The 288,358-nt window shown below is 37.5% G+C and overlaps 13 protein-coding genes across 20 annotated transcripts in view; 9 read left to right on the top strand and 4 right to left on the bottom strand.

Annotated features, from left to right (window-relative positions):
* LOC306848348 (homeobox protein Hox-B13a) overlaps positions 1-329 on the bottom strand; it is a gene marked incomplete at both ends in the record, with an annotated part of 1,266 nt that extends 937 nt beyond the window's left edge. Inside the window, one exon of the mRNA XM_079382841.1 lies at positions 1-329. This exon is cut by the window's left edge and continues 335 nt beyond it. Within this exon, the coding sequence (XP_079238967.1) occupies positions 1-329 (329 nt within the window).
* Positions 330-9,145: 8,816 nt separating this feature from the next.
* Positions 9,146-10,617, top strand: LOC306858908 (homeobox even-skipped homolog protein 1-like; the record flags this gene model as incomplete). Its single annotated transcript, XM_079399707.1, has 3 exons — positions 9,146-9,170; positions 9,636-9,877; positions 10,189-10,617. The coding sequence occupies 3 exons, from the start codon at positions 9,146-9,148 to the stop codon at positions 10,615-10,617; spliced, it is 696 nt and encodes a 231-aa protein (XP_079255833.1).
* Positions 10,618-37,405: 26,788 nt separating this feature from the next.
* Positions 37,406-40,093, top strand: LOC306848264 (ATP synthase F(0) complex subunit C2, mitochondrial-like). 2 transcript variants are annotated; one of them, XM_079382719.1, is made up of 5 exons: positions 37,406-37,513; positions 38,783-38,830; positions 39,361-39,435; positions 39,513-39,700; positions 39,776-40,093. In XM_079382719.1, the coding sequence occupies exons 2-5, from the start codon at positions 38,792-38,794 to the stop codon at positions 39,888-39,890; spliced, it is 417 nt and encodes a 138-aa protein (XP_079238845.1). In that variant the 5' UTR covers positions 37,406-37,513; positions 38,783-38,791; the 3' UTR covers positions 39,891-40,093. The 2 variants fall into 2 exon arrangements, with proteins under 2 accessions (XP_079238845.1, XP_079238846.1); XM_079382720.1 differs by having other exon boundaries at positions 37,448-37,749.
* A 4,207-nt stretch (positions 40,094-44,300) lies between these two features.
* LOC306851289 (ubiquitin-conjugating enzyme E2 Z-like) lies at positions 44,301-53,343 on the top strand. Of its 2 annotated transcripts, none has more exons than XM_079387447.1 (7): positions 44,301-45,065; positions 46,068-46,140; positions 47,985-48,172; positions 48,787-48,898; positions 49,005-49,117; positions 50,008-50,098; positions 51,560-53,343. In XM_079387447.1, exons 1-7 carry the CDS (start codon positions 44,764-44,766, stop codon positions 51,734-51,736), a joined length of 1,056 nt encoding a protein of 351 aa, XP_079243573.1. In that variant the 5' UTR covers positions 44,301-44,763; the 3' UTR covers positions 51,737-53,343. The 2 variants fall into 2 exon arrangements, with proteins under 2 accessions (XP_079243573.1, XP_079243574.1); XM_079387448.1 differs by having other exon boundaries at positions 44,463-45,065; positions 50,011-50,098.
* Positions 53,344-65,243: 11,900 nt separating this feature from the next.
* LOC306845596 (insulin-like growth factor 2 mRNA-binding protein 1) lies at positions 65,244-99,407 on the top strand. 2 transcript variants are annotated; one of them, XM_079378478.1, is made up of 15 exons: positions 65,244-65,898; positions 67,069-67,129; positions 89,582-89,630; positions 91,014-91,065; positions 91,253-91,316; positions 91,967-92,257; positions 92,475-92,609; positions 95,194-95,316; positions 95,412-95,547; positions 95,646-95,768; positions 95,935-96,051; positions 96,950-97,024; positions 97,119-97,250; positions 98,392-98,505; positions 99,012-99,407. In XM_079378478.1, exons 1-15 carry the CDS (start codon positions 65,724-65,726, stop codon positions 99,174-99,176), a joined length of 1,812 nt encoding a protein of 603 aa, XP_079234604.1. In that variant the 5' UTR covers positions 65,244-65,723; the 3' UTR covers positions 99,177-99,407. The 2 variants fall into 2 exon arrangements, with proteins under 2 accessions (XP_079234604.1, XP_079234605.1); XM_079378479.1 differs by having other exon boundaries at positions 95,652-95,768; positions 99,012-99,406.
* Positions 99,408-106,427: 7,020 nt separating this feature from the next.
* On the top strand, positions 106,428-116,379 carry LOC306846455 (uncharacterized protein). Of its 2 annotated transcripts, XM_079379865.1 has the most exons (11): positions 106,458-106,497; positions 107,272-107,368; positions 107,814-107,937; positions 108,034-108,191; positions 111,602-111,658; positions 111,778-111,920; positions 112,438-112,603; positions 113,022-113,161; positions 113,868-114,030; positions 114,819-114,932; positions 115,121-116,108. In XM_079379865.1, the coding sequence occupies exons 1-10, from the start codon at positions 106,475-106,477 to the stop codon at positions 114,882-114,884; spliced, it is 1,137 nt and encodes a 378-aa protein (XP_079235991.1). In that variant the 5' UTR covers positions 106,458-106,474; the 3' UTR covers positions 114,885-114,932; positions 115,121-116,108. The 2 variants fall into 2 exon arrangements, with proteins under 2 accessions (XP_079235990.1, XP_079235991.1); XM_079379864.1 differs by having other exon boundaries at positions 106,428-106,497; positions 114,819-116,379.
* Positions 116,380-116,896: 517 nt separating this feature from the next.
* On the bottom strand, positions 116,897-124,577 carry LOC306846437 (nuclear receptor subfamily 1 group D member 1-like). The gene is made up of 8 exons (XM_079379824.1): positions 124,198-124,577; positions 120,807-121,115; positions 120,633-120,721; positions 120,342-120,486; positions 119,213-119,910; positions 118,936-119,121; positions 118,613-118,823; positions 116,897-118,152 (listed from the first exon to the last, which is right to left on the bottom strand). The coding sequence occupies exons 1-8, from the start codon at positions 124,247-124,249 to the stop codon at positions 117,956-117,958; spliced, it is 1,887 nt and encodes a 628-aa protein (XP_079235950.1). The 5' UTR covers positions 124,250-124,577; the 3' UTR covers positions 116,897-117,955.
* A 5,065-nt stretch (positions 124,578-129,642) lies between these two features.
* On the top strand, positions 129,643-132,576 carry LOC306845827 (major histocompatibility complex class I-related gene protein-like). Of its 3 annotated transcripts, XM_079378802.1 has the most exons (7): positions 129,643-129,892; positions 129,997-130,257; positions 131,022-131,294; positions 131,385-131,675; positions 131,752-131,864; positions 131,982-132,003; positions 132,102-132,562. In XM_079378802.1, the coding sequence occupies exons 1-7, from the start codon at positions 129,829-129,831 to the stop codon at positions 132,149-132,151; spliced, it is 1,074 nt and encodes a 357-aa protein (XP_079234928.1). In that variant the 5' UTR covers positions 129,643-129,828; the 3' UTR covers positions 132,152-132,562. The 3 variants fall into 3 exon arrangements, with proteins under 3 accessions (XP_079234928.1, XP_079234930.1, XP_079234929.1); XM_079378804.1 differs by lacking the exon at positions 131,982-132,003 and having other exon boundaries at positions 131,752-131,881; positions 132,114-132,576; XM_079378803.1 differs by lacking the exon at positions 131,982-132,003 and having other exon boundaries at positions 131,752-131,881; positions 132,102-132,573.
* A 131-nt stretch (positions 132,577-132,707) lies between these two features.
* Positions 132,708-137,934, top strand: LOC306849683 (male-specific lethal 1-like 1). The gene is made up of 9 exons (XM_079384904.1): positions 132,708-132,805; positions 133,452-134,160; positions 134,353-134,552; positions 135,567-135,802; positions 136,221-136,285; positions 136,846-136,913; positions 136,991-137,115; positions 137,203-137,275; positions 137,361-137,934. Exons 2-9 carry the CDS (start codon positions 133,555-133,557, stop codon positions 137,449-137,451), a joined length of 1,464 nt encoding a protein of 487 aa, XP_079241030.1. The 5' UTR covers positions 132,708-132,805; positions 133,452-133,554; the 3' UTR covers positions 137,452-137,934.
* Positions 137,935-140,149: 2,215 nt separating this feature from the next.
* On the top strand, positions 140,150-153,877 carry LOC306859963 (protein CASC3-like; the record flags this gene model as incomplete). 2 transcript variants are annotated; one of them, XM_079401419.1, is made up of 13 exons in its annotated part: positions 140,150-140,346; positions 141,220-141,244; positions 142,036-142,091; positions 145,213-145,407; positions 145,683-145,828; positions 146,027-146,203; positions 147,237-148,069; positions 148,155-148,216; positions 148,611-148,719; positions 148,902-149,018; positions 150,579-150,784; positions 150,885-151,007; positions 152,398-153,877. In XM_079401419.1, the coding sequence occupies 13 exons, from the start codon at positions 140,161-140,163 to the stop codon at positions 152,434-152,436; spliced, it is 2,274 nt and encodes a 757-aa protein (XP_079257545.1). In that variant the 3' UTR covers positions 152,437-153,877. The 2 variants fall into 2 exon arrangements, with proteins under 2 accessions (XP_079257545.1, XP_079257546.1); XM_079401420.1 differs by having other exon boundaries at positions 140,161-140,346; positions 142,039-142,091.
* A 14,481-nt stretch (positions 153,878-168,358) lies between these two features.
* Positions 168,359-213,339, top strand: LOC306850679 (rap guanine nucleotide exchange factor-like 1). Its single transcript, XM_079386468.1, has 15 exons — positions 168,359-169,442; positions 189,242-189,320; positions 192,609-192,759; positions 193,709-193,806; positions 194,481-194,593; positions 196,526-196,693; positions 196,863-196,960; positions 197,159-197,281; positions 197,673-197,851; positions 199,048-199,138; positions 199,513-199,563; positions 200,982-201,069; positions 204,174-204,238; positions 205,344-205,398; positions 211,246-213,339. The coding sequence occupies exons 1-15, from the start codon at positions 169,061-169,063 to the stop codon at positions 211,368-211,370; spliced, it is 1,866 nt and encodes a 621-aa protein (XP_079242594.1). The 5' UTR covers positions 168,359-169,060; the 3' UTR covers positions 211,371-213,339.
* Positions 213,340-214,194: 855 nt separating this feature from the next.
* Positions 214,195-255,268, bottom strand: LOC306854075 (neurabin-2-like). Its single transcript, XM_079391876.1, has 11 exons — positions 255,117-255,268; positions 251,328-252,695; positions 228,393-228,525; positions 226,571-226,691; positions 225,348-225,452; positions 223,537-223,672; positions 220,345-220,488; positions 218,892-218,945; positions 218,533-218,762; positions 218,281-218,377; positions 214,195-217,478 (listed from the first exon to the last, which is right to left on the bottom strand). The coding sequence occupies exons 2-11, from the start codon at positions 252,636-252,638 to the stop codon at positions 217,425-217,427; spliced, it is 2,385 nt and encodes a 794-aa protein (XP_079248002.1). The 5' UTR covers positions 252,639-252,695; positions 255,117-255,268; the 3' UTR covers positions 214,195-217,424.
* Positions 255,269-260,964: 5,696 nt separating this feature from the next.
* LOC306851632 (uncharacterized protein) lies at positions 260,965-278,146 on the bottom strand. Its single transcript, XM_079388020.1, has 51 exons — positions 277,932-278,146; positions 276,278-276,469; positions 275,902-275,924; positions 275,664-275,699; positions 274,914-275,006; positions 274,448-274,519; positions 273,934-273,978; positions 273,486-273,539; positions 272,943-272,996; positions 272,587-272,640; positions 272,416-272,469; positions 272,264-272,317; positions 272,132-272,176; positions 271,979-272,032; positions 271,654-271,698; positions 271,446-271,499; positions 271,025-271,123; positions 270,866-270,910; positions 270,615-270,713; positions 270,419-270,472; positions 270,103-270,210; positions 269,966-270,019; positions 269,708-269,806; positions 269,543-269,596; positions 269,233-269,331; positions 269,004-269,057; positions 268,849-268,902; positions 268,536-268,589; positions 268,382-268,435; positions 268,080-268,124; positions 267,868-267,966; positions 267,597-267,704; positions 267,365-267,472; positions 267,208-267,261; positions 267,058-267,111; positions 266,859-266,966; positions 266,676-266,729; positions 266,487-266,540; positions 266,216-266,377; positions 265,296-265,403; positions 264,975-265,082; positions 264,823-264,876; positions 264,615-264,722; positions 264,473-264,526; positions 264,260-264,367; positions 264,126-264,179; positions 263,851-263,958; positions 263,478-263,757; positions 263,168-263,358; positions 262,823-263,065; positions 260,965-262,496 (listed from the first exon to the last, which is right to left on the bottom strand). The coding sequence occupies exons 1-51, from the start codon at positions 278,011-278,013 to the stop codon at positions 262,350-262,352; spliced, it is 4,347 nt and encodes a 1,448-aa protein (XP_079244146.1). The 5' UTR covers positions 278,014-278,146; the 3' UTR covers positions 260,965-262,349.
* Between the last annotated feature and the right edge of the window lie 10,212 nt (positions 278,147-288,358).

Here is a 288,358-nt window from a genome sequence, read left to right as displayed (position 1 = left end):
CTGCAAGGATAATAGCTGTTGCCAAAATAGCCGTACGGGATGGGACCGGTGGACGAAGCCTGAGGAACCGTTGGGCAAGGTGTGCACTGCTTGCCTGACTCTGCAGAGCTTGAAGTCGATACGTCCACAGTGGAATAGCTGGAGCCGTGGACGAGGCTAGACGGGTGGCCACTCAAAGCTGAATGGGCCATCAGATTCCTGCACTGGTTGGCTGCAAAATTGCCGCTTCCAACCAGACCCTCCATGTTCTTCAGCTCATCCAAGTTGTTTTCATACACAAACATAACCGTGTCCGCCCAGCGAGGATTCAGGACCAGGGAAGTGGTCATAGCACGCTCACCATTCGGACGGAAAATTATGTTGCAAAGACTCAAGTCCGAAGCAGGACACTCAGTTACATTGGTACAGCTGCATTGACGCAATGGACTTCAGTCTGCATTGCAGTGCCTTCATTGGACAAGAGCTGAACCACGTGACGCATAAAATAAACCTTGACTGAAGAATGTCAAAGATTTTTTTTTTCTTTTTTTTTGTCAAGCCTGGGTTAAATGTCTAAAAGTAGTCTTCAAAAACTGCCTTATTGTTGCATTGCACTTATGCATTAAAACCCTTATACTCTTCCTTTTCTTTAACTCACTGAGCAATCAATCGCATTGTTTTTTGAAAAATAACTTCTGCACACATGTTGATATTTGTTATTTTAATATTAATTCATTGTAAGAAGATATATTTTAATCCTAATTATTTCTTTCAACAAATATGTTGTTATAACAATATATGCTGATAACCTATTAAAAGGGTTTTAATTTCTTTCTTATACTTATACGCACTGAATATGTCATCTGAACTGAAGAGATACGCGTACTTACATGAAAATAATATAATTTATATAGACATATTCCTGGCTGCTCCCTTGCTGATCATCAAATGCTATAACAATTTCTCCCAACATCTCATTGCAAAAAGCAATAGAAATGTTTAAATGGGTCATACTTTTTATTTAGAATTTAATTACACGTTGGCCGAGCACGCGCTGGAACTCCTTTAAATCATTACAGACATTTTAAAGGCCCATAATCAGCAGTGCCAAATGTATAAATTATTTATCATTACCATAAAAAAATGAAAAATCATAACTTGTTTCATACATACGCTTGAACAATGCCTCGTGCTATTTTATGATGTCATACTTGAAATAATCCACTGAAATAAAGGGGCAAAAAAAAAAATCTAAATATTCAGTTGTTACTCAAACGTCTCTATCGCCACTCTGGTGCGTTTTATCATTTTTAGCTTTAAAACCAAAATATAGACTTAGAATTGTAGCTTTACAAAATATAGAAATTATTATTACAGATTTTGCAAGGTTTTGTTGCAAAAAAATATGCGCAAAAAAAAACGTATTTTTGCGCATATTTTTGTGTCACATTTGATTAGTGACTAGACAGTTTCCCCTAAAACAAAAATGCAAATGGGTAAAACCAGTAACCCTTTATCTTCAACCAAACTCAGCATTTTACCTCTTGAAACTGTGATCATATGAGCCAGATAAACCACCAAGAATTAAATTCGTATAAATCCAGATGCGTGTGACTGAGATTTCGTCTGTAAGCAAAAAGCAAAACTCTTAAGTCTACAAGAAAGCTGTGCCTAACCGAGCAAATATTTTTTTTTATGTGTGTGTGTGTGTGTGTGTGTGTATATATGTATATATATATATATATATATATATATTTTTTTTTTTTTTTTTTTTTTCAGAGCCTAAAAACTTGCAAGACATGTCACTGCATATGGAAATAAATATTGAAAATTGTATACAGGGAACAACAACAGTCTTCCCCTTTAATCTGTCTTCCCACACACACCTCCCCAGACTGTTGTCTTTACATAGAGGTCAGGAAAGGCCCTCAAGGTCAAGGCCAAGTTTAAAGGGATGAGTATAGCCCTCCCTGAAGGGCCTGTTTAGGAGGCAATGATAGACGTTGTCCCTCCTTAAGCAAACTATCCAAGTTCAAGGTCTCTGAATCAAGCTGGAATAATAAAGCGGCCAAAAGGTAAACAAAATTGCTTAAATTAAGAAATTACTCAAACAGTCATACTCTGCTTAATAATTTACATTACTTGAAACTGAACTGATCTGTCCTAAAAAAGACAAAAATAATTCACCACCCATTTTTCATGTTGTTTAAACCCTGTGAATCATCAGTGCATTCCCATTACCACTGCACAGCTGTTACTCTGGGTTCAAGGCACTAGCCACATGTTTGTAGTCAGAGCTGAGCAACCTCACAACACGTTGTGCTTGTGCGAGGCAGCTACTGTACCCAGGAAATGCCATAATGGTTTAATTGTAAAACGCCCTGCCCATGCACGTGCAAGGGGTCTTACAAGAAACTGTGTGTACAGTCCGCGTCCAGCATGAATTAACTAACAACTTCAGAAGACAGACACATATGTATTCATTATGGACAGGGTAAGTATGATGATCAGCATATTAATACAACATTAAAACAGTTCCAACGTAATGTAAGCTAAAAAGTTCAAATGATAAGGATATGAAGAGTACTGAGGGCGCATATACGCGAACTTGAAATGAATAGTTATGCATGATAGGAAAATTTTATGAACGTTTCTGTGCAAATTTTTAATGAAATTACAAGAAAAGTTCAAGTTCATTTCTCTTTCTCTTTCTAAATCGCCTTTTTGATCAAACGCTACAGTGAATGGTTTAAAATGAACAACTTTAGTATAATATAAATTTAAGTTTAATTATGCAGGAGATATAATAAATGCTGTTTTACACCCGTTTAGTGAGCTGGTAACGTTTATAACAATAAAAACAGCCATTTCACGTTGAAAAATACAGCGACACGATTTGTGGTATCCCATTGCAATACTGCTTATTAGTATTTACAATTTTAACGTTTTTCTGCATTGATTTATTTTCACATTTTTGTAATAGGCGACAGCGAGATCTCTTCATGAAAATGATAGAGTGCATTGTGCAATTTGCTGTACTTTGTGAGTCAGGCGGCCGTAGCTACAGTAAAAGTACATATCTAAGAAAAGCAATAGACATTATTGTCATTTATATATTAGCCAACTCTGAGCACTGAGCACACATTTAGTCACCATGTAGGCTACTCACCCTCATGTCGTTGCAAACCTCTGTGACTTTCTGTTGGAACACAAAAAAAATATATTTTGAATATCGCTGGGGTCCAAACGACAATGGACAATTGACTTACACTGTATGGACAAAACAAAAAAAATACACTTGAGACATTTTTTTTCAAAATTTATTCTCGTGTGATCTACGTAATAAAGAAATGCGAAGCAATTTTTCGTTTTTGTGTAAACTAACATTTGCTGTGTCTAAAGCATTTAAGGAAAATAATTATATTGGTTCAATAGCAAAATGCTTATTGAAAGGGTCATTTTGAACAGTAGTATATTGTAATATATAATTTTGAATATTTAAAACTGAAATATGTAATGTCCTCATAGGATTTTAGCATAAATGAAATTGGTTGGAGGTACCAAAACACTTTAACAAAACGTTAGTATAGCAAGCACACTGCCTACATATATGTAATGCATGTTTTACATCGTGTTTTACAGCATGCTTTATCTAACAATGCGCCAATTATGAAGCTTCCTGTAGCTCGACCACTCGATATAGCACATAGCATGCAAATCAAAAGTAACTTTATCACTGATAAAGAGTTTATCAGAGAATATATTCGATATTAAATTGTGACGTATTATTATTCACATGAAATATGATACACCCTGCAATAAATAAATAAAGTGAGTGAGCGGCTCCCACTCATATTCCTCACGCATCTTCCTCAATGTCAGGTTAAAATCTGCTCTATTAACCGTGGCATGGCAGTCGCATATTACATGTTTATAATTATGACAGTTACAACAATGCCTTGAACCAGAGCTAAGAAAAGTTTATCTTTACACTTGTAAGATATGGAGCAATTTGCTGCAGTGAGGATGCGGATGGTGTCCATAAATATATTCTACTGTTCTGCACAACTCTAAATTATTAAGCCACTTTCAATAATAATAATAATATAAATTCACATCGTATTGTCACAGTTTCCGATATATCACTGTAAATGCACTACGTTAAAAAGCCTGAATGTACATAAATGTTACATCCACCAACAAATCAAATTCAATTATGACGACAAAACTGGAAATTCTGTAGTGAAAAGAAAGAGTTATACCGCCAATTTATACCGGTATTTTTGTGTCCAAGCAACACCATCGAGGCATGGCTACTCTAGACCCACAGTTTAAAACTGAGCTCCCACCAAAAATTGCATCCAGTTAAATCATACATTCCTATGATCGCCGCATCACTCGATCTGTTCAGAGGCGCCTTTACTTGGACCTTTGTTCTGCTTGAGAATGCGCGAGGCATTGGAAAAAAATTATACGAAGTTTTAAAACCCAAACACATTATAGTTTTACACATTGAGTTACAAAAACAAATGTCAAGGTTTCACAGTTAAAAATGACAAGGTATGCATCTCTATCTTAAAGGCCAAGTGGTTTGAGGTAGATGGATATTCAGAATTTAAGTTAATATTTTCACCTATCAGAATCAAAATAATAAAAATCTTAAGGTTAAATGCATATACTAAAAGTTTGTTACAGCATTATTATCTAAGAGACATGGCAAATATCAAGGAAATATTGAAAGAACAGTGATGATAATGTGAGGGCAATGTATGCTTCATGCTAATTAAATCAGAAAAGGCCCTGTGTTTTTGATAATAAATCTGTATATGTTAATTACAGAACACCAGGCTGCCTGTCAAAACATGTCCTTATGCAACTGATCTAAGTACAGTGAAAATTGTGAAAAATTCACCTTATGAATAAAAAAGATTGACTTTCTGTATTTATGAAGTTGCACTGAAACACAATCTCTGTAGAGACCTATAAGTTTCAGTAGATGGTAGACAGAAAAAGAGAGAGAAATAAAAAATAGCGAGAAAGATACTTTTGCTGTTATGACCAGAAAGATATTTGCATTCAGTAATAATTCATGGAAGCCAATTTCTGCAGGGTTGGTGGGAGATGGGCCTCAAATTACTGTGGCAACGTAGAAAAACACTGATTCTGTGGAAAAGAGAGGATAGGAAAATATTAAACAATTTTTGTTCAAATTTTTTGTTCTGAATGTTAAATGCAATTATGCAAGGTGAACTTGCAGTCCCTCTGGAAAGCACCACAACCTTGGACTTCTGTGCAGATTTCTGTGTTTCCAAAAAAAAGTAAATATATAAATAAAATATATGTAAATGTATAAATATATAAATATATGTCTACTGCTTTTAATTTGCTTCCAAAATGCCTAAATTCAATTCAACTTATCATAAAATCACATTCAACAGCTTCCTAGACAATAAAACTCTCACGGCTTTCTGATATCTTTTGGTGAGAGTGTGGGAACAGTCCGATTTTATGCACATTTTCCAAAAATGCTCTTCACATGCAAGCAATACATGCTTGCTAAGAGTGCTATATGTTCATTATGTATTTACATGATACCTTAAAACAGCACATTACTGTGACTTCATTAGGATGAATACACGTAATATAAGCTTTGTCATCTTTATCATTATTCTTTCATTGTGAAAAAATGCTACAATACAAAAAAAAAAAAACATTAATAGCTTACAATTACTGCCGCACACTTGTAAATATACAGTGTCTATGAAGAACTTGAAGTGCTTTTGAAAAACACCTTTTAATTCTACAGTCAAACAATGTACACTTAAAGGGACAGTTCACACCAAAATTAAAATTCTGACATCATTTACCCACCCTCATGTTGTTCCAACCTATATGAGTTTCTTTCTTCTATTGAGCACAAAATAAGGTATTTTGAAGAATGCTGGTAACCAAACATTTGACGATATAGCCTTCCATAGTATGGAAAAAAATACTATGTAAGTCAATGGCGAGTGGTTACCAACATTTTCATCTTCTTTTGTGCTCAACGAAAGAAAAACTCACATTTTAGTTAACTATGACTTTTGCCTCAAAGTCCTAATTTGCTGTTAGTGGTTAGTAAGGTAGTTGTTAAGTTCAGGTATGGGGTGGGTTAAGGGATCTAAAATATTAGTATTTATAAATCATTATTATGCTTTATAAATACTAATAAACAGCCAATATGCTAGTAATGCTACACTGTTAAAAAAAAAAAAAAAAAAAAAAAAGTTGAGCCAACTTAAAAGTTTAAGGCAACTAGCTTCAGCAGATTTTTGAGTTCTCAACTTATTTTTTAGGAAATTTCTCAACTTTTTGTTGTATAAACTTAAAACAAGAAGTTGAGAAAACTCTTTTAAGTTGGCCCAACTTTTTTTGTGTGTGTGTAATAAGCAACTAGCAAATAGTGAGAAAAGTGTTACCAAGAACTTCTGAGTAAATGATGACACAGTTTTCATTTTTGGATGAACTATCCCTTTAAGGCACTGCTATGAATCTTTTAGGGGTTAAATAAGGTACTAAGATGTCTTTTGGAGGGGTTTTTCTGAGATTTTAAGATGATTCACGTAATCATATTTTTTCAATCTATTTCTAATCCTGAAATGCTCACTGTAAAAAGTGATAAGTTGACTTAACTTAAAAAAATTGAGGAAACCCGTTGCCTTAATTTTTTTTAAGTAAATAATCATTTAAAAAATAAGTTAAGTGAACCTGACAATTCACTTAATTTTTAATTTTCAAACAACTTAATTTTTTCATTATTATTTACTTGATAATTTTAAGGCAAGGGGTTTCTTAATTTTTTTAAGTTAAGTTAACCACTTTTTACAGCTCTTTTATTTCAAATATTTACAGGACATATTTAGTGCAGGACATATTTAGGGTTAATATGTGCTGTTAGGGATGTGAATTATGTGCATAAGTATTGCAAAGGATAATCCATTTTGCAAAAATAATTATTAAATTATACATATATAAATGCCTTATTACTGATTTTCTAGCGTTTAAGGGACAACAGGAACATATTTTGGAGAACACTAAACTGTAACACTATAGGCTACTTTTGAGCTGGAAGCATAATGAGCATTGCTTACGAAACTTAGCCTATTCATGCAATAGCCAATCAAAATGCTCAAAAAGACCGTTTGGATCATTGTGAAATTGTTTAAACAAATATTTAATCAAAAAAATGCATTCAAATATGTACATATTATGATTATTATTATTGACAACTTTATCCTGCTCCTTGTAAATTTCAGTTAAAATCAGACACACCTGAACCAGCGCATCACGACCTTTACTTGAACAGCCAGGTGTGCTGGAGCGGAAAAACTCTAATGAGCAGATCACCTGAACTGAGTTTTCTTGCGGTACTACGTTAAAATCCCACGTGAACGCAAAGCCTTGTGGATCACTGTATATCTGCATTATGGATGCAGCCTAATGAAAGTTTATACCTCTCTAGCGGTTAAAGAGGCAGGTGATGCGATGAGTCCCGATTTAGGAATATGAACGTGCCACTTTGTACTAAACATCCATACTATGTGAAAATTTGCAACAATAAACAATTTTCAAGAACCATCACAATCAAATTAGGCCCTAAATCATGCATTTTGGACGAAGAATTCAGCATCAGAGCAAATTGCTGTACATATTTTAAAAATGTGTCCTTGAGTCCAGCGCTAACAGTCCCTTAATGGTCTGTTCAGGTGTACAGTACATAATAATGTAGCTGCATTGCCGCGCAAAGCGAATAGCTTTGATTTAAACCTCTAAAGGAAGATGATGAAGAGGAGGGAAAGCAAAAGGATTGCAGAGAAAAGGCAGAGCAAAGGCACCAATGTAAATATACTCATATCTTAACACATTTTAATTTAATTGCTTTTTGCCCTTCATTGTACAGCCAAAGAGATCAAGACAAGACATTTAATTTCAATATGCACAAACAGTGCATTTCTTGGTCTTTGTGTACTGATCAGTAACAGAGACTTATTTTTCAACAATTATCCATACAGATAATATGAAGTTAAGTCTGCCAAGCATAGTATTCTTTTTAAAGTGGCACACACACATAGGTTTGTCCGTTCATGGAAAGGCTATTTCTATCACCTCTACGCGATATCTGCGCCAGTCTCCAGCCCTGGTGGAGCCTTTCCCTTAACTGACAAGTGATCAAAGCACTGGTGTATAACAATACAACAGTCAGTTTGATATCAGGCCAAGCTGAAGCGCCACGGATGAAGCATATGTTTGAGAGACTGTCTGAATACGGGATATGCCACAGTCTGCGTCACTGGGGAGCCCGGTCTCATGAAAATGTATAAATAGCACGCCAAATAAAAACAGAAACTCGTGGTATTGATATGCAAAAGTTGACTTTGGCGTGCATATGATACGAAATTTGTTGGCGTGCATATGATACGCATCTACCCCACAACCCTAATCCTACCCATTGCGTATCATATGCACGCCAAAGTCCATTTTTGCGTATAAACAGTCAGCCAAATCGAATCGTGCTATTGATACACAAAATAGGAATGATAAAAGCTTGAGTAATGGTAATAAAAAACCTTATTCTACTCATAATCCAAAACTACTGTCCTAAAACAGGAACGGGAACATATATAATTGTCCCTATGAGCTTTCAGTAACATGCTGGGGAAAAGGCTTTATAGCTACTTAATAAAATATCGTCCGGCATTTATTACATTAACCAATACCAGCTAATTCTGTCCGGCAACGTTTTCTGTAGTTGATGCTCGAATATTCTGACAATTTTCCAATTATTATTATTTTTTATTAATAAATCTTTACCTTACGTATATTTATACGGCTCCTGAAACGCTTTCATCTCTCTATGATAAACTGTAGACCTCTGCAATTTAGGAACATTAGGATTCTAATGATTGACTTCCAAAAATACAAACATCAAACGCCAAGGAACAATCAGGGTTGGCCTATCTCGACGGGGAAGCCACTGTGACAGTATGCAAAGGCAGGTCGATCTTAATTCTCCATAACAAAAAAGTACAAAGGCCGGTCGGAGACCAAAGACAATTTAACACCTCCCTCTGTCCGCGCGCCCCGGCGGCGCCTAAGCGGATAGAGCGCGTCTCTCATTAGTAGCAAGATGGGACGACCTGAAAGATGCAGAGGTGAGGGAAGAGGGGGGTGGACAGCGACTACAAAAACAACTCATCTTTCCCTTCATAAACGAACTTGGCTCGGAAGACAAGCAGTGACGAGGAGAGAGAATTAATTTTTTGGGGAGGGCCTGGTCTGGGACTGTTTTGAGGACTATGAGAAGCTTGTGAAAATCCATTTGGGGAGTATTTGGATTGCGGACGTGGATATCAACGATAAAATGCGTAAGTAGCCTGCAACATTCATATTTTAACAGTAGGCATAGGGGAGGAATTAACACATTTTTTTTGAAAATGCGCCAGGTACTTGATATGTTGTCACATTTAAGTCAATTATATAGGCCTACTGTGCAAAATCAACATCCGTGTAGCAAGTTCATTAAGGAAATTGGGAGTTTATTGAAAACCCTGTCTTTCTGATTGTAAATGTGCTACACGCAAATCAAACGAATGCCTAATGTGAAGTAAACTTTTCAGTAGCAGAGGGCAGGGAGTCGCCAGTGTCTACTGTTGCTCATGCTGACAGTGATCAAGGAGAGGAAGAGTGCCCTCGTATTTCACTGCTGAATGGGATAGACCAGAGTCGGCGGCATCGGACTGCTTTCACGAGGGAGCAGCTGACCCGTCTTGAGCAAGAATACTGTAAAGAAAGTTACGTGTCTCGAGCCAGACGATGCGAGCTGGCGGCAGCGCTAAACTTGCCCGAGACCACAATAAAGGTAATTCATGATGCAGAAAAAAATGGTTCTTTTAAGAACTATTCACTGAAGAGTTCTTTGGGGAACCAAAACTGGTTCTCCTATGGCATGTGAACCCCCCCCCCCGGAACCTTTTTTTAAGAGTGTAAGAGAAGATTGTTTGCGTGTCTTGTGAGGCTATGGGTTATAGTCAACCCAAGAAGCCATAAAATCAGACACCTGATCTCCATCCCTGCTGAAACTGAAAATTTTATCGTACATCTACCATTACCTAATCCCATCAACATACAGTGTCCTTTACTAAGACCATTTATCCCTCTGTTTCATTATAGGTCTGGTTCCAGAACAGGAGGATGAAGGACAAGAGGCAGCGTCACAGTCTGAACTGGCCTAATCCACTGGACCCAAACCTGTGTGCCTTCATGGTGAGTCAAGCGGCTGCTGGACTCCCCTACCCACTGCTACCCCGCTTGCCCCTTCATCTATACTCTCATCTGGGCATGGGTAGCCTCTCAGGTTATACAAACCCCTACAGTGCCACCACAAGGCCAGTGGACACTTTGCACCTCCCTCCCTCGACCTACCCCTGGCTCAGTGGACTTCCACAGCCTGCTCTCTATTCCCCCGTCCAGACAATGCACCATCCCGCAGGATGCCACTGTCCCCACTGCCTGCACTGGAGACCAGACCACCTGCTTAAACCTAGAGGGGGAGCTAGGACAGCCACACAGCCCAAAACCTTTGGCAGTGCTTCAGGATAAAAGAATAGTGGCGTCTTTGGCATGTTAAAAAGATAGTTTACCCCTAAAAAGAAAAATTCATTGATCATTTACACACCCTCATGTCGTTCTAAACCTGTATGACTTTCTTTCTTCTGTGGGACACAAAAGAATATATTTTGAAGATTTTCTTCTTTTTTTTTGTCCATACTATGAAAGTTTAAGACTGTTGTATTTATGCATATGTACAGTTATTCAGAATCTATATCATCACTCATGAAGAGCTGTTTTGTTGTTTATCTTCCCATAACACAGAAAACAGTTTTGCTTACTTTCATAAAATATGTGATCTTTTGAAGTTTTTCATCTATTGACATTTTTGTACCTGAACACTGTGTTAGATGAACTTGTGTACATATATGCTTTCCAAAAATATATATGACAAATTTGACTATTAAAAATATTTATGGAAACATTTTAATTGATGTATTTATGCCTTTTCTTTGCCAGATAAATAATAATAATAATAATGTTGTAGAAGGACAGAAAACAATTAATGCTCTACTCATTAACATACTCAAGCCTTTACAGCCAACACGACTCTAGTAATTCACACCGACACTTTTGTCATTGTTTAACACCAACCTGTTGCCCAAACAGCACTGTAATCTTAAAGACCACTTATCAACTTACAGACACAAAGCTCCTGTCATTATACCCCATCCTAGACACAACCTGCTGAATTATGATCTTGAAAATCTAAAATCAAACAGCCTATAACCAGACAAAACATCAACAGGTGGACAGGAGTGTCTGAGCCTCATAGACCTTGCTCTAATAAATAATGTCTGCAAGTGTGCATGTGAAAAGCCTGAATTAATGCATAAAATATTACAGTGGCAGCAAAACAGACTTAAGCCACACTTAAAAATGTATGAATACATACATACAAATACAGTTTTGAAATAAAATCCATGCATTAAATTGATCAAAATGGCAGTAAAGACATTTATAATGTTACAAAAGATTTCTATTTTTATATTAAGAAGTGTTTCTTGAGCAGCAAATCAGCATGTTAGAATGATTATATAATACTACAGTAATGGCTTGCTGGCAATTCAACCATGCCATCATAGGAATAAATTACATTTTTAAATATATTCAAACAGAAAACAGTTATTTTAAATTGCAATAATATTTAATAATATTACAGTCAGTTTTGACTGAATAAATGTGGCATTAATGAGTATAAATCAAGCTCAAACTTTTAAATGGTAGTGGTTAAAATTTACTGTAAGGCTAATGAGTTCTAGCTACCGTTGTCTATAAAATTATGACACAGTCGTGACTTTTAAGAATATCCTACTTAAAACCACATACACAAAGCCAAAAGCAGACAGACAGCCCTGTTTCCAACACACCGCACTAGAAATTAGGAATTAAGCTGTTGGGAAGGTGAACAGCATTATAGCCATGGTTATGTGAAGGAAGGCACCTGCTGAATATCCAGGTGTGTTGGCTTATTTTATCTGCACCTGCTACAGGTGAATTCTAGTTGAAAGGGTGCTGAATCTGTGTCTTGGTGTAAATTAACCTCGTCTGGCTTGTGTCACAATAACCCTTACAAGAAAATGAGCTAAATGCTGTACATTCAATCTGATTTGTGGCAACTAATACAATTTCTGTGCTGTAAAAACCACAAGGAAAAGTGTGCCGATTAAATAGTTTTTGCTACTTGTAAGGAATGTCGTAGCATTACTTTAGAATGTCTTTGACAACAAGGTATTTGTAAAATAATAAAAATTAGCCAACACGGTAAAATGTATCCTTAATATGGGTGCATGTAGTACTATCACATCTCCTCATGTTTAGAGGTGTAAACTCCAACACTTTGGATGCTCAGATCATTAGAGACTAACAGTCTGCAGTATTCTTGTCTGAGTCTGACAATAACTCAATGGTGACGTCTGCAGTAAAGCCCCGGCAATAGGTGGGAAATGACAGTAAAAAAACGACTGCTTAAAACGACTCTGAATTGCGAGTGATGTGGTAAATTGGGACAGACTGTAAAAAGATTCTCCTCTATGGTGACTGTGGGAACACCGATTGAGCACACAGTAGCGGATCCTCTTTTGTCTGGAGAGCACTGCCGTGTGATTTTTACAACTTCCTGCTCTTAATACTGCCTCAGGTTGACATGACTGCAAGTTCGCCATAAACCTAACTCTTCCATCTTCAGTAAAAAATATAAATATAAATAATGATTTACCTATGCCGGAAAACGAGTCGAGTTTGAAAAACAAGATAAGTTTTTCCAAGCATCTCACAGTGCTGGACTTCCCACACAGTTACCAGCCACCCACCCTGAGTTTGCAGTGTTCATATAGTGTCAAACTGTACAGGTTTGTCACACAAAATATGCAACTAAACATGTTGCTGTTTAGTTTATTAAAAAGCACCAATCATGCTCATCTGAACTTGCAAGACCTAAAACTAAATGTGCTAAGTTTTAAATATCCATATTCACAGTCCAGTCTACGTTAACATCAAGAGGCCAAAAGCAACAAGACAAGAAGTGAAAGGAGAAAACTTTACATCCTTCTCTAGACCTTGTGGGTCACACACTTCATCACTAAACAGAGAAACATGATGAGGAAAAGCTACAGAAAGTTTAAAAGGAAATTAAGTTAATAAGTTAATTATACTCTCAGAGAGGCATTATCACTTTACATGGAAACAGATGTATTGTTAACAACTGTAATAGGCAAAATCTTTTCTAAGAGAAACATTTCCATGGGTCTCATACAATCATGTATATGGACTGGGCTTCACATTTTGCTACAGCTGAAAGTAAGATGAGCAGTTTAGCGGTAGGTAGGTGGGTACAGAAAGCTTTGTTTGGTTCACGAGGCAGCCACACTGAGAAGCTGCTGTGTGTGCCAACAACCACAGCTGCATCGTCTTATGGCTGAATGCTTGCCTGAAGCTGCCTGAAGCAATAACCTAATGAATATGCAAGTGTTTGTCCTGCTAAAGAACTTCTCTGAACAGAGACGAAACTGTAAATTTACACGACCGGTCAAAAGTTTTTGAACAGATTTTGAATGTTTTTAAAAGAGTCTCTTCTGCTCACTAAGGCTGCATTTATTTAACCCAAAGTACAGCAAAAACTGTCAAATTTAAAAAAAAAAATACTATTTAAAATAACTGTTTTCTATTTTAATATAATTTATTCCTGTGATTTCAAAGCTCATTTTTAGCATCATTACTCCAGTCACATGATCCTTCAGAAACCATTTTAATATTCTGATTTGCTGCTCAAAAAAAAAAAACTTTTATTATTACTATGATGTTAGTAATTTTTTCAGGTTTCTTTGATGAATAGAAAGTTCAGAAGAATGGTATTTATTTTGGGCTCTTTCTATTCATCAAAGAATCCTGAAAAAAATGTACTCAACTGTTTCAAATAATAATAATAATTATAATAATGATAGCAACAATAATAATAATAAATGTTTATTGAACAGCAAATCAGCATATCAGAGCAATTTCTGAAAGATCATGTGACAATGAAGACTGGAGTAATGATGCTGAAAATTTAGCTCTGATCACAGGAATAAATTACATTTTAAAATATATACAAATAAAAATAGTTATTTTAAATAGTAAAAATATTTCATAATATTACTGCTGTATTTTAGATCATATAAATGCAGGTTTGGTGAGCAGAAGATAATTCTTTAAAAACATTAAAAACCTTAGTGTTCAAAAACTTTTGACTGGTAGTTTATGAAAATCACTTAAATTCACAAATTTGTTGTTCATTATTTATTAATTACAAAACTGATGCTTTTATCCAAAGTATCTTTACAGTTGCAAGAACAAAGTAAACTTGCAGGAATCGCTAACCACTAAGAAATATCCTGTATTTTAGTTTTTCCATGCATGGTTTACAACAATTGTCTGACAATAAAAATGAAATATTCATTTACATAAACCACAAATTATCCAATCAACTTCCTAAGATGAACCCCAAACAAATACAGCAATCACAGTTTGTATGCATCATCACTGAATCATCTTCAGTGTCCTTGAACTTATGGAAATCTGTTCTTGGCTCTATAGCCTCTCTATTGCTCTCATTTCTGCGATCTCGTACAGTTGATAGCATAATTAGTCACGTGCATGCAGATATCCTTCTAAGACAGAAAAAGCAAAGGAGGGCAAGCCACAGAGTTATGAGTTCGTATGATGTTTCTATATTGTTGCTAGGACAGAGCTTTATTGCAGCAGTAAAATCTACAGGCTTGGCCTGTGTCAACTGAAGCTATTTAAATACTGTAAAACTCAGATATAGAGACGGAGTGATGAAATCTGTCTGTCAAAGTTGTCTGTCTTTTTTAACTGTCTGTTCAGAGTGAGTAAAAAGTTAAATAGTGATGATAATTCAGTCAGAGAGCATTTCTGTCTACTCAGAGACTTCTGACTTTAAGGGCAAAAAAAGTCCATTATACACAAAACTGACTGAAATGCATTGTATTTTATGTAAGACATGCACAAACATAAAATCACAACACTGCATGCATGTGTAAAATATTCATATATCATACAGTATATCTGATGTAATAGCCATGCAAGCATATTTAAAAATGAGGATGTCACTCACAACTGAATTCAAAAGTACAAAAACACATCTGAGATGCAAAAAGAGCAGCATGAGCAAATAAATAAATAGAAAGAACAGATAATAATTAAATTGTCAAAACTAGTTTAGTCCAAAAATAATCATTTGAACCACAATTTCTATTTGTTAGGATTATCAGAAAAATCATCCACCAAATCACCAGTTATTGAAGCCGTATTCTGTCCCATGTCAGACAATCACCATAAACATCCCACAGCATCACAGAAGACTCCACCCACCCTTGGACAAACTCTTTTCCCTCCTACCAGCACAAAACCACAGTTACCGCAGTGCACACATCAACACCAAAAGACTGCAATGGTTTTTATTCTCTCAGACTATCAGGCTCCTCAAAGCTCGGACATCTACTCTGAGGAGAAATACTGAACTGTTGCACAGTTAATAACAACCCACTGTGTCACAAATAGCTATTTAATAAATACATTGTATCACTGCAACTACACAATGCACCTTTCTCTGAAATCTGCAATGCTGTCTGTAGACTTGCACAGCTACAAAATTGCACGCTATTGCCATAATCCATAATGTGTAACCCAGTTATAGAACTCAATATCCAATATCACTAAAAATAAAAAATAAAAAATACTACATTATTATAGTTCACACAAGAGCTTGAACTGTATTTTAGGCACAAACTTTCAAAGAAAACTCAATCATCCTGTGCTTCGGGTAGAGACTACACTTGTTTGGGAGTCATAACCTGTCCATTAGCAATGAGGTTTTGCATTTCCTCTCAATCTGAAGATATCACCTTCAGGAATGTCTTATCTAGACTTATTAGAAAAACACAAAGGTCACAGTAGGCAGATTACCAATAAAACTGCTGCATCAAAACTCAAATTACTGAGACGTACTGTATCTGGTTTGAGGTGGATGTTGCTGGAATGCACAACGCAAGCCCTGTAAGATTTTTATAAAGATACATTGCATTTAATCATTAACCCCTAAAAACTCATAATGTGGTGAACTTTGGCAATGCTACAAATAGTTTTATATGGTAAAACATCTGCTCTGTCAGACAGAAAAAAAATAAACATGTGGAGAAAAAGCAATAAACTTGCATAGTAAGCGTACCAGGTCTTAGAACAGATATGATACTCTTTAGGGAAATATTCCATCATTTAAATGTTTTTGACCAACAAAAAAATCTCAGTCATTACAGGGAAACGGATAATCTTCTGCAGAGGTGGGCACAACATCAACACAGCATCTGACACCAGTTTAATTAGATTTTTCTGCTGGAGGGAGGAACAGAACAGGTTGTAACAATCTGAAGTAAGGAGAAGATTTGATTTGTTCAGCTTTCAGGGCAATAGTAAAACCGTGGAACATAGATGTAAACAATCAAATTAAAATGAAATCTGTGTCACCAAGTCCCCTGTAGGTTGTTTGAATCAGTGAGCTGATCATTTTCACAGCTGTATTGCATAGCTTTAGGGAAATTTACCAGCACAGTAGTGGATTCCTAACAGGTTGACTAACCTGATAGCTGTATTTGTTTATATGGTACTCCAGGGAGAGGACAGCTTGGTCCTCAATCGTTCTCATTGGTCCAGTTATTTCCGTCTAATGCCTCCTTCAGGCCATACTGTATTTTTGCACAGCACTGTTGAAAGAAAACAGAATGGTCACATTCATGAATGCAAATTAGGATCATCTCATTGTTTTTTGAGCAGGGCATGATAGTTGCATGATCTGAATGGTCTCTGCTAGATCAGACTTTATGTATTTATGTATGTATTTTTACATTATTTATTTATTTGTTTATTGCTTTATGCCTTCCACTACATAATGTGAAATACGATTTTTACAGGTTTTGTTGTTGCTTTGAAAATAGTCAGTCTAGGAATCATCAAAAGCATTATCATATATAATTTGGTGCAGTTGCTGACATTTATATGGACAAAAAGTAAGATGAAATTCTAAATGCTTATGTAAATTAACTAAATCTTTATAATAGTACTGTAGACTACTTACATAAAATGCATGTAAATATAAGATGTTACATACCTCTGAACAATATGTCTAGTAAAATGGTATTAAATGCTTTGTTTTATGATCTGTAGTATGATTATTGAAAGAAGTAATAAAACATTCCTGTGTATCATATTTGATTTTTCATTCATGACTTTTACTAAAACATGATGTATAGATAATCAAGAAAACCTAAATTGCATTAATCCAGTGTCCACCTTCAAATATTACCAACAATATAAAAGTTATTCTTATATTTAATCAGCAAAGATTTCACAGCAAAAAGAAAATGTACCACAACATGGTGTTTAGAATAATAATAAAAGCCCTATTACTTGCTAAAAAAGTATAATCTATCAAACAAGTAGCAGATTGTGTACATATATATATATATATATATATATATATATATATATATATATATATTCAATATATATACACATACACTGAACAAAATTATAAACACAACACTTGTTTTTGCCCCCATTTTTCATGAGCTGAACTCAAAAGATCTAAGACTTTTTCTATGTACACAAAAGGCCTATTTCGCTCAAATATTGTTCACAAATCTGTCTAAATCTGTGTTAGTGAGCACTTCTCCTTTGCTGAGATAATCCATGCACCTCACAGGTGTGGCATATCAAGATGCTGATTAGACAGCATGATTATTGCACAGGTGTGCCTGTGTATGTATGTATATATATATATATATATATATATATATATATATATACATACACCATATTGAACATGTTTGACTACTTTAGTAATTTCTATGAGTACAAATCTTAATGTTAAAGCATATAATGATATTCTAGGAAATTGTGTGCTTCTAATTTTATAGCAACAGTTTGGACAGGACCTTTTTCTAGTCTAACATGACAGTGCCTCTGTGTATAAGGCACGGTTCAAAAAGACATGATTGATTCAGTCAGTGTGGAAGAACTTGACTGGTCTGCAGAAAGCCAAGTCCTGATCCCAGCTGAACTCCTCTGGTGTGACTTTATATGCAGACCTTGAGCCAAAAACTCATCACCAAACACCAATGACTTGTATAGACACTATAAGGACAAAAGTGTTGGGACACCCCCTTCTTTAGAACAGAAAAAGGCACTAACAAAACTGTGGCAACAAAGATGGAAACATAATTCATGTATTTAAAAATTGTATTTCCATCTCTGTTGCAACAGTTTTGGACGTGTCTAAAATGACAGTATACCCTTATGTACAAGTCATTGGTGTACTTGTACTCTGCACAGTGACAATAAAGTTGAATCTAATCTAATCTGAATCTAAAATGCTTTCTCTAGTTCATGTTGGCCACAATTATTGGTACCCAACTATTGAAACATCCTTTTCCCAGGGTAACAGCTCTGAGTCTTCTCCTATAATGCCTAAAGAGGTTAGAGAACTGAGGTGAACTGAAGAGAAGAAGTACTAACATGGAGCTGTAAATCTGAAGGATCTGGACTTCTTCTCTTCAGTTCACCTCACTCATTGTCATGGTAAAAGATTCATTTTGTGCTCAGTGACCCATTTTTGTGTTTATTTTGATGTTTGTTTTGGATTGTTGTCCTGGTGGAAGATCCAAATTATAAGATTTCTAACAGAGGCAGTCAGGTTTTGATTTTTTTTTTATCTGTTGGTGTTTGATAGAATCCATGATGCCATGCATCTGAACAAGACATCCAGGACCTCTGGCAGAAAAACAGGCCCACAAGCTCAGGTGTGTTTGATGAATGCCCTCATATTCAGTCTGAAATGCTATGTCATAAATCATAAGAATTTCAAGGGATGCCAATAATTGTGGCCAACATTCATTGGAGAAAAGCATTTCTTTCATCGTGAGATTTTCTCCCCACTTTCAATTGTTTTACGTCAATGAAAGGTTAGAATATCTGGATTTTTTGAGTGAAATAGCAAAAGGATAAACAATGCAGATTTATTTTCACAGCCGCCTTTGCTCATATTTATCAAAGGTGCCAATATTAGTGGAGGGCACTGTATATATACAAATACATACACGCATATACACACACTCCCCTCCAAAAGTATTGGGACAGTTTTTTTTTTTATTGGGACACCCATTTTTCCACCCTGTCATGAATCTATGGTCTATGAACTTCCGTTAACTCACCACCAGAGGTCACTCGCTCACCACATGGACTCTTTCACCACACTAACTGTTGCACGCCACCTCAGACTACAATTCCCATCATCCATTGCACTGATGACACACAGAGCTGATTGCACTGATCACACACCCTACATAAACCATGGACTTCCTCTTCCTCTCGGCTGAGTATTGTATTGCGTTTATCACTCCCCTAGTGTTAGCTGCCTTACTGAGCCATTCTGTGTTTTTCTGTTTAGTTGGAGTATTGTTCTGCATTTATAACTCTCTTAGTTTTAGCTGCGATACGGAACCCACTTTTTTGTCATAGTCTTGTCTTGTGTGTTTTTCTAGTGTTTTGATTCTTGCCCGTGTTTCCTGGATTTACCCTTTGCCTTGCCGTCACACCAGAGGAGTTCAGCTGGGATCAGGACTTGGCTTTCTGCAGACCAGTCAAGTTCTTCCACACTGACTGAATCAATCATGTCTTTTTGAACCGTGCCTTGTACACAGAGGCACTGTCATGTTAGACTAGAAAAGGGTTCTGTCCAAACTGTTACTATAAAATTAGAAGCACATAATTCCTTAGAATATCATTATATGCTTTAACATTAAGATTTGTACTCATAGAAATTACTAAAGTAGTCAAACATGTTCATTAGAAGGGGGTGACCCAATACTTTTGGCAATATAGTGTATGATACAGTTGGCTTTATAGGGTTAACGTACAGTAGGAGGTATGTTATTAGCAATAAGTCCCAAATGTTTGTTTATATGTGTCTAGTTTCGTGCTGAGTTGATTAATGGTTGGGAAACAGATTAAATTCATGTCTTTGCTAATGTCGCTTACATCCTTTTACAATAAATCTGTGGGTTAATGAGCTGTGGTGGTGTCCTGTGGTTGACAGGATATGTCTGACTTCTGTCAACCTGTTAAGTGTAGCCACAACCTTATCTGTGTCTGATAAAAATGTCTATGGTCGCATATAAATTGTAAGACGTGCATGTCAGTGGGTATTTTCACAGTCTGGAATGCTGTAGGTCAACTGATGTGGTTGCATACCACAGATGTTGATGTGTGTTAAAAAGCAATGGTTTCTGTGTTATCAGTGTGCGCTATGAACTGGTGAGCTGGAAGCACACTGAGTCTAGAGCAGCCTGCTTATACACTGAGCTTGCCAATGAGACATGCCACAAGTTTATGAGCCTTCACAGAAAACATGAGGATCTCCCAGGGTCCTAGAGTCTGGAGTTATGCACATTCTGCTGTTTGTAGCTGCATGGGGGAAAGTCATTCTTGATGTGCTTATGATGTAAATGGCAAAAACTTATTTTCCATCTAATTTTAAAATACATATGAATAAAAAATAAAAAAAACATCCTATGAATATAAGACTTTTGGATAAACCATTTCCGGTTTGTCTTCAAATTCAGGAGTGTTTTCGACCAAACCACACTTCTGTTAAGACCAGTTTCTTCAAAAGAGATTTATTGACTCTTGTTCTGGATACATTGTTTCAGTGACCTTTACTGAGCAAACTCTTGAGTTGACATGATCTAATAGGAACATCATGCAGCAATTCTTCTATGGTCGCATATAAATTGTAAGACATGCATGTCAGTGGGTATTTTCTGGAATGCTGCAGGTCAACTGATGTTTTGTTGACTATAGTGATCATTTTCTTACATTTGTTCCTAGTTCTACTGACATGGAGTCCTTCAAATGAATGCTTAAATCTTAAGTGTTATGGTCCATGCCACAGCAACAAGAAGTTAAGAATTAGACCATAATCAAATGCTCTAGATCAAATATACTTTGACGTCACATCTGCAGGAACAACATATTTTAACAATAAAAATTAATCAGTAAAACAATGGCGTGCTAGTAATCACAAGAAAATAAATATGAAAGCATCCCCTTGGTCATTCAGGTCAAACTCACATTTTGGTATTTAACTACACTGTAAAAAAAAATTAAAAGTTGAGAACCTAAAAGTTTAAGGCAACCAGCTTCAGCAGATTTTTGAGTTCTCTCAAAAACTCAAGTATTCAGTTTATACAACAAACAGTCAAGAAAACTCAAAAATCTGCTGAAGCTGGTTGCCTTAAACTTTTAGGTTCTCAACTTTTTTTTTTTTTTTGCAGTGTATAGAGTCATGATAGGTTAATAATTTTTATGTAGCCTATAAGGAGCTTAAAATATGTTCAACATGAGCAAATGTTAGATTATTTTGCCATGTTTTATCATTGTCTTTTAATGTTGTCATTATAAAATAATTCATATATATAGTGTACAAATATATATATTTTTTTTGGTTTGGTAGTGAAAGACACAACAAATGTCACTTTGAAATGTGTATTTATTATTAATTTGCAGTGCTTGGGGCAAGAGATTATTCATAATATTTTCTCTCTCTCTCTCTCTTCATATACATATAGAAGAAGTTCATATACATATTCCCCAGGCAGGGGAAGTCGTGGCCTAATGGTTAGTGAGTCGGCCTTGTAATCCGAAGGTTGCGGGTTTGAGTCTCGGGGCGGCAGGAATTGTAGGTGGGGGGAGTGAATGTCCAGCGCTCTCTCCACCCTCAATACCACGACTGAGGTGCCCTTGAGCAAGGCACCGAACCCCCAACTGCTCCCCGGGCGCTGCAGCATAAAATGGCTGCCCACTGCTCCGGGTGTATGTTCACGGTGTGTGTGTGTTCACTGCTGTGTGTGTGCACGTTGGATGGGTTAAATGCAGAGCACGAATTCCGAGTATGGGTCACCATACTTGGCTGAATGTCACTTCATATATTTCTTTCAGAAATGTTGTAATTAACCTATTAATGAGTTCATTTATATCAAGACCTTGGACTCAAACTCTCTACTGAAGAATTTTCTGAAATCTCTGGAGAAAATGAATGGGATAAATAAACTATACTTACAGGAACCAGGTAGTTGGGCGGTGACAATGAATTTGTTGCAGCAGTTGCTGTTTCCACTGTAGAAGGTTTCTGGTTCTTGGTTATAATAACATCAAGAATTCACAGTTAAACACATTTTTAATAATGAAGTTGAAATTACTCTTGACTTCTACAGAGGCTAATATTATCAAATTCTTTTGTCTTAAAAGGTTTGTGTTTGGTAAAATTAAGTTCTCTACATGGAGATTTTAAATGGATTCTTGTGCTTGTTAGCTTATAGTTTGAAAGTGCAGGTATGTACATTAGAACTACATTTCTAAAGCAATTCCATATAAACTACACTTTTTTTGATAGATTCATTATGAGAACTCGTCCATTTTTTAATTTAAGTATAATTTGCATGAGTGTTATGCATACAATATTGCCAAAGCATGATGACACAAAAAGGTTGTAAATGACCGTCTTCCACCAGTGACACCGGTATTTGATTTCAGTTTGTTTAGGAAAATGTGAAGTTGTACACTTTTTCAAGGTATTTATCTTTCATTTATTATAGAGAATGAAAAGGTGTCTTTGTATCAACCCAGTATCACCGTAATTATGGTAATAGCTGAATTTTCTGGTTTATAATGGTGGTTAAAAATACACCAAACCCAGAAGCCCTGTCCAGTATGCACACTGTCTCTCATGCCACCTACTGGTCAACAGCACACAGGGAATCAGATGCTGCCTAGCAGGCATGTTTGTATAACTGAGATCATTATCAGACTATATAATCATTCTAGCAAACTATAGTATAATTACAAAATTTAAGTATAAAAGACCATTAAGACTTTTCTTGGTGATCCAGGGTGTGCTGAAAATCCTTGTGTCCTTCCCACATTATGCACACATTATTTTAATAATTTAGTTTGAGGCTAGGTTATGGGTTAGTCCTGCCTCACAAGCTATTATCCACTGTGGCAGAACATCCTGATGGGTATTAAATGCCTGATAAGATGCCCCACAATGATGTATTTCTGTCTGTCTGATAATAAACCTCTTTACAAAATAAATAAATACATCCTTATCTATTGACAACAGAGTCATTGATTTATTTGTTTGTTTGTTTTTGGGTAAAAGCACCAGTGCTAGAGAACACTCTCCTATGACAAAAATGTATTATTTTTGTCCCTTGGAAGTTAATTATGACTCAAACTGTTTGCTTCACAATGTCCTTCAAAATATCTTCTTTTGTGTTCTGCAGAAGAAGTCATACAGGTTTGGAAAGACATGAGGGTGAGTACATCAAATTTTCGGTCCCACTTTAGATTAGGTGGCCTTAACTACTATGTACTTACATTTAAATTAATAATTTGGTACAATGCACTTTTTGCATACATATATGTTTTTACATTGTACTTATATTTTTAAAAATACTTTTGCTTGTGCTTGAAACATTGTTGAATGATGAAAAATTGTTTGCGATGTTCCTCATTTGAACGTTGAATAAAAGAGACTGAAAGACTCTTTTAAAAAATAATACAAAAGACCATAAATATGCATATGCTGTTTTTCTACTTTGTTGTCCTTACATAAAAAATTAAAAAATTCAGAAGACCAACTAAGTAAATAAAAAAATTAAAAAACGCTGTCAAAATAAAAGAGCCAGGATTGAATTGAATTGTGATTGGCCTGCCCGTAAAAATCATACACCCTGATAGTAATTAAGCAAGAGGGCGATCTGACTTTTTGCGGTTGGGGAAGAGTCTTAAAAAAGGCTCAGCTCTTGTAAACAGCATCAGAGGGAGCTCATTCAGACCGACCTGCATCATTCACATGCCACTTATTACTCGTTCCCCAACCGTTAAGCCTTCTCTCTGCGTTGTAAAAAAGGTGTGCACCAGCATGCAGTAAAGAAATCTGCAATAAACTGCCTTCACTGGAACTACACAAGAGCCCGATCTTTAACTCCACTGACTCAGAGTCCTTCAGCAGCCTCTTGAATGTCATGGGGAATCTGAGATATTTTAACAGGGCTTGAGCTGGTGCACTGGGTGCAAAGAGATGATCTTAACCCTTAGGAGACAGACATGCACAGATTAGCCTGGAGCTTCTGTTTAACAACTGTTCATGCTGTAATTGAAAGTTGTGCAGTATGACGACATTCTGAAAGGGAGACTATCTCCGTAGAACTGGCTTCTAATCCAAATAATTGAGCTACTGGCCAAACCTTGTGCATTAAAATTTGGAAAAACAGTGCTATTGTAATGCTGAGTGATATGTTTAAAGGCCCTCCCGTGAGTTAAAGCGTCTCTGTGCAAATTTCCACGCACCACCCAGGCGCAACTCACCCGTATTTGGGTGCGAGCGCCCCTTAACCAGGCGCAGACATCAAACGAGGGCTCATAAACAGACCAGGTTTGTAGAGGCTGCAACCCAAGACATGGCTTTCATCGTTGGTACTATTCGGGGAACCCTGGGGGGTCTGGAAGGAGAGGGATGCTGGACACGGGAGTGGATTTTATAGACAGGTACTGTAACTGGAGAGCACTGCTCCGGCCTGCTTCAGAGTCACCCGCTTTCTTTACAGACAGGCAGCTGGCCATAACCAGTGCCTGCCTCTGGGCATCACTTCCCACCACCCTCTGCTCATACCTTCCTCGTTCACTCACTCACTGTCCCTTGGCTTGATTTAGGCCTACAGACCGATATACAGTGTGTGTTTGTGTTTTGATGTATTTTTCCAAAAAATGTAAATGATTCTAGTGAGTTATCACAGAAAAGACAAATATTTTGAATTCTTGAAATGTGTGGTTTATGCACACAAGCTTAAACTCATCAGAACAAACCATGTTCACTTTCAAGAAGACCTTTTAAGCTGCTTAATTTCATGTTTTCCCTTAGTCTTCTGAGATTTTAGTGGAGTAATGGGGTTTACGATCCTCACAGCCCAGACAGTCCAGTCTAGGCATTTCTGAGATGCACTCTTTGGTAAAAAAAAACAAAAACAAAAGTGCATAGAAAAAGGCATTAAAAAAACCTTAAAAACAGTAATATTGTGAAATTGTATTACCATTTAACACAACTCTTTCTATTTCAATATATTTAAAATTATAATTTATTCTACAAAGCTGAATCTTCAGCATCATTACTCCAGTCTTCAGTGTCACAAGATTCTTCAGAAATCTTTATAATATTCTGATTTCTCTTTATTATCGCAGTTGAAAACGGTTGTGCTGTTTAATGTTTTTGTACACCGTAATACTTTTTTTCAGGATTTATTTGGAATTGAAACCTTGTAACATTGTGGATGTCTGTATTGTAGTTTTTGATCAGTTCCTTGCTAAATATAAATATTAAATTTATTTAGAAAAAAAATTTGAATGCCAGCATTTGTTATTTTTCTTTTCTTTTCTAGCCTTTCTGGGGACGTGGAATGCATATTTGCATGTCTTTGTTAATGTTTAAGCAATGATTAGTTTTGTACTCTCCCTATACAAGTAAATTAATAATAATAATAAATATAAACATAATAAAACACAAAAATTCAACCTTGTACAATCCTTATTATAAAAACCAGTCACACATAATTTTATATTGTTATAAACTGTGATAAACTAGTTCTAAAAAAAAAAAAAAAAAGTTTTGTTGTTGGTTTATTTAGGAGGCAATGCTGCCCCCTGGATCAAGAGGTGAATGGAAAACACAAAGCCTTAAAAACATAAAACATCTACATCTATAAAAATGGATCTGTTTGATGTTTGTTGATCTTCAGGACCTATATGGCAAATGGAACTTTCTTATCTCCAAAAGAACAGGATGAATAGGCAGATCCTATTTTGCATTCAGCTTAGTGAGCAAACATTAGATGCATTTATTAACAAAAGCTGGTGCCAGTGTAGTTTATTCTTTAACTTGCCTCATCACATTGTCTGCTAGAGATGGCAATAAAGATTCACTCATGTTTACTGTACAGAGTAAAAGTAAATGTTATCAGCAGTTTAAAACCTTTATTCGTCTGCTCTAATGATTTTTTATTTATTTTTTTGCTTTCGAGATAGAAAAAAAACAGTCTCTGTAAATTAAATTAAAGTAATATATTTTTATTAACATAATAGAACAAAAATGACTTTTACACAAAGTTTAATCTTGTTCAAATCATGTTAATTAATCAGGTTTACTATTTCTACATCATTAGTTCTATTTTGAATTAATTCTATTTGTATGTAATATTTTGTTGCATTATACTGTGTGTATGTGTGTGTATATAATTTATATATATATATATATATATATATATATATATATGCTACATACACTGCAAAGCATGCCTCTTTATTTATTATGAATATTTTAAACTATTTCATTTTTTTTAATCTGTAATATAAAATGCAATAGTAATGCAAGTTAGGGCAATAGATGAATAAATTATAGAAGTAATGATAACAGTGTAGTGGCCAACATTTGAGACTACCACAGGGGGCAGTATTGAGTAACTAACTAAAAATTGTTCAAAAAAGCTCTGTTATGATGGTGCATCTGGTCAGCACTGGCCTTAGTGTGCAAATGTGACTGCAAATGAAGAAAACTGTAAAGGAAGGAAGATGAGATCATGAGCAGTACCATACACTGAGAGCAATACTTGATGAAATACTTGTATCTTCATGCAGTGACGATAAGTGACCTCATCTTGTCTCCAGGAGCAAGGTGGCCATTTTCTCGTCCTCTTCTTCTTCTGAGTGAGACCTATAAATCAATACGTGGCCCGCACCTTCCCTCCTCCTTCCCAGTGCTTTCAATTAATCCAAATGATTTCTACAGGAAATCCGAAGGGCCAATCAATTCACCTGCACATTTCAATACTCTGCCCAATCTGTCCGTGGCTCACGCACGCCTCCATTGCTCTTGTAAAAACATTATTAATTGCTGCTCCAGCGAGCCATCCATCTTCCACGACCTCGGCAAGGGGGCCAAGCAGGCAGCACGCAGCCCAGGAGTGTAATAATACTTTGAATGACTGCTCGTGCTCTTCACATCCCTCTCAGCCCATTAAAAAAACAGCAGCAGCTCCTCGGGAAAGCACTTGCTCACTGCGCTGACAGGGATGAAGCTGATGTCTGTGAGAAAAGGTTTGTGGGGGATGGTTGTGGAGAGAATCAAGGCATTTGTTCTATTGATTATGTGGTTTTTGTGTATTATTATTATTATTGTGCTGTTATGGCGTGGCTAAATATTTTCTGAACACAGCAGTTGGCAGGTTTGAAGCTGCTGGATGCCCAACAAACCTGTGTCACATGAGTCCTGCATTAGATATTCGTTCATGCTAGTGAGTGTATCTAATGTTCAGATGTCCATGTGTGTGTGAATGCGTAACATAAAAAGGACGGGATGAGTCTTATTTACAAGAAGCTGTAACCAAGTGTTTCCCTCCCCCATCTGTCTCTTTTTCTCTCTCCCTCTCTGGCCAGAAATGAGCAGCTGGTCTGTGGGCTCAAAAGGTTTTCTTTCTCTAAAGCCAAAAAACCACACACACACACACACACACACACACACACTCAGAGCTAGTCAATGTCTGTACTGTTATCCATAAGAGAGATATAACAACAGAACAACTGTCATCATAAATCTGATCTAGCAAAACAAATCTGTGTGTACGTTTCTCTTGCTGCAAGTTCAACAAATAAGATTTAATGTATCCCACATCTCACTTTCAATCCTTTTCTAAGCATATAAAGCCCTCTTCATTCACAATCTGGGGAAATTAAATGCTTTTAGTGCAGACACCTGAGATGCTGACTCTTTATCAGTGTGCCATTCTGAACTGAGAACGCCTTTTAAATTCCATTTAAAATGTTTGCACAGATTTTTAAAATACGAATTAGAATTAATACCAGAATTGCTATTTAAATTTGACTGTGTAAGGTAGTAGAAATTAATAAATTCATGTAATTGTAATTTTTAACTAAAGGCAGAATTATAGATGTTAACGATAGAAGATAGAACAATAAGACAGACAGATAGATTTTGTGGATTGGGGTCACAGAACAACTACATTTTCCATAATGCATTGCATGTGTAGAATTTAGTAAATTCCAATTCAACTTCCTGTGGATATTTAAATTCACACTCATGAACTAAAAAGGTGACCAACTCGGAATTTCGCACAACCAGTATGTAAAATGACTGAAATAAAATTTGCGCTCATTCTTTACATACATTTTTAGGTAAATTATGGAATATATATATATATATATATATATATATATATATATATATATATATATATATATATATATATTTTTATTTTATTTTTTTTTTATTTTTTTGTGTTATATTTTTTAATGTTGTAAAATGACTAATCGCATCAAAAATAAAAGTTTTTGTTTGCATAATATGTGTGTGTTCTGTGTGTATTATATATATATATATATATATATATTGAAAATATTTACATGTCTATATTTGTATTCATATAATTTATATTATAAATAAATATATTTAATATATAAACATAAAATTTTTCTGAAATATATACATGCATGTGTGTATTTATATATACATAATAAATATACACAGCACACATATATTATGGAAAAAAAACTTTTATTTTGAATATGATTAATCGTTTGACATCACTAATAATATCTAATAATATATATATATATATATATATATATATACACACACATACATACACATATAAGTAAATTAAGTCAAGGAACATAAATGACTGGTGATTTTTTTTTTATAAAACCTTAGCAGTCACAATCCTCTCAGCCACAATTCCTTTGTCACGTGACATGCACATTTTACAGTATAAGATTCGAGTCCCCGGCCGGCAGGGATTGTAGGTGGGGGGAGTGAATGTACAGCGCTCTCTCCACCCTCAATACCACGACTGAGGTGCCCTTGAGCAAGGCACCGAACCCCCAACTGCTCCCCGGGCGCCGCAGCATAAATGGCTGCCCACTGCTCCAGGTGTATGTTCACTGCTGTTTGTGTGTATGTTCGATGGGTTAAATGCAGAGCACAAATTCTGAGTATGGGTCACCATACTTGGCCGTATGTCACTTCACTTCAATTTCACATGACTAGCTGAGACTTGAGCTAAAATTAGCCCGAGTCTATCACTATCTACTCAGTCATAATGATCTGCCTCCCATATACTATCTTCAGTATCGACAGTTTGTCCCATGAAGATGATTCATGGACATGATGTAATGTGTTAAGAGCTGGCTCAATGCAGCAGATGTAGTGATCAACCCTACATCCTCACCGTGCGTGTTAAAGGATGGTTCGCACATAGTGGCACGAAGTGAACATTGTGAGGGCTGTGCGGATCAATTAGCACACTGCCTCGTTTGTCAAGGTTGAGGCCGGGAAATAAGCCTAGCTGGCCTGTTAAGAGCCTATTGATTTTACACTGCCAACAGTCAGAGGATATGGAGAGGATCGTGTAAGAGGCAGAACCTAGAGTGTGGTGTGAAGTAGCATTTGCAGCTGATTTGTGACCTGTTTTGCAATTTATGTGACAAACGATTGAGTGTAAAAGTGCTAACTAGTGCTGGTCATAGATTAGCACAAAATTGAAACGTGTGAAAAGTCCAATAACTGTCACAGTCAATTATAATTCACAAAAATAATGATTTCAGTATACGCGGTGTCTACAATTTCAGGCAGGTAAAAAACACTGCTTTTACTTTTTAGTAAAAAAACAAAACAAAACAAAACAAAACTATTTTGCAAGGGTGTGACATACTGTGTACTTTAACGACACCCACTTTACCCATAGCACCACCCACTCCGTTGTGCCAACAACATCTTGTTTCTATGACGACCACAATTAATCTGTGCCTTGTGCTTACCAAATGTGATGTGATATGAAAAATTTGACCTTTGACCTTAGAGTGCAAATTTCTCACCCCCCAAGTGTTCAACTGTAACTAAGGGTGGTGATGGCGCAGTGGATAAGACACATGCCTTTGGTGTGAGAGACCCGGGTTCGAATCCACTGTGAGACACCAATGTGTCCCTGAGCAAGACACTTAACCCCTAGTTGCTCCAGAGGCGTGCGACCTCTGACATATATAGCAGTTGTAAGTCGCTTTGGATAAAAGTGTAAATGTACTGATGCACCCTCATGTAATGAATTTCTTAACTGAGATGTGATTTATAGCAAATGCACATGTTCATAGTCACAGAGTGGGTCTTTACTCCAAGCATTTTTGCCTTTAGTATATTTATCTTATTTTAAGGATTTTTGAAAATTTAAAAACCTAAGTTTTCAAAAAGCCTAAAGACTTGTTTTCATAGTTTAAATATTGAATGTAAGTGTAAAACATGTTTTGGCCTTTTTTTTTTTTTTTTCACTTGACTTTAAAAAAAGCCTGACAGGTAAAACAACAGTTATTTTAAAGATAAATTCTAACAATTATTTAATCTATCAAAAAATTAATGCAGTTTCACTTCTCATGTAATTATATAGCCTACATTTTAAGAAATAGGTAATAGGTAAAAAAACTTCAATTTTGTATCACATAAAATTAAATCTTTATACTTAAAGATATATAGGCCTATAGGGTCAGTTATGTGGAAATTATTGCTTCCACCATACCCTCCTAAAAATAAATGTTCTTTATTGGCATGTACAGTTCAATTAAATATTTTTAACATCCACGGTAACACAAAATGTTGTTTACAGTGCAAAAGTTTTTCATACTAAGAAAAAAATAGTTCCTTTTAGAATTGTTCACTGAAAGATTCTTTGGGAAACCAAAAAGGTTCTTCTGTGGCATCACAGCTTTTTGAGTATGTGTTTTTATATTAGCCATTCTGCATTTGAATGATACTGATTATGTTTTATATTCAAATAAGTCAAAAAACATTTATCATAGATGTGATTCAGTCTTGATATCCATCTTGCTCAAGATGATGCATAGGAAAATTTTCATAATTATGATTTTAAAAAAAGTAGTATGCCAGAAAATATGAATACTCTGGTAAGTATTTCATGTGTGCATGCTGCTCCAGTTCCTTTTCAACAAAAGTGTTCAGCAAGAGCCTCTTAAACTCCGCAGCTCCATATGAATTACTGTCAGGGTGGGCTGAAGGGAATGTGACACCCCAAGCTGGCACACCTTTTGGTTCACCGGAATGTCCTGTTAGTGTCAGCTGTCAGTCATTTATAAACAGATCCACAAAAATGTAGCCAAATGCAAACTCATTGACATGCTGTGTACACATGATAGTTCATTAGATTTTTGCATTATTGCTATCATTAATCTTATAAAATCACCAAAACCTTGATTAATGTTTTTATCCATAGTGATAAAAAACAGGGATTTTGGACCTTCCGGAAGGACAAAATGATCTCAGTAACTCCCCCTTCTGAGAGAAATTCAGCAATGTCTTTTTTTAGTGTCCTATCAAAATCAAGCTTTTTTATGCCCACATTGTTCTAGCAATCTTCATCTGTGCAAAACAGCCAGAAATATCACTTGGAAATGTTTAGGCTATCCTTTTTTGAGCCCATGGCAAATTTACTCTAAAATAATAGGGTATTACAGTGGCGCCCCTTACTGGCAGAAATAAGGAAATGAAAAAAAAAACATTAATTTTTATAAAATAATAAAGTATTTAAAAATATTTTCAAACTTCCAGATATAGTGATCTTCAAGAGGATGTAATAGTATGTGAACGTTTTGTTGTTGTTTTTCAAATAGAGATGAAAAGTAAAATTAAGTTTTTTTATTTTAAAAAATGCTCAATGTAATATTTTGTATTTAATGTTTCATTCTAGTTTTTAAAAACTGGTCAGAGATGAGAGATTCTTCATTATTATTTTATTCCATAAAATACTTCAATAATTAATTTGTATGCAATGACAATTATTTTTAGCCAATTCTTTTATTTAGGAAAAAGCTTAATGTAATATATAAACTTAATATATGATATAATATATAAGATAATATAATATATTTTCCCCCAATGCAAATATGTAATTTTTACATGAAAACATTAACAGTAAGGGCAATAAATTTAGAGGTTCTTGGCATTTAAAAATATATAATCAGTATAGTACATGATAATACTTTGTTGGTTTAGCACATGTAGGCATTCACATGTTTCTAAAAGAAACCAACACAGGTTCATGGTCCTGCTCACATACTAAGACTTTTTTTCCATCTCTGAAATGTGTCTATAGGTAAACTCATTGCTAGGTTTGTTGATAAAGCACTTGACATATGTGAAGTGTGTAATTACAATTACCACGGATGTCACTCTGAATGCGCCCAGTGGCAGATCTTCAACACAACTCCACGTCTGTGCTTCAGTTGTGGCTCTTTGTGGAAAACCTTGCCAGCTTTAGCTTGTAAAGACCTGTAATTTATTGCCCCTGTCATCTGTAAAACTTATCAAATCTACCTCCTGCTGAGAGAGAGCGTCTAAACTCTTAGAAAGGGTCTGTTTCTGGAATATTCAGAAAATACTTGCATGAAGAACCGCAGCATTTTTCTCAACAAATACATTTATTGCTTCAAATTCAATTTCCAGTTTATTTCAACAGGAAAAATGAATTACTCATTTACAACATTAAAGGGGTTTCAATTCTGTGCACATAAAATTAAGGCTTTTATGAAACAACCCTTTCTGTTTAAAACCCTCAGGCGAAATCTTTCTAGAATCTTTCATTTTATCTCATGCTGTACACCTTTGATGAATTGCAGACTGTATCTAATTTCTTCAAAGTATGCTAAGATTCTGTGGAAGCTTTGGATGAATTATTGTGCAGTGAAACACATTTACTTGAAAGATGCGTTCTGCTTCATTTTCGGTTTAATCAGTGGCACAAGGGCTACATTGTGAGATTGTATTATCCAGGGCTATTCTAGTTATTAACATTTTAAGAAACAGGCGTATAATGAAAACCTGGAAACAATTGGTATAACCTGCCAACTGAAATGAATGACAGCAGTAAAACAAAAAAGAGCTTTTTATATGCACAAAATATGCCTATGCATTAATGATTTAGATATTAAATAGGCTAATAAAAGACATATTCATTCTCATCAGTCAGTCATTCTTTCATCAACATAAACCAGTTCAAATGCATAAACATGTTTCTAAAGGCAGGTTTCCAAAAATTCACAATTCAGCTTTGGAGCTTCATACTGTGGTTTATACATAGATACAGGCACCAGATGAGAAAAGTTAGGAGAATATTTTTTTGTTTTCTTTTCCAACTTAGGGAGGGGGCGTAGAGAGGAAAGATTTCGATTTGATTTATCATGTCCATAATCCATAAAAGGTCTTGTTCAGACAGGCAGTTAAAATGATATAGACACACAGGTGAGTATAAAGGAAACTTATACAGAGAAAGGTGAAGTTCACACCAAAGGTATGCAAGTCTCAACCACTAAAAGAAGCTGTCAGATATACTGCACATCACATGAATGGAATAAGACACAAACACATGGCACATTTAGAGGGCATAACCAGCTTATATTTGAATCTTTCTCAGTGAACTGTAATAGAATACAGTCATGTAACAGAATATAATTGAAGGGGATTAAACCCTTTCATCAAAGTTGTCCTAAAACCAAAATGCATTCTTGTCTTAGGACAACTTTGATTAACTTTTTTGACATGCTGACTACTGTATATCTATACACTCTTAAAATTAAAGGTGCTTAAAAAGTTCTTCACATCAGCGATGCCATTGAAGAACCATTCAGTCAAAGGATCTTTAAAGAATCATCTCTTCCTTACCTTTTTATAATCTGAAGAACCTTCTTTCGCAACAAAGAACCTTTTGTGAAACAGAAAGGTTCTTCAGATGTTAAAGGTTCTTTATGGAACCATTTAGACAAAAAGGTTCCTCTATGGCATCATGATGCACCTTTATTTTTAAGAGTGTATACATTACACATAAAATGTAGGCCTGTTATTTCATTTAGCCTCTCCAAGTTAAGTAGATTGTGACTGAATATTGCTAAAATGCAAATATTTATTTAATTTTTTTTATGTTTCACAGTTGTCATAAGTTAATGTTATCCCCAGCTAACAAGGAACGTTCTCAAAACTTCGGCTAATGTTCTGGCAAGGTTCCCTCAAAAGTATGACCTTTGAAGAAAGTCCATTCACTGTTATCTCATTAGCACAAAAACTTTTTTAGACACCGTTCTTGGAACATTTTTTTTTTCCTGAAATGCTTTAGTTGGATATTCATAATGTCAGCTCGTTTCAGGATGTTCAGAGAACATTCAAAAATAACATTTCCATAATGTTTGCAAAACTAAAAAGGAATGTTTTCTTAATGTCTGTCTGCTTCAGGGACGTGCAGAGAGTTCCTAAGGGGCTCAAATGTAAAAAGGGGCAATATAAGGAGGAAACAAATTATAGGTCAAAAGATTGGATACATTACTATTTTATATTTTTGATATTTTATATTAATGATTTCTGAAGGACCATGCATCGAAGACTGCAGTAATGATGCTGAAAATTCAGCTTTGATCACAGGAATAAATGATATTTTATTAAAATAGTATAAATTAAAATAGAAAAAACATTGTAATAATATTTCACAATATTAGGCTACAGTTTGTTTTCTGTATTTTTGATCAAATAAATGCAGGCTTGATGAGCACTTTTGTAATTCACACCATTTCGCCAGCCTACACTTCACATAATAGGTCTGTAGGTGGCACATTGATGAATTATGCAATATTTTAAAACATAATATATGATTTTTTTATTTAAATCAACACACTAGCTTTGATTATTGATGAAAAATGTCTAAAATATTGTTTGGTTTATTTTTTTTTTCCTTCCGTCGACCCATAGGCTATGGCACTCACTGAAAGAGCCATATATGGCTTGAGAGCCTATAGGTTTCCGAACATACTGGAATATCAGTCAGTCGAGCAAAACACACACAACCCATAGCAATGCCTCTGATTCACAGATATGCAAAAATAAACACTGACGAAAGGCACTGTTTTCCAACAAATGTTTTACAAAGATCCACTGAGTGACATGAGATTGGAAAAGAAAGACCTCTAAAAAGCATCCATGTGGCACTGCATCAGCAACATGGGCAAACTCTTTCGGACTAACAGGCATTCAATGCTTAGCTAAAAACTCAGAGTAATTACAGATTGAACCATTTTGATTGAAAAGCTGAGACACAAAAATAATACCATTTTTAAACCAATTTTTAAAAAAAAAATAGATTTGTGTTTATACAGTAGATTCTTGTTATTCCAGATTAGATACGAGTGAGGTGTAAAATTGTGTTTAAAAATGAGGGACCAAGCCAACAACATTTGCCTATGAAAAAGAGATGATTTGACAGGGATTTTCATGTTATAGTTACAGATTAATAAGAAATATAAACCACCTAGTTTGGAAAAAACAACATTAGGGAACAGATTCCATATAGATGAGGGTTTATTGATACACTTTTTTATCCAATTTATTTTAAAGGTGTTGTTTAAAGTGGTGAAATCAAGAAAGTTTAAACCCCCTTTCTCAATGGTGTGCATAAGTACAGATTTTCTAATAAAATGAGTTTTATTCTTCCAAACAAAGTTGAGAAGTATTGCATTTTTTTTTTTAAGAATGGCAGTGTCAACATTCAAAGAGAGAGCAGCATATGTTAACCTTGACAAACCTTCAGCTTTGGCTAGTAAGATTCTTCCCTTCAATGAGAGATCATCACGTTAGGGCCACATATTCAGTTTTTTCTGAGTACTCTCAGTTAATGGATTAAAATTTAAGGAGCATCTTTCTAACTCATTTTTTGTTATAATAACACCTAAATAAGATACTTGATCTTTGATTTGAATATTACAAATTTCTGACAAATGACATTCTTTGATGGACATCAGTTCACACTTTGAGAGGTTCAAGAACAGGCCTGATGCTTTGGAGAATTGCTGGATATACTTTAATGCTAAAGGAACTTGGTTAGCATCTTGCAAAAAAAAGAGTGGTATCATCAGCCAGTTGACTGATGAGTATCTGTTTGACAGCAATAGAGATACCATGAAGACCACTATTAGAAATATAAGAAGCGAATATCTGGGAAACTAGTAAAAATAAATAAGGGGATAATGGACACCCTTGCCTAATACCACGTGACAAGTGAAATCTAGGAGAAGTACCATATTTTAATTTAATTGTGCTACTATGTTGTAATATAGAGTTTTTACCGCCTTACAAAAATATTCACCAAAACCACATTTTTCCACTGATTTAAATATAAATCTATGTTCAACTGAATCAAAAGCTTTATAAAAATCCAGGAAAAGAATAAAACCATCTGCAAATCACAGTCCCGTCTCTATTGCAATTCAGTTGCAGTCACCCCGTCCTCTAGAAGGGACAGGCCTACACATCCATACAGCATCATTTAAAGAGACCTTTTAGATCTCAAGACGTTTTTGTACAAAATATAAAATTACAGAGGCATCATTTAAGATTGTTCATCGTATTTATGGTTCATCGTCCATTTATTTTATGATTGTATTCATACAAAATCATTTTTAACAAAGTACGAATATTGAATTGCAATTTTTTATGAGTATACTGTTGACAAAAATTGGTATACTGTGAATTTTCTCATTATATATGGAAATTCTTTATTCACAAATGTAAATGGGAAGTGAAAAAAAAAATAATTTTACTCATTTTAAAATAGAAATCGGTCGCTACCTGACTGTACAGGTTGAAAGAAACAAGAAATAACAACGCTTTAAAATAAAACTGTAAATTATTTTAAAGCCTTAAATCTACTCTTTGAATAATTTGTAATAATTTATACTTGTTTGCAGACTTTTTTATTATTATTATTATTGTTTTCGTTTATTATTGTATTTGTTTTGATATGCTCTTTCTTCTAAAAAATATAATTAAAAAAATAAATCTACAAGGTGGGATTTCCACCCAGAGCAGCCAATAGAAACAGGCGACACAGGATGCGATTCATGACTTTCCCGGCGTTCTTCCTTAAATCATTTAAACCAATCAACGAGAGGACGCCTTCTTGACAACGCACATGATTGGGTATGTTGTGTGTATTGACATACCTTGTAGCCAATCAGCGGAGGCGAACGTGACCCTCTGCCCAATCACAAACGAGGACGTAGTTCCGAAGCTTATAAATGACAAGGTGACAGTTTTCACGGCGTACTCGTTGCCTCTAGCTGCAAGCTTGTCCCTGTTACCCCGAGCCTTGTTTGCTGTATCTAATAGGTGAGTCAGGGTTTCTCTGCATTCGTCTAAAGATACATAACGGGCACCTTTGCTTTTTTTTAAAGCTGTGAAAGCGTGCGGAAGATGTTGATCCGGTTCAGATAACTACAGCGCCATTCAGAGAAGCGCGTTGCTAAAGCTCCGCTAGCCGCTTGTCAAAGTCATTTCATGGGAATGAATGAATTAATTAATCCGTTTGAGATTACATTTTAGGACCCTGACACGTCGAGCATCCGGTAAATAACACAAATGCTCCTTAGCTTCTAGATTTATTTTGCTTTTTAAATGCACGGAGGATTTATTCACACATTGCTCGTGACACTTGTCTCGCGCTGGGCCTCAAAATCCTGTAACCTAGCGCTGCGCCCAAACCATGCAATTGCATGCATTTTTATACTACAAAGTGCAGCTCTAAATTTCAATAAAGCGTTTAAATTTCAATAAAGTGCCAGTTAAAGCTATTGTTGACCTTCACTCTCCAGCCTGTCCTCCTGAGCAGTTTCCAGGCACCTGAAGTTTAAAATTAGTAATCATAGGACAGATTATTAATGTCCTTTCGTACTTAATGTATTTTGAAACTAGTATGGGCCTTATTCTTAGATGCTCAAAAGGTTATCCATACAGTGACCTGAAAGAAGTCAAAATAGATAATCTAGGTAACTATGAATAGCCAATATGTAATTAAGAGAAGTTGCATGAGAGGGAAAATTGAGTAATCTATATATCGAGTACAGGGTTTATTTGCTGCTGGTGTCGCAATGTGGACTGTTTAACAGGCTGACTAATAAACTCAGATTTGAGGTCTTAACGATCCCTCCAATATGTGCATCTTATTGTGGGTAAGAACTTGTATTACTGTCGTCAAACACCCAGCCCATGACCTCTATGCTGCCATGTTTGACCACTGACCTACAGGGGATGTGCTCTTGGGCTGAAGCGGTCTTGCATCCTTTGGATGGATGTTCACACATCCATGCAGATCTAAACGGGTGGTCTGTATGCATCTAAAGGATCTTTTGGTTTGGATGCAGATGAAATTATGGAGCTCCGATTTAATCTCATCTGCTTTCTCTGAATGGCTTAGTCTTAAATTGGAGGTCTCTTCAGTTGCTAAGGGAGTTGTAACTTTAAGTCTTGATGGCACAAACCTCTCCTGTCTTTGTCACTTTCCATAAATATCACTGTGTATTGAACACTAAATTTCATGCCATGCTGTGTATGACACCTAGTGCTTTTCTTTCACCCATCTAACATATTTCTTCCCCACAGGCTTCAAACATGTACGCATGTGCTAAGTTTGTCACCTCACCTGCTGTGGTATGTATTCAGTCTCAAATACCGTCACACTCCATTGACCGTCTCAGAAAATGACCTTAATGCCATGTCTTTTTAGAGGCATGTTATATGAACATTACTTCCATTATTATGAGTAACTTCCATGGAAGTGATTGTCTGCAATAATATTAGTTCTAACCACATTCATAACCATGCATTTCAAGGCTTGTTAAGTTTACGTTTATGAATTTAGAAGATGCTTTCATTCAAAGTGTAGAGGAACATAAGGAATATTTCACAAAGCCAACAATATTCATAGTAAACAATGCCAGGTTTATTCAGAAGCTAGATTAGGAAAGGAGCTAGAGCAGTAAAGAAATGCCCACACATTTTGCAAGTGCATTGGTTTAAGGTTAAATTAATACCAATTGGATCCTTGCACTCACTTGCATAAAACATTTGAATCAGAAACATGCTTTCTGTTCAGGTTTGTTAATAGAAAATCAATGCATATCATATTGACATTCATTTAGTTCTCATTCTGAATTTTTCTTTTTCTTTTCCCCCATCAGGTCCGTGGAGGATCCAGGGTTTTGGCCCGGCCTGTTTCAGTGGTGTTCAACAGACCTGAAGCAAGAACTGAACAGGTAAAAACGATAAAGTGCCTTCCATGTGACTTGCAACTTCTCTTGCACGTACTTAAATTTCTTGCCCTCCTTCTCAGGCTGCTCTGTTGCCAGTCAGTGAAGCGAGCCTTCTTAATGTAACCCGGGGGTTCCAGACCAGCGCTGTATCCAGAGATATTGACACAGCGGCCAAGTTCATTGGTGCTGGTGCTGCCACGGTGGGTGTGGCCGGATCAGGAGCAGGAATCGGGACGGTCTTCGGCAGCCTCATTATTGGCTATGCCAGGTAATTAGCCTCTTAAACTTGGTTTATTTGTTATACATGTAGCTTGTGCCTAAATTGCTTTTTCTCCATTTACAGGAATCCCTCCCTGAAACAGCAGCTCTTTTCCTATGCCATTTTGGGCTTCGCTTTGTCTGAGGCCATGGGTCTGTTCTGCCTGATGGTGGCGTTCCTCATCCTGTTCGCCATGTAATTTGGATGTCTTCTCTTCCAAGCGGTTCGACTCCCTTGATCTGGAGATTGGAACTGATACGCAGCTTAGGCAGTGGCACTGCCATTCCAACAAAACTACAAGAAACTCTCCCTTTTTATGTTCCCCTGTACCGTTTTTCTCTATCTGAAGTCTTTATGTAAGAACTCACTTCACGTAAGACCATCTGAATAAATGGTTGAAATCTGTCTGCTGTTGCTCTTGTTTTTCAGCTTTGAGGATGCAAGGTTGTTGAGGAACGGTAGACTAGCTTGGTGTTTTTAAAACTAATATTGGGATTTGGGGAATGTTTATCAAAAATGTACTTGAATATAACTTGTGACAGTGACAATTTCCCATTTTAGGTAAAATATCCCCTTAATACCTCCAGATTAGTTTAATAAAATATCTAGCAATGCATAACGTTTGCAACGGTTTTTGCAATTTAAAAACAAGTTCATACAAGATATTATATCAAAGTTTTTAATCATATAACATTATTTTTCCCTCTCATCCCAGTTCCACCAAACAGCTTAAACAGTCTTGGGTTGCTGGTTTAAACTTATTTTCAGTTTAAAGTCTCACTTATTGAGTGTGTGTAATAAGTAAGCTAATTTTAAGTAATGTGTAGTCATTTATTGTACTACTGTAAAACGGTAGTAACTCATTGTCAGTTTCTCAAAGCTTCTTTGTTAGGAGATCCCATGTTTTGTTTCTATCCTGTCATATGAGGAGCTTTGCAAACTCCCTTTTTGTTAGTGCTAGGACAGACTTGATTCAAAATACCCAAGATTTTGTAGATTTGTTCGCATTAACGGTTCTTAAATGTGCATCAGCGACCAGTGTAGTCCAACACCGGTCCTTTTAAGTCAAATCAAAAACGTGCATCCCAACAAATGTAACGTTAGTCTGACTCCCTAAGGAATGACTCTTGTATATACATAATGTGTCAATCATATGTATATACAGGTGCATCTCAAAAAATTAGAATATCGTGAAAAAGTTCATTTTTATTATTGTAACTTATTTAAAAAAGTTAAAACTTTCATATATTCTAGATTCGTTACATGTAAACTATTTCAAAAGTTTTTTTTGTTTTAATTTTGATGATTAGAGGTTACAGCTCATGAAGGTCAAAAGCCAGTATCTCAATATATTATAATATTTACATTTGAGTTTCAATGACCATCCCTACAGTATAAATTCTGGGTATCTCTTGTTCTTTGAAACCACAATAATGAGGAAGACTGCTGACTTTGCAATGGTCCAGAAGACGATCATTGACACCCTCCACAAAGAGGGTAAGTCACAGAGGGTCATTACTGAAAGGGGTGGCTGTTCACAGATTACTGTATCAAAGCATATTAAATGCAAAGTTGACCGGAAAGAAGAAATTGGGTAGGAAAAGGTGCATAAGCAACAGGGATGACCGTAAGCTTGAGAATACTGTCAAGCAAAGCTGATTCAAACACTTGGGAGAGTTTCACAAGGAGTGGACTGAAGCTTGAGTCAGTGCATCAAGAGTCACCACGCTCAGACGTCTTCAGGAAAAGGGCTACCAAGCCACTTCTGAACCAGAGACAACGTCAGAAGCGTCTTACCTGGGCTGTGGAGAAAAGAACTGGACTGTTGCTCAGTGGTCCAAAGTCCTCTTTTCAGATAAAAGTAAATTTTGCATTTCATTTGGAAATCAAGGTCTGGAGGAAAACTGGAGAGGCACAGAATCCAAGCTGCTTGAAGTCCATTGTGAAGTTTCCGAAGTCAGTGATGAATTGGGGTGCCGTGACGTCTGCTGGTGTTGGTCCATTGTGTTTTATCAAGTCCAGAGTCAATGCAGCCATCTACCAGGAGATTTTAGAGCACTTCCTGCTTCCATCTGCTGACAAGCTTTATGGAGATGCTGATTTCCTTTACCAGACTTTAGCACCTGCCCACAGTGCCAAAACCACTTCCAAGTGCTTTACTGAGCATGATATTACTGTGCTTGATTAGCCGGCCAACATGCCTGACCTGAACCCCATATGGAATTTATGGGATATTTTCAAGAGAAAGATGAGAAACAGTCGCTCCAACAATATAGACTAGCTGAAGGCTCAATAGTGCCTCAGCAGTGCCACAGGCTGATCGCTTCCATGCCACACCTCACTGATGCTGGAGTTTGTGCTAAAGGAGCCCCGACCAAGTATTGAGTGCATAAATGAACATACTTTAAAGAACTTGAACTTTTCTGTTTTGCAAATCCTTTTTTTGATTGATCTTAGGAAATATTTTTGACCTTCATGAGCTGTAAGCTCTAATCATCAAAATGAAAACGAAAAAAACTTTTGAAATGTTTTACTTTACATGCAATGAATCTATAATATATGAAAGTTTAACTTTTTTGAAATGTTACAATAAAATATATAGTTGCAAGCAGCAATTACCGAGGTTCAATCAGTTAAGGCATTTAAGCACATAAGGAAAAATATTTTGTGTTAACATGGCTGTAACCACCTAAATCAATGATTAAAAATAGCATTTTGGGCAAATGCAGATAATTTACCAAAGAAATATGATGATTTTTAACAGTTATGACTGTTATAGCGCCACCTATGATTCGATCTCCATGAAACGATGCATGCTTGTTAAAAGTCATTAGTCACATGTTTTCACCAAGTTTCGTAAAGTTTTGAGTTTTCATTTAGGTTTTACAGGCTTTTGGGTGTGTTGCCACGTCCTTTTTGTAAATGACCCAGTTACAGAAAACCAAAGGACAAAATTCAAAAAAAAATTTTTATATAATTATTGATCTAGAGAGTCCAGAGAGTATTACTGCAGTGGTTTGATTGAGATTGAGTGAAAAACCTAGGACTAGTTCACAAAAGTAGGTTTTTGACATATTTGTAAATATTTAATGAACAATTTGATGCACAGCATTACTCCCCGAGGCAAAGTTGCTCAGAATGAGGAGATCTATAATATGATATGAAGATAATGTGTTTGTGTGAATATATGAACATGTTCTAGAATTTGAGGTCATTTTATACAGAAATATTGTATAATGAAAAACCAGAGACTAGTTCGCAAAAGTAAGTTTTTAACATATTTGTGAATATTTAATGAACGATTTGGTTGACAGCAATGGTTCTTGAAGCAAAGTTGTTCATTATAAGGATATCTATCAAATGATATGCATAATATTTTGTGGATATGTTAAACGCCACGTGATTACAGAGCCAAAAAAATCTCATTAGCGCCAACTAGTGGCCGATTTCTTTCAAAGTTCTTACAGACCTTTAGGTCCATGAGTCGAACATGCCTACCAATTTTCATTCCGATCGACCTCCGTTAACCTTGTCTAATAGGTTCTCAAAATTCATTGGCCGATGGCGGCCATGTTTTTTAGATACGCCAATGTCCTCATAGACCCTTATGGCACATTAGACAAAGACACAGCATACCAATTATCAAGTCGATCGGACCAACGCTTGCATAGTTATAGCTGTTTTTATGTTTTTTTTCAGTCCTATAGCGCCACCAAGTGGTAAAGCTGCGCATTTTTTTTGACCAAAGATTAAGATCATACACGTGTACCGAGTTTGGTGACGATATCTCATTTCGTTCACAAATTATAGCCTTTTTCGTAAAATTGGCCCTCCACTGTCGAACGTTAATTCAAATCAAGTCGAAAATTAAACTTTTTTCGATAATTATTGATATTCACTGTCCAGAGAATATTTCTGCAGTGGTTTGGTTCCGATCGGGCAAAAAACCTAGGACTAGTTTGCAAAAGTCGGTTTTGGACATAACTAAATTTAGCGGGAAAACCGGACCTCGCAGGGCGAATCTAATTTTGTCTTAAACCAAGGATTCCAAAAATGTTAAAAAATTGAATCAAAGACAAGCGGTTTAGGAGTTATGACCACTTTTGTCTTTTTGATCGCTGTAGCGCCCCCTATTGGCCGATTGGGCTGAGCCTTTGATAGGTTCTCCCCAAATTGAGATCTATCTTTTGACCAAGTTTCAAGTGTCTAGGCCTTGCGGTTTGGTCTGCACGATCAGTTTTACGGCGGAAAAATAATAATAAAAATCCTTACAATTTCAACAGGCTTTCAGCACTGCGTGCTTGAACCCCTAAAAATTAACTTTTTCACGATATTCAAATTTTTTGAGCTGCACCTGTATATAAACCTGCGTAACAGAGACTTGTCATAGCAGCACTTGCATTTTATTGCTCTTCGGTTGGTTTTGATTGCTTCTGTTGCCCTTATTTGGATAAAAGCGTCTGCTAAATGACTAAACGTAAATCAAATCGAGCGCGACTAAAGTAGACCGATTCTCTAACAAATGACTCTTATGAACCGATTCATTTTGGTGACCAGTATGATCCGATTCCTTTCAATTAATCAAAACACTTACCGATTAATACGCCCCACTACACCTCAGGTTAATGTCTGACTCGTGTCCTCATCTGGCAATTTGACGTGTAGTTTAAAAACACATTATTTGGAGGTTTGTTAAGCAGATAAATGCCGAAAGAATCGTTTGAATCTCCTCCAGGAGTGCACCGCTAGATGGCACTGTTTCCTTCTAAACGAGGAGGAAGTGAGGAGAAACGAAACAACGCTGATAAACAGGCCAGGCCACACGAGGAGAAACTAACTGATAAACGCGTCTCCGAGCTCAGCTAACGTTACTTCGGGTACTAGATTAAAATCAGCGCTGTTTTCGCCGTTAGGTTGTTATAGTTGAGGTCGCAAGCGGAGAAAGAGGAGAATATGTAGGAGTCATTGCTCTCTTCCTCCTCCTCCTCCACTTACCTCCGAGCGAGGAGAAACAGAAACTGCATTGGAAACGGATTGATCTGACAGCGGCTCCCTCGGTCAGTTCCTCGACGATGGCGGATAGCGTTGGAGAGAAGGCCAACGGCTCTGTGGGGACGGCGCAGCTGTCCGCGAGTTTGGGTAATTCGGTTCCGGGCCACTCATCAGCCTCGCCGTCTCCCGCAGACACCGGCCTGGTCGAGCCCTCGGTCCCCGTGGTGGCCGTTCCTCCGTCCCTGCCGACCGGTATCGTGTCAGGGATCCAGGCTGGAGCGGGCCTCCTGTCCCAAATTCACGCCACCTCCTGGGATCCCACTCTGAGCACCGACTGGGACAATGAGAAGGCGTCTCAGCAGTGCATTCTCCGGATAAAAAGGTTAATGTCGGGCTCTCATATAGCGCTGTGTTTGTTTTGGGTAATGAAAGACAACTTTTTAAGGCAACCAGCGTGATATTTGCATTGTTTGTTTACTTTCCGGTCCAAACATAAGGCGAAGGAAGTAGGCTGTGTGTGTCAGAAAACTGAATAAACACAAACTATCCGATTTAATATTTCACTGCTCACATTATATATGTGACACTGGACCACAAAACCAGTTATAAGGGTCTTTTTTTTTGTAATTGAGATTTATACATCATCTGAAAGCTGAATAAATAATTCACCATTTACATAAACCATTGATGTATGTTTTGTTAAGATTGGACTATATTTTTCTACAGCTATTTGAAAATCTGGAATGAGGTGAGGTGCAAGAAAAGAAAATCGCCTTTAAATGAAGTTCTTATAAATGCATATTACTAATCAAAAACTATATTTTGATATATTTACAGTAGGAAATTTACAAGATAACATGATCTTTACTTAATATCCTAATGATTTTTGGCATTTTGGTCTCAAGCAAAAAAATATATATTAGTGCTGTCGAACGATTAATCGCATCCAAAATAAAAAATTTTGTTTACAGAATATATATATATATATATGTGTGTGTGTGTACTATGTGTGTGTGTATTTATATATACACATAATAAATATACAGAGTATATTTTTTGGAAATATTTACATGTATATACATTTATATATTTATATTATATCAATTTTTAACATATAAACAACATTTTTCTTAAATATATACATGCATGTGTTTGTATTTATATATACATAATGAATATACACAGTATGTAAACAAAACCGTATTTTGGATATGATTAATCGTTTGACAACACTTGACTAATGATTTTCTTGGTTGGGTATTTTTGTGACCTCTGCTGTTTTGACAAAAATGGTGCATTGTCCGACCAATGTTTCTTCATATTAGTGAAGTCTCTGTTTGTACTCATTCACTTCTCATACCCCGCTCTTCTTTCCTTCATTTAGAGACATTATGTCCATTTATAAAGAACCTCCTCCAGGTATGTTTGTGGTTCCTGATCCTCATGACATGACCAAGGTAAGCATCAGCACACTTCTCCCTCACAATTATGGCGATATTTTTGTCCTCTGTTCCCTCGATCCTTCCTTCTATTGTTATATTCTTACTAAACAATGAAGTCATTAATTGCATGTGTACAGTTAAAATATTAGGTTTCATGGACAATACTTTTACAGTATCATTCTTGATTAATGTTAATTACAACATATGCACTACTAAAGTTCAGGGTCGGTATGATTTTAAATTTTTTAAAGAAATTAATACTTTTATTCAGCTTGGATGCGTTAAATTGATCAAAAGTGTTGGTGAAGACTTATATTGTTACAAAAAAAATTTTTAAAACAAATGTGGCTCTCTTGAACTTTCAATTCATCAAAGAGATTCAGAAAAAAGTTGCACCACTTGAACACTAAGGTGGCATTTGCAATGATTTCTGAAGGATCATGTGACACTGAAAACTGGGGTAATGGCTGATGAAAATTCAGTTTTGCCATCACAGGAATAATTTCACAGAATTTTAAACTAGAAAAGTAATTTTTTAACTGTAAAATCTTATTATTTAGCTATTTTTACTGTATGTTTGATCAATTAAATGCAACCTTGGTAAGCATAAGAGACTTATTTTAAAAACATAAAAAATTGAACTGACCCATGTTTAAAAAAAAATTTAAAAATAATTTGAACTGATACCCAAGGGCATGATTAGCTATATCAGATCTGTTTACTTGGGGTTGGAGCTAAACTCTGCAGGGCTGTGGCCCTCCGGGAACTGAGTTTGACACCCCTCTTATAAACAGTAGTGTATTGAGTTTTTGTTTTTTAATAATGTTTTTAACATTTTATGTACAATAGTGCTGTCAAAGGATTAATCGCATCCAAAATAAAGGTTTTTGTTTAGATAATGTGTATACTGTGCATATTTATTATGTATATATAAATACAAACACATGCATGTATGTGTTTAAGAAAAAATTTAATGTTTATATATTTATATAAGAATATAAATATGTAAATGTATATACATGTAAATATTTAAAAATCTATACTCTGTGTGTGTGTATTTATATATACACAGTACACACACATTGTGTAAACAAAAACTTTTTTTGAATGCGATTAATCGTTTGACAGCACTAATGTACAAGCATGAATGAACAATGGTAAATAATGGTATAAAAATTAACATTGAAGTGCCCCTATTATGGATTTTTGAAAATGACCTTTCATGCAGTGTGTAACACAGCTCTAAGTGAACACCCTGCAAAGTTTTAAATCTGAAAGTGCACTGTGTATAAAGTTATTGTCTCTCAAAAGAAAGACTGGACTCTGAATCATTGAAACGAGTCATTTTTAAAAGCCGTTTCATGTTGATGTCAACATGAAACATTAGCATATTGCCCGCCCACTTGTTCTCTCAGACATGAGAGAACTTGATTTTGGCATTGGTCTGAATGAAAATGCAAATTCATTCTTTGCCACTAGGTGCCGCTTTTGGAGCAGTAAAAGCTCACTAACGCTCCTTTAACTGAAATCGACCAATCACTGCAGATTAGCGTCACGCTAAGGAGGGGTTTGGTAAAATTAATCGTTGAGCGAATCGTTTGGGAGTCGTTAAGCAAATAAGGTAAAAATAAATGCATAAGACAATGAAAGTGTCTTTTGACTTTGCATGCATGTCAGCCTGTTGCTGGGGACTCCCAAAATCAAAATATGAACCTTTCATAACCCAGAATAGGGGCACTTTAACCTAAATGCTGAAAGTATTGGAAAATGTTGTAATAAGTTATGGAAGTTGCTGTAGTGAATGTATGTCTCCCTGTAGTGGTTTGGAATTAACCGTCTCCCTTCTCGTGTCTCCACAGATTCACGCCCTCATCACTGGCCCCTTCGACACACCATATGAGGGTGGCTTCTTCCTCTTCCTGTTCCGCTGTCCTCCTGACTACCCCATCCACCCTCCACGTGTCAAACTAATCACCACCGGGCACAATACTGTTCGTTTCAACCCCAACTTCTACCGCAACGGCAAAGTTTGCCTCAGCATCCTTGGGTAAGAATGATTTCTTTTTGTGATTGGATTCCCACATATATTTTACTTGGACACGTTTAGTTCCAAAATTTAGGCCGGTTTACACCAAGGACAATATGTCTGCATCACATCCATAACGATAACGAGACATGATCAATATTGTAGAAATCAGAGATTTTTTGTTTGTTTTTTTCTGTGAATGAATGATAATATAAAACCAGTCTTAAGTTGCTGGGGTATATTTGTAGCAATATCCAAAAATACATTGTATGGGTCAAAATTATAGATTTTTATTTTATGCTAAAAATCATTAGGATATTAAGTGAATATCATTTTCCATGAAGATATTTTGTACATTTCCTTCTGTAAATATATCAAAATATAATTTTTGATTAGTAATATGCATTGCTAAGAACATCATTTGGACAACTTTAAAGGCGATTTTCTCAATAATTAGATTTTTTTGCACCCTCAGATTCCATATTTTCAAATAGTTGCATCTCGGCCAAATATTGTCCTTTCCTAACAAACCATGCATCAATGGAAAGCTTATTTATTATTAACACGCTTATCGTTATAGCTTGCTTTTCCCTCCTTGTTGTGATCCTGATTTTGATCGCCATTTCTTTCCACAGCACTTGGACTGGTCCAGCGTGGAGTCCCGCCCAGAGCATCTCCTCTGTTCTCATCTCCATACAGTCCCTAATGACAGAGAACCCTTACCACAATGAGCCAGGCTTTGAGCAGGTACTACAGCTCCCACAGTGCATTCTTAGTCTCTAAAGCCTTGATGTGGTCCTCCTGTAACCTGTGATTTGCTATAGTTTATTCTGCACTGCCATCTGTTTGCTAGGAAAGGCATCCAGGTGACAGCAAAAACTATAATGAGTGTATCCGCCACGAGACCATGCGAGTTGCAGTGTGTGATATGCTAGAGGGCAAAGTGCCGTGTCCCGATGCCTTGTGGTGAGTGATTATCCCTCGAACGTTTTGCATAATCAGGGTTATTTTTAAAGCGCTTGTAGTCCATACCAAACCTCTCTAAGTATTACTATTTGTGATGCACCAAAATTAATGTTTTCTTCAAAGGCATTTTTGAAATTTCTTAATTTAACAACGGCCTAGTCCTGCTTTAAGCTAAGCCCCGTTTGTGAAACCGGGCCTTAATGTTATGAAATACAAAAATAAAACAGATTTTGCCGCTTTTTAATGTAATGTAACAGATCGCTGTCGGCACCTCAGTTTAAGCGGCACATGAACGGATCATCTCTTCTGCTTTACTAGCACGAAATAAACATTAATGAACATTAGATGGTATGTTGAAGGAAACTGAAATGTAAATTGTCTCAAGTAATCATTCGATGAGTGTTTCAGCAGCAACAAAAAGTGTCAGTAAAACTGCTTACAATGTTATATTTACATCAGGAAAGACATTCAATGTCCATAAACTGATTAGTCGGCTAAACTGACTATAGAGGAGCATTTTGATAAATAAATACACTTAAATACATATTCATTATACTTAACCTGTTGCCTTCATTAATGTACGTTTATATAAATATGTCATGAAAACAAGTTTTCATTACGGCCACCATGAGCATGTTTATATTTCAACAAGTTGGAGTAGAAACATAATTCTGGTATTAAGAAGTTGACATAAAAACTCCCTTTAAATGTTTGTACAACTTTTTATTTCTGCGTTTATTATGAAAGAAATTTGGTCAGTTTACTGATTTGTAAATAACATTTGTTTTCGGCTAAATGGAAACTTTTGGGTGTCAGTGTTTCTGTAAAAAAAAGTAAATTGCTTATTCTTTATTGAATACCCTTATAAGAGCATTGTTTTTCTATACTAGTAGCGTGATGGAGAAATCCTTCCTGGAGTACTATGATTTCTATGAGGGGGTCTGCAAAGAACGTCTGCATCTCCAAGGACAGAACATGCAGGTAATGACTGTTTGCAAATGTGCTTTGCTACATTTCACATCGCACCTTATTATTTGTCATTTTGGTTGTCGTCATAACATTAGAAGTATAACCTTATGCAAACACTGTGTGTTGTGACATTACAAACATTCCTGTTCGCTGCGGTGAGTCATTCACGTCAGCATTTACAGAAGACCAGCGGGGACAAAGAACCTGATGTACTACCACACCTCCGAGTGAAGAACTGAGCTGAATCACTCCGCTCAGCTTCTATTCACCAGCAGCCATTTCTGTGGGATTTCCAGAGTTGTTATTGTCCTCAAGTCACGCTTATGACTCACTTTTCAGGCATTTTGTAGTCGTGTCGCACATAGTTAAGTGGAGCTGTTGTTCAGATGGTGATTGAATTTTATTGTCTTTGTGTGATTTGTTCTTTGTTTTTCTATAGTGTTATGATATTGTAACCAGTGATCTGTATAAATGATCTATCATTGATCAGTGATTGTAGCATGTTTACATTTTATTAACGAATTCTCTTATGCTTTTTAAAAAATTTCTTATGCTCATCCTGATTGCACAAAAATACAGTAAAACAGTGATATTATTGTTACAAATTAAAACAACTGTTTTCTATTTTATATATGTATGTGTGACCCTGGAGCACAAAAGCAGTCTTAAGTCGCTGGATTATATTTATAGCAATAGCCAAAAATACATTGTATGGGTCAAAATTATATTTTTCTTTTATGCCAAAAATCATTAGGATATTAAGTAAAGATCATGTTCCATGAAGATATTTTGTACATGTATAAAAAGTTAATTTTTGATAAGTAATATTCATTGCTAAGGACTTAATTTGGGTAGTTTTAAAGGCGATTTTCTGTTTTTTTTATTTTTATTTTTTTGCACCCTCAGATTCCAGATTTTAAAATAGTTGTATCTCGGCCAAATATTGTCCGATCCTAACAAACTAAACATCAATGGAAAGCTTATTCAGATGATGTATAAATTGACCCTTATGACTGGTTTTGTGGTCGAGGGTCACATCATTACTCCAGTCTTCAGTGTCCGATTATTCTTTGGAAATCATTCTAATATGATGATTTGTTGAAAACAGTTGTGCTCTTGATTTTTGTGAAAACGGATAAATTTTTTCAGGATTCTTTGAATAAAGTTCAAAAGGAAATAGAAATTTATAATAACGTTATAAATGTCTTTACTGTCACTTTTGATCAGTTTATTTCCAGCATTCTTGCGGAGTTAAAGTATTTGTTTTTCAAAGGACCCCAAACTTTTGAATGGGGGTGTATATATTATTATATAACACATTAGTCATTTTGTTTTCTTTTTCTATGTTTTCTGTTAGTCCAATTGTTTTTTTTTTTTATCTGTTTTGGTACTTTGCACCTTAGTTTGGTTAAATATCCTAATTGCCCTGTTCTTTCCTTTTTTTGTTCTCCATCAAATTGATGTTTCTTGCAGGATCCTTTTGGGGAGAAGAGAGGTCGTTTTGACTACCAGGGTCTCTTGACCCGTCTCAGAGCCATCCAGAGGCGATTGCGGGAAAAGTGCCCGCCAGAGGACAACGATGGTGACTCTGACTCAGACACCAGCTCATCCGGCACCGATCCGGACAGTCAGGGCAGCTCACAGCCTTAGAGTGCCCTTTATTGGGATGCGAAGCTAGCAAGGTTAGACCGTTCCCCTTTACCTGCAGCTCCGGACTCCTCTCAAGCAAAAGCGAGCACAGATGTAAGGAGTGCTGAAAATCCTGGCGAATCTACTGACAGAGGACAGAGTTTCTGTCTCATCCGATTAGTTAATATTTTTCCTCTTGCTCCTTGTGTGCTGGCCAGTGACTGCCTTTTTGTTTTTCTGTTTGTTTTCTTCCCCCTAATGCAGAAGAGGTTCAGTCTGGAGGGGGGGTGAGGTGTATAGATGTATGTGTGCGTGTGTACATTTGTAAGTGACAAAGATGTATACACCGGCTTTTCAGCAGGTCATCACAGCCTCAGCTTTTTGAGTCCAAGTTTCTCTGTCCCTTCCAGTGTAGAGCTAACAGAAACCAAGTCATCGTACTAAATCAAATAATTAATGATGATAATAAAATGACTCTTAAAACAAAATACACGCATTTCTCACACTTAGTTTTTGTTCCTCTTTCTAAAACATTTTATTTTGCTCACAAAATCGTTTAAAACATGAATTGAGATACAAATTCATAATGAATTGAGTACCACACTTTAAGACGGATGCAACTTAAAAAAAACAAATGTGTATATATAATTGTTCATAGAGAAGTTTTATTTTAATGTTCTTAAAATGCTATTGAACTGGTGACAGTATCAGCAGCCTGTCGAGCGCTTATGGGAACGGTTGCCTTTTGAGTGTCGTCGACTTGTTGGAAATACAGTTTCGTTTGGTGAACTTCAGTCTGTCTCTAATTGTGAAGCTGTTGAGTGTCAAATGAGACGTATGTTCTGGGAATAACCTCGAAATTTTAACAAGCTCGAAACTTTTCATGGTTATTTTACTCGTAATGCTTAGACGGCGATTCACTCCAGCCTCCGCTCAAAGTGTCCCTCGATACTACTACAAATGTCCTTCTGTTTACCGGGGATACTGTGGCCACTGGTGTCCTCATGCAACAGGATGAAGCTGCCTAGTACAGATTGGTGGAAGAGGAATGGGATAATATTCAACCGTTACTTGACACCGTGGTTCATGACTATCTATGCTCCTAAATATTTAGCGAAAATCTATTGCAATCCATCCCTTTAAATAGCAGGCATATAGTTTTTCCACAGCATGCTAAACCCAACCAAACTGGCAGCCTTTAGTATTTTGTATACATGTACAATTATAATGCATTTTATTCACAAACAAGCAGATTACATATATTAAGTGATCCACAAAACAACTTTTTATCGAAGTTTCGCATTTCGCATTCGCATTCGCACAGTCTTGAGGTTTTGCATGTGCTAGCATTTTGAAGCAGTTGATTTCTCTTAAGTGCGAGAGAATATATTCTGGTCTAGGACAACACTGTTAGGTTGCTTGATTGTTTGTTTTGAATGAAAAATCTGACTCTTGAGTCTGTTTCTCTTCTAGAATGGCCTGCAACAGGAAACAGTTCCCTGACTACGAGTTTGACTTTGTGATGTACTAATGCTTTTCCCTTGTTTGCAAAATGAGAATGAATTATGTAAATAATGTATCGATCAGTTGCAACTGTAATAAGAACATATATAAATCTGATTCTGATTACTTGTGCCTCTCTTTGATTTCATTTGTTTCCTCAACTTATTTTAATCATTCAAAATTGCAGGGGCAGTGAGAGTGTGTTTTTGAAGTTCACATGTTGATTTTATGTATTTCTATAAGCGAAGTCCATAGTTTATATATACACTATTGCCAAAAGTATTGGATCACCCCCTTCTAATGAACATGTTTGACTACTTTAGTCATTTCTGAGTACAAATCTTAATGTTTAAGCATATAATGATATTCTAGGGAATTGTGTGCTTCTAATTTTATAGCAACAGTTTGGACAGGACCCTTTTCTAGTCTAACATGACAGTGCCTCTGTGTATAAGGCACGGTTCAAAAAGACATTATTGATTGAGTCAGTGTGGAAGAACTTGACTGGTCTGCAGAAAGCCAAGTCCTGATCCCAGCTGAACACCTCTGGTGTGACTTTATATGCAGACCTTGAGCCGAAAACTCATCACCAAACACCAATGACTTGTATAGACACTATAAGGACAAAAGTGTTGGGACATCCCCTTCTTTAGAACAGAAAAGGGCACTAACAAAACTGTGGCAACAAAGATGGAAACATAATTCATGTATTTAAAAGTTGTATTTCCATCTCTGTTGCAACAGTTTTGGACGTGTCTAAAATGACAGTACACCCTTATGTACAAGTATATATATATATATAGGCCTGGTTTCACATAGAGGGCTTAGGCTAAGCCAGGATCAGGCCATAGTTCAATTAAGACATTTAAGTAATTTTTATAAATATGCTTAGAAAAAAACATTACTTTTAGAAGGTAAATGCATTCTGTTGTCTAACACATTTGGCTCTATGTGGGATCATCTTAAGCTACAAAAGTGCCAAAATTTATTACTCACTTCTATAGAGTTTTATATTGGGTTTGTCAAAACCAAAAAAAAAATGTTTTTGATAATAGAGTTCATATATTTTTAAAACATTTTGGACTGTGACTGATTTGGACACTTAGGACTTTAATTTAAATATCTTGAGTGCAACTGTTTTGTGCAAATTAGAAAAGAAATTGGGCACAAAAAATGTTCCTTGTGTTATTTGAAACTCTCATTGATCTGACACAATCGAACCATCTGAAATGGTGGAATTAATAATGGAATACAATCCTTTTGTGTATAATGCTTGTATAAGGGACACTCCTAAAACATCATAAAACATTGTGGAGCTGTCATTAGAGGGCGGTAGTGTGTAGCTTTTGTCACCACAGACCTTGAGCCAACTGTATCATAATCAAAACAAAACTGTTAATCAGTGTGAAAGACTGAAATTACTGGAAAGTTCTGAACTGTTGATGATTTTTAAATTGCTAGATGTGCTTATAGAGGCTTTTTCCGTGTGTAAACATATATAGAATAGTTATGTAAATAACATACCATTTAAACTGGGGTGGTACCCTTTCAAAACTACTAATATGTACATTTTAGGTACTAAAATGTACTTTTAAAGTACTAATATATATCTTGTACATAATGTACAGAGATGTACATTTTAGCTTTTGCACAGTCACAGCTTTGTAACTTTTTTTTTTTGAGAGTTTTAGATCAATGTATCTGATAAAGATTCAAATTGTCTTGGAAGAAATGTTCAGCTAAAACCATCTTAATGTAACATCCCCTAACTAAAACTTTAAAACTCCTCAAAATAACAGTGACCACAAAATTACTTACAAACACATTGATAAGCACCAAAAAAGAAAGGTATGAAATTTATGTCATGGAGATTACACCTTTAACTTTACTTCTTTTTTTCTGTGCACTCCCGGGTCAAACCTGTTCTGGTGTGAAACAAATAGTTACAGGTGAAGCTAATTGACAAATCTTTGGCTCTTAATCATAGGGGAACCACTTTTGGTGCTGTATAGCACCAAATCTCGGTGCTTCAGTGTTTCTTCAGCGGTTCTTTGGCATGACTGAGGGGCTATATAGCACTGCTACCATATACAGAACCTGTTAAGCTCCTGTATGGTTCTTCAGCGGTTCTTTGGCATGACTGAGGGGCTATATAGCACTGCTACCATATACAGAACCTGTTAAGCTCCTGTATGGTTCTTCAGCGGTTCTTTGGCATGACTGAGGGGCTATATAGCACCGCTACCATATACAGAACCTGTTAAGCTCCTGTATGGTTCTTCAGTGGTTCTTCAGCGGTTCTTTGACATGACTGAGGGGCGATCTGTTAAGCTCCTGTATGGTTCTTCAGTGGTTCTTCAGCAGTTCTTTGACATGACTGAGGGGCTACCTGTTAAGCTCCTGTATGGTTCTTCAGTGGTTCTTCAGCGGTTCTTTGGCATGACTGAGGGGCTACCTGTTAAGCTCCTGTATGGTTCTTCAGTGGTTCTTCAGCAGTTCTTTGACATGACTGAGGGGCTACCTGTTAAGCTCCTGTATGGTTCTTCAGTGTTTCTTCAGCGGTTCTTTGGCATGACTGAGGGGCTATATAGCACCGCTACCATATACAGAACCTGTTAAGCTCCTGTATGGTTCTTCAGCGGTTCTTCAGTGGTTCTTCTTTGGCATGACTGAGGGGCTATATAGCACTGCTACCATATACAGAACCTGTTAAGCTCCTGTATGGTTCTTCAGCGGTTCTTTGACATGACTGAGGGGCTTCCTGTTAAGCTCCTGTATGGTTCTTCAGTGGTTCTTTGACATGACTGAGGGGCTTCCTGTTAAGCTCCTGTAAGGTTCTTCAGTGGTTCTTCAGCGGTTCTTTGGCATGACTGAGGGGCTACCTGTTAAGCTCCTGTATGGTTCTTCAGTGGTTCTTCAGCGGTTCTTTGGCATGACTGAGGGGCTACCTGTTAAGCTCCTGTATGGTTCTTCAGTGGTTCTTCAGCGGTTCTTTGGCATGACTGAGGGGCTACCTGTTAAGCTCCTGTATGGTTCTTCAGTGGTTCTTCAGCGGTTCTTTGACATGACTGGGGGGCTATATAGCACTGCTACCATATACAGAACCTGTTAAGCTCCTGTATGGTTCTTCAGTGGTTCTTCAGCGGTTCTTTGACATGACTGAGGGGCTACCTGTTAAGCTCCTGTATGGTTCTTCAGTGTTTCTTCAGCGGTTCTTTGGCATGACTGAGGGGCTATATAGCACCGCTACCATATACAGAACCTGTTAAGCTCCTGTATGGTTCTTCAGTGGTTCTTTGACATGACTGAGGGGCTACCTGTTAAGCTCCTGTATGGTTCTTCAGTGGTTCTTCAGCGGTTCTTTGGCATGACTGAGGGGCTACCTGTTAAGCTCCTGTATGGTTCTTCAGTGGTTCTTCAGCAGTTCTTTGACATGACTGAGGGGCTACCTGTTAAGCTCCTGTATGGTTCTTCAGTGTTTCTTCAGCGGTTCTTTGGCATGACTGAGGGGCTATATAGCACCGCTACCATATACAGAACCTGTTAAGCTCCTGTATGGTTCTTCAGTGGTTCTTTGACATGACTGAGGGGCTACCTGTTAAGCTCCTGTATGGTTCTTCAGTGGTTCTTCAGCGGTTCTTTGGCATGACTGAGGGGCTACCTGTTAAGCTCCTGTATGGTTCTTCAGTGGTTCTTTGACATGACTGAGGGGCTATATAGCACTGCTACCATATACAGAACCTGTTAAGCTCCTGTATGGTTCTTCAGTGGTTCTTCAGCGGTTCTTTGACATGACTGAGGGGCGATCTGTTAAGCTCCTGTATGGTTCTTCAGTGGTTCTTCAGCAGTTCTTTGACATGACTGAGGGGCTACCTGTTAAGCTCCTGTATGGTTCTTCAGTGGTTCTTTGGCATGACTGAGGGGCTTCCTGTTAAGCTCCTGTATGGTTCTTCAACGGTTCTTTGGCATGACTGAGGGGCTACCTGTTAAGCTCCTGTATGGTTCTTCAGTGGTTCTTCAGCGGTTCTTTGGCATGACTGAGGGGCTACCTGTTAAGCTCCTGTATGGTTCTTCAGCGGTTCTTCAGTGGTTCTTTGGCATGACTGAGGGGCTACCTGTTAAGCTCCTGTATGGTTCTTCAGCGGTTCTTCAGTGGTTCTTTGGCATGACTGAGGGGCTATATAGCACCGCTACCATATACAGAACCTGTTAAGCTCCTGTATGGTTCTTCAGTGGTTCTTCAGCGGTTCTTTGGCATGACTGAGGGGCTATATAGCACCGCTACCATATACAGAACCTGTTAACCTGTTAACTGTCACCCGTCCCCTCTGCGGGACACCTAAATTTACTTCACTATTTTACAATTAAATCCTAATCTAATCAAACTATACAAACGATATATCATTGGAAAGGTCTAAGACTCCTAAATATTTTTCCACCTTTTTTGTTAAAAAATTATGTAGGAAACTAATAGATTAATTTATGACAAGAGTGCACCTGAAAAATCTACATCATAACAGGAGTTCTGACATTTTTCCTAGTTGCCTTTTTCCCTATCACGCTTTAGAAATCATAAGAAATGATATAGTTGAAAACTTAAAATCTCAAAATTCATCCTTTGAAACCCATTTTAAAATCAGACATTGCATTACCATGGAAATGGTACATAACAATCATGTTACAAAATGTTTTCGTTCATGAATTATAAACATTTAAGTTTGAATAGTGCTCTATAATCTCTATGTTCAAAACTGTGAGTGACAGTTTTAAGCTCCTGTATGGTTCTTCAGTGGTTCTTTGGGGTGATTAAGGTGGTATATAGCACCACTGCCGTACTAAGAACCTGTTAAGCCCCTTTAAAGGTTCTTTACGAGCTAAAGAACCACTGTTGGTGCCGTTTAGCACCATATTTGTTGAAGAAATACAATGCAATATGGCACCTCTTAAGTCACCTCCATTTGACAAAGGTGTTGTACAGCACCTTTAAAGATATGGTGCTATATAGCACCAAAAGTGGTTCCCCTATGATTACGAGCCAAGAACCACTTTTAGTTCTATATAGCACCATTTTTTTAGAGTGTAACTGAACACAAGAAGAGCTTTGTAGTAAACTGTGATAGGCTATATATCACAATTTACTACAAAGCTCTTCCTGTGTTCCGTTATGTGCACTTTCAAGATTCATGTTTGGAATCAATTTGCTTCATTATAGGAAATTCCTATAGCCTATAAATCCGTGAAGAATTGTAGCTCTTCTTTGAAGGAACTGCCATAAATGTTTAGCCTATTTATTATAGGCTAGGGATCACCTGGTAAATGTTAAAATATTATTCATTCTAAAATTAACTTTGAAAACAGAAACTCATTGTATTTACAAGATTCGATTAACTTATCAGAAAACATGGACCCTTCATCCTTTCGAGTATTCATTAGAATGGAGTTATCTTTTTTTCTCTCTTCATATCCACATAGCCTGTATGCTGCCATAATGCCATCTATACATTTAGCCTCTGTATGATATATTTTGCATGTACCATAGTGGTCTGTTTCTTTGATGTTGTCACATGACTGCCTTATGAATAGTGACTTCTTTCAGAACAATGGCACATCTATGACAACATTTGAATGAAGGAAACCGAGGAATTTATGACAAATTTAAGTCATCAACAGCCTAAGTTCTGTTTAAAAGAAAGGTATCAGAGGAAGTCATGAGGAAAGGTTAGATGTTAAACAGATGAAAGTTGTTTCTTGATGGTCTTTATGCTTCGTGCTTTAAAATAATTATTGTGTGATATGATGGCGTTATCTGAACTACAAAATTGTTATTAGCTTATACTGAAATTAACAGTTTGAGTATCACTGCATTCATTCATTTATCAAAACGATTGATTTTCTAAGAGACATTATTCATTATGCATTATTCCTATTTAGAAACAGTCGTTTGATTGACTTTGGTCTTTCGTTATAGCAAACTGTTTATTTAATTCATACAATTATTACAAAGAGCTAAACATCTTGGTTGTTGTAACAGATTGACTTTGTACCTTTAAAACATTTAATATCTCGTTAAATACGCAGAACACAGTGAAATGATTTGATTGGGCTTGTTTACGGTTTAGGTTGGTGTATAACCTAATCTAACTTTTATTTAACTTGCAATTTATATCATTTAGTGTGCCATTTTAGTCGTTTTTAGTCTTTGTTATTTGTTTTCTTTACACGTGCTGGAAGTAAAGAACAATCTTAGCAACTGGGAAAAGATTCATAATCTAATGTGTTGCTGTGCTGGACAATTATATATGAATTAAGCACACAACGTTAACACAATATTGCGCTTTATTTTGTTGAGCTGTTTTCCAGTTTTGTCGCGTTGAACATCTCTATAAATGAAGGCTATTTAACATCTTTAAAGCTATGTCGTTGTCAGGAAGCATCGGTGTGCACTTGACCAAATAAATCAATTCAATGCAAGCTACACGAACTTTGAGTATCAGTCATGTGTAACTCTGTAGTAACATACCTGTCACATCCAAGTCACATATTATGAATGAAACGTCTGGTAAACAACACAGTTTTATATCCCACGTGATTTCAATCTGGCAGAAGCTTCATGTAAACGAAATTCATTATGGTTTGTAACCTAGCACCAATGCAATCTTTATCAGTCTTCATGGAATTTGCCCCACAATATAATGAAAATACCACTATATTCGCTTGAAATATGATATTAGATCTTATGTGAACTAATTCACTTAATGGAGCTTCATCTGGTGCATGTAGTCAACTGCAAGAAATAAATGACATAATACGCACTTAAAATGAACTTAAAACGAATAAGCAATTCTCTATGCATCTCAGTTCCTCGGAACATGCATTATCTCAAAATGCCCGCTTGGTGGAAGCAGCCACGTGCTAGTTATTGCCCTAGTGGGCATAATATACTCAAACACCAACATCTTATAGCTGTCGGTCACTTGATCTCGATTTGAGCGTTGAATATAGTTTGTAGTTTGCAGAATTGATAGGGAGAGCTGTCGATAAGTTAGATCTCTGATATGTGAGTCAACCACAGCTTGTTTCCCAGAGCGCGCGCGCGCGCTCTCTCTCTCTCAATCTCAGGCGCATTTGACACGCTTAAATGAATAAAAATAGCTTATTGTGTTATAGACGCTCAGTGGGTTAATATAACTTAAGGTTGGTGAAGAAAAACACATACTTCGATTTACGTGAACTGAAGCATGAGTCGTATATATTCAGTATAAGGACGAGGGAAATGCAATAACTGGTGAGTATAATTGTGTTCATATTGCACGCGCGGGGGTGTGTGATGTGCGTCACCAGTTTATAGGCGAAACTCTTCTCTGATTGGACACACCCTCCCCCTCTCCATTTTGTGAAAACCCGCATATTAGCTTCAAGTTGCAGGTCATAAAATCTGTTTCTTTGTCGTTCGAAAAAACGGATATCGAATATTCAATGTATCAGCATCGAGAAGTTTAATACAGTAGAGGAAGTGATGATATGAATCAGTCAGGTAGTTCAACAATAGCGCGTGCATTGAATGATGATCATTCCCTTCTTTCTTTCTTTTCTTGTTCATTTATCTCGTCTTGTTTGGTCTTATTGTACGTCAAACATTTTTTTTTAAATCTTCTTTAATTTTTTAACAAGACTTTATTTTTCAAAAAGACTTGCATGATTAATATTGCAGTGGTATTTTAGATTTTGCTGATTATTTCTTTTATTCGGGCTTGTATTGTGCGTTTAAATTGCATGCATAAATTGCATTAAAATAATTAAATTTGCTTGTGTGTTGTGCTGTTAACTATTTAGTTTTTGTTGGAAATGACTTGTCTTCATAAAAGCTTCAAATATGTTAACTTGCACACTATAATATCTTATTTACTCAAAATTTAGTGCCTTATTTTATTACAAGATTAGATCATATTTCAATTTGAGAAACTTTATTGGGAGGGGCTGGATTATGTCAAAAAATATAGGGTACTAATTATTTATCTCTGGAATTGTATGTAAATAAAACACTGCTTGTAATATAATTTATTTATTTGCACACAGCATTTAAATGAAATATTTTTATAAACCCACATTTGTGTGTGTGTGTGTGGGTTGCATCAACAGGTTTTAAAGGGACATCTATTTTAAAAAGATCTAGTTTAGATGTTTTTACAAACTGGAAATATTTTTAGATATGGGTTTATACATATTATTGGAAATAAAAAACAACAACACTGTTTCAGTACACACTAAACATACTGCTGGGTGTGCATTTTGGTTTACTGATTAGATTAATAAATCTGGATTTACAGGATTTTACAAACACAGATTATATTGTGTTATTGCTAAAACAGCAGAGAGGGTCTCACATCATTTGAGTGGCATTATGGGAAATGACAGGGAACTGCCAATCTTTCTCCAAGAGGGCAGAAATAACATCACGCTTTGCCAGTATTTAAATAGTCCAAACATGCTTTTGAACAGATGCTGTATGAGACAAATGTAACAGGTTGTCAAAATAAATAAAACTATTTTCATGGGTTTATGTTGGAATTGTTAATGTTCCTTATTCTAAGGTAAGAGGGAAAACAAAAATGTCTATCTTTGAGAACTTTAAATCAGATTTGGTTCTGCTGTTATTTTTGTTCTTGCAAAAGTATGCACATACCTCCTCAAACTATGAGGATTTATTTTTGTAACATTTGTGTTCTTGCATGAAAATAACCAAAATGACTAATATTTAAAATGGATCAAATTCTCTGTTAACTGTTTGGTTTAAAGAAGTTAAGTGCTACTTAAATATCCAATATCTAAAAGTTATCAGACACTCGTGGTATTTTTATTTCTAAGTTTATTTCATCTAATTGTTCTTAGTCAGATTTAATTAAGGATTAATTATCAAAATGATTTGTTTTCAGATTCAGTCAATTTATTACATTTAATTTAGAATTGATTAAAAACAATGAAAAGTTAATAAAAATAGTAAAGATCTATCAGTTCCTTCCATGATGAGAATTGCCCATAGATGCATGAAGATCCAAAAGAAGCAAGAAAACAAATGTGGAAGCAGCATTCAAGGAAAACATAAGTAATGAAGTCTTTCCCTCTTGCACTCTTAGACCTTCTTCTGAAAAAGCTTTTAGGTGATCATGTGGGTTGCAGAAATATGCATACTAATCTGTCTTTCTTGTGATGAAAAAAAAAAAAAAAGAAAATCTATTTTGGGTTATATTAAAAAAACTTTAGGTCTAATTTTGTATAATAATAATCATACAATAAAAAGTAATTTACATGCAATAATGTTGTATTCCTGTCCCTATAGAGTGCATTTCCACAATGACAGAGTATTGTTGTGGCTATAGGTTTTTTGTAGTTATGCAACATTTCTCACTTTTTTATATGTAAAGAGTCTGATTAAAAATGCATATCCACCGATTACATAAAAAATAATGATTAACTGTCTTTGTTTATTTCAGCTACGGTCCATTTCCATGTTTAGGTCTGACCTTGCCTCTGCTCTCCAATATGCAAATGTTGCTTTCCAAATATTAGCAGTTTGAAAAGATCCTAAGAATTACAGCAGAAACTTGCCTTACAATTACATATGTAGGTAAGGCAATCAGAGGATGCTGAACTATATGGGGCCAGACCAAAAATAACTTCAGCTTTGTTTATCAGGTTTAATTGTGTTACTTTCTTCCTGATTTTTTTGTTACACCATTCATTATTTTCTCCAAAAAGTATCCTCTAGTTACTGAAATCAACTGAAAAGCATGTAAACTGTAAATAAACATTTTGTCACTATTCTTAGTCATTCTTGCTTCTTTTGAGAACTTCCTTCCCACCACGCTTTGTTCCTCTGAGTAAGACCCAGAGCCTTATTGCGAAATGCAACATGACGCAAAAGAAAACAAAGCACTTGTTCATATTCTATAGTATCTAATTCTACAATAAAATAATTATTTAGTATAATAAGCATAACACTTTGTAAGGAATTTCAAGAAACAGTTTTCACTGATGCACCATCAAACTCCTAAATTCCTTGTAGTCCTGGATGAGCTCCATGCCTGTGGTCCCCCTCACCCGGAAAAGAGATGCCCTACCCCCACACCAGCTATTCCTCATCCCCCTCACAGTGTGTGGTCAGGTCACAATCTCAAATCTCAGTCCCTCTTAAACTCACAGGGGGTTGTATTGACATGCCAATTCCTTCACAGGACCACAAAGTGCACCCCCATGCAACATTTACTGAGTGTAACAGGACTATGAAAAGAAATTCATATCTCATGCAACGCACAAGATGACGACTTTCTGCGGCTTTGCACGTTTTTTGTTGCTTTTAATAGAATACAGGCTACACATGCATTTGACCTAGTAACTTTAAAGCTACTGACACAAATAACAAAACAACAGTGGTTAGACAGAGGCCATCGGATCAGTGACCTCTTTATCTCTTAGTAGATCTATAGCATGTCAGCTGGTGTAGCTGCAGAGATGTGCAACTCAATCTGTTCAAATTCATATACACCTAATAGAGTGCATTGCCTACGAATGGCCTTGAGGCATGACGTTTATGCATTGTGGTGAATGAACGTAAAATTAAGAAGTGCAATCCTCAAAGCAGCCTTTATTTACATTGTAGTAAACCTTGGCGAGAGACCCTCAAGATCCGTGCATACGTGCGTGAGGGAATAGCCTACTTTATATTTATCCAGACATTAAAAAGGCAAAGTGATTAATCAGACGTGTTACACAGTTCGGATATGCACACAACTACGCCTCTTTAGTCAACTCATCGTGATCATTCTTGAATGAAGACATCCTTGCGAAGTTGTGCTTAGTTACTGAAGGAGCCCATCGTGTCTGATTTAAAACACGAGGGAAGCTCTGCGCTTGTTTCATTAAGCACTTTGGTCGAAATACACTTCATTACGCATCACTACGGACCCTTGCGAGATGTGAATCACTTCTCACTCTTGCTGTATTGAACGGGAAGCCATTTTCTCACAGAGAGCCGGTGTACTGCCGCCACGTGTACAATTTGAGAGCCACGTTAACAAAAGTAACCGCTTGACATTTCCATCTGATTTGCGTTTAACTCATTTGAATGGGGATTTGAGGTCAGATTTTTCAGACCCAAGTATACCGCTGAAAATATCCTCGCTCGCAATGAAACATATCATACACAGCGAGCGTGCGCACACAATAGGCAATGCAACAGTTGCTCACTTCCTGTTGGTAGGCGGTATCCCCTAGGCTAGGCCCTGCTTTCTCAACACCCCAGTTGAATCAGTTGTTGGACCTTCTCGTGCCTCGGTTTGGCGCAACATGGAGGTGAGCACGAGACCTTTAGAGATCTGTGGAAATCTGTCTCGCTGCTGGAGCTGGCCTGTTAAACTTCAACTGGATTCTGCGTTCCCCGCGCAGCAAGTTCCCAAGAGCCGAATTAAAAAGGCGTTTCAATAAAACCATGCATTGAATATGTGTGTCACTGCTTAGTATTTACTCCACCTCAAAAATGTTTGCCATAAATTTTGGTTGTAAAACGACTAATTAAATATTTTACTTCACCGCCCTGGTCGTGACCCACAGCTAACAATGCCATAATGCGTTTCATGATCAACTTTAGCCACTCGCGTAATTGCAAGCGAGTATAAAAAGGGCAAGGATAAGGAAAAGCAGCCGAGCAACAATCACAGAGGGGTTGCACTTATACGTAGAAACTCTTAAAATTGAAAATTATAGTAAATGGCCTTTGGTCCTGTATATGGCGTCTCGTTGGAAACTCTTGCAAATGCAGAAACATAAGGTTAAAAGAAAACGTGGCGTTGAGCGCATAAGTAAAACTGGAGCATGTGTGGGCTTTTATGAATCTGTGTGCACGGCAGAGCATATACGGAGCAATGTACAGAAAACGTTCCTGTCTTTCCAAGCACAGCTTGAGAGAGAGAGAGAGCGCGGAGGACCGCCCTCTTCCCTAGCTACTCTGAGACCACGTGGTTTCTTCTTTGCAAACAAAAAATTTTAGTAAATTCGACTCTGTTTTAGAGGCGGTGCCATCGCCAAGCGGTAGGATCTGTGTGACAGTGCAGGGTACAGCTTTAGGTTGAGGGGCAGCGAGAGGAAAGGATTTCTCCCGATCCTGCTATATACTCCATCGTAACAAACATCAGCTTAATTCAAACTGCTATCATTTCTACACCGTGCTGGGAATTCGCGAAGGTTGCTACAGTGAAGAATATTTACCACTCGCCTGCAGGACTTAATCAGACTACAACGATACTGTTAGTCGAACTTTCCCCTTTTTATTTTGGATTGTCTTGCAGTTTGATTTTTTTTTTCCTCCCCGTTTTTAATTCCAACCGGCTGACATCTACATGATTTTATAATCTGCGGGTGTCTTAGTGCCTTTTTCCAAAATTAAGAGCGTTTTGCCGAAAAGTTTTATTTTAATTTCTGTTTTTTTGGGGGGAGCGTTACAGTTTTCACGATGAACAAGCTATATATTGGAAATCTCAATGAAAACGTGACCGCAGAGGACTTGGTTAAAACCTTTGAAGATTACAAGATCCCATACTCAGGACAGTTTCTCATGAAAACTGGCTATGCGTTTGTTGATTGCCCAGACGACCAATGGGCAATGAAAGCGATTGAAACATTTTCTGGTGAGTAAATTGATTTTAATGGGCCTTTCGTTACCGGTTTGCCTCTTCGCCGGTTTTCTTTCGTAACTTACCCTGGTTAACCTCCCATAAGTGTTTGGCTTGTTTATAATTCAAATTCTACTGTTTTGCTGGGGATCTCGGGTTAATTGTGAAAATGAATCAGTGTTTCTACTTTTTGCCATTGAAGTCAGGGCAATGTAAGGCTCTATAGTGCAAAGGTGCCTGAGATAATGAACTTTTAAGAGCCGAGGGGTTTACAGACACTAAAACCATTCATGCACACATCAACCACGACTTTACTTTTTTTGCTCTGACAGGTTTAAAACGTGCAGTGTATTCCACTTTAGCAAATAACTATGCGTTTAGTCTACTGTAGGACGTGGTTCTCCTAAGCTCGGTCTTTAGGTTTAGTCCAGCCTACCCCGGCACAGCTATAGAATCAGGTCTCACCCCTCCCCCTTTTGGCTAATAGGCCAGTGGAGCTAAAATGAAACATGTTTCGTGAAGCTCCTATTGAGTTAACAGGCATAATGCTGAGGGATACCTTCTTGTCTTCAACACACCCGACCATGTAGCATGCTCATATGCTGACTTTAACAATGCAGTTTCAATGCATCTGTCCCACTGACCACAAAATATGGTTCTCCACATATGTAGCATGTGCTCTATATAGCACGAAGGTCGCCATGCCGATAAGGATCCAGTTAAGACTATCCACCACATGAAGTCACGGTTAATATTAATTCATCTTCAGCTGTTCTTTTTATCGCCATATGCCTCTAGGTCTCAACTAGACACGAACAACAAATAATAGCCTACACATATGGATTCTGTCATGCAGTTGACGCAAATAGCTTGTGTAGCCCTGAGTAGTGAACCTTGAAAGCGTCCTAAGAATTTTGTCATTTATTTATTTTTAAGTTTAATTACTTTTATATAGCCTACACCCACCCTTGTTCGAACCCAACACCTCAAAAGCTCGTTTAGGCCTTTCGCAACGCAAGTTATAAAGTAAAAATATGCATATAGAAATATTCGAGGCACACATTTATGTTTTAGTTTTAAAGTTGGCTTGGATTTATGAGGGCCATTTAAGTAAGCTGTGGTCTCATTTTGTGAGTGGGGTACAAAAAATTTAAAAAAAAAAAAAAAAATTCTTTCTTTTTCCAGGTAAAGTGGAACTTCACGGCAAACGAATTGAGGTCGAACATTCTGTCCCTAAGAAGCAGAGGTATTTGCTTTCTCTTGATAGTTCGACAGTTGTTTTCTTACTGTATTGTATAAAAGCTGAATGTTTGTATGTCGTGCTGTGGATGTTACAAATGTGTGTACTGTGTAAGCTGGATCTCGCTGTGTGGTTAAATTGCTGTTTGGTTGTAACAGTTAAGTAGTTGTTACTTTTTAAGGGTCTATCTCTGTAAGTGAATATTCTTTGTTTCTCTTCACGTGACGGATGGTATAGTGCTTGGATGTTCAAAGTGGCATATGCTCGTAGCATTACACCACGTGCTGTTACACTCACACTTACTACAGCGCTATATGGCAGTCGTCTCCACGTTAGGCATATGCGTGCATATTTGTCAAACATGTAATAATGCTGGTCTCCGTGTCATTTCAATCACCTTTTCCCTGTTGATTAGGCTTTGGCCTACTGTAAGGCCTAGGCCTCGGTGCTTGATTCGTTTAAACAATTCATGCAACACTGATTTAGTTTTCTAGCCCGCTGTGGTTTTAAAAGCTGCTACACCATGGTCGTTCGTACGTTTGTTCGGATATTTAAAGGGTAGCCTTTGTAGGGAACGCTTCTTCAGGTCAGCGCTGGAGAAACAAAGCATGACTATATTCCATAAACTACAATTTGAAATATTTGTCTAAATGATCATTTATCCGTGTTTCTGCCGATAGTTTTGAGTAAATGTGGATATGAGCGTGCAACTTTTGAAATGATCTTCAGAAATGTATTTATTTGTGTTGTGGGGAGTTTGCATGGCGCGCAGAAGACTGTTTATGTGGAACAAAAAGGTCTCCCCCTTCGTCCCCACCCAGCTCAACTCTCCTTCTTACCTCTTTACACCCTAAACGCATTTTTTTCACAACCACCCGAGCTACACCTGTTAACCTGGCGTATAACTCGATGGTATATTGTTTTAAAACGTTGCATCCTATATAGTATAACGATAGTGTGTGTTAAATAACACAAATACATAATTTGCAGTGAATATTTTAAATTCTGCTGCTCATATACGCTTCAATAATTTTGCTGTAGGTACAGATGACACCTTTACGTTGTTTTGATGGCCGCTTTCTAATAAGTTGAACCAGTTCGCCTGGTTTACGCGTTTCAGTGTGAACGTGTGGTTTGCATATTTAATATTACACTGCACGTATGGTATAGCTGTTTTTGAATTATTATTTATTTTTTTGCATGTGTGTGTCCAAATATCCTGATAAAGCGGAATTTTAATAAAATAACCATGAATTAATTTGTAACAGATATTTTTAATAGACTTTAATGGCATACGTTGTGATCAGTGTTGGGAGGCCAACGGTACACTGATAGTATGACACGTGGTCGCCATCAGTGTGAGGAGTAACCAACGTCAGCAATTGAGAAAATGGCGTACAATGTATCCCTCTGTCGAAGGCTCCATTTGAAAACACTGGGGCATTAACATGAATGGCTGCAAATGCATATTTACAAATTAATTTGATAGCGCCATGTAAACAGTTTACTAATCCGTGAACTAACCCTTAATATAATTGCTAGGTGAGGTATTTTAGCTAAAAAATACGTTTTGCACTTAAACACACCTATTTTGCCATTTACGTTTATACTTAAGGAACTTTTTCCCCTCTCTGTGTTGCTATGATAATTGTAGAATTCTCATAGTCTGCTCCGGTGTGACGCTGTGTGGTTCTTTTGAGTTGAAAATTCCATTTAACCAGAACGCACGCACGCGCGCGCACACATACACAACACAACCAGAGTTGTGGAAAATGCATTAGAAATGTTAATTAGGGTGGAACTGTTACTCGTCGCCATTTTGATAAACGTCTTTGTGCGGCTGGCCTCTGAGGTGCGGGACTTTAAAAAGCAGCGTACACCCCCAGGTCAGCATATATGTTGATTTGACCCTTTGTTGTGTTGTATGCGTATGTGCTGGTGGAATTGTGACTCTGTCCAATTCAAATATATTTAGCTTAATTTGTGCATGGACGCATTTCAGTTGCTTCAGGTTTTATGTGTTGCTTTGGAGAAGTGTGAATGTAGGATGAGTAACAAGATTTGGGGTGGGGTAGAGGGTCAGAACAGCTCCTTTCCTATTGTGCAAACCCCTTATGTTTGGTAACGTTATGGGTCTGTCTTATGCAATGCTCACAAGTAAAATTAGAAAGAGGTCTTATTGTTGAAAATCAACAAATAATTAAAACTTGTCAAAACATCAAGACCAGCAAAAGCTGATATCAAGAGCATTTTTATTCAGTTGTTTAAAGTGATATGCATGTAAAGTAGTTGTTGGTAAAACTGACATTGAATGTGTGCAAAGAATACAGTGAAGACCATAGAGGGTGTAGTGAGTAAGCCATAATGTTTTGTGCATAGAGCTGTGTGGGCGGCTCCACGTCTCACGCCTTGAGTTTCTCCCTGCTTTATGTAATGTTGCATTGGTGTGACGGGGCCATTTGCAATGGCTTGATGGGCCACTTTTGAAGTCCTTAGGCAGGAGAGATTTAGAGACATGGGGAAGAGCCACACCTTTATGACAATACCGGGTGTTAAAAGTGTAACAATGGCCCTTCCCCCTTCTTCCAGATGCTCCCTTCCCCTTGTAAGCACCTATCAAGGTCCAGAAAGCAACGTTTTTTTTGCTGCAACATTTTGTTGCTCTCTCTCTCAAAAAAACATAACAGTAGGGATGAATATTGACAAATTGTGGCAGAGGCTAATTCTTTGTGCACTGAATAATGCAGTAGCGAAGTAGTGCTAGAGGCCAGTGTGGTGGAAGCCGTTGGTATAGAACTGCAATAGAAATATATTTTTTAAAAATTGCAATAAGAACGTACTTTGGGAAACGTGAACTGGAATGTATTTCCAAAATGGCAGTCTAAAGTAATGTAGCTGCTCATCTGACTGTATGTGTGTATTTGTGAGTGGTAGGGAAAAATTGTGTTACTGAAGTGAAAACTGACTTCAGGTTTATTGATAAATAGTGAAGGGGAAGACCTGTTGAGGTGTGTGTAGTAGTTTCTTCCCGTTGAGCTGTTTTTGTCTCATGTTATTCTGTATTGAGACCGTATGCTGTTGATTTTTCTTTCAAGTGCTCAATTTTGTTGAAAACAAGAGTTCGTCATTTACCACGGGCCATGTTTGCTGTCAAATCCATAGTGGTTAAAATAATAAATCAAAAATATAATTTTAAAGAGCAACTAAAAATTAATTGTCTGCTATCTTGCAATTTAGAGAGCGCTGTAAATAGCCAGCTTTTTTAAAATAATACACCCAATATCTAACAAATGCTTTGGTTGCTTTGACTGAAGGAAAAACCTACAGGCTTACAGCAGGGCTGAAATAACAGCAGTTTTGTAGAAGTAACACCTAAGTAAAGATTTGTGCATTTAAAGTAGCTACGTCTCAGACCTTTGCAAAGTGGATTCAGAGAAAAAAGGGGGGAAAAAAGAAAGCTTCAGCTTTGAATCGAATCGCAGTGTTTCGCCGGGTAAATAAACGAGCGTGTTGCAATTGCATGCTCAGGCAGTCTGAAGCCACACTTGCCTGCTCTGTCCTCTCTCTCTTGCTCCCTCCCTCCTTTTCTCTCTGTCCTTTTCTCTCCATCTCCGCTTGTGATTGTAGTACTACAGAAGGCAGGGGGAGGGGTTTTTACGAAGAAGGAGGTGCGACCAATCGGGGGCCAGGAACACCTGTGTGCAGTTTCTCAGAAGCAGTTGACGGTGCGTTCTCATTCTTCCTCGCTCGCTCTCTCTCTTTCTCCCAGCAGCGTGCTTGCTTGAGTGTAGTTTTTCCCTTTTCTTTTCCTGGCTTGCACTTTTGCTCTCTTCCTCTCTTTGTCCTTCTGTATTGCATAGGCTGTCTTTCCTTCTGCTGCGAGACAACATGCATTTTTGATTGATTCCCACATTTGCAGAATGTGCAGAACGTGCAGGCAGTCTTGTCAGTTTGGTCATATGATGTGCTATTCGCAGGGCTTGCCTGAGCAGGAAGAGGGAGGAGAGGAGGAAAGATAAGAGGAGAAGAGGAGAGGAGGGGGTGGGGATCGAGGAGGGAATGCACAGCAGCACTTGTGGGCTTCCTTTTTTCTGCTGTTACTCGATTCTCTCAAAACGACCGTTGTTTTGAACAGGGGAAATAGAAGGACGAGGGACAAAGGGAAGAATGCTCATAGCACATAGACATGGTGAAAATGTGAAAGTTAATTGTGCGCTGTGCCTTTAAGAGCACCCCTCCCATTTTAACCCCTTACCAACATGTCCTCTTCTCTCCCCCTTTCCCTATTTTGAACCATCTGTGCTGTGTTTTTTGAAAAGGATCGAAGTCCCTTTACCTCAGCTTTGGACTAGCATTCAGTACCACAAGCACGTTCACACCCTCAAAGGCTTTTACACAAAAAATGGGCTACAATACATGATAAAAATGAGTGTATGTATATTTATTAGAGATATGTCTCCTAATAAACACTTTTGATGTTCGTTGAGAGTTGGATCAATAGTGTTGGTAAAACCTAATTCTTGTTCTGGTCAAATGGAGAATAAGAGCATTCTTTCTCTCCTTGTCCGTTGATAACATTTGTGACACGAGGCTTCAGAAACCCTCTCTCAAAGATGAATATATTCACCACAGAGGCTTGCTGTCACAAGGCAGCGTGAACAGGTGGATGGGACTTGGCTTGAAGTTCAAATCATTGGTTGGCGCCATTTTGCAGCATGGCTGCCCAAGTTGTTGTGGAACGGGTTTCAGGGTCTCGCCTGATTCAGATTTCTTAATTTTTTGCAGCATATCTAAATGATTAAATTTTGGCTCTAATTTAGAACATTTACATATTTTTATTTAAATTGTAAACACTGAATAAATTCGACTTCTGTTGTGGCACGTCACGTTATGTTCAAACTGTTGACTTTTCTCCAAAAAATGGTGCCATTCGTGCTTCTTTGACAGGCTTGACATCCTGGATGAGAATTACTTGTGAATTCTCAAGCGTACATTTTTTAACCTAACCTTGTTGTTTTGTTTTGAACGTTCAGATAGCATTGTGGGTATTTCTACAGAGTGCAGTGGGACAGTCTAGATGTGCGTGTAGGTCTGTGTTGTTATTTTTTTAGTGTCTGTGTGTGGGAGGGGATGTGAGACTAGGGGTGTTTCCCAAGGGGAAAAAAAGTTCATGGTGGTTTACCCCTCTGAAGTATGGGCCCCCTGTTTGCCCCATGCCCCCCAATGACTCTTTATTTCTGTGGTGAACAGGCTGTTCTGAAGGCGTCGCCATGATAAACACTGGTGAACGGGGGTGCCCCTTGAACTCAAAATTCTTTACATTTTTCTTTCTCCTTTTTTCCCCCAAATGGACCAGTGAACATGAATTGAGCGCCTGGGTCATAGTGTATATGATGTCGACTGAATGTTGACACAAGTGACTTGAACTGATTAATATTCATTCAATTGCATATTTAAATGGACGCTCTGCTTGTTAAGGAGTGAAATAAATGAGCGTGTTCCAAATTGGTTTTGTTGCACTGTAAATAATGAAGCTATTTTGCACATTGTTCTTCCGCAGGATGTGTGTTAATGCTGCTGGCTTAAATTCCTGCAAATCAAGCACAACAATTGAAATGTTTATTATTCTACATATTGCCATTATTTTCTATTCACCCCGTTACATTTTTGAGTGAATATTGTTAAAACTGAAATGAAGTTAAAGATAACTGCTAGCTAGATGTTGGTTTCCCCTTACTTTGTTTGCTTTTTTGTATTAGTGTTAGTTGAAAGAGTTAGCCTGTATTTTTAGTTACTCGTTCATATACTTTGCCTTTGCAATTAAATTAAGGTATACAGGTCTCTCAAATCTATCCAGTATTTCCTGACTCGCACCTCATTTCTGTGGAGTTGGGTTATAATAGAAGAAAACTGTCCACCATCATAGGATGGTGAAAATTAGGCTTGTGACATTTTTATGTGGCTCATAATGATTTCTTGTGATGCCTGCATGGTGTCATCTTCCAGCACCAAAAAACCCCAACTTTTCTACCATACAAGCTGCTCTTAATAGCTGTACTCTTTTAGTGAATTGATTGAGCATATAATTGTTCATTGCACCTACAAATAATTAGAAACTAAATTAATTAGGTTGCATTTGTTTTCGTACATTGCACCGTAACCGAAACGGAGAATTATTTGAAAGCTCTTTCTCTCTGTTACATTAATAATTCAAAAGGAGAAAAATCCCGGAAAATTTAAAAATGAGGATATGACTCAAGTCCTACAGAATCACATTACTGCTGGATTAATCATCGCAAGAACGTTACACCACGTATTAGAACAGGGAAGATGTAGCTTATTTTCACTTTAGTGACCATCTCCCCTCTGTCTTTGTATGTATAAATATGTATGTTTTAGAGAGCTGTGTGCCAGCAAATTATTAATTGGATGCTGACCCGCCATTGCTAGCTCAAACCGAATAAACAGAACATTTTGTAAGTGTAAAACTCTACTCTTGGAGTCGGGATTAAATGCAAATTCACTATCTATTTTGTAAATGCATGTTATTAATCCAACCTGATCACACCCAGGTGAAAAACAAGTGCACTTCCATAATGTACTTAAAGTGCTCTGTTTTTGTACTTAATATACTAAAAAGGATTCTTTAGTACTTCTTAAGATCATCTAAGTGTACTCAACTGTGCTATTTTGGAACGCCATGAATATGAACTAAAATGCAGTTTTATCTCTGTATTAAAAAAAATTTAGTTAGTCACCACTTGTAAGTGTACTAGTGTATGAAAGATGCTTCAAGTGTACTACAAGTGGTAACTCATTTTTTAGTATGTTATGATAGTATGTTAAAACTGCATTTTAGGTCATATTCATGGTGTCTCAAAATAGCACAGTTGAGTACACTTAAGTTTATCTTAAGAAGTATTAAAGAATCATTTTTAGCATATTAAGTACAAAATTAGTGCGCAAAAACAGAGCACTGTAAGCACATTATGGAAGTGCACTTGTTTTTCACCTGGGCATGAAAGTGCATATAAATATTATGCCAAATAACGAAAAAATGAAAACTTGTGGTATTGATATGCAAAAATGGACTTTGGCGTGTATATACTACGCAATGAGTAGGATTAAGGTTGTGGGGTAGATGCGTATCATATGCACGCCAAACACGTTCGTATCATATATAACCCAAAGTCCATTTTTGCGTATCAATACCACGAGTTTCTGTTTTTATTTGCTATAATATTTATACGCATTTTCCTGAGATCGGGTTGGATTTATAACATGCACTTACAAAATAGATGGTGAAGTTGCATTTAATTCTGACTTTAAGAGTAGAGTTTTACAAAATGTTCTGTTTATTCGGTTTGAGCTAGCAATGGCGGGTCAGCATTCAATTAATAATTTGCTGGCACACAGCTCTCTAAAACATACATTGCATACATTATAAAAATGCATACAATACATACAAAGGCAGAGGGGAGATGGTCACTAAAGAGAAAATAAGCTACATTCCCATCTTCCCTTCCTTATTCATCTTATGATTCATCCATGCAGTTTCATTTAAAAAAAAAAAGTTTACCTGCAATTTTTAATAATTTATCATAACTGGGTTTTCCAGTGAAATGGCATGCATACTTGTTTCCAGACATTTTGTCCACTTGCACCGTGCAGATGAGTTCAGTGCTCACATTTCAAAATCTATTTTTTTTGTACTTTCTGATAAATCATTCCACTTGAATGTACGACATGGGGAAGAAAAGCTTGATCAATGCTTCAGTTACATCTCAACTTTAATATTTGTTTGCATTAAGATCGAATTAGTTTAGTTTTGATTTTTAATTTGATTTGTTTGTAACGTTCAATCTGTTCGCTTCATATTAGCGAGGTCCACATATTTCTTTAAGTTCTTGTAGCAGTATTACAGCTAGCATTTAACTGTCAATATAAATGAACAAAATCAGAAGTTTGCAGTTGTTTAATGGCTTAATTTAGTTGAAAATTCACCATAGGTGTAGAAGCATGACAGTGACAGAGAACGTACATGGCTTGTTCATGTCTTTACCCCTTTCTCCTTCATGAGGCCATAGAGACCAGTCAACACTGTTCTTCTCTTTTATGCTATTTTCTCTCTGTATCCCTCTTCCTCCCCCTCCCCCTCTTCCTCCACATTGCAATTCCCTCCTTACCGAGTCCAAATCACTTAAAATGGAGCCTGTAGATCACATGGCCTCGTAACAGGCATGTGCTGGTATGGTCATGCTATCCCCCTTCACACACACGCATGCATTTTAAAAGCGTAGAAAGGGGGGAGGGGCTGGCAACACCCCCCTCAGACATACATGGAGTCATACCTTCCTTTTGCAGTGTAGAACGAAGGCCTTCTCAGGCGGAGGAGAGCCGCCATGTGTATACATTACGTACACATAAATGCATTACTATCCATCATATTTTCAGATTGCATGCAATTAGATGTGATGGCGTTCAGAGCAACATTTCAGTGGACTTTATGCTCCTGGTAATTTCTGTGCAATTAAACAGAGCATTGAGAAATTGATATAACATAGTACAAAGGGTGTCGTGAAATAGAGCTGACAAGGAGAATGTTTTTTTTTTTAAAGTCTCCTGCAAAAAAAAAGGTGTTCGCTTGGTCTTGTTTGTGGATGATTTGATGGTATGCTATTTCTATACAGCCAGGAGAGAGTTGTTAAAAAAAATTGCTGTTCAAGTTTCTAGATTTATTTATATATATATATATATATATATATATATGTAAGGAGAGATAATGAAGACAGGTAAGAGGAGAGTGTTGAGTTAGGAGATTAAAAGATAACATTCTTTGCAAAAGAAGGTCCTTCATGTGAAGAAACTGGCTTTGAAAGAAAAGTTTTCGTGGTTCAAGACACATTTGCTAGATTTACTTAAATTTCAGGTGGATGAGTCGAACTGTTTGGAAAAATAAGGATCCAATTTATTAGATATTCACCAAGTAATTTACTGAAAAACTTGTTGCTTTTTTGTGGTAGAATATTGTTTTCAAACCTTATTTTTTTCCATTTAAAATGGTAGTATTTGTTTTCAAACTTTGTTTGAAATGTATAACTAAGTAAAAACACTGAAGTGAAGTATTCAGTGAGAAATTTGGATTTTTAGCTTTTAGATATTTATATAAACTGCACAACAGTTTTTTTTTTCTGAAATTTGTTTTAATAAATTTTATTTTGCTTAAATGTAATGTTTACTTGTTTGTTTTAATTAAAAAAATTGTGAAATGTGCTTAAAGGAAAAGCAAAACTTGTGAAGTCTTAAGTATGCGTGCTGCATTTAAAGTTTTGTTTCTAACAGTGCAATTAAATATGAGCAATAAATATTTTGTGTATTATTTGTTGGATATGCTATATGTTGTAAAGTCAAAGTTTGAAAAAAAAAAAAGACTTGTGGAAAGGTCAACAACATTAACAGTTTGAATTTAATAATCAAATTAAACTTGAAAAGAAACGCCATGTCTTTGTCTTTTTTTTTCTTTGTTTCTTTGTTCAAATTGTTAAAAACTGAGACTTTGAATCAAGGTAGGCTACTTTAAATATGAAAACAGTAGAAATCTCTGTGTGTATAGTATAATAGAGTTATTTGTTTATAGTATAATTGATATTTATTTGTTTCTTCAGTTTTAAGATGGAAAGTGGGAAATGTTTTATTTATTTTAGTCTATGCATGGAAAGATTCAGTTTTAGCCAGAAAATAAATAAACCTGAAATTTAATTTGATGGCCTCATAAAGTGTATTTTTTCTTTCATTTATATAGAATACACCTCAAATGGGAACAAGGCAAACTACTTAAAATGTGACACGTGTTGATGCTTATTTGACTTGAACTATCCTTTTATGAAATAGATTATTTATTTGAGAGGAACTATGTAAACTATGCTTTATGCGGGTCGAAAATGAGCTGGCCTTGCGAAATCTATATAAACCGTATGCACAAGATAATATCACTTTTCCCTGGCGTGTTCATTCACATTTGCAGAGTTTAAGGCGTATAGACTAGGATTCTCCAGTGAGTCCTGTGCTTCAAATGTGACTTTGCCCAACAGCGTGAACTCTATATGATATAGATTGAAACTAGATGTGCTGCTTCGAGTATGAAAGAATGAATTATTTACATCCGTAGATGAGCTAATCATATTCATGATCAGTTCCGAATGGAACGAAATAATTTATTTGAAATTATTCCCGGGCTTTTATTGCGCGCTTTATTACCAGAACATGATGGAAACTATTCATTTGCTGATCTTTACGCGGAAAATCCATAGACTACAAGCTGTGCTCTTCAAGAGGACCGCACTGGAAGCGGTGCGAGTCGTGACAAAATCGTTATTAAACCGTGCTGAGTCAGGTGCATTGCATTGTGGCACATATAGCCTGGATGCTCGGTTCTGTACGAGACAGTTTCTGTTCCGTTCCACACCCCCTATTTCCTCGTCAACGTGCATATCTCCTCTTCTCTACCAACCCCCTCCGTTCCTCGGCGGTGGGCGGTACAGTGACTGTGCGCACCGCCTCTTTCACGGCGCTATAGTACTCTCGAGTAGCCCGGTGACTTTATGAATGAAGGCAGGTCTCCCCTCGCTGCCTGCGAGAAGCTGAAGCCACAGCGCGGCGTGCGTAAAGGGGAGTGATCCAGAGAAGCGCGAGCGTTGTGAGCCTGCTGCACTGCAGGCAGTCAGTCATCTAAAGGCAAAATCCTCACATTAGTTCGATGTGGCTCAAATGAAGGCGCTGGTAAATGGTGTTTAATGCAGAATACAGTACTTTATTGCTGGATGAACTCGTTGATTCCTACATAACAGCAGACACTTTACGGTGCAATGATATAATGTGCAACAGCAATGCATTAATGTAGTTTACAAAGGGAGGATGGTATTCGAGTTTGAATCCATCAAATAAAATAGCAACCTTAGAGCTAGCCTATGCATGACTGGTTTTTGTGTAAGGTCATATGTAGAACTAACGCAATTTTCACACGCACGTTCTTTGTTTTACGCATTTTGCAATAGCATGATTACGACACGACACATTTCGCTCTGTGCTGATATGGATGCTTATTCGGCTCCTATATGTTACCTATAGTTTTCTAGCACATTCTGCGCCTGCTCATGTGACTGAGGTTCATTGTGGTAATTGGGCGTTGTCAGTGGAAGATGGCTGAACGCACGCTGGCCCACATTGTTGAGATGTATCCAGGCCTGTGTTACTCGCTCTGAACAAGAATTTCCGGCTGGTGTTGTTGTGGTATGAGAGAACCAAATAGTACGAGTTTGCTTCACGTAAACATCCTCGCGTACCTGTGCGCGTGAGGTATAATGGTAATAATAGAGAGAATAAAGCTTAACCGCAAACAAAAAGACGCAGCCTAAATAATTGGTGGGTAGGCTATATGCCCATATTTATTGCGTGCTTCATGATTCACTGTATATTTGAATAATTTGCTTTTTTTTGTCTTTTTTAAAAAAAAAAAATGCCTGTATTGATTTGTTAAATTGGGTGTTTTTTTTCTTTTTTAACGCGCTGTTCTTGCAAAATGCGTAACTAGTAGATATCAGCTGAAATAAAGCTGTTTAACTGTTGTAGTTTTGTCAGTCTTATTTGTCAGCATTATAATTGTGCAGACTTTAAAAAAATATATATTTTTTTTACTACTTTTAAAAATGTAAACTGAATGAGCAATTCGACTAAACCGCTGTAAGTGTATTTGTTCCGCCACTGCGAGTGTCAGTAAATGAAACTGCGCGAGACTGAGAAACTTAAAAAAAGAAAAGAAAAATCAATTAACACGTGTGATTATCTGATTAAATCATGAGCATGTGTTTTTATCCAAAAGCAGCTCAAAGGTGATTTCGTGACTTTTGCAGCTGAAGCGCAACCTGCCATTTAATTTCTTCCTGAACACTTGGCTTTCATGAAATGGCGAGACACGGAGTATTTGCATACGTATTTATTAAAAACTCACAAGTTAAAACCCTTAATTAACATTCTACACTCTAATTTATATCGTTGATGAGCTTAGAAACTTGATTGACGCACAAAAGCCTTCCGGACATTTATTTACAGCCTGCTTGTCAAGATTGCCTCGGCTAGTTAAGCGTCAGACCTCCTAATTCATTCTTAAATCGTGTGATTGTTCTGTGTAAAGCAACTTTGCGTGTGGATTAATCACAATGCAAACGTATTTGCTCATTCTGAGCTCACTTTCTGTCTCTTCACTCAGTTTGTAGTCAGTCATGCTGTCTGTCCCGTGTTCTGCTCCTGAGTCACAAAATGGAGGCGCACGAGCGCTTCCATCTTCTCCACAGCAGAGCGAAGCATGAACTTTGACCCAACCTAAGGGTATATAGCCTTTTGCAAACTAAATGGATCGCGGAGTTGTTACTTTCTACAGTTGTTTCTCACACACCACCCACCAACCCCACTCCACCAGAGGGGGAAATGCCTATACATACGGAATTTTCTTTCGTATGCTTGAGCGCCTTTTCTCTGTGTAGCCCATAGATAGACGATGCAATGTTTACGTGAATATCAGTACAAGCCGAGAAGAGATTAGTTGCTTCATTTATGTCAGTGTGGGTGCAACTAATAAAACATTTAGAAAATTCCTTGTGTTATTGCTGATGAATTATGATTCGGACAACGTCCCTTTTTCAACAAGCCACTTTACTTGTTCAGCAGAAAGTGATATTTTTTTGAGTATTTTCATTTTTTTTAAGTGCACCACAAATTTAATAAAGACTTTAATATTTGCTGTTTTATGGCCTGCAATCCCTTCCCCCTTTTTAACAGAGCCACCATACCTCAGCATAATCTCCGGCCTCTTTGAAAAGTTCAATTGTTTGCTAGTAACCCCAGTCCCCTGCCCTACGGCTCTTTTTCAAAGCGTTCCCCGTCCACATTGGGGTCAAAGGTTGAGATGCAAGTTTGAGAACTACTTGCAGACAAAACTCTGTCGATAAGATGAAATCTCTCTCTCTCTCCATTCCCCATGGCTCTCTCTCAGTCAGATGGCCAAAGGAGAGAGGGAGAGAAAGAGAGGATGACTGATGAGAGGGAGGGGTGTTTCACATGATAATGTGCAGGAAAGACCTCAGGTTCTCTTCGCTTCACCCCCACCGGCTGCCGTTTGCATTCCTCAGCTGAGCATGTCCCTCCCTGCACACTGTGACATGCTTAAAAATATGCAGTCAAAGGCAGAGTGCTTTCCCTGTGCTGTTGGGCCCGTGCAAGTCAACAACAATTTTTAGTTCTAAACTCTAAAAAAAACATTTTACTTTCAGTGGTTTACTTGCCTGATGATTCTAAACTTGGATTGTGTAGATTTCAAATCATTGCTAAACAGTTTGCTATATCAAGATCACTGATAGAAAGAGAATGTGAAGATTAGTTGTTAGTCTTGTAATTCATGTATTTTTTAGCTGATTTTAACTAGCATTCACATGCTTTTTTGTTTTTTGACAGTGAAGGGAGTACTTTTCCTAATTAAACAATTTTTATTGCAGTTCTCTGTGAGAGAACTGAATTTAGGCAAAAATAATAAAAATGCTCCTATAGGCACTAAGCAAAAAACAAACAAACAAAAAATGCATAAACTGAATCTTCTGTTTTAATTAATTTGAGAAGCCTAAGCTTCAGATTAAACGTTACAAAAGTATCATACTGTTTATCTGCAATCACAAAACGCTCTTTTAAATCCGTGTGTGATGTTACTTTATGTGGAGCATGACAATCTTGTGGCGTAGCTTGTAATAAAAAGCAGTACTTGTTTTGTTGTCTTTCTCACTTTATCCATCTTTTGGAGTTCATTGGTTTGATAATATTTGTCTAATTTTGATTTATTTTAATATATCTAATGACAAACATCTGGTTTACATCCTTGCAGCTGTTTAGATCTGTTTCTGTGCAGGTTTGACTTTGCTCCTCAAATCTTTGTTTGTCAAATCCATTTTAGAAAGATACTTTCAGTCACTGGTCACTTTTGCATGGACTATGAAATATTTACTCTGATTTTTCCTGCTTGCCAGTAGCATAAAAAATTTAATGTCACTGCTCTATAGCAGCCTATGAGAAGCTACAATTGGTCTCAGATCAAGGTAGCATGACGCAACTTCCTTTTCTCTTCTGTTACATTTGAATGCTTGGATGGCAACAGATACATTTCTACTTCTTGGATGGCATTGTAATTTTATATATATATATGTGTGTGTGTGTGTGTGTGTGTGTGTGTGCGTGCCTACTTATAAATAATATTTATGAATTTTAAATATTAAAATGGTTTTTCCTGCAGTTGCTTATTGATATTGAGCTGCATTTACTGGATTCATATTCTGATGATAATTTCCTAATTTTAAAGACAAAACAAGTTTTGGAAGACGTTTTTATTTTTTATAAGCCGTTATTTAATTCAGGACTTGTAAAAATTCAAATGAAAATACAAAAATGATCAGTCCCAGATTTGACGGTTTAATACAGACAGTGTCCACTACTGCCATGCTATTGGCCAGCACCAGTGTTCAACGGCAAGAGGCACCTTTTAGAGGCGGGAGATTTATTTTATTGGTTTCATTGTTATACGACTGTATTGCTGGGGCCGGCAGTAAGCACTATACTGCCCCTCACTCTCTTCTTCTGGTATGTTACGGGTTGCATCAGCATGTGTTGATTGCTAAGCTTGGGGAGTGACCTTTCACCTCTCAGAGGAATAGGGCAAGGGGAAAAAAGCGGAGCAGAGAGGGCGAGGGAAGGCCTATCAGGTAATGCAGAGCAGAAAGCCCCGCAGGGAGGCGTGTAGAAAGAGGGAACAAGAAACAGTGAGAAGAAAGCAGGAAAAAGGGGGGATGGGACATCTGTTATTTCTGGTGAAATTGTCTCACCATCGCTGCTACTCTCTAGACCACTTTGATTTATGGCTTAACCCTCGCTGTTCCATTCAGCGCCTGGAACCACCGGGTCTGGTCCCCCCCGGCCGAGAGGGTATTTCCGACGGCACCCATAGCTTTCCACACGGCCACCAAGCTGAATTCCTTAACTTTCTTACCAGGACGTTTTCATTGACTTGAGGAACCTCCACGTCCATCTAGACCTTAAACCGCTTACTCCGTCCCTCGGTGGACTCGCTGTTACGCAAAGAGCGGGAAAGGGAGGTGTGTGGATGTTAGGATCCGCCCCTTCCCCTCCCACACTTACCCGCCATTTTCAGTGTTGGCTGCAGAGGCCTTGGTGTATACGAAGCTCCTCTAGCTGTTTACTGACTGAAGTTCTGTTTCATGTCGTTCCTCTGCCTACCACTGTCACAGTGCATCATGTTAAAAAGCTGGTTTAGCTTTGTATCATTTTGGTTTGGACTGTGTGTGCATTTATGCATGCACTTTTGTGATTGACTTCAGCAGTATGGAATATTTTTTTTGGAGACTGATAAGATTTAGATTTTTAGATGGGAGTTAATACAATAATTATATAGTGTAAAATAAGATTTGCTTATGAATGGCTTTTCAAAAAATTAGATGAAAGGATTATTTATCTCAATTTATTTAGGATTATTTTACTTTATTTACATCAGTTTAATTAGCGTAGTAAAAATGACACTTCAGTAGGTTTTTTAAGCTCTACGTCTAGCAAAATATTTTGCTACTTTAATATGTTTTATTTATCAGTAAATTTAAGTTGATTTATTGGTCAACAATGTACATTGTGTATCTTATCCTACACTAGTTGTGTAGCTCAAAAAATGTATATTTTGTAGTCTTGTAATTCAGGTATCCATAATCAGCTGCTTTGCAAAAATTTACACTCCAGCCCATTTTTTTAAGTTTCTATATGTATGCATGCATGTAAGTGTATATATACGTGTATGTTAGGCAGTGGAAGTACGTGTGTGAGGTGAATGAATATATAAGTCATGGAGGAGGGGTTAAAGATGCAAGTGAATGCTCTTGCTGGCATACTGTTTTTCTCTCTCTCTCTCTCTCATCTGATTGGCTGAGGTGTCAGTGGCTCAAAGCAAGACAGGAAGTTGCTCGTTGAGGGGTGTGACTTCTAAGGGGCGATTTTTGACTTCCTGTGTACTGGGTTTCCTGTTGGACCTCTTGCACAGTGGGCCTTGAATGGTTTATTAGTGTTAGATCACTACATTTTCTAGTTTTAAGTCCCATAATTAAATGCCACTTAGGACTTTGTTCTTGCCCCCTGACATTGACCTAAATGTACGCTAAAGTAAACTACAAATCACATTAAACTTTTGATTTGATTGAACTGTTGTAGGTCTTCAATGATTTCTTAATTTCTCCCAGCTCCAACAAGTGTTACTTCGTAAAGAAAAAAACCCCCACATACACGGCTGACAGAAAAGAATTCCCAGTGTCTAAAGCTTTTAAGATGATGGCATGGTAAAGCCTGTAGAACAGACACAGTTCACTTTTTTTTAATACAGTGTATCCGTTGAGACTAAATGCAGAGCAGTGTTTTGGGAAGCACGTTTACTATCCTCAACAACATGCATTTGTGTCTTTTCTTCTGTCTTGACAGCTCATCAGAAGTGGTTTGGTGGATTTTAGCACGTTTCGTACAGACTTGCATTGGCTTGCACCTGTGTAGTGCTGACGGTGTAGGAGTCTGCCCGTGTGTTTAATGTCAGTGTGACACATTTGTTCCCTGCACTGTGGGGATGTTTGTTTGAATGCTTAGATTGTGAGTGTGTGTTTTGTACGAGCATAGGAGTAGCATTTTAGCTTATAATTTCTGTAATCTTTTTAAAAACATTTTAGATGCCACTGTCAATTCTGTTATACTTTCATTTGAATTCATACTTGATGATAATTATAAATTTTCTTGGTTTATCGCAAACTAGCATGTAAGATAGTCAGCAGGCAACATCCTTGAGTTTAGTGTGTAAGAGTTTTTGATATGCCGGTGTTTGTGAATATTAGATATGGAATATGTCTATATCTGATTAAGAGAGCCTTGCTGGTTCCTCCAAGCCAGCTGAGACTGGCCCATCATGCATCTGGATAAACTTGCTAATGTTTAGCAAAGAGAGTGGTGGTACACCTGCTTTATATGTGCGTGTGATAGAAAAAACAACTCACTTTTACAATTTATTATTATTATTATTATTATTAAATAATCACATTTATTAAATGGAAATTATTTAATTGTGTATATGAAATATATATAAAAAAGTAACAATATTTACAAATTAAAATAAATGCATTAAAATGTAATAAAATATTAAAATAGGCCTGATTTGTATGCACAATATACTTTCACCACTGTTCAAAAGTGTGTTTTTTTTTTTTGGATAAAGTCTGTTATGCTTACCAAGGCTGCATATTTTGTAAAAATACTGTAAATCAGTAATATTGTGATACAATTTAAAATAACTTTTCTGTTTAAAGTAGTGCTGTCAAACGATTAATTGCAACCAAAATAAAAGTTTTTGTTTACATAATATATGAGTGTATATTGTGTATATTTATTATGTATATATAAATACACACACATGCATGTATATATTTTGAAAGTATTTCCATGCATATATTTATATTCATATAATTGATACTATATATAAATATTTAAAATGTATAAACACATTTCTTATATATATATATATATATATATGCATGTGTGTGTATTTATATATACATAAATATACACAGTATACACTCATGTAAACACAAACTTATTTTGGATGCGATTAATTGTTTGACAGCACGATTTTAAAGATGTTTTAAAATGTTATTGCTTTGATAGCAGAGTTGAATTTTCAAAAGTTGCTCCAGCCTTCAGTGTCACACACTGTTAAAAATAAACATCCTGGCAGCTGTGGATGCCTGAGTTAAAAAAAAAAAAAATTAAAAAAAAAAATTATTTAAATGTTAACGTATTTGCAAAACAAGCTGTGACAGTTACAGTATAAAAAATGTAATTTACAAACAAGAAAACTGCAGTTTAAACCAGTAAATCCAATAAAGGGCACTGCTATTAAAATCTGTTTTGTAACTTTAAAATACACTGACAATTAAAAAAAAAAAGAGGAGGCTACATGAAGAATCATGAATAAGTTCATCACAATTGGCTTTTTCCATAATCTGAATGATACAGAAGGTGCAGTCATTCGCACAAGACACTTTCACTGTAACACTTTTCACGCATGACACTAAAATAATGCAATAAACATTCATTATACAACAGATGATGCAACACAAAAGCCATATGTACAGAACTGATAATAAAAGCTATTAAGATGCATGATTATTAAAACGAAATGCTTTCAAATGTGAAGTGTCACACAGGGAATTCTACAGTTCTTCACTGTAAATTATCATTTGATTGGCTTTTTTTACTTCTAACTGTACATTTAACAATATTTTACTGGAAAAAACACGAAATGTCCAGTTACTAGATTTTCCATGCATGTAGCATATCCTATTACCATTTTTCTCCCATAGTGTTTTTACAGTATTTTACATAAAATTACATGCATTTTTCACAGTGCACGATGCTTCAGAAATCATTCTATTATGCTGATTTGCTGCTCATAAACATTTCTTACTATTATCAATGTTGATAACATTTAAGCTCTTTTGTGGAAACTGTGATTTGATGCATCCTTGCAAAATAAAAGTAATAATTACTTAAAAAAAAAAAAGTTCTCACTGACTCCAAATGTTTGTATGCCCTCATTTGGATAGCAAAGTAAATGTTTGTGTTTAAGCATGTCTGTGTGGTGTGTGTGTGGAGGAACTGAATGTGCTTAACTGTGTCAAGACATATAGCTATTTCCCTTCAATGTTGTTCGTTTTGTTGTTGTTGAGTCTCAAGTGATACTGTGTGTGCAGAGCAGGGTTTTGCCAACTAGACACTCAAGATAGTATGATTCTCTTCACTAAAAGAGTGAGCTTCATGGATTATTTTATTATGATGATGATTATTATGATTATTAAAAGCACATTGCAAACTCCTGCTGTAGTCTCTGATAAATCTTATCTCAGGCCATATAGTCATGTCTCAACTTTTTTTTTCTTTTTTTTCACGTTCACAAGTTCAAGATGGGAGTAAACTTCAATAATGCGCCTCTGACCCGCACCGCTTCTGTAGGACAATACCACATACCAGCCCTCACCCTAACATACACACACCCTCCCCCTAATGCTATTCGCTGGCCTGTAGAGTCCTCACCTTTAACCCTTATAGGGGGTGAATCTCTCTTCTTTTTTTTTTTTTTTTTCTTTCACTCTTTTCTGTTGTTGTTTGGTCTTTTTATTAGCATTTTTTTATTGTCTTTTTAGTGCTGTGTGATTGAACTTTATATGTTTCAGCGTGTCTTGAGATTCCCGGTTTAACTAAAGCCAAACCTAAACAGATTTTATTTGCCATACCATAAAATACAGAGAAATCCCATGCAACTCTTTCTGGAGAATGTGAGCATGTTGACAGTTTTGGTTCTGTGGTTGGTGTCCCATCATCAACTACTCCACGGCTGGACGTAAGGCCTGCTGCACAACAGGTAAATTGAGTAACGCAAAGTTGAAGCATGTTTTCATCTCTAAACAATGGAAAAGGAGACCAAAAGTTCACCTCTTTTGTCTGGAAGTGATTTCCACATTGCAAAAAATGTTTTTCTTACATAGATTTTTTTGTCTTGTTTCCAGCCAAAATATCTAAAAATTCTTAAATCAAGAAATTGAATTATTGTCTTGGTTTCTGAAAAAAAACTAGTCAAAATTAAGTGAAAGCAAAGCAAAATAATCTTATTTCAAACAGAAAACAAGATTATTTAGCTTACCCCATTGGCAGATTATTTAGCTTGTTTCAAGCAAAAACTCACTTAATTTTGACTTGTTTTTTCTGAAACCAATACCAATTTTGGCTGGAAACAAGATGAAAAAAATCTAAGTAAGAAAAGCATTTTTTTGCAGTGCACTCCGTTGAGCAATCAAAGTGGTCAGAGGGTGGTTCAAAGGTGCCAAACAAGAGGCATGTTTTTGTAGTCGTGGGGGTGGGATGTGGAAGTGTCACATTGGGGGATGGGTTCGGGATCGAGGTGATTGATCAGTGGGAGAGCGAACAGATTGGTGGTCTCACCCACCGTGAATATGTGGCCTTTGCCTTTTATTGTACCTTTTGGTGCTTTCCTGCTCTTAATTTGCTTCAAAGTCAAGTCGTGTTGCATTTCTCCTGATTTGAGCATAATCTTAGAAGCCAATAAAAAAGGAAAGTACATACTCTAAGTGCTTCAAGGCCTCTGAATCTGCATGGCCATTTTCAAGATTGTGCAATGCATGATTGCAATTGATTTCATTTGGCCTAGGCACGCTCGCAATGCTGATCTTTGTGGCGTGAAACACCCTTGCAGGATTCTTTGTTCCCTGATTGGCTGTTTTGCCCGCCATTTGCATGAAGGGAGCTTGAAAGCGGGCAAACGGCGCCATTTTCTCTGCTTGTCAACCGGTGGGCGTCAACCTTCCGGAGTTCAGAGGTCTTTAGGGTTTCTGCTCTCAGTCACCAGAAAAGGGTTGCCCCTGCCACATGACCCCTGGTACCTATTTCCCTCCTTGATCCTAAACGCATGCATTGCTTCAGAAGTTTGTTTCTACGCCCTCTAGAGGTCCCAGAGTGCTACGGCTTTGTGTAGGTTATCTGTTCTCCTTATAGCTGTCATTCTTATGGTTGTGGAGCAATACCATGCTGCAGACCTCTATTGGACTTTATAGTCAATTCACTCATTTGTCCTTTTTTTTTCTCTCCAAGACTTGCATTGCTTGGACATTGCTGTAGTTACTTGCATTTCTTTCTTTTCCTCTCTCTCTTTCTCGGGTGATAAGTTTGGATGCTTCCGGGGCAGCTGGCATTGAACTATATCAGTGTCTAGTTTCAATATACCCATTCAGTCTCTTCTCTCTCTCTCTCTTTCTCCTCTGCCCATTCCGCCTCGCTTCCACGAGCGACGAGCAGGACCGATGCGCCCAAGCATCTTCACGATGTTTAATCTACCTATAAATAATACCTCCTTCCAGATCATTTTGAGAGATTTTCTCAAACCTCACAGGTCCTGTCCTCGATTTTGAAATGATACATGGTGTTAATTTATGAAGATAAATCATGTCGTACTAGAATTATCTGAATGACAGTCAACACATTCTTGTTAAGGTTTACTTGTATAGCTCGTCAAAGTTCTGGACTGATCCACATCTAATGTTCGTTTATATTTATTTACATTTATACTGTTATCCAGAGTTCAAGGTATATATTTTGTCTTTTTTTTTTTTTTTTTGTATTGAGTGTCAATAAACATAGATCGTGAATGTTAAATGCAATGAATTGAATACCACGCTTTTTACACACCATTTTAATTCCTCAGTTTCAGTTTATTTCATTTATTATAACACTTTAGTATATGGACCAGTTCTCACTATTAACTAGTTGCTTATTAGCATGCATATTTTTAGCACATTGGCTGTTTATTAATACTTAAGCACATATTCTGCATGGCCATATTCTACATCCCTAATTCTACCCAATACCTAAACTTAACTATTTTACTAAGCAGTAATTTGGAGTTTATTGAGGCAGAAGTCATAGTTAATAGATAATTAATGAGAATTGGACCTTAAAATAAAGTGACCAATTTTTTTTTTTTGGTATATGGTGCAACTCTGAAAAACATTTGTTTAAAAGAAAGAAAATTTACCTTGGAGAAAAAAACTATTTCCAAACCATTTTGGAAAAGATGATGAGATTCATGTTTACAGTCGAAGTTTAAGGAAAACATGTTATTTTTACATCAAAAATGTCATTACAGTTTTTTTCAAATGTATATGAAACCAAGACGAATGCAAAGATTACATTTAATAAAGACTTGACGTGTTTAAAACTAGATTTTTGCATTTCCTTAATATGGACGCTGTCCATAGGCTGTTGATCAATATATAAAAGTAGTAGTTGTTTTTGTTTTTTTTTTCAGCATAAAATTGTAATGTTAAAATTTTCCTCAAGAACTTGTTTTATATCTGTTCACTCTTATGGCAGGTGAAAGGATGAAAGTTTGAATAGAGCTTGAATGAAGTACCGTTTATGATGGAAGTTACCGTTCTGGTGGATTTATCCCTGTTCTGACTTTGACTTTCACCTTTCCATGCATCTCTTTCCACATCATTTAGATCTAGACAAGACCAGGACCTTTCTGAACTCTAGCTGTCAGCGTAAATCAGCATTTGGATGATGTTGGATGTCATTAGTGTAATTAGTTTTAATGTGATCGTGGGTGTAAACTCGAGAGCAGTTTTTGTTGAAGATGTCTGCGGCTGTAAACGCTACTCTCATTAGTTTTGTATTGGATATATTGATGGCTCTTGTTTCATGAAGCAAAGTTGGTGAGGGAGCCTTCTCTAAATCTTTTTTTCTCTCGCTCTACAGGACCAGAAAACTCCAGATCAGAAACATTCCACCACACCTACAGTGGGAGGTGAGTCTGGGTGTGCCCATGTCTGTTCTGACAGTAAGACTTCTTCGGTTATTCTCAATCAACACGATGATGCTCTTTGCCCTAGTATGGGCGGCTCTTAAGGATGTTTTTTTCGAACAGATTAAAGCATAATCTTAGAATAAATGATTATGTACTTGATTCTTCTCCATTCATAGATTCAGATGTTTTGGATGTAAATGTTTATGCATCACCTAAGAGAAATTGCAATAATTTTTGCATTGGTCAGACAAATAGATAATCCCAACAAAAAGCAAAAATATGCGTTTTAATAGTGCCACTGAGACACTAATTTTGCTCTTCTTTTGGAAAGTGAAGCTACATATCAGATCTTCAAGATCTCTTTGCATATTTGGTTGGCCAAGGAGTGTTTTAACATCAATTATTTTTGAAAATCCGTATTAATTAAAAAAATAAGTATTAAAGCAAGTAAAAATGTCAAATATTTTTCAACCTCCATTTGTAGATTATCCCGCTGCAAACCAATGCTGCTGTTTTGTAAAAATTTAGTTGAAAATGAAATTTCTGCAACGCATCTGTTTAATGTGACGCTGAATAGCAAAGTTTGAACTTTCCCTACATGTTCTGGCAAGGGCAGTGCTCTGTGTTGGTTTAAACTCAAGTTTTATCCATGTCATTCAGGTTAGGTGATCGGTGTGTGATTATGAGATTACACCATCAACATATAGCGTCTGGGTATACGTGTGTGTGTGTGTGTGTGTGTGGGCGTGGCACAGTGCGTGTGTGTGTGTGTGAGTGTTTTCTCTGAAGGTTGTTGTACTGGCTGACTGTTGTTCTTGCGGGGTGGGGTCTCTCTTGGCACCTCTCCAGCAGGCCCCACTTCTGCCAGCCACTTGCGCCAACATCAACCACTAGGAGGCGACACTTTGGTGGCAAACCAATCAGATGCCAACCAGGTTTTAATGGGTGAAACATGTAGTTGATGTAGTTTTGTATGGAGAAATTAAGCTTACTATCATACACAAAATAAACACCAGCTTTGGGACAATTTCTAATGAGTTTTCAACGTTTTTTTTGTTTACAGTACAGAAAAATGTTAATTATGTTAATTTTTGACAAGATTTGAAAGTGCTAAGTTCCAAAGTGAAATTAGTTTGGCTACTAAACAGATAGGATTCTGAGTTAGAATGTTTCTGTAATACAGAATAATAAAAAAAAATTAAACTTGTCATTTTTGAAGAGAGCATCCTGGGTAACTACAATAAATGAAGTATACACTCATGGCCCTTAATTTTATGAGTCTTGTGTGAAACCGATTCAGTCAGCTGCTGCATTTTTTGTTGCTACAATTTCATAATCAGTATATTTTCCCCTCTTTCATTCATTCTCTTTTATCCATCGTAGGTCCTTGATGGTCTTCTTGCCCAGTATGGAACTGTTGAGAACTGCGAACAAGGTAAATTGTTTCCTTTATGTTTTGAATGATGTATTACTGATAAAAATAGTACAAAAAATTTGAATTACTTGTGCTCTAAAGATACATCAAAAGCATGCTGAGCAGCAGGAAATGTTGCATGTGAAATCAAAAAGATTCAAAAATTGTAGTTATTTACAGTCTTTCTCTGTTCTTATTTTTGCCACAGTGAATACAGACAGTGAGACAGCAGTTGTGAACGTCACATATGGGACACGGGAGCAGGCTAGGCAGTGAGTGAACTTTGCCCTGAAACCTTCATTTTCCTTTTTTTTTTTTTTTTTTTTTCATCAAATGCAATAGCAGAAATACTGACTTATGTCAGATAGGCTTCCTTTGTCTTCCATTGTTTGGACAAACTGATTGTCTCCTCAAACTCGCACCATGTCGCAGTGTTGGGATGTTTTGAGTTTCTAGGTTATCAACAACAACAAAAAAAAATCTACAAATGAATGTTTGTGCATATTGTGCTGTAATAAAATTAAGTATTTTAAAATTAAAAAGTGCACATTTCAGCTTTAAAATCCCTTGTCTTTCTGCAATATCACATTAAACCTTCACCACAAAGCATGCATCCTCTCATTACGGTTTTTCCTTGTTTGCGGCTGACACCTACTGGAGATTCAGCTGCTTTGCAAGCTTTTATTCAGGTTAGCTTACTATGAGATCTGTCAGCCTGGATTCTTCATCGGAATAATTCATAATGTTGCTTAACCATTTAGGCAAATCTCTTCTCTTGAACTGTGAAATTATTCGGACGATTTAATCTTTGTACATTTAATCTGTCAGCATTCATCCACACCTCAGTGATTTAAATTTTTTTTCCCCCAAGATACTGTCAGTTACTATAAACCCTCTCGTATTCATGCTTCTCCTTTCAAAGAGCAATCCAGAAGCTCAATGGTTACCAGTTTGAGAACAACGCCCTGCGTGTGTCATACATCCCTGATGAAAACTCTGATGTCGACTCTCAACGAGGCCCAGACAACGGCAGACGTCCCGGATACGGTCCTCGAGGAAACTCCCGCCAGATGTCGCCTGGTTCTGGGATCCCCAATAAACATCAGCACGCTGACATCCCTCTCAGGCTGCTGGTCCCCACACAATATGTGGGCGCCATTATCGGCAAGGAGGGCGCCACCATCCGTAACATCACCAAGCAAACTCAGAGCAAGTGAGTGTGATTTAATGGATAAAGTGGAGGAATGGCACATAAACTAATTTAATTTAAAAGAGTAGTTCACACTCACTTCAAACCAGTATGTTTTTTTTTTTTTTTTTTTGGACTGATTGTTTCAATTGTCCATGTGCCTTTTTGTATATTTTATACACTGCTCATTGCGTAACCTTTACGATGCCGCCCTCTCTTCACTTCTCCTCTCATCTCTCAGGATTGATGTGCATCGTAAAGAGAACGCAGGTGCCGCTGAAAAGCCCATAAGTATCCATTCTACCCCAGAGGGCTGTTCAGCTGCCTGCCGCATGATCCTGGAAATCATGAACCAGGAGGCTAAAGACACCAAAACGTGAGTGTCAACGACAGGCACAACCGGAACAGTCGTCCCTCACACTATTTGATTTTTCTGCAAAATATGAAGAGTTCAGATGACTCGGATAACTCAGCAATTTTCAAAACTCATGTTTTTTCATTGTGCATTCCAGTTAATCTCAATCAAACTGCAGTTGGGTTATTTTGATTAGGTTACAAAAATAACTAAAAAATACAGCTAACTAGCACAATAAAAACATAACATAATAAAAAAACGAGTTATCTGTTTTTGCAAATAAACTCTTCATATATACGTAATGTCCTCTGTATATGTTCAAAAGTTTGGGGTCAGTAAGTTATTTCTTTTTTTAAGATTAATGAGTACTTTATTCATTAATAATCAAAATGGACTAGTGTTGGGAAGGTTACTTTGGAAATGTAATGGGTTACAGACTACGACTAAGTTACCCTATTTAAAATGTAATAAGTAGTGTAACTATTTCAATTTCTTTAAAATAATGTAACTGATTACATTCACTTTTCTAAATGTCTGGTGAATGGTTTAAACAATTAATCATTTTGAAACATTTAAAGCACACTGATAAAAATGATTTAGCAGTAGTAAATACTACATAAAGACAAATGTAATTTCTACATTAAATAATTTAGTTCAGGCGAGAATTAAAAAATGAAAGTAAATTATATTAGTACTCAATTTAAGCTTGTAGTATATTTTACTCGGAATTGTTTAAGTAAATATCAGTTATGATCCAGTTTTTCCCATCGTGCTCTAAGCCATTAATAATTTTTTTCACTGTTTTCGAGTTGTCTTTACGCTTTTTTATGGTTGCTTTTGTTATTAGGTTTAGTATATTACTGTTTTGTGACATCTGGCTCAAAATGACCCATTCATACTCAAACACTATTGTTACTGTCATTGTGTATGGTGTACCAAGTGTTGAGGTCTTGGTGTTCATTTTGGTAATAATTTGGTTCATTTTGGGTAATAAAGTGGACATATTATCTTAAAAGGGTAACAAGCTGTGTCTACTTGCTTGCTTAGTTACATGTTTGTAAGTGAACCACATGCTTTAATAGCATGTTTTTTTTTCAGTGCTACATTATTTGAGTAAATTTTATAAACCGTGACTGGGTGAAATGTAGCCTACTGGAGTATTGCAGATTTAACTTAAAGTTAATTAGACATTACTCATCAAACTCTATCCGGACAAATTTAAATTGACTTATTTCCTTTGCTAAGTAGATTTTACTTAATTCAGTACTTAAGTTTTACTTAAAATAAATGTGTGCAAAAACTTGCAAAAGAAAAAGTAATCTTTTTTTTTTTTTTTTTTTTTTCCAGTGCAGTAATTACTGTTATTTAACAGCATAATTTTTTTACAGCATAATTTTTGTACAGTGATAAGCATTACTTAAGTAAAATTTACAAACAAAGAGTCAATAAAATTTACTGTGAATTCCCAAGTAAACTTAACTAAAAATGTATATTTAAAGCTACTAATAATTATGTTTAGGCTTTTAGTTGTCAAATGTTTGTAAATTAACTACCCTTTTCTGAGTGAAAATAGTTTCCAAGCTTTTTTCAAGTAAATCCTACTTTTTTCAGTGCCGGCAGGGTTAACTTTGCATTACTGTCAGACTTTCAAAATCACTTGAATTAAGATTGCAATAATTAAATTTTAAAGCACAGCCACCACAAAATCAGAATTATCACCTCTTTTTACTTTTGAATTCGTTCTGGGGTTAAATATATTGCAATGTGGGAAATAAATCAATTTAATCTGTGGGTGTGTGTGAAAATATTCAAATGCAACCCCCTTTGTGATCATTAACATTTTCACAAGTAACTGTAATTTAATTACACATTTTTTTTTTCTGGTAATACTTTAAAGTGTCCTTGTTACATGTATTACATGCACTTACTATTATAATAACAATAAATTATGCATAATTATATGCAAGTAAAACCCTAATCCTAACTATATGTGACCCAGGACCACAAAACCAGTCATAAGGGTCAATTTTTCAAAACTGAGATTTATACATCATCTGAAAGCTGAATAAATAAACTTTCCATTGATGTATGGTTTATTATGACAGGACAATATTTGGCCGAGATACAACTATTTAAAAATCTGGAATCTGGAAAAAAAATCAAAATATTGAGAAAATCACCTTTTAAAGTTGTCCAAATTAAGTTTTTAGCAATGCATATTACTAGTCAAAAATTAAGATTTGATATATTCACAGTAGGAAATTTACAAAATATATTCGTGTTAATATCCTAATGATTTTTGGCATAAAAGAAACGTCTAAAATTTTGACCCATACAATGTATTTTTGGCTATTGCTACAAATATACCCCAGCGACTCAAGACTGGTTTTGTGCTCCAGGGTCACACATATATGTACATGTAGTTAATTAATATTACTCAGTACTTAAATGTATAATTACACCGTAACAAGTACGCCTTAAAATAAAGTGTAACCTTTTTTCTCAGTAGCTGTAATGGACAATTACATTTATTGTTGTAATTACATTTAATTCATTGGGTCATGTTCTCAGATCAGTATTAACAAATACTGTTCATTTCTGGTAGTGCTGATGAGGTGCCTCTGAAGGTTCTTGCTCACAACAACTTTGTCGGGCGTTTGATCGGCAAAGAGGGACGCAACTTGAAGAAAGTGGAACAAGACACTGATACCAAGATCACAATTTCACCGTAAGCACTGAACGGACACAATCCCAAAACCAGTGGCCTGTTTTTTCTGCGGAGTGTTCTTGACATCGTTTTCTTCTTAATGTCTTTTAATGCAGACTGCAGGATCTGACTCTTTATAACCCAGAGAGGACGATTACAGTGAAGGGCTCGATCGAAGCGTGTTGCCTGGCAGAACAGGAAATCATGAAGAAAGTGCGGGAGGCATATGACAATGATATCGCTGCCATGAATGTGAGTTTGTGTGAGAGAGACATCAAAAGAGAGAACTTTTTCGGCCAATAAGCATGAATTTTAATCCTAATCTGAAAATCTATTCCGCCTTCATCCAGCAACAGACTCACCTGATCCCTGGATTAAACCTGGGAGCAATCGGCCTCTTCCCGCCATCCTCTGCCATGCCTCCTCCTGCCCTTGGAAACTCCGTGCCTGGACCCCCCTATGGCCCTATTGGGGTATGACCAAATTTGTCACTATTCATTATTTTTAAAAGATACTGATGTCACATAAACCAGGCCTCTGTGGCGTCTTTATCTTATTATGGTGGGTTAACGCAATTCTCTTTTGTGGCGTTCACCATATGTTGCGGTGCGCTTATTAATTTTTTGAGTCTCCCCACAGGCCACTGAACAGGAGACCGTCCACGTGTACATCCCAGCCCAAGCCGTAGGAGCCCTTATTGGCAAGAAAGGACAGCATATCAAGCAACTAAGCCGTTTTGCTGGAGCTTCTATTAAGGTAGCCTTTATGAAAATGCATTGTGGGAAATCTCTTTGGTTTCCAATGTTTTTTTTAAAAAAAAAGAAGCTTTTGAAGAGTTCCGATGCAAAAGCCTCTAAATGGCACCTGAAATTTTCTTCTAAAATGAGCACTTTTATCAGACTCCTTTATGTTCAGTTATTTCACTTAATCACTGCATAGAAAAGGACCTATACATTGCCAATAAATTACTGAACCTAAAAATGTTCATTTTAGATGAAAATTTCACATGGCACTTTTACATCTGAACTCTTCATTTGCTTTCAAAAGGGATAGTTCACCCGAAAACAAAAATCATTTTCCTTTTATTTACTCGCCCTCAGTTTTCTCCAAACCTGATGCAGTATTTTCAATTTGTAAACAGATCATTATTATTCTTGTGAACAAAAAATTCTATAATACAAAAATTGATATTTATTCCCGTGAATTTTCATCATAATTTCTCCACTCTTCGGTGTCACATGCTCAAATTATTCTTAAAATATTTTTGTGGAGACAGATTCTTTTTTCTTTTCAAGTTTTTTTGATGAAGAAAAATCAAAAGAACAGCATGTATTTGAATAAGAATTTTTTGAACATTATAAATGTCTTTACTGTCACTTTTGATCAGTTTAATCAATGCTGAATAAAAATATTAATATATATTATGTTCCACGAATGAATGCAAATCTTACAGGTTTAGAACAACATGAAGGTGAGTAAATGATAATAAAAATGAAATCTTTGGGTAACATATTTGTTCAAATGATCACGTAGGTCAACTCGGATCAAATATTGTGTTCATATGTCATTTAAAATATTGAGGTTGATGTTCTCTTTTTCTGAAGTGCATAGCTGTGTCAAGATGACTTCAGCTCTCAACTGCGTTTTTCCTCAGATTGCGCCAGCAGAGGCTCCAGACTCAAAAATGCGAATGGTCATTGTTACAGGACCACCTGAGGCCCAGTTCAAGGTTAGCATGTTTTTCAAACTAATTTCAGAAAATATTTGTGAGGAATTTGATGTCAGGAAGACCCAAGTCACTTAAGAAGCGCTGTGTGTTTTAGGCTCAAGGCAGAATATACGGTAAGCTGAAGGAGGAGAACTTCTTTGGCCCCAAAGAGGAAGTGAAGTTGGAGACACACATCAAAGTAGCAGCTGCAGCAGCAGGAAGGGTCATCGGAAAGGGCGGGAAAACTGTAAGTCGTACATCATTAACATATGGCTGAAAAATGATAGATGACAACAAAGAGTTTCTTTGAAGTTACCTCATGAAATTAAATGTTGAGGAGATTATCAGAGAGAGAGAGGTTTTTATGGCTTTAAAATATTTGATAATACACATTTTCTACACCAGTTGATATAATACACATTTTATTAAATAGTTTTTCCCTAATATTGAATGCAGTACATTTTATTCAGTTTAGTGTGGAATAATTTAATTATTTTTTCAAGTCATCTATGGGTTATTATTAATCTAAAGCCATAAAAAATGGTACTTGAGGTAAAATAACAATTAACCGAAATAACATTTTGAATGCATTTTTATTTGAGCGAGTTGTAAAGTCAACATTTCTCGTTTTTGTTTATATTAACTTGTACTATAATAACTAAAGCTAAAACTAATAAATAGAAATTAAGAGAATATATAGAAATGTAAAATCGAAAAGAAACGGCTAAAAACACATCTCTTGCATCTTTATTTGACCCTCTAGCTCTCTCTATTCTTGTTCTAATATTCTAGAGAATATTAGAATATTCTTCTTATTCTAGAGAGTATTCTGTTCTCGATTCTTATTCTAAAAAAACTTGCCCCTTTTAAACTTGCATTTACTAACTGCTTGTTTTATTATACAATTAGCAACTAACACTAGCTTGCTCTATTCTTTTTTTTTGTTTTATTTTAATTTATTATATCAAATTTTTAAATACAAACGCACAACAGAATTATTAAAACATTTAACTAAGATTAAATTGAAAACAAACTGAAACTATAATAGCGTATTAATGATACTACTGTTAATGTATACAACTAATATTGCACAAAAGTTTGGAGTCAGTAAAATTAGTGAAACTAAGAGTCCTGTAGATTTGATAAAGGATCCTTAGAAAGAATAAAATGGAAAAGTTCATTGAAACATCAATATCTCTTGTAACATTATAAATGTCTTCACTGTCACTTTTAATCAATTGAAATGTATCTTTGTCAAATAACATGTTTAAAAAGAACTCAACCCCATAAAATCAAGCAAAATGTACATATGATAACTTGATTAATAAAACAAATTGATGAAATGTGCTGATTTAACTGATTCTCTGTGCTTAAACGACCTATCATAGGTAAACGAACTGCAGAACCTCACCGCTGCTGAAGTAGTGGTTCCCCGAGAGCAGACCCCTGATGAAGACGACCAGGTCATCGTCAAAATCATCGGCCACTTCTACGCAAGTCAGGTCAGTGGCTTGTTATTCTGCAATCCCTGCACAAATGTGACCCTGGACCACAAAACCAGTCATAAGGGTTAATTTTTGGAAATTTAGTTTTATACATCATTTAATAAATAAGCTGAATAAATTGATGTATGGTTTGTTAGGAAAGGACAATATTTGGCTGAGATGCAAAAAAATCTAAATATTGAGAAAATCGCCTTTAAAGTTGTCCAAATGAAGTTCTTAACAATGCATATGACATTAAAAATTAAGCTTTGTTATATTTATGGTAGGAAATTTACAAAATATCTTCATGGAACATGATCTTTACTTAATATCCTAATGATTTTTTGGCGTAAAAGAAAAATTGATAATTTTTACCCATACAGTGTATTTTTGGCTATTGCTACAAATATACCCCAGCGACTTAAGACTGGTTTTGTGTTCCAGGGTCACATGTATACTTTGCTCAGTTAGGAGTGGACACCCAAAGAGTTTGGTTAAAACGCTGTTTGTTTTCTTCTCTCTAGTTGGCACAGAGGAAGATCAGGGACATTTTGACACAAGTCAAGCAGCAGCAGAAAGGAGGCTCAGGAGGTTCAGGAGGTACAGGAGGTCCGCAGGCGCCCCATCCGCAGGGCACGTCTGAGCTGGGGACCCCTCAGGGACAGGCACAAGAACCCAGGAGGAAGTGAGAGGCCGGGGCCGCTGCCCAGTCAGACGGACAGACAAATGGGAAGACAAACGAGCGGACTGACTGAGAGAGAGAGTGAAACACAGAGCCAGCGGTAGACGGGGAGAAATGAGAAGCAAATTGAGAGGGAATTAAAAAGTGAAGAAAAAAGAAAGAAAAAAAAAACATGCCTAAGAGAGGGCGAGGAAGAGGAAGAAAGTTTAGTGAAAATTAACAAGAAAAAAAGGGTTTTTAAAAAAAAAAAAGAGAGATAACTAGAAAACAGAGACCAGATGCCAGGCCAGGTAGAGTGACTGAGGATGGCGAGGAGGTCCGCCAAAGCGGAGCGCCCTCTGGTGAGTGCTTTGTACATTGCTGCTTATTAGTAATCAGGCGTAATGAAGGCCCCTCAGAAGTGTGTTCCAGCTACTCGGGACCCTCAGCCATCAGCAGTCACTTCAAAATTTTAACTGTGTTTTTTTTAAAGATAGAGATATATGTATAGAAATGTTTATTCAGAGGTATTATTAATGAAATGCAGTGAGGTAGAGATGGGAAAGAGAGAGCAGAGGATCCGTCGCAATTTTTGGAGGGTGGGGTCACCGATCAGGTGACTTATCCCTGCCTATCAGAGATGAGGGGAGGGGCCAAAGTTGTTAACACTGCTCTTGAAGTCCCTCACACTAAACTGTGGGGGTGACGAGATGAAAAAAATATGAAAAAAAGAGGTTGTAAATATAATCTTCATGACTTTGTGTTGAGATGCTGCACGTTTAACCGTCGCCAATCGTGTACCTGGCTTAAGAGGGTTGCAGTGTTTTTCCGAGGCTTCCCTTTTAGGCTGCGTGCCGTTTGGCCGGCGGGACGTGCGGTGAGAGTTCAGTAAGCGTGTGGGCTAAAGGTGACCTCTGCAGTTGTATTGCAGTGGCTCAGCTTTGATGCGCGGAAGCCCATCAGTTCCGCCCTAAACCACGCCGGCGATGATCGCTGCAGCGCCGCTCACACCCAAACGGCATATTTTATATATATTATATATATATGATATGTGAGTTAACCTGGCCCCTCATTGCAGCGGAGCAGGCAGACGATGAAAACGAGCGTACCGCAATTTCAGAAAACGCATCTTTTTGAAACGTTTTCCCTTTGAGGAATGTGTGATTTTGACACATTCACGATTTTTTAAAAAGCAATCGTAAAACCTGGCCTTCAGACGCATTGTTCTGTGTTTTTCCTGAGAGCGAATATGCTGTAAAATATGCAGAGACGGAATCAAGGGAGAACAGTCGGCCGGGATGCCAGGTTTCAAATGACAGGGTACGAGTCTGCCTTTAGGTCAAAGGTCAAGAACAGGTGACCGCAAAATGGTTTCTGTGCTCTCTCTCGCCCACTTTGTTCGACATTTGCCGATGAGGTTGCCAGAGTCCTGGCCTTTCTCACTGAACCTAGAACAGATTAGATGAAATGAAATTAAGAAAAAAACTAAAAACCTACCTCAGGGTATTGTTACCTCAGTATTCCTAATTTCTTGTTTCTTTATTTTTTTCTCTTTTTTTTTTTGCTTGCTTGCTGGTGTTTTTATATAAAAGCTGATAGTCTTGAATATTTTATTTTTTTAAGGAAGAAATATTTTTTTTTTTTTTTTTTTTTTTTTGGTATGACTGTATGCGTGCGTGAGTGTAATTGAGGTTTTTTTTTTCCTCACCTGAGCTCAGAAGGACTCCCAGGAAAAATGATGAGTTGTTTAGGTGGTCTCAGCCTGGGGGTCCTTGGAGAGTCGCACTTGAAATCACTGTTCAATGGGACGTAGGACGGATCATACCATCTTTAACTGGTGCATAATGAACGTTGCTAGACCACAGGATTTTAAGTTTGACGCATATGCGTGTGTTTGTCATACAAGCTGACCGTAGAATCTAAAAATGGCTTCTTGTTCTACCTTGTGCCATTGTTTTTGCACCTGTGGTGTGATCTTGATCATTCTGCACTGATGGATTTGGATTACTTACTTGAAAGGGCTTAACTCGACAGCATGTTGACAGTCTTCGGCCCCAAGACACTGAATGTGAACCATTCAACATCTCTCCATTTTTTTTTTGGATTGAGTCTCGTCCTTCCCCATTGTCCTGTGCAAGTGTGCGCGAGTGTGTTTTCTAATTGAGTTGAAGTGTTAAATCTTTTTGTTGGGGAAGTGGTTTGGGTGTTTTAAAAAGGCAGGAACATAGAAAAACACTCTATGGCCTCATACTCATTTTTTTAAACCGACTGAGAACATAAAAGGTACCTTGGAAATACGGAAGCCGAAAAAATGTAACGTAAAAGAATCAAATAAAAGCATTCACATCTCTCCAATTGAAACCTGTAAATAACAATCGGATAAAAAAAAATGGTTTGTATTTTTTTTTTTTTTTTTTATAAAATACTAATTGGATAAAGGATGGAGAGACTTTTAACCGTTAAAGATGGATGGACACTGCCAGACCACATCCTTTTCAGGTTCCATTCAGAAGTAGGGTTTGCTAGCATGTTCATGTGCTTTAACCAGTCAAGGTTTTGTTTTGTTTAAGCTTCCCGTTTTCACACTAGATGGTAGTCTTCTGTTTTCAGCTTGAGGGTTGATCTTGTCAATGACTTGTCCTCTTCAAGGAACACAGTACTGTTCCAGCCCATAGATTTCTGTCAAGACACACTCACACACTTCTGCTCCGTTCAGACTGCAGCAGCCTTTTTGTTTTTACCTTTTCCTTTTTTTTCTTTTTTGACAGCAAGCATTATTTGGACATGACATCTGGTTGCGAACTGTTTCATCAATAAAAGACAAAAAAATTTGTGAGCGAGAAATATTAACATAACAGCAGATCAACAAGAACTAACATAGTTGTGAAAAAAAAAAAGAAACCGAAATAGTAGATATATTATTGTAATTGCATTTTTTTTGTTATTTTGTCTCTTTTATGATTATCATTATTCTTTGGGTGAAAGGTATAAGCGATGAGAAGGAGATGCCCTGGACAGTTTTAATGGACAGGTGGATATTTTGTAAAGATTTCAAAAGCCACATTTGCCACCCCCCCCCCCCCCCCCCCCACCCACGTGTTCTCACCTATCATCCCCTTCCACCACTCGCTACCTTCATCCGCTCATTAGTTTTGCGTTATTAACCGATTCAAAAGAGATTTGGCGAGCGACGTGTCGTTTCACTTCTGGAGTTGAACGCCCTCTCTCACGCTGGCCTCGTTTGTGACCGTTTTCTCTGTTCAGTTCAGTCGTTTGATGTTGATTTTAATTTTTCCTCATTCGTCGTTGCTTTTGTTTTTGTTTTTTCTCAAATGGTCTCCATTTAGTTTGGATTATAGCTAGGTTTCTCCTCGATCAGAGTTCTTTATGCACAGACACCTCTTACACTGCTACTAGTTCATTTGAAATACTAACAAATTATTCATTCTTCATGTAATACCTGTGCCAAACCGGGGGTTCGCTTTGTGTTTCGTCGTTGTACTCTAATTTAAGATGCAGTGCTCATATAGTTACACCGAGTACTGCGAGTTTGCCTCCTGTTTGGCACTCAGAAGTGTTTTCTTCTCTTCTTTTTATTTCAATGTCCTCCACACGTTGTCGGTGGCGAGGGCTTGAACAAAGCGTAGAACCGTTTAGCATACTTGAGTTTCGAAAAGAGATGGTATGTTGTTTACTTATGCAATTCTGTGACGAGTCAAACGAATGACTCTCGTTTGTCACGCGGACTGTTAAGCGTCCACTGGGAAAAGTTGCATTGCAGTGCATAGATTTACATGTAGACCACAGGTTGAAGCGCAGCTTAGTTGGGTGTGATCATCATAATATCGACGTTGCATGCCACTGTTGTATCGCACCGTGCTAGTTTCTGGCCTCTCCTTAAGGAAAACATTTGGGTGCTACAAATGACGACTCAAACCTCACATAACTAGGAACGCTACCTCAAGACTTAGCCATAAGATTGTTTTTATCAAGCAGTTGAGAGCGCAAGTGCATGTTACATTTTAATTTATTTTTAGCTCTTCATTTCTGTAGACGTTTGGATAGAATACTACTCCGGCTTAGAGCTGGGACTCTTTCGGGGCGAGGTGGCAGGACAGGAAACGGATGCGTGGTGTGACGAGGAACGTTGAAAAACCTGTGAAATTCTGTTCGTGCACAATAAGCTAAAATTCTCCTTGTGACTTCTGGTGCATTCAAGTCATGTCGGAGGAAAGGTCGTATTTTTGAGTTGAACGCACACATTAACATGCTACCACAAAGTCGTTATTACATTGCTACATTCATTGGAATAGTTCACCCAAAAACCAAAATTTGCTTAAAGTTTACTCGCCCTCAGGCCATCCAAGATGTAGGTGAGTTTGTTTCTTCATCTTAACAGATTTGGAGAAATTAAGCATCACTTGCTCACCAATTGGATCCTCTGCAGTGAATGGGTGCCATCAGAATGAGAGTCCAAACATCTGATAAAAACATCACAGTACTTCAGTCCATCAGTTTACAGCAAGTGACGTGAAATGTTGTGTGTTTGTAAGAATCCAAGATGTTTATAACTTCAAATACGAGTCCTCTATCTATAGTATTGCTTTACTTTGTGGATTACTTGTTGTTATTGTGATGTTTTTAACTCTCATTCTGACGGCACCCATTCACTGCAGAGGATCCGCTGGTGACCAAGTGAGGCTAAAGTCCTCCAAATCTGTTGAGATGAAGAAACAAACTATATCTTGGATGGCCTGAGGGTGAATACATTTTAAGCAAATTTTCATGTAAGCCCTTAATTTTCAAGTTGGGGGGGTGTCGGTAAGGAAATATAGCAGGCGCGATAGATCGCATGTACAATACTACTTTATTTTGTACAATTATGATTACAGCACCTTTATAAATTGGATAAGAACATACAGGAAAACACATCTGATGTGCATTCTATATTCATCATTTAGAGAAGCTAAAACAAATCTCTGGACTTGAGCGCACCATAAACCCTGATTATTATGAAACTAATGACACAAACGTTAACTAGGCCAGCATTCTTAGTGACTAACGATACCTCTGTAGACGAAACACACAACTGTGCCTGTTACGCTACTTCCTCTGTGTCCTTTCCCACTTCGATGGCACCACACTACCTCCACGCCATTCAGCCTTGACCCCAAGTACAACCATCCCCCTTTAGAAGCCCTTTTTTCGCCGATCTTGAAAACGGTTTTACCTTCTTTCTTTTTTGGTGAAACTAGATTTAAATCGGCTATAAACCCGGAGCTTCTGCTAACATTCTGTCCTCCACCTGTAGTCCCATTTTCACGGCCTGAATCGAAAGGCATGACACCTGTAACCATGTGTTTTTAATTTTTTTTCTTTTTCTTTTTTTGTTGATCTACCTCTTAGAATAAAGACAGACAGATAGAACCGATCATAAAACTAAAAAAGGACACAAAAAGTTAATTTTAAAAATCTTAAGCTTAATGAATCAATAATAATAATAATAAATGACTTAAGCAACTGGGTAGCAGCATCTCCATATACTGTAGTGCATAGGAGTCTTTTACTTCCAAAGATGATTTTTCTTCAGTTGTTTAGGATGAATTTGGAAATGTGGGAGGGGAAATAAACATGTCAGTTTCACTATCCAATCTCTTTTTTTTTTTCTTCATTATTATTAAACTGACTTTATTTTTAACTTACAGATTCTTCGTCTTTCTATTTGATTTATATTTCTGATGGCTTTTTAAAAATGACATAGGATTGTATCTCTTATGTTTGCAATAGAATCCGCTCTCTTTCTCTGTGAACCGCAACATAGTATCTTTTCAGGCCGCACAGAGCAGCATGATGTTGAAATTGTTTTCATTTTTATTGTTTCATTTCACCTGTAATGATGCAACAGGAGAGTGAAGGTCTGTTGAATTAAATGGGGCATAGTTTAGGAGGATGAGAGAGGAAGGAGACTGCCTTTATCCCTTCAGCCTTCTTACAGCAGGTGCCACAGACATTATCAGGACTTTCAGCCTCTGCCTGCCTGATTTTCTTTGATTCTCATCCATAATTGTTTTGAACTCCTTGTAAAGAATACAGAGCATAGATATGAATGTGACAATAAAAGATGAGTAAACCAGTGACGCCTTGTGTCTGGACTGTATTTGTGTCTTATTGTCTCTGCTTAGGCACATCTAGTTTAGACTGTCTTCCTAATTTAAAAGGCTTTATATTACAGTGTGCCATATGTGACCCTGGAGCACAAAACCAGTCTTAAGTCGCCGAGGTATATTTGTTGTCACTATTCTATATAAGGCTTTGAGTCAAAACTCCAGTAAATGTTTTTGAAAATAGTTTTGTATTTTGGTTTCAAACACTTCAAGATTTTAACACAATGGAACTACAATGAAGGCACATTTAAATTGGCCAGTGTTCTCAAACTAATGATGTTTCTCATAATGCAGGACAGAGAAAGTTGTTTAAATGACCTTAGAAATTTATATATTTTGATTGCATTATTAATATCTAAGTTGAAGTATTTTTTTTGTGTAGTATCATATTGTTTGCTGTAGCTATACGTTGCTGACAAGCCTATAACTAGGCTATATATCGCCTGCAATGATCAGTCTGACGACTATAGGCCTGGTCTCCCCTACAATCTGAAAAACGAGAAAGAGTTGACCTTAGAAAACTAATATCATTTTCTTAAGGGGGAAAAATAACCCCTTAAATTTCTTGCAACGAAATTTTGCTTCTCTCCGGTTTAATGGCTTGAAAATATAGCCATTACATTAGGAATGATAACCAATAGGCTTGAATTATTATTTTGTATAGTACTTATGTTTATTCGTTTGGTTGTAGGCTAAATTATTTTATTTTGACTATTGCTTCATAATTATTTTTGCACCGCATGTATGCATTTTATTCTATTAATCGTATTAAACTACGACATACAACTGCTAAACTTGATTGTTTATGCTAAAAAATAACGCTTTTGATGTACGCTAAACATTGAAGTACGCATAAAAATAGTATTCCCCGTAAATAGGTGAATATAAAAGACGTAACTCACAACCTAGAAACTATATATTGTTATTGATTTGGTTACGTACTATGTATAAATAGTCAACAAATACAAACGTATTTATGTAATGTTTTTCATTTATTTTAAATCGCTGTTTCTCTAAAGCTTTCATTTATAGATAAATGATTGGTGGACGTCTGTGACGGTTCTGACCAATCAGCGTTAGGCAGTGTTTCAAAACACATGATTGGTGGACGTCTCTGACGGTTCTGACCAATCAGCGTTAGGCAGCAAGTTTCAAAACACAAATGGCGGCGGAGAGAACTGAAGCGTGAGTATTGTCTATCATTTTATAAAGGCATATGCGGAATTAATATACTATTTGAATTATTTTTATAGTGTTTTATACGTTTTAAAATGCTATAAGTCACTATAAGAATCAAGTTAGTTCGCTGGCACGCCTTTATTTGGATGGTTATGGCTGAACTACCTCAAGTCACCGTGGTAACGGTAGTTTTCTCTAAAATACCATCAATACAGTTATTGTTATTACAATAAAAAGCGGCCACTCCGTGTTCAGTCATTACATTAATCCTCTGATGCATCTTTATGCTCATTAGGGTTTGGTGTTACACCCAAAACATCCGTTCTCATTACTCTGTATATACGGTCATCTTTATATTTGTGGCAGCGTATATTCAACTATTTGAAATACTCCGCCGATGAACTTCCGCAAGGACATTTTAATTAAATAAAGACATTTATCTTTAATGTTTATATTTTGTAGATTTTAACACAAATACTGGCCTGGATGTGGAGTGTGACAACCCCAAATAAACTGCAGCTGATACTGTATAAACAAGCATGGTTTTCTTCTTGTTTTAAATTTTTTTTTTTTTTTTTTTTTTAAGAATATATTTTAAAGATATTTTTCCTTTGTGATCAACTAATTGATTTACATCAGAGGATTAAACAAAATGACCCAAGGTACTGAAAGCCTCAGATATTCTCAGGCTGACGGTTGTTTTACTATGGTCCTTGTTTTTAAGGACATGAAATATGGACAAATAGGATTTAATAAATAAATAATATTCTCTGATTTCAGGCTTCTGGAAAGGACTGATCCTTCCTTCCTGAAATCATGCAACACCACCGAACTGCAGGAAACAGGAGAGGGAGAAATTCTGGCTCCTTATCTGATGGTAAGTTTGTGTTTTGTTATGTGTAACTGCAATTTATGCCAATAACTAACTTACAAAAATTCACCATTATTTAACAATAAATTGGGATTTCCCTCAAATGATGTAAGAACCATTTAGAATCTTTCTGACATTGTTTTTCATTTATTTTATTTATTTTTAATTTACTTTTGATGACACTGGTGGCTAATACCCAGTTGCCATGGTTTTATTGTAGCAACTGTAACTGTAATACTACGGTAAAAAGTGGTTTACATTAATCCAGGGCTGTCCAAACTCGGTCCTGGAGGGACAGTGTCCTGCAAAGTCTACAAGTTTCCCTGCAGGTGTGTTGAGGCAAGTTGGAGCTAAACTCTGCAGGACACCGTCCCTCCAGGACCGAGTTTGGGCAGCCCTGCATTAAACAGATATATACATAAATTAAATATTGATGCCTTTGTTTGTGTAGGACTGCAGGCGAAAACAGAAGCATATATTCAGGCAGCTGTGTGTGGTGGTTGACATGATCCAGCTGCTGGCAGGTCTAGAGTCAGTGGATCAGCTGCTGAATGAGCCATGTCCCCAAAACCCAGGTAACAAACACGCCATGGATTTTTCTATATGACTGTTCATTGCTACATTTGCTAAACAGTGAAATGGTGCCTTGTTTCGTGTGTGTTGGCACATAGGTAATGAAGCACGTTCTGCATGGAAGGCTTTAAAAGCCGAATATCAGGAGAGAGCTCAGGAGGTGGAGTGGATGATCAGCACTCTCCAGGATCGCATGAAGGAGCTTCAGGGGAAACGGAAGACACTGGAGACTCTACTGTCTGCTCTGCAGATGAAGGTAATCAGACTTTTCTTTTATCTGTCAATCAATAAATTCAGAAAAAAAATGTCTTTTTATAAGTCGTGACGTATTGTCAAGTATGGTGACCCATACTCGAAATTGGTGCTCTGCGTTTAACCCATCCAAGTGCACACACACAGCAGTGAGTAGTGAACAAATGCACACACACACACACACACACCGTGAACACACACCCGGAGCAGTGGGCAGCCATTTATGCTGCGGCGCCCGGGGAGCAGTTGGGGGTTCGGTGTCTTGCTCAAGGGCACCTCAGTCGTGGTATTGAGGGTGGAGAGAGCGCTGGACATTCACTCCCCCCACCTACAATCCCTGCCGGCCGGGGACTCGAACCCGCAACCTTTCGATTACGAGTCCAACTCTCTAACCATTAGGCCACGACTTATCTGATTTAGCAAACACATGCGATTTATGTTTTGGAGTCATCTGATAACAAGCTATTTTTTCAGGTTATTGTGTGGCTTATACTCATGAATTCAAACAATGGCTACTTTTATGATGCAGTTTTATTCAACTAAACATGTAGCTTCACACTTGCATATTTGTACTGTTGTATTGTAAAATACACACAACCCGAATTCCGGAAATGTTGGGACGTTTTTAAATTTGAATAAAATGAAAACTAAAAGAATTTCAAATCACATGAGCCAATATTTTATTCACAATAGAACATAAATAACTTAACAAATGTTTAAACTGAGAAATCTTACATTTTTATGCACAAAATGAGCTCATTTCAAATTTGATGCTTGCTACAGGTCTCAAAATAGTTGGGACGGGGGCATGTTTACCATGGTGTAGCATCTCCTCTTGTTTTCAAAACAGTTTGAAGACGTCTGGGCATCGAGGTTATGAGTTTCTGGAGTTTTGGTGTTGGAATTTGGTCCCATTCTTGCCTGATATAGGTTTCCAGCTGCCCTAGAGTTCGTGGTCATCTTTAATGTATTTTTTGTTAAATGATGCGCCGAAATGTTCTCTATAGGTGAAAGATCTGGACTGCAGGCGGGCCAATTCTACTACAAAGCCATGCTGTTGTTATATCTGCAGTATGTGGTTTTGCATTGTCCTGCTGAAATACACAAGGCCTTCCCTGAAATAGACATCATCTGGAGGGGAGCATATGTTGCTCTAAAACCTTTATATCAGGGGTGGGCAAACTTTTTGACTCGAGGGCCACATCAAATTTTCCACATTAAGTGAGGGGCCGCATAATGTTTATGACAAATGAAGTTTTGATTTTTTTAAATTGACACTCACTTACTACTGTACTATGTATACTTGTACATACATGGCAGTTCTTTTCTTGTACCATCTCTACCTATTTTTATGAGCAGTTTATACACATAAGTTGCATTGGTGTATAAGTCTATGTATAAGACACATTTTATCATTTTATTCAGAAATAATGTAAAATAAACAATGTTTACAAACATTAGAAACATGTATTTATATTCCCTACACTCCACAAAAAGTCCTGTAAATTTAGCAGTGTTCAGAATAGAAAAAAGAACGAAAACATAAGTAAAAAACAAACACACATTATAGTGGCATTCACCATAAACATATATTATAAACACCTAGCCTTAAATATTTAAAGAGAAACTGAAACTAGCGGCGTGGTTGCTGGAATATGCACAATTTAAACTCACTTGCCTTTTCTCATTCATCACCAATCCTAATGTGTGCGTTTGCGCTTGACCTTGATTGCTTTATATAAATCACCTTGGAAATTACAGCACGTTTCAGATGAAAAAACGCGATTTGTAATCCAGAAAAAACAGTACTATATCCATTTTCATAAAAATGTGTGTGGGAAACAGAAGAAGAAATCATATCTTTGCAAGATAAAATGACAAATTATTTCCATGTTTTCCCCAAATTACAGCACCCGTGAGCAGGAGGATAACACTGGCATTTGTTTTGATACTGGATAGTCTTTTAAGCATAAACAGTTCCAATACAAGGCATTTTTCAAAATAAATTAACACTTTCACATTTTTAAAACATGTATATAGCTATTTTGACTTTTAATTTTGTATTCGCTGTGCAGCTTGAACCGTCAAAAATGGACTAGGCGCCTCTCTTTAGTGAAGCCGCGCGGAGAGCCGTGGATCGACTGGAGTGGGCGGCTGGGTGCGATCCGCTCCGGTGGCCGCGTCGGAGCGGCGGCATGGTGTAAATCAGGGGTTATATACTGCACTACAGGCTACAGCGCCATCTATTAGATTTTACTGATATTGCATATTGGAACAACTGCCTCACGGGCTGGATGAAAACGCCCGTAGTTTGCCCACCTCTGCAGATCAAATTCTTTTTTTTAAATCCCTCGCGGGCCGCCACAGTAGTGATAGCGGGCCGCAGATGGCCCGCGGGCCGTAGTTTGGACGCCCCTGCTTTATATACCTTTCAGCATTCATAGTGCCTTCCAAAACATGCAAGCTGCCCATACCGTATGCACTTATGCACCCCCATAACATCAGTGATGTTGAATTTTGAACTGAATGCTGATGACATGCTGGAAGGTCTCCCTCCTCTTTAGATACGGCGTCCGTGATTTCCAACAAGAATGTCAAATTTGGACTTGTCTGACCATAGAACACTTTTCCACTTTGAAACAGTCCATTTTAAATGAGCCTTGGCCCACAGGACACGGCGGCGCTTCTGGACTGTGTTCACATATGGGTTCCTTTTTGCACAATAGAGCTTTATTTGACATCTGCAGATGGCACGGTGGATTGTGTTTACTGGCAGTGGTTTCTGGAAGTATTCCTGGGCCCATTTAGTAATGGCAATGACAGAATCATGCCGATGAGTGATGCAGTGTCGTCTGAGGGCCCGAAGACCACGGGCATCCAACAAAGGTCTTCGGTCTTGTCCCTTACCAGATTTCTGACATATCACCAGTTTCTCTGAAACTTTTAATGATGTTATGCACTGTGGATGATGAGATTTGCAATTTGAAGTTGAGGAACGTTGTTTCTTTCACAGACTGGAGAGCCTCTGCCCATCTTTAATTCTGAGAGACTCTGCCTCTCTAAGACATCCCTTTTATAGCTAATCATGTTTACAGACCTGATGTCAATTAACTTTATTAGTTGCTAGAGGTTCTCCCAGCTGAATCTTTTCAAAGTTTCTTGCTTTTTTAGCCCTTTGTTGCCCCCATGCCAACTTTTTTGAGACCTGTCGCAAGCTTCAAATTTGAAATGAGTCATTTAGTGGTTAAGTGTAAAAATGTATCCGTTTAAACATTTATGTTCTCTGTACTTTTGTGAATAAAATATTGGTTCATGTGATTTGAAAGTCTTTTAGTTTTCATTTTATTCAAATTTATATAAACCTCCCAACATTTCTGGAATTCGGGTTGTACATGAAATCTCATTTTTGTTCAGAAAGAGGAGTGCAAAGAAATGGAGAGAATTACAGCTAAACGAAATCAGAGAGCTGAGGTAAGACATCTGCTCACTTTAGACTTCCTGGTCTGGCCAGTTAGCTCCAATAATATCCACTATTCTTCACAGCTGTGGGACAAACGGGTTGAATTCTTACTCCTTTCTCTCACACACAGAAACAAGTCAGCTTTCGGTTGGAAGACTCTATCCAGGCAGCCCAAAACTCGATGAATGTGTGTGATTTGCGGTTTTCTAAGCTCAAGGATGAGGTTGAAAAGCAGCAGGCTCGAATTAGTGACTGGACAATATTAAGAGACGGGTGAGTCTATACATACACTAATCTTGAAAGGTTTTGGGTTGATACGATTTATATATCAAATAATTAAGAAAAAAATGTATCACAATTTCCACAAAAATATTAGGCAGCTGTTTTGAATAGTTATAAGAATAATGGTAAATTTTTCTTGAGCAGCAAATCAACATTTTAGAATGATTTCTGAAGGCTCATGTGACTCTAAACCCTGGAGAAATAGATTTGTCCGTTTAGAAGCCATATTGACTATAACGTGGATTAAAACCAATCTGAGAGGAACAGGATTCATTGGTTTTTACATCGGCTTGCACTCTTTTACAGAGTTTTTGTGTACTGAATGTTTTTTTTTTTTTGGAAAGACCTCATCGGCAACAACAATACAATTCATTGAACACACTGTGCTATTGCTGTGACTGATTACGCTGAAGATTTTTTACAAATATTTAGAATGTTTTTGCTGCAAAAATTTTTTTAAACACAATAAACTCCCCTTTTTCTTCCTCTTATTTTCATTGACTCTCAGGCTGCAGACCTTGGTCAACGTGACTCACAGAAACATGGCTTACAGGCTGCTGTCAGTCAGTTCCTCTGAGCTGTGCCTTGAGCTCTTGCCTCGTGCTGCCGAAAAATCGCTTGAACCCCTGCGTGTCTCCATCACCATGACAACCAGCGATGAATTTCATCTTCAGGTACTGTCTCTCAGCATATATTTCCCTATAGAGATGCTGAGAGCTGTGTTTTATGAAGTGAGGGATGAATTGCCAAAAAAGGAATATGCTTGTAAATTATATTTTGTACATGCGTACACATACACACACTCTCATTATAAGACTATAATTTGTAATGCTGTATTAGGACGAGAATTTAAAAAAATATTATCTGCAGCACTATTCATACTACATAACTGCTAACATGTTTAACCACTAAAAGTGGTATTTAATTATTTAAAAACCTTTGAATGGTAGTGTACATATAATAAGACAACTAAATATTCTTGTTTTTCTGAGTGGTAATATTCCTCTAGAAGTGTATTTCTTTTTATCCTTATCTGGTTCTCATTTTCTTTTACTACGTTATTGTAATGTATCTCTTTTACCTGTGTTTCAGGTGTTTCAGGGAACTGCTGGCCTTGTAGAGGAGGCAGTGAATGGGCGTCTTAGGCAAGTGAGCGCCGCCCTTGTGGAGGTGCTGGAGCGGTACATAAGTCAAGGAGAGATGCTGTCTGAGATTCAGGCTCTGCACTCCAGGTACATTTTATTAAAGTATATACATAAATTTTTCATAAATCTTATAATTTCTATATTATTTTATGACTATAAAGGTCGCTGATAAAGAAAAAGTTTCATCAACCCAAAGACACCATACAACTCAGGTCAAATTTATACACTTTTTAACCACAAATGCTCATCTTGCACTAGCTTGACTTCATGCATTACATAGTCACGCATGTGTGATGTAGGCGGAAGTACCGGCCCAGTGTTTAGAAAGTGAAAACGCTCTTGACAAAAATGGGTAAAAACAATGTCGGGTGATTTTGAAGTTGGTGGAGAAAATGAGTTTTTTTTCTGAGTTTTTCGCCCAACCCCCCTTTTTTAAACCAAAAAATACAGGCAAATAACTAACCACGCGTGACTCTTCCAAAGCGATTACGCATAATGCATGAAGTCACAGACATGGCACTGAAAGTGAACTAATTCAATTATTTTTATTACTACACCATGCAATCTTGCAATAATATATATCATTAAAGTAACTCGTTCACCACCGTCTTTAATGGTTTTATTGATCTCAGTTGCTGAAAAATTTTCTTATTTAGAAAAATAAATTAAAATTTAAATTAACAGCACTGGATCTCAACATTGTTCTTTACAGCAAAAATGGAAACTTTTTTTTTACTCTATGAAGAAATGTACTCCCTATACCTCATATACAATTTTTGGTTTGTTTCGACAGGTATGCGATTGACTGGTGTCCTGCTGAAAAGCTTCTGATCTTTCTCAAGACTGCGACCACCGTATGTCACCTGAGGGTTGAGGAGGGATACCCATCACATGGCCGAGCTACTCTCCTGTCTGTGAGGAAAGACGGCAATCTGCTTGATATCACCGATCTACAGGTGAGGACGAGTGAAAAGCTTTCATGTCTATTCACTAATTTATATAACTTTTTACTAATCATGATGCAAAGCATCAAAACATGCAAATATCCATGTTGTTGCTGATTTTTTATTTATTTTTTTCACCATATTTGTGCTATATTCAAGCTTGAAGCTTCATAAAATATTATTCCAAATTCTTATAAATTGTACTCTTTGTTTTCATGTTGGCTTGATATGTTTTTGAAAAGCTCTAAATAGTTTTAAGAAAGGTTTTAATTTAATCACCACGTTTAAATCTTTTCCTTACATGTTTAATGCTTGTGAGTGTTTAATTTCAAAAACATTTTCAATTTTTATTTTCATTTTCAAAAAGTTTTTTTTAGTATTTTTTAAGTAATTTAGTTGTAAAAAATGATGCCAAATTATTTTTTTATGAATTTCACTCATTTAATCGTTGTATTATTTTTTATTGCTTTATGATATCAGAACAATTGTATCATTTTTGTAATTAATTCTCCCCAAAAAATATCAAAATAAATATTAATCCATCATTTACTCTTCATTTAAATCACTGAATGTATAAATTGCATTTAATGCATGTTTATTAGATTGGGTCTTTTTGTATGTGAAGGAAGTGTAGTTGAGCTGCATTGTGACCCAGCATTTTCTGAAAATGTTCCCAAGCCAAGTAATCGGAATATCCTCTTTTGTAGGAGGTCAAGATGTTACCAGCTCAGATCCTTGCAACATTATTATCTGTGTCGTTTCTGAATTCAGTTTGTTCATTTATAAATCACTGTTTTCAGCCCCCAGTGCAAAATCCTGTTCTGACAGAGTGGCTTGACTTTCTCTCCTTCAATCCGAACATCTGACATCACGAAATCTACCCCAGGCCAGATCCTCCGGTTAGACTTCATCATGTATGTCATGTCCTGAGTCAGAGTCTATTATATGACACACAATCCATTTGCATTGTACAGTTCTAGCTGTATTGTTGATACATACATTGTCGTGTCTGCATTGTGAGTCGCAACCTTTCAGACTTTATCTAACCAACCCAGACTGTCATTATTATTTGCATAATTCATTGCTTCACTCGTGTCAACAGATTGGGAGAGCCAGCAGCAGTTCAGTTTGAGACTCATATGTGTTCAAGAGGCAAAGAGCTCTGCATTATTCACTCCGTAAATACAGGTCACATGAGTGGTCACATCTCAGCAGTATAGTTTAAATGTCATGTTTGTGTCTGTTATATAACAAAAAGGTAAATAAACGAATCTAAAATGGCATGAGGTTTTCTCTTTTACATTTACAGTCATCTCTTGTTTTTCCACACTAGAGGGCAGCACTTCCTGTGAAGAGCACCACATGCTTATTGTTCCATCCGCTGTGGTCTGACATAACAGGTTAGGTAACTAAGACTGTATCTGGAGACTCAAGCTTGTTCTTCTGCTGCCTGTATATTTAATCCCCTTTTTTACTACACAACAGTTATGTAGAAACATTTTTCATTTTTGAAGTGTCGTATATATATTTCCATGTCAGACACAAAAAGCTCCTATCACCCCTGAGCTTATGAAACTAGAGATCAACTGTCATTTTTATTTTCTTCCCATGGTTGATCTGACATACTCCACTTGGCACTTAGAGCATGACTCCACTTTCTGTACCAGTTATACGCCCTCAGGAGCTGCTCTCATTGGCCACATAAGTTGTGAGGTTTGCTCTGGATTTGGCCAATAGGGAGCTGTTAAACTGATTATGAGGGCAGAATGACCCAGTTCTGTGTCCATGTGTGTGGAGAACACTCCACATTTTCTGCTTATTCTGGTGTCTGTAATGAGAAAGGGCTTTGATGACAGTTTTTGTTGATCAGATTCCACATCCAGTGTAGAAAATGAAGACAGAGCTTGGCATATAGTGACCTTTTGAGTAATCATCTCAGTAAACTATTGCTTCTGTCCCTCTGTTTATCCTGAATAAAATCTGGTTTTGTGTATATAATGCCTTAAAGGCTTTTATTCAGAATTTGTAGTATCTTGTAATCAGTATTTGCTTGCATAGCTAATTAAACATACTTTCCTTTATTCTTTCCACATTGCTTTGTCTTTTTTTTTAAAGTGCCAAATTTATATATTGGTAGTATTTACTCAAGTCAGTGTAATGAGGTGATTTATAATGAATGAGTTACTCATGTCTACTGTTATTGAATGTTTTTACTTAGTCCAGTAACTTTTTAATGTTTCCTGTCTTAGGTGTATTGATTCTATTGTTTGTTAGGAAATCTGTACACATGTACAGTATATGTGTATATGAATAACCGATGGTTTTTATGAATGTTATAAAATAATTTTAAAATTTTATTTGAATATATTTTCAAATGTAATATTCCTGTGATGGCAAAGTTGAATTTTAAGCAGCTTTATTCGCCAAGTGTGCGCAAACACACAAGGAATTTGTTGTGGTTTTTAAGAAGCTCTTGGTGCATACATATCTGACATGAGAACAGAAACATTTAAATAAGACTTAATAATAATGTGTATGTATGTACAGATTTGTGCCTCATTTACTCTATATATACAGCTGTTTAGAAAAATATGCATATATATTTACAAAGTACTAGGGAGAGAGTCAATAGTTAGAGATGGGGAATGAATTACAGAACACCGGTAATAATGCCTGTGTTCGTTGTTTAGGCTGGAGATGGCATGGGGGAAAGCTGTTTTTATGCCTAGATGTTCTAGTGCAGAGATCTGTAGCGTCTGCCTGAGGGGAGAAGCGCAAACAGGTCGTGTCCAGGGTGAGAAGGGTCTGTGGTGATGTTATTATTGCAGTCTTTAATCACATGATCCGTCAGAAATCATTCTAATATGATTATATTCTTGTATTCTAAAAGTTTATTTCCTAGTCCTGTTCAGTGTCAGAGCTTATGGAAATGAATTGGCATCTTTTCCTGTCTTCTATATTTGGTACACATGTCAGCTCCCACTAGAGGACACAGCCTTAACTTTTGAGGACAGCAATGATATATTTTTCCTAGTGCTCTCTTGACACTGAAAAGCAACTTTTTAGTATACCTAGTATATTATACATAGTACTTTATATATATTTTTTGTTTTTCAGTATTTTATATACATTTTTACTTTATGTTCAGTACACAGATAAACCAAAATTTATTCAAGATGCAAAAAACATCACACATATTTCTTTTCAAAAAAACGACAAAACTTTTTTCATAAAATGCCTTTATGAAGAAGACAACTAAAATACATATCTTGATGTCTATAATATGCATACACTCTACTTATATGTCTGTGCTTGAATAGATTTATAATTTGCGTTGAGCATGTGAACTTTACAAAAAAATATATATTATACATTTTAAAACATTTAAAGTATGTATATCATATTTACACATATTTTACAAAGTCACAGGGATGTGATTGTGTGAAGATTCATACCACATATAACTTGTCATTTGCATTCTAGTTAAAATGATCATAACTTTCTCTGAGTGTGGGTGTAGCAGGAAACCAGGCCAGACTGGGCATGAGGAGACGCTTGACGTTTTTCTGCCATCATCCCGTGTTTGGAAGTGGCCTGGCTGTGACTCCTTACAACAGGCATTTTGCAGTTGTTCCCCATGTAGATGCAGTCCAAATGTGAGTGTTTTTTGTCTGCTTTATTATTAGCTTGAACTTACCACCCATTTCAGGTAAGTACTGAAAGTGGCTCAAGGACCCTTTGTGGTTATCATGCCATTAAGGCTACTGACCGACCATTAGACACCAAAGTGTCCCTTTAAATCTGTCCTCAAGTGCTTTAAGCGCCAAAGCCATGAGTTTGTTTCTGATGGGTTCTCTTGGAAAGAGTTCTAATGTTTGTACCCATTCTGTCTTTCAGTCAACCAGAGGCGACCCACTTTCACCAGCTTCTTGAAACCTCAGGCGTCAATGCGGAAAGAGAGCAGCTTCTCTGAGTGCATGTTATTCAGCGTGCGCAGGTCAGGAAGTTTGAGCAGCAGCTTGGTGAATCGAGAGGCGTCATTAGGGGCATTCTTGCTGACGAGGGTTCGGAGAGCCCGGATTAAACTTTCCTGAAGCATCTCCACTGAATTCACGTTTTCAATGCCAGAACGGTCTGTAAAAAGAAACCAACAATGAGAGACCAAATTAATTAGTGGGTCATATACTTTTGCACAGAAGAAAGGAATGACATGGTTTGATTTGCCAACCCTCGTGTTGTTTCAAAAAACCCATAAAGCTTTGGTTGATCTTCACAAATTAAGATACTTTTTATGAAACCAGAGATGTTTCTATCCTTCCATTGAAGTTCCAGGTAACCAAAATGTCCAAAAAGGTCATAAATCGTCATATAGAGCGATCGTATCTCTTCACAAAACTTGGATTTTTGGATCATCTAAGTTTTGGTTACTTAGACTTCCAATGGAGGAACAGAAACCTCTCAGGTTTCATTAAAAATATCTGAATGTGTTTAAAGATCAACCAAAGTCTAGCAGGTGTGGAACAATATGAGGGCGAGTAGATGGTGACGGTTTCATTTTTGAGTGAACTTTCTCTTTGATTAATATGCAACCGACCTGCAGACACCAGCACGACTGCAGTGAAGAGTCCCAGTTCTTCTGATGAGAGCTCTAACGCGTTGAGTTTTTCACTGAAGTCAAACATGGTTCCCAGCAGATCGCCCATGCCCATGCTTTTCAGGGCCACCAGGCTGTAGGTGGTGCCGGAGATAAACGTTACGGTCCTCTCTTTTACGTTAAACAGAGAGGAGAAGCGCACCATGAGCACCTGCAGGAGATATTCAAAAATAAACACACACTTAGTAAAACCATCAAGGCGTAATTGGCACTGTGGCATTTGATGCAAGTCAGATGTTTTAAATAAAATGCCAATAACTTGCCTCAAACGTTCCGGCCTTCAGCAAAGTGACCTGGTCATTTTGGGATAGCGTGCTAAACCCTGGGATGTGTTTGGCGAACTCCACCACTTCTCTGACCGCTGGGGTGAAGCTAAGAGAGAAGTCTTCCCAGATTTCCTGTGGTGTTTTGTTGGGGTCTGAGTAAGGATGCATGTTCATTGGACAAGCCTGAAAAAAAAAGGAATCATCATCATCACTTCCAAGTCCTTGGTTTACTTGGTAATCACCTATAGAGTAGTTTAAATATCAAAGATCATACCAGCAGAATCTCCTTGCGTTTTTTCCACGGACAGTTCTGACCCTGGGAGCTGCTGTTCATCTCCTGACTGTGGTGGACGCCAAAGAGGTTACTGTTTGGAGTTTGCTGACCATTGTTATTGTGCTGCTGATATTGTCCAGGTGCTTGAAAATGGAGGCCGTTTTCTGGTGACACCTCCATGTTGTTGCAATGATGAGCGACATTATTATCATGGTGGTAGATGGTGTTGTGGCCATTGAGGTGATATCCAGCCATGCAGCGGTTGCTGCTTTGGTTGTCCAGCTCACCATTGTGAGGCAGAAGCGCTGGACCTAGCTTATCATGGGCATAGATGAAGGTCTCACGGTGTGCTCTGGTTATGGCAGCGATGGTTTTGTCTACACCTGGACTGGAGCACGGTGGTGGAGAAGAAGTCAGAGCCGGGGGACTCTGAGCCGGCTGCACCGAAGGGGAGGTTGGGGCCGGAGGGGAAGGGGACGGTGCTATGGACACTGCGGGGGGCTGGGGTTGCGGTCCCACTGTAAGCCCCGGGCACGGAGATGAGGATGGGGATGAAGAAGAGCAGGGGGTGTTGGATGTGATGCTCGCCAGCTGGAATTCATTCTGAAGCTGGTTGTTCACCATGTTGTTCATGGCGTTCTGCATCTCGGCCAGCATACGCTGTTTCTCGCGTTTCGGGATACGGCCGAAACGAACAGCTAGGGGTTAAAGAAAGGATAGAATATGTCACAAATTCATCATTTATGCTGTATGTTAATCATTTATGCTGTCTGTTTATAAACATTTCATTGGGTGATATTTGAGTTTTTTTTAATCTATTTCAGCTGATACTGGATATTTAGTTGTGTGTGCTCATTTCCCCCCATTTTTACATTACTTTAGCCATAATCTTTTGCCTCAAAGTTAATCTTATAAACACTAATAATTTAATATTAATATTACTTTTTATACTGTATTCAATGCCTTTATTGACTTGAATTTTTTAAATAAATGTTAGTGTTTTTAAATTGTATAAATAAAGTAAATTAATTGTATTGATTTTAATATTGGTATTTATTATTTATAACATTTAAAAAATATATATCGGTATATCAGCATCATTCAGAAGTTTGGTTGTATAGATATTTACCGTCCCGGGACATTCCCACAGACAGACACTTTTTGAACCGGCACTGCTGACACCGGTTCCGGTTGATCCTCATAATGGTACAGGTTTCGTTCTTAAGGCATTTTTTGTACTGGATGTTCTGCTGGATGCTGCGTCGAAAGAAACCCTGCGGACAAAGCAGATAGTGTAAATGTTAATTTTTTAATGCAATATTTACAATTATTAAACTTTATTAAATGATTTAATTTATTATTTTGAACGCAACTATATTTTAATAGAGCATGAGCATGTAAATCAATGCTATTGTCTTACCTTGCAGCCCTCACAGGCATGGACACCATAGTGAAATCCGGAAGCCACGTCGCCGCACACTTTGCACAGCAACACCATTCCATTCAGCTCTGGATGAAAAGTCAGATGTTAAAATCCTTCTCTTGGATACCATACTATACATTAATCAGGTAAAATATGGTTCTTATTGCTTACTAGTAAGGGTGGCAATTGATTTGTTGGGTGAATTGCGTGCCCTTCCAACATCATCGCGGCCTCTTGGGGATCCACCAGAGCACGATGAGCTTCCTTCCTCTCCTGATCCTGAACTCGAGCTGCTACTGCTGCTGCTGGTGTACATTCGTGACGAATCATGGGATCCATTGGGGGAAGGTGGGAATGAAGAGCCAAAGCAGGGTTGTGTAAGGGACTGCAGGCTGCTGTTGGAATTCTCACTGTACATGGACACGGGGCTGGTGCGGTTGGGAGAGCCTCCACACGATCCGATGTATGATATTACCCCACCTAGCGATGGAAAAGAAAGTCAAATTTATGAAATAAAAATCGCAAAGCACAAAAAGTGACAGAGGCCCACTGAGAGGGGGCTGAAAATGTTCTCGGGTATTTGTTCTCCTCCCTAAAACAGCCCATCCTCCTTAAAATGTTCCCATAAATACTTCTCTCCACTACACCAGCAGTAGAAACAGATCACGCTATGGAAACAAGGAAGCCAAGGGAGCAAGATAATCTGTTTTTGTGGAAAATAGGGATACTTTCTAGGAACTGTTATTGTAAACTGCATGGGGACATTAAAAAAAATTACAGCGACCACTCCTTTCTTCCTGAGTTTGTGCCTCAGAGGGCTTGTGGTTTATAGTTTCACTTGCACCAGCATGCCATGTGAGCAAGCCACATTTGTTATTTCCGTTTATAAAATACATAACTTTGCATGTGTCAGTATCACATGCCTAACCATGTGAATTTATATGAATTTTTACAACTTTTTGTTTAAGTTACATCCTGCTCATTAGCGTCCATCAGCTCAAATCAGATAAGACTAGTCAACTTTGCTCTTGAGGAACAGCGCAGTGCGCTAAAGTTTACACCTTGGCATTGATTCTAGCATGTAAACTATTCCTTAGTGTCTGATACTTCCTCCTGCCTTTCCTAACCTTTGGTCCCCTGAAGTTAAACACTGTATCCTTCCTTCTCGTTTGATGGAAACTATGTTTTGGGGAGATTTGTGCTAATGCTGTTCTCTTAAAATAAATAATGCACCCATAGATGACCCGGACGAGCCCCCAAATATGTTCAGCCGGTATCCTTTATTTAATTGTTTGAACAGATGGATAGATCGGTATTACTAAAAAATAGTATTATGATATGAGAGACCGAAGTTTGTACAGTAAATAAACTTGACTGGTCAATTTTAATTTATTCTGCGAAGTGTTAGTAGATATAATCTTTACAGCGCTTTAAATGTCAAAGGTGAACTGGTGTAGAGGTTACATAACTGTACACTAGCACAAAAGGTCAACAAGTCACTGTGTCAGGTGGAGCCAACACTGGGAAACATGCTGTAGCTTTGAGTCCCAAGTGGTTTGCGTCAAAAGCTCCTGAAAATCACTCGCATTAGATTCATCAATGCATGTCCACTAGCCTGCAGTTAGTGAGATCACTGTGGGTGATTCTGGTATAGTTACATGGCAGCAGTGGTTTGAGATCATCTCCCTGCTTATGCTCAAAAACGTGCTTTCTCTGGCTCCTAATTGTTTTTCAATCCAAACACTTGGATGTTCCTAAACATTCTGTCAAAGGAAATACTCGTGTAAGCACAACACGGGCGCGTGTGAGCTGTTGAAGCGTGTCATTGGGGAAGCACGCCTCCCCTCCACGTGCGCCACGCAAGGACAGCCTTTCAACGAGACTCACTTCATTAGGCACGCCTCTCAAAACACACCCGCTTTTTTAAAAACATGTACCATTCATTTACGCCTACACGCAATGAGTGAGCCCTTTTCACTCTATATTAATAAAAGCTGTCAGTGTTTACGATGGGTTCATTATATTTATCTTTTAAGCCACTCGATAAGTGTGTTCTAAAAACACGACGCGCACCGGAAAACCCCTCGTTCATGATTTAAACAATTAAAACTATAAGTCGCTCAATAATAATTGCAAGCATTGAAAAACACATTGTAACATTTTCCCGCTACCGTAACTATATAATTTGGGTTTACTGTATATTGGTAATAGGTGCCAAGCAACACGGCGTTGAATATAAACATATATTTTTTACTTGTTTACCGGGGAGTGTAGGATATACAACATATTTAAAATATTTGACTTCTGAATAAACGACTGACCAGTCACAAGCGCGCATTCCAGCCGCGTAATCAGTAGCATATTCTGAATTTACAGTCATAGGTGTTTATCAGCATTTTATCATATAGTTTCGAACGCGATTCATCCAATCAGAATTGAGCCGAAAACATTCGATATATCAGGTGTTCGATATACCATTGACTTATTAGCCCATTCTAAACATATTTTCAAAACGTTTTCCTCTCTTAGTTGTATCATAAACTGACGTTAACCACCATAATCCGCTCATTATTAGTATGATTGAACACTACGCTAAATTCAAGAAATAATGTATCAAAGGCAGGGATGGGGATAGTTTGTGACGCTGTATTCATGTCATGAGAGGGGGGGGGGGGGAAACCTGTTACGTTAAACTGGATCAATTTCATGTCCCACTTTTGAAGCGAACACGGGTTAACGTGATGCCCAGCCCCGCGCCTCCCTCTTTGGTCCAATCGCAGCGCGCACATGGCTCAGACTGCGGCGTCACACACGGGTTCGCGCTGGGAGGGCAAACGCGGCGCGAGGCGGAATTGTGTAATGAGCGCCTGCGCTTACCAATGGCTGTAGGCGGAGAGCGGAGAATGAAAACAAAAAGCACATGGCTAGGCACGGCGGTACATGTGAATCGAGCGAGTATCGTATACGCTCGCCTGCATCACAGGGATGTCCGTACACCTGACTTTTCAGTTATGACCTAGTTCTCCGAAATTCATGAGAACACTGTGCCTTAACCCGTGATGTCCTTGCCCTCGTTGGGTATTTACATTCTATGTATACACAGAAAGTTCATCACGCCAAATACGATATAAACAATGAAAGTATGCATACTTGAATACATTTTTCAGTTCACACATAATTAGGTTTTACGAAAGCACAATGAAGTATCTGTGCTAAAAGATAAAGGCTTTATAAATATATTTAAAAATATATCCCAGCTTTAAAAATATATCTTCGCGATTGTTTTTTTTTTCAGAATCATCCGTCGTTAAATAGGCTATTACAAAATGTCGAGGTAATTCGGCGAACCTTACCGCTAGATCGATTTATTAGAATTATTATGAGATAGCTATCAGTGCCGTTTCACTGCACCAAGCTATGCTTACAAATGTACTTTATGGATCTGGATCAGTAGTGCGTAATAGAAACATACAGACATGCAGTTTGACAGTGAGAGAGGCGACTGAAAGGAAACTGAATGATAAACAAGACTGTTTCAAAAGCATCCAGAAATAAGTCTTACCTGTGTTGTTTGTATCTACTGCGGTCGTCATGTTGAGCCCCAGTAAAGTCATGCAGGTTTATGACAGAATCTCCAAGCAACACCCAGAGACGAGATGCACTCTCTCCAGATGCACTTCTGTTTTTCTCAAAGATCGGTTCTTCTTTACAATAAAGTCATAACTGCCATGAAACGCCCGTCCTAAAACCGCATAAACTACGCGCGCATCTGCTAGATGCTGAGAAAAGATGCTAAATGCTGCGCAGAGACGTCAGGGAAATGTGGTTCATTCAGTAAAAGTGTTTCATATACGCCAGCGCTCCTGTCACTCGCCCAATCTGTGTCGCTCTGAACTGTTCTGTCAAGTCGGCCCGGTTTTGCTTTTTGCCTCGTTCCAAGGAGCATGGATGAGATGAGCGCAGGCGCGCAGCGGCACGAGGCTAGAAATGTGTCCATGTGACCTCGTGAGCCTCGTGGCCCAGTGACACAGTTTCTCCAGAACACATTTCAGTGCGTATTTTAAAAATCCCCGCGCACGTGGCTGCCTCGGCGTTGGGAAATGTAGTCTGCATTGAAGAGTTTGCAATCGCCTGGAATAGTTTGTATGACTGAACCTGGTTTCTGTGCTTGCGATTCTCGCGTGAATTTTTTTTTCTGAGTGATGGGAAGTTTTCAGTGCGAGGGATGTAGATTTCTCAGTAAATGTGGAACTCGTTGAAACGCTACAAATAGGGCAACAATGCATGAAAAAAGTAAACGTGAATATTACAGATCATATCTAATGTGCCATTATTAACATGCTTAATATCTGATATGATTTTATATGGCAAACTACAATTCTTCTGTATTATCATCTAAGTGTAAAAAATATAGGATGAATTATATCTGTGATATCACAGGAAATGGCAGAGTAATAATAAATAAATATACTAGTTTATTTATATGCTCATTATTTATAGGGTCATCACTGTTATCATGCACAAAATCACAATGTCAAGTTATGTTAATGTAAAGTAAGTTGTGTTTTGGAGAGTTAATTTGTAACTTATACATATATGCCTACACTGCAGACTAAGGGTAGAATAATTAACTTAGATCTGAGGAAATATGTGTTGTACCTTTGGGGTAAGATGGGGTAATATATTGCAAAAGGCCCCCGGGAACATCAAATAATAGGTTGCTTGAAAATGTTAAACAAACAACTGGAATTCATTGATATTTAAATTGTTGTTATTAAATAATTCCACAGCCTAAGAGCAATTCTGTTAACCTCAAAAGATCCTCTAAACTCATGTGTATATCAGTAGCCTATATGGACAGTGTTCTTAAAGGGGACTTCCCCCATCTTACCCTATATAGGCTATGCGTGTGGTTATAGTATAGGCTAGGATGCACAAAATCCTAATGTCTAAAGTCGTGTGTTTTGGAGAGTTATTTTGGCACTTTATTGCGCATTTTCAGCTTTTGAAGCTATTTTAAGGTTATTTTCAAAACAGCAATTCACCCCCAAAATAAGTTTCCACTGTGTCCCAGATAGAGCGCCTCCCTTAGAGAACAGCTCACCAGCTTTTTGGAAGACCATCATCCTCTTTTGGGGCTCCAGTAGGCACGTGCCTGAGAACAAAACCGTGCTACTTAAAAAAAAATAGAGCAACTCGCAGCAATGAAAGGAGTCACATCCGTAGCATCAATTATACTGGCCATGGCACTGCATGAGCCACAAGATGCATTCACGTGAATCACTCTGGCGCCTTACTGCAGGTATGATTAATCTTTTTCACCTGTAACAACAGTGCGTGACAGTACACGTGACAAGCGGGTGGAATACATAAACGTAGATGATTCACTGTGTGGCTGATGCTGTAAACTGACCACGCCTGTTGCTTCTATTTTCGGATTGTATCTTAATGGCAAGTGTCTGAATTGTTGTGCTGGTTGTTTTTGACTATCGGGTACACGGATAATAACAGTGCCTCCGCATAAGCGAGATGGTACAGTTTTCCTCACGTTTGCACATCACGTTACCTGGACCAAACACTATGAGACCGGGCGCGCGCAGCATGTAATCGCTTGAGTGGACTTAGCTGTGCACGCATCGACTCCCGCGACTTGTAGCAAAGGCACGACTGCGTTTGACACATCGCTGAGCTGTCACATGCAAAAACACTCCGTACGCGTTACACGCACCGTGCCACACACACGCGTTACACACACACCTCACATGGAGCGCACCGGTGTACCATAATCTAACCAGGGTCTTTAAATTGTTACCAGACGCACGGTATCTTGCTTAGTGATAGATTTCAAAGACAAAACTAACCTGGTAATCAGAAACCCAACTGAAATATAAACTGCAATATATCAATATAAATCAAGCATCTATCTATCTATCTATCTATCTATCTATCTATCTATCTATCTATCTATCTATCTATCTATCTATCTATCTATCTATCTATCTATCTATCTATCTATCTATCTATCTATCTATCTATCTATCTATCTATCTATCTTATTTTGAAATAGGACTAGGTTTTTTTCCCAGAAAGTTATTTCACAAGTATTTAAGTGTAAATGTATTAGTTTTGAAGTTATATAACGCCCCTCTGACACACCCTAGTAAAATATTTCAAGCAATTGTTGACTGAGCATGGCCTTAAAATGTGCTTGTATGCAGTAGAATTAAATAGTTAGCTGTAATGGTAAATTATAAAGTTTAAAAGTTATGTTTTAAAAGTCATTAAGTCCATCAGAGATATCATGAGCATTGTAATTTTGAGCTTAAATATCTTTAAGGTTGCATATTTAGGCCTATTGGCCTTACAACAAAGTTCTACATTACTCTCTTAAAAGTAAAAGTCTCTTTAATGTCATCTATGGTTGGAACCTTAGTTGTGGTAGGTTATAATGTTCAAATGGCAATAATTATTATTATTTATTTTTTTTGGACGGGTGATGTTTTGATTTCGTACTACTCCAAATTAAAAGCATAACATTTAATGTCCAAACCCCGTGGTGTTGATGCACCTTGCGGAAAACTATTGTAGTATCTTTCGTCAATCTCATTAGACCTATTCTCAATTGTGATATTATTACGTGCTGTTTGTTTTAAAACGAAGGTGACACATCACAGTTCTTTAAATAACCTTAATAGCTATAATCTCTCCAGAAATCACCACACCTTGTCAGCCGCGCATATTTTTAGTAACGATGATCAATTTACAACGTACAGCATGATAATGCATATCTCAACTATACTGCTGTAGTTTTATCCCCGTGTTATTTTGTCCTCTCTGTGTTGTCTGGCGCAACAGAGCCCGTGCTCGACAACGTGAGGAAGTCTTTGCATGGCCAACACTCATTAGCCTCTCATCATTGCGGTTTTCCTCCCTCTGGGAACACCAAAGGCAGCAGGACAGCCAAGACCATCTAAACGTGTTGGTAAAATATTGACGCGTTCCTTAAGGATGAGCAAAGCAAGAGTATTAATGCATTTACAGGATTCTGATATTATCACCAGGTATTATAGCACTTGTTTTATTGCCGACATTCTAGAACACAAATACAGCATTTCAAATCAGCCAAGCATCTATTTAGAACAATAGGGATTCTGATTAATCAACATTCTAAAAATAACAAGGGCAATGTGTGATGTATAGGGAGGGAGGTCTGACCCTCATAAAAGTGCAGAAGATTTAGTTTGACAAATGAGTAGCCTACTTTTTAACAGGGGGTTTAACACTGAAGCACATAGCTGCGAACAAACGATCGCGAAAGGGTTAATTTGAGGAGGTAACCATAGCAACAGTGGGCTGCTAGTGGACTAAAATGTAACATAATGCTGTCATTTTCACTATTATAGACGTTATTTGTTGTCATATATAAAAAGATATTAAAATAATTCGGCTTGCTTGAACTATGAATCTAAACACATCGCTCTAATAAGGCTATAGTCTATGAATTCCAAAAACAAACAGACGGTCACTGGAAACAAACGCAGTTTGTTACTATAACAAGGCTCTATCATAATTAAAATAAAGTTTTAATATGTTAAGACTAAACTGCATGCATTATGAATCTAGGTCACTTGAGCCGCCTCCTAACCTACTGTCCGCGTGACTCAATGAGCTTCAGCGACTGCAATGAGGTTCTTCCTCCCTTTCTTTCTCTCTACTGGCGGTCGAGACAATCCTTTCTCGCGAGGCTCATTTTAAGGCGGATGTTGTGCGATGCACGTCTTTTAACAACAAACGTAGGCTATACCTCTTAATTCAAACAGCGACAGGTTATTTGCTTCTCATGGACGCGCCTGAGCTTTATTATGAACATGAGCTTTATTATGAACATCAGTCCTCAAGCAAATATAATAAGCGCCATGCGAAACCATGCGTCGATGCGGCACAGGGTCCCGTGTGCCATGTGAGCCGTCCCGCACAGAACAGGGCGGCGCGCACAGGAGCGTGATGGGGGTGTGTCGTCGCAGAAAGCGGTCACCAGGCTGGTCCACGTGCGGGGGTGCTGTTACGAATTCAGCCCTGAAGTGGAGCAGTGAAGTGGGCGTCGACCCGGCGAGCTCTATTTTCGTGGAAAGCGGGTAGCCTCGGTCATGCACTACTGTAAACATCTCAGCAGTCTAACTGAGGGAAACCAAAGCCGTGCAATGGGGTTGTCGCTCTATTTAAACGTGGATTCATACACACACGTTCCATCTCTACTGTGTCCCCTTACGAAAATGAACCATGGCTTTACTACAAATAAACATGGTAAACACATATTAACCATGGTCTTACACTAACCATGGTATTAGAAATTAGAATAAATATTTTTTTACTTGTATAAATCAAACATTAAGAAATCAAATTATGGACAGTAATCTATATAAAGCCATATGTTTTCTATGTAGTTCGCAGACGTCATTTATATCACATGGGCCTAACTGAAGTCCTACTAGCCTTGACCTAGCATGTTTTGCATGATACAGCAGTATAACATTGATAAGTCTTATCATGATATGGCATAGCTGCTATTCATGGAATCTTTCATCCACTCCCATATTTACTTTACCTTGTGGAAAGTTACAAATTAACTGTTCAAAAACATGTCAATTATTAACATTGCTACCAATCTGTACGCCATATCTGAAAAATAATAAATCAAAGTCTTACTGTTCACATGTTATCAATTAGAGCCCTACTTGAGAGCAGTGTTCAGTATTACATGCTTGTAGTTCTGCGACTGAGAATAGGCTAAAGCTGGCAAACAGTGCACTCTAGTGGAGAAAAACGATAATTACAGTTCTGTTTTTGCACTCCCAGCTCCCCTTCTAAAAATAAATTAAACCAACCTAAAGTGGTTTAAGACGTTCACGTTCCAAAAATTTAAATGTATCTTCCAAAGTTCCACTTTCAGTTTTGGCGCTCTTGATTGGCGCCTCCTAGTGGCCGCAGACACGCGTGTTTAAACCACACCTCCAGTGAATGTAACCTCGCGCACAACAATGAGGAAGTGTTAGAATGGGACGGTGCTGAATTACTACATATCAAAGATTTACTCAAATATTGCCATGCTTGGACTTAAAATAGATACTATGATTAATGTTACTCATTTTGCATTGAAAAAACCTTTAACCTTTTTTAACACCTTGTAAAAGGCATGTTTTATTTCATCTTTGTGTTGTACATATTGTCAGCCACACGTACTGTGGCTTCTGAATCAGGTAAGCAAGAACTAGTTTTACAGCACTAAGCACATATTTTGCTATTCTTGCGCATAATATTGTCGAATTATGAAGTTTAATAAAACAGTTCTGATCTCTCACAGGGTCGCACTCGCTATGGGTCTTCGCTACATTTTTGACTGGAGACAGTTCAGTGCCGTTCTCAGAGTTCACTGCAGTTATTATGCTGGATGACATTGTCATCGGTCACTACAGCGCAGATGAGAGACGTTTTGTCCCGGCAACGGTGCAAGAATCTGTTAATGTCACGGAGCAAATGACAATATCAACAGTGTGTAAAGGCATACACGAGGGCATGAAAACCAAAGCATACTACTTAATTGATTACCTAAATTATACAAGAGGTGATTATGCTCTAATGGTCTTGTGCTATTCTCTTGAGAGTGCGTGAAAAGTAGACTATTTTCATTCAGATCGGTTCATTGTGTAGGCTACATGCAGTCTACTACACTATCAAATCAAAAATTGGAATTCGCTAGGATTAAAAAACAACAACGACAAACTTTTAATTCTAAAATAATTGCTGTTGTTTTTAACTTTCTATTCATCAAATAATCATGAACAAAAATCACAGTTTTCATAAAAAAATATTAAACAGCACAACAATTTTTAACACTGATGATAAGGCATGTTTCTTAAGCAGCAAATTAGAATGATTTTGAAGGATCATGTGACACTGAAGACTGGAGTAATGATGCTGAAAATTCAGCTTTGCCATCACAGGAATAAATTATGTTTAAATATTCAAACAGTTACTTTAAATAGTAAAAAAAAAATCACAATATTACTATTTTTTACTGTAATTACCAATCAAATAAATGCAGCCTTAGTGAGCATAAAATACTTATTTAAAAAAAAAAAAAAAAAAAAATCATACCCAAACCATTTAAATGGCTGATAACCTTATTGTTAGTGAACTGTTGTGACAGTAATTCTAGATGTCAGCAAAATTAAGTTCTGCTTTTTTAGCACTCTGTGAACTGTGTATGTGTGCATATTAATGGCATAACCAGAATTATGAAAAAATGAAAGTGATGTTACATGTGGCCAAGTATTGTGAATTCAATCCTTACATATGTGCATCTGAGACTCTGTATTTCTTCCCAAGGCCTTCACGTGCAGCAGAGGCTGATTGGATGTGAACTTCTCCGTGATGTGCCTGGCCGAATGATGACGCTGGAGGCCTTTAATGGCGAGAGTGGCTTTGAACGACGCTTTAACGTTGAAGGAGACCAGCACACTGACTGGAAATGGCCTGTCATAAAGAGTAGGGCACAGCTGGAGTACGACACGTGGCTCTATGCCCACTTTTATCGCCCCTTGTGCATTAGCCAGCTTAGGAAATATCTAAAAAAGGAGCAGAAGCGTGTGATGGCAAAAGGTCAGTTAATGTAACCTCCAAAAATGCACTCCATTTGGTTTGGAAAACATTAATGAGATGTTTCCAATGTGCTCAATCCTTTCTTGACAGTAAAGCCCAGAGTGAGAGTGATTAAACGTTATTCTAGAGAGGCAAGTGTAGTTCAGATGACCTGCCTGGCAACTGGTTTTTACCCGCGTCACATTAATCTGACCCTGCTTCAAGATGGCCAGCCAGTTAATGAAGAGAGGATCACAGGAGGTGAACTGCTGCCCAACCCTGATGGAACCTATCAGATGAGGAAGAGTATGGAACTCAGCGCCGAAGAACAAAGAGAAAAACACACCTACACTTGTACTGTAACTCACCTTAGCCTGGATAACAAGCTTGACATCAGTATAGGTATCTCAAATCGAAATGGCAATCTAATTTATACTATATATTATTATTATATATATAATATTTGTATTTTTTTTAGAACCTGGTCCTGATCCTGTTATTATAGTTCCCTCTGTACTTCTATTGCTGTGTGTTTTTGGATTTCTGGCTGCCTTTAAAATATGGAGGAGGAGATATTCACAGCCTGAGCAGGTACATATACACTCACTGTTTCACTAATACTAATACACTAATAATATCAGAAATCAAGTTATAAGACATAAGCTCTGCTGGCCAGGCTTCGTAATTGTATTTGTCTTCATATTGCAGATCATCTACATTCCTACCTCAGGTTTGTCCTGTAATCTGCTCAGATATATTTATGCATTTGTTATTAAGAGAGTTAAACGTATCTTTATTAATGTGGGTTTATTTTATTATTATTATTAGTTTTTCCCTCAGCAGCTGATGACCAAACAACAGAACAACAGCGGATGTGACATGTAAAGTGGCACCAAATGATCTGTTCACATTTACAGACGGGAAGCATTTTGTAGTATTTATAAACTGACTGAACTGGAAAAAAGCTTAATCAGTATTTAAAAAAAAATCTACATCTGTTAACATCCTGAGAAATGATTAAGTATAATATATATACCATTTATTTGACAGGTTGGCAAGGTTTTTGGTTGTTTTAAGAAAAAAATACTGGTTTATCACACACTGATTTGGTCTGTCATAGTATTGAATATTTCAGTATTTTTACAATATTTGTAAGTTTTACAAAATTATGTTTTGGGTTTAAATAGTAGGCCACTAGAACTCCTCAGTATTTGTTTAATCAGGTAGCTACTGTATATGTAGCCTGTTTGTAAAACTGTTAGAACTTCCAATAGTGTGCTAATAAACAAACATTTGTTATATTAGTCTGTGAATTCTTTAGAAGTTCAGTGATCTTACTCATATTTGCCGTAATGTTGCAATGCTTTTAAAATCTTCATTTAATCGCTGCATGATGTAATGCAAACAACCTCAAGGCGCGCGCCACGAAATGTTGTTCCGCAAGAGTCCAATCAGATCCTTGACGCAGCGCGCGTGCGCTTGTGTGCGCAGATTCAAACCAAATCGGAAAGCGGGCCAAAGGAAGGCGATAGGTGAGTTCGGGCGGGGGTCAGGGAAATTTAAATAACATGTCGATGCAAAATGATGAAGAACAAGTTCGTCGATGGTTGCGACTTGTTTAATTCAGTATTTAAATAAACAGCATGATTGCATGACTTAAAATGGCGTCATCGTCCCTCAAGAGCAGACGAAGGGAACTGCTAAAGTGATTGTCATTGTTTTTGCTCTAACGTTATATCTAAAATGGTGGACGCTGCCTTTGCTCAGACGGTGGCTCATGCATGACTCTGGAGTTTCACTGTAGATATTAAAAAACCCTCCCAGTTGCATGCATGTAAACAGTGATCGGACGATGTCCTTCCTAAAACAGTAAACAGTGCATGTGTTTCTCATCTATAGGTGCACATTCAACAGATGGGAAGGGTACTTAAAGTGAGCTTAGCGTGTACATTATTTTGGATTATTTGGTTTATACGTAATGTTTCTATAAATTACTTTTTTGCTCTTCATGTGCTTTCAAGTCTCAGAACACAATTAAAGCATCGTATATCAGTATGCCTACCTTTTAATTTAGCTGCACAACCAATTTCTCTCTTAAGTAAGATTTCTTGCCTTACTAAGAATTCCAATTCATGGCCAAACTGCAATAAAATTCAAGTTTTTGTTCTGTTCCCCCAGAATGGCTATAGAAAAGGGGCCTCAAGGACACATTCAGCCCGTCACAAATCTATAGAGGTGGGTGTTGGTAAAACATCTCCAACTGGAGCGAGTCGCAGTGACTATGCGATCCACTGTGTTCACAAGCGGAGGACACAGACTGGACACGAGCCTCAGCAGGAAGCCAGTAGGAGCCCATGAATCCCTGAAGAAGGAAAGCCGCGACTTCGCCACCCATGTGCTGAGCACGATCCACAACAGCGTAAATCAAAAGCATCACCTGCACAGCAAAGCAAATATCAGCCGCCGGAACGCATTGAGTTGCCCTGACCAATCTCCAGCGGGGGACCTCGGGCAGGAGGAGAACTGGGAGACGCTGGGGGCCTTGACACTCCCGTCAACCAAGCAGATGGGGGCCGAAGGTTCCCCTGTCAAGAGCAAATCACTGTTTTGTCAGGCCAGTCACACCCACATAGGGAAGATGGATCCCATGGTATCAAATGGAAGCAATCAGCGGAGAGAAGTGGGGGCGGTCGTGGGGGTCCCCTCGCCGGAGAACAGTCCCGATGGGAAGCGTCGCAATGTGAGGAAAGGCTCCGGCCTCGTGGACACGCAGACCAGCTGCATCCGACAGATCCTGCTGCTGCAACTGGAACTGATTGAACAGCAGCAGAAGCAACTGCACAACAAGAGCAAAGAGATTGATGATCTCAAAGCTGAAAAAGAGATGGTACGCTGACAGCTTTGCACTTTTTTCCCCCTCCTTTTATGAAATAAATTGTAAAGTGATGGGCCAGTTTGATGTTAAACTGGGCGCATTCAGAGTTTCCCACTTGTTGTTTTGTAACACTTGTTTCTTGTTTCACTTATTGGTCTGAACCTGATGTTTGATACACAGCCTAACACAGGTGTGTGTTTGTAGCTAATGGCCCGAATTGAACGCATGGAGCATCGGCTGCAGATGGTGAAAAAAGTGGGTACAGAACCCCGTCCTTCTCAGACTCCTCGTCGTAAGGAACCCGAGGCTGAGGCTGCTGCCACAGATGACCTCCAGCAATCTGAGGAGCGGGTCCAAACCCCAAAGCAAATGCACTTTGGAAGAGGAGGAAAAAGCCTGAGAAGGTATGAATTTTTTTTTTAATTGAGATTTATACATAATCTAAAAACTGACTAAATAAGCTTTCCATTGATGTTTGTTTTTTTAGGATAGGACAATATTTGGCTGAGATACAACTATTTGAAAATCTGGAATCTTAGGGTGCAAAAAAAATCTAAATATTGAGAAAAGTCGTCCAAATGAAGTTCTTAGCAATGCATATTACTAATCAAAAATTAAGTTTTTATGTATAGGAAATTTACTAAATATCTTCATGGAATATGTTCTTTACTTAATATCCTAATGATTTTTGGCATAAAAGAAAAATGGATAATTTTTTCCCATACAATGTTTTGTGCTCCAGGGTCACATATTATCAATATTCGAATTAAAAGGCATATTTTCACTTAGTGGGGAAAAAAGATTTTGACTTCTCTTCTGCAACAAGAGGGTGCATGGAGTAAAATATTACTAATGCACGTTTATTCAAAGCAATAAAATAACATGACTATCTTAGAAAAAAAGTGCATAGTGTTTAAAATGATGTTTATAAAGAAAGTATGATCAATTACGTTGCTTAAACAATTAGGAACAAAACAGCATCATGTATGTATGCAAAGTTTAACACAAAGCACCAAATAACAAAGAGTAATTTTTTCATTTAAAAACATGAAATGAAGTGGGATGGGGAAAAACTGCCATACAGCTTTGAGACATGTTTTTTAAAAGTGGAACTTATGTTAATTTTACATGGCTTTCTAAACATGAGGCTCTCTTGTACGGTGATTGAGTGTGTGTGAACGACTTCAGTTTTGCCATAAACAAGATCTTCTCCGGGCTGTAGCCTATAGGCTAACAGGGTAACATGTCATCGCATCTAAAATTGAATGCACCGTTTTTGCATTCGAATCTTGATTTTTATTTTAAATTAGACAAATATTCGAAATTCAAATTTTTATTTGACACCCCTAATGTGCTGTAGCTAATGAAATGAGAGTTGGTTAAACTAAATATGTTTTATTTTTTTCACCCTCTCACAGGAGGTTTCTTTTCCAGGACTCCCGGATGAGTAGGTCACGACGTGGGCAGCCCAGGTCACCACCACCACCACAGGATAGCCCAGCTCTGAAGGAGGAACCCCAGGAAATTGAATTGCAGTCTCAGTCGGAGGAACTGCCCTACCTGACTACTACAGAGATGTACCTCTGCCGCTGGCATCAGCCGCCTCCTTCACCTTGGCGAGACCCCTCACCTGTGCATGAGGACACAGTTGCAGGTTGGGAGAAATTAGTCTAATTTCTCCGTTAAAGAAATATTTCACCCAAAAATTAAATTTTTTGCCGTCATTTACTCACCCTCATGTCGTTCCAAACCTGTATAAGTTATAACTTATGTTGAACACAATAGATGTTTTGAAGAACCAAACAGTTGTTGGTTCCCATTGACTTCCATAGTAGGGAAAGAAATACTATGGATGTCAATGGGGACCGTCAACTTGTTCAGCAGCATTCTTCCAAATGTATTCTTTTCCGTTCAACTTGAGAAAGAAACTCATACAGGTTTGTAACGACATGAGGGTGAGTAAATGCTGACACAGTCTTTGGGTGAACTACTCCTTTAATGATTTTAATCACATATATTGATTATAAAGAAAATATAAGATCCTAAAATGTATCATTATTCATCATATGTAGTTCCTTCTTGGCGGGAGAGTATCTTAGAGCCTTTGGGGCAGAAAGAGTTGTCGGACATCCCTGAGGTTAGTAAGACCCGTAAGCATCCCAAGTGGTAAAGTTCATGTGGAGCTGTATTTTCTGTGAACAGAGATGCTGCTTCACTCTGAAACACGCATTAGGATATTTTTGATGAAATCCGAGAGCTTTCTGACCCTGCACAGACAGCAATGCAACTGACAAGTTCAAGGCCCGGAAAGGTAGTACGGACATCGTTAAAATAGTCCATGTGACATCATAACATTTCGGTTGAAGCACTGATGTCACATGGACTATTTTAACGATGTCCGTACTACCTTTCTGGGTCTTGAACGTGTCAGTTGCATTGCTGTCTATGCAGGGTCAGAAAGCTCTCGGATTTTATCCGAAATATCTTAATTTGTGTTCTGAAGATGAACGAAGGTCTTGCGGGTTTGGAACGACACGAGGGTGAGTAATTAATGACAGAATTTTCATTTTTGGGTGAACTATCCCTTTAATTAAATCACAGCCTTTGCAATTTCTTACTCTTATCACAATTTTGGTTTTGTTTCAATTAAATGTTCCACCTTGATGCATTTAAATGTTCATACTTTCTTCTGTGCAGTGTCTAGATGATAATGTCTTTCTGAAGAGACATTCGAAACTTGAACTGGATGAAAAGAGGAGGAAGAGGTGATGCTTGTTTTATTTTTCTTCTATATAGCATCAAATAGATTAGAGCATCCCATAATCTCATTTCTCTTTTTCAGGTGGGATATCCAGCGTATTCGTGAGCAGAGGATGTTTCAGCGCCTGCAGCAGAGGATGAACAGGAGGAAGGTCATTCAGGAGAGCGAACCGGAGCTGCTCTCCTTCTATCCAGACACTGAAGATGGTATGTCAGCAGATGGCTTTTTTCCAGCATGCCTTGAAAGTATTTGGTCTGCTCATTTAAAGTGTTTGTTTCTGTGTTTGTCCTCAGTGGAGTCTATTATGGTGACACCCTTCCTGCCAGTGGTGGCTTTTGGAAGACCTCTTCCCAACCTGACACAGCAGTAAGTTCAATATATGTTTTTTGCATGTTCCTAATAATGTACATCTTGTTTTGATTGCAGTACTTATTTATTTATATTTAAACAGAAACTTTGACCTGCCCTGGCTGGATGAGCACAGTCGTTGTCGAGCGGAGGTGACAAAGAAACGGACGCCTCATCGGACATGTCGCAAATGAAACCAAGGAAGCTCCTTTGAAAATTTTAGCCTTGTGGTCTCATCTCTCGTACACACCTATATTGCACTTTGGATTTTCAGAAGCAGATTGAAGGGTGAATTTTGGATCTCCCATAAGCCCCCCCTGCTTGGTCTCCATGAGAAACTGTGTTTTGCTCGGTAATGTCTGAGAAACAAGCTCTCCCAACAACACACCCATGATCACAGTGCCGAGTGTGACACTTCAGTCTTCACGTTTGCGTCATGCTTTGCAGGTTAGCTTGATCAGTATGGACCAAAGCTTCTACCATAACATTGAGAGCTGCCGTAAAAGATCAAAACTCTACATGCTGCGCTTTTTGGTGTGTGAGTTCTCTGTCACATAAAGGAAAAATGGTGAAAACCAGTTACCGAAGCATTTGTTGTAGCATAACGCTTTGTTCAAGATACTTGTAACTTAAGAAATTATTTCAAATATTAATAAAACGAGTCATATTATGAATATATTGTGTTTTCATGTCTTTTAATGAATAATTGCTTTGAAAGCTATATCACAGAATTATTCTTGACGTTTATGTTTGGCTAGAAAAAAATGTACTGGAATAGGATTCAACCAGGAAACAGTGAGATTAGGAGAGGTGTGACGTGGGGGCTCTTTTCATTCGTGTAGTTCAAGACCTTTTGTTCTTCAGGCAATAAATTATGCAGAAGAAAATGTTTTTACCAATTTATACGCTCAGCTGCAGTGACTTGGTTCAAAATGCTGCATCATGCCAAAAGTATTTTAATTGAAATATAAGTACTGTGGACTGTGACCAGTTCTAAAAAACATTCTACCACCATGTTACATATAAAAAGCATATCCCATATCCCTGCTGGGAAAAAAAAACAATAGAAACCATCACAGAATTTGTAATGTTTTTACTGGTTATAACGGGAATTGTAATGGTTTTAATGGAAACTGTAATCATGTCTATTGGTCTATACTGGGAATTGGTCGCTTTCTATTGGTGGCTTGTTAAAACCACTAAATCCTAATGCAATATGTCCCAAAACACTACAGAAAACCATTTTTTAATTTTTAAAAGTTGATGGTTTGTAGTGGAAACCATTAGCATTTCTGTGATTTGTTTTTTTTCTTTTCCTTTTTCAGCAGGCATCATTTTTGTTGGTGCTATTATGGTCCTACTTAAAAAAGGCAAATATACTAAACTTCAATGCAAATTGGTATATTTTGTGCTCCAAAGTATTTCAAATAAGTTGTAATACCACTGTATTTTGTTGTACTTACCTCATAATGGAAATACAATGGTACTGAAAATCTTTCCTGGTGCTACATGTCAAATTATGCCAGTACCGTGGGACATTTTGTTACCGTTTTCATTTATTAACATCAAAAAAGGTACTGAATGATTACAGTATTCGTGCACTGTGGTACTCAAAATAATTCATAGTAATACCATGGTAGTTTACTATTCTCATGTACTTACCTCAAAAAAAGCAGAATGAATGGATATATATTTAACGACTAGTGGAAAACAGTAATTTAACGTAGTTTTAGACAGAGCTGTATTGTTTTTTTTTATTATTAAACACTACAAACAATACAACCTTAAGGCAATATAATTACAAGTATACACAAAGACAAAGTAAAAGAAAAAAAAATCAAGAATACACACAGACTTGTTGCCAGGGTAATATTAAAACGGTAATATAATTGAAATGTTAGCTTTAGGAAGACACAAAGATGAATACTTTTGTTTGTGAATGTGAAATTTAGCTAACAGAAAACATTATGTAATATTTCCCATATTCTCTTTTGAGTGTTCAAATAAAGAAAGCATCTTTAAAACAAAAAGAAAAGTCACTTACAAAATAAGATTGAATAAACATTGACAAATCTGACCAAAGTTTGTCTGTGCATTGCCAAAACAAATAAATGAAGTCTTCGTCTGAGGAATGACAGAAACAGCAGTTCACAGACAATTTTTATTTTATTTTATTATGCAATTATGTACATATTAATACAAACATATACATCTCACAACAGTAGAAAAAAATGCATGTACATGGGTAAAAAAATAAAATAAATAAAATTTGATCTATTCCAGGGGGAAAAAATAAAAACATTTAATTAACGTGACTTTTTTTGCTTTTCTGTTTCTAATATTGTGCAAAGTAGTAGCATATTGTTTAATTTCTTTTATAAAATGCTCACAAGTTGGCCCATTTCTTTACATGAATATGATATTTTCCAAGTAAAACAATTAGTTGTGTAAGAAAATAAATTGTACTTTTAAAAACAATTAAAACATCTCACATTTCTATTTGTATTAACGTTTCAAACATCCTAGAAATGAAGTTAGAGACATCTACCTCAAATACTCTTGAGTATAACTTACACAATTCAACAACAACACAAAAATCACAAGAGCTTTCCAAATAAAGTTCTTTAACAGGGTCAATTCTGTGTAATATGTTAAAAGACACCTCTTTTACTTTATTACTGATGAAAAACTTATTTGTTATTGACCATACTTTCTTCCACTCGATGTTTTCATATTTAGATGAAGACAGATGAATGAATTTCTCGCGCGTCCCCGTCTGCGCGCTACCCACTCTCGTCTCGCGCGCCTCCTCTCTGACTCAGCAGGGAACAAGAGGATATGACGAACGCTCCATCCCCCACAATTCCGCGCGCAGTTCCGCTTTCCCTTCCTTGAGAGTTAAGATGGCGGACCGGCGGCGACGGAGACAGCGCGCCTCTCAGGATAGCGAGGAGGAGGACGAGTCCGCCTCGGGCTCCGAGAGCGGGAGGTCGGTGTCTGGCGGCCGGAAGCCTCGCGGAGCAGAGCCCGAGCCGCTGGAGTCTCCCGCGGAGCGCGTCTGCGTCAAGAACAAGGATGAGTCGGAGTGTGTGAGTGTGTGGCTATAAATCTGCTTTTATAACCAGGGCCGATCGGACTGTGTGCGTGCTAGTGTGTGTCATTTACAGTTAGTGTCATTTAAAGATGTGATAAAACAGTTCATGTGAGATGTCTGTAGCGGTTAGCCCTTGAGATTAATGTTCAAGTATGTAAGTCCTGGATACTTAACAGCGATATACAATTCATGGTGTTGCTGCTTTCATATAAACGTGCTGTTGACTTCATTTGACCTTAAAAGATCTTGCTCTTCAATTATCTAACGCATAGGTCTTCAACCCCCCACTGTCCTGCACAATCAAACACACCTGGATAATCAAGATTGCTTAAATACAAAGGCAGGTGTGCTGAAGCCGGTTTGCAGGGCAGTGGGTCCCCAACGTGGTCCTCCATCATGGTCCTGGAGTCTCCTTTATCTTACACACCCATGATTCAACTCATCAGCTCAGCCTGTGTAATAAAAATGAATCGTGTGTGTTTCAGATTAATAAGACCCCTTAAATGCATTGGTGGACCTCTAGAAACAGGGTTGAGACACATTGATGAAGGTGAATTAGCTGTTAGTTTGTATCTGGCTGCGGTGTCAGATATGTAGGCTGTCTGGATGACATTTGCGGTTGCTAGGTGTTTGATATCTGATCTGTTCTGTAATGGGAAGAGAAAGCTCTGCTGACCCTGAAGAGGAAGTTCAGTGTTGTGTTTAACCTGGATGTGCCATATGTTGTGTTAACAACCTTGCTTTTCTTGATTTGTTCTGTATGGGTCTTTAATTCTTGGGTTGAACATCTAGATGAATTTTTAATCAAGGCTTCTTGTTTAAGTGTGCTTGTTTGATGCATATTTGATTCTGTTCTCTTTCTGTTTAGGAAAGTGAAGATGGTGTTGGTGAAGGTGAGTCTGTATTTTGTCTTCTTGCTGCTGTCTGTCTTTGTGACTTCAGTTTTGTTATGGTTATTATTGGTTGTTATTGTTATGGTTCACAAACTACACTAGTCTTAGTGCAGATGATTGCTATTGGTTTAAGACGATACATAGCCTGTCTTCACCACTAAAACTGTAGGGGACTGTATTATTCCCTCGAAATAAGTAACTTTAGTCAATCTGTATTTTCGGTCAAAGCTGCAAGGGAATGGATTTTGTCCCATCAACAATTAGACGATTACATGCTTTTGGCTCTTTTCAGTCTCATCTTAAAAAATGGTTACTGACAACTCGGCACTGTCAACATTAGTATTATATTCTTGACAGTAAACTTCTTTGTACTAATTGTAACTCTTGGCCAAGTTGCTCTCTTCTGTTGCCATCTTTCTCTCTCGTTCCTTTTTCTCATGTTTACTTTGTTTTAGATAATTCACGTATATTTTGTATTTTAGTAGTGATTTCTCTGTTTGTGTGTGATTTGTGTTCTGTAATATTATTTTATTTATTTTTCTGTTTTCTCTCCATATGATGTGTATATGTGTGATGCTCTGTCTCTTATGTTTTAACATTCTGTCAAGGGTTAATGGGCTAATTCTGGCACGTTTACATTTGTTTGTTAATGTGCATTGCCCCTGTAAATAAACTAAACAGGTGAAATAGTTATGAACCGTCACTCTTGATGAGCAGTTCTATAGCCTGTGTTATATTTGCTCTCAGAAATGTGAACGGACCTGCTAAAATGGCTGGTTTCTTTTCTTCAGCAGTCTTATCGGACTATGACAGTGCTGATCTGGAGGAGAATGGATCGCACACGGAGGTAAGTCTCTATGGTAACGCCGTTTATGGGGCTCGTTGGGAAATCAATCAGTTTTGTTAAAGACAATGCTGTGATAAATCCGCACAGAACCAGCCTGGGCTGTGTCGAGGGGACAGAATGTCTCCATTGCAGCCGAACTGTGTTTTGCTCAGTCATTGTGAGAGTGCTGCCCTTTCTTTATGGAGATTGTGAATCTCAGAGCAATGTTTATAGTTTAACGTAGTAGTTTTAAATCTAAAGCTCGATATGGGCCTCCCGAAGTACTGATTTCGAAAGAGCTGAATTAAACGAGACTCAGCTGGGGGAGGTTTTTGTTGAAATTGTGTCAAGAATATTTTTGCTCCTCTCTCGTGGCATTATGAGTACTGCCAAAGCCGAGCCCCATGCTGTTAGTGCATCTGTAGTCCGCATCTAATTTTAGTAGACATGACGCACTGTCCACATTTTGTGCTGCTCTTCCTCCTTATGTTAGTAGTGTTTTGATGATTGCGGGCTCATCCGGTAGTTTAGGCGTATTGGAGAGCGCTGGTGGTGGTGTCTGCGGGTGGAGTTGAATGGGGTTGTTGTAGTTCTCAGAACTTCTCAGGGTTCCGTCTGGGCTGCTGATGTTCCACTTTGTTTGGTCTCCTAGCAACCCATTCTACACAATCCTTACCCTTCAGACCTAGTAAAGCTGGCTTTAATTCACTGCAGACAAGCACAGTCTGTCTCCTCACACTTTCTAAATGATGTCTAATGGAGATTTCCTAACTGGAACAATCAGGAAAGTGTTTTTATTTTTTATTTGGACATGTTTTTGTTTTGTAATGCCATAATTACTTTGTCTTGCTGAGCCGATAATGTGTAAATGGTGAAAATAACCAAATGATTCTTGAAGAAAATAGTGTATACTATCCACCTTTATGTAGTGAAGTCAGTTGACACCAGTCTTTCTCATGAAAGATTTATGTTTTGCTGCTATATTATTAAACTCTTACTGTCTTAGCATGTTACTAATGTTTTTAAAATTTTTATATCTTTATTTTGGTTTCAGTTTATTTTCAGTTTAATTTTAGTAGGCTAATTCATGTGCGTTTTGTCACTTATTTGTAATTTAGCTTTTTTGTTTATTTCAGCCATAGTTATTTCAGTCAGCTTCCAAGGCAACATTTCTATTTAAGTTTAACTTTTGTATTTTAATTTTTTTAGTGCTGTCAAAAGATTAATGGTGATTAATCGCATCCAAAATAAAAGTTTTCGTTTACATAATGAGTGTTCTGTGTATATTTATTATGTGTATATAAATACACACACATACAGTATATATTTTTTGAAAATATTATAGAATAAATTTACACAGTATACACCCATATATTATGTAATCAAACTTATTTTGGATGCGATTAATAGTTTTAACCTTTTTTTATATAAAAGTTAAGAAACTGTTTTGCTGATGTGAAAAAGCTTGTTTTTCGCTTATTCTGGTTCAAATGCGCTGATGTCTGTTTGGTTATATTTTTTTTTGGTGTGCTTGCTACAGAGCAATTATGCAAATAAGTACAGAGTAATATTAATTAGCATGTCTGTTTAGGATTAGTTGCTTGTAGCTGTGCATTATTTACTGTTATTACTAGAGCTGGGCGATATGGCCAAAAAAAAATCACTTTTTTTAATATCAGACTATCAATAATTATTACGATAAATTTCAATTCTCTATTTATTTCGTTTAATTCAAGTTTAAATTGAATTCTTTACACGTTTACAGTAATTTTGTCCTTGACAAAATCAATATCTTATAAGAACATGCAGAAACTAATAACTTTTTATATTGAGTGATTTTGTTTGAAATCATTAAAAAAAAACATGTTTGCTTTGCCTGAATGTTAAGCCTGTCTTCAGCTTGTTTGCAGTGCAGGCTACAATGTTAATAATAATACTTTTTATATGTAGTTAAATTGAATTAAATTGTTTGGATTTTAGTAATATTAACCATTGGTCTTCCATAGTAGCATTTAGATCACGATCACTACAGTTAAAACCACACATAAGGCACCTCAATACCATGGCAAAAATATATGCTTTCTAAGTGTGTGTATGAAAAACGGTAGTCTAAATACATTAAGTATAAATGCTTAAAAGCTATAGTTTCAGTCTACATTAATAATATAATAATATTCGATACGAATGCCCACATTTCTGACACAGAAATGTTAACCACTAACAGCAGTTGTGGCCTAATGGATAGAGAGTTAGACTTGTAACCCCAAGGTCGTGGGTTCGAGTCTCCGGTCCGGCAGGGATTGCAGGTGGGGGGAGTGAATAACCAACACTCTCTCCACCCTCAATACCACGACTGGGGTGAAACCCCTTGAGCAAGGCACCAAACCCCCAACTGCTCCCCGGACGCCGCAGCATTGGCTGCCCACTGCTCCAGGTGTGTTGTATTCACTACTTTGTGTACACTTGGATGGGATAAATGCAGAGCACAAATTCTGAGTATGGGTCAATTTACTTGGCCACACACCACTTCCCTTTCCTCTCCCCTTTCCTTTTCCTTAATCCATGGTAAATTTGTTATTTGTAGATTGTAAAGACTGTCGTTGCACACAGTGCTTTTCCTGTTTGTCAGCGCGGTTTCATCTGGCTAAACTGGATAAAATCAGTCATTTGTGTTCTTTGCTGAATTCAAGCGCTTCACACTGGATCTCACAGCACTGTTTAGTGGTCATGTGATTTATCAGTCTCGTAAGCGCGCACTGCGCTGCCGTTTCAACTTTGATTTGAGTGGATAAATGGTCCGTGGGGCACTCCAAATGAGTCGCGCTGTTTCACGCCGCTTTTGGTGCATAAACATTATATTGAATATTTATTGAACTCTTGATATCGTTTTATCGAGAAATTATATTGTGATCATTATCATTTTATCACCCAGCCCTAGATTACTATAGTAAGTGCATGTAATATGTAACACAGACACTGTAAAATAATGTTACTGTTTGTTCTACTGTTCTTTGTTTTTTTTTTTTTTTTTTTTTTAGAACTTCAGTGAATCTACCTTCCTCTGTTTCTTATATTTATTTATCAGTTTTGGTTTGTGTATTTTCTGATCTGAGAATTAGTTATTTGGCGCTGCTTGTTTCAGGGAGGAGACGATGAGGAGGAGGGAGAGCATTTCAGTGATGAAGAGGCCTCACGTCCTGCTGCGGAACCGAAGCCCGCTGCAGATGCCCCAACAGAGGAGCTGGGTGAAGAGGAAGAGGGAGATGGAGGGGGCAAGGAAGTTAAATCTGATGAGAAGGGCAATCTAGCTGGGGAGCGACAGAGTGGGGATGGACAGGTATGGAGGAACAGAACATTGCATCTTTTACTACTCTAAATTTCTGGAACGGCTCAGGTTCAGTTTGTGTGGTGGGACAAACATTTAAACGCTTTGCTTTGCTGAAAACACTGTTTGAATTAAAACAATCCCAAATAATTAAAACAATCCTTTGACAGATTTAAAGCAGTTGGCCAGTATGCCACATTCTGGACTAAGACAATGCTAAATCGCACTGCTCATTTGTAAATCCCTTTTAACCCAAAACTGAAGCTGAGACCTCTAAACGTTTACAGGAGAGCACAGAGGACCCTGAGAATAAATCAGGCAGCAAAGGCCAAAAGCTTGATGACGATGAGGACAGGAAAAATCCAGCCTACATCCCCCGAAAAGGCCTTTTCTTTGAGCATGACGTGAGAGGCCAGACTACAGAGGAGGAGAGGTGAGAGACATGAGTTTTTTTTTTTGTTGTTTTTTTTTTTTTTTTCTGGGAAAACTCCCTTTCCAAGTCATATCGAATCATTTTAATTAAGGTAAGATGAAGATGAGTTTCAAGTGTTGAATTTGTCACAAAGCCATGTGGTTCATAGTTTCATTTTGTGCTGTCTCTTCCTCCTCCTGTTTGTCCATCTGTCATCAGGCCTAAAGGCAGGCACAGGAAGTTGTGGAAGGACGAGGGCCGATGGGAACACGACAAGTTCCGTGAAGAGGAGCAGGCGCCAAAATCACGCGAAGAGCTAGTTGCTTTATATGGTTATGACATCCGCAATAACACAGGGCTGAATGACGGACGATCGTACCGCTCCCGAAAACCCAGGTGAACCCCGTGTTTATTTCTTTGTAGTTTGGACTTGAGTGCTATTGCTAAAATATAATTTTAGTTGTTGTACTTATAGTTTTAGGTATGCGTATGTACTAGTGATGGACTGACAAATTATCCAGGTTGATTATTCAGCTATATTTGGCCATTTTAAAAATGTGTTTTAGAAATGCTACCTCTGTTTTCTTAATTTGGGATAAATAATAAACCATTTCAGTTTCTGAATTCATAAAACAAATTATATTAATATAATATATATTAAAATTAATATAACAAATATTAGTGCTGTCATGATTAATTGTGATTAATTGCATCCAAAATAAGTTTACATAATATTTGTGTGTACTGTGTATATATAAATACAAACACATGCATGTATATATTTAATCTATTTATATAATAAATATATAAATGTATATACATGCAAATATTTTCAAAATATATACTGTATGTGTATTTATATATACATAATAAACACAGTACACATACATATATTATGTAAACACAAACTTGTGTATAAAAATACAGTACTATTTTAGAAGTTGGATATTTTTTATTTTTAAATTTGTGCATTTATTTTAATATGCATAAAATTGATCATTGACAGTAAAGATATCAGATCAAGCATCACATAAGTGCTGTTCTTTTGAACATTTTGTAAAAAATTCAGTCCTGGTTGTATTTTCCACAAAATTAAGCAGTGCACCTGTTTTAGATAATAATAATAATAATATTTCTTGAGCACCAATTCAACATATTAGAATGATTTCTGAAGGATCATATGACACTGAAGACTGGAGTAATGACAGGAATAAATTATATTTTTAAAATAGAAAAGTTATTTTAAATTATAGTAATTTTACTGTTTTACACTCTGTACTGTATTTTGATTAAATCAAGCATATTAGTGATAATAAAAGACATTCATAAACATTAAAATAATTTTTATAAATCATAATTATTTCCTAGATAATTGTAACGGCCAGATATGCAATGAGTTACCCACTAATATCTCCATATTTCTTTGCAGACATGCTGGTTCACCCAGTCGGGAGCCAAGGCGTCATCGTGAAGGTGAAAAGTCAGTTCGTACAACATGGCAGGCGCCTCCACCTGGCCACCGCAATACCCCTCAGTCTGTTGCCATACAGTCAGGCCCACCTCCTGCTCCCCCTACAGTACCCAAACCCTCCGGCCGACCCTCGACTCAGCCTCCCCTGCGCAGCTTCCAAAACAGTCGAGCCCCGTCGGCCCCCCACAGGACAGAAGGTCAAAGACACTCAAAGCCCAGTCTAGATGGCCCGCCACCTCGAGGAGTGCGCCCACAGCCTGTAGAGGGTGAGAGGGGCCCGAGGCTCAGGGGCCGAGGCTCACATGCTGTTCACGCTGAGCGTAGCCCGGTCATGGTGGTGGAGGACATCCGCAGCGAGGAAGATGAGGAGGGTGAGATTCCAACAGCGACAACTACATATACCGCTCACCACTACAAGACGGAGAGAGAGAGGGTTCTGTCTCCACGGAAACAAGAGTTGGGCCCCGCGACGGAAGGGGGCAGTGCAGCCGGTAAGGCTCGAGAATCGTCTCCTCCTCAAGAGAGGCCGGTGGAAAAGAAATCGTATTCTCTCGTGCGGAGGGCGACGCGAACGCGACCGTCTGATCTCGGTAAGCAGGCATCGTTAGACGAGTCTTCGCCCGCGGTCCAGCAAGCCCCGGTGGCAGCAAAGAGCGAGTCGTGGCAAGAGCAGAGTGATGCTGGAACACAAGGTGGACTGACAGGGCTTGACCAGGACCTGGCCCAACTCAGCCTGGCAGGGCAGAACTGGGCCCAAAGCCCACCCTCCTACCTGCAGGCCGAGATGAGAGGTAATACTTAATCTTTGTGTAATTAGGTTGTTTTACAAGCGTTTTTTTTTTTTTTCAAGCTGGTTTACATTTTTGTTCCCAACAGGCATTCGTAGCTCCATGCACATGGCAGGAGGCCCTCCACAATATGGAAACATGGAGGATATGGTGAGTCAACCGGTCCATCAATAATTGCCTGTATAGATCAGAGGAATCCCAAAAACTGAGTGATTAAAAATGAAAAATCACTATCTATTCTCCAGATGCGAGTTAGCTGTTAGCGAGCTAATATTCATCTGCCACTGATTTCGAGTGCAGCACCGACATCTCAAAAGCTAATCATCAACGGATGCATAAAACTCCCCTGCATTTTTTTTACAAGTTACACTCGAATGTATGTAACAGTACGGATGAAAAGATCTGTCTCTACCGCAGTTTCATCATGACTTGAACACTAGTCTTAAAAGTACTTTAATTAAAGATCAGTTTAGCAAATGTGTATGAATTTGCTGATGAAAGTTGTAAAATACAACCTTGTTTCATCTCTTATGTTTGTTATCAGGGTGTTGGTGGTGGCCGGGCTAAGCGGTATTCATCACAGCGCCAGAGGGCCGTTCCCGAGCCTGCACCCATGCACATTGGAGTCATGGAGGGCCATTATTATGAACCCAGTGAGTGCAGTACTGCTTTTGGCCCATAGAGGGCAGTTTTAAGTTAAATGGGTCATGGGATGTGTCCTAAAATCACCTACAGAGTAGTTAAACAAGTGCTATTAATTTAGGGAAAGTCATACTTTATTTTTTTATTTTTGTGGCCGAACATCCAAGATAATAACTTGCATTTCCACATGCAGTGTCTTTCCAGGGACCAATCTACACGCACGGGGACAGCCCAGCCGCCCTGCCCCCCCAAGGCATGCTAGTTCAGCCTGAGATGCACCTGCCACACCCCACCCACCCTGGACACCCAGGTGAGAGTTGTGAACATCAGTTGTGAAGCTAAGCTGACAGGTAAAGGCGAACAGAATGTGGTTCACGTTGGACTTCAAATTCTTAGTAGGCAAACCAGTGATTTGAGAAAAGGAAAAACTGATCTGAGACCATTTAAGGAAGAATTTGAGAGTAGCATGAAACAGGTGTTCTCCCAATTAAAACAAGAATGTTTTGATGATATTTTCTTTTGATCATACCAAAATATGAAGGCATGGTATTAACAGCTGTATTTCACTTATGCAAGCATCGCCTGCTGTCAGAGAGTGAATTTGCTCAGATCAGTTATAACTAACTATATCAATTATATAGCAGAATCATTTATTAGGCTGAAATTAGAGATTTATCATTTCTAAATCTTTTGTCAAAACTTGTATGATCTAAATGTTTAAATACTTACACTAAATATAGCACTAAATAAATCTATAGCAGGCCTAACTCTGTGTACGTGTTTATTTTTTAACATGTCGACACGCTGTATGGATAGACTGGTGCACTGCCTGTTAACTGTTAGACCCGTGACAAAAACATCACAAAAATCCCGTCAATTTGCGCTTCGGGACTTTTCATCCCCTGGTCATATGTTTCTGTTCACGGCGTATTTGCAGCAGCGTTGAGCAGTATAGCCAATCACAGATATATCTTTTGATTTCATGAATGCAATTTCCAGTGAGTATGAGGGGAGTGCACTTTACGCTCTATAGACTATAAACCATTCAGAATTTACATGCATTCACTCATGGATTCCCTCTCTGATAACCATTTATCCAACATTGTGTTACGTATACTACATCAGTTAACGAGAAGTTAACTAAGTGAAGGTGAAGCAGGTGCTTGTTCAGCGAAATATGTCTGTATGCACGCTGTCGACACGTGCCTGTGAGTAAACACACAGGCTACTGTATGTATAGAATTTTTTCTTTTACCATGCAGCAAACTTAAAAATATTTGCAAATAAAAAACCTTTTAAACCATTTAACTGATAGTATTAATCAGTTAAAATTCTTACTTTCGTTTAATGGTTTAACGGTCAGTATGAGCCTCCCTAAAGCATACTTTTTATGGTTAATTTACAGTTTAGACATAATTTCTGCCACGATTTCAACTGCTATTTACAAGATTTGTTTCAATTAAAATAAATCCAAGAACCCATTACCTTTTCCTTGGACTGGAGATTGTACTTAAAGTCAGTATGAGCTAAATTCACCCGATCTATTTTCTAAAGGCATGTAATTGATTTTATTGGGGTCGATTCAGCCGTGCATGTTGCGTTTAAATGTATATTTTGATTTTTGAATACAGGACTATTGCCTGCAATTGACTACAAGCCTGCATTCAGATCTTCCTCCATCTAACAACCAATGGATAAAACAAAGTTCCCGCTCTGTTTTTCTTTTTTTGATAATGCATTGCATTCAGAAGTATGTTGCAGTACAGAAGAAAATATCTCTTGCAACTTCAGTTTTCTTGATTTTAATCACTCCAGCTGTTGCATCAACATGAACCTGTTAAGTGTTTTGCGGCTTTTTGTTTTGTTTCAGGCTTGCACCCGCACCAGTCAGGAGGGCCCTTGCCCAATCCGGCTCTTTTCGCGGCCCCACCCGTTTCTTTGTCACCTGGGCAACCGCCTCCACAGCAGCTGCAACCCCCACCCTTCTACACCCCGCCATGTGTGATGACCTACGGGAACACCAACTACCCGTACCCTGCCGGAGCTACGCTACCTCCAATCTACCCTAACCCCCAGGTGAGCCTGTTAAATCTAAATAAGCGTTATCTGTGACGCCACTACTCCAGTAGTACAGTAGTGAGTCTGACAGGGTATCTGTGCATGCATCTCTCTCCAGGCACAGTCACAGGTCTACGGTGGTGTGACGTACTACGACACGATACATCAGCAAGCTCTGCCCAAACGCTCCCCGCCCCGGCGCTCCTCTCATCCTGTTACAGTCAGACCTCCCCCTCCTGAGGTAACAGCATATTAAACATTACATCATTCATTACTTTCATCCAGGAGAGATGAGTTGGGTTGTGTGAATAGTGAGGATTCAATGCCATATTGGTTACCTGCTGATATTAGAATTTAATTTTCTCTTGTTTAGATTTACCTTTGCAGTGATCTAACAATCTCTTCATCTTTAAAAACACTTTAAATTAATGTTCTACTGATGGGTGAAGCTCTTCTGTCAAGTTCCTTTGACTGTTGAACTGTAATTTATAATACTGCCAGAAAACATTTTTATTCAGAAACCTATTCAAGTTGAATATTTTTGTAATCTATAACTTGAATACGTTTTATATGGTCTTATTTCAAGTTGAAATGTTTTATAATTAAAATTTGTATGGATTATGATGCTGACCTTGTGTTAGCCCTGGTGATGACATGGCATTAAACAAAAGTAATTTAATAACACTGTTAATGTAATCTTTCGTAAGTCTCTAAATATCTATTTTGTTGCTGTGCATTGTTGCGATATGTAAATTCACTTGTAGTATTTAAAAAACAAACATTTGTTTTAGGTAAAGCAGTAGAGAATTTTATTAATGGCCTTTCAGTTATGGACCATATGAAAATACTTACCAGCTTATTGTATCAGCCAAAATTGATATAAGTGCAGTTTACATTAATTGATTTTCAATAAAAGAGAAGAAAAAAATTAAAAGAGCAATAATCTATGCACTTGTACTGTTTTTTCTTTTTTTTTTGTGTGAAGTAAAGATTATTGGAGTGTGTTTTAGAAGATCCTATTTCAGTTTTTCTACTTAAAATCCCCTTTTAATTCAGTGGTTCTTTGTAACTCAAATGCACTCGCAATTTTTATTGTAGTTTTATTTGTTTGTTTATTTTTTTGGCCCTGTTCATTCATGGGTTTTGTGTCTTCAGCTCTCATATCTGATAAATGTCTCCATTTTTCAAAGAGATGAAATATGAGCAATATTATTCGAGCTAAAAAGCATTCTAGTCTGTAAACACAGAGAACGGTGGACCCTGCCTGTGTTTGTGTGCGTTGCCGCCTGTGCTTCTGCAAGACCAATTTAACATTTGTTTTGATGTTAACAGAGATAAAGCATATATTTGTGCACACACTATATGTTCCCAATTTACTTCAGTTGCATTTAAATGTGTATATATAATGAATAAACGCATAAATTAAAGCAGTAATTAAAAAGATACTGAGGAGGAGGGAAAATAATTTTATTTATTAAGGTTAGGGGAAGTAACGTACAGAAGAAATAACTAATCTATTTGTTTGTACCTATAATATTTTTATTTTAAGTATGATAGGATTATCAGTTTAGATGGTATTTATAGAGGTTGTTAACAGCTGATTTGTGGTTTGATCTTTTCCCGTCTGTCAGGACCAGAGCAGAAATCCCGCTGAGGAGATTCACTCCTAGCTGAAAGTGGATGAGGCTGCCGCCGTGAGTCAGGACCAGCACCGCTTTTGTATAAATTGAATTCACCATTTAGGTTTTAACTTTAGTTTTTAGTTTTTTTTTCATTTTGTATAATACTGTTTGTGTATTCATTACACCTTGCTTAGTTCACTGTCTTCATCCAAGGTTCTGTTTGCGAGGTTTTTTCCTATCTGTTCTATTTCCAGTAATAACCAGCAAATTGTTAACCGTTATCTGCTGTTCGGCTGGGAATTAAATGTGCAGTCTTACACAGCCAGATATTTTAGTTTTCACGAAGCAACACTTGTATCTCTGTCTCTAACAGACGAGAAATCAAATTGTACGAGGCTGCTGGACTTCTGAATCGAGTTTGTTTTGAATCTCCTTTTACTCTGTTGGGCAAATAAATGTTTTTATTGAAAAGGAAAAAAAGCACCAAGACAAACTTGTAGTGCGTGAAAGATGGACCTGCATTATTAATTCTGGGCTTATGGTCCCGGATTGTCTTGCTTCAAATGGAGCTGTCAAGACCTGTAATGACCTTCAAATGCACAAATTCAAGACCTTTTTTGGGCCAAATTAAGGCTCTTTTAGCATGTTTTTTCTTTTCCGTTTAAGAGAGCAGTACCATTCTGACTGCTTAACCTGCTGTGATGGTGCTAATAGTCCCATTTCATACTGATCAGTCCTTCTTCCTCCATCTGTCACGCTCTCCCTTCCCTTGTATCTTTTGACATTGTACTGTGTTGAATTCAATACTGTAATTCTATCGAAGCGCACCGTTAACCTTGCCAGATACTGACCTACTTGACAGTGTAACTTGCTTGATTAGCTTTCTATTGTAAGTGTACATATTAAAGTATATTGAAGCCAGTGGTTTAACAAATAATACGAAGATAGTCATTTATGAAGTGCTGTCAATATGAACAAAGTCAGCAGGGAACCTAGCCTAGGCCTGTCTTTCATTTTTCAATTATTCAATGTTTTTCTTATAAATAGTTCTGGTTTCACTTGTTTTCTTTCAGGCACACTGTACAGGCATGCATGAGTTTTATAGCTATATTTCTTTGTGAAAGCAATTCTAGATGGCAAATTTGACTGAGCTGTTATTCTTTGCCCCACTGTGGGAGTGCTATGGATGCATCTTTTTCAATTCTTCCCTTTATCATTGTTTCCGATGAACGAAAAAAAAACCTAACCCTATAACTGAGATGATGTCGTTCCCAGCGTTGTTTAGACATGGCTCATAAAGACTATTAGATGTTGTATTACTTTCTATGCCTTAAGAAGTTAATTGGTTTGACATATCTGCTTTTGTTTGATTAGACCTGACAACACTGTGAGGGCTTGTATGTTTAACATTGTTTGAATAAGTGTTTCATTTTTGCGATTTTATTTTGCGGAGCAATGTCAGGAGATGAAATTAAACAAACTGAATATAACATTTGACTTGTCCTAGTTTTTTTTTTTTTTTTTTATCTTTAAACACACATTCTGAAACGCATTGTTTCCGTAATTATCAGTATTGGCTCACGTTTAAATTAGTGCTGTCAAATTATTAATCGCATCCAAAATAAGTTTTTGTTTACATGTATAAATGCAAACACATGCATGTATATATTTAAGAAAAATGTTTATATATTAAATTTATATATAATATAAAATACAAGAATATAAATGTAAACATTTTCAAAATATATGCTGTATGTGTATATTTATATATATATATACATAAATGCAATACACAGATATATTATGTAAGCAAAAACTTATTTTGGATGCGATTAATCGTTTGACAGCACTATATATATATATATATATATATATATATATATATATATATTTGTACTGTGTATATTTTTAATGGATATATAAATATACGCATGTGTATATATTTCAGATTTTTTATTTTATATATTAAATATATTTATAATATATGAACACAAATATAGACATGTAAATATTTGCCAAATATATACTGTATGTGTGTATTTGTTTACATAAATATGTATGCAACCTTTGGATTATGAGTCCGACTCTCTAACCATTAGGCCACGACTTCATCATAATTTGACCATTAGGCCACGACTTCATCATAATTTGACCATTAGGCCACGACTTCATCATAATTTAATTAGGATGTCATCTTTAGCTGATATTAATTTATTCTGTATATTAAAGTGTTGTAATGCCTAAATTTACTAGTAGGCTTTTAAAATGATTGATCATGAACTTATACATTTATAAATAGTAAAATTAAATTTAGTTTTATTTCTTTAATTTTTTAGACAATGACTTTAAACTTTTAATGTCAGCCTTATTGTCCATAACGATTATCAGCATGTTAGGCTATTTAAGTTGTAAATAAAGATTACTCGAGTGTGCTTTAGAAGAAAATACCATTTCAGTTGTTCCACTTAAAAATGCTCATTTAATTCAGCGTTACTTGTTTCTTGGTAACTGTGAAATGTACTAGCCTTTCAGTTTTTACTAGCAAGCATTTATTAGTTTGCTTGTTTAGACCCTGTTCCTTCACCAGCTTTGTCTTTTGTTCAGCTCTACCATCTGATAAATGTCTCCATTTTGCTTCATCTTTTAAAGATGTCTTCATTTTTCAAAGAGATGAAATATGAGCAATATTAGTTGTGCTAAAAAGCATTCTAGTCTGTAAACACAGAGAATGCGTTTTTCTACGTTGCAGCCTGTGGTTGTGTGCTAAACTCTGACTTTGCCAAAAGCCAAGCGTCGCCTTCTGCCGCATCCAACCCCAGAGAGAGAGAGAGAGAGGGACTGATTCCGCTGCCGCTTCAGTATGGAGCTTATAATATGACAAAACTATTTTTGGGTCTGCCCGAGACCCAAAAAACACTTCCACTACGAGAGAAAGCGGCAGCTGCGCGGTGATTCCAGGATTACCTCGACAAAATGATCTCGTGGCCACGACATATTACCACACTCCCACGAGTTAATATGTTGTGGCCAGGACAAAACTAACCTAAGTGAACCGAACATATCCCCTCCCGGTCGCAGTAAATGCTTCGATCATCTACTCTTCCCTGTGGATGACCTCTGACCTACTTTCTGTAAGATCTGAATTTCTGCGCTTTGAATTTTAAATATTTAATTTAATGTTCCGAAATTCTTCTTCATCTGGAAAACGTTAAAACTGGACATTTGCAGTCAAAGAATTCAGAACAAAAAATCAGCTGTTTGAAAATACGTCTATTAAAAAAACTGCAATAAAAAATTAAATTGTGTTAAATTTCAAATGTTCATTATTCAAGCTTTAAAAAATTCAAATCCACAACTATGTTAAGTGCCACATAATATTCAGTTTTGTTAAATGACACTTGTCAGTAATTCAAATTTACACAATTCAAATTCAAATAGTTTTGTCATATTATAAGCTCCATACTTCAGCTCGCCTCCGAATTACACCGCAGCCGCTGTGAGAGCCATAGTCAGACGGGCTGCGGCCCTAATTTGGGTGTTCTTAGGAGTATATTTGACATTTTGCTTTGGATTTACTGTCGCTAACGAGGCATTGCCGCGTTGCAACTGTTATTTAGAGGAATAAAATACACAACTTTTGTTCCAGAGGCCATGCATAATAACGTGCATGCAAATTCAGGAGGCTAAAATTGCTTATGCTCATCACTAAACATGCGTAGCCGGTTTTAAAATGTACGAGAAAGACTAAATTATAGATCATTTCAGCAGTGAAATGTGAAACCAAACCAATAGGCTTCTGTGGAGGTAGAATTAGGTCAGGTTTAACTGTCTCTGTCAGTGCTTCAAATGTCCACTTGGGGGAACTTATGTCTTTATTCTTCCCTACTGGGGACTCCACACTACAACTTTGATCTCGGCAGTGTTCATACCAAACTATAAATACTGCAGTAGCTGTATTTGTTCCTATAAATCTTCATTTTTATATCTTTACCCTCTTCAGCTATAATTCAGCTTGCTTGATCTATTTATAATGTAAATGCTCTCCAATGAGTTGTAAGGTATTCGAAATGTTGGATCTGTCAGTCAGTGTTGTAATTTTAAATTAAAAATTTAATTGAGCTAAAATAAAATACAATAAAATAACTTAAGGAAATGAGAAATGTTGCATTGGAAACTGACTGAAAAAGAAAAGAAACTTGAAAAAGAAGAAAACTTGCAAAGCTTAAATGACAGTTATGAATCAAAAATGTTAAAATATATCTAAATAGAAATATAAAAAAATAATAAAATGCTATGAAAATGTACAAACTAATAATAATTCACACTGCTATTCAGATCTGAAAAATCTTTTAATCTAAAACTGGGGTCTGAAGCCCTTTGGTGGACAGAGACTGGTTCATATACCGAGTGTTGCATTTGTTGTCATCTGGCATATTAATGTATTTACAGTTTATGATGCTTTTGTGAAATCGTTAAAATAATCACTATTTAGAGTCATATTTTTGCTGATGTTTGCATTACATTTACTTAGTACATTTTAATGAAACACTTAACTTTTTAACTATTAAATTTGATGCTTTACTTTTTTTTCTTACAAGACATTTTGTTTACTATATAATTATCATAATTCTCTTTGTGTTAGGTTTGATGATCTTACTATTATTCTGGGACACCATGACAAAAGAATGAGAAAGAATGAGCTAGTGTGTCTAACCCTTTGACTTGTACTCTACATGAAAGTTATCAACTTGAAAAGATCCGTCTTCTCTAGAAGACTATAAATAGTCTCAGTTCAGAGTAACCCATGGCCTTTATCAGAGTGTGAACCTCACTGTGTGCTTCTATATTCATACTCGGATTCTTAAGGCCATCAGCTGCTTCACCGCACCAATCACACTTGCAAAGTGTCTCAGTTTGGGGAGCCAATTATATCATAAACGATCAAATTATCAAGTGATGATGCTATTGCTGGAAACAATGGCTGCTGCATGCATTTTCTTGACTACCAAAAAAACACCCTCTTCTGCCTCCTGAATCATCATACTGTGATTATTATGCACAGCAGTTGAAAGGGAGAGTGTCAGTCTCACTGACCTACTTATAGTAGTATTTAGTCTAGTGCATTAACTCTTCTGTGAAGCACGCTGGGTAGAGCATACCTACACTATTGTTTATGGGTTCATGCTACAAAACATGTTAACTGTGAGTAACAGTCCTATGTAGCTGATGAAAGGGTGAAACAGGAAGTTGAGGGTTTTGTATTATCAGATTTATTATTTCATTCCCAGGGTGAATGTAGAATAAAGCTCGCTAAGGCAATTATAGCCTGACCAGTATTTCTCATATTAATGAATGGGGATTTGTTTAAACCGATGAACCTAAGTGTTAAACTTTAGCTAAACTGAATGATTGTGTGGCATGTTAAAGAAAAACACTCCTGTGTGATTTTTACCCAGCAGACATAACAAAAAAGCTATAGAAAATCCTAGATTTGTATTGAAGGAGGGACCCGGCACACAAAAAGTCTTTTCACTCTTGAAATAGTTCACTCTTGGTCATTCTAAACCCAGGATAGAAATTAATAATCTTTTTTTTTTTTTCACATTTCACACTATTCATACTTATAGAGTTAACAGTTAATCCTGGGTATGTATAATCCGATGGGCACATTCCTAAATGCTGAGTTAATATTCTTATTTGCATATTTGTAGTGTCAGTATCATTGATGAACGCAGCACACGACCTGCTTACATAAAGGTTCTAGTATTGCGCATCCTCATATAATATTGTCGACTGTACTGTCAAGTTTCTTTCCTAAATGGACTTTTCATACTATAAAGGTAAGAATGTATGGAAGGCTGACGGGGCCAAAAGTCTATAAAAAGAACGTGTGAAATCTGACCATATCAGCACACACTGTTTGTCTGCGTTAACTCAACACATAGCAGCCAATGAGGTTACTGTATTGGAGACTATATTTGCATGTGTCTAGATGGCACGTTGGTATTTATGTATACAACACATCAGGCCTCATGTTTATTCATGAAGGATGTTATAAAGGTACACTTAAATGCATGTATGCAAACATCAGACATGATGTTCTTTTTAGTCATTTAATTCAACGTTTTTTCTCAGGTGAAAACCCTCAATTTACATTGTAACATTAATTAATTTACTCTAGCAGAGTTGATATGAGTCAAACAATGTTGCAATAAGCTAAAAGAAAGAATTAATATGTGGGTAAATTTGCTTTAAAGGGCTCATGAACTGTGAAACCAAAATTCCCTTGATCTTTTGATACATAAGAGGTCACTGTACTATAAACACATCCTGTAAGTTTCAGAACACAAATCTTTCTCGTTAGTCTAAAAACAACTCATATTGAAGCCAATCTGCCAAAACAACAGCTTGTGGAATGTCCGGCTCTATTATAGTGTGGATAAACTCCGCCTATGCAGAAGATGATCAACGCCTGCTTCTACATCACTGCCTGTTCAGCCCCACCTGCCGATTCGCACATGTAGTGTTTACGAGAGAGGCAAATGCAGATCTATGCAGAAACCAAACAATAAAGATAGCTCTGAAGACAACAAGATGCTGTGCAGTGCCAAGTTTTGGGAAAAAAACTGTCTTTGGCATTGCCTTCCTTCTGATCCCAACATTAGGAAAGAGTGGATGAACTTTATTTTTAATGAAGACCCAGATCCCATCACTAAGAACTTGGTCCTTTGTTCACTTCATTTTACCGTGGATTCATTCACAAACAAGGCACAATTCGACGTGGGATTTTCAGAAAGACTGAAACTAAAAGACGATGCTGTGCGACTATATTGGATTGGTAACACGTACTGCAGGAACATGGTGAAAACTGATGCCTTAACACGGCCAGTTTGTGCATGTCTACACATACAAAAGACTCACGTTCAAAACTGACAAACAGCACGTGGTGACATAGTGAAATTTCAAGCGTAAACACTTTTGGCCCTGTTTGCCTTCCATAAGAGTGAACCACTGTCCTCTTCAATTCATTTGAATCATTTTCTGTCACCATTTGGCCGTTTCCCACTCAAATGCTAAAACTACTGTTTATAAAATGTGTGGTGTTTCTGTGACTGTCCAACACGTGAATATGAGGCATGCGACTGGGTGTGTGCTGTTAAGCATCTAGCTGTTGTATTCTTGCACTGCATCATTTCACACTGCACAAGTTTGTCCTGCTTCTGAGCAGGGTTTCATAACCCTGGCCCTCGGTAAAAATGTGGTGTTAACTCTGCTTCTAAATAACAAACATGAAATGTCCCTCTATCCTGGGCTAAAAGCAGGATTTAGAATGATGATAGGGTTAAGCGCAGTGTAAAAAGCCATATAGAGGCCAAAATATTAAAGAGACTTTGCAGTTGGCTCTTTTTTTTTTTTTACTGTGTGCAGCCTTCGTAACACCCTAAAAATCACTTCAGTAACCACTTAGCAACACCTTGCTATCATTTAGCACAGGAAAGCACAATCCATATTTTCAAACCATGTAAAAATCAAGATTATAAAGTTTTTTCAGCCCTCTCTTCTTGTTTTATCTAGCCACGCCAACTCTTCCACTGACAGCAACCCACATTCATAAAGCATGTCTATTCATCTGTTATGTATGGAATCTCTCTCATTTTGTCTCTCTGGAGCAGCGGTGACTTGCACAGACTAGCCAAATGTGATTAGGTCTCAGGTTCTGAAGGGTCCCTTTTAATTTTGTTTTTTTGGCTGGACAATAAGCCTTGATATATTTCCAGCCAGACCGATGCAGTGTTTACAAACACACTCTCAGCAATGCTTTCCCACAGCACATGAAGGATGCTGATCATGTGGCTGAATTTGTTTGTACGCTGCATCTGAGTTCACTGAAACGTGACCTGATTTATGGCTTCAGGCCGCAGATGACCTGCACAAACCTGACACGCGTCACAGATTCTTTTAGAGTCACAAGCCCAAACTCATTCCAAGATGTCATGCAGTAAATACAATGTAGGACCTCATTGCTTAAAGATTCTTATTATTTTTCTGATCAACATCCAGTTCATTTTTGCTTTTGTTCTGAATTAAAGATTTGGGCAAATTTCTATTAAATTCTATTAAAATGAATAAAAAATGTATAACGTTTAACAGAAATATTAAACAGCATAACTGTTTTTTTTTTAGCATTGACAGTAATAATAAATATTTCTGAAGTATCATGATGTGACACTGAAGACTGGAGCAATGGCTGCTTAAAATTCAGCTCTGTCATCACAGCAATAAATTACATTTTAAATATATTAAAACAGTTATTTTAAATTGTAGTAATATTTCACAAAATTATAGAATTTTTGAGCAAGCAAACAAACAAACAAATAAATGCAGCCTTGGTGAGCATGAGAGACTTATTTCAAAAACATAAAAAAATCGTACCAACCACAAACTTTTGAACACACATATATTCTCCACACTTCTCAGTTTTGTAATTCATTGGGGGAAAAAAACGTCATATTGATTTAGAACTGCACAAGGGTGAATAACAGCATTTTCATTTTTGCTCAGACATTTCCTTGAACGACAGTTCATGAAAGAATTTAGCTACGGATGAATCTTTGTAAACTATAGAAAAAGTGACCCTAAACTGAACTCAAACTTTGGATCCAGAAAGACTGAAGAACCCAGAAAAAAGCCATCTTAAAAGTTCTGCTGCCCTAAATTTGACACACATTTAAAACTCAGGAAGTCTGCACAATTAGCGAGCCTTTTTTAAAAGCTTTTGTCACCCATGCATTTTTAATGTTTACTTTGGCGGCCTCTGCATATTTCACAGTGTCTCTGCTCTCATCCTTTGTTTTGTATTAGAGATGCACATGGGCGAGGTGGGGCCTCCCCCTCTGGCGTCTTTGTGGAGTGACAGTAACCAAACAAAGCCCCCTGTCTCTCAGGGTGATGTCATTTTGGGTCCCCATCCCCCAGCATGGGCCAGGGGTATGTGTTTGTATGTGGGTGTCATTAAACTTTCGCATGATTCATGGGAGCTGTTTGAAAGCATCCATGCATTGAGACGAATGATGTGTGTGTATAATGAGAAGTGTGTGTGTATCATGCTCGAGTAAAGATGCTCACTCATACAAACTCATCAAAAGTGACTCAGACGTCTGAGACCCATATACGCTGTCATTTCTTTTGATTGATTTTCTCTCTTTTCTTTTCCTCACTTTCTTTGTTCATGGTGTATTTTTCTCACACTCTCTTCACAGCTGAGAGCAGCACCGAGGTGTGATATCACAGCCAATGAAATTGCTTTAACCTGCATGCATCCCTAGGTGAACGCAAGAGAGACTGTGTCTAATGTGCTGTTGTTCCATTTAAGTATACTTGACTTATACTTAGAAAAAGTCTATATATGTATGAGCTATACTATAGCTAAACACACACACACAAACAACAGATGCTTCCACATGTAATCTAACACGATCATCAGACATAAAACTGTGTTACGTAATAAAATGATGACCAAGCTTTGGGGTGTTGATCGACATCTACCTTTTGATTATCATTCTGAATCCAATTCATAGTCTTTTTTCAGCTTTTTGTTCAAAATGTTGTTTATTTCTTTATTTTTTATTCATGAAACTTACCCACATTCAAGTGTTTAAAAAAGAATGCATGAAGCTAGAATAAAATGTTTTTGTTTATAAGATATTCTGTTCTTTCTTTTGATGTTTTGTATGTTCAGATATTCAAATGACAAAATATATACAAATTAATGGGGATATATTGGTATACTTAAAGTATGATGTAAAGTTCACTTAAAGAAACTTACGAGTATACTTGCAGTATTAAACTAGTAGTTTACTGAGACTATACTTCAAAGTGTACTAAAAATGCTACTACAAGTATTTAATTAGTAAACTGTCAGTATACCTAGAAGGTCACTTTTAGTATAGTTGCAGTACAAGCTAAAAACTTTGATGTAAACTAGTTGTGTACTCAAAGTTTACTACTGTTATACTTAAAAGTATACTTTTATATACTAGAAAGTGGGCCAATTTAGTCCTAAGGAGTATTGAAAAATAATTGTTTCAACTAAAAAAATTTTGTTACCCAGCTGACTTAAAATTTTTAGTTTAGTCGACTAAAAATATTACTAAATATTTACTAAACTAAACATAATTAGGCAGCGGGGTAACAAATTATTTTAAGTTGAAAACTTTTTTTTTTTTTACAGTGTAGTATACTTACAAGTATGCTACTAGTACACTGATATTTGTATACTTACTACATAAAGTATACTTAAAAATATACTTGAACTTTATTTAAGTATACTTAATAAAATAAACTTGAAGTATACTACTTTTTGGTAAGGGCTGATTTGCAAGCAAATCTTTTCTATAAGCCCTTTCTATTAGTGAATCAAACACATGCATTGTGACAAGTCAAGTCTGATTTTTTGATTTTGTGAGTTATTTTTAGTGAATCAGACACATAATCAGTGAATTCTAATTTTTGTGCGAGTAACTCTCGCACTGGTTCTTTTTAGTGAATCAAAAACATAGGGCACAACCAGTGGAATCCGATTCTTGAGCAAATTGCTGTAATTAGCAGGTTCTTTTTAGTGCATAAAAACATAAAATACATTCTTGAGCGAATGACTCTTTTGAGAGGGTTGTTTTTAGTGAAATATGCACAGACCGCACGAGCAGTGAATTCTGAATTTTGTGAAAATGACTCTCACATCGGTTCTTTTTAGTTAAAAGGGACAGTTCATTAATTACTCATCCTCATGTTGTTTCAAATAAAATAATGACTTTATATAACAATTATTCTCCTCCGCAGAGGAAAGCATTTTGTTTCTAGTGACACTAGCATTTCTAGTGACACTTCCCAAACGACGCAGAGCTAAATGATGCTTTAAGCCTGAGGATCACAGTGAAATATAATATGTTTGAAATGTTTTTGATAATGTTCTTCAGGGGTCATATTACCATCTTAATCTGCCAGACCAACTGAGGGTGTCTGCTCTGGGATAAGACAAACGGCTTTCCTCCTTATGATGTGTTTGGATGTGTACGGGTATCAGGGATGAGAAGGGGGGGTTTCTGTATCATAGTGCTTGAAAGTGGGTCTGTTTAATGAGTTAAAGATAATCTCCTTACGGCATAAATAGTCCACACACACACACACACACACACACACACACACACACACACACACACACACACACACACACACACACACACACACAGACAGACACAGACACACACACACACACACACACACACAGACACAGACACACACACACACACACACACACACACACACACACACACAGGTCCTGTACTCTAGAGGCCTAAAACATTCATCTTAGCTTCTGTGTGTATAAAAGAGTGAGTGTGTGTCCACATGAGAGGCTTCTGTCTGGATTTGAAGGGGTTCTCAATCTAGTCTAATGTGTGTGAATATTGGACATGATTGATCTATTGTTTATTGTGAAACAAAAGGCTGAATGTCTCAGACTAAGGACATTAACATTTTGTTGTGTTGATTTGTCCGTATAGGCTTTTTTTTTCACAATGCAGAATGACAACATAGTGAGCTTGTGCACTAGTGCTTGTGTGTTTGCGTTGTGTACGATAACGCATGGCATAAGGATGGCGTTGTGACAGCATGGAGGGGTGGGGGGATTTATTTAATGAGTCATCGCAGATGTGAGCTCTGTTCTCCTCCAGGGCAAGTGCGTTAGGCTGTTGAGGTCATCCATCATCTGCGTGTGTGTGTGGGTTTATGTATCCACGAGGACTGGTGGGCTTCACTGCCAGGCAAATATATTAGAGAGTCATGTTCAGTACAATGACAAATATGCTTATAGAATTACCTTGGTAATGACTTTGCTCGCTTTTGTGGAAATACTGCTCTGTTTTTGTTGGATTTCTAAGAGGAAACTGATACAATTATACAGATACAAAAGATTTTATAGGTAGGGATAGATAAAATCTAATGCTATATTGGCCAGTTGCATCCTTTTTTAAAATTATGAACATAAATATAATAAAGCTGACATTTGAAATAGATAATATTAGGAATTTTTCACTCAAATAAAAAACAGTAAACACCTTTTCTATGCCAGTTTATCGTTTTTACCTCATGTTCTGATGCCTACCGAATAAAGCTGTAAGCGTAAAAACCTACTGTTTATATACACTGAATTTTTTTTTTTTTTGAGAACTTGCTAGAAAGCTTCACAATTAATTACAAAGAAATAACAAGCAACACATTTAACTACACATGACATTTTGAAGAATAAGGACTGTGCCACTATTTTGTTGTTTTATTTTAAAACTGAAAACATTTTTTTTACAGTGTATGTGTCACTATATGTATATATTTTTTTATAATTTGTATATGAAATATAAAAAGACCAATATACAGTATGTGACCCTGGACAAAAAAACAGTAATATGATTCAAATTTTCGAAATTGAGATTTATACATAATCTGAAAGCTGAATAAATAAACTTTCCATTGATGTATGGTTTGTTAGGACAATATTTGTCCGAGATACAACTATTTGAAAATCTGGAATCTGAGGGTGCCAAAAAAATCTAAATACTGAGAAAATCGCCTTTAAAGTTGTCCAAATGAAGTTCTTAGCAATGCATATAACTAATCAAAAATTAAGTTTTGATATATTTACGGTAGGAAATTAAAAAATATCTTTATGAACATGATCTTTTCTTAATATCCTAATGATTTTTGGCATAAAAGAAAAATCAATAATTTTGACCCCTACAATGTATTTTTGGCTTTGCTACAAATATACCCCAGCGACTTAAGACTGGTTTTGTGGTCCAGGGTCACATATGTCTGTTTTTAATCATAAAAATGGCATAATATGTCTATACATTCCTAATTTTGATATTCATGTCACTCCCAGTTGCAGGACCTCACCTGGCTTTAGAGTTAATTTATTTAAGGGTTCATTACCCCTAAATTCTCCTGCTGAGAGCACAGAAAACATTGTATAGTCATTTGCACCACTTTGATGATTGTTGTTGTGGGGGTTCTTGTGATGAAGTCATAGACTGTGCATGCTAACATCATGTCTGTCATCTTCAGAGAAGGTCATATGACTAAACGGCATGACAAACACTTGACTGTGTCATTCTTTTGACATCCACATCTGACAGCGGGCCTAATGCAGTGTACTTCCTCATACAGGAGGCCACAGAAACCTCAGAGGTAGAAGTGGGATTAAGCGAGGGATGATCTGCGGAGAGATAAGCAGGGAGAAGCCACTAACCAGGGGACTTACTAGAGTAGATAAGTGTATAAAATTGGAGAGAATGAGTGTGTTTGTTATTTCTGTGACCAGCGGATGACTGCAGTGGTTCACTCGATGTGTGATTTCCACTTCCCTGCAGCATGGTTTCACTCTCATTTCCATGGTGACAATGAGGGCCTCTACTGACGCAGAGCTAAATTTATACCAGCGGCGCTTTTTTACGGCCTGCAGTTTTGAACTTGCAGACATGGCCGAGTGAAATCACACATATTGCTCAAAATTCAAAAGGATCATATGCGATGTAGCTAAAGTGCATTTCACCCTGCCTAACTTCAGCACATTTGTCTGTGTGATGTCACAGAGGGCAGAAATACCCATTCTGTGGTTTTGCAGTGCACAGTCATCACATATGATGAGTGGAAGAAGAGTTCAACTGACCTTTAAAAGAAAAGTTAACCAAAAAATGCCTGGCAAGTTGTAGATGAGATTAGAAAAATGTAGCATTATGTCACCATTGGAGTTAAACAGCTGATAAAAACATCACAATAATCAAGTAATCCACATGATTCTAGTCATCACTTAACATCTTGTGAAGCAAAAAGCTGCTTGTTCGTAAGAAACAAATCCATCAAAGCATTTTAACTTTATATTTTCACTTCTAGTTAAAATACCAGTCTGTAATTCATTATAACACTCCCTCCAATAAAAAAAAAAAAATCCCCTTTTGTCCTCTCATATCAAAATATCCAGTGACATATTTCACATATATCAGTAGTTCTGGTCTGTTTTCGCTTGTGAATGGTGCTTGATCTGTGCATATTTCCTGATTCAGAAAAGACAACTTTTCACTGGAGAAAGCAATATTATGGATGGAGGACTCATATTTTAGCCAGAAGCAATGATTTGACATTCAAATTGTCAATTGTCTGGATTTAGGTTTTTACAAACGTTGAGCTTTTCACTTCACAAGGCATTAACTGATGGACTGGGGTGGTGTGAATTACTTGTGGATTACTGTGATGTTTTTATCAGCTGTTTGAACTCTCATTTTGACGGCATCCATTCACAGCAGAGGATGGTGAGCAAGTAAAGTGATGCTACATTTCTCAAAATCTGTTCCAATGAAGAAAAAAACTCATCTACATTTTGGATGGCCTTTTAGTAAAAATTCATACTATTCTTTGATTATTGCTGTGCAAGATAGCTAACATAAGATTTAGTTTTACGCAATATTTTATTTGTTTTGTGAGTTTTATTACACATACTGGTAATGCTATACAATAATCATTTCTTTATGTGTTTTATAAACCACATATACCTCATTCATTTTTCAAAATAGCAGATTAACCACATTTGCATTTGCTATTAAGTAGATTAACCACATTTGGTTTCAATTCCCATATGTTAAAATTATCCTGTATTCAGTTAAGTGCCCAGCATATAGTGCAGTCACCGGAACCCATATTTACCCCTCATAGGTGTCTTGGGATACTATTTCCTGACAGACGTTTGAACAAGACACCATGCATGGACAACTAAATGTAATTTAATACTGATAAAGTTGCTTACCCTATTGGCTCACAACTATAACCCACTGGTACCTTGACCAGGCCCGAGGTCTGATGGTGTCTGTGCATGTCTCCTAATAAGTGCCTTTGATTAAAGACTCTTAAATGCAGTGTGTGTCCTCATGAAGTGGTTGTGGAGGAGATAACTCCTTTTTGTGCTTTCCAGCTGGGCAATTTGAAACCATACAGCTGGCCAACTGTAGACCTAAATGAGAACAAGACACATGCCAACTGCAACTGATACAGCGCAGACCTTTAGTCTCAGGTTCCTCCTTAATGAAGAATGTTTGTTATCTTTATGTTTTATAACGTCTATGCAAAATGTTTCTTTTTTTACTTTTTTAATTCTATTTTGCACTTTTTTATTATTTGTTTTATTTACACAACATGTCCACTGTTATAGAACTAATGCCAATGCACAAAACATTCTTTGTCATTCCTTACAAAAATGTACACACTTTTAAAAATAAATGTTCCCAAGGGGTGTTTTTGCATTTTGACCAGAACCATTCTGGATTCCCCAAAGAAGCTTTCAGTGAATAGTTCTGAAAATATATATTTTTTTCTAAGTGTGAAGACCAATTTAATGATCTAAAGTACCTTTTCCACTATAAATAAATTTTTGTGCAATGGGAAGTTTCCGTGAGTGTTAAAGGGTCTTCATGGAACTACAGATGCCAATAAAATAACCATATTAGAAATACAACAGTTTTTATTAGCTTACGGTACAGTAGATATTATTTGTACTACTACTAAATATTAATTTGAACAGTTTAGGGGTAATAATACCCTTTTAACTAATTTAATCTGTTGCATATACATATTGCAATAAATGCAACACATAACACAAATAACAAAGTGGCATTGTTACCAATAAAGTAAACAGTTGAACAATTCTTCAATATTTCGATGCCATGTATAATGTCACATTTAGTCGAGGATGATTAAAACAAATGGAAACGCGTCTTCAAATACTCAGTCTTTGTGGGTTCTTCGGCGGCTATATGATCTTGCGACTGCAATTGCTGCGATTCAAAGCAATATCTCCTGACACCACCAATAACAAACACGCACTCAGCTGCAGAGAGGCGGGTGGAGAGAGAGAGAGAGAGAGAGAGAGAGAGAGAGAGAGAGAGAGAGAGAGAGAGAGGTGTGTAGTCTGTACTGTATGTGAGAGCGACGGAGCGCAGTATTTGTGCGGACTCGAGGCGCAGAGACACTCGTTACCGTGAGAGAAAAATAAATACGGATTCCACTGAACCGGTCAGATACCTCCAGACGCGAAATCCTCATCAGCATCGACTCGTGTTTCCTTCAGACCTGCTGCGGAAGAGACGATTCATTTATGTGGTCCAGCACCTTGGCAGAGACTGATTTATATATATATATGCATATGCACTATTAAGATAGCCTATACCTGCTGCTGTTTTCATCTTTTGCGTCTGATTATTCGTCTAATTAACTCATCGATCACGGCTTCGTTGACAGTGGCAATGGTAGTAGTACACACATAGCCTTCTTCTCGAGCTGAAGGACTGCAGTGGTTTCCCTGGGATACGTTTGGGTTTTTTTCTTAGCGTAGTAAGGACTCGATCAGCATCCACTTGTGTACCGGGGACACTGAACATGGCCGTGTTTTATTCTTGACACCTTAACACAAACGGAGAAGAATTTCTTCAGGCGTTTTCCAAACCGCGCTGGGATCCAGCATTATCCGGCTATGATGTAGACGCTCACGTCCATACGGTCATCATCAGTGTTCATTATTGAGTATTAATTAGGATCAACCCAGGGCCTTCTTGCGATTTCTGTCATCAAAATGCCGGCTGGAATGAAGCCTCTTGAAAAATTCTTGAAGAAACAGACCAATGCGCTCACTCGGGCGGGTGGTTTTGGGGAGAAGGCCACCGGCACCGGGGCATCCAGGCGGCGGGCCAGCCTGTCCCGCGTGGTGCCGTTCTTCAGGGAGACGTCTCCCGAGAGCGGCCCGGCGAGGGAGGTGTTCAGCCCGGAGACCGAAGAAGCGCCGTGCTGGCCCTCCGCTACTGCGGATATCAGGAGTCCGTCGCTGTCCAGCGACGAGCAGAGCTCCGAGGCGAGTCTGGACACGAACTGGACCCCGCTGCCCGCGGACACCGCGGAGAACCTGACGCTGGCGCTGCTGGACAGCGTGGCGGGAAAGCGGTACACCACCTGCACAGGTGAGACGAGTCCACACGGATCATGCTCCACTCACACATCCTCTCGGGCGGATCTTTGAAGAGCAGGTCGTTTGCTGTAGTAGCCTATATTGTAACAGCGTTTCTTTGCGCTATGGCGCACCGGTGGGTTACAATAATAATCTGGCTGTCGCGATTTTTTCGCTATTATTGTGCACTTTAAATTATCTTTCTCTTTATTTTAATATTCACGCGATGCCGTATAATTTTAGTGCGCGGATTGCACGAATGTGACGAATTTTAGCGCAGACATCATTAATCTAGGCTCCTGCATAATATTCTACCTACGCACCAAATTTGTTTACGAAGCCTATACATATGATTTCCAGCAAGTTTAATGTGAATAAGTACCCTAACTTTTTCACAAGATGTGTTTAGTATGTTTACAAAGAAAGAGACATGAACAAATAGCCTCCATCGCGAATCGCTATGATGTTTTTTGGGAATTTGCTGGATCAAATCTCCCAATCACGATAATGCTGAGTTAGGCTACTCAATAACTTTTGATTTTTAAAAGATTTTTAAATTGTTGGCCGTTTTGTCACGTCTTGTAAATGTCATGCCACAAACTGTTTTTAAGATGCTAAAAACAAACAAACAAACAAACAGAAACCCCCAAAAGTTAAAACTAAAATCAACATGAATGTGGTGCTTTGGAGTTAATTATATTTAACAAGAAAAAATGCAAAGCATTAATTTTATTTAAATGTACTTGATTAAAGTGTGAAAAGTGGGTGTGTCAAACCAGAATGGAACCAGACTTTAAAGTTGGAATAAATATAACCAAGCTGACTTCCTTAAATCTTCTCGCCTCACAGCTGCATTTTCGGGAAAACCTGTGCTGTGTAAACAGAATCACACTTGACAACTAGTTGTCTGTTATGTAATATAATGCAGTAGCACTTCTGTTATTTACTTAAGTCACTATCCCTATGGTTACAGATGTTAGTCACTGCTATAATTAGTTCATACAGACAGTATTTGGGCCATATGAACAGTTTGAGGTTCACACCATTGAGGAAAATAAATCTGGTTGTAGCCATGATTATATGATCTATAAATGCATTTCATTGCCTCTTTGCTTCACAGAAATGTGGCTCGGCAGTGGACCACTGTATTCTAGCCAGGCAGTCAAGGCTAGTCGTAAACCTTGAGTTTCATTGAGCACTGACAACATTTAAAAGGTCACATCAAAAGGTCACAAATAGTGATGCCATAAAACAAAGTGCTTTCACATTTGTCAATAACAGACCCAATCACTAAATGAGGAACTGGCTGGGGAATATCTTCAAACAGGGCGGTGCTAGGGTATTTCCTTGGCTATGACAAAGCTTATGTCAAGAGAATGAAAATATAAAATGTTTCCATTGTGTCTTTCCTCAAATTGGTGTTATGGATGTTTCATGAACCGACAAGCCTCTGCCACCCACACCTGACACCCACAAACAGCACTGAGCACCTGTATGCAGAAAACACCAGGAACGAATCAATTCCTGTTCCAAGTGAGGGGATTTCTATTGTAGTGTCAGACAAAGGACGCTTTACAGGGAAATGACAAACTGTTGTGATGGGAATGGGGTGTCTTTAACAAGTGCATACATGCTACCTGTTCCTGTAAATCCCAGGACTTTTATGCTATGAAGAATGGCTCTCCCACACATTCATTGGCAGTGATGCTTTGCAGCCACAGTGCAGCAGTTCGCACTGCACATGTGCATTAGAGTGTTTTTGTGAAGTAACCATGGAAACTGGAGGGATTTCGACAGTATGCCGGTGCATAAAGAGAGAATTATGCTTGATGTGAAATCGATGGCCAGACGGTCCATTTGCTTTGGTTCAATGCGTTATTAGGATATGCAGTTACTAATAAAATGTCCCGTTTTTATAGACAAGGTAAATTCATGATGATGGATATATATATATTTTTTGAACTGTTCTACCTGTGTGAATAGCAGAAAGGTGAGGAAATGTTTATACGCACATCAAGGTAAATTGAGCTAGACTGTGTGTAATAAAGCAAAAGCTAAAAACCCAGAGGCATTTGAAGGACATGCAGGATTTTGCATCAAAACAATTTGTAAATGTGGCTTGAAATATTACACTAATGATTCAGAATCAAAAGTTCTCTCAACATGCTTAATTTCTTTTCAAAACACGTGAGCCCTTGATAACCTATAAACCGAAGCCTCGACCTAAACTGTCATTCATTTTGGACACTTGAGAGCTCATGTCTCTTTCTCTGTTGGAGGCAATTTTAAGTAATTTATCTTGAACTCTGCTAATCTAGAACAGATCAGAGAGATTAAAATTTTATGTCACAGACTGAGACATTTGGTCTCATTCTCAACCTGTTTTACTTTTTTTATGTGAAGGGGGATGCCTTGCCTCTAGATAAAACTGACATTTTCTATCTGCAGTTTGTCATTATTGAGACCCGGGAATTTTTGAAAAAGTGCCACTAATCCTGGATTAGCCAACAATGGGCTTGCAATTTGTCTCATCTAGTGTTGTTGTCCATGGAGTGACTGTGGATTACGGACTGAGGGAAGTCCACTGATCCAGGGTCAAGAGGTAACACACTGAAATAAGACACTGCTGGCATATCAGTCTTGATGCACAGTCAGTTCATCAGCGTTAAGACAAACAGCCCAGCTGTTGAACGAATGAGTAACTGTAGACAGATGCACTTTGTAGATGCTTTTACATTTTGGATGCCATCTTTGCAAGTTAAAATGACTTTGAAATAACCTATACATAAAAATAAGGGTTCCATATGCCATAGAAGAACCTTTCAGTGATTACCAATGTATGAAGAACATTTAAAAAAAATTAAGAACATTTTGTCTAGTATAAAGAGCCATTTGTGCAATAGACAGATTCCATGGATGTCAAAGGCTTTTCCTGTAAACATCAATGCCAATTAAAAAACGTAATTTTTTAGGCTGTATATACTTTTATTATCTGTATATCTTGGGTTTTATATTTGGAATCCAGGATTCTCAGGAACCTAATTTAGTGCTCTTCCAAGACAACACACCTACAAAACAGCTTTATCTCTGGAATGTGCACGGACACCTCATGAATGTGTGTAATGACTGCAGTGTGTAATGGAGTGTTTCGGTAGGGCTCATTGAATCCAGATTAGCAAGTTGATCATTACATAACTTTGTTTACCTTTAGCCCTTCCAGTTGTGAGCCAGAGGCAACAGTAGTTCTGTTGGCTGGCGTGTCAGAACAAAGTTCCAGTGGGCAGGGCAAGAGCAGTGTAATGGCTATGTGATTCATTAGTGGTGGTGGTTGCCAATTTTTGGGAAATTTTCTTCCACTTTTACGTGCCGTGGGGAGTGGCTTGTACCGTCATGCGTTAATGTTTTTGATGAAGTGTTTTTGCTGTCAACAAAAATGTCCTATTGTGTGATGGTAATGGTTTTGTTTATTAAAAGGTTTGGAATGTTAACATGCTAGTTCAGGTTGCCCCTCCTGGAAGATGATGTAACTACACCTTTTGACTGCAATGGACACTCTTAAAAATAAAGGTTCCAAAAGGGTGTTTTCACAGTGATGCCATAGAAGAACCATTTTTGGTTCCAAAAAGAACCTTTCCGTGAACAGTTCCTAAATCAACCATTTTGAAGAATATTTAAAAAATCTGAAGAACCTTTTTTTGACTATAAAGAACCTTTCTGCATTTGAAAGGTTCCATGGATATTCAAGGTCCTTCACAGAACCATTGATGCCAATAAAGAACCTTTATTTTTAAGAGTGTACATCACATTGTCTTATCAATTAGTCAGTTGATTAACTGATTTAAGTTAACTGGTTCATTAGAGTCATACATTTGATAATCAGACTGCACAGTTTGCGCTGTGTGTTTTTGATTCACTAAAAATAATCGACTCAAATGAATCACTTTTTCAGGACAACTTGCATAATATGAGTCCTGATGCACAGTCAATTCATCAGCCTTAAGAGAAACAGCACAGCTGTTGACCGAATGAGTAACTGTAGACACATGCACTTTGTACATTTTGAATCACATTTTTGCAAGTGAAAATGTGAATTTAATGACTTTGAAATATTAAAACCCTAGTATATGTATTTCTGCTTAAAAATAATGGTTCCATATGCCATAGAAGAACCAATTTGGTTTCCCCAGAGAACCATTCAATGATTAGGCCTAGTTCGTAAAAGAAACAATAAGCTGTAAGAGTTTGATATGCATTTCACTTAAACGAACCGGTTTATTAGAGTCATAATTTTGCAAATCAGACTGCACAATTTGTGCTGTGTGATTTTTATTCATTAAAATAATTGACTCAAATGAATCACTTGTTTGGGACTCTGACAACTTGCATATCTGTCCTGATGCACAGTGCACCTATATGATTTACTGTAATTGGACTACCAGACTGATTGCGTTGTCTGCTTTGTGCTGTGATTTCACTCAAGTAGCGTCGTTGTGGCGTCACTGTATATCCACACAGGCGGAATAATGCATGTGGGGAAACCATGAACGAAGCCTAATGTCAATCTGTATTTTTAAATAATGAATGAAAATTCGTTCTCTGTTCCAGTCATACTCTTAAAAGCCTTTCACATCTCAAAATTGTTGGTAGTGAAGATTTGGTTCTGTGTGCGTTCTTGTGGTGTCAATCAGCATTTTCATGACGTAATTTTCCTGTGGTTCCACAGTGATGGCATTTGCAGCTCAGAAGATTGGCTCAAAAAGTTGTGTAGTTATATGCACAAAGATGTCTTCGGGTATTATTATATCTGATTTGCTTTTTCATCAAAAGCAAATGAAGGCATATGAAAATGTAGGTAGTCTCTGGACTGAGGCCTGGTTGTATAAGGACCACCGCACTCGCCATGTGCTGCTTTCCTGTGGGCCGAAACTATCCTGAGGGTGTTTTAAAGAATCTTCAGCAAGAGAGCAAGAGTGGAGAAATAAATAAATGCATGGAGGGAGGGAGAGAGAGAGAGAGTGAAGTGCATTCGGAGAGAGTGTATTTGTGTAGGAGGAATGCTGGCATTTTTTTTTTCTTTTGAAAAGAGTGAGGGATTAGAGTGGAATGGCTGCCCACTCACTGGCCTCCCTTTGCAAGGCTTTACATAACATCATGAGGAAAAGCGAGATATCTCTCTTTCGTTCTGAGTCTATCACCCTCTCGCCCCCCTTCTTGATCCTTAATGGTTAGCCCACTCATTGTGTGCTTATCCACGCACCTGGGCAGCGCTCTGCTGAAGAGCAGCTACGGTGTCCACTTCGACTTTGTGGTTTTTGAATATGTTTATTTTGATGTATGTTAATGCTGCAGAACTGATGTATTTGTGGAAGGGGTGGTAGTTTACAGTAGGGCATTTTCAAGTGCTTGTTATATTGTGTGATATATGTGACTCGTTTGCACTGTTCCCTCATAGGCAACTTTTGCCACAACTCAACACTCACTAAGCAAATAGAGCTCAGAGTTGATTCCAATACAGTTTGGCATTAGCTTGCAATGCTATTCTCTAAAAAGCAAAATCATTTTTTTTTATGCATTTGGTATATGCTTTTATATAAAATCACTTTTGCTGCATTAGTGTACACATTTGATCAGTTAATGCAAACCCATGGCCTTGTTTTTGCTACTGCAAAAATGTTTTAAGAACATTTTGCTAACGTTCCTGAACATTCTGATACCATTACTGGAAGAATGTTTGCTCATAACTTTGAGAGAACCTTGCCAGAACATTAGCACATCTGAGAATGTTCCCAAATGTTGGAGAAAATAGTTCATTTTAATTTGTATTGAACCTTTTAATCAATATTTTTACAGTGCTGCACGAAATATATTTAGAATCCACCATCTTGGACTTTTTCTCTGAGCTCGGCACAGTGCATTCTGGGATTGCCTTTGGATGCATGTAGTGCTGCCTCAGAATTAAGTGGAGAAACATATTTTTTTCCCAATAAATGTTTTTGGATGCTATTTTCTCCATGTTATGAAATGGATATTTGTGTGAGCATATTGGGTCCTCCTAGTCCTCTGTGTGAAGGAGCCTCTCTCAGTCTCAGCACCTGTTCACATGGCAATTGGCGCCTTCAGGTGTAGGAAGATGAGGTAAATGGAAGGAAGGAACAGAGGGAGAAGTGGAAAGCAAGTGTTAGAATTATGCAATGTCTTTTAGGGCACGTTATGAATTGAATTGGAAACATGTTGAGTGCAGGCTAAATTGCTCTTCGACGCCACTAGTAAAGTTTGTGAACCAACTCTTAAAGATTTTTTTAAATGTTTTAAAACGTTTTTATTATATATTTGTGTTTATATATATATATATATATATATAATTGCGATTGGTAAGATATCTACTTGAAAAAAAGTCTCCTATGTTCATCAAGGCTGCATTTATTTGATCAAAAATACAGTAAAAATAGTAATATTGTGAATTTTCTGTACAATTTAAAAATAATTGTTTTCTGTTTGAATGTATTTTAAAATGTAATTTATTCCTGTGTTGGTGAAGCTGATTTTTCAAAGTCTTCAGTGTCACATGATCCTTCAGAAATCTAATATGCTGATTTGTTGCTCAAGAAACACTTATTATTATTATTATTAATGTTGAAAACAGCCGTGCTGCTTAATATTTTTTTTGTGGAAACTGTGATAATGTTTTTTCAGGATGAATAGAAGAATTTTTGATGAATACAAAGTTTAAAAAACAGTATTTGTTGAGCCTTTACTGTCACACTTGATTAATTTAACGCATCCATCGATATATATATATGTGTGTGTGTGTGTGTTAATGTTCAATCCAAACCTAAGGAAAGTGCACAAGCAGTCCACTGTTGCTATGGTTACCTCATCAGATGAACGCTATTTTAGGTTGCGAGTGTCTATTTACCGCAAGGTGAAAATTCGTACTTATATTAACTTGCGATCTTACTTTTGTGGTTATTGACCACAAAACCCTGGTGACGTACATATATTCAAAACAAATCATCTTTTTGTTTTGACCTTCTTTTGGTGGGTCATGTCTTGTTTTAGGCATCATATTCCCTTTGCAAACCCCCATAATTCATGCCTTGATCTTACTGCAGAACACCACACTCTGGCTACATAGACACAGTTTTTGAAAGCGATTATAAGGCGCCACTTCTGATCTCTCTCTCTCTCTCTCTCTCTTTCTCTCTCCGCTCTTTTCATTCTGCATTACAAAAACAGCATTGCAGTCAGTGCAAGTCAGAGGCTGAATCAAACCATAGCAAATGCGCCACGTGACGCCCCTTTGAAGTGACAGCAGAGGTTGCTCTTTTTCACCACGCAGTTTGCACACTCAAACACACACATGCACACGCACACACAGATGGCCTCGAGCTCCCGGATCAGTGGCTTGACCGACAACCCTAATAACAGCCTGAAAACAGCCTCCTGCTTGCTAGAGAGAAGGATGTGATTAGCACACAGTGATCACTCCTACCAAGAAGCAGTCGCACATGGAAAGCCTCCTTCCGAAGCAGCTTACCAAAGAGGATACAGACCCTTCCAGCAGCTTCTCATGCTTTTAGATCACAGGGATAAACAGTATTGCAGAAAGCCATGAGCGTAGGGTGGAGTAATATCAATCACTGCATACTATAATGGCGATGAAGTTCATTCGTTTAGTTCTTTCACTCTAGTGGGCGATGATTATATACAGGACCGTTTAGAAACAGAGCCATTGAGGAGCTTTTAGCTTTGATGACCATCTTAATCAAATATGTGTTAGATGCTGTTTTGAAGTATTGGGGCCGTTCTTGCTGTGACGATAGGCTGGGTGTGTGATCTCTCTTCGCCTGCAGAAAAAAGAGCCATGGGAGGCAGAAAGTGACACATTTTTCATAAGAAAGTTTATGCGTATCTAGTGTTTTACAAACACAGGCTGGCTTGAGGATATTTACTATGTATATGGCATTGAAGTGTGTGATAACCTTTTAAAAACAACAGGACTTGACATTTTACCCAATTCTCTTTCTTAGTAAATGGTTTTATTGTTTATGATTCATCAGTGAACATTATAGGATATTTTTAATATCTTTATTGTTGTCACTGAAAATACAACTTTATGCAGCACAGAAATTACATTTCTGTTATATATGGCTGTATTTATTTACTTATTTATTTATTAAAGTTGTTTTCTATTTGAATATGTTTTTCAGCATAATTTTCAGCATCATTACTCCAGTCTTTAGTGTCACATGATCCTTACGAAATCAGTCTAATATGCTGATTTGTTGCTCTTTAAATATTTCGTATTATCAATATTGAAAACTGTTTGTTCAGGATTGTTTTATGAGTATAAAAAAATGTATTTGAAATAGTAAACGTTTGTAACATTAATGAAACTTTTCATGAATCCTAGCTGAAAAAAAGTGTTAATTTCTCTAAAAAATATTACTGACCCTAAACTTTGGAATGGTATACATACATTAGAGTCTGAATAAATGTTCATACCATCTTTGAAGAAATTATGTGATAAAACTGCACACATTCGAGTTCAATAAATGCTGTAAGAAAATTTGCAAAATGCCTCAAGTAATATCAGCCTCCAGCATTATTGCATAATTTGAGAGCTCGGTTCAACGGTTGTGCACATGTATAGCCAAACAAGGGTGCAAAGTGAATCCACTACCTCTGCTGTGGGTTTGGATTTGTTTGCATGGGTGTTCACTGATATTCTTGTTGAGATCTGTTGTGTCGTGCTTTCATGTGGGCACATCTTGGACTGATGTTGTCAAGCTATTAGAACTGCACCTCTCTCGTTTTCATCTTATGTAATGCCAGTCGCGAAGGTTTCAAATCATTTCTCGCGTCTGACCAGAGAGCAGACTTTAAAAATGCTTTTTGTGAGTCCTGATCTAGGAACAATCTCTCCTGGGGCCAGTTTGAACTGGGTTAGACCTAAAAAAGTGGCATGCTTCTAAATTCAGCAAGCTCTGTTTTATTTTACAGGCCGTAAGGTGTTTTTTTTTTGTGCTAGGCTGGTGGCTTGACATGGACTCTGTCTTGCTTTTGTCTTGCTTTTGCGCATGTATTTTCATTTGCACCTGCTTTCTTCTTTCCAAACTGTATGGGAAGCATTCATTTCAAAGGATTGTTTCAGAAATAGTGGCAGTCCTCCAGTGGCGTTTGAGTATTTACTTATAGTTGGCGGCCTGCCAGAGGAGATTTGCATGTGAATGATGGTGTTTTGTGTTACGAGCCAAAGAAAAGATGGGAGTTGAAGGATGAAATGCCTCCCAGAACGGACGGATTTTGTGCAGGGGGGTCGAGATAAAGCAAGTTGAAGTTCAAGTTTATTTGTATAGCACTTTTTACGATACAAATCATTGCAAAGCAGCTCTACAGGAAATTAAGTTTCCACAATATATTTATATATGGCAGAACCTTAATATATTTAACTTATGGCAAAATTTGGTAATTCTGCATGTTGTCTGAGCATTGGCATCCTCTGAGGTCCTCTGAGGGGTTGGCATTATCTTTTCTCAGGTGTTCGGTCATCTCAGATCATTTAAGGGTTGGATCCAGACTGAAGCTTCTGTAATTCCTAGTTACCATGGGATGTTAATCACAAATAGAGACATAATTAGCGTAGCTGCTGTTCCATCTAAGCAAAAATGATTTGTTCAACCCAAGCTAAAGAATAATAATAATGTACATTTGATCAGATATACTACAGTACAAGATTATAAGATGCATTATGTGAATGCTTGGCTAAAGAGATGTGTCTTTAATCTAGATTTAAACAGAGAGAGTGTATCTGAACACCGAACGTTATCAGGAAGACTATTCCAGAGTTTGGGAGCCAAATGTGAAAAAGCTCTACCTTCTTTAGTGGACTTTGCTATCCTAGGTACTACCAAATGTGCAGAGTTTTGCGACCTTAGGGAGCGGGTTGGATTGTAGCGTGGTAGAAGACAAGTTAGGTACGCAGGAGCTAAACCATTTAGGGCCTTGTAGGCAAGTAATGATATTTTGTAAATGATACGGAACTGAATAGGTAGCCAGTGCAGAGACTGTAAAATTGGGGTAATATGATCATATTTTCTTGACCTGGTAAGAACTCTAGCCGCTGCATTTTGGACTATCTGTAGTTTGTTTATTGAAGATGCAGGACAACCAGCTAGCAGTGCATTACAATAGTCCAGTCTAGAGGTCATGAATGCATGAACTAGCTTTTCTGCATCAGAAACAGGTAGCATGTTTCGAAGCTTGGTAATGTTTCTAAGATGGAAGAATGCTGTTTTTGTAACATGGGAAATATGATTTTCAAAGGACAAGTTGCTGTCTAATATAACACCCAGATTTTTGACTTTAGAGGACGTAACAGTGCATCCGTCTAGTTGCAAATTGTAATCCAAGAGATTCTGTGTACTGTTTTTTGGTCCAATAAGTAATATCTCTGTCTTATCTGAATTTAATAGGAGGAAATTATTGGTCATCCAATCTTTTAAATTTTTTACACAATCTATTATCTTAGATAGTTTAGAAGTTTCATCTGGTCTTGTTGAGATATATAGTTGAGTATCATCAGCATAACAATGAAAACTAATCCCGTATTTTCTAATAATATTACCAAGGGGCAACATGTATATTGAAAATAGCAGAGGACGTAGGACAGATCCTTGTGGTACTCCATACTTTACTGGTGATAATTGAGATGACTCCCCATTTAAATGAACAAAGTGGTAGCGATCGGACAGGTAGGATCTAAACCATCTTAAAGCCTGCCCTTGAATACCAGTATAGTTTTGTAATCGATCTATGAGTATATCATGGTCTATAGTGTCGAACGCAGCACTAAGATCAAGTAATACTAGCAATGAGATGCAGCCTTGATCTGAAGCAAGAAGCAAGTCATTTGTATTTTTAACAAGTGCAGTTTCTGTACTATGGTGAGGCCTGAAACCTGACTGAAATTCTTCATAGAGATCATTTTTTTGTAAGTAGGAACACAATTGAGCAGATACAACTTTTTAAAATTTTTTAGACATAAACGTAAGATTTGAAATGGGTCTGTAATTTGCCAGTTCATTAGAATCTAGTTGTCGTTTCTTAATAAGAGGCTTAATAACCGCCAGCTTGAATGGTTTTGGGACGTGACCTAAAGATAACGATGAGTTAATGATATTGAGAAGCGGTTCTTCTGCTACAGGTAACAACTCTTTCAGTAGTTTAGTGGGTACAGGATCTAATAAACACGTTGTTGGTTTAGATGCACTGATAAGTTTATTTAGCTCTTCCTGTCCTATAGTTGTAAAGCACTGCAGTTTTTCTTTGGGTGCGATGAATGAAGCTGAAATACTAGATGTAGTAGAATCTACATTTGATATTGTATTTCTGATGTTATCTATTTTATCAGTAAAGAAATTCATAAAGTCATTACTATTAAACTGTGAGGGAATATTTAGATCGGGTGGCGTCTGTTTATTTGTTAGTCTAGCCACTGTGCTAAATAAGAACCTTGGATTGTTTTGGTTATTATCTATGAGTTTGTGGATATGCTCTGCCCTGGCAGCTTTTAGAGCCTGCCTATAGCTGGACATACTGTTTTTCCACGCAATTCTAAAAACTTTTAAGTTAGTTTTTCTCCATTTGCGCTCAAGATTACGAGTTTCTTTCTTGAGAGAATGGGTATAACTGTTGTACCATGGCGCAGTACGTTTTTCGCTAACCTTTTTCAATTTGAGGGGGGAAAACGCTTCTAATGTATTAGAGAAGATAGTGCCCATGTTGCTAGTCATTTCGTCTAGTTCATGTGTATTTATGGGTACACAGAGCAGTTGAGATAAATCAGGCAGGTTATTTGTGAATCTGCCTTTGGTGGCTGGAACAATAGTTCTGCACAGACGATAACACGGAGCCATATAACTAATATCAGTAATACGCAGCATGCACGATACAAGGAAATGGTCAGTAACATCATCACTTTGAGGTACGATATCTATATCGGTAAGATCAATTCCATGTGATATAATTAAATCTAGCGTATGATTAAAACAATGAGTTGGCCCGGTGACGTTTTGCTTGACTCCAAAAGAGTTTATTAGGTCAGTAAAGTCCTAACGCATCATTTGTATTATCAACGTGAATGTTAAAATCTCCGACAATTAGCACTTTATCAACATTAACCAATAGATCTGAGAGGAAATCTGCAAATTCTTTTAGGAAATCTGTATATGGCCCTGGCGGTCTATACACAGTAGCCAGAGCAAGGAGAGAGATTTATTTTGCATATCTACATAACAGTGTAACATTAAGCAGAAGTATTTCGAATGAGTTAAACCTCCTGTATCCTGTTTTCTGAGTAACATTGAGAATATCACTATATTGTTATATCACTATATATCACTATATATTGTTGCCACACCGCTGCCACGACCAGTCTGACGGGGCTCATGTTTATAACAGTAGCTTGGTGGAGTAGACTCATTTAGACCAAAATATTCATTTGGTTTCAGCCAGGTTTCAGTCAGGCTGAGTACATCAAAATTATTATCTGTGATCATTTACATTTACAATAACTGCTTTGGGTGCGAGTGATCTAATATTTAGGAGCCCAAGCTTTAAAAATTGTTCTTGTTCATTTATTTTGTGTTTTTCTGGTTTAATCACGATCAGATTTTTTCTAGATCCTGCATTAAATTTATATTTTGACCTCGCTATTCGGGGAACAGACACAGTCTGTATAGATTGGACAACGCAAGTACTTCTATCTTTTAAGCGGGTAGAACAAAAGTCATCATAGTAGTTATTTGAGAATTGGCTTAGTAGTCAGATGGAGCATAGCGTCCTGGAGATGTTGTCCGACAGGAGTTCCGCTCCGACTCTGCTGGGGTGCAGGCCATCAGCACGGAAAAGCCTAGGACGCTCCCAGAAAAGATTCCAATTATTAACAAAGAGCAGTTTCTGTTCTTTACACCATGACAATAACAATTCGTTTAAAGCAAAAAGTCTACTGAACCTTTCGTGTCCTCGTCGATATGTGGGAAGCGGTCCTGACACAATGATCGTCGTCACGGGCGATGTGCTGCGTACCGTCTCGATCAGGCTCCTGAAGTCCATCTTCAGTGTCTCTGTCTGCCGCAGCTTGGTGTCGTTAACCCCCGCGTGCAGCACGACAGCACCGATGCTCTCGTCGCCCTTCAGGATCGCGGGTATCTGCACAGAAATATTGAGAACACGAGCACCGGGGAAACAGTGAGTGTGCACTTTACCTTCAGCTAACGTAGCACGGACGTGCCGGACGATGGAGTCTCTGACGATCACAGCGTTGCGTTCCGTCTCGCGGAGGGGAGCGAAGCGGTTCTGGGTGGAGATCTCGAAGACTGGAGGTGGCGGAGGGGGAGGGGTCGTCGCCCGGGGCTTGGCTCGCGTCTTCCGCTGCTGGTGCACCCAGGGTCCGTGGCATCCCGGCGCCGGAGTGAAGGACATCTGGGAAGATCGCGTCCTGGGTGCACAGGGTCTGTGCAGAGAAACACACGGAGTAGAGGTGGTGGGAGTGTTAGCATCATACTGTATACTTACCCCGGACTTGTGAGCGTCAGCCCGGGATGTTTCCAGCGCGGCTCTCCGCTCTCTCAGCTGGGCCTGCTTCTCCACCAGGTCACGGATCTGCTTCTCCACGGCTTCCAGCTCCAGCTGCACCGAATGCAGCTCGAATGTGTCCTCACCTGCACTCAAAGGTAGACACAAATCTGCCATTTAAGCAAGTAACAGTGAAACAATGGTAATGTGTGTGAATAGAGTATTAGCAATCTAAGGGAGATTAGCGGCAGCCACGCTGCCGATGCTAACGGGCTATAAGCTAATAGCAGACTCAAGAAATCAAAATAAAACTAGTGATAACAAGGCGCTCTGTTTGGTTTTGTTTTACAATGCTATAGGGGATATATTCACACGTTATAGAAACGAAAATGATAGTGTATAAAATTGTTTTTAAGATAGAAAATAGATGATAAAGAATCAACTTGATGGAGCTCAAACTCAAAACACGCAGTCACAAATCAGCGCATGCGTGTAAAGCAGATGCGAAGAACAAGCGCATACAGCCTCAGAGAATGAGCAGAGACCTTCAAAACACACACGAATGCACACACACGGTGCGTCATGCCAAAAGGCACCAACGTGAGCGAGGGAGAGATGAAGAAAAGACAGCGTGAGGAAGAGAAAGGAGAGCATGCGTGGGTAGTGGGGGGTTTAGATGTGATAAGGCCTCCATGGTAACGGAATGTCTATCATGGTTTATGTAACGCCACCCTGGTCCTCTCCATTACGCTCTCCTGAAATATCACATCTCCAGCTGATTACAATCTACATTGACCACATCCGTGCAGCTGGGACGCTCAACCCGTTTCTTAAGCGTGAACCCCCGTGACCCCTAACCTGGAGGTGTCCCAGTGTTTAAAAAAAACATTTATATATGAAAATGAAATTGCTCAAGTGATGCTCTTTTTGTCTTTTAGCAGACCTGAATGAGGTCTTGGTTATGTTTCATTTAATTATGTGTTGACAGTGGTTGGCCAATTATAATTAATCTTTAGCTCACGTTATGAAGTTTACAAAATCTAAATGCATTGATACAGTTTAAACAGTTTGCATTGAAACATTTAAAACACATTTAAAAATCAATAAAATATGGAAACATATAGACATATATAACATACATAACCTATTGAAAGAACTGATCTGACTTCTGATTTACACACACGCAGAAAGACTGCAATTCAGGGCAAACAGTGTAAATGGAGACTGGCATTAAAGGCATGAGGACACAAGTCAGTCAGTATAATATCTAAAAATAAAAAGTATAAATCTAATAATTTCCATTTTGATTTATTTGTTTTGATTTGCCCTAAAATGTTGAAGACCCATGTAATGTAAGATTTCATAGAGAAATCTCAGACTTCTGAGCACAAACTTTGCTATCTTGGCAATTCTGAGCACAGTTTGAGAAATGATTGGGAATAAAAACTTTTTAGAAACTCTAGAGAGACACTTATTGGCATTTAATTAAAGGGATAGTTCACTCGAAAATTATAATTCTGCAATCTTTTACTTCTCATGTGGATCCAAACCTTTATGATTTTTTTATTCTGTGAAACATAAAAGAAGATATATATAAAAAAAAAAATGTCTTAGCGTTTTTTGTCCATACAATGAAAGTCAAAGGGGTCCATCCAAAATGTTGTTTGAATGAGGCGTAGCAATAGGATAGGCAAATGGTGTAAATAGCATCTAATTATATTGTATTGCATCTTCTATTATAAAGATATTTTTAAAATAAAAAAATGTAATGATTGAAAAATATTAATTTATATTCTGTTAGATGTGCTTTGACTACATTTTGTATGTTGTATACTTATTTTTTTTTTAGAAGGACCTTAGTCATTTTGCCTTGGGCCCCCTGCACTTAATGGAGGTTCACCTCTGGTTTGGACAATGCATTTTTGCAGAATATATAAAGTATACAGGTTTGAAATGGCATGAAATGGTGACAGACTCTTTATCTTTGGGTGAATTGTCCATTTAAGCAAAACTCTTCATTTGCTCTCCATGCAATCTTATTAGCGTTTAGGAGAAACAATTGAGATCTCAGTTGGGATTTTGAGCCTTTATGGACAGAGGAGAATAAGATCTCTGCCCTAGTGTTATAACTTCAAAACAAAGATTGTGAAATGAGTTTGATCCCAGTTTAGTCTCGTCAAGGTCATTTTAGCTGAAACTGAAATTATTCCAGATAGCCTTCAGCGGCACACACCCGTTTCCTCCCATCGTCTGAAGGCAGCTGGATTATGGTGTTTTCAGTTGGCAAGAGCTTTTCTTGACCTTAAGATGAAAAGAAAGGGAGTGCTTTTCACTTGTCTGAACGATGGGTGTTCAGTATGTGTGATGGGTGTCTGTCTGAACTCCCTCTTGCATTTCGTTCTCACTGTGTGAGAGCATGTGCTGGTGTAGAGAATACATGTGCAGTGTCTATATTTGACAGTGATTGTGTGTGCTTGTGTGGGCATCTGGATGTGTGTGTGGTGTGTGCATGTGGGTATCAGGGTGGGTGTTGGATTTTGCTCTATTCCCACTCTTGTCATTTAAAGAGATGCGCTTTGTGCCAATCTGGGCAGGAGATTTGCTACGCTTTAAGCTCTATCATAATGTAAACTAGTGAGTCGAAAGATGAAAATGCTTGAAAGAACGCTGGAGAATGTGGGGGCCGTCAGAGAAAGAAGGGATTAAATAAAGAAAAAAGGATGCAAGGCGGAAAGGTGTCATATTTGCGTCTTCTGTGCCTCATCTTCATGCTGATTTAGATTTCCAAGCTAAACATCAACACTGACTAATTTACCACTAAAGGTAGGTATCAAACTATTACACGGTTAAGCCACATAGATAGTTTCTTATGACAGCCTGTTTCCACCTAAAACAGGTCACAGAGACAGAACGTGAAGTTTAACATAAGAAATAAACTCACATTTTGAGAAAAAAAGCTGCAGCTATGAGATGGTTGCAGCTGTAAGATATAAAGTTACAATTATAAGAAATATAGTTGCAGCTGTAAGATATAGTCACAATTGCAAGATATAAAGTTACAATTATAAAAAATAAAGTTTTAGTTTTAAGATATAAAGTCGCAATTTAGAGATATAGTCACAATTGTAAGATATATAGTGGCAATTATAAGAAGTAAAGTTGCAGTTGTAAGATATAAAGTCAAAATTGAGAGATATAGTCGCAACTGAGAAATATAAAGTTGCATTTATGAGACAGAAAGTTGTAGTTGCAGATATAAAGCTGCAAATGAGAGATATAAAAAACAGTTATGAGAAATTATATTGCAGTTGTGAGATATAAATTTGCATTTACTAGAAATAAATCAACAGGCTTACATAGTTCCTGCCTATGCAAGGTGCAAAAGCACATTTGTGTTTTCCTGTTTTATTGCTTTGATTTACCTTGATGTGGCAAAATTTTATTAGCATAAAACTCATCCTAAATTTGGCTCACATCTGTTGCATCAAAGCCAAAAGTGTTGAGTAAGGACAGCTGGCTGCATTAAACGCGCGTCCTGCAGTGATTCTTCACGTGATTCAGGAATTTACTTGGCTCTTTAGGGCAGTTTTGATGCTCTCTGCTAGGCATTATATGCCTGAGGGAGGCAAACAGACCCACGCACTGACATAACACATGGCTCAATTACTGCTGCAGCACAAGTTATCGAGAATTACAAACTCCCACTCTAATTTAATCTCAACAGCCATGACAAATGCTAATGAAGAGAGATGGTCACTGCCCTAGAAAAGAATGTTTACATTTGTCATCGCTCACAAACACACACACACACACACTACAGTGACTAAAAGTAAAGTTGTATGAATATATTTCACACCCTCAGCGCTGACACAACACCTCATCATTTCCTTGTCAACTTTAGTAGAACTTGCCAAGCGTGTATCTTCTGTTTGGTTACTAACATGTGCCTTCAATGCTTTGTGGCTATCGGAGGTGGTAATTAACCCCATTGACTCCTCCTTCAGTCATTCCGTTCTTGTTTTTCACACTAACTTGACTGCCTCGCTGCCCACCTTGTCACCGTTTCTGGCTTTGCATCCCATTTGCTTTTTTTGTGGGTTTTTGAGTCTTTTTGTCTCGGTCTCTCTGCGTATGTTAGTCTGTATTTTGTCTGTGTATCTTGCTCTTGGCCTCTCATCTTTTTTATTTCTCCTTACTCACTGTGCAGCCTCTAAAGTCAGCGTTGCCATAGCAACCGCAAAAGATCGAAAGATGTGGAAGTCTGACTCCAACGTACATATTTTTTATTCAACAAGTATGATGTTGTGATCTCTAAAGTGGGCCATACATGGTAAATTTGATGCAATAGGTACTATAATTATAATAATAATATAATTCATACATACATAAATATATAATACTAATATTATAACAATGTTCATTAATATATATATTATATCTATATATCTACAATGAAAGTAATAATACTGTATGTATGTGTGCAGGAATAGCAGGAATAATAGCTATTTATTTTATTATATGTAATCATATAAATACTTATTTTAAAAGCATATATACACTGCCCTCCAAAAGTTTGGAAATGTCCTAGAAAAGTGGGGTTTTGGACAATATTGGCATGAATCCTTTTTAATTTGTGATAATTTTGCACTGATAAGGGACAACACAAACTACGAAAACATATTTTATTACATAAACAGTTTATACATTAACAAAAACTTAAATTTTTGATTCATATCATCCAAAACCACACTTTGCCAGGGGTGCTCCCAAACTTTTGGAGGGCAGTGTATGTATATAAAGTAATGCATTGCATTATATCATTCATAATTTGTTCCTTATGTTTTCCCTAAAACAAACAAACACACACACACACACACACACACACACACTAATTTATATAAAATACAATAATACATTGCTGTTTAATATGTATGCGTATATAATCATTTTAATTATTAATTATTATTTTAATATACTTTAAATACTTTAATACTTAAAATGATTTCTATATCTATATCATCTATATCTATATATATCTAATACAATAATAGGTAGGTGTGCATGTTTTCCCCACACATTATGCCTCACCTGTAACTCACAAGAGGTGTGACTTCACAAAAACATGTGAAGAGGTGTGAAGTATGCAGGTTTGAACATGTTACATTTCTAAAATGCACGTTAGAACACCTTGTGCCCCAGTATCCCATAATGACAGGAGGACGTTTTGTAATTTCTCGATAGTCACAATGAGGAACTAAAGCAAACACGTCTGCATCAATCAGTGATTGGTTGTTGCCTGCAAATCAGTATGCAAAGCAGGGCACGATGTGGGAATCTTTGCTGTTCAGACGAATGGATCAACAGGAAATTCAACTGACAGTTCATCTTAATTAAATTCATTGTCTGACTGATCCAACGATACAGATTCATTCAGTGTCCAAGCTACTGCTCTGAAATGCGAATGTATTAGTTCAGCCGTGAATATTGGACCCTGTTTTGTTCTACTTCATGTATGCTTTGCTTTATTTGCATGACACATGAAAGCTTTAACATTTTGAACTGACGTATTCATTTCGTGCTACTGACTCGTTTCTCATTCCTCTCAGCGATCACGTTTTTAATAGTTAAGTATCAATGATTTATGTGCTCCACATTGATCTAACCCAGATACATAATCAGCATCATGTCCTCTCATCTGCCAAAATACAGTCCTGAAATCGAAAGATATTATGCACATTTCTATTCCTTTTTGTGCATCCCGCACAGTTTTTCATAAGCGTTGCTAATTTATTATGCTGTTTATAATGTCGTTTTCACTGTTTGTTGACGTTTATGTGAGCTAGTTTGTTAGTTTTTGCTTTCAGCCGCTGTATTGTACGGGCAGATGTGTGTGTAGAGTACATCACTGCAGCCTTTGGGAGTGTCTGCGGTCCAAAGTGGGCCAGAAAGCGCCGTGATTTATTCTACCCACAAACCCACTGTCCTTGAGATGAGTTAGCAGAGGTGAAGGCAGGTTCAACTTCGTTTCTCCGCACGTTCTCACAGAGCGAGCGTTCGCAACCTGTCGAACAAGAACAGCTATGACGAAGTCTGCATGCATTTTCCTTGTCTTTCATTATACTGTCCTCCTCGTCTCAATCTCGCTACACAACACTTTGTTCAGACGAACACGAACATCTTGTTCAGTTGGGATGTCGCTAATAAGGTTGTCTCTTTCTCTCTGTCTCCTTGCAGAAATACTCCTGGATGACTTCATGCTGACACACCCAATCTTCTTGGCCCCAGACAAGTTCCAGCAGGTCTTGCTTCAGCAGTATCCTTTCCCCTCGCCAGAACCATAAGTGTCCTCTTAACTTTTGTAAATCTCCATTGGACGACTATAACCCTGTTTTAATGTAATTTATCTGAGTAGAACCTGTACCTGGGATCATCATAGCCTTATTAAAGGGATAGTTCACCCAAAAATGTATTTTACTCACCCTCAAGTAATTCCAAACCTGTATGAATTTCTTTGTTGAAAAAGGAAGATATTTTGAAGAAAGTTTGTAACCAGGCTGTTTTGGGGCACCATTGACTTCCATAGTAGGAAAAGAACACTCAGTGGCGCCCCAGAACTGCTCTGTTTCTCACATTCTTCAGAATATCTTCCTTTGTGTTCAGCAGAAAAAAGACATTCGTACAGGTTTGGAACTACCTGAGGGTGAGTAAATGATTTTCATTTTTGGGTAAACTATCCCCTTAAACAGTTTTAGGGCTACGGCTGGGATTTAGGGTTTTATCAACATATAATTTCTGTTAGCATTAAGATTAAGAATAATGTTTAGGCTGCAATTTATGATAAGAGTGTTGCTTCAGAATCAGAAGCTCACATATTTGATGTGGGCAAGTGGAGTAGATTGTATAAAGTATTTTTTATATTTAATTGAATATTTAATTTTTTATTAAATATTTTAAGATTTAACATAATTTAGTTCCTTTTGAATGTATTATTTATTCTTTGTTTTTAATTATTTATGAAAACAGAAGCCTTATAGTACTGAGGGACATGATAATGGGAAAAAAGGCTGATTGGAGGAAACAATTTAATTTAAATACTTTGGTGTTCGCTCGCAAAATTTAGAATTTTCTCTCAAAACTTTTTCTAGCAAAGCGTTTTCTAGCTAAATGTTTTGCGTTCCCCTAGTAACATTGTGCTCTCTCACCAAACTTTCGAAATGAGGTGGGAGAAAATAATTATATTTCAATGCTTTTGTGTTCACTCGCAAAATTGATGTTTTCTCACAAAACGTTTTGTCTCCCCTGAGAAACTTTGCATTTGTTGTAAACTTTGCAAAAATTATTTAAAAAAAAACAATATATGGCTTTCACTTTACAAGCACATATGTGACCCTGGACCACAAAACCAGTCATAAGGGTAATTTTTTTGTATAAAATGTATACATCGAGATTTATACATCATCTGAAAGCTGAATAAATAAGCTTTCTATTGATGTATGGTTTGTTATGATAGGACAATATTAAGACAGCTCAGAACTCAGAACTGGTTAAATCATGTACAACTTGCTAATTGTCTTTCTGGTGAAATTTTGTAATGCTTCACCTAACTTTTTAAGTTTTTATCTAAAACTTCATTAGTTTTAGGTTTCGTTTATGTTTTGTTTGAAACTGAATTATCACACCGACAGCTATGCTAGTGTCCTACATGTTCTCCAATCAGCTTGTTTACTTCGCAAAACTTCAGAAAAAGCAGTTGGCTCTGAATTATCAAGCCGAACACTTGAATGTCTTCAAAACACTTCCAAAACAAACTGAATTATCTGCCAAAAAACAGCCAACACGCACAGCCGAAGAGCCTAGCGTCTTTCTACCGCAGGGGGCTAACAGTCGCACATGCCGTTTAAGATTTGGGTCAAAATGATTTACCAATTAGCCGCAATGCTAACCTAGCTCTATCAGACTCTGCAGGCCAACCCCCCCCCCCCTAAATTCAGATAGGAAGAGTGCAATGTGGGGAATGTTTGTTTTGTTAGCTTTAGGCGTTGTGTCAGATTGTGTATAAGGTATAAGTGTGTGTGTGTGTGTGTGTGTAGAGGACACCCCTCTCTCTCTAAGTCCCCTCTCATTCGGTGACCTACATTCCTTCTGTGAGTGCCATAGCCCCCTCTACCCAGACCATAATGGCGTCTGAGGGGCTTGTTCTACAGACTGTAAGCACAAAGGTATTCCTGGGGAGGCCCGTCTGCATGCCTCAGTGCTCCTAATGCAGCGTGTCTGCTGCGCGGCGCCCCCCCGAGAGTCTGCGGCAATCAGTGACCCTCGCTAATCTTCCCTGACTGTCGTCACCACCTCGCCTTATGATCCGCTCCTCTCTTTCTCTTTCCTCTCCCTCCTCCCGGGCCATTTATCTTTCCACTTTCCACATCTTTTCTCCTGGTCTTTGACTTGACCTAATCCAGGCCTAATCAGATCTTTTTGTTGTGGCAATATGTCTGCTTCCTGCTTAGAAAAGCCCCGTCTTGTAGACTTCCCACTCGTTAGGGCTCATTTGAGGGGTTTAATAAAAGGATTTCAAAGCAGGATGATTCCTTTTCACTCAGGACTGATAGTGCTTTTAACTCTTCACACATTGACAGTCCCGGTGGAGTCGGCTTGGCCGGACGCCAAACCACTGCGGCGGCCGTGATCACCGGCTTGTGCGAGTTCAACAGCTGCCCAGTGGCTCAGACTGCTGCTGTTTTTTTGGCACCCGAACAGAGGTGACAGCTCTGGATATAGATTTACTAGATCTGGGATGCCATTTGCAGAAGCCCCTCTTGGGCCTTTTTTGTTTGGGAATAGCTGTGTCAATTTTAGACGGGTGTCGGGGACTCTTTAATTATAGGCAGAGAGGCTCAGGGATACTCCAGTTTAAATTTAGTCTGCCTTTCAGGTTTCTTGAGTGGTAGGATTGGGGACAGGGCGTCTTTGCCGTTTTTTAGGTCATTTTATGTGCCGAAGAAGTATATGTCTTTGCTTAAATGCTTATGTGTGACTTCACCAACGTGACTTATGTAAGCATGCAAGTACAGAAAAATCCATGTAACTTGTGTGTGTGTGTGTGTGGGTGTGATGGGTGTGTTCCATCGGCCACAATACTTTTCAAAGGTTGTAATTATTCTGGCTGTCTGGCCACTGAAGCATAGATTTTGTTTTTCCAGTGCAGCATCTGTGTCAGGTGATTGGACAGCGGCTGTCTGAGTATGTGTTTATCTGCATACACTCATAAAAACCCACTCAGTGCAATTTCTGTGCTGAAAAACACCAGCTGTATGTAGTGTTTGAGTCTGTCTGTCTATCTATCTATCTATCTATCTATCTATCTATCTATCTATCTATCTATCTATCTATCTATCTATCTATCTATCTATCTATCTATCTATCTATCTATCTATCTATCTATCTATCTATCTATCTATCTATCTATCTATCTCTATTTGTCTCTCTGTCTGTCTGTCTGTGTACAGGTGTAGACGTGTTCGTACAGTTGTATTGACTGTATTTAGTGAGCGCAGGTGTGTGTGTGTTGGCTCGTGAGTGTGTTGTTTCTTAACTCTTGGCTCAGATTCAGCTCAGAGGGTAAGCAGGGTGAGGGCTGGCCCGGCTGGGACGGAGCTGAGCGGAAACTTGCAGTTCTGTCTGTGGCCTTCCGCTATCTGGACACATACAGAGACTTACTGCAGGAGGAGGGAGATCGCTCCAACTCCTTCCCAAAGGTACTGCTCACGTTTGTAAAAACAAAAAGCTCCAAGGTCATAAAATGTTTTTTTTTTTAAAAATTGTTCGAATGCATACAAACAACAAAATGCTTAAAAATAAAAAAAATAGTCCCCGGTTTCACAGACGAGGCTTAAACCTAGTCCTAGACTAAAATGTAAGTCTGAGCTGTAATAAATCAGTGCTTTTGTTTTGTCTCAAGATGCACCCCGTTAATGTTTTTTTTCTAAGCATGTTTATAAAAATGTCTTAAAACTAACAAATTGAACTTTGGCCTAATCCTGGCTTAGTCTAAGCCTTGTCTGTGAAACCGAGCCTAGAACTGCAAAATAGACACCGAAAGATTATAATTTTTTTTAATTCGTTTAAAATTTATTTTTGTCTTGTTTTTAAGTAAAATACCTAAAAAAAAACCTAGATTGATTTGGGAAACAACATGAGTCTTCTTCAGGGAATATATCTTGAATTAAGATTTATTAACCCACTGGCAATTGTTTTAAGCATAAACCTCATTCAATGTAGTTAGAAATGTATTTAGAAAAATAATCCTAATTGGAGATTTGTATATTTTGAACAGTTATTAGAGTGACATCACTGGTGTAAGACTTTCAGGGTTACTATGGTAACAGAACATATTAAAGGAAAATGTTGCTCTTTTTGTCCGTTTCACATCAGTGCTTCTTAATTAAATACAAACACACCTGTGCTCCAGACCTTTTTTTTTTTTTTACTTGCTTGTGATATTTTGTTCTGGTACATGACTACACAAGGTTTATTTTGAAACCTGCTCCTTTCTTATGTTTTCTTGCAGCTGTTTTTTTGACGTCAGACTATCTGTTTTCACATTGTCATTTTATCGCTGAAATTCATTTTTTTTTAAATCATCAGTTGCTTCTACTCCTTTATTTTCCTCTTGCAGGTCTTAATAATAAATGCATGTCGTTTCAGGAGCTGTATTTGTGCGCCGTTCAGGAGCTCAGCCACTTTCCTGAACTGGTGGAAGACATCCTGAAGCTTCAGCGTTGGACTGAGATATTACACAGCCCGTAAGCTTCAAATCCCCTTCATCCTCACAGTGGAATATCAATATAAGCTATAAATATTTTTTTATGAGCAATAATGGCTGCAGAAATCATAGAGGAACAGAAAATCACATAATACACGAACCCTCAGAGCCTCTTAGTTTGGTGAAGTACAGCGTGAGTTGTAAAGTATTAAATGAGGCGCATGCAGTTGCCCATTAAGAGCTTCAGAACCAGATGAAGAATTAATGTGCAGAGATTAATACTTTAATGTGTTGTGTTGGATTTCGCTTGTGTCATTTAAAGCCTCTCAACAGGGCAGCAGTCTTTTCAAAAACCCTTAAACAGTTCTATAACTCAGTTTATAAAAAAAAAAACTTTTTTTTTTCCTGGAGAACATTTAATTGGCACTGGCATGTTTGGTATTTCTGCATATTTAAATTATAAGGATGCCATGCAAACATAACCAATGCCATTTTCATGGTTTTGGCATATTGGAGTTTAAAATGTCTTGCAGTCCAGTTAAAAGCATGCCATGACTGGTCCTCAAATATCTTGCACATGCATAGAATAGTTTCCATCCCTGATGCCACTACTAAACTAATTTTAGGTTAATAATAGTCTTTTGGAGACAAATAACTTATTCAGTTATTTACACATGAATAGCTACCTGACTTGTTTTCCCTCCTATCCGACAGAGCCGAGGAGGACAAGGAGAGTCGCAAGAAGCAAGTCCGCCCGCTCTTCCGACACTTCAGACGTATCGACGCCTGCCTGCAGCCCCGAGAGGCTTTCCGTGGCTCGGACGAAAGTACGTTCAAGCCTTCGTTTCAATAGGATGCATAAATATTGCACAGACTGACCGCAGTTTATTACCACTTTGTTTGCCTAGCAGTGTAATAACACCCATGAGAATGATTCCCGTTAGTGAATCATCTTATTCATCGGTTTTTTTGTGAAAGTGCCAGTCTGCCTCCATTTCATTCAGACCAGGATGACAAATCGGGTCACAGAAGTAGCGTCTGCCAAGTTTTATAGATGCAATGAGCTCATCTGATGGAATGGGACTCTTTGTGAGGGCAGTGGGTCAAGCCAAGCTAAGTGATTTCCCAGACCTTAATCAATAGGCAATCTGACAGTACAAAACGCTACTCACCCTGAAGCATACAGTGACCCAGTTTGTGCCAGTTTTGTCAGAGCCGTGAATGGAAGGGAAGTCAATATTGTACAGAATTACTAATATTCAAAGTTTTGCCTCTTTTATGTAACTAGAGATGAAATTATTCAGTAAAAATGGGTGATGCCGTTGTTAATATTTAGAAAATCTTATATGTGACCCTGGACCACAAAACCAGTCATAAGGGTCAATTTTTCTAAAATTTAGATTTATGCATAATCGGAAAGTTGAATAAATAAGCTTTAAGCCATTGATGTATGTTATGATAGGACAATATTTGGCCGAGATACAACTATTTGAAAATCTGGAATCTGAGGGTGCAACAAAATCAAAATATTGAGAAAATCACCTTTAAAGTTGTCCAAATGAAGTTCTTAGCAATGCATATTACTAATCAAAAATGATGTTTTGATATATTTACAGTAGGAAATTTACAAAATATCTTCATGGAACATGATCTTTACTTAATGTCATAATGATTTTTGGCATAAAAGAAAAATTAATAATTTTGACCCACACAATGTATTTCTGGCTATTGCTACTAATATACCCCAGTGACTTAAGACTGGTTTTGTGATCCAGGGTCACACACTCACACACATTCTCACACACACACACACACATTTATTTATTTATATATATATATATATATATATATATACACTACTGTTTTATTGTTTTATTTGTATTTTTTTAAATATAGGTACTTTTATTCAGCAAGCATGCTTCAAAATGATCAGAAGTAACAGTAATGACATTTATAATGTTAGAAAAGATTACAATTTCAAAAAAATTCTATTCAACAAAGAATCTTGAAAAAAGTATCATGGTTTCCACAAAAAAGATCATAACACTAAATGATTCATGAGCGTCAAATCAGTATATTAGTATGATTTCTGGAGTCATGTGACACTAAAGCCTGGAATAATTGCTTCTGAAAATTCAGCTTTGCCATCACATGCATAAATTACATTTAAAATATATTGAAATAGAAAACAAATATTTTAAATTATAATAATATTTCATAATTTCATTTAATTTATTTCATTTTAGAAAATCAGCTGTGCACAAACAAAATTTTATTCACTTAGCTCACCCCATTTTTTCCAAATAATAATAAAACATGTTATTGTTGTTGTTATTATTATTATAATTATTAAGCATGTGATACTGTTGCCTGAAAGCTTATTGGTGAACTGAATGACTATCAAATTTGCCAGTGTCAGTGTCAACAAGTGCTTAAGCTGTTATTAAGTACACAGCTAAATTTTAAGCTGTGATTTGAAATCATACATAGTAGTGGCAGCTCTATTATAATTAGGCAAGCTATTCCAACGTTTAGGCGCCGCTACAGCAAATGCACGATCACTTCTTTGATATAGTCTAGACCTTGGCATTTTTACACAGCTTTTGACTAGAGCTCAGTGTTCTTCCAGACTGATATTCAGTAAGGAGATCAGGAAGATAATTACATACTAATAAAAGGATTTTAAATCAGTTCTATAATGTACTGTGATGGGGCGATGTGCATCGGATAGTAGATTTGACTGTTTGGTCCTTGTTTAGTCTTCTGCAGGGTTTACACACCAGATCACTCGTACGTGACCATCCGGAGCCGTCTCTCATGCCGGGTCGGAGAGATCTTGGCTCTGGTGAAAGAGAAACTTCAGTATAGCGAGGACCAGCCCACCCAACCTGCCAACCTCATACTGGTGGCCGTCACCTCATCTGGGGGTAAGAGAATGCAAACTTACCAAGACCTCACTTGCAAACCCCAAACACAGAGTCATATGTGTGAATTATGAAGCGGCATGGCAATTAATAATGATTCAGACCTTGACTCACTGTTGACTTGACTTGGCTCATCTGCTGTAACAGCATAATCTAATCTGTGTTTGTTCAGAGAAGGCTGTGTTCCGTCCCAGCGACGAGGCCGTTTTCACCACTCTGGGCGTCAACACCCACCTGTTCGCCTGCGAGCCCGCGGAGCTCGAGAGCTTGGTGAGAACCGTGGGAGGGGGGAGGGATGTTCCCATGGAGACCCTCATAAATAGAAAGCAGAAGGGTTCTGTATTTATTACAGTCATATGGGAATTCTTACTTATGATTGTTGTAGTTAAACACCACAAACTACTGAAGATGCAATACAATAGTGCTCAGAAACAGAAATCTTGTTTTATTCATGTCTTTGTCGGTCAGATACCTCTCCCTGAGGAGATCCACTGGTCACCAGGAGACAGCAAACTCCATGACATGAGCGCAGAGGAGGTGGCCAATCAGCTGGTGGTGTTCGACTGGGAACTCTTCAGCTGTGTGCACGAGGTCAGGACACTACAGCCCTCAAATCATCAGTATTCAACTCAGTTTCAGACAAACACAGGCCAGCATAAAGCTGCTGCATTGTATTGTGCACATAATATCAAAATGTTAAATGATTGCACATCATTCTAATTGGTTGATATCAGGAGATTCATTCTTAAAAGACGACTTCCTTGTAGCTCTGCATTCAACTTTGGTTATTAGTTCTTTTAATTTAAATGCATGGCAGATGCTTTTATCCAATCAAATGTGTGCCTTAGGAAACTGGCTTTTAGTTCAAGGCTAGCCGCATTGCAAAGTTCATGTAAAAACAACAAAACTTTATGGCACGTTATGCAATGTTTTCCGTGTGCCTTTGTTCCTGTTTGATTTTTTGGGGGGTTTGTTTGAACAGGTGGAGTTTGTGTGTTACGTGTTTCATGGGGAGCAGGCTCGCTGGCGCCCCCTCAACCTGGAGCTGATTCTGCAGCGATGCAGTGAAGTGCAGCACTGGGTCGCCACAGAGATCCTGCAGTGCCAGTCGCTTCCAAAGAGGATACAGCTACTGCGCAAGTTCATAAAGATTGCAGCCTTGTGAGTGTATATGTGTTTGGGTAGGGTACAAGCTGACAAAAATGAATTATTCAGGAATCATCATGGCACTTAACTGCGTCAGAAGTGTGAACGTGATAACATGCGACCACCCACGTATATCAACACCTATTCAGTATTCTGGCTCTCGGAGGGGGTGGGTAGCCAATCATAATATATCATTCATTTGCATATAGTTTTAATGCTCCACTAGCAGAAAACACCTGTTTAATTCAGAGGCTCAGAAAGATGGTGAAAAAGAGTTAAATTAAATTAATCTGTTTGTGGTGGAAGAAACTTTGACTAACATCATAAGTGGAAAAACATTCTATGCTTTTTTATTGACATGTTATTTTATTAGTATTTATTTATAGTACTTATTAATATTTTAAATTGTTTCAAGTTTTGGTAATTTTATGTGCTTTTGGTTTTTAATTCGTTTTTTTGTTATTTCAGTTAGTTGCCAAATATTTCTTCTTCTTTTTTTCTTTTTAAAAAAAAAAGTTTTTCATCTAATATTCTTTTATTTTATTTCAGCTTTATCTCATACTTTGATTGCATTACTTATAAATGAATACGTTAGTTCACCCAAAAAGGAAAAATTGCTGTTAATTTGCTAGCCTTAATGTCATTCAAGATTCATAAAATACAAGTTAATGGGTTCCGTTACTTTGAGAGTCAAAAAAGCAGGTACAGGAGACACAAAATGAATCAAAACTGTTCAGTTTCCTGCACAGACTGATTACTTTGCTTCATAAGACCTCAGTATATTGCCCTTAGCTATTTTGTGTTTCCTGTATCTGCTTTTTTGACTCTCAAAGTGACGGAACCCATTGACTTGCATTTTATGAGTCACCAAGGACCACAGGTTCAGCTAAAAGTCTTCTGCACTGTTCTACTGAAGAATAAAAGTACCTGAAAGCCACACTTAAGTAAAAGTACAGATATCTTAGCAGAAAATGACTAAAGTTAAGTTAAAGTCATCATTAAGAATATTACTTGAGTAAAAGTTTTAAAGTATGTGATAAATCTTTTTAAAGTTAAGGTTTTTCATCTAATGTTTATTTTATACCAGCTTTATTTCAGTTACCAAATCAACCACCAAATACAGGTTTAGAGAGCAATAGCAAGACTGTTACGTTGTTTGCTAGGTTTGTGTGTTTAATGAGTGCTGTTGTGTGTATGTGTGTGTTTTTCAGATGTAAACAGCAGCAGGATCTGCTGTCGTTCCTGGCGCTGGTTCTGGGACTGGACAACCCTGCAGTCAGCCGCCTACGTCTGACCTGGGAAGTGAGTGCATTTGTTTGTTAATCTCCCTTTTTCACGTTCTCTTTCTTTCTGTGTCGCACTCACACATAGTCTCTTAGCACCTCTGCCTACTCTCGTTCCTAAGAACCGCTGAGTGTTATTCTTGGCAGGAGGCTATTAGCAGTTGTCATGACAACGGCACTGAATTAGCTTGTGCTGTTCCAAAGGAAATATTTCCATGTCCACCTGTGCATTTAATGTCAGATTATGCCTTTTGATTTTTAAATAAATCATAACCCCTCAAACCTTTTTTACCGCACGTGTCGTGTTGTTGACATGCATCCGATTCCTAATGGAGTTTTAATTGGCATGTGCAATGTGTCATTTGCTAATTGCATGTGTGTGTGCTTTGGCAGGGTTTGCCAGGAAAGTTCCGGAAGCAGTTTCAGCAGTTTGAGAGCATTGCGGTAAGTGAAGAAAAATCCCAAATGCAATTTAATATCTGAATTGTTTCTCCTAGACTGCCGTGAGATGATTAGGTCTCCTGCTTCTCAGATGCTTGTCTTGAGAGAAAGACTCCGATAACATCTCAAAAATATGCTCAGATTTGATCAAAAACTGTGCTCAGATTTGCAAACAACAAAAGTTAGAGAACTCAAAGATTTCTTATCAGATTCTTCCATGATCGTATTATCTGGACTATGAAATCCATCTTCATTTTATTATACTCTATAGTATAATACTCTATACTCTAACTGTATGTCAGCAATTGTCCCATTTGTATCTATTTTTATTTCTACGCAATACTCAGTAGAAATAAGAACTTTCATTTCTTTTTTTCAAAATTAATATGTTAGTTCACCCAAAAATGAAAATTTGCTCTTAATTTACTGACCTTCATGTCATTCAAGAATAATACAATACAAGTCAATGGGTTCCATCACTTTGAAAGCCCAAAAAAAGAAAAAAAAGAAGAAAACAGGTACAGGACACACAAAATGAATCAAATAATGTTCAGTTTCTTGCACAGACTGATTATTTTGCTTCATAAGACCTCAATATATCGCCAGGAGCTATTTTGTGTTTCCTGTACCTGCTTTTTTGACTCTCAAAGTGACGGAACCCATTGACTTGCATTTTATGAGTCACCAAGGACCACAGGTTCAGCTAAAAAGCTTCTGTACTGTTCTACTGAAGAATAAAAGTCACTTACATCTTGGATAGCCCGAGGGTGAGCAAATTAACAGCAAATGTTCATTTCTGAAATGTTTCATTTCATTTCATTTCACGGGGAAGTCGTGGCCTAATGGTTAGAGAGTCGGACTCGTAATCGAAAGGTTGCGGGTTCGAGTCCCCGGCCGGCAGGGATTGTAGGTGGGGGGAGTGAATGTCCAGCGCTCTCTCCACCCTCAATACCACGACTGAGGTGCCCTTGAGCAAGGCACCGAACCCCCAATTGCTCCCCGGGGCTGCCCACTGCTCCGGGTGTGTGTTCACGGTGTGTGTGTGTGTGTGTGTGTGTGTGTGTGTGTGCATTTGTTCACTACTCACTGCTGTGTGTGTGCACTTGGATGGGTTAAACGCAGAGCACCAATTTCGAGTATGGGTCACCATACTTGACAATACGTCACGACTTCACGACTTCACTACTGAAGAATAAAAGTCACTTACATCTTGGATAGCCCGAGGGTGAGCAAATTAACAGCAAATGTTCATTTCTGGGTGAACCATTCATTTAATAATTGAATGCAGTGTAACAGAGAACTCCATCAAGTCTCTTGATCTCCGAAAGAACAACCTCTGAGCAATACAATTTGTAGGCTGCAGGCTGATTTGACATTAATCGACAGCATTCATGATGATGATGTTGTTTGTGTTGCTGCAGGACCCTTCAAGGAACCACAAGTCATACAGAGACCTTCTAGCAAGCCTGAGAGCCCCACTCATACCCTTCACTCCACTGCTGCTAAAGGGTGAGTCCCTCACACACACACACACACACACACACACGTTACAGTAGCGCCAGTGTGCTCTCAGTCTCTTCCTCCAGCTGTTGTCCATATGTGTTCCTATAAAGTCCCCTCCTGCCGCGAAGGCCTCTGTGATTTGAAGTTGTTCTGAAAGGCCCCGCCTCATTAATTAACGCCCCTCTGATCTGCAGCTCCTGAACATGCTGGATTTCAGACCCCCTGCAGCCAAACATTCACCAGGGATCAAGATGCATGCGTACACAATATTGATACACACAAACACATGCGTTTCGTATTATGACAGTGTTTTTTTTTGTTTTTGTTTTTTACTGAGCCAATGATATTTTCTATCCTCTAACCATAAACTTAACCTTTAACCCCAGAATTTGTTGCATGCAGTTCAGACAATTGAATCCCTTTATGGGTTTTCTTGTGGACTTCTGAGGATTTCTTTCGTTATGCTTGAGGGGATATTTGGTCCCCATAATGAAAGCAAAGCCTGACCCACTCTTTGTTGCCTCAAATCATTAAAAAGTTTATTATATGCTCAAATTATTGCCTGAAAAATAGACTAAATGGACTAATAGACTTTGCTAAATAAAAGTCTTTCTGACCTCAAACTTTTGAATGGTAGTGAATAAGTGCTTTTCAAATTCTGATTTTAAAACCGTACATGCACCTCTTCCTGTCTGCTCATCCACATTTCTACACACATTCACACACAGCTGCTATGTTCTTGTCCCATCTGTCCTCTCTCGTGTCTGTCGTCTCTCCATGTCTTTTCTCTCTCTGTCTCCTTCCCTGTAGGTGCTCATGACTCAAGCCTGTCAGGATCAGTTGAGCATCAAAATCTTTGCTGAGCATTGCTCTGCGCTTCAGTCTGACACACACACATTACATGACTCTGGCATGAGACACTCAGACATCAGAATAAGAAAGACAGGCTTTAGAAACTAGACTAATAACTTGAAAAGTTTGATTCATTTTAGCAAGCCGATTCATTTGGAGGAACAAAACCCATAAATTCATTTTTTGTAGTGTAATATGCAGTTATAGACATTTAGAGTAGTTTTATTTATTTCTTGTTTAATGATACGCTACCTTTATTTGTGATACAAAGATTTGCTGACAATATTTGCCAGATTTACAGTATACAGCCAGCTTTATTGCTCATGTAGTATTGCCCACAATGCAATGTGTCCGTCTCCAAACATTTGGAAATGTCTTGTAAAATCTTAGAGCACCTTTGCTTTGTAGAACTGATCTGTCACTACTCGTAGCACAGCTTCATCTGTAGTCCGCTGGTGGGGAATCCCTGGTGTTTAACGGATCTGAACACTGTGTCTCCTGCGTGGCTTGCAGGAGCCGCTGTCCTGAAAGTGTAAATTGTCATGAGTCTGCTGGGATAAAGATGTTAGAATGATGTTAGTAGTTGACAGACAGTGTCATTTGTGTCTAGAAATGTCAACTGAGCTGAAAATCCATCTTACTTTCCATGTGAATCCTGCAGGAGTCGTGTATGTGTGCACACGTGTAATAGAAGTGCATTTGGCATGTCATCTAGTGAATTAGATTATGCTGATTAAGCGGCAGGCCTGAGGACAGTAGCCACGTTTCATCATAAATTAAGACTGATACATTAAATACATTACAAAATCTTCTCAAATGATTTGGGTGGATATTTCAGAGTATAAGAGTTAAAGCGCAACCTTCAGAAGAGCTGGAGAGGTCGTTTGGGATGTTTGTTTGTGATGGCAAGGCGAAATGTGACACGTGTTGCATTTTTAATGGCTTTTTGTTAAATCTGCCTCAGGACCAAGAGAAGCAGGTCAGGAGGTGAAGCATGATGCTCCCCTGCTTCTCTTTCTCTCTTTCTCAAAATTCAAGTAACTTTACTGCCATGGCTAAGAAAAGGCATTGTACTTTTTACATTTTAAATAAGTAAAAACAAATGTACAAAATAATAATAATGGTTTATTTCCCCAGTTGAGATATAATGTTAATAATAAGTTGAGAAATAATATGCTAATTAGCAATTTATTAACAGACAAATAGAAACCAGTGGAATATCACAATTGTGATTGATGACTTGTACATTCTGTACCAGTGTTATTTATGCATTATTTATATGCACTATTTATTCAGATTTTTAATTTTATTTTCAGTTTTTACTTTTAGATTGTTTTTGTAATTTTGTGACTAATCTAATTGTTTTTATTTAAAATTAAAAAAATTGTTTTATGTTGTTAATGCCATGGCTAAGAAAAGGCATTGTACTTTTTTATTTTAAATAATGTACAGAAATGTACAAAATATATAATAATAATAATAATGGTTTATTTCCCCAGTTGAGATATAATGTTAATAATTTTTATTATTTAGTAATAAATAATTGTAATAATTTTTAATTTAATTTAATTTAATTTTATTTTATTTTATTTTATTTTATTTTATTTTATTTTATTTTATTTTATTTTATTTTATTTTATTTTATTTTATTTTATTTTATTTTATTTTATTTCAATTACCAAAAACATTTTTTCCCTTAGTTTTAGTTATAAATAACAACACTGTTATACACCTCCTTAAATTCAAACTGGTATCAGTTATTAACAGAACCCTAGTAGTGCTGCACAAGTCACTAATCGTGAACCGTGCAGACAGATGGTAAGCTCATGCAGAACTGCAGGGCTCAAACAGTCGTGTGAAACTGTAAGACTGTGGATAATTACTTTTATGGGCTGATACATTGGCACATGGCCTCTCTCTCTCTCTTTACTCAATCATCTGTATTCAGTAGACTCATCCTGACAGCACGTAGTGTCTCTAACATTCTCCCTTCCTCTCATGTTACTTGCCTCGCTCTCTTTTTTTCACCAGACCTGGCCCAGGCACAGACAGATCACCCATCATGACATGATGACTGTTCACTTCTCCTACTCACTCTCTCTCTCTTTCTCTTTTCTTGCATGTGAACGACAAGCTTCAGTTCAGCTCAGCGAGAAAGAAGACGCCAGGCTGAGCGAGTGATGGCATGATGACATGTCATTACATAACTGTTCCCTTTATTATGCATTCACTCTCTCTCTCTCTCTCTCTCTCTGCAGATCTGACCTTCCTCCATGAGAGCTGTAAGACTTTCCATGGCAAGCTGGTTAATTTTGAAAAGATGGTGAGTTGGCATATATAATGGAAGTAATGATGTGCTTACATTAATGCACACACATATTTATATAGATACTTAAATGAGGACATACTATAGACTTCTGCTATGCTTAAAAAGGCTAATTATAATTTCTACAGTATAGCTTTAACCTTAATCCTTCCCCTAACAGGAACTATTCATAAAAAAAACAACATTATTTGCTCTGTTTAAGAATATGGTTAATATTGAGAATAGGAATTTGTTCCATTTAAAAAAAAAATGGTAACCAATCTATTTCCATGTTGTTTTCATTAATGATTACACATTGCTGTCATATCCATTGTCCTCATTTGTAAGTCGCTTTGGATAAAAGCATCTGCTAAATGACTAAATGTAAATGAATAAGGACCCCCTATACTTTGTTTTTGTTGTGACAACAAGCATGCATCTTAATTTTTGGCAGCTGTGCATGAAAATAAATAATCAACACATGAATAAATGTGTTTAATTGTTTCCCACAGTTTATAATATCAGTGTAAAAATATACTATATTTCTATAAATGCTGTTCGTGTGAACTTTTTCATCACAGAAAAAAATACATCAAGGTTTCCACAAAAATATTAAGCAGCACAACCGTTTTCAACATTGATAATAATAAGAAATAATTACTGAGCAGCAAATCAGCATATCAGAATGATTTCTGAAGGATCATGTGACACTGAAGACTGGAGTAATGATGATGAAAATTCTGCTTTGCATCACATGAAATAAATTATATTTTAAAATATATTACAATAGAAAACAGCTATTTTTAAATTGTAAAAATATTTCACATTACTACTGTTTTTAGTGTATTTTTGATAAAAATGAATGCAGCTTCAGACTTTTTAAAACATCTGAAATGTTCTTTTGAAAATTCACAACAGCTTGATGAGGGTGTAATGAATGCAGTAAGAACTGTTTTCATTGTGCATTCTTTTTCCCTCAAAATGACTGAAATAATCATTCAAAATTAACTGAGGCTCTGATTAATATACAATTTCCTGTACAGTTAATTAGTGGCTACAAGTACATTATTTTGTGATTGCATACCTGTCAATCAAATTTCTGTCTCTTTTTTTTTCTCTCTAGCACAAAGTGGCTGAGATGGTGCGAAGCATCAGGCGGTTCAGGAGCACTCAGCTAGGTATGTATATTCCTACACACACAGACACACACACACACACACACACACACATACACAGACAGACACACAGACCTGTCAAATAGGATTAGTGCAAAAGTAGAGCATGTCTCCACCCGCCAACATAACAACATACCTACATGAGCACTTACGCACACACACTCACACTCACACACACCTGTCTGAGTGGATTAGTTCTAGGAGACTGCTGCTCCACCCTGCCACAGCCCATCTGTTTGGGACAGCACAGCCCTTGGGGCCACGAGCCACAGGGCACTGCTTCATAACACACACACACACACACACGCCCACAGCGTGTGTGTGTACACTAGCACATGCAACAGCTGGGCAGTGCTTCAAAACCTTTATGCTCACAGACAAACAGTAAGATTTGTGGTTGTACATGTGTTTGCATGTGCATAATGAGTAATAACGTTCATTATAAAGTGCAACGGTCGCGTTCAGAGTAAAAATGTCTTAATAGCGAAATAGAGTTTTAACAATAACTTTTAAAGACTGACCTGTTGTGAGCTCTGAGGGTGTTAATTGATGGCACATGCTTGTGTTAAAGCCATTTGTTTCGCATTATTTCAATTTAACAGCAGGATTTGTGGTGAGAAACAACATTACCCATGATCCTGTGCATAAAACTCCACCAATCAGAGAGTTGCGGCCAGCAAATCACGCCAAGTGAGCTTGGTCTCCTGTGCTCTCAAAATACTGAAATAAATTATGGTTTCTATTGATAAAATCAACAGATTTCAATGAATATATTGCACCATCGGTTTTAATTCGATTGTCATTTGCAATGCTTCATGGGATTGTAGTTCTAAGTACACAGTATTTTGTCTTTTTGCCAGATTTGTCAAATAAAATTTGCAATGTTGTGATTCACCTAAAGTCGAATCCTATAGAAAAAATGATTTAAAAAAAATACTTCTGGACCAGCGCTGCTGAAAAAATGGATGGGCATTAATGCACTCGGTTGGTCTTGATGCTGTCATCGGGTGTTCGAAATATGTATGCTGTTTTTTTTCTGAACTTTAGATTAGCTGAATATCAGTTTCTCTTTTGTAATTATTTTGGGGGTTTCACCGCTTTGGAATCTTGACTCCCTAGATTCAAATCTCATCAATCACACAAACAAAACATGGCTTCCGTGGCAACCGTGACGTTTGGTGAGGTAGAAATGTCATGACTCTGCACGCACCCACACAGCTTTCCGTTTGTCTCATGCATCTTCTGGCGTGTCTTTAAAGAGCGTCTGCACCATCACACCCTGCAGAAAAGATTTCCTTCCTCTCCATGCAGCTGTTTGTTTTGAGGTTGTCATGCATCATTTTATCATCATCATGCTCATTTGAAACCTCCATTTCTGTGATCATCAAGTGGTAAACACAATTTAAGATTTATTAAGAGATTTTTGGATTCTATGAAGAATTTATCATCAGTGGTTGAATTTTTGTGAATTTTTTGTGAACAGTTGTGAATAATTAAAAAAACAAATCTTGATAGCCATCTATCCATTATCTATCCTTTGTTAGTTTCTTTAAAAAAAGTATTATCCTAACTCAATAGACAAACTGGAGATATGAAAAATAGGAGAAAGTAAAAAATCTAGTTAAAAAATATCATAATTCTCTTTTTAGATACACTCTTAAAAATAAAGGTGCTTCAAAAGGCATAGAAGAACCATTTTTGGTTCCACAAAGAAGGTTCTTTAAAGAACCATCTCTTTCTTACCTTTTTATAATCCGAAGAACCTTCTTTCACCACAAAGAACCTTTTGTGAAACAGAAAGATTCTTCAGATTTTAAAGGTTCTTTATGGAACCATTTAGACAAAAAAGCTAACCTAGCCTTACCAGCCTAAAAATACAGATTTGAGGTGGATAAAAGCGGGAAAAAAATTATGATACCTTACTTGTAAAGTACGTTTTCACGATTTTGCTTCCCATTCATGTATATAGGAGCTGTGCTTTTTAATACACTATTGATTAACAGTTTTGGGACAGTAAGGTTTTTATTTATGTTTTAATTTATTGATAAGGTAAATAATACTTTAATTCAACAAGGATGCATTGAATTAATAAAAATGGCATTTTTTGCATTAGATGTTTACAGCACATTGTTACAAATGCTGTTGTTTTTTATTTATCATAGAATCCTGGAAATCCTGAAAATGTATCTCTGTTTCCACAACAATATTAAAAATATAATTATTGGTAATAATAATAATAAATGTTTCTTTAGCACTAAATCAGCATATTAGAATTATTTCTGAAGGATCACGTGACACTGAGGACCAAAAATGTGTCAATAAGCTGAAATAGAAAACAACTTTTGTAAAGTTGTGATATTTTATAATATTACAGTTTTTATTATATTTTTAATTAAAGTAACGCATGGTAGACTCAACAGAAAAACATCTTACTGACCTCTAACTTTTGAATGAAAGTGTATTTATTACCTACCATTTTATCGCATACCATTTATATTTATTACCATAAGAGGTGTTTCTTTGTAGCAACTTGCCTTTAATGGGCTTTGTTAATGTTCCACCATATTTTAGCAGCGCTATAACTGAGTCAGCCTCATTTTTTATTATGAATCACTAAGAACATAACCCCTTTGGGCTATTATTTTACTTCTCTTGTGTAGCTGCGGTGCATTGTCTGTTGAAGTTGATCAGCGGGTCTCATGCGTCAGGCCGTCTTATTTTCCTGTCTTTGGCTCTGAATGAGGGCTGTAATTATCAGGGCTCATTCTCCCTCCATCTACCTGAGTGGATTGCCCTCATCCATTTCCATTAGAGGGATTGATGCCCAGCCAAGCGCACAGCACTTTTTCAGTCTGGTGCGTAGAAGTGGCCTTTTTTTAGAAGAACAATCCGTTTTTCTCTATGCTCTGCAAAGAATTGAATGTAGATGCACCCTAAACCGCCGTCCATCGACGTTTGTCGTCGCACATGAAAAACACTAATATTTATGTTGAATGTTTGTCAGTCGATTCATGCTGGTGTAGCGTGACGCTCCATCTGTCGCCCACGTAACCGGAGCCCATTTGCAATGACATTTCTCTACGGTGGCTGAGGCTCATTTGGTGACGTGTCGAGGCCAGAGGGCATCAATTTCAATAGACACATTGCAGCCATTGACATTTGTAAGAGCATGCAGAACTCCATTTCCCTTACAGCGGGTCTGAACTTTGGGGGAGCTGCTCGGATGTGAGACTTAATGACTCTGTAATTGTCTCTAATGCGCTCCTGCTGTCAACGCGTCAAAGGAAGGAGGCCGCAGATGATCTCAGATCAGTTCTGAAATCTCTTTTTAGTGTTAGAAAAGAAAAATCACAGAGGAAATGAATTCAGTTGCTCCAAGATGTTAATGAGACGCTCATGCAAATGGTCACATTTCAGCAATTGTCTATGACTGAATGATCTGGGATCGGCTGTCTACATTTTGTTTTTGTTATTCTATAAAAAAGTTGCGTAAAGAAAACATGACTCCATTCAGGCTTCTGAGATATGAGCGAGTGTTGCAAAAGTCACCTTGTTAATCAATATCTTTGTCTGGTTTTGTTGCAAAACATCCTCAACACGAGATGAATGTACACTAAGTTTGGGGTCGATATGATTTTTTTTTAAACGTTTTTGAGAGAAAACTCTCACAAGGCTGCATTTTTTTAAAATCAAAAATCCAGTAAACCAGTAATATCATTACTCCAGTCTTCAGTGTCACATGATCCTTCAGAACTCATTCTAATATGCTGATTTACTGCTCAAGAAATGTATTATTATTATTATTATCACTGTTGAAAACAGTTGTGCTGCTTAGTATTTTTGTGGAAACCGTGATACATTTTTTCAGGATTTTTAATGAACAGAAAATGCATTTATTTGAATGATTTTAGCAGCATAGGTTTGCAGGATGTGTGCAGTAGCATCTGTCTCGCTGTATCTCGAGTGACCGCTGAATCTGATGCAGAGGCGGCGTGACAGTTTTTTTCCTTGAGATCAGAGAGGACAATGTGCAGCTATTCATAGCTACCGAAAGAGCTCTTTTCCTTCCTCCACTTTCTCTCTTCTTGCATTTTTTTTCTACTCACTTTCTTTTTGAAAAGTGTGGCTTAGCAACGGATGCTGTGTGTGTGTAAAGTCAGGTCAGCTGGACATGAGTGGTTGTGAGCACATGTCTGCTGGTGTCTCAGCTCTACCATGCCACCATGTGGTCACTCAGTCAATACATCACTACATCTGCAGTTTACAGTACTTACAGAAGTAGGAGGATGCTGGGAATGTAATACTTATAAAGAGTTACAATTCTGTCTTCATTTGCTCACCCTTGTTTCAAACACGTATGATATGTTTAGTTTTTTAACTACAAATTTTATTGTTTATTATTACTTATTTATTTTAAAAACCATATAACCATGATATGAGGACCATGGTTTTACTTCTTGTGATCACCATCCTACTAATACTAGTCAGCTAAACTCTGGATTCGAAGCAAGAACTTCTTTCTTTTTAGATGTTAGCTCTAATTAATTTGAATTTAAGTAAAATGTTAATTCAATAAGGGCCTGATTAAAGATACATATCAGTGTCTTATATAAATTAGGTGTTTATTATTTACAAATAATCTCCATAACTGAGGTCGATGCGATACGCATCTCGATGCATAGCCAACGATACGACATTGAATACATATGAAGCAGCTAGCGATGCGATATGATTCACCTCTATTACGATGCAGTGCGATTCAATTTCTATTCGATTCAACACAGTGTGATTAGATGCAATATGATGCAATGGAGAAAATATGATCGCTTTTATTTCTTTGGTTCAGACAGACAGCAAATCATGAATTAACTTGTGTCTTCTGACTTCTAACGCCTCGAGGCCTGTTTCATAAAACAAGTTTACCAAACAGGCCAGGCTTATTTCAGTTAGTCTGACTCACGGTCAAATGATTTGGTTCCATAAAGCAAATTTAACAAAAATCAACCTGTCACTGTGGCTACTTATGCTGGAAAGCTGACGTGGTTCAGGTCAGGCAAAGCTGAGCTCCCTGACCAATAGGAATGCAATATTACCACCGACTCTCTCACATACTATCATAGCCATGCAGCCTTTCTCTCTGGTTTCATAACAGCTGTATATTTTATAGTTAGAACAGACAGCATTAGAACATTACAATCTAACATTGCTCTTTAAAGCATTAGCAATCACTAAACTAATAGTTAAAACCTCTAAATTAAAACTACATTTTAGCTGCTATAAGAAACACACATTAACTCATCTGAGCTTAGTAATTAGGACTGTATTAGTTTACATTTTATTTATCCATACAATAGTCCCTTTACAGTTACTGCTATCATAAAATGCATATTTGACGATTTATTGAGCTCCTATTTTAAACATTTTCAACATTAATAATAATAAGAACCATTATTAACAATTGAGTACCAATAATTATTGATAATAATTGAGCATCATATTAGAATGATTTCTGATGGATCATGTGACACTGAAGGCTGGAGTAATGATGCTGAAAATCCAGCTTTTCCATCACAGGAATAAAGTAATTTTAAAACATATTTCAATGGAAAACATTATTTTAAATTGTAAAAATATGACTGGTTTTACAGCATTTTTAATCAAATAAATGCTAGCTTTGTTGAGCATGAGAATACTAATCATGGATACTAAATGTGTACTATAAATATTACATACATTTATTTATAAAGTGTTAAAATGAAAAAAATTTGGGACTTGTGTGTGTTTCTTTGGGAATTTCTTTCTTTCAGTGCTGTTACTTGATTTCTTTTTCTCTTTCTGTCTTTCTCACAGCAATGGAGGCCGAGCCGTCCCCCTCTCACCTCCAGACGAAAGCGTATGTTCGGCAGCTGCAGGTCATCGACAATCAGAACCTGCTTTTTGAGATGTCCAGCAAGCTGGAGCCAAAAGACATGTGAAGGGACCAAGCGAACCTACAAGCCATATCTATAAAACCCTTTGTTCCAAATCCAATAAACCCACACATCCAACTCTTCATTCCCCATTGTCACAGATCAACCCAGCTGGGCTGTCAATCATCTCAGGCTCCGCCTCCGAATCATCGAACGAGGAAATTTGTTCACGAAAATGGTGTGAATTGTGCTTTGAGTGATTCTGTGTCAATGTTAATTATGACCTTGCATAGTGGTCTGGATTCATTTCTACTTTTTTTTTTTCTCGCTGTTCACGACGGAAGGGAAACCTGTCCTGATTGCACTGCCATCAGTGGAACTGAACCAAACCGGAATAAACTTAATCTGTACAACTTGTCATCCGGGCCTTCAGAAACACAGACTGCATTTTGGCCATTCATGACCCTAAACTACATGAGACAATCTGACCTCTTGAACTCCCTCCTCCCCTGCCAACATTGGCACTTACTGCAACCCTGTGCAACTGGCTGCAGTCATTAGATGTTAGTGTTCTGAACGATATGGATCCCCAGCCATCAAAAATGAGTCCCGAATCCAAGACCAGCTCCAACGTACATGATATTCTATAATTAACCTGCTTAAAATAAATGATAAAGCCATAATACAGAAGAAATTCACTTTATCTGGATGTGAAAGTGAATGTGTCCGAACTTGTTTACTGCAAAAAATCTATTTATGGCAATATTTCTGTCTTGTTTGTGTTTTTCTTGAAACAAAATTACATGAAGTAATAATACATTTAATAATTGTAGTATATTTAATATTAAATATGCAAAACATTTTGTTAGATTTATGCTTAAAACAAGCCATACATCAATGGAAATCTTATTCATTCAGCTTTCAGATGATGTATAAATTGAAATATTGACACTTGAGACTGGTTTTGGGTCACGTATATTAATTACATTTATCTTGTTTTAAGGATGTTTAGATAGAAAAACAAGACAAAAATATTGCTAATTATTTTTTTTGCAGTCTAGAAGCCAAATATTTTTTTGTAGTCTAGAAGCCAAATTTTACTTTGCTGTTAATTTATTAAAGATTAATAACAGACCCCCCCCCCACACCAAATGCAGTATCATATTTCTTTTTTTAACAGAACCACTTATTCAATGTAATATGCCATTAATATCAGTAGTTTCTTGATGGCCCAGCTTCATTTCAAGCACTTGTTTTCAGTTTGCGCTTGTGTTTTGTTGAAAGGGCCTGGTGTGAATTAATTCTGATAACTGGAAAAGTGTTTATTTGCACCCACGTTTACTCCAGAATGATCCCAAGCTGAAAACGTGCTCTGTACGGGACGACTTGTCTTGGATTGGACTCTCTCAGGATCTCCTCCTGAGGTTCAGACAAAGGAAGGCCTGTAAGGCTGCACTGTACATACGTCATGTAAATAGCAAAAATAAATATGAATATGACTCTATTTTATGTAAGAGCTATGAGATGGACTCTCAAGAAGAATATTTGTTTTGTAAATCTAAGAAAAAAACATACGTGTACAGTTTAAAAGGCGACAGCCCAGACAGAGTCTGTGGTTTGCGATGAAAGAATTGTATAGCATATTCGCTGGTTTTTGTTGTTTCGGTTTGATATCATTTCTTATCCATTACAGATGACCTGTACATATCCTCTGTTTTGGTTGCATTGCGTTGTCTGTCTGCAATGGATGAATTGTACAGCATGTAGGTGGTTTAGTTGGATTTTGCTGTTTTTATTTGGTCAAAGTTTCTCATTTGTTTTTATTTAATCTTTTTAAAGCGGGTATTCTCTTGTCGTTTTTTGGTTTTGTACAGAAGTCCGTGTTTACAGTGCGATTATCTGAAACTCAGACATGTCCAATGAAAGACACGGAGGGCGGGGCATGCGATATTGCCCCGCCCCCTTTTCTTGACACGAGTCAAAGATGCATCTAAAATAAAGCCTCTTGTGATGAGCACTCGAGACATTCTGCCTCACTAAGTGTGTATGTGTACATGGTGCAAGAATGCTGTTTTTTTCTATTTCTCTGAAATCCAAAAAGCTTTCTAGCTAAAGATTTTAAAATTATGATTCTCGAGTTTCTCGTTTGTTTCCAGTCAAACAAGACCTGTTCATTCAATTAGCCTAACTGTGACTTGCTCTGACTGTAACATTTGACTCTGCTGCAGTCAGATTAGTCGAATTTACACACGAACCATTCAAGTTGGTTTATTCTTTGAAAGGAATCGACTCAGAAGAAAGATTCAACAATTGCGATTCATTGTGGATTTCTTTAAAATGATGAAGGCCGTCTTTTTCCTAACATGTAGCTTGTTAATAATAATAATAATAAAAAAATTAGTGCTGTCAAACGATTAATCGCATCCAAATTAAAAGTTTTTGTTTACATAATATGTGTATACTGTGTATATAAATACACAAACATGCTAAATATGTTATGATTATATATTAAATATATTTATGTATAATATAAATGTATATACATGGAAATATTTTCAAAATATATACTCAGTGTGTGTATTTATATATACATAATAAATATACACAGTGCACATATATTATGTAAACAAAAACTTTTATTTTGGATGCGATTGAGTGTTTGACAGCACTAATAAAAATAAAAATGGAATAGCAGAAATAAGAGGCAATTATTATTTTTCGCCATTGTTTTTGTGCTGTTGACAAATATTTTTTGTGAAGGCCAGAAAATATTGTTTCAATATATCAATATCGCTAGGTGATATAAGAAACAATACATTTTAACTTAAAACTTAACAGCAATTGCTCAGCAATGTAAACCCACAAAATTTTAAAAAAAAGGACAAAATTTCAAACTTGCTCAGCACATTTCTGCATTTATTATGACAGTACTTATGCAATTATTGAACATGATGACTCTTATTTCAAATGGAGAACATCTTCCTCTGGTTCATGTTGTAGCAATTTACATGGCAGGGTTAAAAAAAAGAAACTACGCATTGAGGAAATGGATTCGAGTTCGTAAAACAATAAAATCGGTGTTCCTGCTTTATGTTAGGCAAATGCGCTAATGTCATAATTATGGCAATTACAATCAAATTACAAATTGTGGCATTTGTAGACACTTTTTTCCCCTCCAATATAGATCCAAGCAAGTTGCTGCTTGTTTAACGACACTGTAACGTAACATCTTTAAAGGTGTTATTTTGTACTCGTTTTATTATTAGATTTAAATACACTGTAGGACACCAGAAATAAAGAGGAACTAACTATTACACCAGCAATTGAGGAGAAAAACACAGAGCTCTTTCCTGTACATGGAAGCAAATTCGTTTCATTAAAGGCAGCGGCTAAGCTAAGCTAAGCTAAGCTAAAATGTAAAATTTTAAAGCGTTTAAAAGATTCAAAGTGTCCATTACCTCCAAAATAACCCAGTTTGCTTGTTTCTACAGTGTGACGCACGGGAATAAGAACGTTTCCATGTTTCAACTGTCAGACATCCATAAACAAGGTCGTTGTGTACTAGTCAGCACATTACATTTCAGCAAACAGAGGCTCACAGTAAACAGAACTATACACAGCAAATATGACCGTTTTGTTTGAATATCTTTGCTAATATGGTCCTTGTCAACCCAGTGGGCTTCCTTAGTTATAGGGTTAAAGAGTCAACGAATTAAACTGAGATAATAGTCCCATAATTAATGGGGCGCAGAAAATCGTTTCCAGTCAGTGCTTGTTCTCACTTGCTTGAAAAATGCTTTTAGGTGACTATGACAACGAACAATTAGTCTAATTGCGGTTTAGGATGATTGACATTCAAAATAGGTTAGCAGAATGCTTTTAAGATTCCTATTATGTGATTTTCCTACCATCGTTTCTCAAAACTCTGCAGCATCGTTTGTATCTCAGTGTTACCCTGTTGCTTGATCAACATTTTAACCAAATGTAAAAAAGAAAATTACTTGTAATAGTTAAAAAAAATACTAAAAACGTTATGAAAATCCCGTAAAATGAGAACAGTTTGTAAAAAGCTGAACAACACAAACACTTTAGGGAGGGAAATGGGAAGAACTCCAATACTCTTTGAGGTTTTCAATACTGAGCCAGGTATGTGTTTTTTGGCATGTGAAAAAACAACTTGATTCTCTTTCATTAATATGGTTGATGTAAGAGGCCCAACAGTGAGAATTGAGCTAAAGAAAATAATCTGCGCTCCACAGACTGGGGGCCGTTCACACAGAAGGCGTTCTTCCGTTTACAAACGCATGATGCAGTTTAACAAATAAAGAAAAAAAGAGCGTAGAGTTGACACTTGAGAGTGTGTTAAAAATGCGAATCATGTTATTTACGAGAAAAATAACAAAAAAGCAGCACAGTAGAAGGCAAAACGCATTCTGAGTGAACCACCCCTTACATTTACGTGGAAGTGGGTCACAAAGAAAGCCTTTTTTTTTGCATTTCACTGCTCTAATTTTCCAGAATGCATTTTTTTGCATTTCACTGCTCTAATTTTCCACAATGCATTTTTTTGCATTTCACTGCTCTACTTTTCCGTAGTTTTTCTATGTAAACAACACATGCTTGGACGTGTTTGATCTTTGCGTTCACGTCGTGTGGCTTTTGCAGCGTCTCACGCATGAAACAGCGTATTAAAACACGGTGCTCAAATAAAAAATAAGTTCGACTTAAAAAAAAAAAAAAAAAAAAAAACGCAAAATTACGTTTTTTATTGATTCTGTGTGAATGGCCCCCAAGAGTGGTTTTACGAATATTTCACCGCTAAATTCTGCTTGTGTCCTATGAATGAGGTTCAGTATCTCAAACATGCTAACTTGAGACCATCTGTGGATTTGATTTGAAAAAGGTGACATATTATTAAAGTCTCAAATTCCTGTCAAAATTCCAGTTTTTCCAGGAGGACAATAAAAAAACACTTTTAAGACAACATAAAGACAAAAGTGTCTTATAACACCACAAACCAAGCAAAAGGAGAATCCACATCATAGTACATGGAATGATAATACCGAATTAATCCACGTCCATCAGGACAGAGGAGGAATTAAGCATAAAACTTTAGGATTCTCCTGGACTCTCTGTAGTGCAATCTGAGTGCACTTACTGTGGCCCTCAGAGACCAATACACTGGAGTAAACACACTACAAGTCTGCTTAAACAGAGAGGGCTGGTGAAAGGTTTTGGGTAGGAATAAAACAAGGCCATATTTCTGATTGATGCAGAAGTCTTACTCTGTCACGTCACAGAGTCAGACGACATTGCAGGGTTGATCGAGGCACCAGCTAACCACAAGCACTGGAGTTTAAGCACAACATGATGTTCCTCCTGTGAAGAAACATCACCCATAAGCCCCTATTCATTCTACTTCCATTAACACGTCTTTTACACAGAAAGCAAACATGAGAAGCCCCTGAATGCTAACTCTAAATGTCAAGATTACACTTTTCACACCCTGTTTTCCAACTTTGTCCTAAAAAAAAAAAACCCTCTCTTTTGCCATGCAAAAATTGATAATTTTCACTGTATTATTTGCCTAGATGTGAAAAGTAAAGCCCTTACCCCTTCTCCTTCCCCCAGGACATTGCTTAAGCGGTTTTAATATTTAAATATATGCCAGAATATATACAAACAGTCCTCTTGTCAGTCACTGCTATACAGGACGCCTCTCGCTCCGATCCTACACTTATTAAGGGTGCGTGTGGGCATCCGTGCCGCCTTTGTCCAGCAACCGTTTCGTTCTTCTCCTGCAAGCATGTGAGTGAACGTTTGTTAACGAAGAGGTTCTACATTCCTGCCGAGAGCAGTGAGGCTCATAATACCTTTAAGGGCGCTTAAAAAGAAATGGAAAACATGACTAAATGACTATAAAAAGGGCCTCCTGATGGCTAGACGCCCCTCAGATGTCTGGTACAGTGTGTTTTGTCCCCTCTTTGTCCCCGGTAACATCCCCTCAGCATGTTTCCTGTAGTTCATCAAGGCTCTTCAGGTCATGGAGGGAAAATGTGGTCGGAGGGTAGAGTAGGCGGAGTTCAAGTTGTTCTCTCCGTCATTTCCACAGAGCAAGGTTTACGACGGGTCCAAGCTCTTCAGAGCGCCAACCTTTGACTCCAAGTCAGTAATCTGAGATGGAAACACATGGAAGTTCAGGCCAGTTGCACTTAATATGAGCATTTTTATTAGTGCTGTCAAACGCTTTATAGATACATAATAAATATACACAGCACACATGCATATATTATATAAACAAAAACTTTTATTTTTGGATGCGATTAATGGTTTGACAGCACTAATTTTTATATATGTGGCAAATTTTTTGTTATTTAAAAATTTCTTGTTATTATTAATGTTAAAACACAACTTAATTTTATTTTTATTTTTTTCCCAGGATTCTTTAAATTTACTGTCAAATTTGATCTCCTTATTTATAAATCACTTCGGATAAAAGCATTTGCTACATGAATAAATGTAAATGATTATTTACATTAATTGAATGCATTACTGCTAAATTGATTTCTCTTTCTTAAAAAAAACTGACCCCAAATTTTGAACAATAGTTTGTTTGTAAATAGATACATTAAAAACTAAGGAAAACAAACAGTTTCAACTTTGATTTAAAAATCAGAAAGTTTTTGAACACTTGAGTCTGTTCCACAGTTTTGGTGCAACTACTGAAAAAGCTGGATCAATTCTCAGTTTTATTCTTGCCCTAGGAGCAGTCAACAACCTCTGATCTGAAGATCTGAGGGATCTCGAAGGATTATGCATAGATAGAAGGCTTGATATGTACAGCAAGTAGGTGCCCGTCTGTTTAAAGATTTAAAAACAAGAACCACTAATAAACATAATATACTACTAGTATTTGCTTTCACCCTTGTGGATCACACGGCAACCTGTTTCTGGAAATACTGGTTTTCAGACGCACCTTCTCCTGGAGATTTTCTGTCTCCACCTTGTGGCTGGCCTCTGACTCGTCTTGTGCTCTGCGCTGGGCCGTCTCCTTCTTCAAATACTCAATCTCTCTGCATTAAGACACAGACATATGCACAACATGGTTTAAACCCTTGTTTAAAGTTGTCAAATTCCTTTAATCACAGACCCCACGAACACGCTTGTTTTGTTTTGTGATCATTATATTGAATCTGACCCGTTAATATCCCCAATCCCCTGCACTCACTTCTGCTGGTACTCTTTGATGAGGCGTTTGGCTTTGCTGTACTTGCGCTCCAGCGCCTGATACTGCGTCTGCGTCTCCTTCAGGTGCTCATCCACCGCCTGGCACAAGCTCTGAGCCTCCATCCAATAGCCCTCCAACTTCTCCATCCGCTCCTTATTCTCTCTCACCGTCTGCTCCAACTGAGCCCTCTCCATCCGCCAGCGCTGCTTATCCTGCTCAGCATGAGCCAGCTAGAGAGAGATGGAAAGATCGTCACAAGGGTAAATAAAGGTTGTTTAAAGATCTCTTACAAAGGTTCATTATTCTGCAACCTTCAATTTAAAGCAAGCAAACAAAATGACATGCACAAGAGGGCATACCTTCCTCTTGAGCTGCTGGATCTCAGCCTGGGTCACAGAATGTTTTATCTGGAGCTGGAGACAGATGGATGTACAGAGATGTACTTTTTTCTTGATTATTGAATACATACAGATAAATATCTACACACCAATTCAAATTAAATTTAAATTATTAAGACTTAATTTGAGGGACCATAATTATATAAGCAATTATTATTATGGTAACACTTTACAATAAGGTTCATTAGTTAAAAACATTAGTAAACATGAACTAAGAATGAACAATACTTCTACAGCATTTATTAATCTTAGTTAATGATAATTTCAGCATTTACAAATGCATTATTAAAATGCCAAATTGTGTTTGTTGTGAACTAACATGAATAAACATGAACAACTGTATTTTCCTTAACTAACATTAACAAAGATTAATATATAGTGTAATAAATGCATTGTTCATTGTTTGTTCATGTTAGTTAACACATTAAATAATGCTAATAAATGACACCTTATTGTAAAGTGTTACCGTTACTATTATTATTTCCATTATTGGAAGCAGATCATGTCTGTTCATAACATTTTGGCATGTGAATTTAATTAAAATTATTCAACGTAGCATATAATTCTAGACTTGACATATAGGGCGGATGATTTGTTTTTTTTAACAAACAGCAGATTTATAATACCTACACTAAAAAATGGTGTAGAAACAATTTCCACTCAGAAATTGCTAGTAAATTTCACAAACAATTAGAAAGAAAAAGAAAGTAACACGTTTAATTAATCGAGCAATTCTAAAGTCGAAAAACGGAAATATTATTTTCTTGTGAAATGTACTCTAATAATCAAACAAACAAATAAATAAAGAATTATTGATATAGACCACCATTTTCATATTGGAGCTTTAGTGTAAAGTAAAATAAAGTTAAAAAATACTAAAATTATCAATAAAATTATCATAGCTATTAATCATAATATGTTACCCTGGACCACAAAACCAGTCTTAAGTCGCTGGGGTATATTTGTAGCAATAGCAAATGTTCCATGAAGATATTTTGTAAATTCGTTACCGTAAATATATAAAAACTTCATTTTTGATTAGTAATATGCATTGCTAAGAACGTCATTTGGACGACTTTAAAGGTGATTTTCTCAATGTTTTGATTTTTTTGCACCCTCAGATTCCAAATTTTCAAATAGTTGTATCTCGGCCAAATATTGTCCTATCCTAACATACATCAATGGAAAGCTTATTTATTCAGCTTTCAGCTTTCAGCTTTCGAAAAATTGATACTTAAGACTGGTTTTGTGGTCCAGGGTCACATATAAATAAAATGATCAGCTATTGGTTTTTTATCAGTGCATTCCCAGTTAATTTCATACAGCAAATCAAAGCAAGTAAAGCCAGCATGAACAGGTTTGCATATTTATGTGTGGCTTTACAAGTTTTAGTTTTCATGTGTGTCCCACTGACCTCCTTAAACTTGTGTGCAAGTTTCTCTGGGTCCATCTCCACAGGAGAGAGCATGTCTTCATTCTCTGCCAGGTCGAACACCTCGATGGCATTAGGAAACATGGGGCTCATCTCTTCCTCTTCATCGGTGGCATATTCACCAGTCTGAACATGGACAAGAAATTGAGAAAGAAAGAGAGACGGATATTGAAACATACTGTTTTTCAGTGTATTTGAGATTTGTAGATCTGACCTTATTCAACTGATTGATTTTGAAGCTAAAGAAGATTCTGTATCAGATGTTTGATAAGGTTTCTTGACTTTGGGTATGTACTCGTTTCTGATCAGTGTGCTAGTAACATTAACCACTAGATGTCAGAGTTAAGCTAGGCAGAAACCAATTAGATCAAGGGAAAAACACATGCCAGGACATTGTAAAAAAAAAAAAAAAAAAAAAAAAATACCCTGTGACTGGCCAACCACCATTTTGAATTGACTCTGCAGCTGCAGGAAGATGAAGTAAAGGCAGATAAAAGCAAATTGAAAGAATTGCAACCATGTGATACACTGATGTGCCACATTTGAAATGATTTGAGAGCTGTTGAGAATATCTTGGACCATAAACAAACACAAAAAGTCTACTAGGAATTTCTGAACAACACCCCCATGAAAGCATGTCCCAACACATCTGAAATAAAGCATCCAACATGTTCTCCACATCCTAAAACTGCAATTACTCTGACCTCAAAAGGCAGTCATACACCCAACACTCCCTAAGAGCCACTGCAAATACACCACTATCACAAACATCCTTTTAACAATGGACTTCCCCTGCAAGTTGGGACAAACTCCCGCACAATGACTTCCTGTCTGGATGAGTGAACGCAGTGTAAACTCTTATCAGGCAAACAGCCACAGTTAATGACATACGTCATGAGAGGATCGCTGGTGAACTCAGAGAAACAATTTCTTGTTAATAATGACCTTTGGAATCGCTCTATTTTGTAGGATGTAGTAATAACTATTATTTACAAGAAAAGAGTGAAAATCAGATCATTACAGTATCTTAACATGTGCATGTATGCTCTATAAAATGTCCTTTACTGTAATTGTTTCTTGTCCCTGATAGAGCAAATGACACACAAATTGAATAGAAAATTCTTAGAAAAAAATACATTGTAAAAAAGGAAAAACCAAAATTTTCTCAGATTGAGGTACAAAATACTTTGGTTATAGATTTTTAACTTCCAGATTAAATAATTGTTATTCATTTATTATTCTGTACTTTATTTTATACAGTTAAATAAATTAATTAAAACATTTATAAAATGTCTGATTCGTATTAATTACATAATACTGCATTGTTAATAAACTATTATATGATTAAACATTATAAATATATAATATAAAATAAAAAATATATGAATATAAATATTAACGTATTATATATAATATCTAATTATAGCTATGACCATTTATTTTACTTATTTAATATTTTTTCAATTGGTGTCTTATGCTCATACAAAGCTGTATTTACTGTATGTGATGAAAAAATGTAATCAAGACAGTAAGATTGTAAAATATTATTACATTTTAAAATATTATTTATTCCTGTGTTCAAAAAGCTGAATTTTCAGCATCATTTCTCCAGTCTTGTCAAATGATCCTTCAAAGATCATTCTAATATGCTGATTGTTAAAAGAAACATTTCTTACATGCATTTTTTCAGGATTCCTTGGTAAATATAAAGCTCAAAAGGACAACATGTATTTGAAACAGACATCGTTTAACATTATAAATGTCTTTACTGTCACTTTTGATCAATTTAATCTGTCACTAGTAAATAAAAGTATTAATTTCCTTATATTATATATATATATCGGAGGAGGAAAGCAGCCTCTGTGTTTACAAATGTATTTTTCCATGTCAGTGAGTCCAGTTTGTCATTCTGTCTGCCCAGTGCCCAAGTCCATGCATTGGTCTGAACTCCGCCATGTGGGTGAAGCAGCAGACAAACTGTCTGCTTCTGCACCTCTCAAACGTTAAAACAACATCAGACTGACGTGAGCTCAGTGTTGCGGAGGAGAACACGCTGAGAGGGCACTGAGCTGGCAAATCTAGCCGCGAGACGCACTGCCCTGGAATCCTGCCCTTATTTTCACACCCAAGAACTCTAAGAATACCGACTGCAAGAACTGAATCTTCAACATCTGAATTATTAATCAAATCCCCTCACGCCATGGCAATGTGGGCAGGTGTGGAGGACAATTATGAGACAGCATGAACGTGTTAAAGCAATGCAGTGCTTTAAAACAGAGCTAATTATGGTGATTTTATGATTCTGAAAGAGTCTCGGTGAAGAAATGTTGACATCCACTGCATGCAACCAAAATCACTTTAATAACCCATCAAGGGGTACAGCGAAATTAATGCAATTAAATGGGTAAAAAACACATTTCTTTTAATATAACTTGATTTATAAGCTTTGAACATTTTAAACATGTCATAAAAACAGTGAATACCTAAGCATTGCCAAGAACAAGGTCAAGCATCACCCCCCCAATAAATCTGTCACATAAGTAAAAATTATATTTTATAGATGGAAAAACATGCTGTTGCAGAGAACTAAATGTATATGATTATGGTCTCTGAAGAAAACATTATCTGAAATTAGTCACTTGACTGAATTTGAACTTTGCTGTCGTACCATGGGTGCAGCAGGCTCAATGATATGACACAGCACCTGAAAATAGTCGCCGCTAGGTAACTAGTTATGATATAGCTGGGGACTACTTTCAGGCGCTGCGTCATATCATTGCGCCTGCTGCACTTACGGTACGGCAGCAAAGTTCCTTGATTATTACGCCGGAATGAGAGTATAGTTCCTAGCCGTTTCGGCCTAGAAAAATAACAACTTTTCATTTTCAGTCAGTCTTCGTACACGACGTAACTACAGAAGAGTCAAGTTTTAAATAGGAAAATTATTGAATTATCTATGCTAAGCTATGCTAAAAGTGCTACCGCCAGACCCGGAGTTCGGCTGAATGGATTCAAAAACGGTAAAACTCAAATGTTTAACTCTAGGGCCTATTTTCAAAAAAAGTGGAGTGTTCAATTAATGAAATACCATGATACTCATACTGAATCTGCATTGGTCACAAACTGAAAAAGTTGTCTGTTAAAGTTTTGATGGTGTATCTGATGAAGCTTTACCTCTTCGTCCTCTTCCATGTAGGGGTTGTAGCGCTGCTCCATCATTTCTCTCTGCCATTTCTCCTGCTCCAGAGTCTGCTGGATCAGCTGGGCCACTTCACTCTGTTCCCCCGGCTTCTCCCGGCCAATCACAAACCTGCAACACAAACACCAGCCAATCAGATATGACCTAGTGAATCAGCTGTCATTCCTTAAGTGAGGTCTCTACTGTGATGATTTACAGGAAGCAAAAGACCTGCATTATAAAGCCTAAAAGGCTCAAAAACTTTATTACTATCCTGCTGCATGCCTTCAGCTGCATACTATTTAAAAGCAACTGATTGTCAGTCGCCTCTGTGCTGAGGTATTCCACAAAAATAAAAGTTATTATTAAACATGTTCTCTCCCACTGGACTTAAGCCTAGTCTATTAATCACATTTTCCATTTCCCTGCACTACAACCAAGCACCATCCACGCCTAGCCAGAACAGCTTGAGAGAAAACAGGACACAGATGCATGAGTTTGTTTGAACACAACTACCCAATCCCTCATCGTGACTGTAGATACAACCTCACAGGTCTAAAGCTTCGTTCAGTCTGTCATCCCAAATCCGATTTTGTGCATATCCGGATGGAATCTGATTTGAATTACTGACTGTCCACACAGCATATCGCAACTGTTCATATACGATTTGTGTGTCCATAAGCGTTCTTTAGTTTTTACTGAATGTGCATTGGTTTCTATGGTAATGCCATTGCTTTGTTATGCCTACACTAATAACAACAGTAACAGCAATACAGTTTGCAATATAGATGTCTTACCGTCACGGTTACGCTGTAGTATTATATTTCATCTTGTGAGGCAGCGGCAGAAATGGAGGAAGCTGTGCGGCTTTATTCCATGCTGCCGTCTCCTCTATTTTTTTTTGTCTCCGCTACTTTCAAAACTCAAAGAGGTGTGTGTACTAGCGGTATATTGATTTGGGCTGAAAGTCTGAACAAGGCTTAAGATCTTTGTTAAATCAAAGTAACAGAAAGCAGCAATCTGTTCAATACACAGCACTGTCAGGGCAATATTAGAGATGAGAGTGAGTCAGTGAGTATCTGAAGCCAAATGAGATGACAGAAGGTAATCCTGGATTAAATAGAGGGAAATTGAATCTGTACCTGAATTTTTAAGGTTTCAATTTTAATTTTTGTAAAAAAAAAAAAAAAAGTACAAAGTTTAAAAAGAAGCAGTGCAACAGTGGACTCATTTACACTAAGTTTGATCAATCTCTAATGATAATAATATTTTTATTATTATTTTTTTAAAATGGTTTGGATATAGAAAATATGAAATGTGGCAATGGACTGATTTTTTTGGAGTGAATATTTTATCATTTTCTTGTCATATATGTAATTGACTCATCAGTTTGGGATCAGTAAAAATGTTATATATATAAAAAAAAAAGAAGAAGTGATACTTTTAATCAGCAAGGACACAGTATGTTGAATAAATGTGACAGTTAAAACATTTAAATTTTTTAGAAAAAAAAAAAAAGTTTCAATGAAAGTATTAACAGCATTACTGTTTTCCAAAGAACAGGAAAAAAATAAATTGTAAAATACATTCAAATATACAACCGCTATTTTACCTTTAATAATATTTCTCACAAATACTGTTTTGACTGTATTTTTGATTAAATAAATGAGTAAATAAAACACAAAAAAAAACAAAAACAATCTTACACACACACACATAATATAATAAAATAAAATATAATATGACCTGATCAAATCTTCACTTGAGACCTGTGAGATTTTAAATGAACTGTGTTTCATTTCCTTACTTGACAATGCCGCTGGTGTTCCTGAGGACTGATGCAGCGAAATTTTGGGTCACGCCCACCAGGCTGGTTCCGTCCACCTCCACGATCAGGTCATTCACCTGGATCCTATCGAAAGAACAAATAACCAGGATAACAGCTACATCTTGGGCCAAGATACCGATCAATCTCATCACTATACATGTAAAGGACCTAACAATGCCAAAGGAATCATTTATTCGGTCTGAAAACTGACCAACAGCAGCAGTGACTCAGTGCCTCACTTAACTAAACCTCTTCTTGTATTCCAAGCCGTTAAAATGACCGATCGATCCTCTCACTCATAAAACAAGTCAAACTATCCAGCCCCATCCAAAAGAGCCTGTTTGCCAAGGCAGATGTACGTTTGATAGACAGCAACCAATGAGGTGCCAGAGAGTGAGGATGAGGTCATTTCTGAGCGCTGACGTCTGTCCCACTCAATATCTAAGTACTTCTGTCACACATGGCGACAGCTAATTTCAGAATTGGCTTATTAGATTTTTAAGTCTCCTGTGGCTTCCAGGTGGACTGTTTCTAACTGTCAAGCCAAAATGAGAAAGAAGCCACTGCAATGCACCATGAACCTACTGACTCAAGACAGGAGAGAAATAACTAACATTATGAGTTTTTATTAAGATCCCTAACACTTGCGGAATCTCCTGCGATCTAAATGAACATCATAAGCAAAAGTGGGCTTCTCTAGGCTTAATTGCTGTTATTTTTCAAACCTCTTGAGCTTGGCAGACAGAAATAGCCTCTCTGTGACCTCCATGACTCACTCCAGGGTCTGAAGAGCTCAAATGCCATTGCAAGGTCAGATCCTACTCATTATAGATCAATAAACTCCATTACTCTATCAATGCACATATGTTTTGACTAATACTCGGTTCAAGTGTAACTCCAGATACACTTCTATTTCATAAATAACAGAACCGTGGACACTATTCATCTTGACAAAAGCTTAAATGTGGTCTCATATCAGTCTAAAAGCATCAGCCTCACAGTTTCCACTGCATGTCTGGTGATTCCTCTGTGACTTTGGTATTTAATCCATTTTGCAGACTGAGGAAAGTCTGGTAGTACAGACTAACAGAAGGTAAAGGAATCCCAGTTTCTCTTCACTCTCATTTTCACTCAAATCATATAAATATCCCTCATAAAAACTCATATAAATCCCACTCAACTCCTGTAATTCTCTAACTGACCTTCCGTCTCGGTGGGCGGCTCCTCCTTCCGTCACTGTCTTGACGAAGATTCCCAGTTTTTCCAGGCCCATGTCTGCGCCGGCACCCATCCCGATGATGCTGATTCCCAATCCGTCTTTATCTGTTTGCAAGGAATCATGGTGTTACTAACAGTTCATATGATTAGTTAACAGTTCTCGTAAACAAACACAACATTAAGCATTAGTATGCAGAAGTACAAGCAGAATTGGAGCCCTGGACAGATATAAAATAGTTCAAGCATATAACAATGTTTAAACGTTAAACCTAGATAAATGTGCGCTGTATCCAATAGTTTGTGCAGAGAGTGGAAGCTAAAGCGTGCTTTGCAGGACACGGACACGCCAGTGTGATCACTTGCATTTTTTTCAGTGGATACGCTGTCATTTTTGCTCATAAATGTAAGAGTAATACATCATTCGGAACTGTAAAGGGTCTACTTTTATTTGTGTGCACTCACAATATCAACAAAACGTTGTGCTTTTATAAAATAAAGAAAATAAACATGAAGCACGGCTCTAAGCAGGATTTCAGAGCTATGGCATTTTTCAGTAAATAACATTTAAATTTCAGTTTGCTCTTCATGCAAAGTCATTGCAAAGCTTCAGAAGACGTTGAATATAGCGGATGAGTTACATCAACTACTTTTAGCGGTGCTTTATGGTGTTCTTTGGACCTTGACATCCCCTGCTCACTATACTTTCATTATGTAGAAAAGAGCAGCGTAAACATTTGTCAAAATGTCTCTTTTTGAGTCATACATGCATAAATAATGACATGTATAAAAAATAGCGAATAAATGATATAAATATAAATGAAAATTTTAACCAGGAAGAAATTAAGAATGTAATACTATGGAAATGACTGATTCAGTTATTTACCCAGGTAGTCATATGATCAATATAACAAAACTTTCTTTAACTCAGTGTTGTTAATGTTAATTAAAAAACTAAAACAATTTCAAGTTTAAATAATAAAATCAAATCAAAATTTTATTAAATTAAAATTAAGCTGAAATAAATATAAATATTAGATGAAAAACTTAAAAGTAAAAAAAAACTAAACAAAAAAAAACTTAAGCTAAGTTTAAGTTTAAGCTAAAGTACTTCAACTGCTAAAACTAAAATACAAATAAATTAAAGCTATGGAAATATAAAAAACTAAACTTTTTTTTTAAAGCACATAATAAAATTACTAACGCCAAACTTTGAAATTAAAATCAAAAATATAAAAATACAATTAAAAATACACACAAAAATAAAATAATAATAACAGCTTGAAATTGTAAATGCAAACTTCAAAGAGCTTTAATGCTTTTAGACGGCAATAACTAAATATTGGGATAAAGAGCTGGAATTAGTGCGACTAATCCTGTGACTGTAAATCATTTGAGCAGATTTTAAGATTATAATTAGTTAGCAATTATAAATACATTTGACTCTAAATAATCCTCTTGAAATGATATTATTCCTAATGACTGTTTTTTTTTTAGTCCAGATTGCTTGTAACTTAAAATATTACCATTGCAATATAAAAACTACACAGCTGAACACAACTCCTCTAAGTCTACGCTGTGATATTTCACATACGGTAGCTATGGTGACCGCCAGACTGCTTTAGGAGAGAGGGCCTGACCCCTCCGATTTTCTAATCAGCGAAAGCTGCTTACTTTACAGAGCAAAACAAGCTGCTTCAGTCAGTTTGTTTAGAAACAGGAAGTTAAGGACCCTTAAGACAACATACCACACAGGCTCTAAAAACACACACGGTTTAGTCAGGAAAACTCCATCGGCGGCTTGAGTACCTTTCTCCAGCTCGACGGGGAAAAGGTCCAGTCTCTCCACCCTCTTCTCCAGTTCATACTCGGCAGAAGCCGCCATGGGGTCAACTTCATCATTACGTCTGTCGTAGTCCTCGTTCGAGTATGTGGTGAAGACCTGGGAAAACAAAGTCAAAGTTTAATGTATAGAGTATTTTAAGTTGTATTTTTGCTTTTCTCTGCAAGAGACACAGTAAGTCATCCACACCGAGAGTAACAATTACTGTAAGGATTATGAATTAATTAACACTGGCTGTCAGGAGACTTGAGTTCAGATACAGTTAGTCACCATGACAGGGTCTATATCGTTTCCTAACCTGGATTATATTCAAGCTGCATATTGTTTCACTGAGCAACAACAGATGGAATACAAATGGATTTCAATGGCAGCCAATGGGTTGAAGGTCCAAACTGCAGTTTCAGTGCAGCTTCAAAGGGCTCTACACGATCCCAGCTGAGGAATAAGGGTCTAATCTAGCACAACGATTCGTCATTTTCTAAAAAAAACTAAAAAAATATTTATATACTTTTTAACCACAAATGCTCGTCTTGCACCAGCTCTACGATGTGTGTCTGCGACTTCATGCATTACGTAATCACGCTGAAAAAGTCACGCATGGTTAGTTCTTCGTCTGTGTACTTCCGTTCAAAAAACGCCATCTCATTTTCTCCTCCAACTTCAAATTCATCTGACATCGCTACCTTACCTTTAGCTTTTTTGCAAAGGGTGTTTGACTTTCTTTGCACGTTCGCTTGTAAATACTGGGTCGGTACTTCCGCCTACGTCACGCGTGACCTTTCCAACATGATTACATAATGCGTGAGGTCGAGCTAGTGTAAGACAAGCATTTGTGGATAGAAAATACATACATTTGATTTTTTTTAGGAAATGGCTGATCATTTGGCTAGATAAAACCCTCATTCCTTGCCTGGGATCCTGTAGAATCCTTTGAAGCTGCATTGAAACTGCAATTTGGACCTTCAACCAGTTGGCTCCCATTGAAGTCCACCATAAGGAGAAAAATCCTGCGATTCATGTTTTCCTCAAAAACCTTAATTTCTTTTTGACTGAAGAAAGAAAGACAAGACATGAACATCAGAAGCACAGATTAATAAGAAACAAGATTGAAGATCTTGTAAAACTGTAGTTTAAACATGTGCCAAGTTCTTAGAAATGTTGATTTCACATGGACTTGAACAAATGTACACCATTTTCAAGAAATTATTATTATTTATGATAATACAATTAGAAATAAGAAATAATAAAAACAATTAATCAAAATAATCATAAAACATTTTAAAGTATTTTAAGTGTTTTTTTTTTACTTAAGTTGATAATTCAAAAATATTGTTATGTTTTTGAGGAGTCACATTATGTGACATTTCAAACCTGAAATAGGTTTAATAAAAAGGTCAAATTATCTGATATTATATGAAGTCACGATGGTGTTTCCCGGGGTCAAAAATGTACGAGTGCAGTCTCATTTAACTACAGTTCTTAAAAATAAAATAAACCAAGTAAATAAACAAGTTGCAAAAAACATTGTTGTATCAGAATACACAGCTATTTGAATGGCTATCAATGCTTTCTGGGTCCAGATGGTGCAGTTATGACATCTACCAGCAGGCGCTAACTCATTCTACTCTCACACGCCAAACAATATCAGACAGATGGAGTGTATGGGAGACAATCATTATTTCAGAGTTTCATTTGGTACAGCTAGTAGAAATTACACGCCTTTGGGAAAATAGTCCAGAACTTAAGTCATCTTCTTCTGTGAAGATATTTTTTTCCCCCTATAGCTCTGGGTACCACTAACCATGCAGCTAAAGCAGCAGTTTATACACATACAGTCATGCATCATGTTCTCCGTCAGAGAGACCGGGGGCCTGAAACCGCACCAGCATATGGGTGTATCACTGTGGGCTCATTTATAATAGTTGAGAACTACAACAGTAAGCCAGAAAAAGAGTGCCATTCTATATAAAGAAGAACAGTTTACCCCTGAGTCTTTAGACAGCACTTGTCTACATCTGCTGAATATCTGCTGGTAACAGTTTCCTGTTTAGGGTCATCTTTGATCGAAATATGTTTTCTTTCTTTCTAAAGCCCATGTTATAAGCACTGAGGGCAGAGTAGCAAAATACAGGAAGCCACTTCTTCCATTTGACGCTACCAAGTGTGTGCTGACAAGCGAATGAGTTGCTTGAATTATTCATTAAACTGATTTGAAGACTCATTTGGGAGTGAATCATTGAACCATTCACTCAACCCAATCATTCAGCAGATTTGTTCAAAAATATTGAAAGATTCTGTGCTTATATACGGTTGAATCACAGCCATCTTTCTCATATATTACTTCAATATGATTATTAAAGTAATGTGATTAATTTAGTGATTAACCAAATTTAGTGATTAATTTGATTTTTACATTTTATTACATGATACAAGATTTGGAAATAGTTCCAGACCACAGCCCAAGTTTAGAAATATACTTATTACATATTACAGTCGTGGTGAAATCTGACGAGATTTTTCCTTCCACCAAAGTTGCTTAATACAGATAAAGTTAATCATTCATTCCGAACACAATTCTGACTGATGACAAACTTTAGTTTTACAGATAAATGATTAAAAAACCCTCCCCTCATTTCTTTTTCTGATTCAATCTCTTCCCATGCTCTACTGCCGTGGGAAATCATAATTATATCAAAAACTGCTGACGGAAGAAATGTACGACAGTGATCACTGCCCATCTGTCTCTCCGCTGGTGCTGCTGTCAACTTCTTTTTTCTTGGAAAAACTACAGAAAATTGTGCACATCATAGTTGGGTAGAGGAGGACATAATGCAGCAAAATTGCAGATGCTGACTTTTTTCCTCAGCTTCTCTTTTCTTTTCATTTTTGTTTAGTCATATTCAGCTTCCTCAGCCCACCCCATCCTACCGAGGTCGTCTTTCACAACCACTCACTTCCTCTTATTTCATCTCCTTGTTTTCATCTACTCACCCTGTACATTATATTCTCTCATTCCTTTCATTTCAGGGAATAGTTTACCCCCCAAATGAAAATGTTTTCAATTATTACTTCCTTTTCTTTTGTGGAACAGAACATTTTATGTAGGTCTTTTTGATAAACAGACAGTTCATAGTGACAGGAGCTCTTAAAAAAGAATAAAAAGCACCATAAAAGTCTAGGCCTATATAATTATAGAAAGTCTATATAATTGAACTATAAATGAATAACTCGAAAGAACCTCAAAAAAAGCTGATCTGGTTATTAAACTGAACTTTCTGACTCAATGATTTAGCCACAGTGGTTAACAGCCCACTGATACAAGTTCAATTTGAGTCTGTTTCTCACACAAAGCCAAATCACTGTTCTATGATGTTTCCTATAGCATAAATAGTGCAAGTAGTGTGATAACACTAAAAATACCAAACAGAAGTGCACTTTTAACACCCGGATGATGCACTTAAATAACTAAAAAAACTAAGTGTGTAGTGTTGGACACTTCATGCATACAAAAGTTGCAGCTTTAATTACGTAACGGAGGGGGAGGGGCAATCAGACTCCATTTATGAATGACAAAAATAACCTTATATAATTCATACACCACATGGTTGAGTACATAGTGCATATGTACATAGTGTATAAGTGCATAGAGCAGTGAGTCATTTGGGACGCAGCTATGGAATATAGCGCATGAGTCATATGGACTGTTTATGGCACTTCTATTGCCATTTTTGGAACGACAAGGAAATGAATACAAGACGAATAAAGTATCATCTATTTAATTTCTTAAAACACCAAATCCAATTCTGAGATTTCATAACATGAATTACATTTGATATTATCGTCATCTGCTGGAAACGCTGGCCCAAATCTGCCTAGGTGGTCAAGATGATTTCTGAAAAATGACAGCTGTTTTTTTTGCTGGTCCAAGGTCACCAGCTTGAAACCCAGCCATCTAGACCACCTAGAAAGAATGGTAAAATCAGCTAACATCAGGATTTTCCAGCACAGCTAGATTTAATGTACCACATCACCATTTTATTTCTCTCTAACACCTCCATCTCTTCTCTGGGTCACTCCTTCCTTCCGCAGATCGCTGCATCTCTTATCTAAAAATACTCCCTCTCTCTCAGTGCTTGAAGTGAACAGCAGGTCGGAGCACCCTCACTGTGAATGCCATCGGCCTGCTCACATGTCTCTGTCTCCATGGCAACGGCCCGGCTTGGCGATTGTGATTATGACATCGTTGTGCCACCCCCCAACTTTTCTCATTCTCTCTCTCCCCCTGCTCTCTCTTTATTCCTGCCGTCCTCTTGATGGCTGTGCAATGCAAACATGTATAATAATGAATTCATGATTCCTGCATCACTGTATATGTCATTTCTGACTAAAAAACAAATAAGATAAAATGCCATAAATTTGAATTCTGGGATCTGGGAGATTTGGTCATTCACATCTTAGAGGCCAATTTAAACAGTGCAATGCCAAGTGGCGTCTGTGGGTCTTCTGTCATTGGCTAGGAGTCTGTTCCATCTTTCTGTCTCCTTTTCTGTACCTCTCTCTCTCAGATGAAATGTTGGACGGGACGACAGAAATTCACAGGCCAGATGTGTTTCTGAAACACACATGCAACCTCCTTCTACAGAGCAGAAGATAATTCATAGTCTTTGTAGACCTCAGTCAGAATTCATGCCACATTTAATTTGATGCAAATGAAAACAAAGATGCGGCCACATACTGAACACAGCGAAAGGTTTGGGAAGTGATGAACTGAAATAAATTGCAAGAATGAATCTCTACTAAAAATAGGGACCAGGAACCTCCAGGGTTCTAGGGAGTCTAAAACTCCCTCCAAATAAATACAGAAATAAAAATAAATACTAATAAAAAAAATCTACACAATTTTCTGAATACAAGACAATTCAAATGTATCTTTCAAAAAAGGAAAACATTTTTTAAAGCATGTTTTAAATTAGCTGTGGCCTTAGACCTACTGAAACTTGATGGTACATCTATCTTTCACAGACTCATTTTCATTTGTGTTAAATGGTGTCAAGCCTGACTAAGGTTCATATTACCACCCTTCGAGTCTTGTGGCTCACTTCCTGTCATTATTCTCATTATCAAAGACATAAATGACAAGAAATTGCGCCTGCTTGAAGCACACTTCAAAGCTCTGCCATACTAACAGAACAAACATGTGACATTAAAAAACAATAAATTACACGAGGTGACAGATAATGGTGCTGATATGAGCTCTAAACCGGACATGCATTAGCAGTGTGTGCATGTGGAACACAGCTGGTCTGACTGTGTGTTTTTGGCTCACACACTCTAAACTCTCACTGGTATGCAGGGGGACAGTGCAGTGTGTTAGCATTACAGCCCCCCCCCCCCCCCCCCCCCCCCCACATACACACACACACACACACACACACAAACAAACCCTCACTTCTAAGGCTGCATGCATGAAGATGTGGAGGGAGGGTCCTGGAATGTGAGAAGTCAAACACACACACACACACACACACACACACACACACACACACACACACGCATTTGAGGGACATCATCAGTACAAATGTGTGAGGATTTTGAGTAAAAGAAAGGAGGAGATTATAAGATAGAGGTAGTGGTCGACCAATTTGGATTGTTCAAGGGCTGATACCAAATAATGTAATAAAAATTTAATGTTTTTAATGATGGCAAATAATGCATATACAAATGAGACTTAATATTGTTAATTGTGTAATTTTACAATTTAAATATTTATCATCTACGATTTAAAATGAAGGATAATTTAAAACAAAACATATAAACATATATAAATATATACAATTTAAACATAAATATAGCCTACTATTTTTGCCAAAAAAACTGATTTAATGTTATATTTAATGCAATTTTACATTTAACAATGATGACTTGTCCCATAAACAGTATTCAACTTGCTTTTATGATTTTCATGATAAATTACTAATAAAACATTAGTGTAAGTGTCATCATGTGAGGGTCAATAATCTAAATATAACATCAGTTTTGGAAGTATCGATATTTCAGGATCAATCTTCCCATTTCGACCAATGAGCTGCCGACTGTACAGTCTGCTTTCACTAAAAAGGGTGCATTTACTGTATCTTCAATGAGTGTGTTTTCTAGTCATTTGAAACAGACCCAGTTTACGCAAAAGGAACTGAAAAGAAAAAACTGGAGGTGAAACAATTTTCTCTTAGAAACTGCTAAATTTCACAAATAAATTTAATGGTATTTTCGTGTAAAATGTACTTCAATATTCTGTTTTATTTGCAACTTCACAGTTTTTAAAGGGACAGTCTAATTTTAAGTGACAATGGTGGCAGAAAGGATCACGCCTCATCCAAACCCTAAACCTGGGTTTTACTAGACCAGATCTTCAATTCAACCCCAATGCAACAAATGCATAAAGACTAAAGTGCAACAATAAACAGAAACACAAGTGTGTTTGTATGCACTTCCATTAGTTTATTTCTTGCAAGCAAGCAACTGCGCTAACACCTTTCTCTCCGAGCCACAGTGAAAACCATCCTCTCTAGGCACGGTTTTGACACTCCTCGCCCGGTTGCCATGGAGATTGTCTTTACATGCAGACCGATACACACTCCACAGACACAAACACACTCACAAACACTAACACGAGGTGACACATGAGAAACCCCCGGGCGTTCTGAAAGGTTGTGACAAATATTCTTAGCAATCGGTGTTTGCCTAATAATTACAGCCCTGAAAAATCAAACGTGATTCAGATGCAGGGTGGTCTACAGTATCCCCCACAGACAGGTCAAGAAGAGAGAGAGAGAGAGAGAGACTGCAGGCTGGTCAGAACAGCACTGAACGACTGCTTCGTTTCCCTTCCAACTTAATATTCATCTAATGCAGATTAACTCATCTGCATATAACAAAGCCAATGATGTCCTTCTCTTGTAGACGGTTCATTAGAATGTATTCCTTTGCTGAATGTTTGATTTATGAACATCTATGAAATGTGCAGACTTATGAAACAGACATGTGCTGAGGTTTGAATATTTGAGTCCTCGTCGTCTAATGTTGAAATAGCACTATAGTGACATTCAGTGTACTGTGTAATGTCAAAACAAGGAAGATGAATTAAAACTGGACTTAAATACTAGCTTATACAGTTTACTGCAAAGTATATCATGCTAAATGCTTACAGTTTTTAATAAACAGCCTTTGAAACAGCACACAGTATGCAACATCTTCCAATAGTAGTATGCAACACGGGTTAATTTAGCAGGCATCATCTCAGGAATATATACAATTATTTTGTTTTTTAACAACAACAACAATGCCATTTATTATTATTGTTGTTGTTGATATTATTATTTGTATTATTATAAGTATGTAAAAATGTTGGCCATCTGATCAAATCATGCCTTAAGAAAAATAACGAAAAAGTACAGAAGCACTAAAATTACACCAAAAAAAAATACAACTAAAATTAAACCTGAAATGAACCTAAATACTAATAGAAACTTTCACTGAAAATATAAATACATAAAAAGCTAATTCAAAACAATTATACATAGTATAAAAAATACAAAAATAATTATTTTGCATATTGCACATTGACAGTAAAAAAAGCTGTAAATCATGTTTCAGTAATAAATAATATTTTTTCAGTCTTTCTACTAACTTTCTACTAATTAAACTTAAGTTTTAAGTTTAATTCAGTGTGTTATTCGCAATTTCCTTGTAATTATTTGTGAAATTTAATAGCAAAAAGCGAAAACAAAGTCAGTTTAAAGTCATTTTTTCAGTGTAGTAGGTAATAATACAGTACTCATAATACGCTGCACAAATACAGTAGCACGCTATTCCAAACATAACTCAAATCTGTGCCAACAACTAATCCATAGTCTGACTTCCTGTGTTTCCTTTAATAAACGCGTATCATTGGGTGGCGCTTTCACTTTTGAAACAGCTGTGGCTCTGATGTGAACAGGGGAAGTTGATCCTAATCCAGTTTAAAAGTCACAGAGTATAATCAGGAGGCACACATCCTTTTTTTTTAAACCCCGAAACAGCTTCCTCAATCAAAGGGCTTGAGATGAATAATATTCTGCCATTTAGACAATTTAAATTCACTCCCTTAATCGGAACCAATTTGTTCAAACCACAATCCTTCTCCAAATTAACCCCCCCTTCATTAAGGGTTTAGCTGCACCTTGAACACTGTAAATCAGGATCTTCAGGTGCATTTGAAAATTACAGGCTGGGTCTGTGATAAAACTGAGATACAGTAAGCGACCTTTTTACAAAAAAAAAAAAAAAAAAAAAAAAAAAAAAGTGGCATGCAAGGAAGTCAACTTTGACAACAGGAAGCTGTTGATTATGATCACAGCTTCACCAAAGCAGGGTAAGACACTAAATAGTACTTTAAAATGGGCACTGCTTGCTGACAGCGCCAAAAAACCCACAAACACTACAACTTTTAGCATTTACAGAGTTCAACTTTTGTGTAGCTTACCCAAATATTGAACAAAATAAAGATGAGGAAATAATGACATAAGCTTAATTTTCCATTTAATTACTACTCATAGTAGAAACAGTAACCTTTATTTAAAAAAGTGGAAAACATAGCTCTCCAGGACCTAAAATGCATGGAGCTAAATTATGGCATGGCTAAAACACCCATTTGTGTGCTGCTATTGATCCTGAGTGGCATTAAAGGAAATCTAATCAATCAACTAATCAATTGATCAATCATGTCCGTCCAAGTGTCATTTTCCAGTTTCCAGGCTTGGTTTGCCCAAAACGGTCAAAATTATTTAATGTTTTCCCCCCTCCATTATTTAAATGAATCACAGAGTTTACCCTCTACAGCATAAATGTCAAGCAAGTATCCACCGAAATACAAACAAAACATCTAATCATCATTAAAATACAAACATACATTTATCCATCCAGTAAAATAGCCCCAGAGCAAGTCTACAGCTCCAGCCTTCCTCATCTATGACAGAGTTGAGAGGTCACACATTTATTTGAGGGAAAATGCGACAGTAGGCGCCTCCGCAGCAAATTTAATTACATTTTTCCATTTAGAGGTCATGTATGAACAGGACCTGTTGAAATGAAACTGGCTTGGGCAGTATGTCTGACTAATAGTCCTATATTGTGTGAAAGAATCCACAGTTTTACACGGTGTCTATGCCATGCGTGGATGATGGGATGCAACATGACTAAAAACAATAAAAGTCATTATAAACAGTGATTCTGAGTACACTGGAAGCAGCGACTGCGAGAAGCAAGCGACGAATCTCAGAGAGTAAATTGATGCCTTTAATTATGACGTATTTATACAATGGAAAAATTATTTGCAATGGTTGCTTTGTTGCATCTTGTGTAGACAGTCTTTACATGTTGCAACGTTAAAAACTTTAAGACTAATAGAAAATTCTTTGTGTACGGCATTGAAAGCTTTTGTGGAAAACATGCTGTATCTTTCCCTGTTAAGTTTTTTTTTCCAGCAATTATACAGCAATTAAACAGTTTCCATGTGTAAAAGAGGCTGATAATATAGGCTTTTCATGGATGTGTTTGACGGAAACCACTCACTCACAAGCTAAGAGCTCTGCAGCGCAGTCAGGTTAAGAGAAGCATAGTAAACAAGCACAAAACACTCACGGACGTGGAGCTTTTACACCCAGTTATCTGATTTGAACATAGATAGCTTAAAAAGAGGCTGCTTCAGAGACCAGGTATATTCTTGCTTATGTCTTCTAGCAAAACTTATCTTATGCAGAATATCTTATCTTAAACTAAGCAAAGCAAAACGTAACCACAGCTGTCAAATTATGCAATACGAAGCACTACAACACTACTGTTCAAATGTTTGGGGTTGATAAGATTTTAGATTTTATTTATTTTTTGATATTGTGAAATTTTAAATAAAATTATTTTAAAATATAATTTATTTCTGTGATGGCAGCATCATTACTCCAGTCTTCAGGGTCACACGATCCTTCAAAAATCATTCTAATATACTGATTTGATGAGCTGGAAACATTTATTATTATCAATGTTGAAAACAGACGTGCTGCTTAATATTTTGTATAGAATCTGTACATTTATTTAATTCTTTGATGAATAAAAAGTTCAAAAGAACAGCTTTTATTTGAAGCTGAAATCTTACAGCATTATAAACGTCTTTACTGTCACTTTAAACATCTTAATGTGTCTGCTAAAAAATCTTACTGACCTCAAACGGCTGTATTAAAATCAGTGAAAACATGAAAAGCAGTCAAAGGTTTTTATAGATTACAGATTATGTATGCACACTCCTCTAATCTCACAAAACACACTGCTAATCCTTAAGAATTAACCTGTTGGTTTAATCCCATCAAGTGGCAGCGAGTCCTGAGGACATCTGACCTCTGCTTGACTCGCTGCTGTTTGCTTTGTGACAGAGGCATTATGGGTAAATTGACATGGAAGAAAATCTAAAAGTAGATTTGTTTAAATGGACTAAACATCTTACATCAGACTAGTGTTTACAAGTCAAACTTTTCCTTTAATTTGCTTTCAAAGCTTTCAAATGCTTATAAACACATACTTGTAGCGTAATGGGAATAATACAATTGGAATAACTTTTTTTTTTTTTACTTGTGCATCAGTAACTCTAGCCGGTCTGTTTTGGGGAACATTACACAACATCCAGATTTAAGGGGATAGTTCATCCTAAAATTAAACCTTTGCCAATTTAATTAATCTGAAAGTCTCTAATGTTCACCAAGGCTGCATTTATTTGAATACAGTAAACTAGCAAAATGGTATTACAATTTTAACTGAGAGTTTTCTATTTTAATATATTTTAAATCTAATTTATTCCTGTGATGCAAAGCTGAATTTTCAGCATCATTACTCCAGTCTTCAGTGTCACATGATCCTTATTCTAATATGCTGATTTGGTGCTCATGAAACATGATTATTATTATTATTATTATCAATGTTTAAAATAGTTGTGCTTCTTAATATATGTAACAACATTACATACATCTTTATGGTCAATTTAATGCACCCATTCCTTGCTGAATAAAATATTCTGACCAGTGGCCACTCTTCTATATAATGAAAGAGGACAGGGACTATGAACTATAAAATGACAATAAACACCATAACATAAATTATAACCAGGATGTTCAACTGTTTGTGTTCCACAGAAGAAAGTCATACGGGTTTAGAACACCATGTGGGTGAGTAAATGATGAGTTTTTTATTTGGTGAGCTTCCCTTTAACTACTGACAGCAGTCAAAGCAGGGGACCGAATCTGCAGTGGTGCTGTCAGGATGTGAGCACAACAAATGGGTTTAATAAGGAAAGAGAGATGGAAAAGCAGCTCTGGCTCTGTGCCTGCCTCCCTTCCTTTGCTGCAGTGTTCAGGGAAACCCATCCGAGGATCCATTATCAGAGCAAACAAGGTGGCAGAGAGTGAGGTGCCCAGAGTCTGATCAGTACTGTTGAAACATTTAGAGAAACATGACCAGCAGATTCGAGATCATGCATAAATAATGTGGAACCTGAACCCAGCCCTGCAACCACCAATTTGTAGAGTTAATCGCAGATATTTTGAAGAATGGTGGTAATCAGTCTGTTGACGGCAGCCATTGGCTTTCAATGTATGGGAAAAAAAAAACTGTAAACTGGCTACTGTCAGCTGTTTGGTTACCAAAATTCTTCAAAATATCTTCTTTTGTGTTCAACAAAAAAAAAAAAAGAAACAAATTACAAACATACAAATTAGGAACAAGGGGAGGGTGAGAAATGTATGACAAGGTTGATTTTGGGTGATTCCGAGGGGTCGGTCCCATATGTGTTAAGTGCCTTTAACTAACCTACTGAACCTATTGTGTTCATATTGAATTGCAAAACATTTTTGCTTATTAAAGGGATAGTTCACCCAAAAATGAAACTCCTGTCATTAATTACTCACCCTCATGTCGTTCCAAACCCTTAAGTCCTTAAATTGCTTTAACAAAAACAAATTAAGGCATTTTTAATGAAATCTTAATCGTTGACAGCAATGCAACTGACACGTTCAAGGCCCAGAAAGGTAGTAAGGACATCGTTAAAATAGTCCATGTGACATGAGTGGTTCAACCGTAATCTTATGAAGCTAAGAGAATACTTTTTGTGTGCAAAGAAAACAAAATAATGACTTTATTCAACAATTTTTTCAGTTTGTGACGCACGTTCATGAGAGTACCATGACACAAATCAAAGAATGGCATATTGCTACCTGTATATTTGACAAATTATTGATGTATATTTCTTTAAGTGATATAATCTTAATATACAATCTACTTGGAGTAACAAAATCATCTTTGAATTAAAAAAAAAAAAACTGTATTGTTTGGTTTTCCTTTAAACATGGCCAATACTCCATAAAATATGGCCAATATAGACAGTGCAAACTGTCATATGCACAAAAACAATGATAACATGAAAAAAAAAAAACTATGATAAACTCCAAACCATGATGACAGCTGTGCTCCAGCTTATGGGGTGTACTGTACTTTCATATCTAATATAATTTTTAACTCCTCTATTCTTCAATAACCTGCACTACATTGCGTCTGGACTGAACAGCTTGATGCATCAGAATGAAAAGCCCAAGGATCTTGTTTAAAATAAATATTAATGAATTTCTTATCAGCCAATACATCAGTTTCTGCGTTGCTAAAGCTGCTTTTGCAGCCTATTTTCATTAAATGATCTGGTTGGACTGGGGTGGAAGTTTTTCTTTTATGACCACTTTAAAAAGGGCAAAGTTAGGCTGGTTAGCATAGCCCAATTAGGCCCTGCTGCTTTTTACATCTCAACAAGTTCTGTAAAGTAAAGTCTGCAGATTTCTGATTAGGGTTGCACAATTAATCGAAATTGCTCAGAAACCGTGATATGTTAAGAAATAAAAATAAGAAATATAGGGGCCAAATTGTGCAGCCATGCAAAGAAGCACAACAAACTTTTAAAATGTTAAATCGTCAACAATTTTTATTAGCAGAATTTGTCCCCAATTTCAAACTGACACTGATTCTGGGTTTCTCCAGGTATTATAGACCTGCTTGGACACATGTCCAAGAGCCTAATAGAGAGAATGTTAATGGAAAAAGGCTGAATGAGATAATGTGAGATGAAGAAGTGGAGAACAGAGGCCGTTTCTCTCTCTCCAGACGGCCAGCGCTCGAAGAAGACTGCTATAGAGAAACGGCAGTGAAAAGAAAGAGCGAAAGAAATAAACGAGTGCGCTGGGTATTCCAGCGTGACCCTGGCAACCTTTCTACAACAGACTCCCTGTGAGTTATCCAAGGACTGACGTTCTGCTCTCCCACACAGAGGGGAAAAGGCCGCTCGCTGCCTTGGTTGGCATTTCTTACACATGAACTAGAAAGTGACTAAAGGTGTATTATAGACCGAGAAAGACAAAGACTTTGACTCATAAACAAGAACAAATTTACTCCATCCCACACGCCTCAGTCAAAACAACATCAAAAGAATGCTGCTTCTATCTAGTTAAATGTCCTCAACGGCTAAAAACAGATACTGGTCAACGTTTCACGCACTTGTTTTGCGGCTCTGTAACAAAGGGAGCTCAGAGAGGGACACATTCCAGGCAGAAAACGTCTGGGATAATTATGAGAAAGCTGAAATATGTGTCAAACCGCGAGCTTCATAGAATAAAGCACTCAAACACAAACACAGATGATTGGATAAGCACTGCTGAGTGATTATTTTCATTGATTAAGCTTTCCTAAGTGGTCAAAGATCTAAACTGAAAACTCAAAGGTAAAAGGTCCCACAATGTGTTTACCAAAAAAATAAAAAAATAAAAAATAAAAAACAATTGTCTGTATAATAAATGTACTAACAACTGGGTTAAAACATTGCTAAATGACTAGTTACTCAACGCTTTATAGCATTTTTAGCCGAACAGTTTTAGTCTAAAACAAAGATGATATTGCATAAAATACTGCATGAAATAAATAATAAGGCATCACATTATTAGTTATTTCCGTGATGTGGAAAATGCGGTCGAAATCCCGGAATCTGGTCACAAAAACTGAATTTACTGTATAGCGCGGAATGTCACAGAATTTGCCAAATTTGGGGTGAATAAATCAAAAGGTCAGTACACCTAAATCAAACCTTGATATGGACTAGAGTCTGTGAATATTAAGCTACAAAAAAAAAAAAAAAAGAATCCTGCATGTTTTTCGTGTCACGGTTTCGTTTAATACACAGATACTGAAGTGTGTGTGATGCTCAGTTTTACCAGCCTCTGCTGCTTCAACACATGAGTACTTGAACATGAATATGACCTCTAGAACTGCTCTGAGAGTCATTTCATTAACATTTTACCATTTTGTTTGAGAAATATATCATCATAAAGGCCTTCACAGCAACCCATCAAAATGAAAGTTCGAAGTTCAAAGAAATATTTCAGATGCAAAAGCCTCTATTAGCATTTTTCTCTGGCTCCTATGTTTATGTTCAGTTATTTCACTTTAATAGAAATGAAAATAACCTATTTATTGCCATTTATTGTACCTATTTATTGTAATGATACAACTACTAAAAAATATTATTAAAACATTATTTTAAAAAAAACATTTTATTTATTTATATATTGCTACAAATCAATTTGAGAAACTCTGAATTTGAGAGAAAAAATTAAATGTTAAATTTTGTATGTTTCATGATTTCAATAAGTTAGACAAGCTTTTTGATCGATACTTTTTAATTTAACCATTAAAAAAAGAGTCTAGAAAAATTTTAATAAAAAAAAACAGATTCCAGTAAAATTAAATCCGAAAAAAAAAAATTAAAAGTAATTTGGGAAAAAATAAAATGTATTTCATGGCTTTCATTACTATAAATAAAATATTTACATTGTATATTATTTATTTCTTGTAACTGTCTAATGATTATTCATTTACCTCATCTTACCTAAAGCAGAAAAACCAGTTTAAAATGACGTTAACATATCAAATCAATCAATAAATATACTTTTAATTTATTTAAATAACTACATTTACTTCTCTTTCTGTAAACAAACATGCATTTTCACATTTTTTTCTTTCTACAGAAAGCAGAAAAACCATTTAAAATTGTTTCTGCATATTGGTAATCACTTAACATATAACTTAACGAAAATAAATAATATATTTAAATTATTATTGTTCCCTCTCTTAGTAAACAAACAAACTAATCTTGTTTGCATTTTCTCTTTTCTGCATTTCACTTCTGCTCTAGCTTGTGTGCAAATCTAGATTCAAACTAATACTTAGAATCGTGCAAATATTGCTCTTATGATAAACAACATGTGATGCACCTCATTTGTAAGTCACTTTGGATAAAAGCTATCAGCTAAGCAGCTAAATAAATAAAGGTAAGCTGTACAGTAGGTTGTAACCATAAGAAAACAATAACGCTTGATGTCACTGTAAAGTATAAAGGCTTAGACTGAGAAGACATTTATATAATTAGCCATTCAAAACATTTTACACAATCCATCATTATAGCAATTATGCAACCTGATACCGCTTTGGAAATACAACCGTTCCATTATTTGTCACGCAATAAAGCAATTTCTCCAGATACTAATGTACCTCTCATACAAAGACAATCCCACAAGTCTAAATGGGAGAGGTTTTTATGATGGCAAAGCTGATGCAGAATGTAGAACTGTGTCATAAAAAGATAAACATCACTAAATGGCTCGTAGCATGTAAGGGGAAGCTGAATAATGGCTTGGAGCAAGAGGTAATTTTAAAAGACTTCTGACAAGACAGAAGCACCTCTGACCTTCTTTTATCGACCCTGTCTCTCCCCAGGAGCAAAAACAACGATTACAGGCCACTGAAAAACACCAGAAATAATCAATCCGACTAGAGAGAAAATCAATGGAGGAAATGACAGCTTTTCCTTGATTTGACACCATTGTTCATTGCTTTTAATGTCAATGCCTTTACAAAAGTATTAGAAATTGGCTTGAATCTGCCAACATGCTTAAAATATAAAACTCCTTGACAAAGTTGTTTTTGTCACATCCAATGAAGTGCACATCTGGAGATTGGCTAACCTTTAGCTCTTTAATTAAAGTCAGACTTTATTATTGGCCATCAAATCATATTTGCCAGACTGCTGCTAAACAAACATATATAAGACACAGCAGCCTAACTTTGTTTCTTTTTACACCAGAAAGCTTGTAGCCTAAATATAAAGTCTGGGTTTGGCCTGGAGGCATTTAGACACATCAATATCATAATCCACCATCCAAATCTGAAATTCAAAAGCAATTATTTTTTAAATATTATGATCCAGTCTTTAAAACGACAACAATGATATAAATGAGTTGCTTTGAAACAGTGGTTTATATCAGATTTCATACATCCTCCCTCCTTTTTGATCCCATCTTCATATGAAAATGTAAAATAATCAAGTCTCAAAATAGCTGACCTAGTCTGTTTAGCTAACAATTAAACCCCTGTTTTTTTCCTCAGGAACCAATGCCTATTTAAAATGCCAAATAAGAAAGAGAGAAAAACGGTAAAGAAATACGCTTCCACTGCAAAAAAAAAACCCCATCAAGACAGTGGCGGCTGCTGGTCTTTCAAAGAGGGGAAGCTCATTTTCGGCCTACATCATAAAAATTGTCCATTTATTTCTACATAAATTCTGCCATCGTGTGCAGTTTGCTAGCTGGCTAGTTCACCGCCTGGCCTACTGTATGAATGAACAAACGATCTAAATAAACATTAAACTTGATGGAGGAAATGTGGGAATTAGGTTAAACTGAAACAAGGAATGTGGTGTATAATTGTGTGAAATGTAAAATGAAAATTGGCCAGCAATTTCGCCAAGCAAATATCAAGAAATAGGTTGCAGCAGTTTGTCTTTTGACTACACTTGCAAAGTCCACTATGGGACTGAGCTCGAATCAGTGTTGCCAACTTCTTTCAATGGAATGTAGCTAAAGCCAGTTTGAAAAGTCGCTAAATGTCGCCAGATGACGTCATGCGCTAATTGGCATATTCATTACGTCATCTCGTCATATTGCCTTTTACATTTGTTTGTCTCCCTGTGCTCATACTGTATTTTAATGCAGCCAAATTCTCAATAAAACTGTTTTCCTTTATATATTTACTGTTTATGTTGTCAGTCAACGGGATAAATATGAAATAGTGACTGAAACGCAGCCCTTTAAGAATACATAACCAGCTCTCCCTCACAAGAAGTTAGTATGCACAAAAATCCTAATTTATAATTGAGCCGTCGTCTGATTAAATCAAATAATACACACAAGATAAGACAAGACAATTCCTGTGCTGTGATTTCGGCTATATTTGCATGTAAAATTAGAGAAGCAACATAATATCTATTTGAACTGAACGCGCTGCTCCTCTCAGCCGCTCACTGAACAGAGAAAGAGGTGCGTGCGCGCTCACTCACGCGCCGTTGCGGCAGTACCAGCGATCACAGAGACTCGCTAAGGTTTGTCAAAGAAGTCGCTAGATTTGTCGCTAGTCACTTTTGGGGAAAAAGGTAGCTAGGGTGGTCTGAAAAGTCGCTAAATTGGCAACACTGGCTCGAATAGCTTCAGCATCAGCGACTTCTTATAGGACACAATCACTGTCAATCAAAAGGAGATGCAGTCTTTCGACAAACCCTCCAATCATCACGCAGAAGCCCGGAGTCCAGCCCCGCCCACTCCTCCATTCACCCCCAGAGACGCTGAGCGTCCGGGGGCGGGACATAATCGCAGCATTTATCCAATGACCGTCTAGTTTTGAAGCACTGAAAAAAACTGTTCAAAGCAACCCCATTGAAGTCAATGGACGCTGGGCTTCAACAGGCAAATACACTGATGTTACGGGAATATATGAGAAGGAAATCGAGTCACTATAATCGAGTGCTATATGTAGCTGATTCTGAACGAACTAGTCTTCGAGATGAACGTGTTCTAACGCATTTTTAATCAATAAAATGTTAACACAATAGTACATGTTTGACCATTAATTTTTTTACATTATAGGGAAAGCCGAGCTTCCCTTGCAGTCTTAAAGAAATCCCCACTGCATCAAGACACCCCTTAAAAAGTCTTGGTGATCGATCACAGATAGCTACAAATAAGCGCTTGTTAATGCTCTCTCTTCCTAATCAAGAAAAACACCCAGAAGATGGTTGAGCTGATGTGAAAAGGTTCTTAATCACCTGGCAATTAACATATTTCATAGGGTCTTTCCTCCATTACGGCATATATTTTATATTTTAGTTTCCCACAGTGAGACTGATTGTGTGCAGTACTCTAGTCTAGCAAGCCATCGACGGAGGGGAAGAGCAGGGAGAACTGTTTAACAAAATGAGGCCATGCATCAATCAATAACCTCACCAAAAGCCAGCCAAAGGCCCTCTATAGGATTGAAACAGTCCACCCCATGCTTTTCAGTATATTATTCAACTAGCCCAATAACATCTCTCTTTTTCAATCAATGTACACAGTTGGATTGTAATCTATCAACATTCTAATGGAACGGTTGGAGGTTGTAGTTCTGCAAAATAATAGGCTTGTTTGGTGACCTCAAAACCACGGTTTTTGCTGAAGGATTAAACAGACAAATGACATGAACAAGTCATGTATGACATCTGATTGCACAGAAACCAATGCAACATAATGAACATTTACATAAGACTTGGGCTGAGTGATATAGCTAAATAAAAATTGCAATATTTTTCAGTTTTTCAACTAAAATCGAAACCATTAAACCATTGTTTGTGAACCATATTGGGGCTGAAATAAAACAACAATTTAAATATCAGATGATTAGAAATGAATTAGAATTAGAAATGGTGCCTTGACAGTAAGTTTAAATTAAAGCACTAAAAAAATTAAATTTGAACAAAACCTGAAAATAAAGATAAATTAAAAACCAAGTAGTATTTATTATTATGGAGGAAAAGAACATTAAAAATGAAAAACTCACATACCTAGAAAAATCAACTAAAAATTTAAAATACGAAAATAATAGCTAATTCTAGATTTTACTAATATATAAATAAATAAATACTTGCTTATAAATAAAACTAAAATATCACTGACTGAAATGGATTTAAAAGGTCAATTTGGTTCGCCCTATTGATTACCCAGCAGCCCTTGAGGGCATTTTTCAGATACTGTAAAAGTTGAATGAATGATGCATCATTCATGTGACTGGAGAACAAAAGTGGGCTGTTAAGCTATGATGGTATGCTAGATTAGTTTTCATTTGAGGCATAGTTTGGCTCTAACAAAAGCCACTCAACATCACTCTGTGCAGGAGGCAACAAAGCAGATGCATAAACAGGTTTCAGCTTCTCATTAAAACAACTGCACTGCCCCTTTAAGGCAGAATTTCCTTTTTTCATCAGTTTCCTGTTGCAGCTTGAAAACGGGCCTCATTCGGCAACACAGCGACAGCACACTGCACTATCATTCCCTGTGTTATAGCCTGGAATCAGTGCGATCTTAATCCAGAGAAAGCTCCATCACCACCTGTAGTGCAGAGAGTAGGACTTTCTGGATTATGTGAAAGTGAAGAACACCACTATTTTTGGCAGCAGGAATGGATGCAATCTGTTGAGGTTGTGAGGTGCTAGAGCACACATAAGCCAGCTGAGACAATCAGACAGGGTCCAAATAAAACAGCTTATTCCAGCTGTTAAACAGCAACACGCAAGTGTAATGTTAAACTATATGGTGGATCCTGTTCTGGTACGTTTTCTTCATGGTAAAATAACTGCAATCTATACTATCTTCTATAGAGGAACTATGTCTAATTTGTCCCCTTCCTCTGTACTGCTTTTCCTCCAGTCTACCTCAGGTTAAGTAAAACTTTCATTTAGCTGTTTTAGGATCTGATCATCACATCTAAACCCAGAACTTCTCACTTCTGAAATGAATGGTAAACCAGGCCCCAGATCAGCTTTGAACATCAACTTCTACCAACAGTCCTGCGTGAACCACCTCCCTCCCCTGAAATTGCTGCAGCTCTTCCTGTGTTTGAGAGGATAAGACAGTCTGCCCACGCCTGTCTGGACTCACAAAGCACTTAATAATAAGGCCGCTCTATAAACTAGATGTGAATGCTAAACCATCGATGAGAGTAGTACAGATGGTACAATGAACAATGAATATTCATGCAAGCAAATGTGCAACAATATTAGCATGTAAACAACAGATGTGGTTTCAGAAAGTCTTTTTTCCTTCTGTTCTCCCACAAAACAACTCAACTTTGCACACTTTAAACACTTTACTCTATGAATGCTATTGCATTAGATAACACTGCTAGTACAAAGATAGCAAAAGCATGCTATTCATGTAGAAAATGGGGTCTTGAACTGAGAAACAGTATTTTTTAAAATTTTTTAAATAATTAAAAATATCAGTTTTCAACGTTTTATTTCAGATGCAGTTTCTGTGTTTCCTCTGCATTGCAAAAATGAATTTTGTTGATACTGATTTCATTAGTTTGGTAACAGCCCAAATGTCTTATTATACTAATTGTCTGATTAAATTGAACTCTAATTAAAAAATAAAAAATTTAAGTTTGAAAAGTCATATATAAAAAAAAGAAGTAAATATTAGCATTTTATTTTTAAGTTTAATATAAAATAATTGTGTTTGTAATTGCTACTCCCTTTTTGTGTTAAAATATAAGAGTATAATCACACTTTATTATTTTTTTCATTATTTTATTTAAGAAGAAAAATCTAACTAAATAAATTAAATTTGATTTGTATAACCACAATAAATAATTATATTTATAACTAAAAAAAAATTTTCAATGACAAATTTACTATTTAACCACATGAGAATGCTTAATGTCTTCAAGCCCTGATCCTATTACTTCTAAATTATGATGTTTTTTGATGTAAAAATCTTGATAACATTATAAGTGGACCTCAGAGGACAGTACTAAACAAAATACAAAGGCAGCTCATGACCCCTTTAACAAAAATGTGTTACATTTTAAATTAACAACTGATAAGGGTACCTCTACTAGGATACCTGTATGAACTTGTGGGGGAATTGACTTCATCAACAAAAAATTACCTTCAAACCAGTTAGTTAAAAATAATGCCACATAATGACCATAAAACAAAGTCAGCACCATATATAGCATTATTTGTCTACAGATGCCAGTTGATTTGATAATTAGCTATAGTTATTCTAATGCAGGGATTCCCAAACTTGCTTTGTCAGCAGAGCCCCTTTGACATAAAATATTACATATAAATACTCTGCGATTTTAAGTAAATATTTCTTAAAAACACATATATCAAAATATATGTTCACAGTGCTCTGATGTTGATTAGTGGTAACATGTATGCAGGTAAACAAATAAATATTTTATGTATTTTTTCACGTTTTAAATTATTTGTTTTAATTTCATATTTTTATGATTTAATTAATTATTAGCACTTTATCAACTCCCCTGCAGTGCCCTAATGACCCCTAGTTTGGAACAACAAATGCAACAAACTCATACATTTTAAGTGTGGCAAAAGTGCTTTTTGGGGTCACTCTATGTACAAAAACGAGTCATGCACATACTCATCTATACATGTCTTCATAGCATTTGACCCTTTCAGTTAATTAAACAAGCTACTGCTTTGCAAAAACAAGCTTACAGCACTAACATTTACAAAGAAACACACTCACAGTACTCCAGTGCTACAATAGGCCTCTGTCTACCTTGAAGAGTGATCGAGGATCAGTAGTGGTCTATTGATACCAAAGCAGAAAAGACTAATGAGGCTGTGATCAAGGGATACAAAAGCTTTTAGTCCATCTAAGCTGGGCTCTGGTGGGCTGATGTTCACAGATGTTCCCACCTGATTTTTTTTTAAATGTCTGCAATGAAAAGGTCATCATGCAGTAAAAAAGTTTTATTTTTCAAGCGTTGCAACTGCTATCATCTTAATACTAGGAACAGAAAGGGACCGGGTCAGCCACAGTTTAGTAACACAGGGCAAACCCCCGCTATCAAATCCCCTTGACGTCAGCGAGATTACACAGTGTTCACTTCAGATACAGCATGCCTCTGGTATGCCTCCATTAAGAGCTGGCAAGCCTCATGCTGTGAATCTAGCACCTGCAGAGCAAAGTATGCAGCTTTGGTCGCAACTGCATGTTTGAAAGCACAAAACGCAACTTTGCTTTGCTCTTTGTCGACCACATGAACAGTCTGAAGTGATGGCGCTCTGATAAGGTTGGTCATTATGTGAATGTGCCATTGTCTCAAGAATAGAAATTCAGATGTGAAAGTCACCAAACCACAGAGGAACACGACCATGTGACTCTCATACAAAGGACACTGTCCACCACCTGACTAACCATGCAGTCTGTTAGCGCAAACTGAAAACAGTTAGCCAGAGAGAGCTCTTAAACCAGAAAAAGTGGGCCGTCAGCAGCTGGAGAGCCAATGGCTTGCTGTATCAAAGTGCTGACGGTGCCCAGAGGTGACTCTGCAAGCAGTGAAGCAGTCCTCCTTTCAAGGAGACTCCATATCAGAACATTGGATGAAACCAAAGGCATCTACTACTTCAGCGTCATGCCAATAACAAACTCACTTTTATGCACAATTCCCCACAGAATCTATGCAATCTTATAAGACTTGTTTCTAATTTCTTATGCCTGCAGGCATCCAACCCCTGCCCATCCATACTTTTATACAAAGTGCTGGCAACAACCTACTATAATTCATTCCAGAAACCCCAATATTGAAACTGTGCTTTTAAGATGGTGTACACTAATTTATTACACAACGCGTTCTTTCTCTCCTTGCTTTCACACGTTTTAGGCACTTACTTTGATGGGGTTTGTACTGAAACAAATCTTCCTGCTGGGGGGTGGTTCATCTTCCACAGGCAGCCCAGGGATCTCCGAACAGCTGGATTCTGGTTCGTAAGCATCATCATCCTCAGCCTCCTCATCTTCATCCAGCTGACTCCCACCAGAGTCCTCTCCGATCCCACTGTACGCGCTGATGTCCACCAGGTCTGCTTCTGAGATATCCTCTCTGTGGGATTCCTCCTCTGCGCAGGTCTGTCCAATTTCCTCCCTTTGTTCTGAGGGCTCATGGCCGCTGGTGGCCTCTCCATTTTCCAGAGAGGCGTGGACATCCGCCTGTACCAGTCTGCTCCCTGCATCCGGTGCTCCATGCTCCCCTGGTTTGGAATCCTCTTCCGACCTGGACTTATCTAAATCTGTACCAGAAGACGCATCCTCGGATGGTTTGCCTTTGGGTCCATCAGCTTGGATGCCTGTTCTACTCTTCGGACTCCCAGGTGCAGACTCTTGGTCGTTGCACTGAGCTCCCTCCTCTTGGTTCTCTGTCGGAGGGGAGACTCGTGTCTTTCTGGCGACAACTTTGGTGCTGATTCCTCCAACCTTGGCCGGGGTAGAAGGCAGCGGGGAGGTTGAGGACGGTCGGTGAAGGCTGTTGAGCTGGTCTGCTCGTTCAAACACTGCACTCAATTGGCTGACTGTTGGGGACACTGCATCTGCGCGACAGTCCGCCGCATCCAGTCTGTCCAATGACTCTGTGCTGCCGTTGAAGCGCACCACCACATCCAAACGGCTGTCTTGGAAGCCCGACGCCCGCTCTTTCTTTAACAGGATTCGATTAGTCGCAGCCTGCTTCTCCTGCAGGTGACGTTGCTCAAATATCTTCCGTGTCTCCTGTAGCTTGGAGAAGCCTGTGGTTGCTCCACGGGAGCTGCTACCATCGGTCTTTCCATCGAAGCGGCTAACTCGCTCTGACACAGTCCCGCCGAGTTTGAGCAGCGCGCTGTGATCTACGTTCTCATTCAGACTGCTCACTCTGGGGAGAGAGAGTCGGATGGCCTGGTCTTTGCCCTTCGACGGATCCTCTTCGTCCCCAGGAGATCCCATCTGCATGAACATATTCTTGATGCGATGCACGTTGGAGCCGTACCTGCGGCCCCGGCCCTGGGGTCGAGGTTTCCCGTCCTCGCCGTTAATAGCACTGGAATCTTTTACTGGCTTGAGAGATTGAATTCCAGCTTCATAGGCGTTCCTGTGCGGCGATGCGCTTCTTGCTACGAGGGTGGTACCAGTACTGCCGCTGGCTGCTGATGGGGGTTCAGTCTTCATCATGGTTAATCAAACAGCCGTAAAGATGAGCAGAAACAGCATAGCCCTCTGCTTCTCCTCCTTAATGCATGAACCAGAAGTGGCAGGCATCAGGATCAGACCATATTATCAGCCACAAAAAGAGAGAAAAGGGGAAAGTATAAGACACAGAAATAATTGACATTTTATAAGAAATATGCAAAGAATAATCGATGATCAGAAAAATAATGCACACCCGAGGTGGTGAAGCAGCCATGACACAAAGCAGAGCATTATTTTTCTAATAATTCAATGGACTGAAGTCAGTTATTCTGCTTATACTATGGTTACCACGAGACATTATTAAGATGATGTATTTCAAGACATTTGTCAGGTTTTTGTCCTTAAAACACTCTTGCATGCAAGACTAGTTTCCTAAGCATCTCATCTCAAGCCTCCGTTGCTAATTGCAAAATGTCATTTTAGACATAGTTACGAAGGCTTGAGCCATAGTGTGGTTATTAATGCAGTCTAATGCAGTTATTACAGAGAGAGAGAGATTAACTGTAGCTGTGTGAAGCATGTGTAAATTACCTGAATCTGTGCATTTCAAATTAATGTTCAGTAGCAGCATCTCTACTAAGAGAGAAACTAAGTTTAACTGCTTAAAGCTTGCTACTTGAGACTTTTTTCAGCTGTGAAACTATTTATTTTTTGCAGTCATAGGGTAGTTTGTTCATTTATATGGGAGAGATAGCAGGGAGAGTGTGTTTTCCGTCAATAATAAACATATTTTTGCGGGAAAAACATGGAAATAGTTCGTAATTTTTATCCTTCTGTTTGTTATGTTTATGGGCTGGGTCAGTATCTTTGTGAGTTTTGGTTCTTTTGCTGTTGCAGGCTGTAAGCACCTTTGAAATAACGGAAATCATTTGGAAAAGAGATATGGACATAGACCTGCCTGGAACTACTTTAGCTGTGCGTTTCCTGAAAAATAATTGCACACGAGAACTGTCAACTAATCAGATTCAAGCATCCCTGTAGTATACAAATCTATGTAGGGGTTGCTTACAAATGTACTAAGTTCACTGAAGTGGATACAAAATGACAGGATGAAAGAGACAAGTTTCTTGCTTTAAAGACAAGTTTTTCTGAGTCTGCTAAATTAAAAATGGAAATGGAAAACATTTAACCAAGTGGCATTTGCAGGCAAATTTATAGAGCTCACACAAAGTCAGTTAAAGTAAAAAAAAATTAAATGAGACTTGGACTGATATTTTGCATCTAATGCACTGGAATGCAATAAATACTTTTAATAGCCTAAATACTTTTGACAACTCAGATCAAGAGAGGCCACTATATAAAGTATATATAAAAAACAGCACTGTACAGTGCAAAAGCCTATAGGTTTAGTGGTTTTTGAGCATTCATTGACAGCTCTGCCATGGCCACACACATGCCCCAGTGTCATAAAGCCAGAAAAGTTGTATTCTCAGACACCTCAGTATACTTAAAATTGCGCTAAAGCAAGAGTAAACGAAGATGCAAGACCAATTTCAAATATACAACCTTTAAAAAAAAAAAAAAACTAAAAATCGCAACAATATTAAAGACTAAAGGAAACGGTTTACGCAGTGATGTGAAACACTTCCGTAGTGACTCAAATGTCCTTGAGATGCACTTTGAGGTGTAGACTACTAACTCGCATAACACAAAGCTTTTAAACAAAAATAACTCATTTTGTCAGACAAATGCATTTAAATGAGGCTGATAACTGTGCTTCAGAACATGGTGGCTCGTTTCTAGATGGTCATCAGCTGGCAGACCATCTTAGACCAGCAGCAAAGCCTCTTAATATGACCAAGCTGGTTTTTATAACACATTAGCTGGTCAAAATTCAGCGAGAAAATGAACTAGAGCCCAGCTACCATGTTACAAAACACAGCTCCCAGCTTAAGCTGGATTTTCCAGCAGGGCTGCATCTCTGTAGACAACGAATTGATCTTTCTGTCAGATAAAGGAAGTCAGATCATGAACGAAACCGTAAACAGAGTCACTGGAACATGAGACACTTTCAAGTCATTTGATATATAAAACGGGTCATGAATTCTTGTGAAATACCATGCACACTGGCATGGACAAGCAGGCTTTGTTGTGACCCCATGCAGCTGATGCTGATGCCAGTAATTACTTATCTTGGCAGCATGAATCAACCAGCCTCTGGGCACCGAAACATCGTTTTAATCCCGCTTCATATCGAGATGTTGCTTGTGCGAGGCAGACTATATCTTTAATTAAAACCGGAAACTGTAAGATATATCGTTGCGGTGTTAAGGAGAGTCAACAGACTGAAGCTGGAGCCTGTCAAAACATCACATTAGGACCCAGCGGGCCGCGCTCTCCGCGATGATGCCTCGACTTCCTGCATCCTCCGCCGCGTCCAAATAACGGTTCTGCCGCTACAATCAAACATAATCAGCGCCACATACAACCAGTCGCGCTCTCCTCAGACACGGGACGTACCTTGAGTCTCGTGTTCATCGAAGACTCCGTCCTTTAATCAACGGAAAGTCCTTTCCTTCGCGAATCCATTGTGTCCACGAGCCGTTTTAGCCCTCGATTCCCCCACGAGCTTGTGACGCGCCTCTCTCTCTCTCTCTCTCACTCTCTCTCTCCTTGTGCCCTTCTCTCCTCTTTTAACCCTTCAAGCACAACACAATAGGTAGATGTACACCGGTAAAGTGGCAAAAACTGAACAATAGGTTTACACAGCAGTAGTATTAACAGGTGTAGTAGCGTGAGCTGGTAGGATATGTACATTTATTCCCGTTTGAATAAGTAATTATATCAATCTAGTTTGCTAAAAATTGCAATTTAAAATGTAGTAGGCTACCGCAGGTTAGAGGTATTTTATAAAGCAACTTAATGTGTATGATGTGATTTTTTCTTTGTTTCCTTTTCCTCTTCATTTGTTTATGTACTTCACCACACATTTATTGTCTCTGTTCTGTATTTCAGTAATATGGCAACATTGTCATTATTGATAGCTAATAATCATTTGTACGTGCAGTATAGCCTACTTAAATGTGGGATATATACTATATATACGTGAATTCAACCCCATTTTATTTTCTTTCAACTGTACTTTATCTCCTTTTAATTTCTGAAGCATTTTTTTAAATAAAAATTTAACTCGTCCTGTTTATTTTGATAACAGCTTTGGAGAAACTGAAGATAGATAGATAGATAGATAGATAGATAGATAGATAGATAGATAGATAGATAGATAGATAGATAGATAGATAGATAGATCAGTGATCTACTGGTTTAAACTCGAGGCAGCACAAAAAAAAAAAAAAAAAAAAAAACTCTTGTCAGTAACAGTTAAGTTTTTACTACACGTGTCCTTTGAATCTCTGAATCAAACCACTGCAGGCCTGCAAGACACACTGACCCATTTTAGCGACATTTGAGCCTCTTGTAGGTAGTTTCTGGCGTGTGGAGGGCGACATCGTGTGGTGAGTCTCATAAGTTCAGTTTATCCCTAACCATTGTACAGGCTGTATCCAGGACACCGGTATGGAATCCCACACCCTGGAGAGTCTTTGTTACACTTCCAGTCTGTGATTGTGGAAACCGTGTCTGTGGGCACTGAATATGGACTGAAGATGAAGTGGGACAACCTTTTCAGCTCCATTTGCATTGCAATGTGACATGCTGCTGCAAAGAATTTTGAATTGAGGGATAAAGAAGATTTTTCCTCAGCCTGATGTTGCACACTGCAGGCACAAAAGATACAGATAATCTGTGACAATCATGTTTGTAGGTTAGGAATGGTTCAAGGGCTATGAATTGGCTACCAAACATTAATACTTAACTACATATGTTTTTTAAAAATGATTATTATCATAAAATATTTTAGATTGAAAATGACCCACATTGCCACATGATAATCTCACTTTAACTGGAATGGTACAAAAAAAGTTATTCTTTTTGGAACAGCATGATCTATAGTGTAACAAATCTAGTTGTATTATACTGAATAACAATTGCTACAGCAAGAAAAGGTTCATTTAACAATATACCATAAAGAAGTTCATTTAAACAGTGGCACTCTCTCATTATGTTCCTGGTGACAGCAGAACAGTAAGAGCAGATGATTGAGACTTCTCTTGGGACTCAGAACAGCTGAACGCTGCACTTCCAATCTATCCATCACTGAGGTGCCCTTGAGCAAGGCACCGAACCCCCAATTGCTCCCCGGGCGCTGCAGCATGGCTGCCCACTGCTCCGGGTGTGTGTTCACGGTGTGTGTGTGTGTGTGTGTGGATTTGTTCACTACTCACTGCTGTGTGTGTGCACTTGGATGGGTTAAACGCAGAGCACCAATTTCGAGTATGGGTCACCATACTTGACAATACGTCACGACGACATTTGCTAACATCTGTGTTTGCTGCAGCAGCAACTCCATCGCATACTGCTTGCCACGGTGACCCATATTTCCTCTGATATTAATCTCAATTCCCACATAGCACACACAGACTCCTCTGCGCTGGGCTTTTATGCATGGGTGTGTGTTCACTGAACTAGGATCACACTAGCTATTGTTTGTATGTTTGACATTGATCACACTCAAACAGAATCCCACTGAGCCCCCTCTAGATACTGAACTGCTCCACATGCATCATTGCTCAGTTCTTTATCTTGACTAGGTGGGTAAATAGCCTGGGAGATGGATTCTCTCTCTAAAGTCTTCTTCATTATAATTTTGAATGGCCATTGGCTGGGATTCTTTGTTGTTGCTGAACTGACTGATATTTGTGTGCGTGTGTGTTTTACTTATTGCCTTTTCTTCATAATCCTATAGTTATAAATCTGCCTCAACGCAACTACAGTCATAATCAAATTATAGTACATACAAGCTTTCCTGAAGATCCAGGATTGTGCCAATATATAATGTAATATTTTTGAGTTATAGGATTTTTTAATAACACAGCTGTCATAAATGTTCAACCTCTATTCAACATTGCTGTTTTTAAGTCACTTATTTGTATGGTGGGGAACAGAATTGTCTTAAAACACAATTCAGCCTTTAGAAACTGAATTTGCTCGAGCTGTTACACACACACAAACTAAGCATTCGTTGAACTTGTGTAGCAAATATGACAAAGTCAACAGAACCCTCACAAAATCAATATATAAGAAATAGTTTTATTAAATTAGGATGTCTAAGGCTACATGAAAATTTCCAAGACACTAAAAGTTCCTAGAGACACGGCTGGCAGCCTTATTCCTAAGCTTAAAATGTGTTGTACCCTTGAGGCTGTTTAAGAAAAAAAGCACAGTATCATAAAATGTTTGATCAGAGCAACTGAGAAAAACCTGCATTGTACAGCCAAAGACTTGCAAGATGACCTGATGAAAGGACAGAGAAACAGTTCAATGCAGAGAATAAGAAGAAGCTTGGTTTTCATGTTGAGGCATCTTGACGAATGCCACTCTTGATCAAGAAGAGCATAAAAGGCCGACTTGAACATGCTAAAATTCATTTGGATAGACCTGTGAAGTTCTGGAAGAACGTTTTAAGTGATGTGACCAAACTAAAAGTTTTTGCACTCATAGATCAGCAGTACGTCTGGTGCAAAAAAAGGAAAAGCATTTGAGCAGAAGAACACCATCTCCATGATAAAACATGGAGGAGGACCAGCACTGTTAAGGGGGTGTTTTGCTGTTGCAGGAAGTTAAATTTTTGACTGTATGAAGGACATCATGGATTCTCTGTAGTATAAGGCCAAGAATTTAGATGCCTTTGAAGCAGAGACTGAAGCTTGATAATCAATGGACTTTTCTGCAGGAGGACACCCATCCCAATACATGATCCAAATCTACTTAGGCTTAATTCAGGGATCGGTCGTAGGATGGTCTTGAGTGGCCAGTTCAGTCTCCATGTTTAATTCTCATTGAAAATACTTGGTTGATTGAATCTGAAGAAAGTAGCGGCAATGTGAAAACCAAAGATGATCAGTGATCTGAAAGCTTTTCAGGCGAGGAATGGGCCAAGACTGCAGTAAGAGGTGACTTCAAAGCTCTTACAAGCAGCGTTTATTGGTGGTTTTAAGGAATAAATATTCTGCAGCAAATTTGAGTTTTGGGGTTGAATAATTTTGAACATTATAACCTTTAGAGCCCATTTGATTTTTTTTATTTTATTACTAGTATTCAAATGTATGCTCTCAGAGTCGCTCAAAGGTGCATTAATAAACTTTCTCTAATAAATTACTAATGCCTTTGTTGAACTGTTTTCATTAAACTTTTTTCTCAGCAGCAAAATGTCTTGCAAGTCAATAATTTTGATTGCAGCTGTATTTAGGGGAGACTGGGGCAAGTTGTCCCACTTACAAACTTAAATGCGTTATTATTTACATTGATTTGAAATAATGTTTTTTTTCTGTAAAATTATATCACCACCATTTACAACAATTCATTGAACAGCAAAAATGAAAAACGTAACTCCACTGTTTACACGCACATGACATTGGAGCACCTATGCTACCTTTCTTGTCACAATGTAATGTTAAGTTCTGCCACTTAAATCGTCAACTTTTTTGACTTACGTCAAAATATGACTGCCAATTTGACACATTTGGTCCCCTGGTCCTATAAATCCGCCGTTTTCTTCTATTGGTGCTCTTTTGGCTTCCTCAGTCTTTTCTCTCATTGCCACTTCACCTCCTCCTCATTTCACAAACTTCCAACTGACTTTTTCCTAAGCCCCGCCTTAAAACGTTATTGACCAATCCTTCCTTAGAAACTGTTGCCAGACAAGCGTGAGCGGTTTTTTTTTATAACGCGAGTCTACTGAAGGTCAGTGTGTTTACGTTTAAATGCGGGTTAACTGAAATTTTCCAAAAATACGAGACAAAACGTTGTAGTCAGGACTTTTTTTTGTGACCCAAAGTAGCCAGAGATGGATGTTCCCCCCTTGAGAGGTACATGCTGTCCATAGTCGACACCTATATTTGCTCCAAGGTAAATTATATTAACTTTATCATTTTAACGGCATTAGTTTCCTGATGAATTAGGTCATTGTAGTTTCAGTAATTAAAGTTATAATTAAACCTTAGGAGTATCTGCCTACTTACACATTTACTTAAATAGTTTCTGTATTTAAGTACCTTTTTATTGTACTGTACTATTTTGTTTTCCCTACTTGAGCCATTAGAGGGCGTAGGCAGCTAGTACGAGTCGTCCAGACCCATAATACCCTGATTTAATCTTCATTTTATTAAGAATTTAACATCACTAGTTGTTATAACAACATCCTACTATTTTGCAGGCAATTTAAAACTGTTGGACAGAATTTGCTCTGACAAACAAAGAACATAGTGGCATGTGATGATAAATCAAATCCCCTGGTGAGATTTTGACCCTACAGTTTTCCCTCACTCACCTTACTTTATGCAATTCTTACTTCTTGAAATTTATGTACTCCAGATGCTAATATCTTTAATATTTAATGTCTACGTTCATGGTTTATATGGGGAGTATTAACTGAATTCAGAAATAAAACTCATGTCCAGTGTACGGATTCATTAGATGAACTCCAAAAATGAAAGAAAAAAAAAAGCATCAGTTGTGCAAATTATTGTGCTACTGATTTCTACGTCTTAGTCTTCAGTTAAATAAAGCCCATTTTTGGTTTGCAAAGTTTCCCCCTTCCCCAATGAATTTCAGTGTTTTGCAGTGAAAGTGAGTGCATGGATCCATTTAGCAGTTCAGATATTCAAGCCCCACACTACGGAAGCCTCTGCATACCTTACGATACAATGGCCCTGTTGTGTCCTGCAGGACTACCACCTTCACCACCTACCACCTTTAGCATTTGAGTGCACACTGCAGCAAAAGAGTGGTTCTCCTTAGTTGAAGCTCCACAAAAACGTTATGCCTTTAAATCATTTTAAACATTTAAAAACAAATACGTTCACAGCAACACCTCTCTCAGTGTTCAAGTTAAAGGAATCGTCTGCTTGCGGATTATACGATCCTCGACAGCTCGGATGACCAAGGATTTCAACAGATGTGGAGTTTGGAGCATCAACCAACACAATCTTGATCTGGACATTCACCAATGGATCATTTGGATTATCAGTGGAATGTTATGCACATCATCTGGGAGTGCAACGATTTAAAGCCTTTTTTGTCATTGCAAATACCTCAAGGCTGCACCAGGTTAGTACAAGAACATTCAGTTTTTCCTAACATATTCTAACTTTAAGTTACCTTGCTCAAAGGATGTCTTGTTCAGTAGAGTTTGCTTAGTGGTATAAGAAACTACTTTTGTAACAACAACATGAAAAAAAAAAACACCAATAAGTATCAGACATTTCTGAGATTTTCTTTTAATCTTTCCTTTTAGTCAAACAACTGTAACAGGTGCAAGCTGTGCTTCATTCAAGTCCATTGGGCAGTCAGGGACGAGTCAAAATCACTTCTGACAAACATAAGGTCGACCACTTAACATGCTTTATTTCAGCATTCAAAATAATTAAAAACATCTCAAATTATTATACATATACAAAATAGGTACAGATCCTCTTGTTTTAACCCCCCTATGGTGTGCTTCTCTCATCATTTGAGGACTTTTCTATTTGATTGCCTGTTTTACGCTTTAAAAAACCCTGGGTGAAAACCAAAATTCTGATTACAGACGGATGGGAAAGAAGTGGGGATATAGCTGGAAGCAACTAGACAACATTGAGGGGGGCTGGGTGGGTTGGGGGGGGGGGGGGGGGGGGGGGGGGTGACGCCGAAACCGAAAGACAACAACCAAAAAGTGTCAAAAGGTGTTTTGAAAATAAAAACAGACTCCACCTGCTTATTCTACACTTGAAAAGACTGCGTGATTCACAGCTACAGTACTGCTTCTTTACAAAAGCTCTGCTGTCTGGCTCTTAGCGTACACTTCAGAAAAAGAGGCATCTGTTACAACTGGGCAGCAAGATATTATGATTTCTTTAGCACCAAAGGCCCTGTGAGCAAAAGCAACGAACAATACATTACTTTTAGAAAAAGCAAAATTCTAGAATTTCTTGCTGACAGGACCTCATGAGGAAATAGCACCTTTACAGCTGTCACTTGATCCTTTAACCATACTTCTGCCAAGTAAAATCCTGACCTGGTGTTGGTCAACACTGGGAATTGCAGGTTTCTTTTTTGAGGTAGCCATAAGACATCAAAACAAAGTTGAACCCCTGTCTCTACTAGATGTACTTTGTGTGACTCTTGAGAGGAACGTTGGCATTCGGCACCCGGTGGTCCTAATGGGTATAACACAAAGACACTTAAATGTCATTTTACAGATTTATTTAACACCTGAACATGGTACAAAGCATTTGGTTTTGCTCTTTCATTGTCCTTCCTCAGTGGTTGAAAAAAAGTCACTTGCATCAGTGATGTTTTTTTAAAACTCCAGGGGGATTTTACACTTTATAAGCATATATTATTTTCTTGTTGCCAGAGAAACAAATGAGTCTTCTAAAGTATCCTCAGTGTGGGTGGTGACAAAATAGTGGTCCAAAAAAAGCCTGATAACAGACAACCACTGTCTTCTGAAGCGCAGGTCTAAGCAAGTGGACCATTTGGACAGCCAAATTGAATTCTAGGGTTTGATTTTAATGCATAGAAAAGATTTTAGAGAGATGATTGCTAGAAAAAAACACACACGCACACAAACAATCTCAAGTCCAGATATCTTTTTTACAAGAAGCAGACTGGGCCAACTTCAATGCCAAATTCCTGATTAGGTGCACCAACGTCCATAGGGGCGATGTCAATAATAGGCAGACGGGATGTTTTCGTTGTTTTGTAGTCGATGACTGTCTTGCCCCATGCACCGGTGTGCGACTGGAGAGATGGAAAGAAGGAAAACAGGGAAAGCATTAGAGCCTATACAAAACCATACTTTACTTTGCTATAATAAACATTTACGCTGCTAAATTAGTAATCGCTTTTTCCCTTGAATTAATACCTTTCTGCTTTTATTCTCATATGGAAGTTAATTCAGATACAAGCTACTGCTAAATGAATAATCACGTAGAAGTCATGGTTTGATATTAACTGTCATTTTAACAGTTTATCTTATTTTAGCTCTCACATTCAAATTAACTGTACTGTTGTGGTTAAGACTGTGTAATAGTCACATCACGAAAAGATAAATATGGAGAACTCACCGTGCAACCATCCTCAGTAACACTGTATGTGAAGCGGCTGTTGCCCTCTGCTCTGATCTCGATCTCGTTGGAGCCCTGCAGCAGAAGAGCCTTCTTCAGGTTGCCAGAAGCCTGGTCCATGTATGCAATGCTGTTCTTGCAGTGGTATGTGATATTCTGGGAAGCCTCAGTGGACATGAGGCGCAGGAAGGTGAGCTGAATGTTGACATCCTCAGGCTTGGAGCCTTCGCTGCCATACTCGAACTGTAGGTTTTGAGAGGAAAGCACGAGAAAATCAGCAAATATAATAAACAGACATATGAGGACAAAACCTGTAATACTTTTTGGCCTAGTTGACATTCTCACCTGGAAGCCATCGGTCATGGCCTCTCCGAACCAGACATGCTTCTTCTCCTTGATGTTCTTGCTTGTGTACCAGTTCTTCTTGGGAATGGAGGACTCAGCTGGGTAGACGCAGGTCTCGCCAGTTTCCATGTTGCAGTAGACCTTGATGGCATCCTGGTTGCAGCCCTGGTCAGGGTCAATCCAGTACTCGCCTGTGTTTTATTTTTGAGAGAATCGGTATTAATCTAGGCTTGGCAATGCAGGGTGAGAAATGTACTGTAAAATGACTTTCGAATTTAGGAATTTAGTGCAATGGAGAAAGGGAACGTACCGCTCTTCCAGTCTGGGTGGCACATCTTCAGGTCACGGCAAGTACGTGCAGGATTCTTCTTGGTGCCATCTGGGCTGATGATGCTCTCAATCTGTTGGCTCAGGGACTTGAGGGTGGTGTCAACCTCGAGGTCACGGTCGCGCATCACATTAGCATCGTCGGCACGGTATGAGCGGAAGGGATCAGGGGCCTTCTCCTGTGGCTGGGCAATGAAGCCGATATCAAATCCACCACCAGAGGGTCCAGGAGGTCCAGGGAGTCCGGGAGATCCAGGAGGTCCCTATAACACAGAGTAAATCAAATACGGAGGGGTTAAAGTGTATATTTGGTTTTCTGAGTTCACCGTGATGTAGAAAGGGAAAGAATCACCCACAGCTGGTCCAATTTCTCCACCGCGACCACGGGGTCCAGGAGGTCCAATGGGTCCAGGAAGTCCGCTCATACCATCCTTACCATTGGATCCAGAAGATCCAGCAGGGCCCTATTAATACAAAAACATCCAAATCCAATCAGAATGATCTCCGAAACACACTCAGGCCACCGTGTATATGCTTCAAATTCTTGATCAAAGCAGAGAAATGATGGAAGTACAAATATGTATGCAAAATGTATGTTATAATAATTTAAATGTTTTGTAATAGTGCATACTCTAGGTCCAGCAGGTCCAGAAGCTCCAGCAGGTCCAGGCTCTCCAGAGGGTCCCTATGGACAAGAATAAAAAAATAATTAAAAACAGGATTCAAGCAACGGATATTATATTTGAGATTTATAGAGTCACTTACAGGAGGTCCTGGTGGTCCCTGCATTCCGGTAAATCCTCTGTGTCCCTTCATGCCTCTCTCACCAGCCTCACCAGTCTCACCCTTGTCTCCACGAGCTCCAGCGGGTCCCTGGATAAAGACATTACATCTCAGATGACAATACAGTGTGTATCACAGACGGAGCTACACAGACTCTGGTTATGCAATTCTTTTATGGTTGGAGTCGAGACTTACAGAGGGTCCACGGGGACCAGCAGGGCCAGCAGCACCGGCAGGACCAGCAGGGCCCTAAAAAGAAAAAAACAGATGAGTTACAATACTCCATGTTTTTTAAGCCATCAACAGTTAATTTCTTTATTGGAGATGGGACACTTACAGACTCTCCACGATCACCAGTCTTTCCAGCAGGGCCAATGGGTCCAGGAGCACCAGGAGGTCCAGGAGCACCGGGGGTACCAGCAGTGCCAGTCTCACCACGGTCACCCTATGTCGGGAGCAGAACAGTGACACAATCTCAGTCACAAAGCCTAATGTGTGGTGTAGGGGTTTGACTTGTTTGGGAAACTATGAAGACTGCAGCTCACCTTGGGACCAGAAGCACCATCACGTCCAGCAGAGCCCTCATTACCTGGAGTACCCTAATGTAAAGCATATTACATAGATGTCAACACGGCAGGATGATATTTATGATTTAATTTATGTAGGTAAATATTGGTATATAGGTGTATATCCTCACCTCACGACCAGGCTCACCGGAAGGTCCAGCCAGTCCAGGGGGTCCCATGGGTCCAGGAGGTCCACGCTCACCAGAGGGACCAGATGGTCCTTGTTTGCCAGGCTCTCCCTAAATGGCACGATGAAGAGAATAATGAAAGCTATACCATGATTGATGCTTAAGATGCATCAAGATAAACGCTTGAAAGTAGATACTGGCTGAATAAAACAACCATAGCCCATTATTGTATGGAAATACATGAGAGATTTGCATGCTGTGGAGGAGTTCTTATGTTCAATTGAGACATCAGAGAGAGTAAAACAAGGGAGCCAGAAAACTCACAGATGTGCCGGGGAGACCAGGGAAACCACGCTCGCCTCTCTGGCCAGGGAGACCAACAATACCACGCTGACCACCAATACCTTGAGGTCCAGGGATACCAGAAGGGCCCTGTAAGAAAAGTATTAGTGGAATATTAGTGATTTAATATAGGAAGTGCATCGCAGACAATGTCTGTATTTCCTTATGTCTTTATTAGACAGTGTGTGTTTTTATAACTAGAAATTGTTACAGCTAAATATCTACCAATCTATACTAGCATGGACATCAGACATGGACCGGAAGACAGAGGATGAATCGTATTTCCCTCTAGCAGAAAATTAACTACGACAACCAGTTGTGCTAACAAGCACACAGTGGTCTTAGAATTGGACTCTACCAATAATCAATTAAATGACTACCACTTGTGGTAACTACCACTTGTACTCACAGTTGAAGTACAATTATTCAAGTTATAAATTGTATGTAAGATAACTACGAAAATTAAGACTAAAGCACATAAAACAAAACAAATCTGTAAATTAAGAAAAGAATACAAATATCCAGGTATTTGAAACCATCTTGTCTTTTTTGGTGCGGAAGACTTGTGAGAGAAGAAACTGAGAGGCCAGTAATAAGGAGATACTGTGTTTACTGATCACTATGCAAAAATAACTATAGTAAAGCATGTCTGCAGTTTGCCAACAGGCATTGCATTTGGCCAGTTGTGATGTTGGAAAAGATTTTGTGGTCAGATGAGACCAAAGGCAATATGTTGTGTATATATAACACTGCTAGTGTGAGGATTTGAGGGAATTGGCTAAGACATCCTCATAATTTTGCAAGGCACTGCAACTAATTCCTAAATACTCTGGTTATGATCATGTATTTGACAAGGCCAGAAGATAAAGCAATAATGTTACTGATTGGCATGAAAGACTTACGGTAGGACCCTCAGCTCCAGGAGTTCCTTTCTCACCAGGGGCACCAGGTGGTCCAGCTGCACCAACCTCACCAGTGCGCCCAGCAGGTCCAGTCTCTCCACGGTTACCTTTCTGGCCCTCCTTACCAGGGACTCCAGGAGGTCCTGTGGGTCCAGCGTTTCCCTAAGACAAGTAGCAATTCGAGAACCATTGTTAATTATGGAAGAGGATCACTGTTATTACTTTGATTATTAATTAGTACTATCTATATCAGTGTTATAGAGATTCTTACAGCAGGGCCGGGAGGTCCAACTCGGCCAGCAGCACCAGGGAAGCCAGTAGCACCCTTAACAAAAATGTAAAAATGAATTAGCTCAATTGCAATATGTCATTTACAAATGTCTTAAAATAATGTAATTTTTAATTGTGGTAAGTACAAACAGAACACCCAAAAATATCAAATTAAAGAAGTCATACTCACAGGAGGACCAGCAGCACCACGGGCACCCTTGGGTCCAGTAGAACCAACAGGACCCTGTATAGCACAAATCATTTTGATCAATAATGTGCGTGTCAACATTAGTAAAGAAACCATGACTACATGGTTCAAACGTTATAAACCTAAAAGAGCACAAGTCTGTTTTGGGTGAGAAGATGATCACACCTGAGGTCCGGGGGCACCAGTCGCTCCGGCAGGTCCTGGAGCACCAGCATCACCCTTACCACCATTGTCTCCAGGCTCTCCCTTAGCACCAGGAAGACCATCGGCACCCTGTTGGACAGAAATGAGATGTTTGAAATAAAAACTGGCCTGTGATATTAAAAATGTTATAAGGATATATATACTAGAGTTTGTTACTCACAGGAGGTCCAGCAAATCCAGCAGGTCCAGGAGCACCAGTCTCTCCACGCTCACCCTATTTGTAATTGAAGAAAAGGTGATGCTATCAGATCATTTTAATGGTCAATTTTATGTAACGTGTGTATATCTTAAACTCAAGCATTATGCTTACAGGTGGTCCACGGGCACCATTAGGTCCAACAAGTCCAGGAGCACCAGTCTCTCCCTATGTTAAAATACAAATGATAGAACCATGGTTGAATATGTTCTTCAACTTTGTGAGATGGATACATTATGGATATATGGAATCTAGCTCAAAAGACACTCACTTTGTCACCAGGAGCTCCAGCGGGTCCGGGAGGTCCAATAGGTCCGGTCATACCACGAATGCCATCTTTACCAGGGGCACCATCAGTACCCTTGGCACCTTGGTCACCCTGGGATAAGAGATTATCATGAGTTTTGAGAGTTTGCGCTGTTCAGTTCAGTTGCTGTTTGCTGTGCATTAGTACTGATTTTTGTTGTCATGAAAGTTCAGAAAAGTGCATCATTAGTACTCACTCTGTCACCCTTAAGACCTGGCAGACCAGCAGAACCACGCTCGCCGGGCATTCCTTGAAGTCCGGGCGGACCCTGAGCGCCAGAGGCACCTGGGACACCAGCATCACCCTAAGGAAGCAAGAAAAGGTCATCTTAATGTTGATACATACTTATTGGTACAGTGCTATCATTCGCTTCAGGAGTTTAATTCACAGTGAAGAGTATCCTTCAGATTTTGCTTAGCCAGTCGCTGTAAATGTGTGGTATAACATCAAGGACAGGCAAGACTCACCTTGGCACCATCGTTACCAGCTGAACCAGGAGAACCACGGGCACCAGCAGGACCAGCAGGGCCAGGGGCACCACGCTCACCAGGGAATCCTCTGTCGCCCTGGGTAAAAAGTACAGAGAGATACCTTCAGTTCTTGTCCATCTCATATATCTAGACCTACAGTCAGCTTTATGGACTATGTTCCATTTGGCAATCATGCTGTAGATACTCACTCTAGATCCAGAAGGTCCAGGAGCTCCAGCCTCTCCGGGAAGACCCTGTAATAGGCCAAAGAAGGCAAATTAGTATTGTATCACCTAGCCTTTTTTTTCTAATGAGGGTTTCTGAGGGACTTAATTACTGTCGCCCATAACCCAAACTCCATGCTTAAGCATCCTTTAAGCTTAAGTGTCCTTGCAAGCATTGATCCTCATAAATCCCCTCTAATTATTTTATAAAATAAGAAAAGTTCACAGCCTTAAGTGTATACAAAATAAACAGCAGTTCCAATTCAACACACTGGCTAGCAACTTACCTGCTCACCAGACTTGCCAGGCTCACCAGTAGCACCCTGAGGTCCTGGCAGGCCCTGTCATTCAGATGCACAACAAAGAGATGAGCACACCAATGTCAATGCCTATAACAAAAATATTGTGCTTTGGGTTGGGTAAGATGAGAAACTTACTCACCTGGAATCCAGGAGGACCAGCAGCTCCCTGTTCACCTCTCTCACCAGCAGGCCCCTATTCATATATAAATATCATGAGACACTATAGCCAAAGTGGTTCATTAGAGTAACTATATTTCAATGTTATAGAGAGCATTATTATAACTAAGTAGATTGAAGCTGAAGATGTATTTTAATGCTGGCCAATATATAAACATTTTGAACCAGTTTGTATGATGGATTAGCAAGACCGCTAATTAAATGAGACTCGAATAACATTAAATGACAAGAAACCATATGGCAAATGCCTCATGGGATACTGAAGTGCTACTTACAGCAGATCCAGGAGCACCAGGGGCACCAACATCACCATCTTTACCGGGAGCTCCCTATAGTTCAATACAAAACACAATAGAATATGCAACAGACTTCAACACTGAACCAAACAAGCTTGATGGTGGTGTGGAAAACAAAAGCTATAGCTACTTACAGTGGCACCAATAGCACCCATCACACCTCTCTCACCAGGTTTGCCACCCTCACCCTGTACAGGGGCAGAAGTAAACATCAAACTTAGAAAGTGTTTAGTAATAATTATATATTGAATCTGACCTCAAAAGTTTCTTATACATAGAAAATAAACTATCAAGGTCATATTGTCTGCAATTTGGCTATACAGTGAGCATATTGACTTTTTAAAGAGTGTAAGGATCACTCACAGCAGCACCCTTAGGTCCAGGGAATCCCATGACACCAGGTTGTCCTCTGGCTCCAACGGGGCCAGGTGGTCCAGGGCGGCCATCTTGTCCAGAAGCACCCTGTCAAAAATAAAACAAGAAGACCTGTGATTTTGATGCTTACCTACCCTGTATGAATCTCTAGGTATGCAGTGTTTGCATTTTTGGCTGTGCTGTAATAAAACATCTCAGCAACAGTTTTCATGGATATTTTTATATACAGTATGGGAATAGAGTGAATGTGGAACCGATGGTTTGTTGTGACATTCTGGAGAATTGTGTGGGTACTCACAGTAGGTCCGGTCTTTCCATCAGGTCCAGGGCTGCCAGGGCTACCAGTCATACCCTGTTATGAGAATGAAGATAGAGGGGGTCAAACAGTACTCACTGGCACATTAATACACAAACAATACTACCAAATGATGTGTAGCATTCCTGCTGATATCAGCATTCTCACCTTGGATCCTGGCATACCAGGTTCACCATTGCGGCCAGGCTCACCAGTGGCACCCTTAGGTCCAACAACTCCAGGGCCTCCACGCTCACCAGTGGCACCCTGTTATAAAGATCAGGGAGTGTTGCATTTATCATGATCACTATATACCATTGGTGAAATATGGTGTATGAATAGGATAATATCCTAAAAAGATTTTGCACAAATTTTCTGCTTAATTGCTAACTTTAAAAGGATGTTTTGTATCTTTTGTAGACTCACCTTAGGACCTGAAGATCCATCGGCACCAGGGAAACCACGAGCACCAGGACCACCCTGCACAAAGAGGTGTGTAACTGTTATGGTCAGGGCCTTTTTTAGGGTTCTTACAAACTGAGAGGTTTGATGTGGGTACATACACGTTCACCAGGGGCTCCGCGGACACCGGCAGAACCGGGCTCACCACGAGCTCCTCTCTTGCCTTCCTCACCAGGGGGGCCAGGGGGACCCTGAACTCCTTGGGCACCCTGGATAAGCACAAAAGAAAAAGAAGACAGTTAGTAATGATTGTAAAAGTCAACAGCAGAGTTGCTTGGTGAAAAATCAGTAGTAGGGCAATGTTTTTTTTTTTATTGTTGCAAATGTTTTACCAAAACATGATAAGATTGATATGAAATGGAACAATGAAGTGGGTGACAAAGTTTTCTAGCTAAAATAAGTGAAGTTTATACTTACAGCCTCTCCCTTAGCACCAGCGTCTCCTTTGTTACCAGGGGCACCGACCTCACCCTGTAAAACGAACAAAAATGGTCAAGAAGAAATAGGCAGAATGGCCTTTTCTTTAAAAAAACAAAAAAGTAAATGTGTAAAATAATTCATATTTTGTGTAAAAAAAATGTTGCTCATGATCTGAGAAGAAATGGACACTTACAGTGTTACCCTTAGGGCCTGGGGCACCAGAAGCTCCAGCAGATCCAGGAGGACCACGAGGTCCAGGGAAACCAGGAGCACCAGCAATACCAGGGGCGCCCTGCAGGTGGCAGCAGAGATAAACAAAAATGTGGCTTTTAATATACTACTAACACCAGTGTTCTAATCCAGGAAGAGTAAATATTTTGACCTAAACATAAACTTTTATAAAGAAGAAGAGCATTTGTTGATAAAAATTAAGACAGTCCTTACAGGAGCACCCTTAGCACCAGGGGCACCATCAGCTCCATTATTACCCTACAGCAGAAGGAATGCAAAATGGACAAGGTGGTCAGTACTGAAGTGCACATATAATTGAAATTTGAGATCGAAAACATTTAGATAACGTGATATATAAAGAGATTCACTCACAGCGGGTCCAGCAGCACCAGCAGGTCCAGGGTTACCAGCCTCACCACGGGCTCCCTGGGGTCCCTCTGCACCACGAGCTCCCTGAGTACCAACCTCTCCCTGGAGAAAGCAAAGTGTAAGAGTGAGATGGGTCAACATAACACCTATGAAGTGCCACGAGGGTCATCTCATCCCTCAATGTAAATGCAGTGTTGTGTATTTCTATGATGCTAGAGGAGAAGTTTGTTTGTCAGCTTTGACCTACTAACACATTTACCAGGCATTATTGGTCTACATAACTGAAATGACTGACAGCTGCCAAGAACATCTGGCTCCATCAGCCCAATTACAGTGCCACCTTGTGGTACTCTAGCTCCTGTTTGGTTTGATTTGGAATTTGAGTATGTGTAACCATGTGAACAAATGAGAGTATTTTTTTTACCTTAGCTCCAGGGCCACCAGGGAATCCTGGGGGACCAGCAGGGCCAGTTGGGCCCTAAAAATAGAGAGAGAAAATAAATTATAGTTAGCTTAAGTTATCCTGTTTACTCATGTTTCATTAGTAATATGTGTGTATATATATATATATATATATATATATATATATATATATATATATTTTTTTTTTTTTTTTTTTAAAGGCTACTTACAGGAGGACCAGCAGCTCCAGCGGCACCATCGTTACCACGAGCACCCTGAAAAATTGAGAAAACATTATTATTTGGTAATCTGTGCAGAGGACAGGATTTAGGTAAATGCTGTGTTTTATGTTTGAGGGATGATCTCAACGCATCTCAACCCAAAAGTGCAGTATGTCTTTCCAGAATTATGTTAAGCTATCATTAAATGCTCAATATACATGTCTGTCCTTTGTTTGCAAAGTACACAATGTTACATCTAAAAATAATATATAACACTGCAACATATGTCATATATTACAACATGAATAAAGTTTATGCTTATAAGGTTACTTACAGCAGAACCAGGAGGACCAGCACGGCCTCTCTCGCCAGGCAGACCACGAGGACCCTGGAAAACAAGAGTTACATTAGAAAAGAACCACAAATGTAGATGTTAAAATAGGATGAAAGCCATGCTTATTCCGTGTGAATAAATGCTATTTCTTACCATAGCTCCAGGAGTTCCATTCTCACCAGAGGCACCAGGCTCACCCTAATGGGCAAAGCAACATGTTAAGTGGTCTGCATACTTTGAACTTCAGGTTTAAAGTGTGATAATTTATTTTAATTCTGATTTCACCTTAGGTCCAGCAGGGCCACTATCTCCCTTAGATCCATCTAGACCGCTGAATCCCTGAGGTGCAGAGGATTAACATTAAGATTTGAGTAATGTGGACATAAGTTGATATTCATCAAACAAGAGGAATCACTTCTTAGATCTAGAGAACTCACTCTGTGTCCCTTGATGCCTGGAAGTCCAGGGGTTCCGGGGAATCCACGAGCACCCTAGATAGAATAAGAAAGATGTTACAGCCAATTCTCTTTCTCATACACTATACTGCTACCAACTTATACAATGCAATTATAAGAAATCCTGCAAAGAGTCCTTTTGGCAACACTCACCTGTGGGCCAGTGGCTCCGCGCTCACCAGGGCGACCAGGTTTTCCAGACTCACCCTGCAGAGTCAGAGAAAAACAGATGAGAAAAGAGAAACAAACTAAAAAGAATGAGGCATTATTTAAACCCTAAAGTCTTTTTAGAATGAATTATGAGAAATGTTTGCTATTTCACTGTCACTATATTCTAATGTCTCTTTATCCATTTCTGTTTGATGTTGATAAATACAATACTTGGTTTCCTGAAATCGTAGTTGAAGCAGTACTATAACTGAAGTAAACTGCATAAACTATTAAAGTTTTTCAGTCTTTTAAAAGCTCCTTATATCCCCTTAAACTATAATGTTGTGTAGATAACTTACATCCTCTCCGTTCTTTCCAGGGGGACCAGCTGGACCACGGGGACCCATTGAACCCTAAACCAGGAAAGCAGCAGAAAAAAAATCTAGGTTAGGAAAAAAACATTTGTGTCCATGTGAGTGTATTTATGTGTTTCACATTGTGGCTGCTTGAGTGAGTCACACTTTGGCAGTGGGAATTATCCAGAAGAAAAAAAATTGAAATATCGACTAAAATGACTTTTTGAAACCACTGTTATACATATGCACAGACTGGATATCAGGCATCTACTCAGTGGAAAAAAAAATCTAGGTGGTGAAGATTCATGAACCCTGTACCCTTTTGACCTCATTTGACCCAATTTGACATGCAAGTCTGTAAGAGTAATATTAATTTGGGCACATGTAAGCAGGTACAACTGCCTCAGCTTTATAGGTTTTAACTGCTAACTCTTCTTAAAAAGTCAGTAGAGGACATACAATCAGGTTTTTAATTTGTGCTATTTACTAAGAAAAAGCTGTGTGTTTGAATTGATGAGTGCAGAGGGGATTTGTTTAGATACTCACAGGAGCACCAGCCTCACCAGGCTCACCAGGGGGACCAGTAAATCCTTGGGGTCCCTGTAGAGGAGGATAAAGGGCACAAATTACAAGAAGCATAAACCTGAGGAACACAGTGCTATTAAATGCTTAAATAAGCCTTGATGAAACAGGTAGTAGCTCATTTTGACTTCCTGAGTGGATCTAATGAAAATGAATCTATTCTGATTTCCCCGGGTTCCAAATTGCAGTCATAAAACTAATTTTATAATGATAAATTAGAAAATTATATATTTTTGAAAATGGGTTTTAAGAAAAATTCTACAACTGTACTGTGTATATTAATCCGCGACTGCATGGTGTATGTCTGTCTTTAAATATTATCTTGTTTTAGCTTAATTTAATTATGACTTCCAATATGCAACTGGTTTAAAATATATGTCAAGTTTTCTAAGAACTGTTAGGGAGTACTCACAGGAGATCCAGGAGATCCAGGGGGTCCACGGGGGCCCATAGGTCCCTGTAAAAAAGAGATGAAGGAGATACTGTAAGTTAGCCTGACAAAGTAATAATAATATATATATAATGGGACATTTTGTTTGATGCTACATGCCAAAGATTAAAAATATACTAAGCATCTTTTTGTAGTGCAGCAGCTGATATGATGCTGTCTGTTAATAAAGAGCTGAACGATGATTATATAGAGAGACAAAGAAGTGTATATGGGTAGTTGACAAATAAAAATTGGACTGTGTCTTATGGTATGACATAGCAAAAATGTAGAAAAAAAAAACTTAACATACAAATAACAAGAGAAAAATGTATCTTCATTCTTAGAGTTACAAATAGCATGAGAAAGGTTTATCTTAAATGTTAGAGGTTATTTTTATTTTTTTACATTTTTTACATCACTCAGAAATTTGCATGCATGTCTACTGTATGTGCATGCATGTATAAGAATGTGTATGTTAGCATATGTGCATTTTTACCATGGGGCCTGGGATGGACATTCCTCCTCCGGATTTCTCATCAAATCCACCAGACATCTGAGGAGAAAAGTTCTGTGGAGGGACAAGGAGAAAAAGCAAAGACCTTGTCAGTCAAAAGATGAGAGGAGAGGACCTTAGAAAAATCTCTGCTCATCTCAGCATAGGACAGGAAGAAACGTAACTGAACTTATCCAGCTCATGCTCAGGCTTATCTTGAGCTTAATCACAAGCTTTGCATGCCTGAGTGCAACTGTGGCTACTGCCCTGGGGGTGCTGTCCACTTAAATGGTGCTGAAATGTGTCAGCCCTGTGACCTAAAGGTCTTTTAAATGTGATCTGACTTCACATTATGGCCTAGAACAAATCCTGAAATTTTGCACTTGGCCTCAAGGCACATCTAAGTCACACCTTTCACCTATCTGGTGGAGAAAACTAGTATTTTCCTTCTTTAGGGTGAGATACTTACTCCACCAAGGCCAGGAGGTCCAGGGGGGCCTGGGGGCCCAGGAAGACCAGGCTGTCCAGGGATTCCGTCATTGCCGGGAGGGCCAGGAAGACCCTGTTTGAAATCAAGGGAAAGGAAAATTAGGATTTAAGTGAATGAGGCAGATGCAACACTATGGCACAGACAGGTTTGTACACACAGAGCAGATCACATCAAAGCCTTTACAGTTCAAAATGATGCACCACATCTATAGATCAGTTTTCTTTTTGTAAAGGTATAATTAGTGGAAAGTGGTGGGCTGATATATAATTCTGTTTTCTTTTTATATTAAATACAGACTAAATCAAGTGTTCAAAGTACCACAAATACTATAAAATAAGCCAGCAGCATGTCCATGCAGCAAGTAATATTTTTGTTGTTATGAAGACATGTGAGAATTAACACATATCAGTAATGCTGCTGAACTTTCTGTTTTATTATATTTATTTTAGTACTTATTTTAGGATTAAAAATTAACATATTTAATGTGTTATGATTAGTATATAATGAAAATTATATGTATATATATATATATATATGCACACACACAAATTTAAAAATCAAGAAATCCAACTAAAAATCAGGTAAGCTATAAAAACTAATTTATAAGTAACCTATAAGGAAAATAACATGTCAAGTTTTATGCAGTGGTAATGACTGCTGATTTAGATGAATGTTTTTGTTCTCAAAGAATTTCAAGATGTTGATATAATAATAAAAAAAGAAACCTACCCTTTCACCCTTCTCACCAGCAGGACCTCTTGGTCCCTAAGAGAGAATAATGAACACAAAAGCGTTTATAAGGATTTGTTTTCCCAGAAAGATAGCAAAATAACTAGCTTCAGATGAGGCCTTGAGTGTGCTATGCTTATTCATGCAGGCAATTTAGAAAGATCCTTCTATGAAACAATGAACTGAAAGCTTATTTTAAGAAATGTAAGCTGATAAATTTATGTAAGCTGACATTTACCTCAACACTGGGCTCCTGGAATTCTATAAAGTTGAGGAAAAATGTAAACAAAATTAAAACCATATAAAAAATAGAAAATAATCAAACGCCTCTTTTGGTTTGTAAACATTAAGCACTAAAATGATAACAATCAGCCTAACAAGTGAGTCTGTGGCTTTCCCCAATTAGACTTGAGGCCTTGCACCTGATTTAGACCAAGAGCAAAACCACAAATTAATCCAGTGAGTGACCATAAGGCCTGAAGCTTGAAGATCACATTTAAAAATCCAATGGGGAGTGAAAGCTGTGGCTCCATATGAATTTTCCCTGACATTTTAAATGAAGGGATGTGGGGTGGTTCTGTTTGCCCAAGGTAAGAAAAAACGGGGCGTCGTACCGTCGTCTGGGCAGACGGGGCAGCACTCGTCGTGGGGAATCACTGGGTTGGGGCAGTCGGTTGTGTCCTCGCAGATCACCTCGTCGCACATAACGGTGCCGCTGTCGCACACGCAGATTTGGCATGGCTCTGGTTTCCAGACGTCCCTGTCATTATAGACCTGGCCGTCCAATGTGCAGCTGCCGCCTGTGCCTACGGGAATAACGAGTGAAATAGTTGCATGAGCATGAAAGCAAAAATATTATTTGAGTATGTCATAAAATATAAGATGTTCATGTCTAATACAGGTCAGTTTCATGTTTATTGACGGATGACGTTAAATCGGTGACCGAAGGGTGGGAAATGCTTATAAGGCACTTTTTTGTCGCCTATAAATAATGTCAAAATCTTTTCAATCTCACAAGGACCATGTGGAGAGTTTGATGGTCTATCTATTGAAATGAGGCCATCTTTTGAGAATTATATTTTGTAAACATTTCCCGTGGACGTGGGAACAGATCACAGCTCGAGTAAACACACACCTTTACTTTTGCTTGAAAATGTTTGGTTTGAAATGCACCCCTAGGTGGCGCAGTACCGTTATGCCCAGATTGCATTTATTCAGAGGAAAAAGCTTGAGGGAAAATTTCCACGTCTGCTGAAGCTGACCGTCCATCATGAAGTAATTGAAAACTGTCGGCTTGGCAACGACTAACGTTTTCCTTCAGTGGAAAGTCTGCAGGGTCCGCATGTGTTTTCAATCACCATAACAGAGGGGGGAAAAGTAAAAGGCACGGGGTGGGAGGGGGAATGTCAAAATATGATGCCATTGCATATTTAACCACCAAGTGGCGCTCTGAGACTGCTTGAAGTACTTGAGCCATCTACAGGTAAAATTATGGGTCTGGAATAGTAATTAAAAGTAAACCATGCATTTAAACTATTTGCATGTCTTGATTTTCTTTCAGGAAATGATTTTCTTTTAGAAAATCAAGTAATTTTGTTTTAATATAGTTAGCAGACTTAACTATCCAGTTTGGAAACATGCTCATCCAAGAATGAGATCATCGCTCTCTCTCTCTCTCTCTCTCTCTGGTTTGGGGAAAACTTTTTTTTAATGGATGTCGCCCATATCCTGATTTTTTTTTTTCTTTTGCTGGAATTGCACATTTTTATTCTGACTAAGTTGCTTGCCCCCCCCTCCCCAAATGGCCAATTCTATCACTAGTCAGTTACTTAAATCTTAAACATTTTCCCTTGAAGTTTTAAGTTCTACATTTTATATCAGTTCTTTTTTCATTTAAAATACGTACTGAGCACGTTATGGACAATTTCCTCTCTGTCTGCTTTTCTCTTTTAGCAGCTGTCGAGGATAACAAATTGCGCGTGGAGGAGAGTCTCCAAACCTGTGCCAACTTGTCTCCAAAGGCTCGCGCATGCAGAGCGTGAAAAGGCCCAGTGGGTCTAATGCACATCCAGACTGAACAAACGTTCTTCTCCCATTCCAAGAGAAAACATAATCTATGCTTAAGGCTATAGGAAGACGCCTGCATAACCTGTTCAGTCCTGAGAGAATAATTTGTCTCTGCAGCATCACACAATAGCCTCACTGCTTCACTTTTGCACCCACTAACCTCCAGCAAAAGCTTGAAAAGTTGTAGAAAATTAGACTTACGATCATCCTCGCCTTGTCCTCTTGCCAAAAGCACCGTTGCGCTGAGCAACAGGGCCAACCGAATATCCACAAAGCTGAACATATCTAAATATTAGACATGTAGACTCTTTGAGGCGAGGGAAGTTCTTTTTTTTCCTTTAGACTCCAATCATACACGGTAGGGTCCGGTCTTCTGTGACTCCAATCCAGACCCCAGCAGAAACTCCCTACTGCCTAAACCATCTCTAGGTCCTGGCTTTTATATCCCAAACTTTCTGGGAGGCGCCGGGAGCAGCAGATAATTCAAGCATGTTCACGTTTAATAGAATAGCGTCCCTCCTTCACCGGACAGGGGGCTGTCTTCACAACGTTTGCAGAGCGAACATCTAAAGAAACCTGATCTCTTAATAAAAAGGTGAGGGTTTGCTCTCAAAACTTCTTTCTGGTGAAGCTAGGTTGTGTGCCAAGGTGACCACCTGTATTGAGGGCATATCTCCGGACTTTTGTTTCAATCTTGAATTCTGGAAAGACCTCTCGACCCAAAAGACTTGCTTTCAAATGAGGGTTTGGAGATGAGGACGAAGCAGTGCTTTCTGAACTAAACTTGTTTCGTTTTTTTTTTAAACTTTGTATACCGACGGAATTCAGTTTTTTTTTATTTTTTTTATTTTTAAAGATTCCATACCAAATTTAGAAAGTCTTGTTTCATTAGTGGATTTCTGCAACCAAGTACTGAACATCCATCTATCCATCTATCCATCTATCTATCTATCTAGTATTAAAAAAACGTTAAAAGTTATGTATGTATTGTTTGGACAAATTAGGTTTATAATTATTATTCGCACTTATTGAAATTATTAGCCACACATTTCGTAGGCTATTTGTTCTATAAAAAAATAATTGGTGTTTGGTGAATATTTGAAACGTATAGGCCTTTGTTCAGGATGGGCACACATTCTTGTTAATAAAAGCATAGCAAGAGCAATCTTTTATCTTGCCACAATTATTTCTGTCATTTATAGGCCTACTGGATTGCATAGTTTTTCAATCTCATGAGTTTCAACTTCTCGATCGAGCCATAACTGCAGGCTGTCATCTTGGCATCATTTTGATTTTACTGAAAACTTCAAGGATGCAATTAAACTTCATTTTAGTGGGCTTATTTTTGTTAGTGAAAGAAGCCACGTTGTAATATTAATAGAACAGAGAGAGAGAAAAAAAAACACAAATATGGCCTCATACTATAATAACGGGAAACGCTCTTAAAGGTGCATGTCCTTAATACGCGGCACGCACGAGCCATAAAAAGTGATTAGGCTTTGTGAACGGCTGCATCTCTCTTCCGCAGACACGTTGCTGCTCTGGAGCTGGCCAATCAGAGCTTACGCTCTCCCCCTCTCTCTTCATCTTCATAGCAGCGTCTCATCCAAGAGCTGCGTCTGCCTCCTTATTCCGTTCAGAATAGTGCAGATGAAAGGAGTCTAGAGAGAAAGGGAGGGAGAGAGAGAGAAAACGCCACCTCATCGCTTTCAGGTGCACTTAGGGTCAGTCGCGATGAAAGCACTTGTGCTCCATTCACACACTATGGAGGGTCCAAGCAATTTGATTTGAGGCATAATGGACATTTAAACTAATAACCCTCTGAGAAACTCTGATTCTGACAAGTGCATAGTCAAGAGGAACTTCTTTTTATTTTTGCAGTTCAGTGTGTTATGTTAATTATGTGCATAAGTGTATAAGTGTTTAAACATTTATAACATTTAAAATAAATAAAGGTTGAGTACATAAATATCTGCAATTAAATACAATAATGCATTTTGGCTTATCAATTTTACAATATAAAAAATCCAATAGTTACTTAATTACATTATTAATTTAGCCAATATTTTTGTTTAAGGTGAGACACTGCAGGTGAATAGGGTTAAAAAAAATTAACTAATAGTTATCACTTTACTTACCTAGTTGATTGATTACATTGATAATTGCAAACATTGTTTTTGTATTACAAGCTTTCTAAAATGAGGCATTATTTAATTAAATATGTGCTAATTTGCATACATTTCTAGAACAATTTTTGCATACATTTCTTTACTTATTTCATTTTATTGACATAGAGTCAAAAGTTAAAAAAAAAATGTACGCATCCCATTTTGTCACTCCATAATTCAGAAAATACTTATAACAGACAGAAAACAATACATTTTCACAATTTTTGGGGGAATAAAATGTTGTATATAATCAAGCAAATTATATATGAACAAATCCCTCTGTAACAACCTTCAGGATATAGACAGGAATAAAGATGTAAAGTTTGGTGTGTGTAAGTGCTACTGAAGTGGAGATATATGGCTCAATGTAGGAGAGAAAACTCATTTTGAGAAAACGGCCTTTAAAAATATGTATTGTAATTGAAATCTATTGACACAAATAGATAAAGTGCTATAAAAACAACAAAAACAATGTCTTTTGGATGTTTTCCTTCCACTAGTCTGAAAAAATGCTTTATGAAAAACCAAAAAGCCCAAAATCTCAAATTTGACAGGTGCATGAAAAAACTGTTTTTGCCTGCAGTGTCTCCCCTTAAAGCAATTCATAAATAATTAAAAGCCAACATGAAACTGTATTAGCAGCACCACGATTACTAAGTACAAAGTCTGAATTATATCTGTGGGAAACGAAGAAAAGGGTTTTTTTTCATCTGAAAAGATTAAAAGGGTTTTTAATAAATTTTTATTTTATGTTTTTTTTTTTCTGTGGTGAAATGCACCATATATCATTGGCAACACACACTGTGACCTCTCTACAAATCCACAAAAATTGCATTTTTTGCTTCTAATTTGTTCCCCCAACCAACAATTTTCACAAAAAATAGTAACAAACATATTTCACATGAAAGGCATAGAAATGAAACAAGAATGTTGCCAAAGTCTTGCCAATTTCTACTGAACAAAACAGCAAAAATGCATTCATCTACTTATAAATATCCAAAGTCGCAGACGTATAATTTGCAGTCATATAGGCAAACTTCAGTTGCAGACAATTTCTGAAGACTGAAGGTTGTGTACATTCTTTGATGCTCACTGCCATTCATAACGCAAATTGTATTAATAGTGTCAGTCAGCAGCTTGAGTGACACTGTGACAAAAAAAGTGCAATTAAAATAATGCAGTGTCAGTGTTATGCTAAAGATATCTCAAATTCAATACTGTTTATACCATATTTTGCCAATTGTCAAGAAATGTGCAGCAAAATGTATTCACACGTCTCTATCATTTGTCTAAATAACTATAAATAAAGAAATATCCAGCAGTGGCCAAAGTAGACTTGAAAATTTATGAAAATGGATGCAACCACAAGAAGCCAAGTATTAGTGTTTAGCCTGGGAGAGCAAAGCCTTCTGGGAGCTCTCACATTGTCCAAAGCCAGCATGAGCTGCAAGCAGTGAAAGAGCCAAGCACAACACAACACAGCACAGCACAGACAGCTTCTAAAGACGTGACCTGGAAAAGGCAGCAGGGTAGAGGGAAGAAGAAGAACTTTTCATTGGGCCGAAAAATCGATCTTAAATGAGATCTAGTTGGTTTCCTATTAGAGTGAGTGGTTTGTATGGGACAAGGTGCTACTCTTCAGTAAACCAAGACCATTAAAAAGTCATTTTTCTTCATGCAAGATGAAGGCATACATTTAAAAGTTCACTCCAGAAAGTGTTTTTTTGTTCCCCACAATTAAGCGTGTTTTATATCACACTGACATTTATTGTATGGACAAAAACTTCTTCAAAATATCTTTATGTTCCACAGATGAAAGAAGGTCATATGGGTTTGGAAATGACATAAGGGTGACCCAATGATGACAGCAAATTTCATTTTTGGGTGAACTGTGCACTTAAAGGGACAGTTCATGCAAAAAAAAATCTAATTCTGTTATTATTTACTCACTCTCAAGTTGATCCAAACCTGTATGATTTTTTTCTTTCTTTCTTCAGCTGTGAAACACAAATCAGAATCAGAATCAGAATCAGAATGAGCTTTATTGGCCAAGTATGTTTACACATACAAGGAATTTGTTATAGTGACAGAAGCTCCACAGTGCAACAGAAAGACAATAACAGGACAGGACACAGGTAATAAAAACAAAATAACAAGAAATAGCCAATAACCAATGTACAAAGCAGCAAAAAAAAAGAAACAATATATAATATATAATATAGGCGACTATGTATGTACAGGTCAAGTATGTGCAAATTAGAAATGATAAAAATAAAAATAAAATAAGTGAGTGTGGTGAATGGATAATATATTAGTTGTGTGTTCCATGTTTATTATTGAGTGTTCATGAGATGGATTGCCTGAGGGAAGAAACTGTTCCTGTGTCTGGTCGTTCTGGTGCTCAGAGCTCTGTAGCGTCGACCAGACGGTAACAGTTCAAAGAGGGAGTGTGCTGGATGTGAGGGGTCCAGAGTGATTTTGCCAGCCCTTTTGCTCACTCATAAGTACAGTTCTTGGAGAGTGGGGAGGGTTGTACCAATGATTCGCTCAGCAGTCCGGACTACCCTCCGTAGTCTTCTGAGGTCAGATTTGGTAGCTGAGCTGAACCAGACAGTTATTGAGGTGCAGAGGATGGATTCAATGATGGCGGAGTGAAGATATGCTGGTAACCAAACAGTTGACAGTAGCAATTTAACTTCAATATTATGGCAAAAGTAGCATGGAAGTCAATAGCTACCGTCAACTGTTTGGTTGCTAACATGCTTCAAAATATCTTCCATTGTGTTCAACAGAAGAAATAAACTTTTACAGGTTTAGAACAACTTGAGGGTGATCAAATGACAGGATTTTCATTTTTGGGTGAAATGTTCCTTTAAAAGCCTGAAAGCCTGAATCTGTTGCGTCATGATATCTAGGCATTGTTTTCAAGCTTTGAACATCTACAAACACATATTACTCTTTCATTATCAAGCAGATTCAAGCTAAACACTAGCATTTCATAGGCTACAGTCATACTTGAGGACAAGGGACACGTTGGCGCTGCAGCATTGAGGAGCTTTCCGACCGTCTTGTCATTATGGCAACCGGCTCAGTCTTGCACGGAGACTCTGAGCTTTGATAGGTGGGTGTCTGTCCTGAGCAAACAGGTGTTGTGACCCACCCCACACTTTCATGGTGCAGAAGGCCTGCTCTCCAAAAATACCAGCCTCACTCTGCTCCTGCTTCCACAGCTGTTCTTCCTTAGGAAAGTGCTTATCCTCTTTATGGTTCGCAGTCATGCACACACATGCACACGCACACACATGCTCGATATGTTGAAGGATCTGTGAACCTGGAAATACGGAAAGCATGTGCTAAAGCAATGGGTGACTGTAAAGCACTGATAAATCACACCCGATCATCAGGAGGTTGGATTTGTTTTATTTTACATTAAAACACATTCAAGGTTCTCCAAAGTCATTCTGTGTAGTTTGGATGCTTTTCATCTCATCCCGATTCTTCAAAGCTCAGCTTTTTTTGTTGGAAGTTTTGTTTGGAGTTCCTCTAGTTCGAACAGAGTTTGATTTAATGGCATGTGGAAACCACATATTACAACATAGATTAAACTGCTTCTAGTAAAGCACGAGTCTAAATCTATCCGTTTTATGGAAGTAGCTCCAAAAAGCTCAATTAAAGGATGCATGCTTTCTTTCTTGAACAACATATGAGTTGGCTACCATGAGGACAACAATGTAGTATTTTTTAGGAGCGGTGACCTGCCAAAAATACATTTAACCGCATTGTTTTTGCCAAAGTCAATTTATACATTATGATATCCTTCTCAATATAGTGTCCTTTTATGTTACACACCAGTGGGGTCAAATGTAGGCGTACTTGTTGGATCGCTGCATCTTATTGACTACATTTTCTAACAAATAAGGCTTGCACAAAATAAACTGTGCTCTAAAGCTAGGATAAACCAACAAATTTAAATTTTCAGATGCAGGAGTAGTCAAAGCTGTAATTGTGTCTAATATAGCACCATATATGTGGAGATTTGAGCCCGGTCTCATCAAAATGCGTATAAATGGTACGCCAAATTAAAACGAAAACTCATGGTATTGATACGCAAAAATGGACTTCGTTCATATGATACGCAGTTTTCGCGTGCATATGATACAAAATTTGTTGGCATGCATATGATACGCAGTTTCCACCCAAGGCCATTTTTGCGTATCAATACCACGAGTTTTCGTTTTTATTTGTCGTACTATTTATACGCACTTCCATGAGATCGGGTTGGGAGATTTATATAGCATATAACTGATTACAAATTACATGATGGAAATTGAAAACATGCAAGTGTTGTTAAATTACTGAAATATTACCTTTCACAGAGATATCATATGAATTGTATGAATATGTAATCCATAAAATAGTTACTGTAATTTGATTATGAGTTTTTCTATTGTAATACATTCTAATTACGAGTACTTAATTTTTGGAATCTCATTATATGTAATCAGTTACTAAATACACAAAAAAATGGTTCTTATACAGTATGTTTAGATTACACAATAAGTCTGCAGGGGATTGTTACTATATTCTGGCGATAGTGTAGATGTTACATAATACCAACTGTGTATCTACTGGATTTCTGGAGTAATTGATTGAAATGTAGGTTCAATCCAGACACCATGGGAAAAAATCTCCTGACTCAGGAATGCTGGTCCACTAGAGACTGGAGTATGAATTCTACTAAAATGGAAATACAGATGAGAATCTTTGGAATGGAAAAGGAAACATATTTTAATTTGATCCTTATGTGAAGTTGGTGACGCTTCACAATAAGGTTAATTTCAAGCTTGTGCATTAGGGGATAAATTATGAAATATTTTTTTCTAAAAATGTTGTTTATAACACATTAACTGATTATAATGATGATACACAATACCTAATGCATGAAATAATGAATTGAACTTTATTATATACTACAATATGTCTGGTGTCATTAAGATTTTTCATTAGATTTTTTTTTAAGAAATGCATTTCTATTCAGTAAGGATGAATTAAAATGATCAAGGGTAACAGTAAAGACATTCAAAATAATGCTGTTATATTAAAATTTCTATATATCAAAATATCCAGAAAAAAATATTTACGTTTCCACAAAAATATTAAGCAACTGTTTTCAACATTGATAATAATAAGAAATATGTATTGAGCAGCAAATCAGCATAAGAATGATTTCTGAAGTAACACCCGTTCACTGAAAATATATTAAAATAGAAAAATTTAATTTTTAAAATGCAATATTTAATATTGCTGTTTTATTGTATTTTTAATCAAATAAATGCAGCCTTGATGAGCATAATAGACTTCTATTAAAACATTAAATATATTTTTCTTTTTTCTTATTTATATATATATATATATATATATTTATTATTATTTTTTTTTTCTGATGAATGGAGGAATGAAAGATTGTGAAGTACACTGTACACATTAGAGTTTTTTGTGTCTGTTTTCAGAATGAGTTCTACACTGTAAAAAATAAAATAAAAATTGAGGCAACTTAAAATTTTAAGGCAACCAGCTTCAGCAGATTTTTGCGTTCTCTCAACTTATTTTTGTAGGAGTTTCTCAACTTTTTGTTGTATAAACTTAAAACAACAAGTTGAGAAAACTCAAAAATCAGAAGCTGGTAGCCTTCAAATTTTAAGTTGGCTCAACTTTTTTTTTCTTCTTTTTTTTTACAGTGTAGAACTCATTCTGAAATGAGTTCTACACAAAAAAAACTCTAATGTGTTCAAACGGTGGTCTAAATCTAGGTTAAGAAGAAAATATGCCTCCACTTAAAACGTGTGTATGAATGAAGATAATAGACATAAGAAAAAAATCAACAGATTTAAGTTGTTTAGTACATTATAGAGAAAACTTGGAGTATATTTTATGAAGGCAATGGCTTCCTGACATATAAAGGTATTGCAGAGAGTTTGTGAACATACTATACAATATATTCTTTACTGAATTTTATGTATATTTTATATACGTACACTATACTGGTCAAAAGTAATGTAAAAGTTAAAAGACATCTCTTATGCTCACCAAGGCTGCATTTATTTGCAAAACAAAAACAGTAAAAACAGTAAAAACAGTATATTAAATGTGTTGATTTTATATGAATAATATGAATGTTTTCTATTTTAAAATGTATTTTTTCTGCCATGTCAAAGCTACATTGTCAGCATCATTACTCCAGTCTACAGTGTCACACACACAAGTATTACAATCCAATTAATGATGTCTTGGATATAATTGTGTGGATACTATAAACAACTCTCCATGTTTCACTGTTATCTATTCTTAACATAGATTGAGACGAACAAATGAAGATACATGACAGCAGTCATATCACTTCCATGTCATGCCTTCTCATGTTGAATTCTTTAGTGTTTGTGGTGGATGTCTTCAGCGTTCACTGAGTTTACAGAGCTGCAGTGGCAGAACGGCACAGCACTGAAATAGAAACTGGCATTTTCAGAAGCTCCTCGTCTGACCCTGCTCTTTATAATCTATAGTTCTGTGGTCAGAGTCTCAGTAGAGGTCAGCTAGTGATTATGGGTGGAGTCCCACTGGATTGAGAAATGAGGTTAGATCTGAGGAGAGACATGCTTTCTTTCTTTCTTTCTTTCTTTCTTTCTTTCTTTCTTTCTTTTTCTGTCTCTCACTATACAATGAGAATACAATAATAGCTGATTGAGTTTTCAGATGGTCTGCTGACTGATGAACGGAGGAGTGAACGATTGTGAAGTACTCTGTAAAAAAAAGAAAAAAGTTTATGTATATTTTAATATACACTATACTGGTCAAAAGTAATGTAAAAGTTGGAATAATGTAGGCTGCATTTATTTGCTAAAAAACAGTAGAAACAGTATATGAAATGTGTTGATTTTATATGAATAATATGAATGTATTTTCTATTTTAGTATATTTCAAAATGTATTTTTTTTTCTGCCATGTCAAAGCTACATTGTCAGCATCATTACTCCAGTCTTCAGTGCCACATGATCCTTCAGAAATGCGGCTCAGTTATTAATAAAAGTTCTGTTTATATCAGTGTTTTAACTGCTATACTATAATGCTAAATCTTTACTGTATTTGTGCATATTAAATCATCTTTGACTCTTTCTCGCTCCTCTCAGCACAGTTTATCAAGACTTGCAACAGCAAAACAGCTCATACTTGTCTAAAATTCATTTTGTTTTGTTTTAAATGCACTTGTTTGATAACAGTCAGTATATTAATTAGTCTTTGCATGTCTAAATATGGTACAAGAAATTAAAAAAAATCAAACAACCAAACTGGAATCACTATAGACAACTGATTAAGCTGCATGCAATGTGTTTTTGAACATATTTTTCCCACCATTCATATGTAAAACCTTCATATGTGTTTGTAGAAATTACAGAACTGTTTCACTAAATGGTCTATTAAAGTGTGTTAAAACACTATGAGCCCTTCGGAGTGTTGCTGAAGCTTTATGAAACCTCTGTGAACAGCTGCTTTTTCATCACCCTTCATAACAGGGTCCTAATGAGTACACTGTAGCTGTCCGCTCTGACTGCCTGAACCAAAAGGTGCCTCTCTTTGAAGACCTCGCTTTTATGAACGGAAGCCACCCGTTTGAAGAGCTGTTAAAGGACACGTTTGCTGGAAGCATGGATGCAAACACACACACACACAACACAACACATCGTTTACACATCTTTTACACACATCTGCAGGGCAGGAACCAGCACACCAGGTAATGAAGCATTAGAGCTCAGCTTTAATGAAGCACTCCACACCTGAGGCAAAGCTGCTCTTCTTTCACATTTCTCCGCTTCTCTCCATCTACAGACAAGCCTGAGTTTCTGTCGTCCAGAAGATTTGTGGCAGTACAGCAGGAGAAAGTGAAATTTAATGGCTTTGTTTCCTGATAAAGTCGTTTATCATTGCGACTTTAGTATATTGGTGCTTTCCTGTTCATGTGGCTTGGAGTTGTGTGGTTATATAAACATACACATCAACTTGTAATATGACACACTTTTACAAAAATGTACCGATAGCTTTAATATATTATATTACTATTACAGTATCACTAATATGTTATAGATAACATAGAAAATAAACATCACAGAATCTGTAAGAAAATAATATAAATAATCAAAATAATCACTCACACACACACACACACACACACACCAAGGTCTGTTAATGAGACACGATGGCTAAGACAATAAGACCTGAGCTGACGTCACTAACTTGCATATAAATCTGAATGATTAATTTCATATTTCTTCATTGGAAAAATTTATACATTTCAGAGGTTAGATGCACTACTATGCCTCTCTCTACTTGTAGCAGCTTGTAGACAGATGTTTCATTTGGCTGTGCTTGCCCAAGGCACTGCACGAGGAAAGAAAAAAGTTTAAAGCA

Source organism: Barbus barbus (genome assembly GCF_936440315.1).
Source record: "Barbus barbus genome assembly, chromosome: 3".
NCBI classification, from domain to species: Eukaryota; Metazoa; Chordata; class Actinopteri; order Cypriniformes; family Cyprinidae; genus Barbus; species Barbus barbus.
This window is presented reverse-complemented; position numbering and strand designations above follow the sequence as displayed.

What these genes read in the sequence shown, in the direction of transcription:
- LOC306848264 (XM_079382719.1), top strand. Translation starts at nt 38,792, where the DNA reads ATGTACGCATGTGCTAAGTTTGTCACCTCACCTGCTGTG. An exon ending in TTGTCACCTCACCTGCTGTG is followed by an intron (nt 38,831 to 39,360) that starts GTATGTATTCAG and finishes TTCCCCCATCAG; the next exon opens with GTCCGTGGAGGATCCAGGGT. An exon ending in CTGAAGCAAGAACTGAACAG is followed by an intron (nt 39,436 to 39,512) that starts GTAAAAACGATA and finishes CCTCCTTCTCAG; the next exon opens with GCTGCTCTGTTGCCAGTCAG.
- LOC306851632 (XM_079388020.1), bottom strand. Translation starts at nt 278,013, where the DNA reads ATGTTCAGCTTTGTGGATATTCGGTTGGCCCTGTTGCTCAGCGCAACG. An exon ending in ATGGATCTTCAGGTCCTAAG is followed by an intron (nt 269,807 to 269,965) that starts GTGAGTCTACAA and finishes TCTTTATAACAG; the next exon opens with GGTGCCACTGGTGAGCGTGG. An exon ending in CTGGTGCCCCCGGACCTCAG is followed by an intron (nt 266,730 to 266,858) that starts GTGTGATCATCT and finishes TGTGCTATACAG; the next exon opens with GGTCCTGTTGGTTCTACTGG.
- LOC306849683 (XM_079384904.1), top strand. Translation starts at nt 133,555, where the DNA reads ATGCGATCCACTGTGTTCACAAGCGGAGGACACAGACTGGACACGAGC. An exon ending in GGAGGAAAAAGCCTGAGAAG is followed by an intron (nt 134,553 to 135,566) that starts GTATGAATTTTT and finishes ACCCTCTCACAG; the next exon opens with GAGGTTTCTTTTCCAGGACT. An exon ending in AGTTGTCGGACATCCCTGAG is followed by an intron (nt 136,286 to 136,845) that starts GTTAGTAAGACC and finishes TCTTCTGTGCAG; the next exon opens with TGTCTAGATGATAATGTCTT.
- LOC306845596 (XM_079378478.1), top strand. Translation starts at nt 65,724, where the DNA reads ATGAACAAGCTATATATTGGAAATCTCAATGAAAACGTGACCGCAGAG. An exon ending in TGTTGAGAACTGCGAACAAG is followed by an intron (nt 91,066 to 91,252) that starts GTAAATTGTTTC and finishes TTTTTGCCACAG; the next exon opens with TGAATACAGACAGTGAGACA. An exon ending in ATGATATCGCTGCCATGAAT is followed by an intron (nt 95,548 to 95,645) that starts GTGAGTTTGTGT and finishes GCCTTCATCCAG; the next exon opens with CAACAGACTCACCTGATCCC.
- LOC306846437 (XM_079379824.1), bottom strand. Translation starts at nt 124,249, where the DNA reads ATGACTTTACTGGGGCTCAACATGACGACCGCAGTAGATACAAACAAC. An exon ending in TGTGGGAATGTCCCGGGACG is followed by an intron (nt 119,911 to 120,341) that starts GTAAATATCTAT and finishes TTTAACCCCTAG; the next exon opens with CTGTTCGTTTCGGCCGTATC. An exon ending in AGTCGTGCTGGTGTCTGCAG is followed by an intron (nt 118,153 to 118,612) that starts GTCGGTTGCATA and finishes TTCTTTTTACAG; the next exon opens with ACCGTTCTGGCATTGAAAAC.
- LOC306846455 (XM_079379864.1), top strand. Translation starts at nt 106,475, where the DNA reads ATGGCGGCGGAGAGAACTGAAGC. An exon ending in GCCATGTCCCCAAAACCCAG is followed by an intron (nt 107,938 to 108,033) that starts GTAACAAACACG and finishes GTTGGCACATAG; the next exon opens with GTAATGAAGCACGTTCTGCA. An exon ending in GCGATGAATTTCATCTTCAG is followed by an intron (nt 112,604 to 113,021) that starts GTACTGTCTCTC and finishes CCTGTGTTTCAG; the next exon opens with GTGTTTCAGGGAACTGCTGG.
- LOC306854075 (XM_079391876.1), bottom strand. Translation starts at nt 252,638, where the DNA reads ATGATGAAGACTGAACCCCCATCAGCAGCCAGCGGCAGTACTGGTACC. An exon ending in GCCGCCCACCGAGACGGAAG is followed by an intron (nt 225,453 to 226,570) that starts GTCAGTTAGAGA and finishes TTCTTTCGATAG; the next exon opens with GATCCAGGTGAATGACCTGA. An exon ending in CAGAAAATCTCCAGGAGAAG is followed by an intron (nt 217,479 to 218,280) that starts GTGCGTCTGAAA and finishes TTTCCATCTCAG; the next exon opens with ATTACTGACTTGGAGTCAAA.
- LOC306850679 (XM_079386468.1), top strand. Translation starts at nt 169,061, where the DNA reads ATGCCGGCTGGAATGAAGCCTCTTGAAAAATTCTTGAAGAAACAGACC. An exon ending in CCGCGGAGCTCGAGAGCTTG is followed by an intron (nt 196,961 to 197,158) that starts GTGAGAACCGTG and finishes TTTGTCGGTCAG; the next exon opens with ATACCTCTCCCTGAGGAGAT. An exon ending in CACTCCACTGCTGCTAAAGG is followed by an intron (nt 201,070 to 204,173) that starts GTGAGTCCCTCA and finishes CTCTCTCTGCAG; the next exon opens with ATCTGACCTTCCTCCATGAG.
- LOC306851289 (XM_079387447.1), top strand. Translation starts at nt 44,764, where the DNA reads ATGGCGGATAGCGTTGGAGAGAAGGCCAACGGCTCTGTGGGGACGGCG. An exon ending in ATCCTCATGACATGACCAAG is followed by an intron (nt 46,141 to 47,984) that starts GTAAGCATCAGC and finishes GTGTCTCCACAG; the next exon opens with ATTCACGCCCTCATCACTGG. An exon ending in TCCAAGGACAGAACATGCAG is followed by an intron (nt 50,099 to 51,559) that starts GTAATGACTGTT and finishes TGTTTCTTGCAG; the next exon opens with GATCCTTTTGGGGAGAAGAG.
- LOC306845827 (XM_079378802.1), top strand. Translation starts at nt 129,829, where the DNA reads ATGTTTTATTTCATCTTTGTGTTGTACATATTGTCAGCCACACGTACT. An exon ending in TTACCTAAATTATACAAGAG is followed by an intron (nt 130,258 to 131,021) that starts GTGATTATGCTC and finishes TTTCTTCCCAAG; the next exon opens with GCCTTCACGTGCAGCAGAGG. An exon ending in CATCTACATTCCTACCTCAG is followed by an intron (nt 132,004 to 132,101) that starts GTTTGTCCTGTA and finishes TATTATTATTAG; the next exon opens with TTTTTCCCTCAGCAGCTGAT.